At 50.5% G+C, this 286592-nt stretch overlaps 9 protein-coding genes across 16 annotated transcripts; 6 read left to right on the top strand and 3 right to left on the bottom strand.

Annotated features, from left to right (window-relative positions):
- The first annotated feature begins 5713 nt into the window (after nucleotides 1-5713).
- LOC122378900 (serine/arginine repetitive matrix protein 2-like) lies at nucleotides 5714-71919 on the top strand. Its single transcript, XM_043360579.1, has 13 exons — nucleotides 5714-5803; nucleotides 6014-6080; nucleotides 55889-58120; nucleotides 58390-58771; nucleotides 58991-59205; nucleotides 59530-59651; nucleotides 59991-60055; nucleotides 60289-60413; nucleotides 60947-60959; nucleotides 61346-61478; nucleotides 69938-70080; nucleotides 71424-71585; nucleotides 71776-71919. Exons 3-13 carry the CDS (start codon nucleotides 55905-55907, stop codon nucleotides 71917-71919), a joined length of 3720 nt encoding a protein of 1239 aa, XP_043216514.1. The 5' UTR covers nucleotides 5714-5803; nucleotides 6014-6080; nucleotides 55889-55904.
- On the bottom strand, nucleotides 40761-41612 carry LOC122378954. Its single transcript, XM_043360717.1, has one exon. It carries the CDS (start codon nucleotides 41610-41612, stop codon nucleotides 40761-40763), a length of 852 nt encoding a protein of 283 aa, XP_043216652.1.
- Nucleotides 71920-72307: 388 nt separating the features above from the next.
- LOC122388244 lies at nucleotides 72308-86423 on the top strand. 3 transcript variants are annotated; one of them, XM_043381152.1, is made up of 9 exons: nucleotides 72308-73130; nucleotides 76644-76798; nucleotides 77779-77887; nucleotides 82784-82969; nucleotides 83273-83493; nucleotides 84306-84482; nucleotides 85113-85411; nucleotides 85508-85813; nucleotides 85866-86423. In XM_043381152.1, the coding sequence occupies exons 1-7, from the start codon at nucleotides 72314-72316 to the stop codon at nucleotides 85323-85325; spliced, it is 1878 nt and encodes a 625-aa protein (XP_043237087.1). In that variant the 5' UTR covers nucleotides 72308-72313; the 3' UTR covers nucleotides 85326-85411; nucleotides 85508-85813; nucleotides 85866-86423. The 3 variants fall into 3 exon arrangements, with proteins under 3 accessions (XP_043237087.1, XP_043236274.1, XP_043235482.1); XM_043380339.1 differs by having other exon boundaries at nucleotides 85508-86423; XM_043379547.1 differs by having other exon boundaries at nucleotides 85113-85691.
- Nucleotides 86424-86877: 454 nt separating this feature from the next.
- Nucleotides 86878-94926, top strand: LOC122385721 (derlin-2-like). 4 transcript variants are annotated; one of them, XM_043375423.1, is made up of 6 exons: nucleotides 86878-87015; nucleotides 87350-87461; nucleotides 88710-88775; nucleotides 91084-91374; nucleotides 91938-92101; nucleotides 94466-94926. In XM_043375423.1, the coding sequence occupies exons 2-6, from the start codon at nucleotides 87369-87371 to the stop codon at nucleotides 94716-94718; spliced, it is 867 nt and encodes a 288-aa protein (XP_043231358.1). In that variant the 5' UTR covers nucleotides 86878-87015; nucleotides 87350-87368; the 3' UTR covers nucleotides 94719-94926. The 4 variants fall into 4 exon arrangements, with proteins under 4 accessions (XP_043231358.1, XP_043233023.1, XP_043232202.1 ...); XM_043376267.1 differs by lacking the exon at nucleotides 86878-87015 and adding an exon at nucleotides 87141-87232; XM_043374591.1 differs by lacking the exon at nucleotides 86878-87015 and adding an exon at nucleotides 87166-87185.
- Nucleotides 94850-102758, bottom strand: LOC122387577 (protein phosphatase PTC7 homolog). Its single transcript, XM_043378306.1, has 4 exons — nucleotides 102290-102758; nucleotides 100358-100722; nucleotides 99210-99480; nucleotides 94850-95436 (listed from the first exon to the last, which is right to left on the bottom strand). Exons 1-4 carry the CDS (start codon nucleotides 102609-102611, stop codon nucleotides 95387-95389), a joined length of 1008 nt encoding a protein of 335 aa, XP_043234241.1. The 5' UTR covers nucleotides 102612-102758; the 3' UTR covers nucleotides 94850-95386.
- A 644-nt stretch (nucleotides 102759-103402) lies between these two features.
- LOC122385038 (mitochondrial intermembrane space import and assembly protein 40-B-like) lies at nucleotides 103403-107991 on the top strand. The gene is made up of 4 exons (XM_043373395.1): nucleotides 103403-103670; nucleotides 104794-104877; nucleotides 107007-107118; nucleotides 107211-107991. Exons 1-4 carry the CDS (start codon nucleotides 103649-103651, stop codon nucleotides 107440-107442), a joined length of 450 nt encoding a protein of 149 aa, XP_043229330.1. The 5' UTR covers nucleotides 103403-103648; the 3' UTR covers nucleotides 107443-107991.
- Nucleotides 107992-122382: 14391 nt separating this feature from the next.
- On the top strand, nucleotides 122383-170047 carry LOC122383378 (major facilitator superfamily domain-containing protein 6-like). Of its 2 annotated transcripts, none has more exons than XM_043370133.1 (13): nucleotides 122383-122910; nucleotides 142684-142828; nucleotides 151010-151183; nucleotides 153525-153950; nucleotides 154766-154906; nucleotides 155380-155535; nucleotides 155996-156109; nucleotides 159643-159739; nucleotides 164061-164219; nucleotides 165179-165309; nucleotides 167266-167413; nucleotides 167680-167894; nucleotides 168457-170047. In XM_043370133.1, the coding sequence occupies exons 1-13, from the start codon at nucleotides 122516-122518 to the stop codon at nucleotides 168577-168579; spliced, it is 2424 nt and encodes an 807-aa protein (XP_043226068.1). In that variant the 5' UTR covers nucleotides 122383-122515; the 3' UTR covers nucleotides 168580-170047. The 2 variants fall into 2 exon arrangements, with proteins under 2 accessions (XP_043226068.1, XP_043226876.1); XM_043370941.1 differs by having other exon boundaries at nucleotides 122394-122910; nucleotides 168484-170047.
- Nucleotides 170048-172465: 2418 nt separating this feature from the next.
- Nucleotides 172466-230866, bottom strand: LOC122382368 (synaptic vesicle glycoprotein 2C-like). 2 transcript variants are annotated; one of them, XM_043368900.1, is made up of 13 exons: nucleotides 230735-230845; nucleotides 230346-230478; nucleotides 211295-211544; nucleotides 203299-203399; nucleotides 197590-197636; nucleotides 187278-187458; nucleotides 186677-186828; nucleotides 185756-185925; nucleotides 184944-185090; nucleotides 178445-178533; nucleotides 177567-178072; nucleotides 174060-174219; nucleotides 172466-173501 (listed from the first exon to the last, which is right to left on the bottom strand). In XM_043368900.1, exons 3-13 carry the CDS (start codon nucleotides 211451-211453, stop codon nucleotides 173321-173323), a joined length of 1893 nt encoding a protein of 630 aa, XP_043224835.1. In that variant the 5' UTR covers nucleotides 211454-211544; nucleotides 230346-230478; nucleotides 230735-230845; the 3' UTR covers nucleotides 172466-173320. The 2 variants fall into 2 exon arrangements, with proteins under 2 accessions (XP_043224835.1, XP_043223972.1); XM_043368037.1 differs by lacking the exon at nucleotides 230346-230478 and having other exon boundaries at nucleotides 230735-230866.
- Nucleotides 230867-270210: 39344 nt separating this feature from the next.
- Nucleotides 270211-283952, top strand: LOC122378849. The gene is made up of 7 exons (XM_043360458.1): nucleotides 270211-270752; nucleotides 273531-274396; nucleotides 275300-275450; nucleotides 275756-275854; nucleotides 276503-276662; nucleotides 278519-278776; nucleotides 283036-283952. The coding sequence occupies exons 1-7, from the start codon at nucleotides 270747-270749 to the stop codon at nucleotides 283329-283331; spliced, it is 1836 nt and encodes a 611-aa protein (XP_043216393.1). The 5' UTR covers nucleotides 270211-270746; the 3' UTR covers nucleotides 283332-283952.
- The last annotated feature ends 2640 nt before the right edge of the window (nucleotides 283953-286592 follow it).

Genomic DNA, 286592 nt, shown 5'->3' with positions numbered 1-286592 from the left:
CACGGCATCACGCAGGGGCACCTTGGGCCTGTCGGGGGCATCACGGGCCTGTTGGGGGCACTTTAGGCTTGTCAGGGGCACCACAGTCCTGTCAGGTCCCAGGGGCATCAGCAGCCTAGCAGGGGCACCCTAGGCCCGCCAGAGGTACAGCCCATCGCTAAAGTAATATAGGGTTTTACCAAACTCAACGGTTGGCTTTGACTGGCGATTGTTTAATGCGAAGTGATTGAAAAGAAGATGTCAATAGCTAAAGTTGCAGCTGCAAGGGTGACGATACATATAAGCTACATTCAAATTTTCATTGTAGTCTGGCTAATCGTTCCTAAGCTTCAGAAGCAGAACATACCCATGACTGAAACCCCACATTACTTCTGCTGTGGACTGTACCACAGGCCTGCCAGGGTCCAGGGGCACCACAGGCCTAGCAAGGGCACCACGGGCCTGTCAGGGGCACCTCAGGCTCCCGTGCCCCCCCCCCCCCCTCCCCGCCCCCCCCCCAGATCCGCCAGTGATGCCACACCACGCGAAACACCGCCAACTACCAGCTGCCGCGCCATAAACACGTGCCAACAACAGTCTTTTTTTAAGGTCGACTCCGCTCGCGCAACTTTTGACTGACCCTCACTGCTACTATATTGCTTCCATATTATGCTGTGGAAAGCTTTACTTCACCAAGTGGCTAAAAACCTCCATCAAGGTATATTTTCTTAGCAATTTTTCTGGCGTTTTGGGGGGGGGGGGCAAACAGGCCACTTTAGGCCTGGGGGGGGGGCATGGCCCCCGTGGCCCCCCCCCCCTGGATCCGCCAGTGACTCCCACCACGACCAACGGACTCCACTAAAATGGCGCAACACGTGGCCGGAAACAGCTGGCACGCGCATGCGCATATCGCTCTGCGCCGTCAAAACGTGCTAAAGGGCTGGTGATAAGACTCCCAGAGATTTGTAAAGCAGGGCTTAGCTACTTTCTTTGGCGCCAATTTCAAATTTGTTTCCTCTGTAAGCATGTCCGGTTCTATTGTGATACTAACGTAAGCACCATATTCAGCATTACCAACTTCTAAAACACTTAAAATGGTTCTAATTAGAAATCCAGCTTGAAAGAGCACTCACTGATGGACTGGGTACTAGCAGATTCAGAAGTAGACGTTAAGCTCAGTAGAAGAATAGGTGATCTAAACTTATAATATTTGATGGGAATGTTAGCTATCATTAGCATAGTATTAGCACCATGCTTCTTTGTAAATACGTCGTAGGGTTCTTTTGACGCTAAAAGGTGCTACGAATAGCAGCCGTTAGTACCCCAAATGCTAAACTTTTTTTTTACAGTGTGTGTTCTGGTAAAAAAAAATCCACCTCAGAATCTGACTCGTGGCGTCTCTGGACTCTGTCAGTCCTTCCTCAAGCTAAACTCAGTGTCAGAAACCCTGAGTTTCTGAGTTTCTGACCCGCTCCCTAATATGCAGCGCATATTAGAATTGACCTGGGGCGAAACAGCGGCTTTGTGAGCTCAATGGACAGAGCTTCTACCAGATACGGGTGCTGCCTGAGTGCGCCAACCTCGATTGTTTCATAACACCCTTCGGGGGCAACAAGCCCAAGGTGCTGCTCATTGGTCTAACCCTCGCCCGCACATGGGGGGGGGGGGGGGGGTGGTTGCCACCCCCCCAGGCAGTCTTTCTGCTCTGCACTCAACATTTTTAGAGCTAGAATGCTGATTTTTCGTATAGCTGCTCGTCCATCCTTTCTTGATGTCCACTGAAAATTTCAAGTTTCTGTGATTTTTGGTTTCGGAGATATGACCTTGTTTTTCAGGTCATGTCATGACCCAAATGGCCAATTCTCAACATCTTGCGTTTGCCATGGGCCTTGTGAGCTTTTGACACCCTGATTTCGGCCTTTTTTGCCAGTCTTACCTCCCACCTATCATGGAACATGTTGTTCGACGATGTACAGGGGTCAAGGTCAGGGTCAAGGTCAACCTAGGTCATCTAAGATAATTGCGTTTTAGGCAAGCTGAATTTACTTTTTGTGAAGTTTTTTGACTGCATTTTTGGTAAAAGCTTCTCAGATCATGATTTCATGTGATATGGACCCAAAAACAATCGGTGCACACAGCAGTATACACACAGACACACACAGACATACAAACACATATAATTGACCTTGACCTAACTTGACCTGAAATGACCTCAGCAGCAAAATTCTGGTCGGATAGTGTGACAAAGAGGTTCTAGCTGGCTTGGCACCAGAAAACAGCATCGTCATCGGTATTTGATAAGCAGCGCACTTGATATCCAACGGTGACCCAAAACAGCAACATTTTTTAGCTTGACCTGACCTGGAAGGTCAATGACTGACCTGAGAAGGTAAAACTGGGTATCATTGGATTCGTCTCTTCCCAAAGAATCTTTTTGGTCTTTACTGCTAAGCTCTATCTCCAACAGGAACGAAATGGCGCGGGGGGGGGGTGGCAACCCCCCCCCCCCCATGTGCGTTCTAGGATGGGAAAATGGCATGTGCGGGCGAGGGCTAAAGAATAGCAGAGCTAGTCTCCAGCGGCTAGTGGACGCCGTGTACGCGCCAGTGCTGGCCAAGGGAAAGGTCCACTTTGGGTCCACTGCTATCTTGATGAAGATCTGATCTGCTCAGCTCCACCACGGCCCGAACTGAGCACCTGGAGACGCTGCAGAGGACACGTTCCAGCTGGCTCAGAAGCACGGGGTGAAGAACAAACCGAGTAAGACCAGGCTTCTCTGTCGATCAGTGAAACTGCTGGGTCATGTCATTTCTCCCGAGGGCATTAGTGTCGATAACAGCAAAACACAGGCATTCGCCCAAATAGCAGAACCGGCCAATAAGACAGAGATAGGAGCTTTCGTAGGCTTGGCTAACTTCTAAATACAAGCGCTTCGTACGGGGTTTTGCGGCCCTGGCACGACCCTTACTGAACTTTACTGAAGAACGTGCCCTATGTATTCACCGAGGAGTGCAGGGAGTCTTTTGAGGCGCTGAAACGGTGTTTATGCGAGAGTCCGGTGCTCCGGTACCCCGACTTCTGGCGGGTTACCCATTTCACATCCACACCGACGCGAGCTCACGAGCACTGGGAGCGGCGCTGCATCAGGAGTTTGAGGATGGCTCTCGCCCTATAGCTTACGCTAGGCTAGCCGCCGGGTGTTGAGTTTGACGCCGTCCGAGCTGCCGCAGCCTATACCTACTGGTTAAAGAGAGCCTGGCGGTCGTCTTTGCCGTCTGTGAGAAGTTTGTTTTACTATCTCGACGGACGGTATTTCATACTAACCGCAGACAACAGCGCTCTCAGATATGTAGGGGAAGCGGGGGGAGCACCGCCACCTTAAGCATTTCTGCTCACCGAGCTGATATGCGTAGTAAAAACGAAGCTCTTTTGCATTCATGTGAAAGTAGGAATGTTTTCCTACATGTTGGCATAGTTTCCAGCGCTCCATTATAAAATTTCGCTACTTTACAGACATTGAAATTAAGTCCTGCATTTTCCGTCCTCCAAAAAATGTGCGGGTAGCACCGCCACTGATGGCGATGTTATCCACAGATCGGCCTTACGGTGACAGCCACCCTTGGAAGCGTTACTGCTGTCTGAAATAGTATCTCAAACTGATATAACCCTCGCCGGCCGAGGGGGGGGGGGGCGGGTGCCGCCCCCCCCCCCATAGGGTTTTTAGCTCCGAACAAGCTGGCGATAGAGAGCTGAAACTTGGCATACCTGACCTTTGATCCAAGCCGCATCTTTTGACACCAACTGCATTTTTGGGTCAGGTCAGGTCACTGACCTATGACGTCATAAGTGAACCTCTGCACGGTCTTCAGATGTCGCAACTTCGCAACGCCCTCACTGCTAGAGGAGATGTCACAGGGAAATGAAACTTGCAGGATCTAGTATCCATTATGAGTCCTACAACTTTTATATCTCGGATTTTTCCTAAAGGTCATATGAGGTCAGGTCATTTTCGTGACCTCACCATTACCTACAAGTCAATGGGGAAAAATGAAAACTGCTATTCTGGCGCCGGGAACGGCTCCGGCTCCAGCTCCGGCTCCGGCTCCGCACCCCTGCTTGGAGGGTGCAATGAAAGAAGGGCAAAGCCAAAAAGTGACCGCAGACATCGACCTCGACTCGCACACTCGGCCGGTTTGTACATACCGTCATTGAGATGGGAATCAAACCGCTGAGTGCCGAGGAGCTGCGAGCAGACCAGCTCAAGGATGAGCAGTTGGAGCCGATTATACGATACCTTAACCCGCGAGTTGCTGGGGGGGGGGGGACGTTAAACGCCCTCACTTCTTTCGCCGGGCCATAGCATAAAGACGGCGCGCCGCAGGCGCGCCAAATATTGGGTACCTGTAGGTAATCGATTGAAGGTTATTGTGACAAAGTTTAAAAAAAAAATCGGTTGAATTTTTTTTTAGATATCGAGGTTTTAGTGACGTCATGATTTCTGAGTTTTCGACCAAAAACGGCATATGTTCAAAAAATCATATAAAATCACCGAATAGACATACCTACAGTCATGCCGTAAACGCCATTAGACTGCCAATACAATGAACAATCAAATGGCTATCTTTGATTATTGATTATCGTTCCGCATTTTCCAAAATCTTGAACCGAATCTTGGCAATTTCTCGTGACTACTTCACGACCATGATACATGCATTTCTTAAATTGAACTTTTTGAGCCAAACACGGACACATATGATAAAATGAATGTCACCATCGTGTTCTACGCCCCAAATTACCCATAAATTATGTGTCACAGGCTGCGAATATCAGTTTTGATTTTCGGGGATATATCCCCGAAAATCAAAACTAAAAATAACATCACACAATATCAAAACCGAGTAGGCACGTATATGTGCCTACCCGGTTGACCTGACCTTGACCCTGGCCTATGCTTGACCCCTAGGCCTACATGGAGCTGACACTCTTGTAGGCCTTATATGATTGATTGTGCACCGTTTTGACAGAGTTTATGACGAGAGGCGCCCATTGCGAAGTCCTGAAGTCCATGCTACTGAAAGCCCGATTTCAGGTGTTTGACCTGACCTTGACCTGACCTGTGACCTCAAAATTTAATTTTAAAGTACTCATCTGGAGCGTCTCGTCGCGTTCTTTCGTTTGCCGCCTCGTGCGTTTCGCTGCGCCTATTGGTTCTCGAGTTATCGGCTGGGGGCGTTTAACGCCCCCCCCCCCCCAGCAAACGGTAGGTGGCGAAATACCCCAGCAACTGCCGGGTTAATGCATTCTGAAAGTACCAATGTGTCACATGCATATGGGGAAGGGCCTGGGCACGCGCATTTCATGGTCTGAAGACATGCCTACTCCCGCGTAACCTTTTTTTCTTCAAATAAATATTAAATTCTCTCTCCCTCGTTTTATTTAAAATAATGTGGCCGAAATCCACCGAGGAACGCAGATTTGGGGTTACCTAGGTGGATGTTGGCGACCGAAGTTCTGAAACCGTGGTGACGCCGCTGATCAACCCAAACCACATCCATGAAGTGGAGCATTTCCAAGAGTACCTATTTCTTTCCTGCCTTCTGAGCTAAAAACTTCACTTTTTGCCTACCAGATGATGAAGTAATCTTGCTACCAGATGCATGTTTGGAAGCACATTTGCCGCAGTTTGCGGCGCGCGCAACACACAAGTTGATCATATTGATGATCATAGTCAGTCATCATATTTTGATATAAATCATAATGTATGATTACCTACCTTCCCTGCACGGCATCGTGACTTCAAATACAAATTTACATTGAAATACAGGTGAGATAGGTCTGAGTAGGGTAGGTGTGTGTGAGAAGATTTTAACGTCAAACATTGATGGTATGTTGTTCTGGGCTATGGCGCGTAGCAGCTTGGCTCTTGCGTCCAACATTGATAAGGTAGTAAACACTGCTCTCACGGGTATTTTGATCTTGACATGCAGTTTCGCTTGGCCGCACATAGGTAATGTGGGTACCTTTTGCTTTGCAGACAATCATCCAAGAGCTTTGGCTGTCATCTCGCTTCGCTATCGATGCTCAGGTGACTGTCGACCCAGGTGAGTTGGGTGAACAATCAAATGGTAAAAAGGGCTTGATAAATTAGAGAGCTTTTTTATGACCCTGCTCCATGTTGAAGAGATATCCCTAAAAGTGTGATCTGTTATCGGCCCTTACGCAGCAAGGCCACACTTCCTGACCAGTGAATGGTACTTATCAACATAATAAGAACTCATCAAATATTTATATTATCGTACACTAGTAAAAATACAATCAAAATGTTTCTTTAGAGAAGGAATCAGTCCTAAACATAAGCTAAATATTGATCCTATTTTGCCACCAGTGTTAAAAATAGATCCCCCCAATCACCTGATAAGCCTAAAATAACGCTGATCCTGCTGCTCAGGCAGAAATATTTTTCTCACAATTGAATTGTGTAATTATCTTAAAACAAAAGGTTGTGTTTCAGAAAAATAGGCTGATTTTATATGGAGATAAATGTACAAAAATTATTCATCATGATAAGTTGTTGATTTACCTACATTGTTTTTACATTGTATTGTCTTGTTGATTTACCTACACATCCTCATAGTTAGGAGTCATATTTCAGTATGTTCTACAGAGTTGAGCATTATTTCAGGACCAGTCTTTTCCTTGTTCATTTGTCAATCAATCGTGACATTTTCAGGGTGGAACAATTAGTTTTCAGGCGGTCCAAGTGGTTTCGTGAGAAGGTTACCAAAAACGGTGTCATTTTTAGATCCTTTATACAGGGCCCTATGTGAGGCAGTGCTGTCACAGGATCATAAAATAGAGCGCTCCAATTTTAGCTTATTTCCGTGGTAAGTCACCAACTGACATTCACATAGATTTGGGTGAAAATAGCCACGAAAATAGCCATCTGCATGATGGGCTCAAAATTGAATAAAAAGCACACCATTGACCATATTGTCACAAATTTTTACCTATCGAGGTGAAAACTTGTTCATACAATCATTTACTCCTAAAAGAAACAAGTACACTTCAAGCAGCAATAGCAAAACTTTATCTAACCTACCCAACCTACCTTACCTTACCTTAGGCCTGTTTCACTACAAAAATATTATGAAGTACCTACCTGTTATCCATACTGCAAAGTATGGCTGGCAGGTCGACGAGGCATTCTGGCCCATGTTCAAAATCTGCACCAACACTTTAACCCGCGCCCCGTAGGGGGGGGGGGGGGAGGGGCGAAACGGCCCCCTGTCCTTTTCCGTCGATAGATCTCCTAAACGGCTGAAGATATCGCCACCAAACTTTGAGGACCCCTCTGGACATCAATTTTACGCATTGTGACCATTGACCAAATTTTTTTTTTTTCCAGAGGCTACGATAGGCTGGCCACAAAAGACATCAGAATGACGTCATGTTCTGCCATTTTCGACCAAAAAAAGACCTTCGCGAGAAGCGCTGTCAGGCCTACAGCTTTGAAGATACAGAAAAATGATCAGGACATAAAAGGTGTAGAATTGACAGGGCTACAAAACTGCTATCTCGGATTTTTGAAATTTTTGAGTTTTGACCCCTAAAAATCAAAAAAGCATTTTTTGGATATATTAGCAAAAAATCCAAAAAGTTTTTTGAGTTTCGAAAAATCAGAATATATGTGATAGTACCTACCGTCTTTTATCTACATACCAAATTTCAGATCGATAATCATTTTTTGGCGAAGTTATAGCGAAAAAAAAAACTTCAAAAATGATGACGTCAAATTTTCCAACTCAATTTTTGGCAATTCTAGACCACGTAGGGCAAAACAAAGACCACCATTAGACTCCCCGTGACGAGCTGCATCGAATATACCCATTTTATGCAAAATATCAACTTTGAACTTTGACCTAATTTGACCTAACCTTGACCTGACCTTTACCAAAACGTGACCAAAGCTGGCCCCAAAGGCTGCCTGACCCACATAATTGTCTATCAAATGGCTATCTCGGTTTTGTAAAAATCTGGGATTTTGGCAGATTTTTTTTTCTTCAAAAACTGACTTAAGGAAAATAATTATAAAATCCGAAGTTTTGAGTGTATCGAAAAAACCAAAATAAATGTCAGAGAAGTGGTCTATGTGCACCTACATATCAATTTTTAGAGAGTATCGGTTCAAAAATGTGGGAGCTATTTAATTTTTTATGACGTCACGACACACAAAATGTTTGAAAAATGATTTTTTTTCGAAGCTCTAGACCTCCTACGGAAACAAAAATGTCACCATTCGATTCGCCGTGAAAAACTGCATCAGATAGACACCTTTTTAGGTCTGAACCCGGCGGCCGCTGGGCCTCCGCGCCACCCGCCGGCCGCTCTCGGGGGGGGGGGGGGTGCATATAGCTGCCCCCTTTACTTCTGCGACGATATCGTCGCAACGCGAGGAGATAGAGAAGTGAACTTTGCACACATCTTCCCGAATACCTAACCGAGGTTGTGTCCAAATTTGGTGTCGATCCCACTTGAAATGACGTCACAGTGACGTCATAAGTCAAATTATAGATTTGCGACTCTCAGATTCCTCACGATACATCAGATACACGGAACCGAATATAAAAGGCCGATTATTGGTCAGGAACTAGATGGAAGCGTACTTAGATGTTTTAGGATGACAGCAGGTGCTGTCTAGTTATTTTACAGTTGAGTTTCATGCTCAGCGACATCAGAAACGGTCCATATTGGAAAACGACAAAACTTTATGACGTCACTGTGACGTCATCTAAGTGCTACAACCACCAAACTTTCCTCAAGCATAGCGTAGGTATTCATTTAAAGCTATGCCAAGTTTCACGTTCTTAGCTCATCAGGTTTCGGAGATATTCCACAAAACGTAAAGGGGGGGGGGCAACTTAATGCCCCCCCCCCAGCGGCTCGTGGGTTAACAACCAACTTCAAAATTTAACCTCACTTGACCTAACCCTGACCTGACCTCGGCATGAAATTCATCCAGATGTGGTCCATATCACTTATTGAGTGTGCCTGTTGAATTCTATGAATAAAATGACACGTAAAACATGTGTCGCACATGCCCTTTTCTATATTTCGTTTTTGGTGACCTGACCTGACCTTGACCTTGACCTTTGCATGATATTGTATGCAACGAATATTGTCTTGATAGCCTAAGAACACGTTTTGGGCAATCAGTCTCAGTCCATTCTTATTTCTTCGGCAACTACGGTGCAAGGCCGATACTGTAGAAACTTGCATTTTTTACCCTTGACCTGACCTTGATCTGATCTCTGACCTACTCAAGCAAAAAATTTGGCTCTTAAGATCCGCCTTGTTGGGAGCTTTCGATTGCCGTTTTCCCCGTCTTTCTACGACCATCGCACAGTGGTTTTTTTTTCCGATCTAGCACGTCTTTATTCGTAGAGGGCAAACCTTAGGTATATTTTTTTAAAGTTTGCCCCTAACTGTAGGGGAAAGTGGGTGTATTGCGCCCTCCTAACCAATTGCGCCCACCTACATTCCCACGGATTCAATGGCATGTTTAGAATTTTGTGTTCGAAAACATTATTTTTACCACTGGATTGTTCATTTTACGGCCCAAACACTCCGATGAAGCCAATCAGCAAGGCTCATTACGCCATCAAAGATGGTATGGCGTTTTTTAACTTTTTTGCAGTATTTTGAACCGTTGGCTATAAAAATTTACGATATTTGTGTGATTTTCAGAGTGATATTTAAAAAGAAAAACCCATTTTTCATTGTATATCACTGAAACCGTAAACTTCCTGCAACATCTTTATGATAACTTCTATGCTTTTATTAAAAAGTACCTCAATTTTAATTGCGCCCATGGCAATTGCACCAGGGGGGCGCAAATAGAATAATGGTGTAGTCATTGTATCACGACAGTATGAATGCATCATTAAAGGGCCTATCCCACCTTTAACATGGGGTTTGAGTTGAGATAGCCAAGTTTGCGGCGAGGTTCAGAAACTACTATCTATCATAGGTTGCACCCCCCCCCCCCGGCCTCTTGGTGTTGAAGAAATTCGTTCCCTTCATTTGAAAATGGGCCTTGTACAAGGCCCTATCTTCAACATGGAGCGACCGTTAGTGTGACGTCACCTCGTTTAGTCATTCTGATTTAACCCGCGCCCTGCTGGGGGGGGGGGGGGGTGTTTGAACACCCCCCCCCTTGTGGTTTTTCGCGAATATCTCAAAAACGGCGGCGCGGAGCGCCGCCGTTTTTGGTACACCTTATCATACATCAATTCTACACATGTTGTGAAAATTTCAGACCAAGGTCATTCAAGGTCAGGTCACCAGGTCACTTGAAGTGACCTCACCTCATAAAAAGTTTCAATGTCTGTCATAGCTACACCGAGTGACCGATCGCTTTGAAACTTTCAGCGATTGCTAAGAGCAATAGCATGTACAAAATGTATATCTCAGAATTTTGATATCGATGACCTAAGGTCAGGTCAATTTTGCGACCTCCCCATTATAAGTCAATGGGAGAAAATTGAAATGCGCCTGTTTTGGATGAAAGACATTATAAACACTCCCAAACACCGAATTACAAGTGGTTTAGACACACTGAACATGAAAATGGTGTCCGTGACCCTTGTTTATGCCCTGAGGTCATCTTAGGTCACGAATGGTATCTAACAGTTTTTCGCAAATAACTTTTGATAGAGGCATGCTAGAGCGATGAAAACGCCTTAGATGTGTTCAGCTCGACGATACGGATCGACTGATATGCAACATGACCCTTTCCGGTCAGGTCATGACCTTGACCTGAGGTCAAATTTTCAAGTTGACCTTTCAAGGTCAAGTTATAGTTCATTCGATGCGTCTTGACAAGAGGAACACGATGCCGGTGAAAGTAAGCTCGTACAAGGCTTGGGTCAAAAGTTATTGCAGAAAAACTGTTTCCGAAAAAATCGGCTATTTTTGCAGTTTTTGCCCCCTGCAGGCAAAACCGTTGACGTTAGGTCAAATCTGAGAGAATTACTCAGAAAGGGCGTTAATAGGGCTATCGAATGCGCTTTTCCGCGGCGCTGTAGCTCTATTGGTTCCCGAGTTATGCGTTGGCTTCTTGGAAATTTTCGACATACGACCTGAAAATCGGCGAAATTTTGCCTTCAATGACCTCTGGTGACCTGACCTTTGACCTGACCAAAAAATTGACCGAAATGATTTCGTCATTATTTTTAACGCTCTTTCGAACGCCGCCTTCCGCGTATCGCTACATGGCCCAGGAGCCGAGTTACAAGGGGGGGTGTTCATACACCCCCCCCCCCCCCAGCAGGGCGTGGAAATCCAGGACCCCCAGCCGGGCGCGGGTTAAATGGGGTTGTTCGTTGAAAAATCGCTTAAAACTTGGTCTGAACTTTGTTGTGGTGCCTACAGAGTAAAAAGAATCAGCTTTATGACAGTAATGTGGCCTGGGGAAGGAGGTAATTTTTGGCTGTGACGTCACATATTTGAAAGTTTGTGTTTGGAATATGGGAAGCCTAAAATGTTTAATGAAAAATAAATGCCAGAACCGTGTTCCTGGTCATCCAATCTATAAAGTCGGGCACAATTTAACTGGTTTTAACAACATTTTAGAAGGTGGGATAGTCCCTTTAACTGATTGCGATAAAGAAGGAATTTAATGTCAGGCAAGGGAGCAGCCCGCTGTCGTCAGTCCGCAAATTATCTCTATCGTCAAACTAATAATGCAGCTGCCATTTAGGCCACGACTTTTGGTGTAATTGACAAAATACGACATTTTCAACATGGACTCAGGCGTGAAAAGTGACAGCTATGATAAAAAGTAAAAACTGATGTCATTAAGTTGTCAAAACGATAAAATTATTAATTTTGAGAGAACCGATTGAAAATTTAACTGTATAGGCGCATACGTTCACATATATCTAGTCGGTTACAGTAAACGTTTTCGTTGCACTTTTACAAGCGTACGGACACATTTAAAGTTATCTACCTGGGCAAAAAACATCGCAATTTATATCTATATTTATTATTCATCCAGCCTGAATAACATTATAAATGTTTAAGCAAGCCGCACAGACATTAGACTGCCCGGGTGTATGCATCCCGTCTCATTCACTTAGCCATGTTAAAGTATAGGGCGCAATTGGGTTCTAATTGCGCCATCCCCCTGGCGCAATTTACAGCAGTTGTTGGCAAATGCGCCCTTTTGCATATTTCTGAAAAAGCAGCTGTCAGAAGCAAACGAAACATTCTTAATTGATCGGGAGGCTCTTAAATCGTAGCCAATGAGCTCCTCTTTGCAATGGTTACCAGTGCATGCTTATATCTCCAGCGGTTTTCTTGCAACTAGCGTTTTTCCTTAAGGAGGCGCAATTCACCCTCCTTCCCCTAAACGTCTCTTTGAACACAGCACGATAATTGCTAGCTGAATTACTGAGAAAACTGGTTAGCGCACATTGTATTCAAAATTGTGTTCAAATTGTGTTCAAAAAGACATTTACAGTGAGGGGCAAACTTATGCTTGAGCATAATCAACAAAGTATAGGGGGGCCAATTGGACCCCCGGCTCAGCCGTTTGGCCCCTGATCAAGCTAGAGCTTCGCGGAAAAATCAAGCGTGCTGTCTATGACGAGATGAGGCTGAATATATCCAATTTCAAAGTCCAAGGTCATTAGTTGACTTTCCAAGTCAGTGTAATGACTCAACTAAAGTTGGGAAATCGAGACCTCTTGAAACTTCGTTAAGTTAGGGTGGTACGGGGTATTTTGGGGTGCTGATCACGAATTTCATGATAGTTTTGATCACAGACGATGTCTTCATGCACTTAGGCCAGGTCGGGTCAGGTCAGGTCAGGTCAATCAGTAGGCGTCCTGCCGGCCATCCATAGTAGGTGTCACCTACTACTGACAGCTTCGTAACATGGTACGAAGGCACCAGAACTAGGGGAAAGTGGGCTAAGACGGGCACCTTAACTTTGGAGCCATTTTTCGGCCGGTTAGAAATGTCATAGAAACGTGAAACTGAGTGAAAACCTTTTTTAGACATTTTACTTCCATTTGCCAGAAGATGAGACTTAGACCTGATTCAACAAATAAACTGCAGCTATTTTTTTTTTGCAAAACCTTGCAAGAACCCGTCTTACCCCACCCCATGGGGTAAGACGGTCACATGGGTAGGGCAAGACGGCCAGCTTCTTTCACCGACCAGCACAGCTCGCAACAAATGCCCGAGATTAGCTGCATTGATACAGTCGCTCGTTGGTATCAACTGCTTCGGAAATGGCAGTATACGAGATTCGTGCGGAAGGCGTATGCTCGTATATAAGCCCTAGTTCAGAAGCCATGTAGAACCGTTTTTCACATTCATTATTCGAGAATAAACTGTGCCGAAGGAATATTGCTTCGGTCAGAAGTTCAGCACGATTTTTCTCTGCGGACAATTTGATGCATACAAAGCAAATCCGCGGTTTGAACACTGGTGGCATATGAGTGTACCACAAGTGATTGCGAGCTTTTAACTCTATAGTGCTGCACACAAAATCTTGCTCAATACATTATGGATATTTTCAATGAAATGAGTGTTTTACCCCGCGTTCGATGTCTCCCGGACGACGAAGATTCTATGCCGTCCGGGCCCAAAATGCCGTTCGATGTCGCACGGACGGCAAAGATTCTACGTGACGTCACGTAGAATCTTTGCCGTCCGCGCAGAATCTTTTGAGCGTACTACGGTGGGCAGAGAGGCGATGATGGCGCGTATTTCAAAAGCGGCGCAGCAGCTGTTTGCAGAAGTTGTTAACATTTGTGCGCGGTTTCTATGGAAACGTTGACTTGGGCCTTTTTCGAAACTGACGCACATTGTGTAAGTGGCGCACAAAATGGCCGGTCTCGTCGTCCGACTGTGTGGTTCATCGAACGCAAAATAGAATATTCTGCGTAGAATGTTCTTCGTCCGAGGAGACATCGAACGCGGCCTTAAAGAAATCAAAATAAAAGATTATCGACTGAACACAAATTCACCAGACTTCAATGGTGGTGTGTAGTGGGAAAGGCAACTCTGGTCCTAATTTTTCTCGCTCGTAGCGCTATTGGTTTGGTCTTCAGAAGGGGTGTCCGTCTTACCTACCCTGACCGTCTTACCCCACTTTCCCTTACTTCGTAAATATTCAAATGGTTGCTAAATTCGAAATCAGCACCACAAACTACTCTAGAAGCAAGTAAAACTCGAAAAAGTGAACCAAGGTCATCAAAAGTCAATGACCTTGACCTGACCTTCACGTGACCTTGACACCCACCATAATGCATGGCACCAACATCATTTCACATATTTGAACGTTTAAAACCACAAAAAAAAAAGACTGGAAACCGTGGATGATGTGAGCTGGCATACGCCGAATCGCGATTCCGGCCAAACATGGTCTCGAGAAATATGCCACAGGTCAAAGGTCAGTTGGGTCAGAGTCATGACATTTTTAGGTTATATGTAAAATTTATGATTTCGAGGGCAACGAAAGTTTCGTCGCGATCCGCTGCTTTTTGCGCGAGTGATTGGTTTTATCCGACCCCTCCTCCTCCCCACAAGAACGAGGGTTAATAAGGTTACGGTATGTAGAATTTACGCCTGTCATCCTATTCCTAATTAATGTGTCTCAGAAAATATGCATCATATAGATCACGAAGTAAAATTATTCGCCTATGTCTGGAACATACCTATATCGTGCTGTTTGCGCTAGCGCTCCTAGAGTGGGGTATTAAGATACTCTAATGCGAATATTCCGTGTTCAGACAAGTTTCGGCAGCCAAACTAGGCGTTGTCTTGTAAAGGAGAAAGTGGCGAATTCGATAGGATATGCTTCGGAGTGGAAAAGTGTGGAAAACATTGTTGATTTCCTACATTTATCTAGAATATCATTCCTTCAATATGGTGTCTGTAAGTTTTTTTTTTTGTAAATTGCATTTTTGTGACCTTAGTAAGGTTGTGGCATACTTTCTGTTTGCCATTCCATTCCTAATAAAGGTGCCTTTCAGAAGATATGCAACTTTAACCCTCGCCGAACCTATTGGTTTTCTACATACGCGCCGGCCGAGGGGGGGGGGGGGCGGGTACGACCCCCCCCCCCTCGCCGTTTCGCCCCTGGTGGAGCTAGCGCGTCGCGGACAAAACGAGCGTGTGCGCCGTTACGAGACGCAGAGATTGGTACCCGATTTTTAAGGTCCCAGGTCAACCGGTGACCTCTGAGGTCAGGTCAAGTGCCCCAAGGTACGGTTCAGTTTTTGGTGAATAACTTCGCAAAAAACGGCCGCAGAGCCACGATTTTGGCAGCATCGTGTTCGCCTCGCTCAGGCGCTTCGAATGATATACTTTTTGTTCGGGTCAGGTCAACTAGGGTGTTGACCTCAGGTCAAGGTCAGGTCAGCACCCCCAGCTCACGAAGCTGGTCGAAAGAGGTCATGTCGCATATCATTCGATTCGGCAGGTCTTCCTGAGTCCATTGGTGGCTTTCCCGACTCGCTAGCTCAATTTGATCGGGAGTTATTGACGAAAAACTAATATGACCTTGATGACGTCATAAATGACGTCACGCAAGGTCAACATTGCAAAAGTGACGCATCTAACCTTGCAAGGAGTGCATCAAATCACAATTCTGTGTGCTTGAGATAGTTGGAGATCGTTCCCGGCGCCAGAATAGCAGTTTTCATTTTTTCCCCATTGACTTATAATGGTGAGGTCACGAAAATGACCTGACCTTTAGGAAAAATCCGAGATATACAAGTTGTGAGACTCAAGATGGATACTAGATCCTGCAAGTTTCATTTCCCTGTGACATCTCCTCTGGCAGTGAGGGCGTTGCGAAGTTGCGACATCTGAAGACCGTGCAGAGGTTCACTTATGACGTCATAGGTCAGTGACCTGACCTGACCCAAAAATGCGGTTGGTGCCAAAAGATCCGGCTTGAATCAAAGGTCAGGTATGCCAAGTTTCAGCTCTCTATCGCCAGCGTGTTCGGAGCTATCGCGAAAAAAAACCTATGAGGGGCGGCACCCGCCCCCCCCCCTCGGCCGGCGATGGTTAAGACCTCGCAAGAATAAAACCAACAGGACAGGACAATGAAATTGAGCTACACTTTCGGGCCTTACTGAGCCTATTGAGGAATCACGCATGAGTATCAACTTTGGGCGCATTTTTCCTGGTCTTGCTGTGGACGTACAGATATTACAATGCCATATATGAAAAATTCAGACATTTTTTTAGCCCCACTGACACAAAAAAAAACAAAAACCAAAAAAAAAATTAGAATTAAGACGCGCTAGATCGGAAAAATCCCCACTGTGGCATCGGTTCAGAAGTTAGACAAGGGGGCAGAATCTGCCCCCCCCCCCCAGCAGGGCGCGTATGGCTGAATAAGTTAATAGCCCAGCGGGGCGCGGGTTAAAGGGACCCTCCCACCTTCAAAAAAGTTAATGAATTGATATGAAAGTGATGTCGCTCGGTTCAGAAAGAGCGAAAACGAATATCTACCAAATCTCATCGAAAAATATTCACCGGTTTTCAAGATAATAGACTTTTACTTTTGTTTACTTTTTGGAATCTCCGCTGTTCCTAGCCACTTTATTTGAAAGTGCGGCACTTGTTGCGCGCAAAGCAGCATATACCACCGCCTGCTACCAAACGTTTTAGTAAAAGATTTAAAAATCGTTAGATCTCCGCTGACGTCACAAATTCTAAGGGGGTATTCCAATGCATTAGCCCCTTAGAATCCGAAAACTGCAAGTTTAAAATTCCATATCTCCGAATTAAAGCATTTTTCGATGTTGTGACTTGTGAGTGCCCAAACCGGTATTTGCAGGCCATGGCCACCAATTTGGGTATCTCAACTCAAAACTAATGTTAAAACCCGCGCTCCGTAGGGGGGGGGGGGGGACCCGCGCCCCGTAGGGGGGGGGGGGGGGGGCGTTTCGGCCCTCCCTGTCCTTTTCCGTCGATATCTCCTGAACGGCTGGAGATATCGCCACCAAACTTTCATGACCCCTCCGGGCATCAATTTTACTTATTGTGACCAAAATTTTCTCCAGAGGCTATGATAGGTTGGCCACAAATGACGTCAGAGTGACGTCATGTTCTGCCATTTTCGACCGAAAAAAGACCTTCGCGAGAAGAGCTGTCAGGCCTACAGCTTTGAAGATACAGAAAAATGATCAAAAATCATAAAAGGTGTAGAATTGACAGGGCTACAAAACTGCTATATTGGATTTTTGAAATTTTTGAGTTTTGACCCCCAAAAATCAAATACAATTTTTTGGATATATTAGCCAAAAAATCCAAAAAGTTTTTTGAGTTTCGAAAAAAACCGGAATATATGTGATAGTACCTGACGTCTTCTATCTACATACCATATTTCAGATCGATATCTCGTTTTTTGGCCAAGTTATAGCGAAAAAAAAAACTGTTCAAAAATGATGACGTCAAATTTTCAAACTCGATTTTTGGCAATTGTAGACCACTTAGGGCAAAACAAAGACCACCATTGGACTCCCCGTGACGAGCTGCATCGAATCGATACCCATTTTATGCAAAAATATAAACTTTGAAATTTGACCTTATATGACCTGACCTTGACCTAACCTTCACCAAAACGTGACCTTAGCTGGCCCCAAAGGCTGCCTGACCCACATAATCGCATTTGTCATGTAAAATGGACCATAAAACATGTATCACACGACACTTTCATATTGTGACCCTCCAGTGACCTGACCTCTGTGACCTGACCTGGTATCAGTGACCTCAGATAGCGAAGTATGTTTTTGACCAGTGGTCGGCAGGTCCTCCGGGGTCGTGCCCCCTTTTTTGGCGCCAGGCAGGGCCATTACCCCCACCTAGTTACCAGACCCCATTGGTGATACAACCAAGGTTACTGAAATTCCATACTTTTCCGTGACTCTTCGGGTACCATATCTGCGAGAAACGCAGGCCCCCTCCCCTGCGGTTTCTCGCAAATATCTCAAAAATGTTGGCACGGAGCGCCACCATTTTGGAACATTTTATCATACATCGTTTCTGCACATGTTGTGAATATTTCAGACCAGAGTCACTCAAGGTCAGGTCACCAGATCACGTCAAGTGACCTCACCTCAGTAAAGACTGCAACGCCTGCTTTAGCTGCATTGAGTGACAGATCTCTTTCAAACTTTCAGGAATTGATAAAGGCAACAACATGTACAAAATTTGTATCTCGGAGATTTGATGTCGGTGACCCAAGTTCAGGTCAATTTCACGCCCTCTCCCCTTATCAATGGGAGAGGGCGCAAAGTCAATGGTAGAAAATTGAAAGGCGCCTCTTTTGGACCAGTGTCATTCCTAACACTGTGACACTCTTATTTACAAGTAAACATGACCGCTGAACCGGAAAATTGCACCCGTAACCCCACTGTATGTCCCTGAGGTCATTTCAGGTCATGAATGGTATCTAACAGCTATTCGCTAATAACTTTTGATAAAGGCATCTCAGAGCGATGAAAATGCCTTAGATGTGTTCAGCTCGACGATACGGATCGACTGATGTGCAACAAAACCTTCGATGCTTCTCGACGGGAGGATCACGATGCTGATAAAAGTAAGCTCTTGCAAGTTTTGAGTGAAAAGTTATTTAAGAAATACTATCAGCAAGCAACGTACATTTTGGCAGTTTTTGTCTCCTGCAGGCTAAACCATCTTCGGTTGAATCTGAGGGCAGGCATCAGAAAAAACGTTAAGAGACCTATCGAATGCGTTTTTCCGCAGCGCTGTAGCTCTATCCTTGCCTGAGCTAACTATAGGCCAGTTTGTCGAAAATTGTCAAAGGTTGACCTGGAAATTGGCGAAATTTTACGTTCGATGACCTCTGGTGACCTGACCTTTGATTTGACCTAAAAGGTGACCAGTTTTTTCTTCATCATTTCTTACGCTCTTTCGATCGCCGACTACGGCGTTTCGCTAGTGACCCAGGAGCCAAGTTAATAGGGGGTGTTCAGCCTCCATCTCCAGCAGGGCGTGGAAATCCAGGAGCCCCAGCGGGGCGCGGGTTAACCCCCATACGTATAGGGGTAGCGGGTATTTTTCGAGAATAGATCACGTTAAAAGGGTCGGATCACGAAAAAAAAAACTGTACCATCGAGCCGATCATTTTTATCTGTCCTGAAAATGGCATGACCTTAACCCGAATAACCGTTGATTTGTGAGATCTTTCTTGAGACCATGGCAGGCCACAAAATCTCACTTCAAGAAGTTACAGCAGGACCCGATTAACTCGGCAGTTGTTATTGACCTATGGAAGGTCACCCAATGACCAACGACCTTTAAATTGGGTAGCAGCGGCTGCTTATCTTCACGGGCAACACGCTCAATTTTTCTGCAAAGCTCCAGCTCAGAGACCGAGATGCTCAGGTCAGGGTGCAATGGACGACTCCTCTCCCTTGCGTTAGTGACTGTGAAAACGCCAATAGACGAGCGCCGGCTAGTACATGACAGTTACTTTCCACGACTGTACGGAATGGTGAGCAGCTACATCATACATGAAAATTGGCATGCGCCAGCTAATCAGTTCATGCTTTGTGAGTTTGACCTCGACTAATCTTTGAATCCTGGGGCACAACAGTTGCGATGTTTGTCCCATCAAGGGAGCCATTAATTCTAAAAAAGATGAGGCTTTCTCAGAGGCCCTCATTACCCCCCGCCGAAGGGCGCCATTACCCCCAAAGGGGGCATGCCCCACCATTTGCCGACCCCTGTTTTTGACGAACAATGTACCATCGATGGTTTTCAATAACTTACCAATTTACTCGATTTCACAACAAATTTCCTGAAATGCCTGTGAACGGTGAAAATCTGACCTTTGAGCTGACCTGTGACGTCATCGGTTTGACCTAGGTCAATGAAATTTGGTCACAGGGTAGTTCCCGGGTGGGGCTATCGGACGCCGTTCGAATTTTTAAAATCGGCCGGTAAATTTCCGAGATCTTAGGGGGGGGGGGGGCGAAACGCCCCCCCCCCCTACGGGTGGTAGGGTCCGCCGGTAGCCCTACGGGGCGCGGGTTAAGGTGGGATGGTCACTTTAAGGAACCAAGTCGGCATACGGGGTGACCACTGGGCTTCTGAGCTGCACAGCACCAACCCAAGGTCGTAGGGTAGGGTGGGGGTAATTTGAACATATTTTGAAGTCTTCCTCGTCGCACCAAATTCCAGCTCAACACTGGATAAAGAAAAACTGTTTCAGTAGCGCAAATATCACTTCCTTCCACCATGTAAGCCTCATTTTTTTGACGAGCCGAGTATAGTTTGAATAGCATAGCCTCACTTCTCCACCGAGTCACGGTGTGTTCAAATTGCCCCACCGTGGGGTAATTTGAACATACTGCCTTTACTTCCCATAAAAATGATAATCTCGCCAGCACCGATGTTGTTTGATCCATAAACAAATAGGCAGAACAATGCTAAACATACCTTTATTTGGAAAAAAAAAACACAACAGAAATAACCGTTGCAGTGCAGGGTATCAATATCTGCACGCTGCACACCGGTAAGTCGACAGAAGTCGCCTATCTTCAATTCACAGAACGTCTATCATTTCCGTTCGATAAAAGTAAAACTCTCCCAACCTTACTTCATCTGTTATAGTGGTGCCGATGGGAACCTGGACATTCACAGTTTCGATTTGTCCTATGTCCAATACGGAATTGGTTGGTCAAAGGTAGCAGACTGGACAACATTGTACGATGGCTTGCTACACTTAGCATTTTTAAAAAGTAATCTTGCATGGCGTTGATTGGCGAATGGAAAGCTTAGTGAAGCTCTCAACATAAAAAACACTTGTCGGCTGGTAAATTTAGATTATAAGCAATGTAAATGATGAATTTGAGTGTTGATTTCTGCATAACTTTCGGACATATTAGGACAAATTGCTGACTTGAACATTTTTTGGCGGAAGATCAACAAAAATGCCGGACATTGGACGGACATAAGGCATACATTTTATAAGACTGTCATCAATTATGTGCTTCTGCTTTGGATCGAAGACATTGGCAAAAACAAAAACAAGGAGCGTTGTTTTTTCGGAGCTATCCATGTCTTCATTAAAACTCTCACACTTTGTTCAAATTAGGTACCCCACACTATAATTTATTTTGTCAAATTTAAAAACAGATTTCAAAAGCAAATTTCTTGGATTGAAGGCACTTATTAGTTCATTGTACAACAATAGCCGTTGCGTATTAGGCACTATGTAGTTATATAAGACTTTGCACTGCAACGAAGTTGCAATGACGTGTTGTTAGGGGTTTTTACTTGCAAAATTGTTTTTTTTTTGCAGTGTGCGTCAACATCTTCTTTCCCTGAAACTTTAAACCCCGTTCATATGATACCCCTTTTAGTAACGATAATTTCCCTCATAGGTCTTATTGTCGCGCCACTTATGGTTTTCCGTAATTTTGTGTTATTCATACCATGTTCAAATTGCCCCACATGTTCAAATTACCCCACTTACTTAACCCGCGCAGGGCTGGGGTCTCCAGCCGAACGCGCGGGGCTGGGGGGGGGGGGTAAATTTTACCCCCCTTGTTATCTCCCGAACTAATGGTCCGATTTGGAAAATTCGAACGCCAATCGAAAGATCCCATCACGAACAACTATAAACATGTACTTAGTTTTAAGTTTGAGGTCAAGGTCAAGGTCAGGTCAAGGGTACAAATTGCAAGTTTCTACAGTATCGGCCTTGCACCGTAGTTGCCGAAGAATGGAGTCATGGACTGAGACTGATTGCCCAAAACGTGCTTTTAGGCTACCAAGACAATGTTCGTTGCATACAATATCATTCAGAGGTCGAGGTCAAGGTCAGGTCAGGTCAGGTCAGGTCAGGTCACCAAAAACAAAATATAGAAAAGGGCATGTGCGACACATGTTTTATGGGTCATTTTACTCATAGAATTCAATAGGCACACTGAATAAGTGATATGGACCACCTCTGGATGAATTTCAGGTCGAGGTCAGGTCAAGGTCAGGTCAAGTGAGGTCAAATTTTAAAGTTGGTTGTTAAGGCCTAAAAAGGTGTCTATCTGATGCAGCTTTTCACGGCGAATCGAATGGTGTTATTTTTGTTTCCGTACGAGGTCTAGAACTTCCAAAAAATTCATTTTTCAATTTTTTTTGTGTGTCGTGACGTCATAAAATTTTGAATAACTCCCACATTTTTGAACCGATTCTTCTAAAAATTGGTATATAGGTGCACATAGACCACTTCTCTGACATATATTCCGTTTTTTTCGATACACTCAAAATTTTGGATTTTATAACTATTTTCCCAAAAAAGTCAGTTTTTTGAAAAAATTGGGTCAAAATCCAAAATTTTCAAAAAACCGAGATAGCCATTTGATAGACAAAGTAGAAAGGCGTATAACCTTTTTTGTTACGTCTTGATTCCTTTAAAAATGAAGATGTTAGCGGCGTTTGAAATTTTGCCGTTTTTTAGGCGAAAATGGCGAACATGACGTCACTAAAACGTCAATTTCTCAAAAAGTTTCCGACGGATTTCGCTCAAATTTTCAGGGAACATGTCAAATTGATGTAAGAAAAGGTACTGAAAGTTTGGCGGCGCTGCGCGCCGCCGTTTTTGAGATATTGCCAAAATTCGCGAGGGGGGGGGGGTAAAATTTACCCCCCCCCCAGCCCCGCGCGGGTTAAGTGTCGTAGAGCCACGCTCATTTGGCAGGGCCCACTCGCCACTGCCGAAGAGGGTCTCATGCCAGCCAATGCTGGGCCTACGAGAGCTTCAAGAAAACCCACGCTGATATTCAATATGTCACGGTTCGTCAGAAAGTCATTTCATCCACAAAAGAAACGAAATATACCATTCGAAAGCTGACTGTGAGCTGATTCCAAAAAAATTATTTTTTTTTATTGAAATCGTTCGATGACCTTTTTCAAAAATTGCGTTTATATCAAATGGTAATAATTTTTAAGCAACGGCATTCTTGAAATCATAGGCATGATTTTTCATTTTCCAGTGAAAGCTGAATGCCAAAGGAGCAATATGCGGCAAAAAATATTCTCAAATATTAATATGCGCCTCTCACAGCCGGCAACAAGGCGCAATCACACAACTGAGCATCACGATGGATCAAGTTCAGCCACACAGAGGCGTGAAATGACCCTTATCTACTCGAAGACCCGGCACTATAGGCCAGTCTGACGGGCCACGGAAGAAACGTTCTAGTCTCGTCCTGCTAAACAAGTGTCATATTTGTTTGTTTAACTATCCATATCGCTATCAAAGTTATTCAGGATACCTGCGAAGAAAGTTCATCGTTCCACTAGATTTACAACATGCTTTAACTTACATTTCCTTATGCAGGTTTTACTCCGCCCCGTGCGCTCAATGCCCGCGCCAGGAAAGTTAGCGGGGTGGGCGCTATTCCCACTCCAGCCCAGCTGAGGCCGGTACAACCTCTGACAGCTCAGCGGGGCCAACTTTCCTAATGACTAGCTGAGTTGAGCAAAGTGGACATATGGACATATTAAACGAATGCAAATTCATACATGATGTGAAAATGACAGAGCAATGAATCTTCCTCTCAGGTATCCTGAATAACTTAAGTACCGACTTGAATCGTTAAATTAACAAATATGACGTCCGTTTAGAAGGGCGACAGCCGAACCTCCCTTCCGCGGCCCGTCAGACAGCCGAGAGCGCTGGTCTGCGCGTCGATAAGGGTCTTTCACGCTTTTATGTGGCTTATTTTGATCCATCGTTGCACTGAGTTGTGTGATTGCGCCTTGTTGCCGGCTGTGAGAGACACATATTAATAATTGAGAATATTTTCGCTACATATTCTTCTTTTGGCATTCAGCTTTCACTGGAAAAAACATGCCAATGATCTCAAGAATGTCCTGAACAGCTCGTACAATAAAAAATATTGCGTTTTTTTTTTTTACAAAAACGCAATTTTTGGAAAAGGCCATCGAACGGTTTCGATAAAAAAATACATTTTTGGAATCAGCTCACCGCCAGCTTTCGAATGGTATATTTCATTTCTTTTGTGGATGAAATGACTTTCCGACGAACCGCGAAGTTATAGTATACGTGTCACATCCGACCATACTCGTTAACCGTTGCCAGCGACGCTGACCGCCAAATTGACAGAATTCGAAACTGAGTCCACTCATGAGTGAATTTGACTTCCTTTGATGGCGAAGGAACTATGTAGACCTTTTAAAATGAGAAAAAGATTTGGTAAAACAACTGCATGTTTAGATCCGTTCAGGTCACCGACCTATGACGTCATAAGTGAACCCCTGCACGGTCCTAAAATCTTTAAGGATTTTAGGACTATTTTTTAACTAAAAAATAGTGCTTTGCAATGAGAGTGCATGAAATCAGTGCGCTTTCAAAGGGAATTAAGATTTGCATGACCTAGACCTAGACTTGTAGCCCCTAGAGATCTCACAGCTTTTAATCTCTGATTTTTCGTCAAGGTCACATAAGGTCAGGTCGGTCACGTGACCTCACCATTCTAAGTCAATGAGAAAATGCATAAACTGTTATTTTGGCGCCAAGAATGATCCTAAGCTAACTATCTCAAGCACACGGAATCGTATCGTGATTTCATGCACTCCTTGCAAGGCTCGATGCCTCACTTTTGCATTGTTGACCTTGCATGACGTCATTTATGACGTCACTAGGGTCATAAGAGTTTTTTTTTCGCCAAAAACTCCGATCAAATTGAGCTAGCGGGTCAGGAGAGCCACCAATGGACTCAAAAGGACCTCCCAAATCGAGTCGTATGCGACATGACCTCCTTTGACCAGCCTCGTGACCTGGGAAACGCTGACCTGACCTTGACCCGAGGCCAACATCTGAACTTGAGCTCACCCAAACAAAAAGTATACCATTCGACGCGCCTAAGCGAGGCAAACACGACGATGCCAAATTTGCGGCTCTGCCACCTTTTTTTTGCAAAGCTGTGTATGAAAAACTGAGCCCGTGCCTTGGGTCACTCGACCTGACCTCAGAGGTCAGCGGTTGACCTGATACCTTAAAATCGGATACCAGTCGCTGCGTCTTGTAACGGCGCACACGCTCGTTTTTTTCCGCGACGCTCTAGCTCTTTCAGGGGCAAAACTGCGATGGGGGGTCGTACCCCATCCCCCTCGGCCGGGGCGCATTTAGAAAACCAATAGGTCCGGCGAGGGTTAAAAATTGAATGCGATTTTCCGCGACGATGTAGCTCTATTGGTCCCCGAGGTAAGGGCCGATGTTTCGAGAAATGCTGAAATATGCAAAATTGTACCTTTCATGACCCCTGGTGACCTGACCTTTGACCTGACCTTAAAATGACCAATTACTTTATCCGGAATTTTGGACTCTCTTTCGAATGTCACTTACTGGGTGTCGCTATGTTGCCCAGGAGCCGAGTTAAAAGGGAATGTTCAAACACCTCCCGGCCCGGCGCGTTTGGCGCCAAGCACCGGTCCGCCGCGGGTTAATTTTTGGCTACTAACATCCAAAGTCGCAAAAAGTCGCAAGAAATGACTGTTGGATCTTGTAGTGCAATGATTCCTTCATCCTTGCTATCTAGAGAGATCGTCGAAGCGGAACTTTGGGGTACTTTTTTAAAAGTCTATTTGTGTTTGACATCAATTATGTGAAGTTATATTTTCGTCTTTAAATCTTTGCGGTGCAAATACATTATAACCAAGTGAGAGCTCGCCATTTTTGTGTGTTTAGATGTGTTCTTCAGTCTTCACGCTTGGAGCTACCGTTTGGTATCTACTATTATAAATCTTAAAAAGTCCGCCGCCCACGCCGCCGCCGTCGGGGTTACTCCCAAAAACGCTTATTGCGGCGCTTTCGATGGACGCAGGAGGGTGAAATTTTTGCCACTCGTGGGTCACGTAATAAAACAGGTCGTATTAAATCTTGGGCACGATGCGGCCGGAGGTGCGCCCGTGGCGCGTGCTCATGTGCGCCATAGGGTTAGCATTAGAATCGGCATAAACACTTATTAAACAGGCTATTGCTCGGAAACGGTGAGGGCTACGGGGATGAAATTTTCACGCCAAGTCGAGCGCGTGCACTCATTTGTCGTATTAAATTTTCGAGGGTGTGGGTTCAGCGGTGTGCACGTGATAGGGCCGCGACCGGCGCCGAGCAGAGGGCACGTGCTTTAGGCTCAGTTGTTCGCTTGGAAAACTGAGTGAAAAGCATCAGAGCCGGGCGGTCATTGACCTTTGACAACGAAGGCCGACACAAGGTACCCCTCGCCAAGGGGATTCGCCAGTAAATACGATAAATTTGTTTTTGCAATATCTCAGCCGTTTCTGGGCCGATTTAGCTGAAACTTGGACTGTCGGTGGTAGTGTAGTTTAGGGTAGAATAGGGTAGGGTAGGGAAGTGTAGGGGTAGGGGTAGGGGTAGGGGTAGGGTAGGGTAGGGTAGTGTAAGGGTAGGGTAAGGTAGGGTAGGGTAACTAGGGTAGGGTAGTGTAGGGTAGGGTAGGGTAGGGTAGGGTGGGGTAGGGTAGGGTAGGGTAGGGTGGGGTAGGGTAGGGTAGGGTAGGGTAGGGTATGGTAGGGTAGGGTAGTGTAGGGTAGGGTATGGTAGGGTAGGGTAGGTAGGGTAGGGTAGTGTAGGGGTAGGGGTAAGGTAGAGTAGGGTAGAGTAGGGTAGGGTAGGGGTAGGGTAGTGTAGTGTAGGGGTAGGGTAGGGTAGGGTAGAGTAGGGTAGGGTAGTAGGGTAGGGTAGGCTAGGCTAGGCTAGGGTAGGGTAGTAGGGTAGGGTAGGGTAGGGTAGGGTAGGGTATGGTATGGTAGGGTAGTAGGGTAGGGTAGGATAGGGTAGGGTAGGGTAGGGTAGGGTAGGGTAGGGTAGGGGGTAGGTTAGGATAGGGTAGGGGTAGGGTAGGGGTAGGGTAGGGTAGGGTAGTGTAAGGGTAGGGTATGTAGGGTATGGTACGCACCCTATTTGAGGAGGGTGCGTCTGTCCGTTACCGAGGTCCCGACTTGGTGCTGCTTTGCGTGGACTACAGGCCAGACCGTTGCACCTAAATAATCCGAAATAATCCGCCGCCGCCGCCGTGTGCGACGTAGTCACTTTGTAGCGCTTATTGCGGCGGCGTCTGTTGACCTACGGCCGTGAAATTTTACAGCAATGTGGGTATGGTAGGGGTAGGGTAGGGTAGGATAGGGGTAGGGTAGGGTAGGGTAGGGTAGTGTAGGGGTAGGGTAGGGTAGGGTAGGGTAGGGTAGGGTAGGGTAGGGTAGGGTAGGGTAGGGTAGGGTAGGGTAGGGTAGGGTTGGGTAGTGTAAGGGTAGGGTAGGGTAGGGTAGGGGTAGGGTAGGTTAGTGTAGGAGTAGGGTAGGGTAGGGTAGGGTAGGGTAGGGTAGTGTAGGAGTAGGGTAGGGTAGGGTAGGGTAGGGTAGGGTAGGGTAGGGTAGGGGTAGGGTAGGGTAGTGTAGGAGTAGGGTAGGGTAGGGTAGGGTATGGTAGAGTAGGATAGGGTAGTGTAGTGTAGGGGTAGGGTAGGGTAGGGTAGGGTAGGGTTGCATTGAGTAACATCCTAACTTACAAAGGGCTCGAACAACTCGCATGCATCACCATCATACTTAACAGTTCAATTAAAAGCAGTTACCCAGTTCTTCACAAATAATACCAATAAAAATGCAAGCTTCTACACCCAAACTAATGCACCCGTTAATCATACATATCAAAACATACAGTTATCGCGTAAACCTGTACCTCTAGTACCTATATAAATGTGGAATTCTTCCTAAAGTTGTGATTGTTTTCGTGGATCAAAGATACGCTGTCGAGGAGTGCGGGAGACGGGTCCGGTCGAAACGATTCCGAAGTTCGTGTTTGAGCTGAGTTTTCGCCATGAAATAGCAATTTTTATTTATTTATTTATTTATTTATTTATTTATTTATTTATTTATTTATTTATTGAACCACAGATAACAGTAGTACTGGATTGGAAACAGGATTCCGGTGGCTGCAGTAAGAGGCCGAAAACAGAACCGAAGTATTTCGTGCCCAGACTTCGATATCTTCTCTCACAGGCAACAACAAAAGATATTGGTTTATTTGAATGAAACTTATAAAGAAGCAATCTAGCCGTGCTTGTGTTTATTGTTGCATTTTTGCATAATGGCAACTTATTTTGCTAAACGTTGCTGGTTACACTTTCCTCACCGTGGTGAGGGAACGTATGCCACAGATTTGATTATAATGATTTCTCACTCTCATCCACAAAAAGTACTTGTACATGGGCGTTTGATCTCTTTATTTACATGTAAATCGACACCAGTCCTGTCACAACGAACCATCCAAACGTCACAATTCAAACCAACGTCACAAAACACCCCTTCAAGTGTCACTTCGCTTCGCCTGCCCTCCCAATTTCATCAGCGACCTTACTTCCCCGCCTTACATCTTCTTGACCCTGCTGAGCTTTGGCATCTTGTTGCTCCTCGATCGGGTTGCACCTGCGCAACCCGATTGCCGCTGGGGTGTCTGCTTCCTGACTTTCGATGGACAGCACTGTCTTGAGTGTCTGCCTCGCTTATCAGTTACCATGTTTCCACACTTTCCAGCAAATAGATTGAAAACCGTCGCATACATCTCTGGAAGGAGGCTCCTAAGCATAGGCGGCGGAACGGGGAGGGCACCGGGGCACCGTGCCCCCCTTTGATTTTGGCTTTTTAACATTAGCCCTATGGTCTTTGCATGGAAAGAATGGGACCTAAAGTTGGCGGTGCCCCCTCTTAATTGAAGGTATTCCGCCGCTACTGCTCCTAAGGACGTCGTGGCTATCATTGCAAACGACTTCCGGTCAGTTCGACATCCCGGTTTACGACTATCTTCGTCACTTCTGCGTCACTTCTTGGTTGATCGCAGACCAGCAGCTGGTTCTAGTTAGCTTCCGTCTTCGGCAAGTTGCCTCCAAATATGGCAGATCCTCACGGTGAGGTCAATGTCTTCCTCGTCTTTCTCCAGTCGTACCTCCAGCGGCGTAGCCCCATGATAGATCAGCAGGCTGGCGGAGGCACCGTACTTGTTACGCCTGGTGGCCGAGCGTGCCAAGGCGCCGGAGCTGTGTCTGGCGCTGTCATCCAGGCCCTCCATTTCAGTGGATTTCGCCACCGCGGCCACTAGCTCCTGGATGACAAGATCACCATCCTGCTGTCACTCCTGCTGTGATGGTGCCATTCGGGTGGAGGCGTCGGCGGGGCTGAAACGTGACAGTGACCACCATCTGAGGCCCTTAGTTCGACTTCGGAGTACCGCCTCATTCTCCAGGAACTGTCGAACACTCGACCAGTATGTAGTTGCCACCTGATAGCTGATGTCATTCGTGAAGAACGCATCGGTCTGGCCCTTCATAGCCTGCTTCTGGTGTGAGTGGCGTGCCGATGCCATGGCTAGTTTCGCTGGCCGCTCGTGCACAGGGGGCATCGCGTAATCCACGCTGGTCAATACTGACAGAACTGCGCCGCTCTTGAGCCGAAGGCGCTGTCTCTGCATGCCGGTGCGAAATGACCGATCATCCTCGAAATCTTCCTTTCTGAAATGCAGCTCACACACGGCGGAATAGTCCTGATCCCACTCAGCCCAGTCACGCTGACCCATGGCGCCAACCCACTGAGCCCGTAGAGATGTTTCGGTGAGAAAAGCGAATAGGTGGCATGTGAGACATCTCCTGTTTTAATCTTTTGTTCCTCTTGGTTCGTTGGGTTGTAGCCAGAACGGCAGTTTTTACCGCTCATTCCCCTCCTCCATTGTTGATTTACCTATAGGTACGTATGTAATGTAAGGCTTTGCACCACAATTTGTTTTCAAAAGAAAACACCTCGCATTGTGCCCTCTAAATGATCAAATTAAAAGTGAAATACTTTAATTTTTTAAGCAAATGAAAGTAACATTGGTAGCTTCGATTTTAAATGTAAACGACAAAACACAAAAATGACGATTTCTTGCAATACACAACACACAAATTATCCACCCAGCAGCACGCGAGAATCCCACTTTGGCGCCGTCGCATAAAAACATTCGGCCTCTTACTGCAACTGCCAATATTCTGTTTCCAATCCAGTACTACTGTTATCTGTGATTGAACATATCAAACATATCCTCTATAAAGAGGCTATTACATGTTTTCGTCATACAATTATAGAACACAGGAGACGACTAAATTGAGAATGCTGGCACGGTTGTCATACACACTTCACACACACAAATACACTTACACAACACCATCAGTGTAAAAATCGGACAGTCAGGTATTGAAGAGCATGTGGCGTTTGAGGGCAGCCCCAAACTGCTTTCTACTGCCGCGATAATCACAAACATGGGACGGAAGAGATTTTGTTCAGGCCCATCCATGTCACTCCACTTTTGATGACATCATAAGGGGACCTCAGGACAATAATGGCGCGGTGCGCCACAATCGCTTCAAAGCTACTTGCCAACAGTTGCCATTTTTGAAAATATTATTTTGAAATAAAGTTACAAGTAATAAAAATATTGTAATAAGGTTGTTGATTAAATCGATACCATATCTAAAAACTTAATAAAAAATGATTTATTCATAGTAAAAACATAAGCTCGATGCGTTTTTACGTTGCTTTCCTGCAACTGCAGAGGATTTTTAAATCGTCTATTATATCTTCAAAATCGGCCATTTCTTAGCATATTGCTGCTCTTTTTATCGCTAGAAAATTAGTTGCACTTTCCAATGACATCAACGGTTGAGCCATATGTGTAGAGTGTCACCAATAATCTTCAAATGAAGTTAGTCATTTTTACGTTGTAAAGGAATGGAGCACCCCTTGCGAGCATCAGGGGTGACGTCACTCAGGATCTGTCTCTGATTGGTCGGCGGGGGAGTGACTGTACCTTCTATAGATGGCCTTGATTTTGTTGGAAAACAAACACCACAGCAATGTAGTCTGATCATTTCTGAAAAAAAAGGTATAGGTTTCATTGCTCTTCCACAAAGTTCGATTTTTAACGGTTTTAAACGGATCCGCAAAGTTCAAACGGCGTTTGAAAGCCCTGTCGAATTTGTCGGAGGAAATCCAATTTCATTGACCTCGGGGTCACCGATGACGTCACAGGTCAGGTCAAAGATAAAATGTTTTGCCGTTCATGGGTCTTAGAAGACCCATGCACGTGAAATTTCTAGCTCTAGAAGGTTGAAATTTTAATACAAGGTGTCAAATTGATGCCGCTGAAGGTACCGCAAGTTTCGTGCTGATCCGTCATACGGTTTAGAAGATATTGCCGAAAAATTGTAGGAGAGTCCCCCCCCCCCCATCCCCTCCCCCAGTCATGCGCGGGTTAAGGTGGCCGTCCACTGGTTAGGAGGCGCGTATTCAGCGCGCAATCGCTCAACACCTAGAGCGCGCTGAAAGGTTAAACCTTCCAGGCGGTGGGGGGGCATTTTTGGCCCCCCATGTAGTTTTTTCGATATATCTCGATAACCGCTGCGCCGATCGTCACCAAACTTTCAGTACCCTCCCGGGAGTAGCTAGCGCACATGGTGACCATTTGTTTTTCCAAAGACTATGAGAGGTTGGCCGCTAATGACGTCAGAATGACGTCATTTCTGCCATTTTCGACCCAAAAAAAGGTTTCGCTGGAAGAGCTGTCAGGCCTACAGCTTTAGAGATACAGAAAAAATGTTTCAGACATAAAAGATGTGGAATCAAGAGGGCTACAAAACTGTTATTTCGGTTTTTCGATTTTTTTTGGATTTTGACCCCCAAAAATAAAAATAGATTTTTTGAGTATAATAGCCGAAAAATAAAAAAAAAATGAATTTCGAAAACCGGAATATATGTGATAGTCCCTACCGCCTTTTATCTACATACCAAATTTCAAATCGATACCTCTTTTTTGGCCAAGTTATAACTAGCGAAAAAACTGTTCAAAATTGATAACGTCAAATTTTCAAACTCAATTTTTAGCAATTCTAGACCTCGTAGCGCAAAACAAAGACCACCATTAGACTCCCCGTGACGAGCTGCATCGAATCAATACCCATTTTATGCAAAATATCAACTTTGAAATTTGACCTTTTTTGACCTGACCTTGACCTGACCTCCACCAGAAAGTGACCTAAACCGTACCTGATGGTCTTATAACCAACATTATTGAGTTGGAAATGAAAAACTGGCCATAAAACATGCATCGCACAACCTTAGTTAAGTTGGGTTCATGTGGTGACCCTTGGTGACCTTTGGTGACCTGACCTGTGACCTGACCTGGTATGACCAGTGACCTCTAATAGCAACATATGTACTACTATGGACGTCAAACCCCTTGAGACCCTACTTTTTTGCGATAATTTTTAAATGCGTCAACTCTTGTTGACAATATTCTGGCAATGTGTGTTTCAGAACCTGCCGAAACTTTTATTACTAAGATATTTTGACGCCAAACGATTATGAAAGGCACTTCTCATTCACTCGTAATGTTAAATTTCACGGAACGAATCTGCTGTTTGGGTAGAGGCTACGCGCTCGTGGGGCGGAGCCACGTAATGACGTCAGCGCTAAACTCCGCCCTACCCCTCCGGCGCTCCTAGCCCGGCGACCGGTCACTCGCGTCTCGCGCTCCATTCAGGCTTGATGGTGGGCGGTAGCTGGTAGTGGTAGCGGGCGCTGGTAGATGACATTAAGAGCAGATGGCGCTGGTGGCGGGGCTCGAGTGTGGCCGAGCGCAAGCCTCTGCCCGGGCCTGAATTGACCTTAGCATTACGAGTGAATGAGAAGTACCTTTCATAATCGTTTGGCGTCAAAATACCTTAGTAATAAAAGTTTCGGCAGGTTCTGAAACACACATTGCCAGAATATTGTCAACGAGAGTTGACGCATTTAAAAATTATCGCAAAAAAGTGGGGTCTCAAGGGGTTTGACGTCCATAGTAGACAACTGACGCCTTATCGCTGATTTTCGACAAAATGCGTTTTACTCGGTGTTATAGCGCTTTCCCTAGAAACGGTGAACGGTGAAACATTTTATCTTTGACCTGACCTGTGACGTCATCGGTGACCCCGAGGTCAATGAAATTTGGTTTCCTTCGACAAATTTGACAGGGCTATCGAACGCCGTTTGAATTTTCCTGATCCATCCAGTAGTTGCGGAGATACGGGGGGGGGGGGAAATGCCCCCCCCCCCACCGCGCGGAAGGTGGCCGGGAGGCCCACCGCCTGCCGGGTTAAGGTCGCCGTCCACTGGTTAGGCGTGCATATTTACGCGCTGAATTTAACATTGGAGCCTATGGGCTGTGCACCGACTGCGCTTCAGCGGCCTGCGCCGAACGCGCGATGAAGCGCAGTCGGCGCGCAGCTCATAGACTCCAATGTTAAATTCAGCGCGTAAAGATTCGCGCCTAACCAGTGGACGGCCGCCTTTACGCAGGAATTTAGTGCCTTACGAAAGAATGCCAAGAATGCAGCCACCTGTCACAGAGGCCAGCGTCAGCTTATCAGCATGCAGTTGGTTTTGAACTACGCAATATGATTGGTCAACGCGTACTACAAACGACCCCCCCTCGCCGTTTCGCCCCTGGTGGAGCTAGCGCGTCGCGGACAAAACGAGCGTGTGCGCCGTTACGAGACGCAGAGATTGGTACCCGATTTTTAAGGTCCCAGGTCAACCGGTGACCTCTGAGGTCAGGTCAAGTGCCCCAAGGTACGGTTCAGTTTTTGGTGAATAACTTCGCAAAAAACGGCCGCAGAGCCACGATTTTGGCAGCATCGTGTTCGCCTCGCTCAGGCGCTTCGAATGATATAGGTACTTTTTGTTCGGGTGAGGTCAACTAGGGTGTTGACCTCAGGTCAAGGTCAGGTCAGCACCCCCAGCTCACGAAGCTGGTCGAAAGAGGTCATGTCGCATATCATTCGATTCGGCAGGTCTTCCTGAGTCCATTGGTGGCTTTCCCGACTCGCTAGCTCAATTTGATCGGGAGTTATTGACGAAAAACTAATATGACCTTGATGACGTCATAAATGACGTCACGCAAGGTCAACATTGCAAAAGTGACGCATCTAACCTTGCAAGGAGTGCATCAAATCACAATTCTGTGTGCTTGAGATAGTTGGAGATCGTTCCCGGCGCCAGAATAGCAGTTTTCATTTTTTCCCCATTGACTTATAATGGTGAGGTCACGAAAATGACCTGACCTTTAGGAAAAATCCGAGATAAACAAGTTGTGAGACTCAAAATGGATACTAGATCCTGCAAGTTTCATTTCCCTGTGACATCTCCTCTGGCAGTGAGGGCGTTGCGAAGTTGCGACATCTGAAGACCGTGCAGAGGTTCACTTATGACGTCATAGGTCAGTGACCTGACCTGACCCAAAAATGCGGTTGGTGCCAAAAGATCCGGCTTGAATCAAAGGTCAGGTATGCCAAGTTTCAGCTCTCTATCGCCAGCGTGTTCGGAGCTATCGCGAAAAAAAAAACCTATGAGGGGCGGCACCCGCCCCCCCCCCCTCGGCCGGCGATGGTTAAGACCTCGCAAGAATAAAACCAACAGGACAGGACAATGAAATTGAGCTACACTTTCGGGCCTTACTGAGCCTATTGAGGAATCACGCATGAGTATCAACTTTGTGCGCATTTTTCCTGGTCTTGCTGTGGACGTACAGATATTACAATGCCATATATGAAAAATTCAGACATTTTTTTAGCCCCACTGACACAAAAAAAAACAAAAACCAAAAAAAAATTAGAATTAAGACGCGCTAGATCGGAAAAATCCCCACTGTGGCATCGGTTCAGAAGTTAGACAAGGTTGCAGAATCTGCCCCCCCCCCTCAGCAGGGCGCGTATGGCTGAATAAGTTAATAGCCCAGCGGGGCGCGGGTTAAAGGGACCCTCCCACCTTCAAAAAAGTTAATGAATTGATATGAAAGTGATGTCGCTCGGTTCAGAAAGAGCGAAAACGAATATCTACCAAATCTCATCGAAAAATATTCACCGGTTTTCAAGATAATAGACTTTTACTTTTGTTTACTTTTTGGAATCTCCGCTGTTCCTAGCCACTTTATTTGAAAGTGCGGCACTTGTTACGCTTAAAGCAGCATATACCACCGCCTGCTACCAAACGTTTTAGTAAAAGATTTAAAAATCGTTAGATCTCCGCTGACGTCACAAATTCTAAGGGGGTATTCGAATGCATTAGCCCCTTAGAATCCGAAAACTGCAAGTTTGAAATTCCATATCTCCGAATTAAAGCATTTTTCGATGTTGTGACTTGTGAGTGCCCAAACCGGTATTTGCAGGCCATGGCCACCAATTTGGGTATCTCAACTCAAAACTAATGTTAAAACCCGCGCCCCGTAGGGGGGGGGACCCGCGCCCCGTAGGGGGGGGGGGGGGGGCGTTTCGGCCCTCCCTGTCCTTTTCCGTCGATATCTCCTGAACGGCTGGAGATATCGCCACCAAACTTTCAGGACCCCTCCGGGCATCAATTTTACTTATTGTGACCAAAATTTTCTCCAGAGGCTATGATAGGTTGGCCACAAATGACGTCAGAGTGACGTCATGTTCTGCCATTTTCGACCGAAAAAAGACCTTCGCGAGAAGAGCTGTCAGGCCTACAGCTTTGAAGATACAGAAAAATGATCAAAAATCATAAAAGGTGTAGAATTGACAGGGCTACAAAACTGCTATCTTGGATTTTTGAAATTTTTGAGTTTTGACCCCCAAAAATCAAATACAATTTTTTGGATATACATATGTATTAGCCAAAAAATCCAAAAAGTTTTTTGAGTTTCGAAAAAACCGGAATATATGTGATAGTACCTACCGTCTTCTATCTACATACCATATTTCAGATCGATATCTCGTTTTTTGGCCAAGTTATAGCGAAAAAAAACTGTTCAAAAATGATGACGTCAAATTTTCAAACTCGATTTTTGGCAATTGTAGACCACTTAGGGCAAAACAAAGACCACCATTGGACTCCCCGTGACGAGCTGCATCGAATCGATACCCATTTTATGCAAAAATATAAACTTTGAAATTTGACCTTATATGACCTGACCTTGACCTAACCTTCACCAAAACGTGACCTTAGCTGGCCCCAAAGGCTGCCTGACCCACATAATCGCATTTGTCATGTAAAATGGACCATAAAACATGTATCACACGACACTTTCATATTGTGACCCTCCAGTGACCTGACCTCTGTGACCTGACCTGGTATTAGTGACCTCAGATAGCGAAGTATGTTTTTGACCAGTGGTCGGCAGGTCCTCCGGGGTCGTGCCCCCTTTTTTGGCGCCAGGCAGGGCCATTACCCCCACCTAGTTACCAGACCCCATTGGTGATACAACCAAGGTTACTGAAATTCCATACTTTTCCGTGACTCTTCGGGTACCATATCTGCGAGAAACGCAGGCCCCCTCCCCTGCGGTTTCTCGCAAATATCTCAAAAATGTTGGCACGGAGCGCCACCATTTTGGAACATTTTATCATACATCGTTTCTGCACATGTTGTGAATATTTCAGACCAGAGTCACTCAAGGTCAGGTCACCAGATCACGTCAAGTGACCTCACCTCAGTAAAGACTGCAACGCCTGCTTTAGCTGCATTGAGTGACAGATCTCTTTCAAACTTTCAGGAATTGATAAAGGCAACAACATGTACAAAATTTGTATCTCGGAGATTTGATGTCGGTGACCCAAGTTCAGGTCAATTTCACGCCCTCTCCCCTTATCAATGGGAGAGGGCGCAAAGTCAATGGTAGAAAATTGAAAGGCGCCTCTTTTGGACCAGTGTCATTCCTAACACTGTGACACTCTTATTTACAAGTAAACATGACCGCTGAACCGGAAAATTGCACCCGTAACCCCACTGTATGTCCCTGAGGTCATTTCAGGTCATGAATGGTATCTAACAGCTATTCGCTAATAACTTTTGATAAAGGCATCCCAGAGCGATGAAAATGCCTTAGATGTGTTCAGCTCGACGATACGGATCGACTGATGTGCAACAAAACCTTCGATGCTTCTCGACGGGAGGATCACGATGCTGATAAAAGTAAGCTCTTGCAAGTTTTGAGTGAAAAGTTATTTAAGAAATACTATCAGCAAGCAACGTACATTTTGGCAGTTTTTGTCTCCTGCAGGCTAAACCATCTTCGGTTGAATCTGAGGGCAGGCATCAGAAAAAACGTTAAGAGACCTATCGAATGCGTTTTTCCGCAGCGCTGTAGCTCTATCCTTTCCTGAGCTAACTATAGGCCAGTTTGTCGAAAATTGTCAAAGGTTGACCTGGAAATTGGCGAAATTTTACGTTCGATGACCTCTGGTGACCTGACCTTTGATTTGACCTAAAAGGTGACCAGTTTTTTCTTCATCATTTCTTACGCTCTTTCGATCGCCGACTACGGCGTTTCGCTAGTGACCCAGGAGCCAAGTTAATAGGGGGTGTTCAGCCTCCATCTCCAGCAGGGCGTGGAAATCCAGGAGCCCCAGCGGGGCGCGGGTTAACCCCCATACGTATAGGGGTAGCGGGTATTTTTCGAGAATAGATCACGTTAAAAGGGTCGGATCACGAAAAAAAAACTGTACCATCGAGCCGATCATTTTTATCTGTCCTGAAAATGGCATGACCTTAACCCGAATAACCGTTGATTTGTGAGATCTTTCTTGAGACCATGGCAGGCCACAAAATCTCACTTCAAGAAGTTACAGCAGGACCCGATTAACTCGGCAGTTTTATTGACCTATGGAAGGTCACCCAATGACCAACGACCTTTAAATTGGGTAGCAGCGGCTGCTTATCTTCACGGGCAACACGCTCAATTTTTCTGCAAAGCTCCAGCTCAGAGACCGAGATGCTCAGGTCAGGGTGCAATGGACGACTCCTCTCCCTTGCGTTAGTGACTGTGAAAACGCCAATAGACGAGCGCCGGCTAGTACATGACAGTTACTTTCCACGACTGTACGGAATGGTGAGCAGCTACATCATACATGAAAATTGGCATGCGCCAGCTAATCAGTTCATGCTTTGTGAGTTTGACCTCGACTAATCTTTGAATCCTGGGGCACAACAGTTGCGATGTTTGTCCCATCAAGGGAGCCATTAATTCTAAAAAAGATGAGGCTTTCTCAGAGGCCCTCATTACCCCCCGCCGAAGGGCGCCATTACCCCCAAAGGGGGCATGCCCCACCATTTGCCGACCCCTGTTTTTGACGAACAATGTACCATCGATGGTTTTCAATAACTTACCAATTTACTCGATTTCACAACAAATTTCTTGAAATGCCTGTGAACGGTGAAAATCTGACCTTTGAGCTGACCTGTGACGTCATCGGTTTGACCTAGGTCAATGAAATTTGGTCACAGGGTAGTTCCCGGGTGGGGCTATCGGACGCCGTTCGAATTTTTAAAATCGGCCGGTAAATTTCCGAGATCTTAGGGGGGGGGGCCGAAACGCCCCCCCCCCTACGGGTGGTAGGGTCCGCCGGTAGCCCTACGGGGCGCGGGTTAAGGTGGGATGGTCACTTTAAGGAACCATGTCGGCATACGGGGTGACCACTGGGCTTCTGAGCTGCACAGCACCAACCCAAGGTCGTAGGGTAGGGTGGGGGTAATTTGAACATATTTTGAAGTCTTCCTCGTCGCACCAAATTCCAGCTCAACACTGGATAAAGAAAAACTGTTTCAGTAGCGCAAATATCACTTCCTTCCACCATGTAAGCCTCATTTTTTTGACGAGCCGAGTATAGTTTGAATAGCATAGCCTCACTTCTCCACCGAGTCACGGTGTGTTCAAATTGCCCCACCGTGGGGTAATTTGAACATACTGCCTTTACTTGCCATAAAAATGATAATCTCGCCAGCACCGATGTTGTTTGATCCATAAACAAATAGGCAGAACAATGCTAAACATACCTTTTTTTGGAAAAAAACACAACAGAAATAACCGTTGCAGTGCAGGGTATCAATATCTGCACGCTGCACACCGGTAAGTCGACAGAAGTCGCCTATCTTCAATTCACAGAACGTCTATCATTTCCGTTCGATAAAAGTAAAACTCTCCCAACCTTACTTCATCTGTTATAGTGGTGCCGATGGGAACCTGGACATTCACAGTTTCGATTTGTCCTATGTCCAATACGGAATTGGTTGGTCAAAGGTAGCAGACTGGACAACATTGTACGATGGCTTGCTACACTTCAGCATTTTTAAAAAGTAATCTTGCATGGCGTTGATTGGCGAATGGAAAGCTTAGTGAAGCTCTCAACATAAAAAACACTTATCGGCTGGTAAATTTAGATTATAAGCAATGTAAATGATGAATTTGAGTGTTGATTTCTGCATAACTTTCGGACATATTAGGACAAATTGCTGACTTGAACATTTTTTGGCGGAAGATCAACAAAAATGCCGGACATTGGACGGACATAAGGCATACATTTTATAAGACTGTCATCAATTATGTGCTTCTGCTTTGGATCGAAGACATTGGCAAAAACAAAAACAAGGAGCGTTGTTTTTTCGGAGCTATCCATGTCTTCATTAAAACTCTCACACTTTGTTCAAATTAGGTACCCCACACTATAATTTATTTTGTCAAATTTAAAAACAGATTTCAAAAGCAAATTTCTTGGATTGAAGGCACTTATTAGTTCATTGTACAACAATAGCCGTTGCGTATTAGGCACTATGTAGTTATATAAGACTTTGCACTGCAACGAAGTTGCAATGACGTGTTGTTAGGGGTTTTTACTTGCAAAATTGTTTTTTTTTGCAGTGTGCGTCAACATCTTCTTTCCCTGAAACTTTAAACCCCGTTCATATGATACCCCTTTTAGTAACGATAATTTCCCTCATAGGTCTTATTGTCGCGCCACTTATGGTTTTCCGTAATTTTGTGTTATTCATACCATGTTCAAATTGCCCCACATGTTCAAATTACCCCACTTACTTAACCCGCGCAGGGCTGGGGTCTCCAGCCGAACGCGCGGGGCTGGGGGGGGGGTAAATTTTACCCCCCTTGTTATCTCCCGAACTAATGGTCCGATTTGGAAAATTCGAACGCCAATCGAAAGATCCCATCACGAACAACTATAAACATGTACTTAATTTTAAGTTTGAGGTCAAGGTCAAGGTCAGGTCAAGGGTACAAATTGCAAGTTTCTACAGTATCGGCCTTGCACCGTAGTTGCCGAAGAATGGAGTCATGGACTGAGACTGATTGCCCAAAACGTGCTTTTATTCTACCAAGACAATGTTCGTTGCATACAATATCATTCAGAGGTCGAGGTCAAGGTCAGGTCAGGTCAGGTCAGGTCAGGTCAGGTCAGGTCAGGTCACCAAAAACAAAATATAGAAAAGGGCATGTGCGACACATGTTTTATGGGTCATTTTACTCATAGAATTCAATAGGCATACTGAATAAGTGATATGGACCACCTCTGGATGAATTTCAGGTCGAGGTCAGGTCAAGGTCAGGTCAAGTGAGGTCAAATTTTAAAGTTGGTTGTTAAGGCCTAAAAAGGTGTCTATCTGATGCAGCTTTTCACGGCGAATCGAATGGTGTTATTTTTGTTTCCGTACGAGGTCTAGAACTTCCAAACAATTCATTTTTCAATTTTTTTTGTGTGTCGTGACCTTACCTTACCTTACCTTACCTTAGTTGGTCATCGGGTTATAAGGCCACTCGGCCTATGGGTCCCGCTCGTATCGAGTGAAAGGCATAATCGGAGAGGCTATGGTCCTTAGTACAGGGTAGGGATGTCGAACATCACGCTCGACCAGTGCCGGTCCAGCCGCGCCTTGAAAGACGACAGCGACTCAGCAGCGACGACGTCTGTTGGCAGGGCGTTCCAATCGTTGATGATTCTGACGCTGAACGCGTTCCTGCGAGAAAGATGTTTGGCGTTTGGTTTCCTCAGCTTCCACTGGTGGCCTCGCGTGTTTTGCGCTTCGTGTCTCGTCAGCAGTGACTCAAGCGGCACATCCAGAAGTCCGTGGAAGAGCTGGTACACGGTCACCATATCTCCACGGCGACGGCGGTAGTGCAGCGATGGGAGGCCGAGGCGGCGAAGCCTGTCAGGGTACGGCAGGTCTCTGAGGTCCGTGATCAGGCGGGTCGCGCGTCGCTGCACTCTCTCCAGTCTCTTCTGGTCTTCTTTGGAGAATGGACCCCAGATGGCGTTCCCAAACTCGAGGAAGGGTCGGACTAAGGCCTTGAAAAGAAGAGGCAAAGTGAACTCATCCAGGTTCGCAAACGACCGACGGATCACTGCGAGTATCTGTGAAGCCTTGGCGACGGCAGCGGCTGTCTGCTTGTGGAATCTTAGCTGCCTGTCGATGATAATACCTAGGTCTCGTTCCTCCTCGCAGGCGGCGACAGCAGTTCCATTCAAGTGGTACGTGCGGTCTGGGTTGTGGAAGCCTAGGTGCATGGTCTTGCACTTCGCACCATTGAAGGGGAGCAGCCATGTCTCCGACCAGCGGACCAGAGCGTCGATGTCGTCCTGCAGGCCATCGTGGTTGGCAGTCATCTTGCAGTACAGCTTGGTATCGTCTGCGAACATCTTCACTGTGTTGGTGACCTGTGCTGGCATGTCATTCACATACACTGTGAAAAGTGCAGGACCGAGAACGGTGCCTTGCGGAATGCCGCTTGTTACTGGAGCCCAGGCTGACTTGCATCCCCGAACAGCCACCCTTTGAAGGCGCTCAAACAGGAAGGATTGGATCCAGTTCAGGAGTCGACCCGACACACCATAAGACCTCAACTTGCCTAGGAGTCGCTTGTGTGGTACCGAATCGAATGCCTTGGCGAAGTCTAAGTACGCCACATCAACAGGTACTCCCTCTTCCATGGCAGCAGTCCAGTCCTCAATCACCCCCAGGAGCTGTGAGGTGCAAGACCTTTTGGGGAGCAACCCATGCTGAGCCTGATGTAGCTGGCCAGTTGAGGTTAGGTGTGCATTGTGCAAGTAGGCTGTCCCTTACCAGTGACTCAAGCACTTTGCACGGCACTGCAGTGAGACTCACGGGTCTGTAGCTTGATGGCTCCTGACGATCTCCTTTTTTGAAGATGGGCGTTATCTCCCCTGTCTTCCACTCTGCGGGTAGACATCCAGAGTCCAGAGATTTCCTGAAGAGGAGACTGAGGGGGTGAGATAAGACGCGCGCAGAGTTACGAAGTACACTGGGTCGGATACTGTCAGGCCCTGGGGAGCTTCGTGGGTTTAGTGCAGCCAGTTTTGCTTCAACCTTCTGGGGAGACACATCGACATCTTCCAGTGACGGACCGTTGAAGCTGCCGTCTAGAGTCGGTGTAGTGCCAGGTCCTTCAACCGTGAAGACACTGCCAAAGAAACTGTTCAAGATATTTGCAATCTTCTGGCTATCTGAGACAACAGAGCCGTCTTTGTCCTTCATGGTTGCAAGATAGCTTCTGGTCCGGAGTCTGGTGTTGGTGTACCTCCAGAATCCTTTTGGGTTGTGCTTTAGGTCTGCAGCAAGTTTCCTCTCATAATCCTTGCGAAGACTCCTGGTCAGCCTCCTCAGCTCATTGCTGCAGCGCTTAAAGCGGGCGTGGTCAAGCAGGCTCTGGGTACGACAGTAGGTGCTCCAAAGCAACTTCTTCTTTTTCCTCAGCTGGAAAGCCTGGCGATTCATGTAGAAGTTCACATTTGCATGTTTCTTCCTCTTGGATGAGCATGATTGGATGGCATTGACGTCATAAAATTTTGAATAACTCCCACATTTTTGAACCGATTCTTCTAAAAATTGGTATATAGGTGCACATAGACCACTTCTCTGACATATATTCCGTTTTTTTCGATACACTCAAAATTTTGGATTTTATAACTATTTTCCCAAAAAAGTCAGTTTTTTGAAAAAATTGGGTCAAAATCCAAAATTTTCAAAAAACCGAGATAGCCATTTGATAGACAAAGTAGAAAGGCGTATAACCTTTTTTGTTACGTCTTGATTCCTTTAAAAATGAAGATGTTAGCGGCGTTTGAAATTTTGCCGTTTTTTAGGCGAAAATGGCGAACATGACGTCACTAAAACGTCAATTTCTCAAAAAGTTTCCGACGGATTTCGCTCAAATTTTCAGGGAACGTGTCAAATTGATGTAAGAAAAGGTACTGAAAGTTTGGCGGCGCTGCGCGCCGCCGTTTTTGAGATATTGCCAAAATTCGCGAGGGGGGGGGGGGGTAAAATTTACCCCCCCCCAGCCCCGCGCGGGTTAAGTGTCGTAGAGCCACGCTCATTTGGCAGGGCCCACTCGCCACTGCCGAAGAGGGTCTCATGCCAGCCAATGCTGGGCCTACGAGAGCTTCAAGAAAACCCACGCTGATATTCAATATGTCACGGTTCGTCAGAAAGTCATTTCATCCACAAAAGAAACGAAATATACCATTCGAAAGCTGACTGTGAGCTGATTCCAAAAAAATTATTTTTTTTTATTGAAATCGTTCGATGACCTTTTTCAAAAATTGCGTTTATATCAAATGGTAATAATTTTTAAGCAACGGCATTCTTGAAATCATAGGCATGATTTTTCATTTTCCAGTGAAAGCTGAATGCCAAAGGAGCAATATGCGGCAAAAAATATTCTCAAATATTAATATGCGCCTCTCACAGCCGGCAACAAGGCGCAATCACACAACTGAGCATCACGATGGATCAAGTTCAGCCACACAGAGGCGTGAAATGACCCTTATCTACTCGAAGACCCGGCACTATAGGCCAGTCTGACGGGCCACGGAAGAAACGTTCTAGTCTCGTCCTGCTAAACAAGTGTCATATTTGTTTGTTTAACTATCCATATCGCTATCAAAGTTATTCAGGATACCTGCGACGAAAGTTCATCGTTCCACTAGATTTACAACATGCTTTAACTTACATTTCCTTATGCAGGTTTTACTCCGCCCCGTGCGCTCAATGCCCGCGCCAGGAAAGTTAGCGGGGTGGGCGCTATTCCCACTCCAGCCCAGCTGAGGCCGGTACAACCTCTGACAGCTCAGCGGGGCCAACTTTCCTAATGACTAGCTGAGTTGAGCAAAGTGGACATATGGACATATTAACCCGCGCACCGACGGGGGTCTGCGCCAACTTAGTACCGACGGGGGGGGGGGGGCGGATGACCGCCCCCCCCCCTGAGATCTCGAGAACGAAGCAAGATAGCGACAAGCGGTAAACGGCATCGGATACGCACGGTCAAGATCTACAATTTTTACTAAGGTCATTTTCAGGTCAGGTCAAAGATGACGTCACAGGGGTCGAAAAAGTCAAAATGGCGGCGCTGAATATGGAGAGAGTTTTTCTCTAATAACTTTCGAATTAGTCAAGATAGGAACAAACTAAGGGCATCATCGTGATCCTCTTGTCAATCCGCATCGAATGATATATATGTTGACCTCGAAAGGTCAAGGTCAAAGGTTGACCTCAGGTCACGTGACTTCGAGGTCATCATGTATATCATTCGATGCGTCTTGACGAGCTGAACACAATGAGACCATCCACGCGTCTGTATCTTGTTCCTGTACGGAGTTATTGGCCAAAAACCTTTGGTGACCTTTGATGACGTCACATGACCTCACAGCTGCCCAACAGCAAAACAGACCTCAAGGTAGTGAAGGTTGATCGTATATGAAGTCATGTATGGTATATGGGGCCATTCCGACCCGTTTTAGTGGTAAAAACAGGGAGTTGATTTTTCCCCCATTGACTTATAATGGGGAGGTCGCGAAATTGACCTGACCTTAGGTCACCGATATCAAAATTCCGAGATATACAAATTGTAGCTACTAATGACCTGATAACATCCTGCGACTTTCAAAGGCCTCCGACATCTACTGTAGCTCTGGCACGGTGACAAAGTTGCAAAAAAGTGACTTGAGGTTGGGTCATTCAAAGTGACCTGGTGACCTGACCTTGAAAGGTAGGAGGTTCAAACTTGCACACCATGTGTAAAATTGATAAGGGAATAGTCATACCAAATTTCGCGGCGCTACGCGCCGCGGTTTTCCCGCTATTCGCGAAAAACCTCAGGGGGGGGGCGGATATCCGCCCCCCCCGTCGGTGCGCGGGTTAAACGAATGCAAATTCATACATGATGTGAAAATGACAGAGCAATGAATCTTCCTCTCAGGTATCCTGAATAACTTAAGTACCGACTTGAATCGTTAAATTAACAAATATGACGTCCGTTTAGAAGGGCGACAGCCGAACCTCCCTTCCGCGGCCCGTCAGACAGCCGAGAGCGCTGGTCTGCGCGTCGATAAGGGTCTTTCACGCTTTTATGTGGCTTATTTTGATCCATCGTGGCACTGAGTTGTGTGATTGCGCCTTGTTGCCGGCTGTGAGAGACACATATTAATAATTGAGAATATTTTTCGCTACATATTCTTCTTTTGGCATTCAGCTTTCACTGGAAAAAACATGCCTATGATCTCAAGAATGTCCTGAACAGCTCGTACAATAAAAAATATTGCGTTTTTTTTTACAAAAACGCAATTTTTGGAAAAGGCCATCGAACGGTTTCGATAAAAAAATACATTTTTGGAATCAGCTCACCGCCAGCTTTCGAATGGTATATTTCATTTCTTTTGTGGATGAAATGACTTTCCGACGAACCGCGAAGTTATAGTATACGTGTCACATCCGACCATACTCGTTAACCGTTGCCAGCGACGCTGACCGCCAAATTGACAGAATTCGAAACTGAGTCCACTCATGAGTGAATTTGACTTCCTTTGATGGCGAAGGAACTATGTAGACCTTTTAAAATGAGAAAAAGATTTGGTAAAACCAACTGCATGTTTAGATCCGTTCAGGTCACCGACCTATGACGTCATAAGTGAACCCCTGCACGGTCCTAAAATCTTTAGGATTTTAGGACTATTTTTTAACTAAAAAATAGTGCTTTGCAATGAGAGTGCATGAAATCAGTGCGCTTTCAAAGGGAATTAAGATTTGCATGACCTAGACCTAGACTTGTAGCCCCTAGAGATCTCACAGCTTTTAATCTCTGATTTTTCGTCAAGGTCACATAAGGTCAGGTCGGTCACGTGACCTCACCATTCTAAGTCAATGAGAAAATGCATAAACTGTTATTTTGGCGCCAAGAATGATCCTAAGCTAACTATCTCAAGCACACGGAATCGTATCGTGATTTCATGCACTCCTTGCAAGGCTCGATGCCTCACTTTTGCATTGTTGACCTTGCATGACGTCATTTATGACGTCACTAGGGTCATAAGAGTTTTTTTTTTCGCCAAAAACTCCGATCAAATTGAGCTAGCGGGTCAGGAGAGCCACCAATGGACTCAAAAGGACCTCCCAAATCGAGTCGTATGCGACATGACCTCCTTTGACCAGCCTCGTGACCTGGGAAACGCTGACCTGACCTTGACCCGAGGCCAACATCTGAACTTGAGCTCACCCAAACAAAAAGTATACCATTCGACGCGCCTAAGCGAGGCAAACACGACGATGCCAAATTTGCGGCTCTGCCACCTTTTTTTTTGCAAAGCTGTGTATGAAAAACTGAGCCCGTGCCTTGGGTCACTCGACCTGACCTCAGAGGTCAGCGGTTGACCTGATACCTTAAAATCGGATACCAGTCGCTGCGTCTTGTAACGGCGCACACGCTCGTTTTTTTCCGCGACGCTCTAGCTCTTTCAGGGGCAAAACTGCGATGGGGGGTCGTACCCCATCCCCCTCGGCCGGGGCGCATTTAGAAAACCAATAGGTCCGGCGAGGGTTAAAAATTGAATGCGATTTTCCGCGACGATGTAGCTCTATTGGTCCCCGAGGTAAGGGCCGATGTTTCGAGAAATGCTGAAATATGCAAAATTGTACCTTTCATGACCCCTGGTGACCTGACCTTTGACCTGACCTTAAAATGACCAATTACTTTATCCGGAATTTTGGACTCTCTTTCGAATGTCACTTACTGGGTGTCGCTATGTTGCCCAGGAGCCGAGTTAAAAGGGAATGTTCAAACACCTCCCGGCCCGGCGCGTTTGGCGCCAAGCACCGGTCCGCCGCGGGTTAATTTTTGGCTACTAACATCCAAAGTCGCAAAAAGTCGCAAGAAATGACTGTTGGATCTTGTAGTGCAATGATTCCTTCATCCTTGCTATCTAGAGAGATCGTCGAAGCGGAACTTTGGGGTACTTTTTTAAAAGTCTATTTGTGTTTGACATCAATTATGTGAAGTTATATTTTCGTCTTTAAATCTTTGCGGTGCAAATACATTATAACCAAGTGAGAGCTCGCCATTTTTGTGTGTTTAGATGTGTTCTTCAGTCTTCACGCTTGGAGCTACCGTTTGGTATACCTATATAAATGTGGAATTCTTCCTAAAGTTGTGATTGTTTTCGTGGATCAAAGATACGCTGTCGAGGAGTGCGGGAGACGGGTCCGGTCGAAACGATTCCGAAGTTCGTGTTTGAGCTGAGTTTTCGCCATGAAATAGCAATTTTTATTTATTTATTTATTTATTTATTTATTTATTTATTTATTTATTGAACCACAGATAACAGTAGTACTGGATTGGAAACAGGATTCCGGTGGCTGCAGTAAGAGGCCGAAAACAGAACCGAAGTATTTCGTGCCCAGACTTCGATATCTTCTCTCACAGGCAACAACAAAAGATATTGGTTTATTTGAATGAAACTTATAAAGAAGCAATCTAGCCGTGCTTGTGTTTATTGTTGCATTTTTGCATAATGGCAACTTATTTTGCTAAACGTTGCTGGTTACACTTTCCTCACCGTGGTGAGGGAACGTATGCCACAGATTTGATTATAATGATTTCTCACTCTCATCCACAAAAAGTACTTGTACATGGGCGTTTGATCTCTTTATTTACATGTAAATCGACACCAGTCCTGTCACAACGAACCATCCAAACGTCACAATTCAAACCAACGTCACAAAACACCCCTTCAAGTGTCACTTCGCTTCGCCTGCCCTCCCAATTTCATCAGCGACCTTACTTCCCCGCCTTACATCTTCTTGACCCTGCTGAGCTTTGGCATCTTGTTGCTCCTCGATCGGGTTGCACCTGCGCAACCCGATTGCCGCTGGGGTGTCTGCTTCCTGACTTTCGATGGACAGCACTGTCTTGAGTGTCTGCCTCGCTTATCAGTTACCATGTTTCCACACTTTCCAGCAAATAGATTGAAAACCGTCGCATACATCTCTGGAAGGAGGCTCCTAAGCATAGGCGGCGGAACGGGGAGGGCACCGGGGCACCGTGCCCCCCTTTGATTTTGGCTTTTTAACATTAGCCCTATGGTCTTTGCATGGAAAGAATGGGACCTAAAGTTGGCGGTGCCCCCTCTTAATTGAAGGTATTCCGCCGCTACTGCTCCTAAGGACGTCGTGGCTATCATTGCAAACGACTTCCGGTCAGTTCGACATCCCGGTTTACGACTATCTTCGTCACTTCTGCGTCACTTCTTGGTTGATCGCAGACCAGCAGCTGGTTCTAGTTAGCTTCCGTCTTCGGCAAGTTGCCTCCAAATATGGCAGATCCTCACGGTGAGGTCAATGTCTTCCTCGTCTTTCTCCAGTCGTACCTCCAGCGGCGTAGCCCCATGATAGATCAGCAGGCTGGCGGAGGCACCGTACTTGTTACGCCTGGTGGCCGAGCGTGCCAAGGCGCCGGAGCTGTGTCTGGCGCTGTCATCCAGGCCCTCCATTTCAGTGGATTTCGCCACCGCGGCCACTAGCTCCTGGATGACAAGATCACCATCCTGCTGTCACTCCTGCTGTGATGGTGCCATTCGGGTGGAGGCGTCGGCGGGGCTGAAACGTGACAGTGACCACCATCTGAGGCCCTTAGTTCGACTTCGGAGTACCGCCTCATTCTCCAGGAACTGTCGAACACTCGACCAGTATGTAGTTGCCACCTGATAGCTGATGTCATTCGTGAAGAACGCATCGGTCTGGCCCTTCATAGCCTGCTTCTGGTGTGAGTGGCGTGCCGATGCCATGGCTAGTTTCGCTGGCCGCTCGTGCACAGGGGGCATCGCGTAATCCACGCTGGTCAATACTGACAGAACTGCGCCGCTCTTGAGCCGAAGGCGCTGTCTCTGCATGCCGGTGCGAAATGACCGATCATCCTCGAAATCTTCCTTTCTGAAATGCAGCTCACACACGGCGGAATAGTCCTGATCCCACTCAGCCCAGTCACGCTGACCCATGGCGCCAACCCACTGAGCCCGTAGAGATGTTTCGGTGAGAAAAGCGAATAGGTGGCATGTGAGACATCTCCTGTTTTAATCTTTTGTTCCTCTTGGTTCGTTGGGTTGTAGCCAGAACGGCAGTTTTTACCGCTCATTCCCCTCCTCCATTGTTGATTTACCTATAGGTACGTATGTAATGTAAGGCTTTGCACCACAATTTGTTTTCAAAAGAAAACACCTCGCATTGTGCCCTCTAAATGATCAAATTAAAAGTGAAATACTTTAATTTTTTAAGCAAATGAAAGTAACATTGGTAGCTTCGATTTTAAATGTAAACGACAAAACACAAAAATGACGATTTCTTGCAATACACAACACACAAATTATCCACCCAGCAGCACGCGAGAATCCCACTTTGGCGCCGTCGCATAAAAACATTCGGCCTCTTACTGCAACTGCCAATATTCTGTTTCCAATCCAGTACTACTGTTATCTGTGATTGAACATATCAAACATATCCTCTATAAAGAGGCTATTACATGTTTTCGTCATACAATTATAGAACACAGGAGACGACTAAATTGAGAATGCTGGCACGGTTGTCATACACACTTCACACACACAAATACACTTACACAACACCATCAGTGTAAAAATCGGACAGTCAGGTATTGAAGAGCATGTGGCGTTTGAGGGCAGCCCCAAACTGCTTTCTACTGCCGCGATAATCACAAACATGGGACGGAAGAGATTTTGTTCAGGCCCATCCATGTCACTCCACTTTTGATGACATCATAAGGGGACCTCAGGACAATAATGGCGCGGTGCGCCACAATCGCTTCAAAGCTACTTGCCAACAGTTGCCATTTTTGAAAATATTATTTTGAAATAAAGTTACAAGTAATAAAAATATTGTAATAAGGTTGTTGATTAAATCGATACCATATCTAAAAACTTAATAAAAAATGATTTATTCATAGTAAAAACATAAGCTCGATGCGTTTTTACGTTGCTTTCCTGCAACTGCAGAGGATTTTTAAATCGTCTATTATATCTTCAAAATCGGCCATTTCTTAGCATATTGCTGCTCTTTTTATCGCTAGAAAATTAGTTGCACTTTCCAATGACATCAACGGTTGAGCCATATGTGTAGAGTGTCACCAATAATCTTCAAATGAAGTTAGTCATTTTTACGTTGTAAAGGAATGGAGCACCCCTTGCGAGCATCAGGGGTGACGTCACTCAGGATCTGTCTCTGATTGGTCGGCGGGGGAGTGACTGTACCTTCTATAGATGGCCTTGATTTTGTTGGAAAACAAACACCACAGCAATGTAGTCTGATCATTTCTGAAAAAAAAGGTATAGGTTTCATTGCTCTTCCACAAAGTTCGATTTTTAACGGTTTTAAACGGATCCGCAAAGTTCAAACGGCGTTTGAAAGCCCTGTCGAATTTGTCGGAGGAAATCCAATTTCATTGACCTCGGGGTCACCGATGACGTCACAGGTCAGGTCAAAGATAAAATGTTTTGCCGTTCATGGGTCTTAGAAGACCCATGCACGTGAAATTTCTAGCTCTAGAAGGTTGAAATTTTAATACAAGGTGTCAAATTGATGCCGCTGAAGGTACCGCAAGTTTCGTGCTGATCCGTCATACGGTTTAGAAGATATTGCCGAAAAATTGTAGGAGAGCCCCCCCCCCATCCCCTCCCCCAGTCATGCGCGGGTTAAGGTGGCCGTCCACTGGTTAGGAGGCGCGTATTCAGCGCGCAATCGCTCAACACCTAGAGCGCGCTGAAAGGTTAAACCTTCCAGGCGGTGGGGGGGGGGCATTTTTGGCCCCCATGTAGTTTTTTCGATATATCTCGAGAACCGCTGCGCCGATCGTCACCAAACTTTCAGTACCCTCCCGGGAGTAGCTAGCGCACATGGTGACCATTTGTTTTTCCAAAGACTATGAGAGGTTGGCCGCTAATGACGTCAGAATGACGTCATTTCTGCCATTTTCGACCAAAAAAAAGGTTTCGCTGGAAGAGCTGTCAGGCCTACAGCTTTAGAGATACAGAAAAAATGTTTCAGACATAAAAGATGTGGAATCAAGAGGGCTACAAAACTGTTATTTCGGTTTTTCGATTTTTTTTGGATTTTGACCCCCAAAAATAAAAATAGATTTTTTGAGTATAATAGCCGAAAAATAAAAAAATGAATTTCGAAAACCGGAATATATGTGATAGTCCCTACCGCCTTTTATCTACATACCAAATTTCAAATCGATACCTCTTTTTTGGCCAAGTTAAAACTAGCGAAAAAACTGTTCAAAATTGATAACGTCAAATTTTCAAACTCAATTTTTAGCAATTCTAGACCTCGTAGCGCAAAACAAAGACCACCATTAGACTCCCCGTGACGAGCTGCATCGAATCAATACCCATTTTATGCAAAATATCAACTTTGAAATTTGACCTTTTTTGACCTGACCTTGACCTGACCTCCACCAGAAAGTGACCTAAACCGTACCTGATGGTCTTATAACCAACATTATTGAGTTGGAAATGAAAAACTGGCCATAAAACATGCATCGCACAACCTTAGTTAAGTTGGGTTCATGTGGTGACCCTTGGTGACCTTTGGTGACCTGACCTGTGACCTGACCTGGTATGACCAGTGACCTCTAATAGCAACATATGTACTACTATGGACGTCAAACCCCTTGAGACCCTACTTTTTTGCGATAATTTTTAAATGCGTCAACTCTTGTTGACAATATTCTGGCAATGTGTGTTTCAGAACCTGCCGAAACTTTTATTACTAAGATATTTTGACGCCAAACGATTATGAAAGGCACTTCTCATTCACTCGTAATGTTAAATTTCACGGAACGAATCTGCTGTTTGGGTAGAGGCTACGCGCTCGTGGGGCGGAGCCACGTAATGACGTCAGCGCTAAACTCCGCCCTACCCCTCCGGCGCTCCTAGCCCGGCGACCGGTCACTCGCGTCTCGCGCTCCATTCAGGCTTGATGGTGGGCGGTAGCTGGTAGTGGTAGCGGGCGCTGGTAGATGACATTAAGAGCAGATGGCGCTGGTGGCGGGGCTCGAGTGTGGCCGAGCGCAAGCCTCTGCCCGGGCCTGAATTGACCTTAGCATTACGAGTGAATGAGAAGTAGGGGAGAGTGGGGTAAGATGCCCAGGGTGGGAAAGACGCCCCACCCCCTCTAGCGGCGAAACAAAGAATCGGACCTGGAAATTAATGTTCTTAGCGTAAAGCGGAAGCCTGCCTTGTTAACTGCACAAAAAATCGCGAAGCTCAGTTGGGCAACGGCAGGCTGGTGATTGCATGTTTTTTATTTGCTGCTTTCAAAAAATATTTTGGTGTCAGAACATTGTAAATATCAAAGAAGGTAAATAATTTTTGCGTCCCTTGCTATAGTCGTGATACATTAGCATGCGTGTACTGTGTCCCAAACAGTTTGTTTCAGGGTGTAGTTTTATGGCTAACAAATTGTACTGATTTAATGTTACTTCGGTACCTTGGGGTAAGATGCCCCCTGTCCTGATGGGGAAAGACGCCCCCCTAAATCCGTAGGCTGGCCTTCAAGGAACCCGTCAAATAAGATATTACATACTTGTGATGAGAGCCAAAGCCGATCTGGGACTATTGAGAGTCCAGTACGGTCGGGTGCTCCCCATGCCGGTCTCTCGGCCCACATCGCGACTTTTTGGGCGGCATCTGACTCTGAGAGCCCTCACGACGGCCTCTGTGGGCCCCATTATTGGCTCCAGGGCCCCTCACGACATCCTTTGAGGGCTCCCACGCTGGCCCCACGGGCCGCGCTGGCATCGGAGGTCCCCACGATGGGCTCGAGGGCCCTCAAGCATCATGAAGACCTATAAGAGCCCCACAGTGGTCTCCGAACGCCACCACGGAGGCTTGTTTGGCCGCGCTGGACTATGATGGCCCTAACGATGACCTCTGAAGCCCCTTACGACTACTTTTGAGGGCCCTTATGATGACGTTTGGTGTCTACTGCAGGCTCGAAGGGACTACTGATTCGTTCAGGCGATTCACGTGCCCATTTATGTCACTTATAGTGCAGGGGGCATCTTTCCCAACGTCAGGGGGCGTCTTTCCCACCCTGTGGGGTAAGATGCCCCCTTTCACTTCTTCAGGAAAATGCTTAATTGCAAAAAAAGTTATAATATTTCAGGCACGAAAGTGTGATATTTTTGGAGAAAAATGATGTCAGCTTCCGTTGAAACTCCAAGTTTTTGCTTTCCCATCGTCATTTTCGAATAATATATGACATAGCAAAACCCTGGGCATCTTTCCCCACTCTCCCCTACCTTTCATAATCGTTTGGCGTCAAAATACCTTAGTAATAAAAGTTTCGGCAGGTTCTGAAACACACATTGCCAGAATATTGTCAACGAGAGTTGACGCATTTAAAAATTATCGCAAAAAAGTGGGGTCTCAAGGGGTTTGACGTCCATAGTAGACAACTGACGCCTTATCGCTGATTTTCGACAAAATGCGTTTTACTCGGTGTTATAGCGCTTTCCCTAGAAACGGTGAACGGTGAAACATTTTATCTTTGACCTGACCTGTGACGTCATCGGTGACCCCGAGGTCAATGAAATTTGGTTTCCTTCGACAAATTTGACAGGGCTATCGAACGCCGTTTGAATTTTCCTGATCCATCCAGTAGTTGCGGAGATACGGGGGGGGGGAAATGCCCCCCCCCCCCACCGCGCGGAAGGTGGCCGGGAGGCCCACCGCCTGCCGGGTTAAGGTCGCCGTCCACTGGTTAGGCGTGCATATTTACGCGCTGAATTTAACATTGGAGCCTATGGGCTGTGCACCGACTGCGCTTCAGCGGCCTGCGCCGAACGCGCGATGAAGCGCAGTCGGCGCGCAGCTCATAGACTCCAATGTTAAATTCAGCGCGTAAAGATTCGCGCCTAACCAGTGGACGGCCGCCTTTACGCAGGAATTTAGTGCCTTACGAAAGAATGCCAAGAATGCAGCCACCTGTCACAGAGGCCAGCGTCAGCTTATCAGCATGCAGTTGGTTTTGAACTACGCAATACCGGGTCATTCAGAATAAAGGCGCACATTTGTTTTCTTCATAGAAGTGCAACAGCAAAAATACTGCATGCGCACGTGCTTATTTTTTACTTATCAATAAATGCTATTTTGTTTTGACTGGTCAGTGAAAAGTGTTGAAGATGCTGCCATTCCTGCCATTCACACCAGACCAAAGAACACAACTCGTCAAATTCTACCTGGAAACAAAATCAGTCGTTCTCACCCAGCGCAAATGGAAGAAGTGTTTCCAGGCAAGAAAAGCACCCTCTCGGAAGGCCATCCTGAGCCTGACCGAGAAGTTCTTGGCAACTGGGAGCCTAGAAAACAACAAAAAGGGCAGATGCGGGGCTAAGCGCACCAAACGGACCCCAGCAACCGCCCAAAAGGCACGACAAATTTTGACATCAGCCCCCAAAACGTCCCTAAAGCAGCTCAGCCAACAGCTGCGTTGTAGCTACAGCACCGCACAACGAATTGCGCGCACTGACTTGAAGTTGCGTCCGTACAAGATAAGTATCCATCAGAAACTTCGTGACTGTGATGAAAAAAGTCGCAAACGGTACTGTGCTTGGTTTAGCAGGAAATGCCACACTTCAAGTCGGTTCATCGAGAACATCTGGTTTTCAGATGAAGCGCACTTCCATTTGGACGGGCGTGTTAACAGCCAAAATTACCGCTACTGGGGTACTGAAGCACCAAGTGAGGTAGCAGAGAGGCCGCTGCACAGTAAGAAATGCACGGCTTGGTGCGCGATCAGTGCACAGGGCATTTCCGGCCCCATTTGGGTGGAAGATAGCGATGGTAACGCCACAACAGTCAACGCGGCGAGGTACCGCAAGATCCTGCAAAGATTTTGGAATGGTCTGCGCACTCGCTATCGCCACGCACAGGACCGGCTGAATGTACAGTGGTTCCAGCAAGATGGTGCGCCACCACACCGTGCAGCAGAGACCAAGGCCTGGCTCCAGGACCATTTCCAGGACCGCCTGATTGCAAAGGGGGTCGGCATCGAGTGGCCCCCTCACTCTCCGGATTTAACGCCACCGGATTTTTTTCTTTGGGGTCATCTGAAGTCGGAAGTTTACAAAAATGGACCCAAGACCATCGTCGAACTCAAGAAAGCCGTGGAACAAGCGGTGAGACGAATCCCTGTCGCAACATGCCGCGCCGTAATGGAAAGCGCTCGTAAAAGAGCTGAGCTGTGCCTTCGCGAAAACGGTGGTCACCTGGAACAAGTACTATAGATGGTCAGCTGTAGTTCTCTGACGTCAGCCGCTGATATCCAGCAAAATAGCATCGGTTTGCGAATGTTTTGGTGCCTGTCTTACCAGTATGCGATAAAAAATACAGGCTTGAGACAAAAAACAAATGTGTTCCTTTATTCTGAATGACCCTGTATGATTGGTCAACGCGTACTACAAAACGTCAGCAGCAGGTGGTGGCGTTAACACAGGCATAACATGGCTGGAAAATAATGTCAGGTAAAGTGTACATACCTACATATATCAGGGCACTGAAATGTCCACTCCTTGGAACCCTGACTACTGGATTTGTGATGATTGATGAATATCGTTGGCGGTGTTTCTGCATTTCAGAGATCGTCCGTCTGCAATGTCTCTGTTTACGTACGGCGACTTTTGCTGCGAGGCGCCGCTGGCGGTCTCGTCTCCGCGCGGCTCCACGGAGGACCTGCGCTCGATGCGCTGGCTGCTGACGGCCTGGCCGCCGGAGGCAGCCGCCGCGCCGCCGGCCGCCTCCGAGCGGCACCGGCTCAACGACACCATCCTGTCGGCCAGCTCCGAGGACGGCGACACGGACGGACCAGAGCGCTGCCGACCGACGCCGCCCACAGCACCGCCCAGAGCTGCCTCACCGGCACAGCCTCCTCCGGCGCTGGCGGCCTTGTCGGCTCAGCTGCTATCGCGTCCATACTCAAAACTGGCGCCTGAGCCTCGCCCACAGCAGCCTCGCCCACAGCAGCCTCGCCCAGAGCAGCCTCGCCCAGAGCAGCTGGCGCCTGAGCCTGGCCCGCAGCAGCTGGCGCCTGAGCCTGGCCCGCAGCAGCTGGCGCCTGAGCCTGGCCCGCAGCAGCTGGCGCCTGAGCCTGGCCCGCAGCAGCTGGCGCCTGAGCCTCGCCCGCAGCAGCTGGCGTCTCAGCATCGCCCACTGCCACCTCGCCCGCAGCAGCTGGCGCCTGAGCCTCGCCCGCAGCCACCTCGCCCACAGCAGCTGCCACCTCAGCCTGGCCGTCCGGTGCCGCGGTCAGTGACAGGTGGACAGAGGCGGGCTCCGTCTCCGCTGCCGGCGCCGCCCCGGCCCGACTTCGTCAACAGCCTGATCACAGTGAGCGCCGAGACGCTGCGGCGCGTGTGCGGCGCCGGCGGCCGGCCGTGGCGCGCGCTGCCGCCCGTGGCCGTGCCGCTCACTGAGCAGCTGACGGCGTGTCGCGCCGTGGTGCCGCTGCGCCGGCTGGGCCCCGGCGAGCTGGGCCGCTGGCTGGCGCCCGGCCGCGCCGGCCGCCGGCCGACCCGCTCCGTCTCCGAGTCGCTGTCGACTCCGGCGCGCGCCCCGATTGTCCGCGCTCGCTCCTGGACCGAGGCCGAGCTGACGAGCGGCGCCGCTGCCTGCCAGTCTGTATGGCCGCCGGCCGCCGGTCGCGCGCTCGACTCTGCGCGCGGTGGCTGTGTCAGCGGGCCGCCGGCCGCCAGGAGCGGCACGGCCGAGCGGGCCGACAGCCGCCGTCTGTGGCCGGTGGTGGTGAGTCGCCGGGCGGCCGAGGAGGCGGCCAGGGCCGTCCTGGGACCGAGCAGGCGCCGCCGCCACCACAGCAGAGACAGGCAGTCGACCGGCCGGCACGGCCGCTGTGAGGCGCCGGCCGACGGCGGCGCTGGAGATCACCGGCTGTTACCGTCAGCGCCACAGAACAAAGCCGCGGCCGAGCGGGAGGCCACTAGTCCCTTGAAGAAGAGGCCCAGAAAGCATGACGGCTCTACGTGTCATCATGACTATAAGTTGGCCACCGTGCAGGTGTCGGCAGGACCAGCAGTGCAGCGTGAGGAGGCGAAGACCATGGAAAAGCCGGAGCCGTCGGATAGACGCCGGACTGAGGTGGCGAGGGACTCAGTTTCGGCGTCTGCCAAAGCAGCCAAGGAGCCGGACACAACGCGAACAAAGATCAGAGACATCAAAACGAAAAGTGCAGCAGCAACAAAAGACAAGGACGAGCATGCTAAAACGAAGAGATCCAAATCATTGGATTTGAAAGAGGAGGATGATAAAGCCAAAGGATTCGCTGCCATGGACAGACACCTCAAACACTCGGAAGGGAAAGGAGCGGCAGCAGCTGAGGATAAGCCGGCGGGAGCTGTGAAGGCGAAGGAAGCCAAACGGTGTACCAAGCCCAGGACCCCGATCTCCCTGTTTTACCCGCCTGACCAACTGATTCCCACACCAGCCAGGCTGTGCGCGGAGCCGGCAGCGTGCCAGCCTCTCTCCAGGTCGGTGTCGGCGCCCGGTACGGCAGGCCGGGCGCAGCTGCCGGCGGCGGCCGGCACCGGCCCCACCAGCTGCTCCGCCCGAGACGCGCAGCGCCGGCACAGCTCACCGGCGCGGCCGCAGCAGCGCGCCGGTCACGTGACCAGCCGGCCCGCGGAGCCGGACTCGACGCGCCAGGCAGGACCGACGGAGCGGGACCCGACGCGCGAGGCAGGACCGACGGAGCGGGACTCGACGCACCAGGCAGGACTGACGGAGCCGGACCCGACGCGCCAGGCCCGGCCGCTCACTCCGAATCGCAAGGAGACCGCCAATCAGGAGGCGACAAACAGGTAAGTGAATGAATGAGGCTTTTCAGCCTGTCCGATATTCCTGATGTCTTGTTCACGCGTCAAGGTGATGCTTGTTTGGTCATCTGCAGCTTAGTCGACATTTAAAACAGGACACACGGTAGCGGGTGCTCACTGCTCACATAGACACGGCACACTGCTGCCTCCTCAGGCTTACACTCTCTTATGGTATAATCTACTCTTGCGTTTTGTGACCGTTGACGCGATAGGCCTTTTTCTTATTTTTGACAACCTGCGGTTCATCCATACAGTTTTCTTCCGCAATGGACCGCCCGGGACGGTGCAGCCGACCCAGCAGTCAGCGAGCGGCGCCCGGCGCCCGTACTGCCAGCGGTGCGCTCCGGCGCCAGCCCGGCTCCGGCTGTGACCGGCGCCGGGGCCGCCGTGCCCACCTCGGCGGCGGCGGCGGCGGCGGCGGCGCACCCGGAGCGGCCGGCCGCCTCCTCCAGCGGCGGCCTTCCCCCCGGCACCTCTCCGGCCGCTCCTCCAGCTCACCCCCGGGACCCGGACCGTGCTCTGGCCCCTCTCCCGGCTCCAGCGTCCGCCCATGCTCCGAACATCGCGGCGGCGGCCGCGCCGCCCCCGTCGGCCGTCCTGGCGCCGCTCACCGGCGCTGCCGGGCCGCGGACGCCGGTATACGCCGGCCGCCGCGCCCGCCGCCGGCCGCCGGCACCGACAGCGCCGTCGGACGCCGAGCGGGCGGCGGCGGCACGACGCGCGGCGCGGCGGCCCATCACGGCGCCGGGCGCGCCGCCGCCGCCGCCGCCCGCGGCCGTCTTCCCCGGCCGGCCGCACGAGTCGAGCGACTCTGATGACTCACTGGACCTGAGCGCCGAGATCCGGGCGCTGCAGGACAAGTACCGCAGCTCCTCCGATGACGAGGCAGCCGACTCGGACGGCGCGCCGAGCCGTCGGCTGCGCGGCGGCGCGGCACCGGCCGCCGGCTCGTCGCGCCAGCTGCGCGCACCCGCCGGCACAGCCGACGACAGCGGCGACTCCTGGTCCACGCCGGCGCACAGCGGCGACGACGAGCTCTCCATCTTCGTGGCCGAGTCCGACATGGAATGGTGGGTGCCGACCAATGTCCGAGCGCCGACTCGGCTCCTAACAGACCTGTTTTTAGGCATGGTCATTAATTTGGAACAAATTAAATTTGCGAGATTAGAAAGTGTTTCGTACTTTCATAATTGGCTCGAGATATAAAGCGATTGCATTTTTTGTTTGGGGGAGGGGAGGGGGCGTTATGAATTAATGTAATCATTCAATTATATTTAAATACTCATGTGTCTTGTGAAGAAAATGGCCGTCGCAGCCAGTCGGTCACTGTCAGCTGGCTGCTGTCCCCGCTGACTGCTGGGACGTCTCTGACCGGGCCGGGCGCGCCGTCTCAGGGAGGACCCTGGGCCGTCAGCGTGTGCCCAGAGAACGCCGGGAACATCGTCTGGGCTGGCAGCGAACCGCTCGCCGTACACGGCGCCGCCCCGCTGGCCGCCCAGCCAGCCGGCTGCCCCGAGTGCCGCTCAGAGACTGGGCATCGCGCGCCTCGAGCGGCCGCCGCGCGCCGCGCAGCGCTGGCCGCCGGCCGCTCAGGCGGCAGGCTGGCCCGGGCCGCTGCAGACGCCCGGCCACGAGCCTGCGTCGGCACCGGCCCACCAGCGCTCCGAGCGGCGGCGGCCGCCGTGGGGTGAGCTGCCGGCGGCGCCGCGCCAGCACAGGGGCCCGCTGCTGCCGCGGCCGCCGCCGCCGGTCGCGCTGCGTGCTCGGCCCGGCGTCGGACGGGTGCCCATGGAGCTGCCGATGCCGCAGTTCGGGCCGAAGCCGCAGTCGCAGCCGGACCGTTTACCGCCAGCAGACGGCGATCCTGGTGACCAGGACACGGATCAGCCGCTGCCGCCGCCGGCCGCCGCCGCCGCACCGGTCAGTGCTGCACTCGGAACGGGGGGGGGGGGGGGGGAGAGGTGACTGGTGTGTAGCTCTTCTGTAACTGAACTTGTGCTTTTTATAAATCCAGTCAAACTTTAGTCTAGCATTCAATAATACAATTCCGAACGCATTTTCGCTTTCGGCGTATGTGAAGTTATTTTCCACGCTGCATTGGTTTGCATTGGCGGCTGTTGGTGGCGGTGCTGACTGCTGGGTGTGGCCCACAGTGCGGTGACTCGGTCCCGCCGCCGATGGCCAGCGCTGAGCTCGAGGAGGGCGAGATTCCGCCCGACTGCCAGTCACAGGACGACAGTCCGCCCGACGAGCACGCGCCGGCCGCCGAGTCGGGTAGGTACTAACTACTAACCGGCCAGCGGCGGCTCAGTCGGCATCAATACAGGCGACTGATGCCGCCGAATCGGGCTGAACCTGGACTTGGCCTTCTGAAATCCACAAATCTACTAAATTAAACATAAACTTCTTAGATGATGGCAATAACTATTAGCGAAATGAAAAGGGTAATTCCCTTTGGTTGTGCATTGTAATGTAGGTAAAACTGGATGTAAAAATAATGTTAACTAACGTTACATTGATACTTGGCACGCGGCGCGCCGACCCTGCGCAGTGGGCAGTCCAGTGTTCGGGCCCTGCCGAGTGACTACTCCCTCTGTCGCCGAGTGGCTCCCCTCCCCCGCCGAGTGACTCCTCTCCCCGCCGAGTGACTGCTCCCCCGCCGCCGTCAGCCGGCCTGCCGCCGCCGCTGCTGAAGGCTGAGCCGCCGTCGGCCGAGGTGGCCGAGCTGCTGGCCGGCTACCGCCACCTCGACTCGCCGGACTACTGCGCCGCCTTCCTGCGACTGAGACCGTGCCGCTGCCCGGCCGACAGCGGCACGCACCAGGTGACGCGCCGCCCCCCCCCTCCCGTGCCCCCGGGCTTGTGTGTGTGTGAGGGGAGGGGTGCACTGGGACTGGGCGTATGGGCGCTGAGCAGCCCGGCCCCAGCGGCGTCGGTTTGGCTCGCTTGGTGCTGGTGGGTGTGACTTTTGCCGATTGCTGAATGCCATTGCCTGACTTTTCCCGATGGGCTGTTCCATTTCCTGTAACTGTGCTCTGCTGCCGTTGCCTTGTTCAGGCCCTGGTGCGGCTCTGATCTCAGTGGTCTTTGTCACGCGCTCGGGGTGACCTTGCCTGCGCCTGCTCAGCCTGTGTCTGTTGGTTGCGGTCCGCCTGTGCACGTGTGTGTGTGTGTGTGCTGAGGCGCGGCGCTGACGGGCCGCTGCTGCAGCTGCCGGCTCCGGGCGTGCTGCGCACCCGACTGCGGCGGCTGGCGGCTGACGGCGAGCACCCAGCGGCGCTGCAGCTGGTCCGGGCCGCCTGCGAGCGGTCCATGCACGAGCCCGGGCCGCTGCTCAGCCCCGGTCAGTGAGACGGCGGCGCCGCCTGCCGGCACCGCGAGCTGCAGCACCGCTACACTGCACCGCAACACTGCGAGCTGCAACACCGCTACACCGCGAGCTGCAGCACCGCCCGGCACCACTGCACCGCGAGCTGCAGCACCGCTACACTGCACCACTGCACCGCGAGCTGCAACACCGCTACACTGCACCGCTACACCGCGAGCTGCAGCACCGCCCGGCACCGCTACACTGCGAGCTGCAACACCGCTACACTGCACCTCTACAACACCGCCCGGCACCGCTACACTGCAACACTGCTCCGTGTCACCGCTTCGTAATTTTACTCCGTAACACTGCTCCGTAACGCTGCTCCGTAACATTTTCCCGTAACACTGCCCCGTAACACTGCCTCGTAAGACCGCCCCGTAACACCTGCTCCGTAGCCTCGTAACACTATCCGGCATTACTGCACCGTAAGACTGCCCGGCAGCACTGCCTCGTAAGAGTGCCCCGTAACTCTGCCAGCTGTCACGTAACAGTGCTCCGTAACACTGTCAGTTGTCACGTACCACTGCCAGGTATTGATACACTGTAACACTGCCACGTAACGATGCCTCTCATCATTTCTGTCCTTGGTATCAGCAGTAAGTCAGCTCTGAAGTCGGTCACCATTTTTTATTTTGGATATTCCGATAGTTTGGTAATGCTTGGTAAAATAGTTCCTTTCACCTGCCTGCTTTGTCATTGTAAAAGCGTTGCCTGGCGGTGCTCTTTCCGGGTTGACGCTTAAACGGTTAATGAGAGCGTTGCATGGCGTTGAAGATTGTAAGTGTGTTGACGTTGCACTGAAATGTCCACGCTGTGGGATGATGCAGATTGTCACCGTTGACTGTCTGTCCTTCACAGACAGAGTGGCCTCGCCGTATGTACGGCGTGGTGGTGCAGCTGTCTGACCGTGTCCTGTATGTACACAGGGTGCCTGGCCTCGCTGTACGACGTGGTGGTGCAGCTGTCTGACCGTGTCCTGTATGTACACAGGGTGCCTGGCCTCGCTGTACGACGTGGTGGTGCAGCTGTCTGACCGTGTCCTGTATGTACACAGGGTGCCTGGCCTCGCTGTACGACGCGGTGGTGCAGCTGTCTGACCGTGTCCTGTATGTACACAGGGTGCCTGGCCTCGCTGTACGACGTGGTGGTGCAGCTGTCTGACCGTGTCCTGTATGTACACAGGGTGCCTGGCCTCGCTGTACGACGCGGTGGTGCAGCTGTCTGACCGTGTCCTGTATGTACACAGGGTGCCTGGCCTCGCCGTATGTACGGCGTGGTGGTGCAGCTGTCTGACCGTGTCCTGTATGTACACAGGGTGCCTGGCCTCGCTGTACGACGTGGTGGTGCAGCTGTCTGACCGTGTCCTGTATGTACACAGGGTGCCTGGCCTCGCTGTACGGTGCGGTGGTGCAGCTGTCTGACCGTGTCCTGTATGTACACAGGGTGCCTGGCCTCGCCGTATGTACGGCGCGGTGGTGCAGCTGTCTGACCGTGTCCTGTATGTACACAGGGTGCCTGGCCTCGCTGTACGACGCGGTGGTGCAGCTGTCTGACCGTGTCCTGTATGTACACAGGGTGCCTGGCCTCGCCGTATGTACGGTACGACATGGTGGTGCAGCTGTCTGACCGTGTCCTGTATGTACACAGGGTGCCTGGCCTCGCTGTACGACGTGGTGGTGCAGCTGTCTGACCGTGTCCTGTATGTACGCAGGGTGCCTGGCCTCGCTGTACGACGTGGTGGTGCAGCTGTCTGACCGTGTCCTGTATGTACACAGGGTGCCTGGCCTCGCTGTACGTTGCAGTGGTGCAGCTGTCTGACCGTGTCCTGTATGTACACAGGGTGCCTGGCCTCGCCATATGTACGACGTGGTGGTGCAGCTGTCTGACCGTGTCCTGTATGTACACAGGGTGCCTGGCCTCGCTGTACGACGCGGTGGTGCAGCTGTCTGACCGTGTCCTGTATGCACACAGGGTGCCTGGCCTCGCTGTACGACGTGGTGGTGCAGCTGTCTGACCGTGTCCTGTATGTACACAGGGTGCCTGGCCTCGCTGTACGACGTGGTGGTGCAGCTGTCTGACCGTGTCCTGTATGTACACAGGGTGCCTGGCCTCGCTGTACGACGTGGTGGTGCAGCTGTCTGACCGTGTCCTGTATGTACACAGGGTGCCTGGCCTCGCCATATGTACGACGTGGTGGTGCAGCTGTCTGACCGTGTCCTGTATGTACACAGGGTGCCTGGCCTCGCTGTACGACGTGGTGGTGCAGCTGTCTGACCGTGTCCTGTATGTACACAGGGTGCCTGGCCTCGCTGTACGGCGCGGCGGTGCAGCTGTCTGACCGTGTCCTGTATGCACACAGGGTGCCTGGCCTCGCTGTACGGTGCGGTGGTGCAGCTGTCTGACCGTGTCCTGTATGTGCACAGGGTGCCTGGCCTCGCTGTACGACGTGGTGGTGCAGCTGTCTGACCGTGTCCTGTATGTACACAGGGTGCCTGGCCTCGCTGTACGTTGCAGTGGTGCAGCTGTCTGACCGTGTCCTGTATGTACACAGGGTGCCTGGCCTCGCTGTACGACGTGGTGGTGCAGCTGTCTGACCGTGTCCTGTATGTACACAGGGTGCCTGGCCTCGCTGTACGGCGCGGTGGTGCAGCTGTCTGACCGTGTCCTGTATGCACACAGGGTGCCTGGCCTCGCTGTACGACGTGGTGGTGCAGCTGTCTGACCGTGTCCTGTATGTACACAGGGTGCCTGGCCTCGCTGTACGGCGCGGTGGTGCAGCTGTCTGACCGTGTCCTGTATGTACACAGGGTGCCTGGCCTCGCTGTACGGCGCGGTGGTGCAGCTGTCTGACCGTGTCCTGTATGCACACAGGGTGCCTGGCCTCGCCGTATGTACGGCGCGGCGGTGCAGCTGTCTGACCGTGTCCTGTATGTACACAGGGTGCCTGGCCTCGCTGTACGACGCGGTGGTGCAGCTGTCTGACCGTGTCCTGTATGTACACAGGGTGCCTGGCCTCGCTGTACGGCGCGGTGGTGCAGCTGTCTGACCGTGTCCTGTATGCACACAGGGTGCCTGGCCTCGCCGTATGTACGGCGCGGCGGTGCAGCTGTCTGACCGTGTCCTGTATGTACACAGGGTGCCTGGCCTCGCTGTACGACGCGGTGGTGCAGCTGTCTGACCGTGTCCTGTATGTACACAGGGTGCCTGGCCTCGCTGTACGGCGTGGTGGTGCAGCTGTCTGACCGTGTCCTGTATGTACACAGGGTGCCTGGCCTCGCTGTACGGCGCGGCGGTGCAGCTGTCTGACCGTGTCCTGTATGCACACAGGGTGCCTGGCCTCGCTGTACGACGTGGTGGTGCAGCTGTCTGACCGTGTCCTGTATGTACACAGGGTGCCTGGCCTCGCTGTACGACGCGGTGGTGCAGCTGTCTGACCGTGTCCTGTATGCACACAGGGTGCCTGGCCTCGCTGTACGACGTGGTGGTGCAGCTGTCTGACCGTGTCCTGTATGTACACAGGGTGCCTGGCCTCGCTGTACGACGTGGTGGTGCAGCTGTCTGACCGTGTCCTGTATGTACACAGGGTGCCTGGCCTCGCTGTACGACGTGGTGGTGCAGCTGTCTGACCGTGTCCTGTATGTACACAGGGTGCCTGGCCTCGCTGTACGACGTGGTGGTGCAGCTGTCTGACCGTGTCCTGTATGTACACAGGGTGCCTGGCCTCGCCGTATGTACGGCGCGGTGGTGCAGCTGTCTGACCGTGTCCTGTATGTACACAGGGTGCCTGGCCTCGCTGTACGACGTGGTGGTGCAGCTGTCTGACCGTGTCCTGTATGTACACAGGGTGCCTGGCCTCGCTGTACGACGCGGTGGTGCAGCTGTCTGACCGTGTCCTGTATGCACACAGGGTGCCTGGCCTCGCTGTACGACGTGGTGGTGCAGCTGTCTGACCGTGTCCTGTATGTACACAGGGTGCCTGGCCTCGCTGTACGACGTGGTGGTGCAGCTGTCTGACCGTGTCCTGTATGTACACAGGGTGCCTGGCCTCGCTGTACGACGTGGTGGTGCAGCTGTCTGACCGTGTCCTGTATGTACACAGGGTGCCTGGCCTCGCTGTACGGCGCGGTGGTGCAGCTGTCTGACCGTGTCCTGTATGTACACAGGGTGCCTGGCCTCGCTGTACGACGCGGTGGTGCAGCTGTCTGACCGTGTCCTGTATGTACACAGGGTGCCTGGCCTCGCTGTACGACGTAGTGGTGCAGCTGTCTGACCGTGTCCTGTATGTACACAGGGTGCCTGGCCTCGCTGTACGACGTGGTGGTGCAGCTGTCTGACCGTGTCCTGTATGTACACAGGGTGCCTGGCCTCGCTGTACGACGTGGTGGTGCAGCTGTCTGACCGTGTCCTGTATGTACACAGGGTGCCTGGCCTCGCTGTACGGTGCGGTGGTGCAGCTGTCTGACCGTGTCCTGTATGTACACAGGGTGCCTGGCCTCGCCATATGTACGACGCGGTGGTGCAGCTGTCTGACCGTGTCCTGTATGCACACAGGGTGCCTGGCCTCGCTGTACGACGTGGTGGTGCAGCTGTCTGACCGTGTCCTGTATGTACACAGGGTGCCTGGCCTCGCTGTACGACGCGGTGGTGCAGCTGTCTGACCGTGTCCTGTATGTACACAGGGTGCCTGGCCTCGCTGTATGACGCGGTGGTGCAGCTGTCTGACCGTTTCCTGTATGTACACAGGGTGCCTGGCCTCGCTGTACGGCGTGGTGGTGCAGCTGTCTGACCGTGTCCTGTATGTGCACAGGGTGCCTGGCCTCGCTGTACGGCGCGGTGGTGCAGCTGTCTGACCGTGTCCTGTATGCACACAGGGTGCCTGGCCTCGCTGTACGACGTGGTGGTGCAGCTGTCTGACCGTGTCCTGTATGTACACAGGGTGCCTGGCCTCGCTGTACGGTGCGGTGGTGCAGCTGTCTGACCGTGTCCTGTATGTACACAGGGTGCCTGGCCTCGCCATATGTACGACGTGGCGGTGCAGCTGTCTGACCGTGTCCTGTATGTACACAGGGTGCCTGGCCTCGCTGTACGGCGCGGCGGTGCAGCTGTCTGACCGTGTCCTGTATGTACACAGGGTGCCTGGCCTCGCTGTACGACGTGGTGGTGCAGCTGTCTGACCGTTTCCTGTATGTACACAGGGTGCCTGGCCTCGCTGTACGACGTGGTGGTGCAGCTGTCTGACCGTGTCCTGTATGTACACAGGGTGCCTGGCCTCGCTGTACGGCGTGGTGGTGCAGCTGTCTGACCGTGTCCTGTATGTACACAGGGTGCCTGGCCTCGCTGTACGACGTGGTGGTGCAGCTGTCTGACCGTGTCCTGTATGTACACAGGGTGCCTGGCCTCGCTGTACGACGTGGTGGTGCAGCTGTCTGACCGTGTCCTGTATGTACACAGGGTGCCTGGCCTCGCTGTACGGCGTGGTGGTGCAGCTGTCTGACCGTGTCCTGTATGTACACAGGGTGCCTGGCCTCGCTGTACGACGTGGTGGTGCAGCTGTCTGACCGTGTCCTGTATGTACACAGGGTGCCTGGCCTCGCCGTATGTACGGCGTGGTGGTGCAGCTGTCTGACCGTGTCCTGTATGTACACAGGGTGCCTGGCCTCGCTGTATGTACGGTGCGGTGGTGCAGCTGTCTGACCGTGTCCTGTATGTACACAGGGTGCCTGGCCTCGCCGTATGTACGGCGTGGTGGTGCAGCTGTCTGACCGTGTCCTGTATGTACACAGGGTGCCTGGCCTCGCTGTACGACGTGGTGGTGCAGCTGTCTGACCGTGTCCTGTATGTACACAGGGTGCCTGGCCTCGCTGTACGACGTGGTGGTGCAGCTGTCTGACCGTGTCCTGTATGTACACAGGGTGCCTGGCCTCGCTGTACGGCGCGGTGGTGCAGCTGTCTGACCGTGTCCTGTATGTACACAGGGTGCCTGGCCTCGCTGTACGGCGCGGTGGTGCAGCTGTCTGACCGTGTCCTGTATGTACACAGGGTGCCTGGCCTCGCTGTACGACGTGGTGGTGCAGCTGTCTGACCGTGTCCTGTATGCACACAGGGTGCCTGGCCTCGCTGTACGACGTGGTGGTGCAGCTGTCTGACCGTGTCGCTGTATGTACACAGGGTGCCTGGCCTCGCTGTACGACGTGGTGGTGCAGCTGTCTGACCGTGTCCTGTATGTACACAGGGTGCCTGGCCTCGCTGTACGACGTGGTGGTGCAGCTGTCTGACCGTGTCCTGTATGTACACAGGGTGCCTGGCCTCGCTGTACGACGTGGTGGTGCAGCTGTCTGACCGTGTCCTGTATGTGCACAGGGTGCCTGGCCTCGCTGTACGACGTGGTGGTGCAGCTGTCTGACCGTGTCCTGTATGTACACAGGGTGCCTGGCCTCGCTGTACGACGTGGTGGTGCAGCTGTCTGACCGTGTCCTGTATGTACACAGGGTGCCTGGCCTCGCTGTACGACGCGGTGGTGCAGCTGTCTGACCGTGTCCTGTATGTACACAGGGTGCCTGGCCTCGCTGTACGACGTGGTGGTGCAGCTGTCTGACCGTGTCCTGTATGTACACAGGGTGCCTGGCCTCGCTGTACGACGCGGTGGTGCAGCTGTCTGACCGTGTCCTGTATGTACACAGGGTGCCTGGCCTCGCTGTACGACATGGTGGTGCAGCTGTCTGACCGTGTCCTGTATGTACACAGGGTGCCTGGCCTCGCTGTACGACGTGGTGGTGCAGCTGTCTGACCGTGTCCTGTATGTACACAGGGTGCCTGGCCTCGCTGTACGACGCGGTGGTGCAGCTGTCTGACCGTGTCCTGTATGTACACAGGGTGCCTGGCCTCGCTGTACGACGTGGTGGTGCAGCTGTCTGACCGTGTCCTGTATGTACACAGGGTGCCTGGCCTCGCTGTACGACGTGGTGGTGCAGCTGTCTGACCGTGTCCTGTATGTACACAGGGTGCCTGGCCTCGCTGTACGGCGTGGTGGTGCAGCTGTCTGACCGTGTCCTGTATGTACACAGGGTGCCTGGCCTCGCTGTACGACGTGGTGGTGCAGCTGTCTGACCGTGTCCTGTATGTACACAGGGTGCCTGGCCTCGCTGTACGGCGCGGTGGTGCAGCTGTCTGACCGTGTCCTGTATGTACACAGGGTGCCTGGCCTCGCCGTATGTACGGCGTGGTGGTGCAGCTGTCTGACCGTGTCCTGTATGTACACAGGGTGCCTGGCCTCGCTGTACGACGTGGTGGTGCAGCTGTCTGACCGTGTCCTGTATGTACACAGGGTGCCTGGCCTCGCTGTACGACGTGGTGGTGCAGCTGTCTGACCGTGTCCTGTATGTACACAGGGTGCCTGGCCTCGCTGTACGGTGCGGTGGTGCAGCTGTCTGACCGTGTCCTGTATGTACACAGGGTGCCTGGCCTCGCCGTATGTACGGCGCGGTGGTGCAGCTGTCTGACCGTGTCCTGTATGTACACAGGGTGCCTGGCCTCGCTGTACGACGTGGTGGTGCAGCTGTCTGACCGTGTCCTGTATGTACACAGGGTGCCTGGCCTCGCTGTACGGCGCGGTGGTGCAGCTGTCTGACCGTGTCCTGTATGTACACAGGGTGCCTGGCCTCGCCGTATGTACGGCGTGGTGGTGCAGCTGTCTGACCGTGTCCTGTATGTACACAGGGTGCCTGGCCTCGCTGTACGACGCGGCGGTGCAGCTGTCTGACCGTGTCCTGTATGTACACAGGGTGCCTGGCCTCGCTGTACGACGTGGTGGTGCAGCTGTCTGACCGTGTCCTGTATGTACACAGGGTGCCTGGCCTCGCTGTACGGCGCGGCGGTGCAGCTGTCTGACCGTGTCCTGTATGTACACAGGGTGCCTGGCCTCGCTGTACGACGCGGTGGTGCAGCTGTCTGACCGTGTCCTGTATGTACACAGGGTGCCTGGCCTCGCTGTACGACGTGGTGGTGCAGCTGTCTGACCGTGTCCTGTATGTACACAGGGTGCCTGGCCTCGCTGTACGACGCGGTGGTGCAGCTGTCTGACCGTGTCCTGTATGTACACAGGGTGCCTGGCCTCGCTGTACGACGTGGTGGTGCAGCTGTCTGACCGTGTCCTGTATGTACACAGGGTGCTTGGCCTCGCTGTACGACGCGGTGGTGCAGCTGTCTGACCGTGTCCTGTATGTACACAGGGTGCCTGGCCTCGCCGTATGTACGGCGTGGTGGTGCAGCTGTCTGACCGTGTCCTGTATGTACACAGGGTGCCTGGCCTCGCCGTATGTACGACGTGGTGGTGCAGCTGTCTGACCGTGTCCTGTATGTACACAGGGTGCCTGGCCTCGCCGTATGTACGGCGTGGTGGTGCAGCTGTCTGACCGTGTCCTGTATGTACACAGGGTGCCTGGCCTCGCTGTACGACGTGGTGGTGCAGGCGTGTGTGCTGGCCGGCGAGCCGGCCGCTGCTCTGCAGATGATCGCCGACCTGCGCTCGGTCGGCATACGCAGTTCAGAGCTGTTCCACAACATCATCAAGGCTCAGGTGAGCAGCGGGTCGCCAACCGGGGGCGGTCGGCCACCCGCGGGGCGCTCAGCTCCGGCCCCCGCTCTCTGTGGGTAGCTCGCGTGTTAACATAGGTGGGCACCGCAGGCTTTGACATTGTCGATTTCATGCTCGTTCATCTGCTGTTTCAAAATAAGTGGTCAGTTACTTGTCGAAGGTAAAAAAGCTGGCCCCAAACCGATCGGCTCCGAGGTCCCATGGAGCGAAATCTTATGCGATACCAAATGTGCTGACTGAATTTGATTGATGGTGTCCTTCGCGTTGTGTGTTTATAACAACGTTACAATTTGTGTTCTTCTGGAAAAATAAATGATACGTTTATGCATGTGACTGTAAAATGCCTCACTGGCGATACTGCTTGTAATTAACGAATTTCTGAGATCGGCAGTTATGCACCCAACTAAGCCCGCCGAGTCTGCGCGCCGCTCACTGCACCATGTCTGGGTGGGAACTGTCCGTACGGCAGGTCTGTCGCTGTGACGGTGTCCGTACGGCGGGTCTGTCTGGCTGTGACGGTGTCCGTACGGCGGGTCTGTCGCTGTGACGGTGTCCGTGCGGCGGCTCTGTCGCTGTGACGGTGTCATTACGGCGGCTCTCGCTGTGACGGTGTCCGTACGGCGGGTCTGTCGCTGTGACGGTGTCCGTACGGCGGGTCTGTCTGGCTGTGACGGTGTCCGTACGGCGGGTCTGTCTGGCTGTGACGGTGTCCGTACGGCGGGTCTGTCACTGTGACGGTGTCCGTACGGCGGGTCTGTCGCTGTGACGGTGTCCGTACGGCGGCTCTGTCGCTGTGATGGTGTCCGTACGGCGGGTCTGTCCGTCTGTGACGGTGTCCGTACGGCGGGTCTGTCACTGTGACGGTGTCCGTACGGCGGCTCTGTCGCTGCGACGGTGTCCGTACGGCGGGTCTGTCGCTGTGACGGTGTCCGTACGGCGGGTCTGTCGCTGTGACGGTGTCCGTACGGTGGGTCTGTCGCTGTGACGGTGTCCGTACGGCGGGTCTGACTTTCTGTGACGGTGTCCGTACGGCGGGTCTGTCGCTGTGACGGTGTCCGTACGGCGGGTCTGTCGCTGTGACGGTGTCCGTACGGCGGGTCTGCCGCTGTGAAGGTGTCCGTACGGCGGGTCTGCCGCTGTGACTGTGTCCATACGGCGGCTCTGTCTGGCTGTGACGGTGTCCGTACGGCGGGTCTGTCGCTGTGACGGTGTCCGTACGGCGGCTCTGCCGCTGTGACGGTGTCCGTACGGCGGGTCTGTCGCTGTGACGGTGTTCGTACGGCGGGTCTGTCTGGCTGTGACGGTGTTGGGTCTGACTGCGCCAGGCGCCGGCGGCCTGGCTGTCGGCGCCGCTGTCGGACCTGCTGTCGGCTCTGGTGGCCGGCAGGGTGGAGCTGCCACCCGCCACCTGGCGCCAGCTGCTGCAGCTCTGCGTTCACTCGCACGCCGCCCACCCCACCTGGATGACTCTGGGAAGAATGATGGATGTGAGTACCTGCCCCAATAACACTTATTCAGCGCACGTGCCTATTTACGAGTATTTTGTTAATTAGCCATCTGTCTTTTGTTTTTCATGTTTTGTTATCCATCATTGCCTGTGTGGCTCATTTAGTGGCTGCGCTCGACCTGCGTGCAGCCTGTCGCCTGTAACACGCGCCTGCGGCCGGTTGCCGCCAGGTGGGAGTGATGCCGCCGCCGGCGCTGGTGGAGCGGGCGCTGCGGATCGCGCAGGCCGACTCCGACCACCTGCTCGGCAAGAGCGGCTGGCTGCTGGTGCGCCACGTGCGCCTGCTCACCGACGTCCGGCCAGTCGCCAGGTAATGGGGCCTCTCTGTGGCCGTCGCTGCGCCGCTCAACTGGACGGCGGGATGATGTGTGGCCTGTCACTGGGCGAGAGGAGAGATGGCTGTGTTGTTACGCGGCTACAGCAGAGCGTGCTCCTGTCGTGTCGTGCTGTTTGTTTGAATTCTGACGTTGATCCGTAATCTTCCGGTGCGTTCGCCGGGGAAGCTGTTACGTGCTGTGGCTGACGCCGACTCTGAACGCTGCCGTCCGTCCGTCCGTCAGGGCCAAGTACCTGTCGCGGCTGCGCTGGCGGGGCCTGGGTCGGCTGGCAGACGCCATCGCGGCGGCGCTGCGGGCGGTGCTGGACGCGCCGCCCGGGCCGGACCGGCGGCCGCCGCCGCCGCCGCTGCCGCTGCCGGCCGGCCGACCCATGCCTGAGGGCTCGATGGTGGCCATCCCGAGGCCGTCGCCGCTGGCGCTCGCCGCGCCGCCGTCGCCGCAGTTTTCGCCGGCCGAGTCGGAGGAGAAGGCGACGGCCACCGACTCTGAGCCGGCCCAGTCGCCGGCCGGCCGGCCGTCGGACACACCGCGCTCGCCGGAGCCGCGCTCGGCGCCGTCGCCCGGCCTCTCGCCGCTGCACATCAAGTCAGAGGTGTGCTCGGTCAAGGAGTCGCCGCAGGTGCCGGCAGAGAGCCTGGAGTGCGCCGAGGAGGCCGGCCGCTCGCCAGCGGGCGACTCCGACCGCCACGAGCGGGCCACGACGCGCTCGGAGCCGGCGCTGTCGCTGCTGCCGGAGGCGCCGGAGCCGCGTCGGCCAGACTCGGTGCCGCTGCAGCTGACGTTCGACTTTGAGCCGCCGCCGGGCGCCGTCGATGCGGCGCCGAGCGGGCCGCCGGTGGCGCCCGACCAGCTGCAGCTGCAGCGCGTCCGCCGCCGGCTGGAGCAGCTGGCCGGGGGCGCCGGGCCGCAGACCGACCCGGGGCCGGCCGACACGGCCACACCAGCTGCAGTGGACCGCCGCCCGCCGGCTGACGCTGCAGAGCAGTGGACGCAGCCGGCGGCAGCGGGGCCGCGGCGCGACCGCGCGGAGGCGGAGGCGGAGGCGGAGGTGGCGCCGCTGGTGGCCCGTCTGCGGAGAGCCGTCGCGGTCGGGCCGCCGGCTGCGCTGAAGGCGCTCAAGACTGAACTGGTGGACGGCCCTGGCCGGTCTGCCGAACTGTTCCAACGAGTCTGCTCGCAAATGCTGGGTGAGCGCCACCGTACAGACAGACTCCACTGGACAGCCGGGTGGACAGACACTCCACTGGACAGCCGGGTGGACAGACACTCCACTGGACAGCCGGGTGGACAGACACTCCACTGGACAGCCGGGTGGACAGACACTCCACTGGACAGCCGGGTGGACAGACACTCCACTGGACAGCCAGGTGACAGACACTCCACTGGACAGCCGGGTGGACAGACACTCCATGACTGGACAGCCGGGTGGACAGACACTCCACCGGGCACACGGGTGGACACGCCGTGGGACGGGGGGGGGGGGGGGGGTACACTGTCGGCTCTTGGCGCAGCAGTGGACACTGAACACACTGGTGGGTGGTCCTCAGATGCGGCAGCACTCTGCTTCAACCATAAACGGTTCGCCGAGGTATCATATGCTGCTGATTTGTGTCAAAGGGGATTTTTCTTGTTCAAATTTTACCCGTAATATTTCATCTTCACACACTGCCCAACCACGACTGTGCCCCCATCTCAGTAACAGGTGACAGTGAACAATAACAGGGACCGTAACAGGTGACAGCCATCATGATACTGATGGCTGTCACCTGGTACTGTCCTCGTGTGTCTGTGTGGCTGTCTCTGTGACTGTCTCTGTGACCGTCTCTGTTGTTCTGTGTCTGTGCGGCTGTCTCTGTGACTGTCTCTGTTGCTCTGTGTCTGTGTGGCTGTCTCTGTGACTGTCTCTGTTGCTCTGTGTCTCTGTGACTGTCTCTGTTGCTCTGCGTCTTTGTGGCCGTCTCTGTGACTGTCTCTGTTGCGCTGTGTCTGTGTGGCTGTCTCTGTGACTGTCCTGTCTCTGTTGCTCTGTGTTTGTGCGGCTGTCTCTGTGACTGTCTCTGTTGCTCTGTGTCTGTGTGACCGTCTCTGTGACTGTCTCTGTTGCGCTGTGTCTGTGTGACCGTCTCTGTGACTGTCTCTGTTGCTCTGTGTCTGTGTGACCGTCTCTATGACTGTCTCTGTAGCTCTGTGTCTGTGTGACCGTCTCTGTTGCTCTGTGTCTGTGTGACCGTCTATGTTGCTCTGTGTCTGTGTGACCGTCTCTGTTGCTCTGTGTCTGCGGATGTCTCTGTGACTGTCTCTGTTGCTCTGTGACTGTCTCTGTGACCGTCTCTGTTGCTCTGTGTCTGTGTGACCGTCTCTGTGACTGTCTCTGTTGCTCTGTGTCTGTGTGACCGTCTCTGTGACCGTCTCTGTCGCTCTGTGTCTGTGTGACCGTCTCTGTGACTGTCTCTGTTGCTCTGTGTCTGTGTGACCGTCTCTGTGACTGTCTCTGTTGCTCTGTGTCTGTGCGGCTGTCTCTGTGAGTCTGTGACTGTCTCTGTTGCGCTGTGTCTGTGTGACCGTCTCTGTGACTGTGTCTATTGCTTTGTGTCTGTGTGGCCGTCTTTGTGACCGTCTCTGTTGCTCTGTGTCTGCGGATGTCTCTGTGACTGTCTCTGTTGCTCTGTGACTGTCTCTGTGACCGTCTCTGTTGCTCTGTGTCTGTGTGATCGTGTGTGTCTCTGTTGCTCTGTGTCTGTGTGACCGTCTCTGTGACCGCCTCTGTTGCTCTGTGTCTGTGTGACCGTCTCTGTGACTGTCTCTGTTGCTCTGTGTCTGTGTGACCGTCTCTGTGACTGCCTCTGTTGCTCTGTGTCTGTGCGGCTGTCTCTGTGAGTCTATGACCGTCTCTGTTGCTCTGTGTCTGTGCGGCTGTCTCTGTGAGTCTATGACCGTCTCTGTTGCTCTGTGTCTGTGACTGTCTCTGTTGCTCTGTGTCTGTGTGACTGTCTCTGTTGCTCTGTGTCTGTGCGGCTGTCTCTGTGACTGTCTGTTGCTCTGTGTCTCTGTGACTGTCTCTGTTGCTCTGTGTCTGTGCGGCTGTCTCTGTTGCTCTGTGTCTGTGTGACCGTCTCTGTGACTGTCTCTGTTGCTCTGTCTGTGTGACCGTCTCTGTGACTGTCTCTGCTGCTCTGTGTCTGTGTGACCGTCTCTGTGTCCGTTTCTGTTGCTCTGTGTCTGTGCGGCTGTCTCTGTGACTGTCTCTGTTGCTCTGTGTCTGTGTGACCGTCTCTGTGACTGTCTCTGTTGCTCTGTGTCTGTGTGACTGTCTCTGTGACTGTCTCTGTTGCTCTGTGTCTCTGTGACCGTCTCTGTTGCTCTGTGTCTGTGTGACCGTCTCTGTGACTGTCTCTGTTGCTCTGTGTCTGTGTGACCGTCTCTGTGACTGTCTCTGTTGCTCTGTGTCTGTGTGACCGTCTCTGTGACTGTCTCTGTTGCTCTGTGTCTGTGTGACTGTCTCTGTGACTGTCTCTGTTGCTCTGTGTCTCTGTGGCCGTCTCTGTTGCTCTGTGTCTCTGTGACCGTCTCTGTGACTGTCTCTGTTGCTCTGTGTCTGTGTGACCGTCTCTGTGACTGTCTCTGTTGCTCTGTGTCTGTGTGACTGTCTCTGTGACTGTCTCTGTTGCTCTGTGTCTCTGTGACCGTCTCTGTTGCTCTGTGTCTGTGTGACCGTCTCTGTGACCGTCTCTCTTGCTCTGTGTCTGTGTGACCGTCTCTGTGACCGTCTCTCTTGCTCTGTGTCTGTGTGACCGTCTCTGTGACTGTCTCTGTTGCTCTGTGTCTGTGTGACCGTCTCTGTGACTGTCTCTGTTGCTCTGTGTCTGTGTGACTGTCTCTGTGACTGTCTCTGTTGCTCTGTGTCTCTGTGATCGTCTCTGTTGCTCTGTGTCTGTGTGACCGTCTCTGTGACTGTCTCTGTTGCTCTGTGTCTGTGTGACCGTCTCTGTGACTGTCTCTGTTGCTCTGTGTCTGTGTGACCGTCTCTGTGACTGTCTCTGTTGCTCTGTGTCTCTGTGACTGTCTCTGTTGCTCTGTGTCTGTGTGACCGTCTCTGTGTCTGTGTGACCGTCTCTGTGACTGTCTCTGTTGCTCTGTGTCTGTGTGACCGTCTCTCTTGCTCTGTGTCTGTGTGACCGTCTCTGTGACTGTCTCTGTTGCTCTGTGTCTGTGTGACCGTCTCTGTGACTGTCTCTGTTGCTCTGTGTCTGTGTGACCGTCTCTGTGACTGTCTCTGTTGCTCTGTGTCTATGTGACCGTCTCTGTGACTGTCTCTGTTGCTCTGTGTCTGTGTGACTGTCTCTGTGACTGTCTCTGTTGCTCTGTGTCTCTGTGACCGTCTCTGTTGCTCTGTGTCTGTGTGACCGTCTCTGTGACTGTCTCTGTTGCTCTGTGTCTGTGTGACCGTCTCTGTGACTGTCTCTGTTGCTCTGTGTCTGTGTGACTGTCTCTGTGACTGTCTCTGTTGCTCTGTGTCTGTGTGACCGTCTATGTGTCTGTGTGACCGTCTCTGTGACTGTCTCTGTTGCTCTGTGTCTGTGTGACCGTCTCTGTGACTGTCTCTGTTGCTCTGTGTCTCTGTGACCGTCTCTGTTGCTCTGTGTCTGTGTGACCGTCTCTGTGAGGGCCTCCCGCCATCTGACGGCCCGCTGCCCCGCCAGCCGGCGGCCGCCTCTCGCTGCCGGAGCGGCACGTGGTGCACAGTGTGGGCGCCACGCTGCTGGTGCGCGCGCGCGCCGCCGCCGCCTGGACAGACGCCCACCTGGCGGCCACCGCGCTGCTCTCCTGTCGCATCAACCTGCTGCAGGCGGTCGAGGTGAGCGCCGCCGCCGCGCGCCGGCCGACCCTGACCGGCAGCAGGGCCGCTGAGCCCCCTGGTTAGCAGACATTTTGTCATGTGATGCTGTCAAAGCGTACGAAGGCCTTCTATTGTCCGTGATCTGCCTACAGGGTGGAGAGTAATTGCGCGAACATGTATTTTCTTACAATTCGCCCGTCAGTGGAGAGTTTGTTTGAAGGAGGCCATTAGTTGCGTTTGTTGTCGCCTCATTACCAAAAGTGGCCTGACTTTAGACGATGACCTGAAAGGTCTGAACACTTCGAATGGGGGTAGGGGAGGGGGCTGGAGCGGCCGACCCTGTCCCACCTGACAGTGTCACACTGCAGTGTCCCACTGCTGTCCCACTGCTGACGGCGTGCCCGTGTGGTGTGTCCCACTGCTGTCCCACTGCCGTCCCACTGCTGTCCCACTGTCCCACGGCCGCGCCCCGTCCCACTGCTGACTGCGTGCCCGTGTGGTGTGTCCCACTGCTGTCCCACTGCTGTCCCACTGCTGTCGGCGTGCCCGTGTGGTGTGTCCCACTGCTGTCCCACTGTCCCACGGCCGCGCCCCGTCCCACTGCTTTCCCACTGCTGACGGCGTGCCCGTGTGGTGTGTCCCACTGCTGTCCCACTGCTGTCCCACTGTCCCACGGCCGCGCCCCGTCCCACTGCTGTCCCACTGCTGACGGCGTGCCCGTGTGGTGTGTGTACTGCGTGTCCCACTGCTGACAGCGTGCCCGTGTAGTGTGTCCCACTGCTGTCCCACTGCTGTCCCACTGCTGTCCCACTGTTGACGGCGTGCCCGTGTGGTGTGTCCCACTGCCGTCCCACTGCTGTTCCACTGCTGTCCCACTGCTGTCCCACTGCTGACGGCGTGCCCGTGTGGTGTGTCCCACTGCTGTCCCACTGCTGTCCCACTGCTGTCCCACTGTTGACGGCGTGCCCGTGTGGTGTGTCCCACTGCGTGTCCGCCAGCCGGCCGGGCCCGTGCCGCGACACTGCACGGCGTTCCGGGTGTGTCTCACTGTACTGGAGGCGCTGCTGCACTCGGGAAACGTCAGCGACGCATTCCACTTCGCCAAAGGTCAGCGGCAACGGAGGGTGGGAATCGGTGAGAGGGACATACGGTATGTGGGGGTCGGTGAGAGGGGTGGTATGTGGGGGTCGGTGAGAGGGGTGGTATGTGAGGGTCGGTGAGAGGGACATACGGTATGTGGGGGTCGGTGAGAAGGACATACGGTATGTGGGGGTCGGTGAGAGGGACGGTATGTGGGGGTCGGTGAGAGGGACATACGGTATGTGGGGGTCCGTGAGAGGGACATACGGTATGTGGGGGTCGGTGAGAGGGGCGGTATATTGTGGGGGTCGGTGAGAGGGACGGTATGTGGGGGTCGGTGAGAGGGACGGAATGTGGGGATCGGTGAGAGGGGCGGTATGTGGGGGTCGGTGAGAGGGACGGTATGTGGGGGTCGGTGAGAGGGACGGAATGTGGGGGTCGGTGAGAGGGACGGTATGTGGGGGTCGGTGAGAGGGGCGGTATGTGGGGGTCGGTGAGAGGGGCATACGGTATGTGGGGGTCGGTGAGAGGGACATACGATATGTGGGGTTCGGTGAGAGGTACATACGGTATGTGGGGGTCGGTGAGAGGGGCGGTATATTGTGGGGTTCGGTGAGAGGGACGGTATGTGGGGGTCGGTGAGAGGGACGGAATGTGGGGATCGGTGAGAGGGGCGGTATGTGGGGGTCGGTGAGAGGGACGGTATGTGGGGGTCGGTGAGAGGGGCGGTATATTGTGGGGGTCGGTGAGAGGGACGGTATGTGGGGGTCGGTGAGAGGGACGGAATGTGGGGATCGGTGAGAGGGGCGGTATGTGGGGGTCGGTGAGAGGGACGGTATGTGGGGGTCGGTGAGAGGGGCATACGGTACGTGGGGGTCGGTGAGAAGGACATATGGTATGTGGGGGTCGGTGAGAGGGACGGTATGTGGGGGTCGGTGAGAGGGACATACGGTATGTGGGGGTCGGTGAGAGGGACATACGGTATGTGGGGGTCGGTGAGAGGGGCGGAATATTGTGGGGGTCGGTGAGAGGGACGGTATGTGGGGGTCGGTGAGAGGGACGGAATGTGGGGATCGGTGAGAGGGGCGGTATGTGGGGGTCGGTGAGAGGGACGGTATGTGGGGGTCGGTGAGAGGGACGGAATGTGGGGGTCGGTGAGAGGGACGGTATGTGGGGTCGGTGAGAGGGGCGGTATGTGGGGGTCGGTGAGAGGGGCATACGGTATGTGGGGGTCGGTGAGAGGGACATACGATATGTGGGGTTCGGTGAGAGGGACATACGGTATGTGGGGGTCGGTGAGAGGGGCGGTATATTGTGGGGGGTCGGTGAGAGGGACGGTATGTGGGGGTCGGTGAGAGGGACGGAATGTGGGGATCGGTGAGAGGGGCGGTATGTGGGGGTCGGTGAGAGGGACGGTATGTGGGGGTCGGTGAGAGGGGCGGTATATTGTGGGGGTCGGTGAGAGGGACGATATGTGGGGGTCGGTGAGAGGGACGGAATGTGGGGATCGGTGAGAGGGGCGGTATGTGGGGGTCGGTGAGAGGGACGGTATGTGGGGGTCGGTGAGAGGGACGATAGGTGGGGGTCAGTGAGGGGGACGGTATGTGGGGGTCGGTGAGAGGGGCGGTATGTGGGGGTCGGTGAGAGGGACGGTATGTGGGGGTCGGTGAGAGGGACGGAATGTGGGGGTCGGTGAGAGGGGCGGTATGTGGGGGTCGGGGAGAGGGACGGTATGTGGGGGTCGGTGAGAGGGACGGTATGTGGGGGTCGGTGAGAGGGACGGTATGTGGGGGTCGGTAAGAGGGGCGGTATGTGGGGGTCGGTGAGAGGGGCGGTATGTGGGGATCGGTGAGAGGGACGGCATGTGGGGGTCGGTGAGAGGGGCGGTATATTGTGGGGGTCGGTGAGAGGTACGGTATGTGGGGGTCGGTGAGAGGGGCGGTATGTGGGGGTCGGTGAGAGGGGCGGTATGTGGGGGTCGGTGAGAGGGGCGGTATATTGTGGGGGTCGGTGAGAGGTACGGTATGTGGGGGTCGGTGAGAGGGACGGTATGTGGGGGTCGGTGAGAGGGACGGCATGTGGCGGTCGGTGAGAGGGGCGGTATATTGTGGGGGTCGGTGAGAGGTACGGTATGTGGGGGTCGGTGAGAGGGGCGGTATGTGGGGGTCGGTGAGAGGGGCGGTATATTGTGGGGGTCGGTGAGAGGTACGGTATGTGGGGGTCGGTGAGAGGGACGGTATGTGGGGGTCGGTGAGAGGGACGGAATGTGGGGGTCGGTGAGAGGGGCGGTATGTGGGGGTCGGGGAGAGGGACGGTATGTGGGGGTCGGTGAGAGGGACGGTAGGTGGGGGTCGGTGAGAGGGACGGTATGTGGGGGTCGGTGAGAGGGGCGGTATGTGGGGGTCGGTGAGAGGGGCGGTATGTGGGGATCGGTGAGAGGGACGGCATGTGGGGGTCGGTGAGAGGGGCGGTATATTGTGGGGGTCGGTGAGAGGGGCGGTATGTGGGGGTCGGTGAGAGGGGCGGTATATTGTGGGGGTCGGTGAGAGGTACGGTATGTGGGGGTCGGTGAGAGGGACGGTATGTGGGGGTCGGTGAGAGGGACGGTATGTGGGGGTCGGTGAGAGGGACGGTATGTGGGGGTCGGTGAAGAGGGGCGGTAGGTGGGGGTCGGTGAGAGGGGCGGTATGTGGGGTGGGTAAGAGGGGCGGTATGTGGGGGTCGGTGAGAGGGACGGTATGTGGGGAGCGGTGAGAGGGACGGTATGTGGGGGTCGGTGAGAGGTAGTATGCAGGACACCGTGCATGCCAGATTTGTGAGCCAGCGAACTAACAATGCATGCGCGCTGACAGGCTTTCGTACGATTACGATTTAATATTGCAACAAACATACTTGAGATGGGATAGCTCACTTGACACTTCTTTCCCGCTTACATCATTCCTTTCTTTTCATGTTGATGTTTTCTTTTCATGTTGAGCGCGCTTATTTACAGTTAAGTGTGTGTGTGTGGGGGGGGGGGGGGTAACCACATTAATCCTATCTGGCCTTTAACTTATATCTGTTGTTTTTGAAGGGACCACGTGTTAGAGATATCCACGTTTGATTTACTACGATCGTCTTGCTGCTATGTTGCGATCGTCTTGCTGCTATGTTGTCTGTCTTCTTTCCCCGTTGATTTCGATCCATTTGGTGCTGGTTAAAGGGACCCTCCCAACTCCAAAAAAGTCAATGAATTGGCATGAAAGTGATGTCGCTCGGTTCAGAAAGAGCGAAAACCAATATCTACCAAATTTCATCGAAAAATATTCACCGGTTTTTAAGATATTAGACTTTTACTTTTGTTTTTTTTTGGGGGGATCTCCGCTGTTCCTAGCGACTTTTTTTAAAAGTGCGGCATTTATTGCGCGCAAAGCAGCATGTACCACCGCGTGCTACAAAACGTTTTAGTCAAACATTTAAAAATCGTTAGATATCTGCGATGACGTCACACATTCAGAGGGGTATTCCTATGCATTAGCCCCTCTGAATCAAAATGCTGCAATTTTGAAATTCAATATTTCCGATTTAACCCTCGCCGGCCGAGGGGGGGGGGGCGGGTGCCGCCCCCCCATAGGGTTTTTTCGCGATAGCTCCAAACACGCTGGCGATAGAGAGCTGAAACTTGGCATACGTGACCTGTGATCCAAGCCGCATCTTTTGACACCAACCGCATTTTTGGGTCAGGTCAGGTCACTGACCTATGACGTCATAAGTGAACCTCTGCACGGTCTTCAGATGTCGCAACTTCGCAACGCCCTCACTGCCAGAGGAGATGTCACAGGGAAATGAAACTTGCAGGATCTAGTATCCATTATGAGTCTCACAACTTGTATATCTGGGATTTTTCCTAAAGGTCATATGAGGTCAGGTCATTTTCGTGACCTCACCATTATAAGTCAATGGGGAAAAATTCAAACTGCTATTCTGGCGCCGGGAACGATCTCCAACTATCTCAAGCACACAGAATCGTGATTTGATGCACTCCTTGCAAGGTTAGATGCGTCACTTTTGCAATGTTGACCTTCCGTGACGTCATTTATGACGTCATCAAGGTCATATTAGTTTTTCGTCAATAACTCCCGATCAAATTGAGCTAGCGAGTCGGGAAAGCCACCAATGGACTCAGGAAGACCTGCCGAATCGAATGATATGCGACATGACCTCTTTCGACCAACTTCGTGACCTGGGGGTGCTGACCTGACCTTGACCTGAGGTCAACACCCTAAGTTGACCTGACCCGAACAAAAAGTATATCATTCGACGCGCCTGAGCAAGGCGAACACGATGCTGCCCAAATCGCGGCTCTGCGGCCATTTTTTGCGAAGTTATTCACCAAAAACTGAACCGTACCCTGGGGCACTTGACCTGACCTCAGAGGTCACCGGTTGACCTTGGACCTTAAAATCGGGTACCAATCTCTGCGTCTCGTAACGGCGCACACGCTCGTTTTTTCCGCGACGCGCTAGCTCCACCAGGGGCGAAACGGCGAGGGGGGGGGGTCGTACCCGCCCCCCCCCCCCCCTCGGCCGGCGCGTATGTAGAAAACCAATAGGTCCGGCGAGGGTTAAGGCATTTCTCGATGTTGTGAGTGCCGAAACCGGTAATTGTGAGCCAGGGACCCCATTTTGGCTATCTCAACTCAAATCTAATGTTAAGGTGGGAGGGTCCCTTTAAATCTATGATCATTCTAGTTGCTGGCATTGGCCTTGACCTATTGAGTTGAGCCGCTTCCAGTGCACGGGTAACCGGAGACACAGGCTTAGCGACGGGCAGTTGTCAATGGTGTGAGGAGCTGGCCGGTCGCGGTCGACAGGCAGTCAGGCCGGGCGGCGGCGCCGGTCCGTCCCGGCCGCTGTGACGGTGCCGTCGGGACTCTGCCGGCAGGTTACGGGTTTTTCCCGACGACGCGCCGCTCGCAGCTGTCCACACTGCTGCCGGTGCTGAGCGAGCTGGTGCGCCGGCTGTCGGCCGCCGGCCTGGTGCCGGCCGCCGTCAGCCTACTCGACTGGCTGGCAGAGCGGTCTGAGCGCGACAGACAGCTCTTCGACGACGACTACCGGCTGCTCGTGGGTGAGCGCCGCGCCCTCCCAGACACACGGCATGCGGGCAGGCCGAGCACTCAACGGGTCCCCACTGCCCAATAGTACTGTAACGCCTGTAACAACTGGGGCCGCAGGGGACTCCAAGTCAGAAGTTGGGGCTGATGGCATAGTTTCAAAGGCTAACCGTTTTTTTTTAAGGACTAGAGAAACATTTGAACTATTTGCGGTCTGTTTATGGTTGCTCGTTTGTTAAGTCCCTCAGTTAGCTGCTTTTCGTGCGAGCGGCCGCGGCGGTCCGAGCGTGTGGTGACAGTGCGCTGCGCGGCGGCAGACTTTGAGCGTCTGGTGAACGTGGCGCTGCTGGCGGCGCTGCGGGCCGGCCGCCCGGAGGTGGCGCTGCGCCTGCACACACTGGCCGTGGACCAGGGCGTCTGTCTGTCCACCGAGAGCCTGCGCCAGACGCTGCACCTGCGCCTCGACCGGCGCCACTTCAGCCACGTGCGCGACCTCTACAACCTGGGTATCGCCATCGGCGTCTACCCGCACCAGAAGGTGGGTCGGCGCCGACTGGCCCAGCCGGCGTCGCGCAAACGGCTCTGTGCTCAATATGCGCACACTGCCAGCTGAATACGACTCTCGAGTCTCGACTCCGTGCTAACCTCAGAATAAGCCGTCATTTTGTTTTCAGCTCGTCTTTGCCGTTTCTGCGCTCAGCGCGGTCGGACTGGTGACCTTTAAAAAGGCCATCCCACCTTTACATTAGTTTTGTGTTGAGATAGCCAAATTGGGGTCCCTGGCCTGCACTTACCGGTTTGTACACTCACAACATGGAGAAAGGCTTTACTTAGGAGATAATTAATTTCAAACTTGCAGTTTTCGGATTCTAAGGGGCTAATGCATTGGAATGCCCCCTTTGAATTCGCGACGGCAGCGGAGATCTAACGATTTTTAAATGTTGTACTAAAACCATCGCCAAAACGTGTTGATATATAGTGCTTTGCGCGCAACATCTGCCGCATTTTTAGGATGCCAAATTATTGCTTCCAAATGACGTCGTAGGAACTGCGGGGGTCCCAAAAAGTAAAAAAAGTATAATATCTCGAAAAACAGTGAATATTTTTCGGCGAAATTTGGTAAATATTCATTTTTGATCTTTGTGAACCACGGGACATCGCTTTTATGTCATTTCATTTGCTCTTTTTTAAGGCGGGATGGTCCCTTTAACGAGGGCGTGTGACCAGGGCCGGGGGCCGGGGCAGTGCCGGCCGCACCGGGCACGTGGAGGCTGTACACGCCGTGACCCATGTGGCTGCCGAGTGCACGGCAGGCGGCCGGCTGACGCGCCGCCGCGCCGCTCGCTGCAGGTGTTCAGCCCGCTGCAGGTGCGTCTGCCGTGCTGGCTCTCGCAAGAGGAGATGGTCGTGGCACTCGAGGAGTACGTGCGCTCGGTGGTGGCCGACTTTGGCGGCGTGCCGCCCGTGCAGCCGCTCACGGTGCTGCTGTTGGCCGAGGGCGGGCCGCCGGCACCGCTCGGCAGACCGGTGAGCCACCGCTGGTCCGCTCCCCCCGCACTCACATCACCCAAACACCCTCCGCCGGCCGGTGTGCGACTAGCTGACGTCCTGCCGTGTTGTGCCGCCCACTGACGGTCGGCTGTGTTGTGCTGTGCCACCCATTGACGGTCCACTGTGTTGTGCCGTGTTGTGCCGCCCACTGACGGTCGGCTGTGTTGTGCCGCCCACTGACGGGGTCCACTGTGTACTGCCGCCCACTGACGGGGTCCACTGTGTAATGCCGCCCACTGACGGGGTCCACTGTGTAATGCCGCCCACTGACGGGGTCCACTGTTTTGTGCCGTCCACTGACGGTCGGCTGTGTTGTGCCGCCCACTGACGGTTCACTGTGTAATGCCGCCCACTGACGGTCCACTGTGTTGTACCGCCCACTGACGGTCCACTGTGTAATGCCGCCCACCGACGGTCGGCTGTGTTGTGCCGTGTTGTGCCGCCCACCGACGGTCGGCTGTGTTGTGCCGTGTTGTGCCGCCCACTGACGGTCGGCTGTGTTGTGCCGCCCACCGACGGTCGGCTGTGTTGTGCCGCCCACTGACTGTCGGCTGTATTGTGCCGTGTTGTGCCGCCCACCGACGGTCGGCTGTGTTATACCGCCAGCTGCTGCCGGAGGACGCCGGTGTGCGGCTGCAGCAGGCGTGCTCGCTGCTGGTGCCGCCGCTGCGGCTGCAGCCGGGCGGCGGGCCGCTGCAGTTCCTCGTCACGGCCGAGTCGCTGGTGGACAAACTGATGACGCAGGCGGCCAGCCAGCGGGGCCGCGTGGCGTCCGCGCCGGGCCTAGTGCGCGTCTGGGACGCGCCGCCGGGACGCTGAGTGCCGGCCGGGCGCGCCTCACGCCCGGCTGGCCAGCCGAGTTCGATACGGCGCTGTCCTCTGAGGGACGGACGGACCGCGGCGAGGCGGGGGCCGCTGAGTGCCCAGCGCGCCTCACGCCCGGCTCACCGGCCGAGAGTGGTACGCCGCTGTCCTCTGAGGGACGGACGGACCGCGGGGAGGCGGCGGCAGGGAGTGACAGTGCGAGGGAGTGGGTGTTTGAGTGGGTGTGGCAGTGACTTGGTGACGGCGTGAGTGTGAGTGATTCAGTAAGTGCGATGGAGATCGGGTAAATGAGTGAGTGAGTGGGTGACTTAGTGTGGGTGAGTGAGTGAGTGAGTGAGTGAGTGGACTGGGCGGGCTGTGGTCGGAGAGTGACTGGACTGGAAGTGCCCAGTGGGCGGGCTGTGGCCGGAGAGTGACTGGAAGTGCCCAGTGGGCGGGCTGTGATCGGAGGGTGACTGGAAGTGCCCAGTGGGCGGGCTGTGGTCGGAGGGTGACTGGAAGTGACCAGTGGACGTGCCCAGTGGACGGGCTGAGGTCGGAGGGTGACTGGAAGTGCCCAGTGGCCGGGCTGTGGTCGGAGGGTGACTGGAAGTGCCCAGTGGGCGGGCTGTGGTCGGAGGGTGACTGGAAGTGACCAGTGGACGTGCCCAGTGGGCGGGCTGTGGTCGGAGGGTGACTGGAATTGCCCAGTGGACGGTTACCGTTGCGGCAGTGAGGCAGGTCGGGGACGCCGGCCGTCCGGGCGAGCCCGCCCGCTGCGCTGCGGACCGGCAGCGGCCGGTGGGCTCTCAGGGAGTATACCGATTCTCAGGGCCACCTCCGCAGGCTGCCAGCTCTGAACCGGACCGAGTTACGGCCGCGGCTATCATACCGTGGGACACTTCCACTAGCTGCCTGCGGTATCTAGTCCAGCTCTGCAGTGTGTGACTGGTTTGTCAGTAACAATGGCCGTTGTTAATTCATTCAGATTTCTAATTAGACATAACAGCTGTGGTGAAATGCTTCTGATGATTGATCGTATCGTTATCGGAAAACATTTTACCGGAAAATGATTTCTTACGTTTGTACGAATAATAAACTACGTTTCGTTTCTTTATTGTTTGTTTTGTGGGATGTTAAATCCTTATGACATTTTTCCAAAACGTAATAGCTTGGAAATGAATAACCCGGCGCTAGTTCTTATTAAAATTCTGTCGCATCACTTCTTTGAGTCGATGCATCAAGCTGTAGCCCGAAGGTGTGCCTTGTTTAGTGTGCTATTGCTGGAAAAACGATAAAAACGGCTGGGAAAAGGCAGGCAATCACAGAATTGGTTACAGATAGCCTTATCCATCCATGGTCTGAGATTGGTGTGGGCCAAGAGGCAAGAATATGGTCGGGGTGGTGGGTGAAATATCGAAGGATCAACTTCAACGGTGGAGGTAATTGAGACGATGAAGTAAATATGGCATTCCTCAATGGAGGCGCTATTGGCGCAAGTCTGACGAAAGAGACGAAAAGATGCCGAAACAGAAAAGCTGTGGAGATATACTGCCTTGCTGTGGATTGTGGAACCGTGAACTCCTTAGAAGTTAGAACCAAGATTCCTATGTTAGAACCAGAGTTGAACCAGAGTATGTTAGAACTTGGTTAAAACCAAGTTAAAACCAAGGGTAGAACTCGGTGGAGCCGAAGCGGCATATAGGTAGGTATTGGTGGTATATTGAGTTCATTGAACTCTATAATGTTACATATATGATTGATAATGTTACTATAATGATTGAGTTACATATTGGCTATAGCCTTGCGTGGAGCATGGAAATACAGACGTAGAGGGCCCGGGTCTTACCCAAGATTCAAGATTTGTGTTTTCATGCAAGTTTGGTCATTTTTAAGTACCTATTAAAATTCAATGGCAAATTGTGAGTTCAGATCTTCAAACTCTCAGCTTCATTTGGTACCCATCTGCTTTTCAAGGCATGTGTCATTTGACATGCTTAGCTTGCATGTATATAACATCTGACATTGTATTTCTGCAGGATTTATTGCAGGAAAACCATGGCACATCAGGCTTTTCTTACCGAATATTTGGACATGCCGCCTGTGACCAGAGTTTACACCACGGCTTGCGTGCTCACAACGCTGGCTGTTGTAAGTTAATTTCTATTGGACTTTACTGTCTGAAATCATGCAACGTTTTTTGTTCATTGGCTTTATACAATTTATGGAATTGCTAAACACAACCAGCAAAGGCGTCGTTAAATCATATATCATTCATCCTGCCACTCTTTTTCTATAGTTGCTACTCTCATTTTATATTTACATGTAGGGGGGAGAAGTCATATTGGTCCACGGGGGCAGGTGAGGTGTCTAAGCTTTCTCGCAGACCATTTTTCTGATTTTCTCTATTTTCTTATGCAAAACAGTCTATTTCGACCTTTGCTAGTGTCATGGTTTATCTTAGAGATAGTGATTCAACTAATTAGCATTGTTAATTGTTCGTTTAATGGCAGTTTTTTAAGCTTATCACCACTGTGGCTTCGCTGTCACCGCCATTTTTCAAGCTCATGAAAAATGTGTTCCATTCGTAATTGCACCCACCCTATTTGTGCCCTATTCTTCAACCCAGATAAACAGCATCTGGTGGTTGGGAGACATTTCATTGAACACTTTGATCATTAGAGCTCTCACCTTACCATTACCTCAGCCTTCACAGCATAAATGGTTAATGGGCTGACACGTTCAAATAGGCTACTTAGTTAGGTGGCAAACTGTTGTTTTTAATAGGGCGTTTTTACATGAGAGGCATGGGCGCTTTTTGATGGGGGAGTCCGCAAATGGGCCCTTTGTGGGTGTGTCGGAAAGCTTTTCTCTAGTTAATTTTTTGGGTGTGATACAAATTGGGAGCTGTTATTTGATGCCAAAATAACTGAGGTACAATTTGAGATATCATCAAGCATGACAGCAGACAGCTGGTCAACTTTAGCCGCAATAGGCCGATATCCTTAAGGCGGCGCAATGTGACTTCTCTCCCCTACATGGGGTAGCAAGGTTCGAAACTTAACAGCGTGCCTATTTTGACAGATAGACTTTAGAAGGTAAACATTGTATCGATTTCAGGGGGTGCAACGTTACTGACGACTAGTTTAGGTAGGACATGACCCAGTGTGGGAACCCGCCATGCACTCATTTATTTTACGTAAGATATGTCTTCATGAATAGGTACCTACTTAATGGAAATAAATAACGTTGGAATTCATTTAAGACAATCAATATAATTTATCTAATTCAAATTCATGTTAGGCAGAGCAGAGGCCTTCAATAAGTTCCAGGACCAAAAGCCTCAATGGACCAGAGCGATTGGTGATGGTTCTTATCTGACATAATCTTTTTTTTCAGCAACTTGATTTGGTCTCTCCATTTCAACTGTACTTCAACCCTCGCCTTATTGTATCAAAATATCAGGTATGAAGGATGGCATAGCTGGCGTTCTGAACAGTAGGTACCAAATTTGTAACGCATAAACCGTGCCGGGCGGGTGCTCGGCGCCAACCGCGCCGAGCGGGGGTATTTGAACACCCCTACCCTTCTAACTCGGCCCCTGAGCCATGCAGTGACACGCGGTAAGCGGCATTTGATAGAGCGTAAAAATCATAACCAATGTACTTTGGTTATATTTTTTTAAATCAGGTCAAAGGTCAGGTCAGCATAGGTAATCAAGGTCAACTTTTGTCAATTTCAACATTTTTTTTACACGTCGCGCATAACTCGAAGCCAATAGAGCTATAGCGCCGCGGAGGAGCGCGCCGCATTCGATAGCTCGTTTAACCCGCGCCCTGCTGGGGGGGTGTTTGAACACCCCCCCCCCCTGTGGTTTTTCGCGAATATCTCAAAAACGGCGGCGCGGAGCGCCGCCGTTTTTGGTACACCTTATCATACATCAATTCTACACATGTTGTGAAAATTTCAGACCAAGGTCATTCAAGGTCAGGTCACCAGGTCACTCGAAGTGACCTCACCTCATAAAAAGTTTCAATGTCTGTCATAGCTGCACCGAGTGACCGATCGCTTTGAAACTTTCAGCGATTGCTAAGAGCATTAGCATGTACAAAATGTTTATCTCAGAATTTTGATATCGATGACCTAAGGTCAGGTCAATTTTGCGACCTCACCATTATAAGTCAATGGGAGAAAATTGAAATGCGCCTGTTTTGGACGAAAGACATTATAAACACTCCCAAACACTGAATTACAAGTGGTTTAGACACACTGAACATGAAAATGGTGTCTGTGACCCCTGTTTATGCCCTGAGGTCATCTTAGGTCACGAATGGTATCTAACAGTTTTTCGCAAATAACTTTTGATAGAGGCATGCTAGAGCGATGAAAACGCCTTAGATGTGTTCAGCTCGACGATACGGATCGACTGATATGCAACATGACCCTTTCCGGTCAGGTCATGACCTTGACCTGAGGTCAAATTTTCAAGTTGACCGTTCAAGGTCAAATTATAGTTCGTTCGATGCGTCTTGACGAGAGGAACACGATGCCGGTAAAAGTAAGCTCGTACAATGCTTGGGTCAAAAGTTATTGCAGAAAAACTGTTTCCGAAAAAATCGGCTATTTTTGCAGTTTTTGCCCCCTGCAGGCAAAACCGTTGACGTTAGGTCAAATCTGAGAAAATTACTCAGAAAGGGCGTTAATAGGGCTATCGAATGCGCTTTTCCGCGGCGCTGTAGCTCTATTGGTTCCCGAGTTATGCGTTGGCTTCTTGGAAATTTTCGACATTCGACCTGGAAATCGGCGAAAATTTGCCTTCAATGACCTCTGGTGACCTGACCTTTGACCTGACCAAAAAATTGACCGAAGTGATTTCCTCATTATTTTTGACGCTCTTTCGAACGCCGCCTTCCGCGTATCGCTACGTGGCCCAGGAGCCGAGTTAGAAGGGGAGGGGGGGGGTGTTCAAACACCCCCCCCCCCAGCAGGGCGTGGAAATCCAGGACCCCCAGCCGGGCGCGGGTTAACCTTCGCCCGTATGGGGGAGGGGTCGAACGGACCCCCTTGTTTTTTTCGCAAATAACTCGCGTATAAAGCGGCCGACCGCGACGAAGCTTTCAGTACCCTCGCGTTAATAAATTTTATACCAACCCTGAAAAGTAATGACGCTGAACAAAATGGCCTTTGCCCTTTGGCCTGTGGCCTGTTTCTCGAGACAATGTTTTGCCGGACTCGCGATTCGGGGTATATCAGCTCCACGAATCGGTACTAACTCTAACTCAGTGGAGTTAGTACCGATTCGGGGTACTAACTCCACTGAGGTAAGGTCACTTGACGTGACCAGACCTTGGGTGACCCGGTTTTGAAACTTTGGGAACATGTGCAGAAATGATCGACATCTTTTAACAGAAAGATGGAATGTTTGGACCGAAAGAAATCCAACCATTTTTGAAGTAGCTGCGAAAAACCGCAGGGGGTGTTGGATGATGCCACGCCCGGCCGGCCCGGTACGAGGTAATCATGTGCCATTAGGTAGCCATCATAGTTGTTCGTTTCCTCTGACACTAGGCTTACCGTATTCCATATTCCATGTAATTTATTCGTTTGCTTTGTTGCCTACGTTTGGTTGAGCTTAGATATCAATCATCATAATCATGACATGAAGCCAACTTTTGCTTACTGATATCAGTCTTATGCATACATATATCTAACCTACTGTAGCGCTCCCTGTTGGTCCGTTCTGACCTGTCACGCTCACCTCACTGTGGGTCAGTTCTGGCGACTCATCACGACGTTCCTTTTCTTCGGTCCGGTGGGCTTCACGTTCCTGTTCAACCTGATCTTCACGTACCGCTACTGCCGCGACCTGGAGGACGGCTCGTTCCGCGGCCGCACCGGCGACTTCGTCGTCATGTTCGTGTTCGGCGCCGGCTGCATGGTGCTGAGCGCGCTGGCCGTCAACCTGCTCTTCCTCGGACAGGCCTTCACCATCATGCTCGTCTACGTGTGGAGCAGGAGGAACCCCTTCGTCAGGATGAACTTCTTCGGGCTGATGAACTTCCAGGTGAGCCGGCCTCCGATGGGGGCGGGCCGACAGTGTCGCGGCGGGGGACGGCTGCCGACAGCTGACGGGTCAAACCCACCCCTGGGAGTGGATCAAGGTGCTGACCGACGACGCGGCGCTGCCCATCAACTCCCCAATGACCAGCGGCGCGGTTCATGCGCCCCTTCTTTTGATTTGTATGCTTTGTTTTCTCTGTGAGTTGTGACCTCTTTCCTTCCTCTATGCAGCTTTAATTGGAAGATATTTACATCTTAAGCGCTCATTATTTTACTGCACGTAGTGGTTGTAACGAGTAAGGCTTCTTTTGCGCAACGAACGGGAGCTCAATATTGGGCCCTTCACCTCCGCACGTGCAAGCAGGTACCCCAAATGACTTGTGCTGGCCAACCTGTAATCGGTCCCTCCCGGGACCGCTGACGTCCCTGACGCCGCGCCCCGGGGACCGCTGACGTCCGGACCGGGGACCGCTGACGTCACTCCCCGGGGACCGCTGACGTCATTCCCCGGGGACCGCTGACGCCGCGGCCCGGGGACCGCTGACGCCGCGCCCCGGCCGCCGGCAGGCGCCGTACCTGCCGTGGGTGCTGCTGGGCTTCTCGCTGCTGCTCGGCAACTCTGTGTCGGTCGATATGGTGGGCATCGCCGTCGGACACGGCTACTTCTTCCTGGAGGACGTGTTCCCCAACCAGCCGGGCGGCTTCCGCTCGCTACAGGCGCCCCGCTGGCTGTGAGTAGTGGGCCGGCGAGGGGCCGCTGGCTGTGAGCAGTGGGACGGTTTGGCTTGTGCGGTTTCTGATAAAATTGGTGTGCACAACGAACGCATGGCGGTACAAAGCCATGAAGCATGCTAGAAGAGCGTGCGTTTGGACGGGATGTTTTCCGCGTGGAATTTCCACCCCGAGGAAATCCTCAATTGGGCAATGCGAAAGGCGAGCAATCCCAAGGGATACCGCGAAACGCCGAGACATGCCGAGAGCGTGTCGCTCGTAGTTCAGGATAGGTGCTGCCATGGAAACGATGTACGGCTCTCCAGGTATTAAGTGGTTGGTTGCCAGCATCATAATAATCAATCTACATTGATAATACGTCTAATGGCTGTTGAAAACCACTGCCGAAATGTGTGCACGAACCCTCTTCTCATTTCTATTGAGACATTTTACAGGAGTGTCTGCCATTTAAAGTTATTACACCAAAAGCACATAGGCTAACCAACCACTCTTTTGCTGGAGGGCCGTATAGTCGGTCAAATATGTATCTTTCCCGGCCGCCAAGTGGCGCTACGGTCTGGATTCGATAGTTGGCTGAGCCCACACCCCAGCTGCCCTGGCGGCTCTGGCGGCCCTGTGACGTCACGCGCGGGGGGCGGAGCTACACAGCGGCCGGCTGGAGAGTGACCGCAGACCAGCACTGGACGGCCTCGCCGCCGGGTGCTCCGGCGGGTCTGGCCGGGAGAGGCGAGCAAGCGGATGCGTTAGGAATCTAACGAATGTGAGGGCAGCGCGATGGTCTAATGATGGCTGTGCTTTCATGCGCCGTGTAAATTGTAGACTGAGTGCTATGAGCTATCAAAGGATTATCTGGTGTTTCAACAGGGGTCGCTGACATAAAAATTAAGATGGTTGCTCTTGATACGATCGAATGCTTGGTGATATGATGATTAGCGCAAGAGAAATATTTAATCGAATTATGACCGGTTATTTTTTGATAAAGCAAAAACTTTCATTTTTTGGCATTAACGGGAAAGCGTTAAGCCATATCTACTGAAAATCTTAACCTGCGCCGGGCCGGGGGGGGGCGATTTGCGCCCCCCCCCCAGGTTTTTCGCAGATAGCCGAAAAACGGCGGCGTGCAGCGCCACCAAATTTTGCATACCTGTTTTTCCATCTATTGCGCATACTGTGTGCGAATTTTGACCTTATATGACTTAAGGTCAGGTCAACAGGTCGGTTTGAGTGACCTAACGTCACAAAAAGTTTGAACTTGCACCAAAGCTACAACTGTTGACCGATCGATATGAAACTTTCAGGAGTTAGTAAGGGTGACAATATCCACAAAATGTATGTCTCGGATTTTTTTATCTATGACCTGAGGTCAGGTCAATCTCACAACCTCCCCATTATAAGTCAATGGGATAAATTTCAACTTCATCTGAATGCCACCCGATCCACACAATATATTCAGGATCATGGTGTTGCAGGTCCCTGGTCCCGGCATCTCAAACCTAGAGCGACTACACTCAAGTTCAAGCTAACGGTCTCCACTCTCCAATTCAGATACCTATCGAAACCTTTCCGCGACCCGGTGCTGTGGCTCAATCAGTGGGCCAGCTGGCCGCAGACCATACCCGCAGGGCATGAACCTTTGACCATATTAGGTCAACACGCCGTGGCCCCAGCCCGCTCGCCAGGTCCGCGCTCATTGGCCGACGCGGCAACCGCACAACCTGTCCCCTCCCCTCCGTAGTACTCGCAGCGGCCGGCGGATTCAGCCAAGTTACCGACCTGCCCAGCGAGGGGAGGGCCGGCCGGGAAAGATACATATTTGACCGACTATACATCTATGATGATCTATGATGTTAATGATGAATTATATGAATCAATATCTTCTATTGGGATGTATATTATGCTGTTAAAACTGATGGAGTGGTTTTCATGATTGTTTCCGTTTTGCTGTGATTTTATGGAAGACGCAGAGTAAATAATTTGAGTTGGGAATTGGTATTTATGAATAAATTATTAAACAAAAAATAATGGTCAAGAGAAAAATACATATTTTTTCATCAATTTAAATGTAAACGCACAGCATGCTATGGCTGCACCAGTTTCCGCACGCTCCGCGAAAAGTCTGCCTGAACGGCCCGGTGAATATTTCCATATGAAGGAAAAGCGGCTGTCCGAACGCACGGACAAGTTTCAGTTTACATTCAGTCGGTCGCTAGCTCGAGCTCTCGTGAACTTAATAGTTACACATAATGTGTGGTTCGGTGCAGATAGTGGTAACGTAACGCTTTGCACTGCATTCAGCCCGCAGTCGGCAGCTGGCTGGGTCGTGTTGCCGAGTCGGGCGGTGACCTGCAGCCCCCTGTACCCAGGCGATTGCTGGTCGAGGCAGAGCCGGACGCGGCCGACTACGCGCCACCGCCGGAGGACCCGAGACCTGCGCCGGGCCCCGCGGGGCAGCAGCCGGACCCCTGCGCCGGGCCCCGCGGGGCAACAGCCGGACGCCGCGGGGCAGCAGCCGGGCCCCGCGGGGCAGCAGCCGGACGCCGCGGGGCAGCAGCCGGCACGGTGAGCGGCGGCGGCCGGGCTCGCGGGGGGCAGCCAGCCGCCCGCTGCTCGATCTAATCAGGGTAATATCGTTCACTGCTGGAACTGTGAGCCTCGCTGGGTGAGCGGTGAGTTTCGCCGAGCGCCCGGCGAGCTGGTGAGCTTAGCGCCGGCGAGTCGCACCAGCCGGGCGGCGCGACACACGGCGATGTGATTGGCGCTCAGTGCGCCGCCTGTTATTTATTGTCGAGCGGACTGCAGAATATACGAATGTGTACACGGTCGAGCCGCCGAGTGGTGGGCGCGCCCGTCCCCGGGCCGGCCCGACCGCGCCGCCTCTCTAATATCACTAGGGCGACTACGCGCGGCGCCGGCGGCCCAGACCGGTGCCGCCCGGCCGCCGGCGCCGACTGACCTGGCTGCCACACGGCGCCACCCACACACGCCTCAATACTGGAAAATCGCCTAGCAAACCGAGCACACGGACCACGCTGCCGCCGCACTCTCTCCACACTGCCATTCGGTCATCACGCACGCACACGTACAAAACGGCCCAACAAAAATAACGACCTAGGGAGCGTCGGAGGGGCGCCGCAGCCACCCGCTCGCGCCGCACGGGCCTCTCTAGACAGGCGCACTATGTACAGAGCGGCTGACGCACGCGGCGGCAGCGCCCATGCACGCCCTACCGGTAAGTAGCGAGATTGCACTGGAGCAAGGCACGGCCGCCGCCGCCGCCGCCGCCACTAGGATATCACCGTGGCCAGGATCACCGTGATGTCGTCCGGCTTCCCGCCTGGAACGGCAGAGTGTCGGGTCAGAGGGGGGCAGACCCGAGGGTGCCGGGCCACAGATACGGCAACAACACATCAACAATATGCATGCCTAATGACGTGCTACAAAATGTGGTATGTGTTGTGGCTTTTTCGGGTAACGCCGCCGTTTTCCGTAGTGTTGGTGATGACGTCATTGCTACGCTATTCGACAGACGACTTCAGGCATTATGAGTAAAGGCAAGTCCAGGGTGGTCTGAATCTGCAACAAATCCGAAACCCCAGCCCATCCGTCTGGAGCCCTGCACATTAGGGTTGTTAAAAAAAAACGAATTTTGGAAAAGTATATGGGCTCATGGCTCATGAGGTGCGGTATTCTTTTCTGAGTCCAATGATACCCTTTTTTCCGAAAAGTATTACTGCTAGGCGCTGCTCAAACGGCTTAAAGAGGACCATGTTACGCCCGCCGACCGGCCGGTGTCAATAAGGGCGAGAATTCGACGCCGCACGGCGGCGGCAGCGCCTTATCGGCACCGCGCGCCACGACATCTGCCGGGCGGCCGGCTGGGCGGTGGGAAGTTATAAGTGCGTGGTCTTATTGCACACGATCGGGGTGAGCTATCCCATGTTTTCGGGGCGGAAAGTTTCAGTGCAGCATCGGTGCGTCTGCCACGGTGGTCTGTGTCGATGGTATAGAAAATAACTCAAGCAGAGCTCAGAAAAGAATGAATGATTCCGGGTAGTTGCCTCGAAATAATACGTTTCAAGAATACAGCTGCCTTCTTAACGTACTGTATCACTTGTTAATTCTTCAAAAAGCAAGCTCTGAGCAATAACAGACTTCTTTGCATTGCTGTTGACAATTTAAGTTGCTTTTGGACGGTGGCTCGCAGCCCCAATATGCTGCCGCGTAACTCTATTCCAACGACGAAACGGCAACTTAGCGAGAATCGAAAATTTAACGAAGTAGGTACAACAGGAGCTGGCAAGGCTCCTGCATTGGTCTATCCGTCATGAGTGACAAACCGGGGTAATGTGTCACGTCAGGGCAGAGCTGTGTTCTATGCCGGGTCTGGATTCGGGTCTTGGTCGGCATCGGTGGGCACGGCCGCCCTGGCCGGACTGCCGGCGTCGCTTATGCTCGAAGGATTGGATAAACGGCGCTTGATTTATATGAGTAGGTACTCCGGCTAATGTCTCTACTCATGTCTCACTTCGTCACACTGTCAGGGTGGCCACTCTGTCATTCCCAGACATGTTATGCTTTCTTTCGACCCGCTAATCTAAGTTACACCTGGCGTCGATTCTGTTGCCCCAGCATCTGACATCAACGTATCTGAATAATGACATTGGTGACGCATATGCTCGTCAAAGCCACCCCCAAACTTGGGCCGATGACTGTCGGGTCTCCTCCATATTCTGTCCTTGTGCATACTGCATTGCCAGCCCCTGCTGTACGTATATCGTGAATTTTCGATTCTCGCGAAGTTGCCGTTTCGCCGTTGGAATAAAGTTGCGCGGCAGCATATTGGGGGTGCGAGCCACCGTCAAAAACTAACGTAAATTGTCAACAGCAACGCAAAGAGGTGTGTTATTGCTCAGAGTTTGCTTTTTGAAGAATTAACAAGTGATACAGTACGTAAAGAAGGCAGCTGTATTCTGGAAACGGATTGTTTCGAGGCAACTACCCGGAATCATTCATTCTTTTCTGAGCTCTGCTTGAGTTATTTTCTATGCCATCGACACAGACCACCGTGGCAGACGCACCGATGCTGCACTGAAACTTTCCGCCCCGAAAACATGGGATAGCTCACCCCGATCGTGTGCAATAAGACCACGCACTTATAACTTCCCACCGCCCAGCCGGCCGCCCGGCAGATGTCGTGGCGCGCGGTGCCGATAAGGCGCTGCCGCCGCCGTGCGGCGTCGAACTCTCGCCCTTATTGACACCGGTCGGTCGGCGGGCGTAACATGGTCCTCTTTAAGCCGTTTGAGGAGCCCCTAACAGTTAATACTTTTCAGTAAAAAGGGCATCATTGGTCTCAGAAAAGAATACCGCACCACATGAGCCATGAGCCCATATACTTTTCCAAAATTCGTTTTTTTTTTAACAACCCTACTGCACATTACCTGAAGCCACTGTTACAGGCTGAATGATACGGTATTAACGGTACATAAACAACAATCACGGAGACTGGGGGGGGGGGGGGGCGGAGAGCTGGCGGTCATAAGAGCAGAACGCGTCCACCGTGGGCAGCAGCTACCGAATACCAATTCAGAAGGACAGATCTGGAGATATAAGTGGAGACGGGGCGAGTCAAGGCAGAGCGGACGAATAACAGAAATGGCTGAAGGCGACAGCAGAGTGACGGTGACGATGGACGTGTCAAAGTGGTAACCAGACGTGCGCATGGATCCGGGATCTGATCCCACGGATCCTGATCTCGGATCAGACGGGACCACAGATCCAGCTTTCTAATTTAGCGAGAGATCCGTATAGATCACAGATCCGAGTCTCATTTTTGCTTGAGATTCAGTGAGATCATAGATCCTCACTTATTTTTTGCCAACACAAAAAAAACACTCGTTGCTAGTTGCAACTCACAATCGTTCTGTTATAGTGATTTTATGTGATTGCGCGTCATAATCCATAGTTTTGTGGCACTCGTAGGAGGCGGAACGGGGAGGGCACCGCACCGGGGCACCGTGCCCCCCTTTGATTTTGGCATTTCAACATTAGCCCTATGGGCGTTGCATGGAAAGAATGGGACCAAAAGTCGGCAGTGCCCCCTCCCCCCTTAATTGAAGGTGTTCCGCCGCTACTAGTGGCACTTATTCACATAGAAACCCTTTAAAACATGATTTCGAATGTTGTGCATGGTGGGATCCACTTAGACCATAGATCTATGTTCTTGGTTTATCGTCAGATCGTATTAGATCATATATTTAAGATAAGTTTGTCATGCCGAATCTGATGGGATCATATATCCTAGCCTGTCGTTTGCTTCGAGATTCTCTGGGACGGGAAAACGGGGACCGCTATGTTGGGCCGTTTTATTGTGAATAAAACAGCCGAGATCGAGACCCCGCAGCGGCGCACCAGCTGGCGGCCGTCTTGGACCCAGGTCTCCTCGTATATAGCGTGCATGGAAAACGACATTCGGGCATGACGGCTCCTCTTACAGCTTCCAAGGCTTCCGAGGCACTGCAAGGCGCATGCACGGGCCATCGGCACAGATGGTCACCAATTTGTAGAAAGTAGATCTAGCTTATCCTATCAGAACGCTAACTTCTACTATGCCAGAATATGTCAGCCATTTGTTTTGCTAGCTTCCCCACCCTCCTGTCCCACATTGTTTTATTATAGGCAGGACTTCGTCTTTAAATGGGGTGTCCCCGTCGACGATGACTTTAAACTAAACTAAGTTAAACGAGCATAAAATCTGTCAGCGCGGCGGCGAAGAGCCATTGCCCCAATATCGGGCGGCGGCGCGGTCGGGTGGGAGTGGAGTGGGATAGGCGCAGAGGGGGCGGTACAACGTGCGAGTTGCGATTTACGCGCGGGAGAGCTCCAGCACGACGTATACGCCAGGATCAAGGATCAACTTCGAGCAAACGAGTAGGTAATATCTGATCAATAACTATTAATAGTTACATGGAGATCCCTTCCTATCAGATACGGTCCAGGTGCCAATGTCTGCGGCGGGCTGGGGCCATACCATGGCGTCCACAGCGGAGCGTCTGCCCGGCCACGGCTCGGAGCGCTACCCGACGCCTCCGGCCGCTGCCCACTTACCGAGCGCGTCGATGCCGTGCGTGAGCGCGTTCTTGGCGAACGGTGACATATAGGAGCCGTCGAAGGCGAGCCGGCGCGCCATCAGAGCGATGGCGTTGGCGGCGGCGCGCAGCCGCTCGCGGTCGGCGCAGCCGTGCAGGCCGCTCAGCTCCCTGACCAGCACGGCGTCCGGCACGTTGTCGAACACGCCGTCCGTGCCCAGCATGATGACGTCGCCGTCCTGCACGGGCATCTCTGAGGTGCGCGCTGCCTCCGGCCGGTCGGACAGCACCTGGTGGAGCGGAGCGGCGGCGACGGCTCAGTCACTGCAGCCGACCCCGAGCCCGGCATTACGGCACAACACACGCAGCCCGGCAGTCCCAGCGGAACGCTCCACCCATAGCTACACGTAAAAGGCCATTCGCTGGAAACGGCAGACGTCTGACTGAGCGTCCGAGGGCGCTACAGTTACCCGCCCGAGTGTGGCTGTCACCCGACTTTACCTGCGGCTGCCGCGGACTGTCACCTGTCCGTCCTGTGACTTTACCTGCCGCGGACTGTCACCTGTCCGTCCTGTGACTTTACCTGCCGCGGACTGTCACCTGTCCGGCTGTGACTTTACCTGCCGACTGTCGCCTGTCCGTCCTGTCCAGCTGTGTGACTGTTACCTGTCCGCCCTGTCCGGCTGTGACTTTACCTGCCGACTGTCGCCTGTCCGTCCTGTCCAGCTGTGTGACTGTTACCTGTCCGGCTGTGTGACTGTTACCTGTCCGCCCTGTCCGGCTGTGACTTTACCTGCCGACTGTCGCCTGTCCGTCCTGTCCAGCTGTGTGACTGTTACCTGTCCGGCTGTGTGACTGTTACCTGTCCGGCTGTGTGACTGTTACCTGTCCGCCCTGTCCGGCTGTGACTTTACCTGCCGACTGTCGCCTGTCCGTCCTGTCCAGCTGTGTGACTGTTACCTGTCCGGCTGTGTGACTGTTACCTGTCCGGCTGTGTGACTGTTACCTGTCCGCCCTGTCCGGCTGTGACTTTACCTGCCGAATGTCGCCTGTCCGTCCTGTCCAGCTGTGTGACTGTTACCTGTCCGGCTGTGTGACTGTTACCTGTCCGCCCTGTCCGGCTGTGTAACTGTTACCTGTCCGGCTGTGTGACTATCGCACAGTTACCTGTCCGTCCTGTCCGGGCGGCGCGTTGGACAGCTGGTAGGGAGTGTTGAAGTAGTGCTGCTGCTCCTCGGAGCGCAGTAGCACGCGTCCGTCTCGCACCAGCAGAAAGCCCGAGTCGCCGATGTTGGCCGCGTGCAGGCAGCCCGTCTCTCGGCTCAGCACCACCAGACAGGCGGTGCTGCTGCCCACAATCGGCTCCTTGCTCTCCATCAGCTCACTGTAGGCGCGCGCCAGCAGCTGGGCCGGCAGGTGCGGCCGAAACGCGCCGGCCGTCACCACCCGCTCGCAGGCGCGCATCAGGGCGTCGCTGAACGTCCCCGGGTCGACGCCGTACTGGCGCCAGCCGCCCACGCCGTCCGCCACGCCTGCACCAGGAGGGCGGGGTCAGCGCGCGTGTGAGGGGCCCACACCGCGCGCACCACGACAGGGCCAGCGCGGTGGGGGGGGGGGGGACTTAACAGGGGACGTTACGATGGAGGTTCTATAGTCTGCTTATCTAACGCTAGCGGTCCGCTTTAACCCGCGCCGGGCCGGGGGGGGGGGGGTGTTCAGACCCCCCCCCCCCTTCTAACTCGGCTCCTGGACCACGTAACGACAAGCGGTAAGCGGCAATCGAAAGAACGTCCTTCGGATGCAGTGAATACCCTCACCCTCGCCACAGCTCGAGTTGGGGTGGGGCTGTGTGGGAGGAGGGGTGCACGGCATCAAAACTACAGGTCGCCTGGGCCCTTATCTTGAGACCAATAGTACAGCATTTCTGTCACCACCATTTTATTTTGCTCCAGTTCCACTAGACTTGTCCAATGAACCATAGTTACTAAACTCGAACATTTGACATCCAATCAAGGTCATGGCCTTTAGTGCCCTAGTCATGACCTAACTGGAAAAGACCATGCTGCTAATGAATCAATCTGTATAGCTGAGCTTGACACATTCAAGGTGTTAGCACTCTATCATATCTCCATTAAATTATTGTTTGGTATTTCAAAGCAGGAGCCATTCGTATAACTACTACCCCATTCCCCAATGCTTTAAGATGATGTCTAAGCTGACCTGTCTCAAAGTCACACATATAATATACCAAATCAGATAGGCATATAAATTGCAGGCAATGATATCCTCATGCAATACACAAAGGTACCTACTAATTTCTAGAAGATAAGCTTTAGTAGTGACAAGATTGTCACAAAATTAGGCATATGCTTATAAAATATGTATGTAAAAATTGTAAAAAGCAGCCACATGGTCACTAAGCTTGAGCTTGATCCACTGACTTGAACTTGGGTGGCCTGGTATCAAAATTTACCAAATAATGAAATGTTGATGCAGTGTGATAAATATACCAAGTTTCATTGCACTGTGCTGAAAGTGCCACAGTTTTCTTTACACATGTGAAATATAGTGTGACCAGACATTCCCAACAAAGACAGGGGTCAAGACTTTGGCCAGATTACAAAGTATGGCCATCTTGACAGGGCTGCATGTGTGCGGAATTGGGCAACTGACAAAGAGGAAACGGGCTGTCTGATGCCAATGCATTGTCACAGTCACACAGAACTGTCCAACTGGGGCAACATTGGCCAGGATTACAAGAGATCAGAAACATTGTTCAAACAGTCAAACAGTCAAAGTTCAGAGGGGTATTCCTATGCATTAGCCTCTCTGAATCAAAATGCTGCAATTTTGAAATTCAATATTTCCGATTTAAGGCATTTCTCGATGTTGTGAGTGCCGAAACCGGTAATTGTGAGCCAGGGACCCCATTTTGGCTATCTCAACTCAAATCTAATGTTAAGGTGGGAGGGTCCCTTTAATCTAACAACTGATGGCAAAACAAAATGAGGAATGTGAGTGCTCATAAATTGAAATGCTCTTACATGCTTTATCTTAATGCTAATCATTGAAATAAATGGGCAATCAAATGAACCTTACCAAGCACATCTGCACTGCTGTGGTATGACACAAAACATGAGTCATCTCCAAACTGAAATGGATTCAATCTTCGCATGCTTATGTTCTTGGGTATTCCTGAAATCGCCGACACAAATCTTGGTTTCTGAAATAAGCTCGTGTCTCTGGATTCACTTGAAGAACACTGCTCAGATGATTTTGAGTCACTATCTCCTGAATTACCACTCTGGCCACTGTCATTTCGTGAAGGCAAACCCGACGCTGTTTGAGATGCATTTCTATTGTAAAGTCCGTTGAGAAATGCCCTTGACAGTAGTCTGGTGCATGCTACAGCAGTTTGCATCTTCCGTAAGATAGATCAATTGAAAAGGGGTTTATCACATGGTAAGTGATTGGATCACAGCCTATCCAAGTATCAGCCCACACCACACGCAACACACCACAACACGGGGGTTGACACGGGGGTAGAGATTTGCGCAATTATTAGATCAAGGCTGCTGTTTAAAATGCTCCTAAATTTACTGCACCCATCTTAATTTGATGACATAATGATGCTCCATGTCTCAGGCGTCTCAGGCATTTCAGATCTCTTCAAACGTCATTTAGATAAAGATGACAGCATTTTTGATATAGGATGTACTTTCAAAAACACTTTGAAAATGCGAATCAAAGCTCCTGAGGCCCGGATCCAAAAGACTAAAGGGCCTATTTTGCAAGTTGCAGCGTAGGATTGAATCATCACTGATTTATGAGATCTCTTGTGCCATATGATTTTTTTTTCAATTTAAAGAGGTAGTGGCCAGTAGGGTAAGGTAGTTTTGTTGGGTGGGGTAGAAATGCATTTCAGTTCCAGTGAACATTGCAACTTCGCTTTTTTGCCTGCAAATTTGATGCATGAGCCAAATGTTAGATGCGGAGCTTTGTGTGTCCCATGTGTCATGACGTCTAAGCGACCGACAAATGCCTTTCAATAAGCATTTTCAATAAAAAAAATGTTCTGTGCGCAATGTAAAAACTCTACTATGTACTGTGTACTAAATTAATTTACCGCTATCTGTACACATATATTTTGGCTGTCAACAGTCTCAAGCCAAGCGTTGTAATCACGACGCGCTTGTTACCTTTCCAGCGCTTTTGCGACAGCATGAGTTAGATACACTGAACGATAATATTCTATTATACTGATACGCTCTCCAGTTCCTTGTTGCATATTTAGCAAAATATTTAGCTGTAAATTGTTATAGAAGAGATTGCTTAGCTATTTGTCGAGTTTTTGAAACGTTAGGTACCTACCTATACCTATAAGTAACGCCAAAGTCAACTTCAGCTTTGCTTTTAGCACTGCTTTATTGTTATAGGTCACTTGCAATTATCTAGAAAATGTCATACTGCCGTGAAGATGGTGAGTGCTATTGCTGGTTCCAGCTCCCGATAATTCTGCTCATCAATACTGTGCTGGTCTTGTAGTCCATTTAGTTATTATTTACTTTAGACCGGTTACTAGTTTACTTTGGTGCAATCCCTAAGTAAGAAGCTGAAGCAAATCATATGATATCTTCTGACCTGATAATATCTAATTATTATTCATGGCACAAACAAGTTAAAAAGCACCAATACAATATGGAAAGTAACATCAATTTGCTTGTGGCGAAACACTGCAGTGCAGAAGGCAATGCTTTAGGAGTGATTACAGGCAATGGCTGGTCAAATATTTTTTATAAACTTAGTCCCAACCTTTTGATTTGGAGGATTCTCAAGGACAGAGCCCCTGGCCCCTGCTAAGCGAAGCTCGTTGCGTTGACCCTGCCTTCTACCCTCCTATCGAGCAATTCTGGTTCTATGGCAGAATTTAGAGTATGCATTTTAACGCTTAACATGCGCGCACAGCAGCAGCAGCGCACGTCCGGTCCCCTCAGACTTCACCTGGCTACGGCCTGCCACCAACCGCAACCATACCTGTCAGGGGGCCCATAAACATCAAGGACCTGTCAGGCTTCAAACCCGGACTGTTGTAACTGGGAATGCATGCTCTTGCCACGTGGAGTCCAACACTCTACCGACTGAGCTACAGGACCGTCAAAGTGAAGGCCTGAAGCCTGATGCACAACCACTTAACCTGTAAATATTTGACTTACCATTGCTTGCAATCTATTATGTGAGTAATTTCTCCCTTATCCACAGGTAGGCAAAAATCAGTAGGTAGGTCAGGCTAGGTAAGGTTTGGTTAAGTTTCCTTTTTAACATTTTGGTGGCATGTAAGTATGATATCTGGATTAAGGATGTCAAAAAAGGGAAGAATGTGTAAAATTTACCTTTGAAAAGTGAATCTGTCCTAAAGTAAATAATAGCAATCCATTTTACAATTTGATAAAAGACTGTATGTTACAGCCACAACTGCTGCTTGCTGTAAATCATTTATGTATTCTCTATATTTGGGATGTGGTTGAAAAATGTTAATTGTTTACAGTGCTTTTATGACATTTTATGTCATTATTTAATTTTAGTTCCTAAATGTCCATTCACAGGAAAAGACAAAGTCATTTTTCTCACCAAAGAAGATTATGAGAAGCCAAGTACAATTGAACTGGAGGAGGAGGAGCAGCCAGCAGGTAGGGGTCAAAGCAGGGTTTGGACCAGTGAGTGTCTGTGCCAATAAACCTCTTTTGTTTTTGTGTAGATAAATAAGTTTATAAGAATATATTTCAAACAGGCTTTTTCAAACAAGTTTTAACCCATGCCTTGGTGGGGGCTATTTTTTACCCGCCCTCCAGACTTTTCGTTATATCTCTAGAGTCTCTACGCCGATCGTCACCAAACATTCAGTACCCTCCTGGGCATCAATTTTACACATTGTGACCATTTTTTTCCAAAATGCTATGATAGGTTGGCCGTAAATGACATCAGAGTGACGTCATATACTGCCGTTTTCGACAAAAAAAAAGTTTCTGTGACCTACCTGTAAAAAATACTTGTGACCGGCAAAACATTTTATTTTTGACCTGACCTGTGACGTCATCGGTGACCCTGAGTTCAATTAAATTGTACCTCTTTCGACAGATTTGACAGGGCTTTCGAACGCCGTTTGAATTTTGGGGATCCGTCCAGCAGTTTGGGAGATATGAGGGGGCAAAAATAGCCCCCCCCCCCCACCAGGTCGATATGAACAGACTCTACCAGGGCGCCGGTTAAGATGTTATTGCTAAGCAGTTGGTGGGTGGGCTCACGTAACTGATTATTTTTGTTTCTTTATCATAATACTGAGGTTTTATGCATCTACATAGTTTCAGAATGTTTTATTCATTTAGCTGTTTTTTTCAGATACTTTGCATATTGATTTGATCTTGCTTACTCACTTACAATTTACAAATAGTTCAGTTATTATCAAGGCGATTGTGTAATGTTCTCAATGTGGAAAATATGAAATACATTTTGTCCCAAAAGTCTTGGCAACACCCATTTCCTGACGATTCTAGAATAACGATTTAGGAAAGGTCTTTGCTGCCTTTATATTCTCAACCTGTCTACTTTCATCATTCATGCCAAGTTTGAGGGCGATCGACCCAGTGACTGCCGAGTTATTGTAACTATTGCAAATTTGACACCTCTTCGGTTTGCACGTGGCACGTGCAGTACTGGTCACCCATATGTGTCGGATGTAGCGGAGGTCTTGCTTTAAGGGATGTCGTACGCAGAAGATCACTTGTTGATCGGTCGAGTGGTTGCCGAGATATACCTAAGCCTCTCAAAAGCGTCACTGGGCCGGGTCGGGCCGCTCATACTGAGATCATTTTCCGTCATTGCCCCAAAATTTGTCAATTTGGGTGGGAAATGACATCGAAGTGAAAATCAATTTCCACTCTCATCTCCAATTTTCAAGACCAATTTTCCACTCCCAATGCAACCAAGGAAGAGCAGGTAGGTAGCGTGGATGCTTTTTTGCATCCTCTGTCTGCCACACTAGTAGATAAATTGATGTTTTTTCCTTTTCCATTGTTTTTGGGCGTTACCTGACCAACAGTTTTTCACTTTGATCCCCCTTTTGGTCAGCGATATCCTCTCAGACACCCAAGCAAAAATATAATTTTGGGACAACGGAAAATTTCCGTTCAACCACAGATCAACTGGCTCGCTCGCCTGCTGATGAGCGTTTTGCAAAAAGACAACAAACTGAGTTGTCGACGAGTTTCAGCATTTTGTCTTAGCCTATAAAGGCTCTTTGTAATAACGTCAAGCCAGACCGGATGAATAGTCGGTTTCGGGGGAAATTTGCACATTACGTGCCACGCATTGAAACCACCAAATTGCCTGTCAAGCTTATGGTATGGCGTGAAATGAACGCTTTGGGTGTTGTTGCTGGGCTCTACCCGGGGTTCTACGTTGCATCCCTAGCGCAGGTGAACCACTTCGGGTACTACGCGTCAGAAAACGTGTGAGGCTCCTTTATGGCAGCGGTCGAAGGCAGCGGACCAGTATTGCAACCTGGTTGCAAGCATATTGTTACGCACCGAGGAATGTGCCAGGCTACGCAGTGATTATATCGGCTGTTGATTAAAACAATTTCGACAAAAGAGTGTTAAAAACCAGGGGATTGTGATGTTACAAAACTTTTGGGACACCCTATAAGTAAATTGAATTTAAATAGTCAGATTCTTACAGTCTATTACCTTTGGTGGCATTGAATCATGCCTGCGCAGGCGTCTCTGCGCTGTGTACCACAGCTGATGGCTCTGTGTTGCAGGACTGATCGGGCCGGATGGGGAGATCAACTGGAACTGCCCCTGCCTGGGCGGAATGGCCACCGGACCGTGCGGAGTCGAGTTCAGAGAGGCCTTCTCCTGCTTTCACTATAGGTGGGCTTAGTATGTGTCAGCATTCATCTTCTTATTTTCAACATTGCTGTCCATTGGCATGCTATTATGGTGATGCGGCTCTATCTCCACAGCAAAGCGGAGCCACGGGGGAGCGATTGTTACGAGCCGTTTCAGAAGATGCACGAGTGCATGCAGAGCTACCCGCAGCTGTACGGCACATCTGAGGAGGACGACAAAGAGTTCCAGGAGAAGATGCAGAAGGCGGAGGCCGAGTCAGCGGCGGCGGCGGCCGAGTCGGCGGCGGTGGAGGCCGGCGCCGCTCAGGCAGAGACGCCGCCGTCCGGCGCGGCTGAAGCGTCCTAGCACCGGTGTGTGTGTGTGAGAGGGCGATGAGTGTGTGTGCGTGCCGAGCGGGACCGCCCAGTGAGCTGGCGCTGTGCCGAGCGGGACCGCCCAGTGAGCTGGCGCTGTGCCGAGCGGGACCGCCCAGTGAGCTGGCGCTGTGCCGAGCGGGACCGCCCAGTGAGCTGGCGCTGTAGTGGAATTGAGGGCCGCTCGCGTTGATCATGTGCAGAGGCGGCGCCTGGTCGGCTGGAAGTGCGACGGGTGGAACGGCTGGTAGCGGCGTGTGCGGCGGCCGGTGGCCGGCAGCCTCCCCGGACCACTGTCAGAACCACGGGCCGGTCGGGGAGCTGGCGGCGTTCAGTCGCCGGCCTGCTGTCCACGCTGGTGCCGCGGGCGCGCCGCTGCCAGAGCGGCTCAGAGCTCAGGTACCTTCATAACTGGCACCGTTCACTCGTGTTTTCTGTCTACCGAACTGCACGTAATGTGTTACCCAGTATTTGCGTCGGTTGCAATGTGCATTATGCGGTCTGCCAATGTCCGAACGTCGAATACAGCTGCACAATACAGTGTTATTTGCAGTGGCGTATCCAAGGGGGGACCCTGGGGGTCCTAGGATCCCCCCTGGAGCCTTGAAAAAAAAGTTTTTTTTATAACACGGAAAAAATTGAAATGACTTCAAGGGCCCTTTTGACCACTTCCCATTTTATTCGCTAAAAGAAAAAGTATTGTAGAACTCTTTTGAGGATTATTAGAGGACACATTTAGGCCAATGAGGGACCTTGTGAAGGACACAGAGGGCCCTCTCAGGCACACAGAGAGCCCTCTCGGGCACACAGAGGGCCCTCTCAGGTACACAGAGAGCCCTCTCGGGCACGCAGAGGGCCCTCTCAGGCTCACAGAGGGTCCTCTCAGGCACACAGAGGGCCCTCTCAGGCAAACAGAGGGCCCTCTCAGGTACATAGAGGTCCCTCTCAGGCACACAGAGGGCCCTCTCAGGCTCACAGAGGGCCCTCTCAGGCACACAGAGGGTCCTCTCAGGCACACAGAGGGCCCTCTAGGGCTCACAGAGGGCCCTCTCAGGCACACATAGGGCCTTCTCAGGCACACAGAGGGCCCTTTCAGGCAAACAGAGGGCCCTCTCAGGTACACAGAGGGCCCTTTCAGGCACATAGAGGGCGCTCTCAGGTACACAGAGGGTCCTCTTAGACACACAGAGGGCCCTCTCAGGCAAACAGAGGGCCCTCTCAGGTACACAGAGGGCCCTTTCAGGCACACAGAGGGCCCTCTCAGGCTCACAGAGGGCCCTCTCAGGCTCACAGAGGGCCCTCTCAGGCACACATAGGGCCCTCTCAGGCACACATAGGGCCCTTTCAGGTACACAGAGGGCCCTTTCAGGCACACAGAGGGCCCTCTCAGGCTCACAGAGGGCTCTCTCAGGCACACATAGGGCCTCTCAGGCACACATAGGGCCTCTCAGGCACACAGAGGGCCCTCTCAGGCTCACAGAGGGCCCTCTCAGGCACACATAGGGCTCTCTCAGGCACACAGAGGGTTCTCTGAGACACACAGAGGGTCCTTTCAGGCAAACAGAGGGCCGTCTCAGGTACACAGAGGGCCCTCTCAGGCACACATAGGGCCCTCTCAGGCACACAGAGGGCCCTCGCAGGCAAACAGAGGGCCCTCTCAGGTACACAGAGGGCCCTTTCAGGCACACAGAGGACCCTTTCAGGCGAACAGAGGGCCGTCTCAGGTACACAGAGGACCCTTTCAGGCACACAGAGGGCCCTCTCAAACACACAGAGGGCCCTCTCAGGTACTCAGGGGGGCCTCCCAAGCACACAAAGGGCCCTCTAAGACCAGCAGAGGGCCCCTTAAGACGAACAGAAGGTCCTCTGAGGTACGAGGGTCAATGTCAGGCCACAAGGTACCCTATGAGACCACCAGACGGCCCTCTTAGATCAAAGATGGTCCCTGGAGGTCACCAAAGGGCCCTCTGAGGTGAACAAAGGGCCCTCTGAGATCGAAGAGATCAAAGAGATCAAAGAGGGCCCTCTAAGGCGAATGGAGGGCCTTCAAAGGTCACAAAGTGCCCTCTGAGGCCACTGGAGGGCCTTCTGAGGTGATATGAGGCTATGTCAGACCACCATGAGCCCTATGAGGTTTAGGCCCTCTGAGATCAAAGAGGGTCCTTGGAAGTCATCGGAGTACCCCTTAAGGCTCATTGAGGCGATCAAAGGCCAGAGGGCCCCCTTAGACACCACAAAGAAGTAAAAAAGATCCCTCTGAGGTCAAAGACAGCTCTTTGAGATGTAATAGGGCCATTTGAGGCCTCCGAGGGCCCTCTGATGCCTCAGAGAGGCGCCCTCTGATGCCAAAATAGGGTCCTCTGAAGTCTAAATCCACCAGAGGGCCCTCTGAGGCGAACAGAGGGCCCTAACATCCACCTCAAAGAGGGCCCTCTGAAAATCAACTGGCCCTCGGAGTCAGTGTCCCAAAATCGTATTTTGGCTTGGGTGTCAGAGGGGGAAAAGGTCACCCAAAAGAGGGATAAGAGTGGACAATTGTCAGTCACAGGGCAGTCGGAGCCCTCTGAGAAGGCCACTTGAGCCTTACACCAGAGGGCCCTCTGAGGTGATATGAAGGCTATGTCAGGCCACTATGGGCTCTATGAGGTCATCAGGCACTCTGAGGAAAAAGCTCTGAGGCGAACAGAGGGCCCTTGGATAATCAGAGGACTTTTTAGGTCAACTAGGGGCCTTATGAGGCCAGCAAAGGACCCTTTGGGACACAAACAGGGCCTCTCAGGCACCCGGAGGGACCTCTTTTCTAAGGCAAACAGGGGGTCACCTTAGATGATATGAGGGCTATTTTAGGCCACTAGGGGCCTCATGTACCGGGCTTCTCACAAAAGTCGGACCAATTTCTTTTGCGGATAATGGACTGGAAACAATATTTAAACGAAACAAATGCACGTGAAAAGAAAGCAAATTTTTAGGAGATTTATATGATACCATATTCGTTGAGTTTAAAAAAATGAGACAGTGGTCTTAAGACGCCAAAGCAAACTCAAAGAAATTCTACTTTCAGAATAAGTCGGTCGTTTCAACACAACCGAACTTCCGCAATCCTTTTTTTGTGCAAAGTAAGCACCATCTTGAAATGCTATTTTCCACGTTGTTGAAAGTTTCTGGCTCGAGGAAATGTTAACTGCGGGTTCAAAGAACATAGCGGAGGCCGCAAACCTAATCAAAGAAGCCCGGCGAACGTCCCTCGTGTCAGAGATGCGCTATACCCAGGCTGTCAATGGTCAGCGATACCGGATGACCCTGACAAATTTTTGGAGTGTCCTGCAGACCACAATGGGCGGCGATCCTGAACCACTCAAATGCCAATAGTTCCAGCTAGACGTTTCCACGGCCAATACCGCTAAACCGGGAGTGGCTGCAGGAGCGCTCCGGGCAGCGTGTGATCTCGAGATTTGAGACACATCCGTGACCAGCGAGCTCCCCGGACTTGACCCCACCGGACTTTTTCCTGTAGGACCACCTCAAGTCCCAGGTGTACCGAAACCACCCAAGAAGTCCCAAAGACCTGAAGGGTGCAATGAGGTCGGCGGTGCGCAGCCTGCCACCTTTCGCGTGCCGTGCTGCAACAGAGGCCGCGCTGCGCGGGGCTTAACTGTGCGTCGAGCGAAACGGGGGTCATCTCGAACAGGTCCGGCAAGGCTCAGTAAGGCGATCGCCGACGGTCGAAATCCCCCGAAACAAAATATTTTTAACCAGGCTTTCAGATGATACCTGATTTATTTTTGTAACACTGACACACCCTAAAATATATTAATTTTAAATTCGTCCGACTTTTGTGAGAAGCCCGGTATTAGACCAACATACGGTCATTTGAAGTAAAAGAGAACCTTTTGAGGTAAAAAGGGCCCCTGGAGAGAAAATAGAGGGACCTTTCAGGTACCCAGAAGGTCCATGGAGGCCACTAGAGGACCCTTTGAGGCCAGTGATGGTCTTCAGAGGCCATCAGAGGGTCCCTCTGAGGGTAACAGAGGGTCCTTAAGACGACCAGAGGCCCTCCGTGAAAATGCGGGCGTCACAAGGCCCGGTTTGCATCAAAGGTCAGGGCTATGCCCAGTTTTGGCTCTCTGTTGCCTGCCGACGTGTTCCGAGCTGTCGCAAAAAAACGATGTGGTGGCACCCACGCCCCCCCCCCCCCGCCCGGCCAGGGTCCTTCTAACCAGGGATGCGGAGGCGTGGAAATTTCAGACGGCTCCGGCTCCGGCTCCGGAGAAAAAAATCGGCTTCGGCTCCGGCTCCGGCTCCGGCTTCGACTCCAGTACTCAGTTCATCCTTTATACAAATAAATACGGGTGGAAAAGAAAAGATGAAGGATTGGTTCACGTTGTTTCTGTATTTGCATAACAAGGCTATTTTGAATACCACATATTTTACTGCCTTGCAGGCACTGTGAAACCGAACTAGGTCAATAATGTTTTCCTCTTCAAAAAAAAAAAAAAAAAAACAGCCGGAGTCGCCGCCTTTTTTACCGCTCCGGCTCCGGGCTATATTGTTTCACGGCTCCGGCTCCGGCTCCGGCTCCAGGCAAAATATGCCGGCACCGGCGGCTCCTCCGGCTCCAGCTCCGGCTCCGCACCCCTGCATCTATAACTCGGCTTCTGAGCCACGTACCAACACGCCTAAGGCAGTGTTCGAAGGGACGCAAGCAAACAATAATGACGAAATTACGCCTGTCACTTTTTAGATCAGTTCAAAATTCAGTTCACATAGGTCATCCAAGGTTAAATTTCGCCAATTGTCAGGTCCAATTTCGACAATTTTCAACAAACCACCGCATGATTCGGAAATGAATAGAGCTACAGTACCGGGGAAAAGCGTAGTTAATAGCTCTTTTAACACCCCTTTCGCCGTTTCCATCCTCAGGACATTCAAATCCTTCTCCTCCATGCCGCAACCTCTGATCCGGGCTGGACCTGGACGGGCAACTTTATTCCATGCGGGCGGCTCCCATTGGAGCTCACTGCAGCTCCTAAGGAAGCACACTCATAACCGGGTGCAGTGAGCACTTGGGGGGCTGGTCGGCCTGTCCTGTTGGACAGGCTCAGCCCCAGTGAGTCACCAAGGTGCCCGCCCAGACCAATGTCTCCCTCAATTCCTATCATCCCTCCGGCCCTGAAATGGCCTGTCAGACCGAAAGCCGAAAGGGCCTGGGTCCAACCCAACAAAACAAACAAAGCTCTTTTAACGCACTTTCTGTAAACTGTGCTCAGATTTGACCTAAGCCTGTTAAAGGAAGACTGCCACCTTCAAAAAGTTTTCTCAGATCGGCCTATGATTTATTCCTTGGACAAAACAAAATTTTAGAATTCACCTGACAAAGTATCATCACGTGAATCGCGAAAAAAATTGTCGATTATCATACAATTATCAATCGGTTAATGTCTAGCGACAATGTTTACACATCACTAGACTTCAAGGTCATAAGATTATTACATTTTATTTGAAAAAGTAAGGTATTTTATGATTTACTAATATATGATTTCATAAGAAATTGGCCATGTTTAATTTATTTTGCATTTAAGTTCGTAAAACATTTAAAAATCATGGCTCATTTGGAATGGGTCTGGCCCATGTTAAACCCCATTTCCCACACTTTTTTGGAAAAAATGAACCACTGAATATATAAGTTTAACTTTTATTTTGACACTCCAAAATTCTTCTCTGATCTCGAAACAATCAAAGTTTTGACATATATTTACCAATAGATAAGAAAATTCATGTTTCAAAGTTATCGATAAACAGTAGAGATGTCGGTTTTCTTGGACTAAAAAAATGGCATCAAACTGAACTTTGGTCTCCGATTTCTCGCAAACGGGTTCGAATTTCGGAAAACCGACTTCAGTCTGGGACATAGGTGGCTCAGCTCTAGTGAAAACCGTTTTGTGGAAAAAAGGTGGCAGTCTACCTTTAATTGTACACTTTTTATATCGGAACATTTTCATGTTCTTACAGCTCTGTAGGCCTGATAGCTCTTCCTGCGAAACCTTTTTTGGGTCGAAAATGGCAGAACATGACGTCATTCTGACGTATTTGCGGCCAACCTATCATAGCCTCTGGAAAAAGGTCACAATGTGTAAAATGGATGCCCGGAGAGGTCCTGAAAGTTTGGTGGCGATATCTGCAGTCATTTAGGAGATAGCTACGGAAGAGGACAGGGGGCCGTTTCGCCCCCCCCCTTACGGGGCGCGGGCTAACGCCCTTTCAACTCAGGCTTCAAGGGCCCTTTTGCCACTTAAGGGCCCTTTCAACCCAGTCAGTCAAGGGCCCTTTTGACTGCGGATCCCCCCTGAGAGAAATCCTAGATACGCCACTGGTTATTTGTAACATAGTACCTAATCCTCGGCATGTGTCAGGTTCGGTTGTAGGGGAGAGTGGGGTAAGATGCCCAGGGTTTTACAAACTCATATATTATTCGAAAATGACTATCGGAAAGCAAAAACTTTTAGTTTCAACGGAAGCCGACATCATTTTTCTCCAAAAAATAACACACTTTCGTGCCTGAAATATGATAGCTTTTATGCTATTAAGCATTTTCCTGAAGAAGTTAAAGGGGGCATCTTACCCCACAGGGTGGGAAAGACGCCCCCTGGCGTTGGGGAAGATGCCCCCCTGCACTATAAGTGACATAAATGGGCACGTGAATCGCCTGAACGAATCAGTAGTCCCTTCGAGCCTGCAATAGACACTAAACGTCATCGTAAGGGCCCTCAAAAGTAGTCGTAAGGGGCTTCAGAGGACATCATCAGGACCATCATAGTTCAGCGCGGCCAAACAAGTCTCCGTGGTGGCGTTCGGAGACCGCTGTGGGGCCCTTACAGGTCTTCATGATGCTTGAGGGCCCTCGAGCCCATCGTGGGGACCTCAGATGCCAGCGCGGCCCGTGGAGCCAACGTGGGAACCCTCAAAGGATGTCGTGAGGGGCCTTGGAGCCAATAATGGGGCCCACAGAGGCCGTCGTGAGGGCTCTCAGAGTCAGATGCCGCCCAAAAAGTCGCTGTGTGGGCCGAGAGACCGGCATGGGAAGCACCCGACCGTACTGGACTCTCAATAGTCCCAGATCGGCTTTTGTCTCTCATCACAAGTATGTAATAAATGATTTGACGGGTTCCGTGAAGGCCAGCCTACGGATTTAGGGGGGCGTCTTTCCCCATCAGGGCAGGGGGCATCTTACCCCAAGGTACCGAATTAACATTAAATCATTACAATTAGTTAGCCATAAAACTATGCCCTGAAACAAACTGTTTGGGACACAGTACACGCATGTTAATGTATCACGACCATAGCAAGAGACATAAAAATTATTTACCTTCTTTGATATTTACAATGTTTTGACACCAAAATATTTTTCGAAAGAAGCAAATAAAAAACATGCAATCACCAGCCAGACGTTGCCCAACTGAGCTTCGCAAATTTTTGTGCAGTTAACAAGGCAGTCTTCCACTTCACGCTAAGAACATTAATTTCCAGGTTCGATTCTTTGTTTCGCCGCTAGAGGGGGTGGGGCGTCTTTCCCACCCTGGGCATCTTACCCCACTCTCCCCTACAGTTGACTACAGAACAATGTTTCACTCTTCACAGGCAATCAGTTGCCCATGGAATGGCAGGCTGTGCCGCATTACACAAGCTGAGTGACGAATATAATATTCTGACCCAACGCTCACTAGATACACGCTCAATTCCACGATAGCGACACGACCAAGCGTTCCAGCCAACTGATTGCTTCAAAGAAGTAGAACATTAGATAGGCATGCGCGCCATTTCGATATTCTGTATTCGGAATTCAGTGAATGTTGGACATATCTAGTCCTGCGGACGAGACAGAAACAATGTTACAGAGGGAAGGCACTGCATACATGTCTATCTCCCCCCAGTCTTTGCCGGCCGGGGACAAAGACTTACATAGATTGGCATAGATTGAAGGGTGCCGTAACGAAACGACGCCGAAAGGCCAAACGACGGGTCGCATTCACGGGAGCGCGAACAAACAAATAGCCCAGGGGGCAACAAAACACAGCTTCTAGGCAACCAGAACGAGTGGACCGGCTGGAAAATGAGCCGGGACAACGATCAAACACTAAACGCGGAACATATCCGAACATCGCAAACAACTGCCGAGTTTGACAATGATAGGGAGTCAGTGGCACAATCAGCGCGTGAAATTGGGGTCGCGATAGCGGATCGGCATTTGGCGCGGGCGATCACTGCGACGGGGACGGTCGGGTTCAGTATCTCTCAGCGGCTGCGAGCCTGGCGCGGCAGGGGGCGGCATGGCCGGCGGCGACGGCGTGGCATGACCGGGCGACAACGCATGCGGGGACACGCGATGTGGTGGTGAAGTCGACATGGACGGTGACGGCGTCACACACTGTGGGGATACAAGGGGCGGCGACGCATCTCGCTCGCGCGGGGATAACACCACAGGCGGCGATGGCGCGGGTGGACGCGGTGTCGGGGGCCTGGCACGGGGCGCCCGCGGCGGCGTCGCCGGCATCTGGCCGACCACTGGAGTCGGAGAGCCGGGGGGTTGCGCCGCAGGTGGAGAAGTGGGTGGCGTCAGTCCAGAGTTCGCGTGCGACTGTGACACGCGTGTTGGATGTCGGCGGAAGTCGTCGAGCAGTTCGTCCATTCGGGTGTGCTGACGACGAGCCGGAACAACCGGAGTGTATTTGCGCAGGAACTGCCTGTTGCGCAATGTCATTCGGCCGCTGCCGTCGACCCGGACCATGTACTGGTTATGTTGTCGCACCTCCACGACGCGGCCAGTTTTGTCCCACTTCCTGGGATATCGTCCGATTTGGTTTTGGAGGCGGACGGCATCACCGACGGTCAGTGGAGGCAGTCGCCTCGTATGTGCGGACCAGCGTTCGTGGTCCCGCATGTGGCGGTTCCGGAGTGCCTCCTCACGAGCACTCAGGGTTTCGCGCCACGTGGGATGAGGACGGTACTGACCGGGGGGTATCGGGATGAAGTCTCGCACCGGACGACCGAACACGCATTGGGCCGGCGACAGCCCTGTCGTGGGGTCGGGAGTGTTGCGGTAGTTCAGCATGGCGCGCTGGAAGCGTCGCACGTTCAGTTCCCCGTTGTCACCTGTGTTGCCTTCGATCATGCGTTTGACGGTTTTGACGCCAACCTCAGCGCGACAGTTCGCGTGTGGGAATGCCACAGAGGAGCGGCGGTGACGAACACCGTAGTCGGCCAGAAACGCCTGTGTCTCGTGGGCAGTGAACTCCGGCCCGCCATCGCTCGTCAGCTCCTCAGCGATGCCAAATGTGCTGAAGACGCGGTAGAGACAGTCTCGGAGGCCTGCGCTGCCATCTTGTGCTCTCTCAACGATTGGCCAGTTAGAATAACGATCAACGATGACGAGGTACGTACGGCCGCAGTGTGTAAAGTAGTCCGCGCATAGTTGCTGGAACGGGTACTCTGGGTAACTGATGTCCTCAGGTGGGGCCCATGGCTGCGATGGGGCGTTCCGGTTGCACGTGTGGCATCGTTCACGGGCGCGCCGAATAGCTGACGTGATGCCGGGCCAGTACACGCTTACGGCCGCGCGCGCGAGCATCATGCCGATCCCTTGGTGCGCACCGTGGAGACTCTGGAGCACCTCCTCGCGGAGGCTGGGTGGGATGACGATTCGCTGATCATACAGGATGATGCCGTCGCTGGTGTATAGGCCATCACGGAGCGAATGATACTCTCGGAGCTCCTCAGGCATCTCGTGGCGGTGGTCTGGTAGCCCTCCCTCGATCAGTTCGAGAAGTCGCATCATCGACGGATCGCCTGCCGTTGCGTCCCTCACGCGGTCCCAGGTGACAGACCGGATCGTGGTGATGGCGGCTGCCGCTACCTCGCCAGCATCGTCGACGGTGACGTCGTCGGAGAGGCTTATGCCGATGGGAGCGCCGGTTGGGTACCGGGACGCGATGTCGGGAACGCGGTTCTTGACTCCGGGGAGATAGCTGATGTCGAATCTGAACCGGAGGGTCTTTTCCTTGAGATTACGGAGACGGGCGTTGGGCAGGTCGACCAGTGATCGGTCCCCGAAAATCTTCACGAGGGGTTTGTGGTCAACAACGACCGTGAGGTCGCTGCAGCCGAGCACGAAGAAGCGCGTTTTCTCGAGGGCGTCGGCCACTGCCAGCGCCTCGCCCTCGACCGGGGCGTACCGAGATTCAGCGCCGGATGTAAAGCGGCTTCCCACCAGCGTGGTCTTCCAGCCCTCAGCGCAGCAGAGTGGTGACCGACCGGCGCATGTGCAGTATTTCTGGAGTAACCAGAAACCGATACCAGTACGGGACCAGTCGGTGGCCAGGACGGTTGGGCGATCTGTCTCGAAGATCTGGACACCCTTCGTGACCTCCTCGACGATGGTCCGTTTCGACATGTCGAACAGTGCCTGGAGTTCATCCGTCCACGTGAACTTGCCGGGCTTCAGGAGTTCCCGGAACGGCAGCATGGCATCCGCCATGGCGAATGCGTAGGCGACGTGATTGACGACCCCGAACCACGCGCGGACGTCTGTCAGGTTCCTGGGAGTGGGGAACTCGGTGATGCTCTGAAGGAAGGCATGAGACGGGCGGACTGTGTCAGGCGTGATTTCAAACCCAGCGAATTCCGCTGTCTTCTGGGCGAAGACAAACTTCTCGCTGTTCAGCGTGATGCCGGAACGGCCACACATGTCCAGCCATTCCACAGTGCGCCAGAACACCTCCTCGATGCTGTCTCCCCAGAGAAGGGTGTCGTCGATGCATTTCGTGTAGCAGTCGTGTGACAGATTTGCCGCCATCACGATCTCGTCATAGCGGCGCGTGTACCCGTCACCGCTGGAGATGTAGCCCTGGGGTGCCGCGCAGTAACGGTATCGGCCCCAGGGGGTCAGGAAAGTGGTGAGGTGTCGATCTTCCTCGTGTAGGGGCACCGAATGGTAGCCATTCCAGGCGTCCAGTATCGTCTTGTAGGTCGACCTCGGCACAGACCGGGCTTGGTGGAAGGGACTTGGGGTATGATGCGTCTCTCTTGCGGCGCAGCGGTTCAGGGGCTGAAGGTCGACGCAACGGCGAGGGCTTCCCGACTTCTTGGAGACGACGACCATCCGGTGGCACCAGGTCACCGGCTCACCAATCGGTACGGGCTCGATGACCCCCAGCTGCACGTCGCGATCCAGGGCGGCCTTGACCTCCGTCTGCCAGTGCAGTGGTACTGGGATAGCCTTGTGGTGGGCCACTGGCTCGGCGTCAGGTCTGAGCATGATGCGCAGGGGTGGACCGTCCATCGGCGTGAGTGGCTGATGTTCACAGGTGTTGAACGTGCTCGCAGAGTAATAGTCGGCCAGCCACTGACGCAGGGCGTCGACGTTGCTCTCCGTTGCCGGCATAGGTAGCTCTGTTGGCTTAGGCGGAGGCGTCTGACGGCGAGGACAGGAACATGCGTTGTACTCGTCGATGCCGATCCCATCCGCGGAGATAGACGCGAGCCCGACAGCGGGGAAAGCGGCGTCGATCATGCCGAGGTCACGACAGGCATCTCGACTGAGGTACATGGTGTCGCAGTTCGGCGTGATGTACACGAACTGTCGAGTCTCCCGCCGAATGCCGTCGCGGTGGCCGGATATACGTAGGATCAACGCTCCGCGGATGTCGATGGGATCGCCGTTTGCTGCGTGCATCCTCAGGGACGTCGGGACGAGGTCAGCCTCCGTGACGCCAAGGCGTCGCATGAGAGAGATGCCCGCCAGACAGCTCTGACAGCCTGTGTCGGCGATGACTTCCTGAGTGATGGTGGCCTGGCTGACCGTGCACTGGAGGCCCAGGGCGCCGTAATCGGCCGGTTGGAGCGAGAGGTCCAGTTTAATCGACGGCTGGGGCTGACTGGGTTGCTGACACCAGCTCTGGGTGATGTCGTCGTACATGTGGTGCCGCATGGCTGCGGCGGTGCATGAAGCTACCGTGTCGTGCGTTGAGTCTCTGAGGCTACAGAGAGCGTCACTGGGAGCGTCATCATCGCCCTCCGGATGTGTAGTCGCGATACCGGCTGCCTGTCGCTGCAGGCAGGCCTCGGTGAAGTGGCCCCGGCGTCTGCAATGACGGCACTGGCTGCGGTAGGCGGGACAGGATTTAGCGCGAACCGCGACAGAGGCTTTTACGCCATGACCTGTCCGACGACAATATTGGCAGACGTCGGCCGGTCCTGCGACTGAACTCTGTTGACGGCCAGCATCGCCAGCTGATACTCGCCGCTCCTGCTCGCCGATGCTCGCTTTCGCTCGCCGGTACTGGCTGCGGGCGGCGGCCACACCTTGAGACTGACCCAGCGTCTGAGCGGATCGCTTACCAGCCTCTTTTGCTTCGACGAAACGAATGGTCTCTTCCAGGGAGATCGGTGTCTGGCCTTGGGCGAGGAGGTCCAGTTGAATATCCCTGTCCGCTAGCCCCCTGGCGAGCGTATCGCGTGTGACTTCATCCTGGTAGCTGACGACCCGTCCGCATTCGCAGGTGACGTGAAACTTACAGACAGCCGCCTGCCCGCGAAGACGAGCGGCGAACGCCCTGACCGGCTCTTCGTGTTCCTGCGTCATGTTGTGGAGCTGGACGCGAGCCACTGCGAGGTTTTCCTCGCGAACGGCGAGACTTCGCATTGCGGCCAAGACAGTCTGTTCGTCCTTGGATGAGAGGGAGCCCCCCGAGAATCTGGTGAGGTCCCTGCGGAGGCCTTCGTCGCAGCATTCAAGCAGCTGGATGACGCAGTCTGTATCGGTGAGTCCGGTGGCTTTCTTGTACTCCGTCCATCGGCTGGTGAAATACTCCCAGTCCTCGCTGGATCCGGCAGCTGTCACGCGCGGTCTGGTGACCTTTTCGGCAGTAATGCTCACTGTAGGCCGGGTATGGGCCTCGGACTGGTGCATTTGAAGAAGTTGTACGACCACGACAGGTGCGGTATCTGCAGCGACGACGTATTCACAGCCGCTGAATGGGCAGGCTGTTGCCATGGTTCGAGGCTCGGGTTTCGACGTTATGCTTGATTGCAAATTAAGATATGTCCAACATAGATAGGCATGCGCGCCATTTCGATATTCTGTATTCGGAATTCAGTGAATGTTGGACATATCTAGTCCTGCGGACGAGACAGAAACAATGTTACAGAGGGAAGGCACTGCATACATGTCTAAACATCATTATGTAGTCAACTGTAGGACATGATACGAATTACGAACGGGTTATGGGGAGGCGGAGAACGTTCACACTTGCCAGGGGGATCCAGGGCGTCGCAAGTCCATCTACGACACGTCGCAAGTTACGACACATGTCCCGTCGCAAGTTATGTCGTAGCGAAAAAAGAGGGATGTTGATGAAAGAGGGGTTTGTCGGAGGATACGACAGAACGTAGCTACGAGTTACGACGAGGCTTACATACCCGCGTTACTCGAGAATTACACGCTACACGATCAGCTGATCACGTAGTTAACGTCAGTAAGGTCGAAAACTCTATTACGCATAAAGGAACACTCGCCTTTCTGGTTTGCGAGCTTATGAGACAGCCAGGTCAAGCATGTTCTCTGATTCTGAAGCTTTGTCTCAACTGGGTGACTTGTGGTTGCTAACGCTCACGTGAGTTGCCATGATTTTTGGGATCGATCACAAGGAATTCGTGGCTAAAGAGCATCTAGAAGCGATGTTTTAGAAGAAAGGAGTTCAGAGAGTTTTATGTCACAGAGATTTTCCATAACACGAGTGACTGAGGGGGGAGAGGCTCTCCAGAGCCCCCCCCTCCTATCTCCGAAACTACTGGGCCGATCGTCAAAATTCAAACGGCATCTGATAGCCCTGGACAAACTGTCGAGCTCGAGCGAACCCTATTTTCATTGCCCTGGAGGTCACTGATGACGTCACAGGTCAGGCCAGAGTAAAAATCATCAGCATTTCTGCTTGTTCACCAATTAGGCTCTGACCGCCGGCTGACAAGTCCAATAAGGCTCATTTTTTGTTTATGCACTCCTTGATATATGCCCTAGATACTGTGAAGGTATCGAACCTTTACTTCGAATTTTTTTTTTCAGGCCAAGACCAGGTCATCCCCATTCATATATGCCTTAGATACCCTGAAGGTACCGAACCTTTACTTCGAATTTTTCAGGTCAAGGCCAGGTCATCCCCATTCATGTGCGGACTAAAGACCTCGGTTTCATTTTTCTTTCCCAGAGCCGCTCAGTAATATGTAATATGTAGGTGTAGGTATTCTGAACCGCGGGACATCACTTTTATGCCAATTTATTAACTTTTTTGAAGCTGGGAGGGTCACTTTAACCAAACCAAGTCCCGAGCATTGAAGCTCTACTTCTATGTTGTGCTCGTAAGTAAAGGTGGGCGCTCTACCCAGCTGAAGCTGCCACACAGTCCGATGGTTGGCTATTCCCCCAGCGTAAGTACAATCCCCCAGGGCCCTTAGGTCGTGGGTCAGCGTGGGCTGAGCCCGACAGTATATAAGTCTATGTAGTTGGCCTGAAAAAAGACTGCGCCATCGCGTTTGCGGAATCGGAAGATGAGCGCACCGTCAGCCTTAAATTTAAAATCCGATTTGTGTTTAGTGTCTCCTGGTGTCTGAGTTGTGGTGGCGAGCTAGTCCAGGAGCTCATTGCCATTGAGGCGTTCGGAATTCTATCGGACTTCATTGCCTGCTTTTGATGTATGCTTATTGATTGGGTGCCAGTGTCAGTAGGCTGTCCGCTGGGGCCGCCATGAGCGCGCTGGCGGCGGGCCAGCACAGCCGAGTGGCCCGGCCCGCCGGCACCGCCTGTCGATGCCGCCCCGCTGGTCGATAGGAGGGCGCACGCGCCACCGCCGCCGGAGCACTCCTCATCGGCGGCGGCCAGCATCGATTTTGGTCGGGTCGGCCGGTGACGGGCGGCGGAGGGAGCGCCGGGACTGCGTGACGCCTGCCGCCGCTGACCGGGATGTGGCCGCGGTGACCGCACAGACAGCCGCTCTGCAGTGCACTCGGCAGCCGTCGCCATGCAGGACGCCCACTACGCGGCGTACGCGGAGCCGGCGGAGGAGCCGCCGCGCCAGCCGCTGCGCCCGGCGCCCGCCGGCGCCCGGCCGTTCGTCGATGTCGACGCCAGCGGCGCCGTGGACCCGAACGCCTACCCGGAGCCCAAGGAAAGCACCCACAAGGTGCGCGGCCGCTCGGACGTGCTTCACATGCTGTTTGACACGGCCAACCAGGACCTGGTCATCTCCAAGGCGTTCTACTTCTGCTTCTACAGCGCGTTCGGCTCGCTGTTTCCGCTGATGGCCGTCTACTTCAAGCAGATGGGTATGAACGCCGGCCAGTGCGGCATTCTGATCGGCGTGCGGCCCATCGTCGAGTTCCTCTCGACGCCCTTCTGGGCCGGTCTGGCCGAAAGGTGAGCGAGCGGCGACACTGGCTCCCACTGGCGGCTTCGGCCCCGGCTGACCGCACTGAGCTCAGCTGCCCCGGCCGAACACAACTGTCCCAACGCACTGAGCTCAGCTGCCCCGGCCGAACACAACTGTCCCAACTGTACCCGACTGACCGCACTGAGCTCAGCTGCCCCGGCCGAACACAACTGTCCCAACGCACTGAGCTCAGCTGCCCCGGCCGAACACAACTGTCCCAACTGTACCCGGGTGACCGCACTGAGCTCAGCTGCCCCGGCCGAACACAACTGTCCCAACGCACTGAGCTCAGCTGCCCCGGCCGAACACAACTGTCCCAACTGTACCCGACTGACCGCACTGAGCTCAGCTGCCCCGGCCGAACACAACTGTCCCAACGCACTGAGCTCAGCTGCCCCGGCCGAACACAACTGTCCCAACTGTACCCGACTGACCGCACTGAGCTCAGCTGCCCCGGCCGAACACAACTGTCCCAACGCACTGAGCTCAGCTGCCCCGGCCGAACACAACTGTCCCAACTGTACCCGGCTGACCGCACTGAGCTCAGCTGCCCCGGCCGAACACAACTGTCCCAACGCACTGAGCTCAGCTGCCCCGGCCGAACACAACTGTCCCAACTGTACCCGGCTGACCGCACTGAGCTCAGCTGCCCCGGCCGAACACAACTGTCCCAACTGTACCCGGCTGACCGCCAGTGGCGCGGGAACCGGGGGGGGGGGGGGGCTAGTGGGGGCTGAGCCCTTCCAGCTTTTCGGCTGGGGGGGGGGCTCGTAATGTATTTGAGCCCCCCCCCCCTCAGCTGGAGGAATCGAAATCGGAAATCTACCAACATAATTTCATAGATTCATACAAAGGCGCGGGAACCGGGGGAGGGGCAGTGGGGGGGGAAGCTTGCCCCACAACTCTGACAACTTTTCATGAGGTCAGGAACCGTTGGGCAGCTTGTCCTCCCCAAATTAGGGGTAATGGGTCCCAATATAACGGAAGAAAGCATGTAAGTAAAAATCCACCTCTTTCACTGTCTCGGTAACTAATTTGGCAGATAAAAACCTTTATTCCAGGTTGCCAAAACGGTAGTTTCTTCACTCAGCTGAGACGGAATACCTCACTTTTTTTGCAAATATTTTCGTTTTTTTTTTCGTTGAAAAGGCCAAGGTCTGAAAAATATGTGGCCTAAAACCGGTGAGAAAACTAGATTTGGGGGTACTTTAGGCTGATCTCTATTATGGTTCAGCCCCCCTCCCAGTCTGGAAGAAGTTCCCGCGCCACTGCTGACCGCACTGAGCTCAGCTGTCCCGGCCGAATCCAGCTATTCCTAATGGGCGCGGCTGGCCGCACTGGACAAGTCAACGAAGGCCTTTGTAATGGACCAAGCCATCTCCACTAGACGCTGATATTTCCACTATTCTGTTATCAGACCTAACTAACAAGACCGACGTCAGACGCACAATTTGGCCAGCTACCGGGGGCGCTGGGGTTGAATTTACTCAGCATTCACTGCTACCAAACCACCAAACCCACTGACCTAACCCATCATGATTGTCACCGAATCAGCTGTCACCATCACCAAACCCAGTCTGTCACGGAACCCACCTGCGTGCGGGCACGCACCGGGGCACCGTGCCCCCTTGATTCTTGAAATGGGGGCACCAATAGCAAAGTGCTTCACTTAAGTCTTGTACAATAACAGTCAGAGGTTTGCTCACGATGTACGAACAGGGGTCGGGGGGGGGGGGGTCTTGGAGAAGGGTCAATAGGTATCAGTGTCTCAACTTGAAGAAAGAGTGGGCACTTATTAGTGAGTGTCCCACCTCTTTTGAAGAACCCACTTGAAGAAAAGGGGGTCACTCATGGTGAGTGCCACCCCACTTTCCCATGATTTTGCAGCCTTTATAATCTTTTAGTTGAAACTGAGATAAAAGTAAGGATACTGAGATTGTGCAAATTCTAGCTTATGGATTCTTACGGGTCACACCAGCGTGGAATTTCTCCCGACATTCTAAGCCGCATATGGCGATAGCTCGTCCGACGTCCTTTGAAGCATAAGAAGGGGGGCGGGAGCACCTTACCAAACAAACAATACACAATTTGTTTACGATCACCAACCTTCAATAGGGCTAATTTACTATTTTGATATTCTTATGATCGTTATAACTTGGGTCCATTCGGTCTCCTGAGAGTTTTCAGATCCGCCAAAGAAAAGCGGATGGAGGCCAGACATTGGACATAATATCGAACACCGACTGACGTTTAAAAGGGACGAAGTCGATCCGTTTGAGAAAGAAGCGTCCCGGTGCAGGCCGGGCTCTCAATGAAAGCCTCGACACTGAGAAGCATATTTCTTCGTGCCGAGCGTTTAGATTATTCTTTCGGGTAGGCCTGTTCATTTTTTTAGAAGTTTTGTTTTCGGTCAAATAAGAATATCACGTTGTTTGTTGTTTCCATCGTTTGAGAGAATAGTCCTCGCTTTTATTGGAGGGTCGGATAGACCCACCCCTCGGTTTCTCGACAATAACTCGCGTAAGAAGTGGCCGATCGTGGCGAAACTTTTAGTATTCTCGAGGCAATCAACTTTACAAATCCATTAAAAATGGCGTGACCCTGACCTCCATGACGCTGGCCCCCATGACCCTGACCCCATGACCCTTGATTTGTGGCCTGTGTCGAGATCAAGTGAAGATTAGGTTAAGGTCATTGACCTAAGATGACCTTGATTCACTTTTCCGAGCCAATCATGTTACTAGGGTACTTTTTGGAGATAATGTCGAATTTGGCAACCATTTGAACATTTGTAGTTTTGGTGGTAGGTAATGAAGCTTGCTACGAAGCTGTCAATGGTGGTTGCCACCCACTTTGGCTAGCCGGCGGGACACCTACAGGTCAACCTGACCTGACCTGACTTAGGTACCCCAAATGCTTAACCCTCGCCCTGCTGGGGCGGGGGGGGGCAATTTGGCCCCCTTGTGGTTGTTCCTGAATAGCAAGAAAACGGCGGCGCGCAGCGCGCCAAATTTTCAGTACCTTCCCGGACATCAATTTGACACCTTCACACAAAATTTCAAGTCTTAGGTCACCTTAGGTCAGGAGTTATTGAGGTCAAACTGAGGTCATGTTCGAGCAAAAAGCAAAAACATGAAATCTTGAAACGGTCACAAAACTACAGTTACCAAGCAATTTCAAAGTTCTTTATATGGCCATGTAGACAAAAGACGGCGCTACAAAACTGCTATCTCGGATTTTCAAAATTTTGGGATTTTGACCCTCAAAAATAAAATAAATGATTTTTTTTAAACGCAAAAAATCCCAAAAGGTTTCCGAATTTCGAAAAAACGGAATATATGAGATACCTAGCCCCTGCGCTTTTCTAAATACATACCAAATTTTAGATCGATACCTTCTTTTTTTGGCCAAGTTATAGAGAAAAAAAACTGTTCAAAATCGATGACGTCAAATTTTTGAACTCAATTTCTAGCAATTCTAGACTACGTAGCGCAAAACAAACACCACCATTGAACTACCCGTGACGAGCTGCATCGAATCGATACCTATTTTATGCAAAAATATCAACTTTGAAATTTGACCTAATTTGACCAGACATTGAGCTGACCTTGACCTGACCTTCACCAGAACATAATGTAAATTGACCCCAAAGGCTATCTAACCCACATAATCGCATTCGGCATATAAAATGGACCATAAAACATGCATCACATGATATTTTCATATTGTGACCCTCAGTGACCTGACCTCTGTGACCTGACCTGGTAGCAGTGACCTCAAATAGCACAATATGTGTTTGACGAACATTTCCCCATCGATGATCTTCAATGAAATGCATTTTACTCGATTTTACAACGCATTTCTTGAAATTCCTGTAAACGGTGAAAATTCGACATTTGACCTGAGCTGTGACGTCATCGATTTGACCTAGGTCAATGAAATTGGGTCACAAGGTAGTTTCCTGTTAGGGCTATCCATCACCGTTTGCCGCTTGTCGCTATGTTGCGTGGTTCTCGAGATCTTAGGGGGGGGGGGGCAAATTGACCCCCAACAGTTGCTCGGCAGACCCCCAACGGGGCGCGGGTTAAAGGGAATTAAAATTCAGCGCAAAACTTTGAGCTGTTTAGCATTAAAATTGGGTGTTTCTTTTTCGAAAGTTTCTTTTTATATCTGGTGAGGCAAAGTGAGGGGATACAAGCTATTACAAAAGTATCGGTTGAGTGGGCTACCATTTCTCTTTGTTTATTCTTTTTCTTGTAAATAATATTCAGTGTGTCAGGACAGTGACGAAAAATAAGTGGCCTAGATCCGAGTAGAAAACAGGATTTGGGGGTACCCTAGGTTTGAACCCTCGAGCCGGTGACCCCCTTGTCTCAAATCGTTCCGCCGCCTATGCTGACTATCACGTGATCAACTGTGACTGTCACCTACTCCACTGTGGTTTTAATCCGCTGAGTGTCACTCAGTCCTATGTGACTGTCACGAACCAACTAACTGTCACCTAATCCACCGTCAGCTGTCACTCATTAGGTTCTACCGATTGGGTCGCCCAGCCCAATGGGGCTCCGGCTGTCACATTGCCGAGTGGGGGACTGTGCCACCGAACCGCGGGAACCTCGTAACCCACTGGTGACGGGGCACCACTCACCAAACTCACGTTTGGTGAGTGTCATCACTCTCCAAACTCACCGGGACCGTGGCACCTAGCCCACTGAGTGTGACCCCAGCACCTAATCCACTGAGTGTGACCCCAGCACCTAACCCACTGAGTATGACCCCAACGCCTAACCTACTGCGACCGTGACATCTAATCCGCTGGGAACTTGGCACCTTATCCAATGTGCCGTGCTCGTGCACCAAACTCACCTGACCTGGCCTCTGTCACCAAACTCACCAAGTTGGATTACCTACATAAAGCTAGCCTCTTGGCGATCGATTTGATAATGTGTCATACCATACACATTACCAGCATGCTTGCTTAGGTACTCAGCTGTTGCCTTTGTCGGCTACAATCCGATAAATGGTAGGTACCTACTGATTACAAGGGCGATGGATACGTCGTCTTCCGACGAGAGGACGACATATGTAGTTAGTATCCGTCTTCGCAACTAGTTATAATGCGTAACGAGACGACCTACAAAGGATGCAGCGGAATGAGACAATCAGTCTTACCCAACATGGACCCAGTCTCATCCAGTTTTAGTTTGTGGTACTCAGTGTTTGCCATGGACACTGGACAGCAGGATGGAGACTGTGGCTACTCAGCAGAGATTACAGCCCAGGAAACAGTGGGATGATTTCAGACGACGGACTGTCAGCTAGGTCAGCTAGCAAGGGGAAGAGGAAGACATAGGCGAGGAAAGACGAGCTCATTGCTTCAGTTTTGTAGTTGAAACCGTGAGCGCTCTCTCTGGTTCCAAGTGAAAGCTGGCTTTCGTTCCGATTTATGGCTGAGCTTACCACAGGCTCGGCGATCTCGTCCCTTGTCTACTGAGCAAACGTAGGCTATCAATATCGGCTGCCGGCAGCCAGCAAAGCCTGGAGCATTTGTTTCCCACCTTCGATGGTCTCAGCAGAGTGACCAGACAGCTGCTCATTTTCGGCCATAGACTCGGGGAAATCGATCCAGTACATCGAGTGACATGCATCCATCGACTTGCGCCCCTTAGGACCATTCACGGAACTTGCCCGATGTAGGAAGGATCAGGAAAGAGATGAATACATAAAGCATGTTCCAGTATGTACAGTCCTCATCTTATTGCGTGGTAGGTATTACTTTTCGACAAAACCGCGAATAACTTGAAGGCGCCGCGTTGGGCAATTCAGCCATACGTGCCCTGCTGAGGGGGGGGGGGGGGGCTATACAGGGTGTCCCGAAATTGATGCGTGGTTGGTGCCGCATGTTATGTTGTCCCTCCCGAGTGCTGAACAACTGCAATTTAACCGACTCTGGCACCACTGACATCTTGCTGGTCATACGATCACGTGAACCAAGCGGCTAACCCGACCACGGCCGATAGTGGGCGCGGGAGGCCACTCTTGTCCAGACAGGCAGCGTGGAGAAACTGCATATCACCAAAAGTGAAAAGGCACAAACTACCGATCCGCTACCGCGCGGTGGGGATGATCAAGGACGGTGTGACCCAGGTTCCGGATGCCAGAGAATTGGGCGTCAACTCTGCGACCCTTTGGATGGACCGCAAACGATCAGGAGGGACACTCAAGAACAGCACAGCTCGAGGGCGGAAGACTGCCTTGAGCCGAGTGGCGAAAATCGTGATTGCAAAGTCGACCTTTAAAAAGCACCACTCAACATCGCTGACAAGAAAACTGAATGAGATGCATGACCCAGCACCCAAATCGACCCTCTACCAGTATTTGAAGCTTATCTTGAAGCTGAAGCTGCTCAGCTGAGCTTCAGGATGCCGACCTGGCTTACCGTGGTCCAGAAGTGCAGGCAGCTGGATTTCGCCAAGACCCACAAAAACTGGACCATTCAGAACTGGAGATGCGTCCTTTTTAGTAACGAGGTGCCCTTTGTGGTCTCTAAGCCCCTAGCTGCCAGAACGATCGAAATGTAGGCAAACGGCAGCTCTAAGGAGTCCGCTGTCGAGACCGTGAAACATCTGCTGAAGAATCTCATATGGAGCATGATGAGCTACAGAGGCTCTCTGAGCTTCACGAGGTGCCTTGGGGACAGACCGTGACTGCTGATTACTATGTCAGCGAGGTGCTGAAGAAGACTGATTCCACAAAGATGCTGAGGGAAAAGGTAAATGGTTCAAAAAAACCAGAGTCAAACTTTTGTCGGACATGTCCATGGCCATTTTCCAGCAAGAAAGTGCTCGAGCTTATCACGCCAGGAAGACACAGGACTGGTGCCGAGCGAGGCTCCCAAGCCTCTGGGAGAAGGGGACATGGTCTGGCAACAGTCTGGACCTGTCCCCGATCCAAATTATCTGGACAATCGTCAGAAAAGAGCTCAGCAAGCTCCCACGGGCTAGCTCAGAGAAGAGGCTGTTTAACCCTCGCCCATGTAGGGGGGGGGGGGGTTGGTGCAACCCCCCCCCCCTGAGGCTTTTCGGAAATAGTGCAAAAACGGCGGCGCGCAGCGCCGCCAAATTTTGGGTACCTTATGGGGCAAACCTTGCGCATCTTTTGATAAAAAAAATTGACCGGGTCATGTCAGGTCACGGAGTTATGACGTCACAAAGGGAACAGCCTCCGGCCGGATTTTCACAAACTGAGTGCCAACGCCCGAGGTTTCCTGCCGGTGGTACGGACATCGGTTGATGGATCGTGATGAAACTTCCCATGCATGTTGGGGCAAGTATTGGCTATCATATGGTATAAGAAACTTGACCGGGTCAGATCAGGTCACGGAGCTATGACGTCACAAGTGGAACAGCGTCCGGTACTATTTTTGAAAAGCGCCCGAACCACTATTTTGCTAATTCTTGTCACCTCAATGGGAATATGCAGCAATATTAGCTTCTATAGGGAGCAAATGGACCTCCCAAATCCAAAAATACAATCAGATTTCAAAAATTTAAATTTTGATTTTTCGAATTTCTGCCGCCGACTGTGACCTTGCCGACTTCCGGCGCTCCCAACGCGCCATTTTTAGAGCTAGGGAAACGAAATACATACCAAACGATAGAGAATTGATCAAGGAACACGATAGTGAAGGTTTCAAGTCGATATCTCCCACCGTTTTGCCGCAATCGCCGCGGAAAGTTGAAAAAGTCTATTTTTTCCGAAAATTTGACCTTTGACCGGTCAAAAGTAGGTCAAATGTTGACCTAGGACCAAAAAATATACCACCAATCGCGAGATCTCGGCGAGAGCAATCCGTTGGTCTTTTCTGCTAAGCTCTACGACGCTCCGTTTTCAAACGCCAAGGGGGGGGGGTCGCACCCCCCCTGCATGGGCGAAGGTGGCAGATCGCCGTTTACGGGCGAGGGTTAAGAAGACATAAACGGCATGGCGTAGTTTCAAAGGAGACTTGACAACCTGAAACGTGACACGCTAGAGTGCAATAGACTGCGTATGCAACTGAATGGGGACTATGATAACATATAAGCCGTGAAATAAATTCAAGCACTTCATAAGTTAGGATAAAACAACCACGCATCAATTTCGGGACACCCTGTATTATGCCCCTCCATCTAACTTTCGAACCGATGGACGTAGAAAGACGGAGAAAGCGGCAATTGAAAGCTCTCAACAAGACGGGCCTTTGGAGCAAAAAATGCTTAAGCATGTCAGAGGTCAGGTCAAGGTCAGGTCAAGGCCACAAAATGCAAGTTTCAATATTATCGGCTTTGGAGCGCAGTTGGCGAAGAATGGACTGAGATTGATTATCAAAAACGTGTCCTAAGGCTACTAAGACAAAGTACGTTGCCTACAATCAGGGGCGGATCCAAGGGGGGGTCACATGGGTCATGGCCCCCCCCCCCTTGAGGCCCGGGGGCCCAAAGACCTGCCAGGGGCACCACCGGCCTATCAGGGGTATCACAGTCCTGACAGGGGCACCACAGGACCGCCAGGGGCACCACAGGCCTAGCAGGGACACCACGGGCCTGGTGCTCCTGGGCCCTGACAGGACTGTAACGCCCCTGACAAGCCTGAAGTGTCCCCGGCAGGCACGTGGTGCCCCTGACAGGCCTGAGGCGCCCCTGCAAGGCCGGTGGTGCCCCTGGCAGGCCTGTGGTGTCCATGGCAGGCCTGTGGTGCCCTTGCTAGGCCTCTAGTGCCCCTGACAGGCTTGTAATGCCCCTGGAAGGACTGTGGTGCCCCTGGGCCCTGACAAGCCTGAGGTGCCCCTGACAGGCCAGTGGTGCCCTTGCTAGGCCTGTGGTGCCCCTGGCAGGCCTCTGGTGCCCCTGACAGGCTTGCGGTGCCCTTGGAAGGACTGTGGTGTCCCTGGGCCCTGACAAGCCTGAGGTGCCCCTGACAGGCCCGTGGTGCCCTTGTTAGGCCTGTGGTGCCCCTGACAGGCCTCTGGTGCCCTTGCTAGGCCGCTGGTGCCCCTGGCAGGCCTCTGGTGCCCTTGCTAGGCCGCTGGTACCCCTGCGCCCGGAGAGGACTGGTGCCCCTGAAAAGTCTGAAGTGCCCCTCGGCAGGCCCGTGGTGCCCCTGACAGGCCCAAGGTGCCCCTGCGAGGCTGGTGGTGCCCCTGGCAGACCTCTGGTGCCCCTGGCAGGTCTGTGGTGCCCCTGGCAGGTCTGTGGCGCCCCTGGCAGACCTGTGTTGACTGGTGCCCCTGCTAGGTCGCTTGTGCTCCTCACAGACCTGTGGTGCCCCTGGGCCTTGACAAGCCTGAGATGCCTGGCTATGACAGGCTCGTGGTGCCCCTGATAGACCAGTGGTGCCCTTGCTAGGCCTGTAGTGCCCCTGGCAGGCCTCTGGTGCCCCTGCTACCCCTGCGTCCGGAGAGGACTATGGTGCCCCTGAAAAGCCTGAAGTGCCTCTCGACAGGCCCGTGGTGCCCCTGGGCCCTGACAGGCCCAAGTTACCCCTGCGAGGTCGGTGGTGCTCCTGGCAGGCCTCTGGTGCCCCTGGCAGGTCTGTGGTGCCCCTGGCAGGCCTGTGTTGACTGGTGCCCCTGCTAGGCCGCTGGTGCCCCTTACAGGCCTGCGGTGCCCCTGGAAGGACTGTGGTGCCCCTGCCCCTAGGGGTGCTCATGGGCCCAACAGGCCCGTTGTGCCCCTGACAGGCCTGTCGTGTACACTTGCTAGACCTGTGGTACCCCTGCTTCCTGGCAGGCCTGTGGTGCCCCTGGCGGGCCTGTGGCGCCCCTACAAGGCCGTAGGTGCCCCTGACAGGTTTGTGGTGTCGCTGGAAGGACTTTGGTGCCCCTGACAAGCCTGAAGTGTCGAGGACAGACGCTTTAGACGCCAGGGTCAAGTTCGTCGGACTGACAACGATTTGCTTACCTGATAACGTTCCTGGTAAGTACTCACTACTCAGCGTCCACAACATATATACACATAGCACATTCACATATACTTGCTTACAAATGGTAAATGTGGTTGTGGCTAAGAGTTAAGATACTGACTAAAAATAAAAAAGAAAAAAGAAAAAAAAACTGAAAATGGGGGCACCACCAAAATGAAGTGGACGAAATCCGTTGAGTTTTTAATTTTGGGTATAGGTAGGGGCACCACTTCGATTCATGACCCTCCCCTTGGAGTTTTCCTGGATCCGCCCCTGCCTACAATGCCATGCAAAGGTCAACATCAAGGTATGCGACACATATTTTATGGGTCATTTTATTCACAGAATTCAATGGGCACACTCAATGAGTAATATGGACCACACTTGGATGAATTTCAGGTTGAGGTTAGGTCAAGGTGAGGTGAAATTTTTAGGTGACTTTTAAGACCCAAAAAGGTGTCTTTCTGATACTGTTTTTCATGACGATTCGAATGGTGCTGTTTTTCCCCATACAAGGCCAATAAATTCCAAAAAAAATCAGTTCTGGAAAATGTGTGTGTCGTGACGTCATACAATTTTGAAAAACTCCTACAGTTTTGAGCCGATTCTTCTAAAAATTGGAAGGTTGGTGGACAAATACTTCTTCTCTAACAGATAATCCGGCTGCTTCGATAAACACGAAATTTCGGATTTTATGATAAATCATTTCATTGGAAAAGTTGGATAAAAAAAGGTATTTACAAAACAGAGAAGAATCACGTATATTGCTTTTTGTTACGTCCTAATTCCTTAAAAAGTGAGGATGTTGGAGGTGTTTGAAATTTTGCAGTTTTTTTAAGCGAAAATGGCATGACATGTCACTAAGACGTCATTTTCACAAACATTTTCCTACAGAGCTCGCTCAAAAATTTCAGGAAGCATATCACATTGATGTATGATAAGGTGCTGAAAGTTTGACGTCGCTGGTTTAACGCGTTTAGAAGTTATTGGCGAAAAACGGAGGGGGCAGATTCTGGCCTTTCCTCCGGCGGGGCGCGGGCTATGTTATCGGTCACTTGGGATTCGGGAATCGTAACACCAAGACGCGCGAGGCTCCACACGATAATGCTCATCGTGAGTATACATTCTCCACCAAGTTTGGCAGCAATACCTACACCGAGGTTTACACAGAGGTGAATAAAACTCAAAAGCTGTCACCTACGCGATGTCTAGCTGTCACGAATTTTTTACAAGTCATCTTGAAACAGTAGGTACCTTTTTTACGTTTTCTCATCACCTTTGAAGGCCAAATTTCGGCCTCTGGGCATTACAATACATCACCACATTCCAGTGACACAACAACAAAAAATCAATCACTTTCTTCCAACTTACCTAAAGGTCTGATCGACTTTCTAGCTCCTCCTGGTTCCTGGCTTCCAGATCCGGTTCAATCAGAACTCACGAAAGGATTGTCACTTGTCAGTTTTGTCACTGATTCACTTGCCTTTGCTTCAGTAGTCAGAACCAATTATCAACGCTCCTACAAAGTTTCTGGGACCGATGGTCATGGACCTCACCCCAGTTGTGGCCCAGATGTGACGTCCCCCGTCCCAGTCGTCCGGTCCTCCCCTACTCCAGCGGCGGTCAAGGCCGCGCCGGTCCCCGCCACCGCTCAACCGGCGACGAGCGGGGACGAGCTGTCGCGCTGTCGCCGTTTTTCCTGCGTTGTCTATGGCGATTCACAACGCACCGGCTGTCGCACCGGCGGGATTTTTCAGCCCCAGCTGTCTACAAAGAGATGACGCTGTTAAATTTTTGTGCCGTGGTCCATAGTGGCTCTCTATGGGAAGACAGCTCTGATTTTAGCGGAAACGGCCTAGTTATTAATTTTAGGTGCATTAACTAAGATGCTCGAATCTGTCTCCTTATTCCTATGGCTGTCACCTACGCACGCAGGCGAGTAGCCGGGTTTTTTCACCTCTGGGTTTACATTTGCCTCATCGCGCTATAGGTACATTTTCAACTTAGTTTGGGGACAATACACCGAAGTTTATATTTGCCCCCAAAACAAACTTGTCATTTCTTGCCACACTAGTCGTATAATTTACCTATTGATAGACAGAATCGAGGGGTTGTCCGATTGATCGATAGGTAACATAGCCTTCGAGTTATCGGTTTTGTCGAAAAAAGAATATCTACCACGCGCAGTGAGATTAGGGCTGTAGCTACGCACCTACCTATCGCAGAGTCGAAGCTTGCAAAAATCATTGCAACTAGGTGGTAGTGGCAGTTGGGGCCTGATTGTAGCCTGAGCCTATGTGCCGCAGTGCACAATACACATGGATGTCAGCATTGCCGCTAGATGGCACTGGCAGTTGTCGCCTGCAGGTAGCCTGTACCGCAAGGCACATTGTTACTGAAAATATTGCCACTAGATGTCATTGAAGATAGACGCCTGAAGGTAGCCTGTACCGCAGGGCACATTGATGCTTGAAACATTGCCGCTAGATGGCACTGGCAGTTGTCGCCTGCAGGTAGCCTGTACCGCAAGGCACATTGATACTGAAAATATTGCCGCTAGATGGCATTGAAGATAGACGCCTGAAGGTAGCCTGTACCGCAGGGCACATTGATGCTTGAAACATTGCCGCTAGATGGCATTGGCAGTAGGCGCCTGCAGGTAGCCTTTACCGCAAGGCACATTGATTCTGAAAACATTGCCGCTAGATGGCACTGAAGATAGACGCCTGAAGGTAGCCTGTACCGCAGGACACATTGATGCTTGAAACATTGCCGCTAGATGGCACTGGCAGTTGTCACCTGCAGGTAGCCTGTACCGCAAGGCACATTGAAACTGAAAATATTGCCGCTAGATGGCATTGAAGATAGACGCCTGAAGATAGCCTGCACCGCAGGGCACATTGATGCTTAACCCTCGCCGGCCGAGGGGGGGGGGCGGGCGGGTGCCGCCCCCCCATAGGGTTTTTCCGCAATAGCTCCGAACACGCTGGCGATAGAGAGCTGAAACTTGGCATACCTGACCTTTGATCCAAGCCGGATCTTTTGACACCAACCGCATTTTTGGGTCAGGTCAGGTCACTGACCTATGACGTCATAAGTGAACCTCTGCACGGTCTTCAGATGTCGCAACTTCGCAACGCCCTCACTGCCAGAGGAGATGTCACAGGGAGATGAAACTTGCAGGATCTAGTATCCATTATGAGTCCCACAACGTGTATATCTCGGATTTTTCCTAAAGGTCATATGAGGTCAGGTCATTTTCGTGACCTCACCATTATAGGTCAATGGGGAAAAATGAAAACTGCTATTCTGGCACCGGGAACGATCTCCAACTATCTCAAGCACACAGAATCGTGATTTGATGCACTCCTTGCAAGGTTAGATGCGTCACTTTTGCAATGTTGACCTTTCGTGACGTCATTATGACGTCATCAAGGTCATATTAGTTTTTCGTCAATAACTCTTGATCAAATTGAGCTAGCGAGTCGGGAAAGCCACCAATGGACTCAGAAAGGCCTGCCGAATCGAATGATATGCGACATGACCTCTTTCGACCAACTTCGTGACCTGGGGGTGCTGACCTGACCTTGACCTGAGGTCAACACCCCAAGTTGACCTGACCCGGACAAAAAGTATATCATTCGACGCGCCTGAGCGAGGCGAACACGATGCTGCCAAAATCGGCGCTCTGCGGCCGTTTTTTGCGAAGTTATTCACTAAAAACTGAACCGTACCTTGGGGCACTTGACCTGACCTCAGAGGTCGCCGGTTGACCTAGGACCTTAAAATCGGGTACCAATCTCTGCGTCTCGTAACGGCGCACACGCTCGTTTTTTCCGCGACGCGCTAGCTCCACCAGGGGCGAAACGGCGAGGGGGGGTCGTACCCGCCCCCCCTCGGCCGGCGCGTATGTAGAAAACCAATAAGTCCGGCGAGGGTTTTAAAACATTGCCGCTAGATGGCATTGGTAGTAGGCGCCTGCAGTTAGCCTGTACCGCAAGGCACATTGATACTGAAAATATTGCCGCTAGATGGCATTGAAGATAGACGCCTGAAGGTAGCCTGTACCGCAGGGCACATTGATGCTTGACATTGCCGCTAGATGGCATTAGCAGTAGGCGCCTGCAGGTAGCCTGTACCGCAAGGCACATTGATACTGAAAATATTGCCGCTAGATGACATTGAATATAGACGCCTGAAGGTAGCCTGTACCGCAGGGTACATTGATGCTTGAAACATTGCTGCTAGATGGCATTGGCAGTAGGCGCCTGCAGGTAGCCTGTACCGCAAGGCACATTGATACTGAAAATATTGCCGCTAGATGGCACTGAAGATAGACGCCTGAAGGTAGCCTGTACCGCAGGGCACATTGATGCTTGAAACATTGCCGCTAGATGGCACTGGCAGTTGTCGCCTGCAGGTAGCCTGTACCTACCGCAAGGCACATTGATACTGAAAATATTGCCGCTAGATGGCATTGAAGATAGACGCCTGAAGATAGCCTGTACCGCAGGGCACATTGATGCTTGAAACATTGCCGCTAGATGGCACTGGCAGTAGGCGCCTGCAGGTAGCCTGTACCGCAAGGCACATTGATACTGAAAATATTGCCGTTAGATGGCATTGAAGATAGACGCCTGAAGGTGGCCTGTACCGCAGGGCACATTGATGCTTGAAACATTGCCGCTAGATGGCACTGGCAGCTGTCGCCAGCAGGTAGCCCGTACCGCAAGGCACATTGATACTGAAAATATTGCCGCTAGATGGCATTGAAGATAGACGCCTGAAGATAGCCTGCACCACAGGGCACATTGATGCTTGAAATATTGCCGCTAGATGGCATTAGCAGTAGGCGCCTGCAGGTAGCCTGTACCGCAAGGCATATTGATACTGAAAATATTGCCGCTAGATGACATTGAATTTAGACGTCTGAAGGTAGCCTGTACCGCAGGGCACATTGATGCTTGAAACATTGCCGCTAGATGGCATTGGCAGTAGGCGCCTGCAGGTAGCCTTTACCGCAAGGCACATTGATTCTGAAAATATTGCCGCTAGATGGCACTGAAGATAGACGCCTGAAGGTAGCCTGTACCGCAGGGCGCATTGATGCTTGAAACATTGCCGCTAGATGGCACTGGCAGTTGTCGCCTGCAGGTAGCCTGTACCGCAAGGCACATTGAAACTGAAAATATTGCCGCTAGATGGCATTGAAGATAGACGCCTGAAGATAGCCTGCACCGCAGGGCACATTGATGCTTGAAACATTGCCGCTAGATGGCATTGGCAGTAGGCGCCTGAAGATAGCCTGTACCGCAGGGCATATGAGTCGGCGTCTGGTTCTCAGGAGCCTGCCTATGGTCCTCATGGGCTGACATCGGATCTTAACCCGCGCCCCGCTGGGCTATTCAGCCATACGCGCCCTGCTGGGGGGGCAGATTCTGCCCCCCCCTCCTGTCTAATTTCCGAACCGATGGTGGTAGAAAGACGGGGAAAACGGCAATCGAAAGCTCTCAACAAGGCGGATCTTAACCCTATTCCTGGCGGAGGGGGGGCCTCAGGAGCCCCCCCTGAGATTTTTTGGTTATTTCTCCCAAACGCGTTGAGCTAGGAACCTCAAATTTTCTGACTTTTCCTAAAAGGCTTCTACGCAACATGTCTAAAAATTTTGAGTTGATCTGACCTCAGGTCAGGTCACCAGAGGCGGTTTGGTGACCCTACCTCAGAAAAGTTTGCAATCACGCCAGAGCTAGAGTTTTTGACCGATCAATTTCTTCTCTTCAGGCTTTAGTTAGGGTACCAGTATGTGCAATTTGTATATCTCGGAATTTTGATATCGGTGACCTAAGGTCAGGTCAGTTTCGCGACCTCCCCATTATAAGTCAATGGGGGAAAATCAACTCCCTGTTTTTACCACTAAAACGGGTCGGAATGGCCCCATATACCATACATGACTTCATATACGATCAACCTTCACTACCTTGAGGTCTGTTTTGCTGTTGGGCAGCTGTGAGGTCATGTGACGTCATCAAAGGTCACCAAAGACGGCCAATAACTCCGTACAGGAACAAGATACAGACGCGTGGATGGTCTCATTGTGTTCAGCTCGTCAAGACGCATCGAATGATATACATGATGACCTCGAGGTCACGTGACCTGAGGTCAACCTTTGACCTTGACCTTGCGAGGTCAACATATAAATCATTCGATGCGGATTGACGAGAGGATCACGATGATGCCCTTAGTTTGTTCCTATCTTGACTAATTCGAAAGTTATTCGAGAAAAACTCTCTCCATATCTAGCGCCGCCATTTTGACTTTTTCGACCCCTGTGACGTCATCTTTGACCTGACCTGAAAATGACCTTTGTAAAAATTGTAGATCTTGACCGTGCGTATCCGATGCCGTTTACCGTTTGTCGCTATCTTGCTTCGTTCTCGAGATCTCAGGGGGGGGGGCCGAATCGGCCCCCCCGCCAGTTTCTTGTCCCGGCGGAGCCCGCCAGGAATAGGGTTAAGAGCCCAATTTTTTTTTGCTTAGGTAGGTCAGAGGTCAGGTCAAGGTCAGGTCAAGGGTACAAAATGCAAGTTTCTACAGTATCGGCCTTGCACCGTAGTTGCCGAAGAATGGACTGAGACTGATTGCCCAAAACGTGTTCTTAGACTACCAAGACAATATTCGTTGCATACAATGTCATTCAAAGGTCAAGGTCAAGGTCAGGTCAGGTCAGGTCAGGTCACCAAAAACAAAACATAGAAAAGGGCATGTGCGACACATGTTTTATGGGTCATTTTACTCATAGAATTCAATAGGCACACTCAATAAGTGATATGAACCACCTCTGGATGAATTTCAGGTCGAGGTCAGGTCAAGGTCAGGTCAAGTGAGGCCATATTTTGAAGTTGGTTGTTAAGGCCTAAAAAGGTGTTTATCTGATGCATTTTTTCACGGCAAATCGAATGGTGCTATTTTGGTTTCCGTACGAAGTCTAGAACATCCAAAAAAAATCATTTTTCATTTTTGTGTGTGTGTGTACGTGACGTCATAAAATTTTGAATAACTCCCACATTTTTGAACCGATTCTTCTAAAAATTGGTATGTAGGTGCACATAGACCACTCCTCTGACATACATTCCGTTTTTTTTTGATACACTCAAAATTTTGGATTTTATAATTATATTCCCAAAAAAGTCAGTGTCTTGAAAAAATTTGGGTCAAAATCCAAAATTTTCAAAAACAGAGATGGCCATTTGATAGACAAAAACCCCATGTTAAAGGTGGGATAGTCCCTTTAAAGAAGTCAATGGCGGCGTTAGAAATGAAGAGTTTTTCTCGAATAACTTTCGAAATAGCTCATCTAGAAACAAACTAATGGCACCATCGTGATCCTCTCGTCAATCCACATCGAATCGTATATGTGTTGACCTCAATAGGTCAAGGTCAAAGCTTGACATTAGGTCACGTGACCTCAAGGTCATCATGTATGTCAGTCGATGCGCCTTGACGAATTGAACATGGTGAGACCATCTGCGCGGCTGTATCTCGTTCCTGTAAGGAGTTATTAGCAAAAAACCTTCGGTGACCTTTGGAAGGAAGGAACCTTAGAAAGTAGTTAAAAGGATACTTAGCTGTGTTAGGCTAACAGCAGGTGCTGCTCAGCATTAGACAGCATACATTTAAGGCCGCCCCACACTGGACCTCGCATGCGGGCTGCGACTTTGCGGGTTCTGAGTTTGCGGGCATAATACTAATTCATAGAGTGATAAGACCGTTCCCTTATGGTAACTTCATGAATGCAGTGAAGCCGGTACACCTTCAGAAAATTACATATAGGGGTAGCGGGGGTAACACCGCCCCCTAAGCTTTTCGCCAAAATGAGAGAATATGTGTGAAGTCTCTTGGTAGTTATTGTCTTGGTTACAGTATTTAAACATTTTCTCATGTGTTTGAGGTATTTATTTTGCATGCTGCTAAAAGGTTTTCATGCATCACGACTTTTAAAAATACCTTGCATATTTGCCGCCTACAAAATGTGTGGGTAACCCCGCCACCGGTGTTGATGTTAACCCAACCCATCCCTACGAAAGATTTTTATTGCTCAGAGATCGCGTGCGATGAGTTTCCTGTCGGTAAGTGGTAGTTTTCGTAAACAATCGGTAATGGACACCTAAATAGGTATAGGTTCACCAGCTGTTTGCCAGTTTTATACAGGTGGGGCATTCCACGATAAATCGTACCAGGCCCGTCACCCTCATCCCTCAGGTTTGAATGAAAATTAGTACTAGGGGTAATCATAGGCTCCAAAAACACCTGCCAAAATATCACACTTCTCAGGTGAAAATTTTTTGAGCTACATTGCATAATATTTTCTAAACTTCAGATTGTAAGGGTGAGTTTGATGAGCTATACCTTGAAAACGAGCTAAGCAAGCAACAAACGGTAAACAGCTTTGAACTAACGATAAATCAAAGATTAATACAGCTTTTTTTGAAATAGAAAAGAAAAGCTTTACATATTGAAAAAGTCGTAATGTTTTTTTTAAATTGTCAATGACGGCCTTTGGGACCAAAATTTTTGCCATTTTTATTTCTTCAAAATAAATTTCAGGTCATTTAAAATCGACTTGCAAAAAATTAGAAAGGTGCTCTTTCTATAAGTTCCTCATTTTAATGCATACAAAATGGGTTTCCGGGGGGTCGGTACGACCCCAGCTCGCCGTCTCGCCTCTAATGGAGCTAGAACCTTGCGGAAAAAACGAGCATGTGCGCCGTTACAAGATGCATCGAATGATACCACATTTTAAGGTCTCGGGTTCATTGGTGACCCCTGAGGTCATTTACCAGCGCAACCAGCGCAACGAACCAAAATTCGACTCCAACGAAAAACTCGCAAGCTTCGCAGAACTCGCAGACCTCGCAGCGATGAAAATCGAAAGTTGACTCAAAATCAACTTTTGGAATGCGATGCAAGGTGGCTCGCAAGCTAAAATCATGTAGACTCGCTTGTTAGATGGTAGTGTGGGTCACTCAGCTTATAATAATATAATAATATAATAATGCCGTTTATTTCATGCCATCAGAGGCACATAACACGAATACAAACAGTCACCAACACAAATACATACCACAGAGAAACACTGAACATTCCAGCTCGTCCGTGTTCCTAGACTAACCATTTTCGACAATGCGTTTGAGCGCTGAACTAAAAACATTTGAGACTGTACAAATTATTACATAATAAAACATATTATTAGAGCTTATATTGTACATATTATTTTATTTGCAAGAGACCCGAAAACCCCAAAACTCGCAACCCGCATGCAAGGTCCAGTGTGGGGCGGCCTTTAAGCCTGAAACAGACTCTTTCCGCAGTCAGGAAATCGCATGCGAGAGCCTATTCAAATTCATGGAAGCACGCTCGCATCAATCGCACGCACCTCCCGGATGCGATTGATGCGAAAAGAATTATAATGTATTTGAATAGGCTCTCGCATGCGATTTCCTGAGCGCGGAAAGAGACTGTTTCAGCCTTTACCGTTGCGTTTCATGCTCAGTGGGCGCTCTAGTTATATCGGAAAACGAAAAAAAACTTTATGAGGTCACTATGAGGTCATCTTAGGTGCTGCAACCGTCAAGCGTTCTCAAATATTGCCTAGGTATTCATTTGAAGCTGTAAGAAGTTTCACGTTCATATCTTATCCGGTTTTGGGGATATCACATAAACCGTAAGGGAGGGCAACTTCATGCCCCCCCCCCCCAGCAGCTCATGGGTTAACGAAGGTAAACAATACCATGTCATATAGTGACAAATACTTTCCGTTCCAGGTACCGTAAGGGAAAGACGATGCTCATAGCAGCTCTGGGCTGTTGGATTTTCTTCACCATGATGCTGAGTTTCTGCCAGCCGAACGCAGCTGCCTGCGTCGTCTACAACCAGACGCACAACCACTACAGTCTGGAGGACAAACGAGTAAGCTGCCCTCTTCACACGTCCAAATACAGCCCGGCAAGCAAGCTATCAAATAGGTTAATAGGTTAATCAAATAGGTTAACCAGTATAACGCCTTTTGGGGCGACTAACGAAGCGAGCGAGAGGGTGGGCCTTGCACGTGCGAAATTTCGAGGGGGTAGTACCTCCAACTGACTTGTGCACGGCACCTTACTAACCGGTCTCTAGCGATGTGCCAAATTTGAGCACAATCGGCCCAGCCGTTCTCGAGATCTGGAAGCGGCACGCTGCACGTGCGCACGTGCAAAATGGGTCCCAACTGACTTGTGCACGGCACCCCACTAACTGGTCCCTAACCGTGTACCAAATTTGAGCACCATCGGTCCAGCCGTTCTCGAGATCTGGAAACGAACCCTGCACGTGCGCACGTGCAGCAGCACCCCAACTCTGGCACATGGATATGCAGATATGCAGTGCCTAGTGGGTGCCTACCTACATGCCAACTTTCAGCGCAATCGGCCAAGTAGTTACCGAGATATTGCAACAATTACAAAACTGACGCCTCTTCGTTTTGCACGTGGCACGTGCATAAGGGGTCACCCACATGCATCGAGAATAGTCCAATACTTGGTAGAAGGAATGAAGCTACCCTACAAAAATTACCGCGTGTAAATCGGTCAAGTGGTTGCTGAAATATATGTGTTACAGGGAGTATGCGATTTCAGTTAGTTTGCAACGACCCTAGGGTGGTTGTAACCTCCCTGAACGATCAGTTTGTTTGCAACGACCCTAGGGACGTTACAAAATAACTGCTCGTTCCGGGACGCTGTAACGAAAGTAGGGTCGTTGCAACCTCCCTAGTTAGTATGCAACGAACCTAGGGTTGTTACAAAATAACTAGGGAGTTTAAGAATTCATCGAGTCTCGTTTTCACAGTCAACAATCCTGCCCAATGAAAATCTTGTTCAATCTAGTTCAGTTTAAAAGAAAAGGAGAACAAAATTTGAACATTCAGCTCAGGAGTATATGTGGTGCCCGGGACAAAGCACGTAACTGTGATAATATAGGCTGCATTCACGGACGTATAAATAAACTGGACTGACGATCCCAATGGACCTCCTATGGAAGATAGTGAAGCCGACAAGGCGCCATTTTACGTTGCCAAAAACCCGTGCTCTAAAAGGCCATCGAACCATTACAATTGGAATTGCGTCTAAACGGATGATCGGATCGAGATGCTGGTGGTACCGTTCGATGGGTAATGCTTTGAGGCATGTGATGATGCATGACACAGGTCATTCAGTGTCACGTGGCGCGTGCCACGTGCCGACAAAGTCGGGAAGGGCAAAAACCTTAAAGCGACGCTCCAAATTAAACGGTGGACGGCACAGGTGCCAAATTCACAGGTCACATGTCCCGGTGTTTGACCATTACCATATGGTATGCTCGGCAGCAGGGGGTGCGGAATGCACGCGCCAGGGGCGAAAAACATGTTTTGAGGATGCATCCTCCGATTCCGGAAAACCTTGACCTAGGCACACCAAATTGGGCACACTGACACTACTGGACGAGCGCTTTAAGGCGCTGTGCAAATAGATGTGCTGGGGTACACGATGCACGTGCTGTGCACGTGCAAACCTTTTGATGTTGCACTCTGTGTCACAGATACGGGCAGAGCGGGTAGCGCGAGCAAGCTCAAAGTGCCAAATTTACACAGGCCACCCAGAATGCATTCCAGCATAGTTATTGAGCATATCTATCTCCTGGTGGACCCCAAAGGTGCGCTCTGCACGTGCAAAAAATTATCCGCGCCGGGCGGTGGGGATGCTTGGACACCCCATGTAGGTTTATGTAAATATCTCGAAAACGGCGTTGTGGAGCGCCACCGTTTTTAGCACACCCTTTCATGAATCTTTTTCACACATGCTGCATAACTTTCAGACCCAGGTCACTCAAGGTTAGGTCACCAGGTTACGTCCAAGTGGCCTTATCTTAGGAAAAGTTATAATGCCCGTCATAGCTACACAGACTGAACAATCGGTCTAAAACGTTGGCCTATTGTCGATGGTCGATAGTCGATGGTCGATGGCCACCTATGGTCGATGATGACAACAACAGCGTTCGTCGGTCCCCCTGGTCGGCTCACCATTTAGGTGCTGATCCATTTGAAAATGGGAGATGATATCACTTTTGCCTACTCCAGTAGGTTCCCATCATCCTCACGTGAGGCAAAGGACACAAAACATAGACGAGCGGTGTCGCCTGAAGTTCGTTATGTGCTGGTATTAGCCTGTAAGTACCACAGTTTGATAAACAAATCACCAGTTATCTCAAAGCAAGAATTGAGAGTAACCGCAGATTGTTTGATACGGTCTTTAAAACGGCGAACCATTTCTTTTGTCAAATTCGGGCTCCAAAACTTTTAGCTACCCAGCAACGCAAATTTACGCTACCATCGCCCGATAGCGCAGCATAGGCATCTTTGTTTCCACGTTGTTTGCGCCTGTAGTGATACTGTACCGCAATAACCATTATCTTCATCTTTCACCCATAGATGGCAGTAGCAGAGCGCCTGCATCTATGCTGTGCCGCAGTGCTTTTACAATACGAACTGAGCATTGAGCAAGCGCGGTGCAATACGATTATGTGGTTGCCTGGACCGGTGACCACGGCCAAGAAGAAATGGCTCTAACTTGACTGAGTAGCGGTAAATCAGCATCTGATATTAAGTTATTATTACGAGACCATGTTTGGCCGGAATCGTGATTCGGCGTACGTCGGCGCGCACTAGCAGCGCGTTTGCTGTCTTTTCGTGGTTTCAAGCGTTCAAACATGTGATATGATGTTGGTCACATGCAATATGGTGGGTGTCAAGGTCACGTGAAAATAAGGTCAAGGTCACTGACCTTTACTGACCTTTGTTCACCTTTTCGAGTTTTACACGTTTCTAGGACAGTTTTTGGAGCTGATTTCGAATTTAGCATTCAGTTTAACATTTAAGAAGTTATAGTTTTAGTGCCTTCGTAACATGTTACGACGCCATCATTGGTGGTTCACACCTACTATGGATAAGCTATTTTAATATGGATAATTGATACTTTACTATGGATAAGATACTTTACGCATACCTATATGGTGCTCTTAGTAATCGCCGCCAACGTTTTAGACCGATTGTTCAGTCTGTGGAGCTGTGACGGGCATTATAACTTTTCCTAAGGTAAGGCCACTTGGACGTAACCTGGTGAGTGGTGACCTAGCCTTGAGTGACCTGGGTCTGAAAGTTATGCAGCATGTGTGAAAAAGATTCATGAAAGGGTGTGCTAAAAACGGTGGCGCTCCACAACGCCGTTTTCGAGATATTTACATAAACCTACATGGGGTGTCCAAGCATCCCCACCGCCCGGCGCGGATAATTTTTTGCACGTGCAGAGCGCACCTTTGGGGTCCACCAGGAGATAGATATGCTCAATAACTATGCTGGAATGCATTCTAGGTGGCCTGTGTAAATTTGGCACTTTGAGCTTGCTCGCGCTACCCGCTCTGCCCGTATATGTGACACAGAGTGCAACATCAAAAGGTTTGCACGTGCACAGCACGTGCACCGTGTACCCCAGCACATCTATTTGCACAGCGCCTTAAAGCGCTCGTACAGTAGTGTCAGTGTGCCCAATTTGGTGTGCCTAGGTCAAGGTTTTCCGGAATCGGAGGATGCATCCTCAAAACATGTTTTTCGCCCCTGGCGCGTGCATTCCGCACCCCCTGCTGCCGAGCATACCATATGGTAATGGTCAAACACCGGGACATGTGACCTGTGAATTTGGCACCTGTGCCGTCCACCGTTTAATTTGGAGCGTCGCTTAAAGGTTTTTGCCCTTCCCGACTTTGTCGGCACGTGGCACGCGCCACGTGACACCGAATTACCTGTGACATGCATCATCACCTGCCTCAAAGCATTACCCATCGAACGGTACCACCAGCATCTCGATCCGATCATCCGTTTAGACGCAATTCCAATTGTAATGGTTCGATGACCTCTCAGAGCACGGTTTTTTGGCAACGTAAAATGGCGCCTTGTCGGCTTCACCTGAATGGAGGTGGTTGCGGGTCCAGTTTAATTATACGTCCGTGGCTGCATTATATCGCCAGCATATGCTTACATGATATAGTTACTGGGGTAAGTGTGATGGATATCCGTCGCTATCCGTGTGCGGGTTATCCCTCACACTTTTAGGGGTGCGGGTCGGATAAAACACCTCGTTTTTTCGCGATTATCTCGCGCTAAAAGCGGCCGATCGTGACGAAACTTTGAGTGTCCTCAAACTTATCTTCGTTACTGGTTACACATTCCCTATACAGTTCATGATCCTGAAACCAATGACCTTTGACATTTGATCTAATTTCTGAGACCATGGCAGACCGAAATGATTTGCCGTTAATGTTAGCGCAAATAAAATTGCGTTTACAGACTTCTATTGTGATTACATATAAACGTGCCAACATGTGAACTGATGGTTGTCCCATGCATCATGATGGGTTTCAAGTTGAAATGTCAGTTGTCGGCCAGGTCAAGGCCATTGACGTTTGGTGACTTCGGGTGACTTTCAAAATTTACGATTTTAAGGGAATTTTTTGCCTATTTCGAATCCAGCATTCGTTGAGAGTCGAAGTACGTATAGTTGTGGTGCCAATGCAACTTGCTACGAAGCTGTCGCTGGTGGTTTAGGTACACCTGCTATAAACAGGTGGTGCGGGTGGGACGCCTACTACTTGACCCAAACCTACCCAACCCAGCCTAGCTTCATCCTCGCTCTCCTCTAGTTTTTTTTTCGTGATAGCTCCGAACACGCCAGCAACAGAGAGCTGAAACTATGCATACCTGACCTTTGATTCAAGCCGAATCTTGTGACACCAACCAGATTTTCAGGTCAGGTTACTGACCTATGACGTCATAAGTGAGCGGTCCTCAGATGACGCAACTTCGCAACGCCCTCAGTCCCAGAGGAGCTTTTACAGGGGATGAAACTTACAGTACGGGCATCTTCTAGAAGTCTCACAACTTGTACCTCTAGGATTTTTCCTAAAGATCACTTGAGGTCAGGTCGGTCACGTGACCTCACCACTATAAAGTCAATTGAGAAAAATGAAAACTGCTATTCTGGCGCCGGGAACGATCTCAAACTATCTCAAGCACAAGCACACGGATCGTGATTTCATGCACTCCTTGCAAGCGCTTCAATTTTGCATTGTTGACGTTGCGTGACGTCATTTATGACGTCACTTGGGTCATACGAGCTTTTCGTCAATAAGTCCCGATCAAACTGAGCTAGCGAGTCGGTCAAGTCACCAATGGACTGAGGAAGACCTGCAGAATCGAATAATATGCAATATGACCTCCTTTGACCAAGTTCGCGACCTAGGGGTCTCTGACCTGACCTTGACCCGAGGTCAACACCTCAAGTTGACCTCACCCGAACAAAAAGTATATCATTCGACGCGCCTGAACAAGGCGAGCACGTTGATGCTAAAATCGCGCTCTGCGACTGTTTTTTAAAGAAGTTATTTATCAAAAACTGAACCCGTACCTTGGGCCACTTGACCTGACCTCAGAGGTCACCGGTTGATCTGAGACCTTAAAATCGGGTACTAGTTGCTGCGTCTCCTACCGTCACACACGCTCGTTTTTTCTGCGACGCTCTAACTCCATCAAGGGCGAAAAACGACGAGGGGGTCGTACCAACCCTCCCCCCAGCCGGCGCGTATGTAGAAAACCAACAGGTCCGGCGGGGTTAACTCTCGCCCTTATTTGTGTTTTGCTAGCCGCAAACGCACAGGGCGGGGCTAGGTTATTGGTTGATCTTCCAGGTCAGGTCAGTGACTCAAAAGTCGGGAAAATCGGGACCTGTTAAAACTTTGGAGAGTTAGGTTGTTGGCTGTTGCGAGGTTCTTCGAGGCGCTGATCACGAATTTCATGTTAGCTTTGATCATCGATGATGTCTTGATGTTTTTAGGCCAGGCCGGGTCAGGTCAGGTCAGGTCAACCAGTAGGCGTCTTGCTAGCTGTCCATAGTAGGTGTCAACCACCACTGACAGCTTCGTGACATGGTACGAAGGCGGCAAAATTACTTCGAAAATGTTCAAATGTGTGCTAAATTCGAAATCAGTTAAAAAAACTAGCCGAAAAATAAATGAATCCAGAAGAAGTGAACTAAGGTCATCAAAGGTCAATGACCTTGACGTGACCTTTACGTGACCTTGACACCCACCATAATGCATGGGACCACAATCATTCCACATGTTTGAACGTTTACAATCACAAAAAGACTGGAAACGAGAGGATAATAGCCGTTTTCACGACGGGCTATCCGGCGAATGCACCTGATTTGACCAAATCTGCACACAATTTCTTTTGCAGCAAATATCTTCATTTTATGTTTATTTCAGTGTTTTAATCGATGATGCTCTCTGATAATATGACAAAGGAGGCATATAAGCAATTAGTGCAACCCTAGCTGATAGCTGCTAAGAGACACAGTGAACCTGATTTGACCAAATCTGCACCTGATCTGTACCAGATGTGCACCAAATGTGTACCAGATGGCCGTCGTGAAAACGGCTAATAGCCGTTTTTACAAAGGGCTTCCTGGCGAATGCACATCTAATTTGAACAAATCTGCACTAAATGTGCACCTAATCTGTACAAAATGTGTACTTAGATGGCCGTCGTAAAAATACTCCTGAGCTGAATGTTCAATTTTTGTTTTTCTTTTCTTTTTAACTGAACTAGATTGAACAAGATTTTCATTGGACAAGATTGTTGACGGCCCTCCTGTGGAACAAGATTCGATGAATTCTTAAGCTCCCTAGTTATTTTGTAACAACCCTAGGTTCGTTGCATACTAACTAGGGAGGTTGCAACGACCCTAGTTTCGTTACAACGTCCCGGAACGAGCAGTTATTTTGTAACGTCCCTAGGGTCGTTGCAAACAAACTGATCGTTCAGGGAGGTTACAACCACCCTAGGGTCGTTGCAAACTAACTGAAATCGCATACTCCCTGTAACATATGTAAGCCTCGCAAAAGCGTCCGCACGGCCGGCCGCTCAGACTCAGAAATTTCCGTTAATCTAAGGAAAGACTCCGAAATAGGTTAAATAGGACTTGGAGATTCACTATGGAGGATATATATATATATATATATATATATATATATATATATATATATATATATATATATATATATATATAATTATGCATGGGTCTGCCGGGGGAATATGAAAAATTATCAGCACGAGTGGGGTGATATTTTCGTGAAAAGATGGCACAAGTGCTGATAATTTTTCTTCTTCCCGGCAGACCCATGCATGATTATATATTTCTTACACACTATTAGTTGCTATAAATTCTCTAATTCTTTAATTCTATAAACTCAGAAACAAGTGATCTTTTCCCGGGCGGGGAAAGATCAACTCTTCTTGCCACGAATGGTTCATTACGATTTATCCTCGTGTCTTTGACCAATGGATCTTTCGTTTCGGTGTGTAAGAAATGATTATTCTAGCCCAATCACGAATAATTCAACTTTTTTGCATTATTTTAAAATTTGGTTTATATGAATTATTAAAGGATCTTTTTATATGCAGAAATTCAAAACAACAAAAGCGCTACAAACGATAAGGTGATATTCGTCTACCCCGTACCTGAGTTGGTACATACCTGTATTTGGTTAAGGCAAGTGTCAACAAGCTCTGCTTAGGATGTGTTCCTGCTCTGTGAATCTGTCCATTCAAGCATTTGAGCAAGATTTATGAAATTACTTGTGGACCCACCACCCGTTCTTGCCTCTCTCCCGGTTCACCGGCGATAATATTAACCGAAAGTTTAACGTATCGCAGTAGATACCGGCACCGTCCTGCTGGTTCTAGCGTTTACCAGATGTGTCGCTATTCTCATATACTGTTCTATTACGCTCGAACAGATGATGGTCCAAACTTCGATCTTGTGAAAACAGTCATAAACTATACAGTCATCATTGCGAGAAAAATCAATTAATTTCACTTCCATTTACCGTTATTGGTTTGACATGTCGCTGTTCAATGTTGTTGCTGTTTTTGATGTTTTCAATCCACTCTGGTATTGGTATAGGTGCTCGATGCCCAACGATCATGCCATCCCATGTGAGTCTGTGTATGTGCTCTGGCCAAAGGTGTACAAGCGCAGCGTGGCCTCGGCGTGGGATGGCCCGGAGCCGGCGGGCTCCGACGAGGTGCCGTTCGCCCTGCATCTGGTGGACGACACGGGCGCCGCCGACCGGGACAGCCTCAGCCGCCGACGCCGCGAGATCACCGTGGACCACATCGCCGGACAGTCGCCCAGAGAGGTGAGTTATCGGACAGTCGCCCAGAGAGGTGAGTTATCGGACAGTCATCGGACAGTCGCCCAGAGAGGTGAGTCATCGGACAGTCGCCGAACAGTCGCCGGGAGAGGTGAGCCAACGGACAGTCGCCGGGAGAGGTGAGTCATGGGACAGTCATCGGACAGTCGCCGGACAGTCGCCCAGAGAGGTGAGTCACCGGACAGTCGCCCAGAGAGGTGAGTCAGCGGACAGTCGCCCAGAGAGGTGAGTCATGGGACAGTCGCCGGACAGTCGCCCAGAGAGGTGAGTCATGGGACAGTCTCCGGACAGTCGCCCAGAGAGGTGAGTCACCGGACAGTCGCCCAGAGAGGTGAGTCAGCGGACAGTCACCCAGAGTGGTGAGTCACGGGACAGTCGCGGGACAGTCGCCCAGAGAGGTCAGTCATCGGACAGTCGCCGAACAGTCGCCGGGAGAGGTCAGTCATCGGACAGTCGCCCAGAGAGGTGATCGGACAGTCGCCGGGAGAGGTGAGTCATGGGACAGTCGCCGGGAGAGGTGAGTCACCGGACAGTCGCCGGATGTTCAGCGGACGAGATTTATTATAAGTTTCGATAAATACTTATCACCATGCGAACCGCATATGCCGCGTCTAAATTTAGCACCAAGTGACAAAATCGATACGGATTCCGTTCTTTACTGCAGTTATTGACGACAGCAGCCACTGAGCTGGAGCGGAGTGCCACCGGTCGGCTTGGGACGCCGGTTGGCGCGGGCCGCGGTCCATGGTCCATGGCGGCTCTCGCTGTGCATGATCAGTGCTCCCAACACACACTGAGCGGAATGGCACATCTAGCACGACATGGGCAAAACAAAAAACAAGAATTTGTTGAAGTGTAATAAAACCTATACCATCATGTTTTAAAATAAATGATCCTTTTAACTACCCTACCTTGCTTTGGCTTTCATTTATCAACGCGGTTGGTATTTCATGGCGATGAAAACTCAGTTTAAACACGAACTTGTGAATCGTTTCAACCGGATCCGTCTTCCGCACTTCTCGGAAACGTATCTTTGCTCCACGAAAACAATCACACTGTAAGGAGGAATTGCACATTTATATATACCAAACGGTAGCTCCGTGCCTGAACAACATTTCCTAGCCGAAAATAATGGCGCAGTGTCACTTGGTTATGATGTATTTGTACCGCAAAGATGTAAAGACGAAAAGATAATTTCACGTATTTGAAGACAAACAAAAAAAGACTTTTAAAAAAGTACCCAAAAGTTCCGCTGCGGAACTCGCGCTACATGTCAAGGAAACATTGCAATACAAGATCCGTCAGTCCTTGTTTGCGACTTTTAGCGACTTCGGGCGTAGCAGGCAAAAATTAACCCACACCGGGCCGATGCTCGGCGCTAACCGCGCCGGGCCGAGGGTATCTCTTTTACCAGCGAGATTTTGTAGTGGTTGACCTAAGGAATGAATCCAAACATAATTTTGGTGACCTGAGGTCAGGTCAACGACTCCGAGCTGGAGTTTTGGCTTTTGCAAATAACTTCAGCAAAAATGGTAATAGACATATGACAGTGGAAGCAACGCATTTGTCTTGTGAGGCCGAGTCGAATGACACATATTTTGTTTGGAAGAGGTCAAGTTTCATGCTGAACTCATATGACCTCGAATGACCTTTGCTTGACCTTGACACATAACGTGGTTTATGATGTATTCGCAGCCGTTGATCACGAATCTGGCATCGGCTTTCTCGGGATTGCAAGATTGCTATTTTTTATTATGGCTGAATTGAACCAGTGAAATAGCCTCTGGCAAGGATTCTCTTCCGTGACTATGACCTTGGAGCAGCCTTATAGCTAAGATGAACCACAAAGAGAGGCATGGAAAGCTTCAAAACATTTCAAGACATATTAGAATTTAGTATGCAAGATATACGAACAAGTGTTAAGTTTGGGGACAATTTAGGCGTAACCCTGACTTTTAACACTGAGCACCTCATCGGAATCTTCATATTATCTTCTTTCGTTTCACACCCTTTTTAGCCGGTTTTATGCATCCTGCCTTCCTCTGCAACACTTACTTTGAGTTCACTACGCATGGGCCGGTTTTTGTCTATGACCTTGACCTCTGACCTTGAAAATCGACCTGAAGTCAAAATTTTTAGTTACTTTGGAATCGTCTGGTAAAGATCGTTCTTTTGGAACCACTTTTGATTCTGTAGCTCGTGCACTTATGCTAAATGGCCGGACGAAGGGGAGATATATGCGATATGCAACGTGCATTTATACGCTATAGTTGGCCATCAGTAGAGACTGAATTAAACCGCGCTTTGTGTTCTTACTTTATTTCAGATGACGTTCGTCGCCAACTACGACAAGAGCAAGCACGAGACGTTGCGCGCGCCGCCCTTCTCTAGCATCGCCTACAACGTCAAGGACATCCAGAAGGTGTTTTTTCTGACGTTCCTGCTGGTGACGCTGGGCGAGTTTTTCTCGGCGCCGGCCATCACCCTGGCCGACTCTGTGGTGCTCACCTACCTGGGCGACGACACGGACCACTACGGCAGGCAGCGCATGTTCGGCTCCATCGGCTGGGGACTGGCCATGTTCTTTGTGGGCATAGCGCTGGACCACAGCACCTCGTTCACCCGGCACCCGTGCACGCCGCACGCCGGCGAGCGCAACTACACCATCTGCTTCGCCACCTTCTCCGTGCTGATGGGCTGCGCGCTGATCATCGCCACCCAGTTCAAGTTCGACTACTCACAGGAGGAGCAGGTAAAGGCGGCCTGTAACACAGACGCGGCGCTTTTTAACGCATCGCAAAACTAATGCCATGATGCACTCCCCCACTTGGTTAATAAACGAAAACAAAGGTTAGGTATTCAATAGTTTTCGCATGAGACCAGTGCGCCCAGTGATGACAACAATTAGCCATTTGTAATATTTAGCGTACGGCAGCCGGCAATGTTGTGAGATGTTGAGCTGTCGGGTGTAGCCGACAGCCTAACCAATACGGAGCCGGGCAGTGGGGCATGGCTGATGCCGGCTGGCGTTGGAGTGGCTGCGTTGGTGTGTTGGGGTGGCTGTGTTGGTGTGGCTGTCGTTGGTGTCTTGAGGTGGTCGTCGTTGGTGTGCCTTTCGCTGGTGTAGTGGCTGTCGTTGAAGTGGCTGTCGTTGGTGTGTTGGTGTGGCTGCCTTGGTGTGGCTGCGTTGGTGTGTTGGTGTGTTGGTGTGGCTGTCGTAGGTGTGTTGGTGTGTTGGTGTGTTGGTGTGTTGGTGTGGCTGTCGTTGGGGTGGCTGACGTTCGTGTGGGTGCGTTGGTGTGTTGGGTTGGCTGCGTTGGTGTGTTGAGATAACTGTCGTTGGAGTGACTGCGTTGGTTGTCGGTTGGTTGTCGCTGGTGTGGCTGTCGTTGGTGTGTTGGAGTGGCTGCGTTTGTGTGTTGTTGTGGCTGTCGTTGGGGTGGCTGCGTTGGTGTGACTGACGCCGGCTGCCGTTGGTCGCTGCGTTGGTGTGACTGACGCCACGCCGGCTGCCGTTGGCCGCTGTGCTGGTGTGACTGACGCCGGCTGCCGTTGGTCGCTGCACAGCCGGAGAAGGAGCCCACGGCCGAGGAGAAGTACGAGGCCTCGCTGCCTCCCGTCAAGGACTGGCAGAAGCCGCAGCCGGAGCCGCAGCAGTCGCAGAGGGACGCCATCCGCGAGGCCATGAAGAGCCTGCCGCAGCTAAAGGTGCGCGGCACAGTCCGGGTGTCTGCCGGCTGTAATAAGCTGCCGGTTAAGACGACCACGACACACATACTGGCTGATGCACTAACTGACAAGTCGATTTGAATATGAAAATTGGCAGGATTACGCTACGCTAATTAATAGTGTTCAATACAAAACAACTGGCAATAAAAGAACTGTGTTATTATGGTTCTGCTATTAATGAATGCTGATGTTGCTGTGGCGCTGTTACTTCATTTTCTACTCGGGGTACCTTCATAACTAAGCTGGAAAATCGAAACAACATTTGGATTGAGGGAACTTTGGTGGTCGATTTTCTCGTTTCCAGTGCCGCTGGTAAGCTGTGCGGAGGGGTGTCCAGTGTCCATTGTACCTACCCTGGTCTCGTTCCATGCACACCTGCATTTGGCAGCTGGCCGATGACATAGATGTGAAACAGCCACTGCCACGTCTGCCCACTGCCGCTGTCCCTGCAGAGTCGGGTGTTCGCAAACACCATGATGAAGACTCCCGAGTGGACCATCGTCTTCAACAAGCTCAAGAACGTGCGCTGTATGGCCTTCCTCTTCATCTCCTGGTGGATGGGCATCGGCATGGGCCTGATCTTCGCCTTTTTGTTCTGGCACCTCCAGGTGGGAGCTCGACAATCATTGGAGTTGGCGTGCCAGCTTATTGAGACTGGGTGCCGAACACCCTTGAGTTGAGGCACTGCGACTTTTGAGCCTACGGAAAAAATCAAAAGAGAGGCTTGGTGTGTTTGATGTTTTGTCATACATAAATGAATGTTTAGGAAGCAAGCATAATTGGCAGCAGAAAGTAGCATGACTATCTTATGTTTTCACGGACAATAAGCGTAAAATAATCAGTAGTTGATCTAAGATGTCATAAATAGGCGAGGACATTCCGAAAAATAAGCAAGCCTCCTGCATTGATAAGCAAGGCTATCCCAAATAATATCCTAACTTGTAACTGCTATGTTAAATAGGTACCTACTCAATCTGAATATCTTTATTCTTTAATTTCACTTAAAAATATTTTTGAGTTAAGTGTGTGTCCACTGTCCCCCGCAAACGACATCTTAATGTGTTTCAGGACTTTGGTGGCACTCCCACCGTTTTTGGTATCGCCTCTATTATAAACCACATCTCTGAGATCTTCGCCTACTTTTTCTGCTTCCGTCTCATCAACCAATACGGTCACGTTAAGGTATGACATGCAAGCACATGAAAGAATGTAGTTATATAAAACCATTGTACGAGAATATAAATATAACTTTTAGTGCTGGAAGTCTGGGAGCATAAGTGGAAGAACCAATGAACCATGAGGATCGAAACTGTTCATGGATCTTTTCTGGCTTCATTCGAGCCCACTGTATCATAGATTAGATGTTCAGAAGCTTCAAAACATTTAATTGAAAATGATAATTTAAGTTTCGTTGCATTTAACGATGTGTAAAATGTTTGTCAATTAACTTGCTTTGCATCACTAGAGTATAGGGGAAGCGGGGGTAACACCGCCCCCCTAAGCTTTTCGCCAAAATGAGAGAATATGTGTGAAGTCTCTTGGTAGTTATTGTCTTGGTTACAATATTTAAACATTTTCTCACGTGTTTTAGGTACTTATTTTGCATGCTCCTAAAAGGTTTTCATGTATCACGACTTTTAAAAATACCTTGCATATTTGCCGCCTACAAATTGTGTGGGTAACCCCGCCACCGGTGTTGATGTTAACCCAACCCATTCCTACGAAAGCTTTTAATTGTTCAGAGATCGCGTGCGATGAGTTTCCTGTCGGTAAGTGGTAATTTTCGCAAATAATCGGTAATGGACACCTAAATAGGTATAGGTTCATCAGCTGTTTGCCAGTTTTATACAGCTGGCAAGTGCTTGGTCGGGATGCATGAAAAATATAAAGTAAAAAAATCAAATAAGCTGCTTATTCCCGACTTAGGAACATCTACGAACATAAATAAAGCGTGTCTTCGGAGTTTCATCACTTATCACGCTACGAACAGGAAACACCGCAACCTCAATTGGGGTAACACCGTCACGGGGTGGCGGTGTTCCCCAATAAGCGATCACAAGCAAAAATCGCTAGCGGCAAGAATGTACTACACGGTTCAAGCAAACCTATCTTACTGGACAAAGCCGATCAGTTATTTTTCGTTGTAATCAAGTAAATCAAAATGAGTCTCTACTTAAAGACATTCAAAAGTGCTCCCAACTCATCGAATTTTTATAAGAGAATGTGCATTTTTCTTTAAATGTCCACATTGAGCTTCGATTACACTGAAACACCGGAACACAAATCAGAAGACGCTTACCTTCGTGCGGTTAACCCATTAGTGCCCAATGTTCCCATTTGGGAACATCGACAATTTTGGCTCTAGGCTCTGATCCTGGGATTGCACAGCGATTATGAATATTGGTTCTGGCATCTGAAGCCCTGAACAAAATTTAGCAGCCTAAAAAACTTGAATTTCACCCTTATAAAGCACCTCTCTTGATTTTTGAAATAGCCCTTTTTTGCCACACTGTACCTTCATCAAGAAAATAATTTCCTTAAAATCGATTTCTTGATAGATTTCCTTATAATTTCCAGTAATGCTTCAACAATAAGTTCCAATTGTACGGGAGAAATATCAAAAGAAATGCTTCACCACAAAAGCGTCGGGGGCTTCCAAAATTTGGATGTTCCCAAATGGGAACATTGGGCACATCCACTGGTATGTCAGCTCATAATGGACTGACATTGGAAGGCAAAAGCGAAGCTCTTTTTCTCTCTCCTCGCGCTCTCTCATCTCTCTCTCTCTCTCTCTCTCTCTCTCTCTCTCTCTCTCTCTCTCTCTCTCTCTCTCTCTCTCTCCATTTCCCATTTCCTCCCTCCCTCTCTTTCTCTCACTCTCACTTGTTTTCAATTTCCACTGACTCAATTTGCACGTCCTCTCTGGCTGGTTCTGCTCTCACGCTAGGTCCTACACCCGGTGTGTCAAGTGACAGTATCGCTCACGTTACTGATGCTCGGATGATAGAGCGTCGTCTAGTCCAGTGTTATATCCGTCGGCGCCAATGTCAGCGAATGGAGTAGGGTCATTGGTATCGACGAGTCAAGAACGCTGGGCCAGGTGAGGGCAGAGCAGGGTGCGAGTCTCTTGGGCTGGGCGGAGATGTCGTTCTTCGGCTCCTGGAATGTCTTCAGACGCCTGCCTTGCATCATGTGTTCTTTGACAATTACTTCTCGTCGTATGCCTTGATGGTAGCTCTCCGTCAAAGAGGCATCCGAGCAACGGGCACTGTGCGCGACAACAGGCTGAAGAAGTGTCCCCTGCCTGACAACAAAACTGCTGAAAAGGCGCCCAGGGGACAGCATTGGTACCAATCCACTAACGGGGTGCTGGCCGTGAAGTGGAGAGACAACAGGGCAGTGACAGTGGTCACAAATCACTCGGGCATCAGCCCACTCAAAGACATGCAGCGCTGGTCGGGTGACGAAAAGAAAAAAGGTGACGGTCAAGCAGCCGAACCTCATACATATACGAATATAACCAGTACATGGGTGGCGTAGACCTAGTGGACGGAGCGGTGGCGGCTTACAGGCCTGTGATCCGGTGGAAGAAATGAAGAAATGGTACGGTACGCTCGTCACCAACGCATTCGGTCTACTGAGAGTAGCCAGCTGGCCCATGTACCGCAGCTGCACCGGGAGAAGTGTGGACCAGCTGGTGTTCACTCGCGAGGTCGCTTTGGAGCTCCTAAAATACCGAGGCAAGAGCCATGACCGCCAAACGTCACCGACAGCGGACCAGGACCCAGCAGCGGCCGGGTGACGGCGGTCTCCCGGACTGCACAAAACCACTTCATCGTCCCGGCTGCCACTCAAGGCCGCTGCAAGCTGTGTCAAAAAAATACGCGTACAATGTGTAGCATCTGCCAAGTACGACTGCATAACCACTGCAGCCAGAACTACCACACCTAGGCTGCCGCCACGGGGCTGGCACTGCAGACGCATATGTAGTATACACTGATGCTCTGACACTGCTGACTAATCCCGAGCAACGGGCGCGACACAGGCTTGAGATGATGTCTCGCTTCGACAGGTGAGACACTTTGGTGATGGATGGAAAACTGGTGTCGCTGGCTTCTGATTTATCGTTCTAAATGTCTCGCTCTACCGTAAGAGTAGAATAAAACGACTTTGGGTGTCAAAAATGTGTGTTGACAAGGGTCGATCAGTGAAGTGAGACCACGATCTCATTGTGGATAGTGACAAGGTCAAAAAGAAGAAAAAGCCCTTCTTTAAAACGTTGTATAATATGTGTTTCTACTGTTGCTTTCTTCGTTTCTATCCGCATACTGCATACGCCTCTTACCCCCCATTTGTGCCCAATGTTCCCAAATGGGAACATAATTTTTCACCAAGTTCGAAATTTTTTAGGGTAAAACCAATGCCACAGCTGGAATCAGTGACGTCGAAAACCATCGGAACACCATTCGAAATATCAAATATCGCCGTATTTATATGCTTGGTCATTAATGGGTTAATAGGAAATAACGGAATTTTACACTTCACATTTCATACTTTCCTATACCTATGATGAACCTATACCTAAGCACCGCCAGATGGGGTGGCGGTGCTTCCCACAGTGGCGGTGTTCCCCCCGCTTCCCCTAGTTAGGTAATAAGAGATAACAAATTATTCGCCATGACTGAAAGAAGTAACCAGCAAATAACACTCGACAGATTCTCTGTTTGGGATTGACGGCCAACGTTCTGCGATTTCTCTACATCTCCTGGCTGACGAACCCCTGGTGGGTGCTGCCATTTGAACTCATCCAAGGTAAGAAAGTGACAATCCCCAAATCAGTTTAACCCGCTCCCCACTGGGGTCTGTGTATAACGCGCCCTTCCAGGGGTTGGGGGCTATTCATAGCACCCCTTCCCCATCCTCCTAACTCCGAAACTACTGGGCCGGTTGTCAAAATTCAAACGGTGTCTGATACCCCCGGAAAAATTGTCGAAAGAAAACCTAATTTCATTGAGTTCGATGTCAACGTTGACGTCACAGGTCATGCCATAATAAAAAATATCCATGTTTGGCTTGTTCACAATTAGGGCTCTGCATCGGTCATGTGACACATGTTTTATGGTCTATTTAGGCGAGATATTTCAAAATCAGTGTTGTCTGTGTCATTCGAGGTCATTTTCAGCTGAATATAGCTGAGGTCAGGTCACTTTCAGGTGAAAAGGGTCAAATTTTTAAGTTGAAATTTTTCAACAAAGAAGGTATATCGGATGCAGCTTAAGCTCAGAAATATATTGACGTACGATGTAAAAAAACGTACTGAAAAAGTGATTTGACAAATTTATAATAGTGTACATAATTTTGACTACATATAATGCATATAACTTGGCTATTTTTGAAGATATCGGGCTCAAACTTTCTAGAGTAAATCACCGGTATTTGTTCTATCACATAAAGTTTTTTGAAAAGTAAAATCTTATAGAAGAAGACAAAGATGTCATTTGATTTTAAATATATTTAAATTATTTTCAAAATTTTTATAAATTTGAAAATACGAGATAACAGTTTGGTAGCCTCGTGGATTTTGAGTCCTCTCATGCAAATCAATTGGATAGCTTGAAAACTGACCTCTTGAGAGCCATTGCCGTAGCTCAATGTTTTGCATCGGAATCGGCCGAACATGACGTCACTTTGACGTCATTTCCGGCCGAACTATGGTAAGTACGAAGTTCTGGTTTTGACACAAGATGTCAAATTGATGCAACCAAAGGTACTGAAAGTTTTGCGTCGATACGCCAAGCAGGTTTTAAGTTATTGCAGAACAACGAGAAGGGAGCTATGAATAGCCCCCCTAGTTAGTGGGGAGCGGGTTGCATGTCAAAACCAAGGCCCAATCTTACCAGATGCCGTGAATACGCATTCACGGCATTTGGTACCATTCAGAACTATTCCACATTCACTCATTCATTCGTTCAGGCAACATTCATAATCACTCACACTGTCAAAATCATTGGAAGGAAAAGATTAGCTATGTAAATAAAAAGGATAAAGTTGATATCAGTGCAGCAAACTCCGGCCAGTGCTGCCAAATCCTATTTACGGCATTGGTAAGATCGGGCCAGATTCTTGTCAAAACTGGTCAAAACATCATGACTCTACCCCGCGCCCCGTTGCGGGGATGGGGCGAAAAAACGGACGACGGTGAAAACAGGGCGCCTGGGGCGATTTGATCAAGGTTCGTGAAATTCACACGTGACGTTTTGTATGTAGAAGGCCCACGTTAGGGGGAGAAGTTCCAAATGTCATGTGACTAATATGCCCTCCGGCGCCCTGTTTTCACCGGCGCGGCGTCCGAAAAAACGCCATTCCTCATACCTTCTAAACGAAGGCCAATTGGGCCACCAAAGTTTGCATACACTTTTCGGCAACAATTATGCACAGTGCACATCCTGAAAAAAATATTAAGACCTCAACAGAACGACCGGAAATGACTACAGAGTGACTTCATATTCGGTCATTTTTAATGCAAGACATGGCTCTACTTCAATCGCTCTCAAGAGACCAGTTTTCAAGCTAGCGCTCTTTTTGTTGCGTGAGGTGATTGTCTGATTGTAGATTCAAATGCAACCTATCAAGATACAGCCTCAGATTTTGGTATTTTGGAATTTAGGAAAATTATATATGCCATTTTTTGCAATTTCGACTTTAATATTGACCTATTGTTAAAAAACTTGGATATGTTAGATATATATGATAAAACACGTACAGATGAAGCATCCAAGAAAATCGAAGCCAAATAGCTTCAGAAACGGGAAAGTTATCCGTTTTTACATTTTACCGTAGTCTTTTTTCACCATTGTCAAAATGTTCAATGTACTTTTCAGTAACCACACAAAAACCAGCCCCCGTTCACGAGCTCCAGAATCCCTTTACCGTGACGTCACCACGGCGGTAGAATCTCCCTTCACCCATGGGCATGCATGCAAATTTCATCATCTTTCGAGCGAGCTGGAGAAAAAACAAGGATTATGTGTCATCAAAAGTTGTACCAACGTGACAATGAGTTCGCCTCATTACGATAAATGGAGCTGAAACTAAAAAATAGGACTATATCGAGCCAAAATCACCAATTCAAATGACCCCTTCATTTGAACGTGAAGGATTTCCTCTGGTGACGTCACCACGGCGCCTTTATTTCCCTAGTGAACCAACCTGAGTAGTAAAGGAATCTTGCACAAAAACAGCACCATCGTGCCTCTAAGCTCAAACTGGGTCCGATAGGAACTTTTTTTGGTACAGAAAATTCAGCTTGAAAAATGTGACTTTTTACGACATGACCGTGACTTGACCTTCACATTTACGGGCTTAAAATGACTTTGAACGGCATGGACGACATTGTCGCTGAAGTATATCGCCAAATTAAACCGTAAACATGTGTCGATGATATGCATACCTTAAAACTCCCATGGCCTTTTATAACCTAGCGTGACCTAGTTTTTAGCTGAAGCATGCCAAGTACGATTTCGAATCGGTACCCTGATTGTATCTTCAATTTGCATTTAGAAATGTCTAAACCAAAAGTGGACTCGTTGTCACTTGTCTAGCGGTGGTCAGAGCCCGAAGTGTGAACATGCTAACATGTCGATATTCTTACTTTGACCTGACCTGTGGCGTTATCGTCAGTGACCTAGAAGTGAAATTTCGCCTGCTTTTCTGGTAGTTCATGTGGTGCGAGTTCGAATGCGGTACGAATTTTGAAAATCGGTCGGTATAGCTTTCCGAGATCTTCCGAGCGGCGGGGCTAAATGCCCCCCCCCCCCACCACCACCACCATCACTGGTGCTCGGGTACGGAAATACTCCAACGGGGCGCGGGTTACGAAGTTCAATACAAATCTCGGTCCCGTTTCAGTTCAGTATCGGGTGGGGCTGGGCTAATTGCATCGCCTGGCCCCTGCACCGCCACTGCCCCTGCATGCCTTGGCTATTTAAATGCATTAGTTATGTAATTTGAAAGGTTAATTGAATAAAATAGTGTGATAAATAATGAACACCTGTTTCCGAAGTTGTTTGCCTTAGGCTTTCTTTCTCTGCTTTATGGTCTTTATGGTTTCACTTACCTATTTATCTCTGATCGGGAAACTTATGTATGCACGATATAAGTAGGTACCTATAACGATATTCTTTTATTGACTTTTTCTGCACCTTATCGGCTTGTGCCGTTTTGCTCATCGTGCTCTCAACTCCTTTGTATGCACAATTACATTTTCTTCTTTTTCGTCAACGGCTTTGACATTTTCTTCTCACCCTTTCTATCTGTTGAAGCAAGAAAACACTCAAAAGAGCTTGCATTGCAGCAGAGTTCCACCTGACTGGTGCAATGCGGTACAGTCTACTTGATACTGTTTTGTATCGAGAGTTCATGAATCTCCACGAATCAAACTATCAAAACATTTACGTCTATTGACTTCTTCAGCGCCGTTGTATCGAAATAAGGGGCTGATGTGGAAAGATGTGTTTCGATACAACGGCGCTGAAGAAGTCAATAGAAGAAACCGGTACGCCTGTTTTGTAGCGTTTTGTAATGTAAATGTTTTGATAGTTTGATTCGTGGAGGTTCATGAACTCACGATACAATACTAGTTCATATTTTGTAACTACAATTGATACTGGTTATTTGACTCTGGTGTAATGCGGTGCAGTCTACCCAGCTGAAACTGTTTAATTTGACTGTGGTGTAATGTGATGCGTTCTGCTCATTCGAAGCTGGAATGAGTCCGGACGTCGGACGGGAATTTTTGCAGTCAGTACCCTATTACGAATATATGCAGACAGAGGCGGATCCAGCTCAGAGTTGGGGGGGGGGGGGGGCAAACCATAACAATTTATCGATTCTTTGCATGCCTCGTCCCTAGGCATAATGTTAAAATTATGCCGTTTGGGGGGCAAATGCCCATTTTGCCCCCCTGGATCTGCCACTGTATGCAGATGATTAACGGATACGGCTTTCCACATATTGCATGACTTTGTCTCACAGGCAGCCTAGACGGTGCGGATTGATGTGTCAAGACATTTGGTTTAGCGTTGTCACGGTAGGGCACCGCTGCTCACGCTGGCAACGGCTGCTTGTTTGCCAGGAATCACGCACGCGTCCACGTGGGCGGCGTGCGTGTCGTACCTGAACCATGCCGTGCCAGAGAACCGACAGTCGGCGCAGGGCGTGCTGCAGGTGATCCAGCACGCGCTCGGAAAGGGCAGCGGCGCCATCTTCGGCGGCATCATGATCAACTACATAGGTGAGGCCACGGGACGGCGACTGCGCGGCCCCTGCCGTCTGTCAGGGTGACACGCACACCCGCAGGCACTGACCGAAACCCACAACATTGAGGTCAATATGCATGCCGCACCTGCTACAACACAGTTTGCACAAATGTGAGATGTGCATGGTACTGTGTACAACACACCCGTCTGTCAGGCAGGGCCCTGTCAGGGGCCGAAAGTGGTTAGAAGGCCCCTGCAGTCACCTACGAAACCCACAAATAGAAATTAGCCGTTTTCACGACAGTTATCTGGCACACAATTAATCGCAATTGATGCGATTTGGTCAAATAAGGCTCACATGTAGTTGGTTGTTAGTAGTGTTCAACTTACATTGCACTAGATGCTTAGGTATATATCTTATTTTTTAAGCCTCAAACATAACATTGTTTGAAATAAAACACTGAAAGATATTCATGATATGAAGATAAAAGAGATGTGGTTAGATTTTGTCAAGTTTGGTGCACTTGCTATACAACCCGTCGTGAAAATGCCTTTTGCCTTTACCATAGGTTTACCATAGGTTACCATTTAGGCTCCCATGTCGCTGTGGCGGTACCGCAGGGAGGTGTTGTTGGCCGGTCCCCCTGGTGCCTTTAGCAGGCTCTGAGACAGTGCCGCAGGGAGGTGTTGTTGGCCGGTCCCTCCCGGTGCCGTTAGCAGGTTCTGAGTCAGTGCCGCAGGGAGGTGTTGTTGGCCGGTCCCTCCCGGTGCCTTTAGCAGGCAGTGCTGCAGGGAGGTGTTGTTGGCCGGTCCCTCCCGGTGCCTTTAGCAGGCAGTGCCGCAGGGAGGTGTTGTTGGCCGGTCCCTCCCGGTGCCTTTATGCAGGCAGTGCCGCAGGGAGGTGTTGTTGGCCGGTCCCTCGCGGTGCCGTTAGCTGGCAGTGCTGCAGGCCGGTCCCGCTGACCGGCTCCTGCCACGTGCTGTCGCTCCACAGGCTCCCAGGTCACGTTCCGGATCTACGGCTTCCTGTCGCTGCTGGTGCTGGCACTGTTTGTGTTTATTAACTACTACAAGAAAGACACCGGCTTCCAAACCAATCTGGACCCAAGCGAGGACCCTCGTCAGGTAAGCTGTATGCAGTTAGCTACATGCATTTCAGACCCCATAATACCCTTTTTCGGTGATAATTTCTTCAGTTCTTGTCCAACCAGCTGGAAATTTTGAGAATAGACATTTCAGCGCAAGCGCCAATTTTTGTCAGAATGGTCTCTTAACCCTCGCATGTGTGCGGCGTTTGCCAGCTTCTAATGTGTCGGGGGGGGGGGGGGGTTAGACACCCCCCCCCCTTTGCCGTTTGGCCCCTGATTGAGCTAGAGCTTGCGGAAAAAAACGAGCGTGTTGCCGTGACGAGAGGAAGCCGATAATACCCAATTTTAAGGTCCTAGGTCATTGGTTGACCTTCCAAGCCAGGTCAATGACCCAAAGTCGGAAAAATCGGGACCTGTTAGAAAGTCGTAAAGTGTGGCTGCTAAGGGGTTTTTCGGGGTGCTGATCACGAATATCGTGTTAGTTTTGATCACAGATGATGTCTTTAAGCATTAAGACCAGGTCGGGTCAGGTCAGGTCAGGTCAACCAGTAGGCGTCGTGACGGGTATTCGTAGTACGTGTCAACCGCCTCTGACAGCTTCGTGACATGTTACGAAGTCACCAAAACTACTTCTTAAATGTTCAAATGGTTGCTAAATTCGAATTCAGCTCCAAAAACTAGCCTAGAAACATGTAAAACTCGAAAAAGTGAACCGAGGTCACCAAAGGTCAATGACCTGACCTGACCGTCAGGTGACCTTGAGGGGAGCAGCATCAAATGACATGTTGAACGTTTGAAACCACGAAAAGCTTGCAAACGCGCGGCTAATGCGAGCCGACAGTACGCGACATCGCGATTCCGGTCAAACATGGTATCGGAAAAGAGGTCACAGGTCAAAGGTTATTTGGGTCAGGGTCATGAAAATTTCAGGGTAGGTGTAAAATTGGTCAATACAAGGGTACTGAAAGTTTCGTCGCAATCGGCCGCTTTTTGCGCGAGTTATTCGCGAAAAACCATGGGGGTCCATCCGACCCCCCATGGGGTCCATCCGACCCCCCCCCCCCCCTCTACACATGCGAGGGTTAATTCAAAATATCAAAATTTAGAGGACTTGGAAGCAATTATTTGGTTTCTTAAAAGTGCGACAAATGTTGCGCGCAAAGTAGCACCATATACTAGCACGGCGACAATTGTCTTTTAATAAGGTCTTATTGTTGCTAATTTGGGCTTTAGGGTGCGCCTTTTACCAAAGTTTAGTATCTGATTTAAAAATCGCTAAGTCTGCACAGACGTCACAAAATCAGCGGGGGCATTCAAATGCATTAGCCCCTCTGAGTTAGAGCGCTTCAGACTTTGAAATTATCGATTTCCTTTTTAAGGCATTTCTCGATGTTGTGAGTACCCAAACCGGTAATTGCGAGCAAAGGACCCCAATTTGGCTATCTCAACTCAAAACTAATGTCAAGTTGGGATCGTCACTTAAATGAAAAGTACTATTTAGAAATTCTCAGGACTCCGGCCGTGCCGTGTTTTGTGTGTCCACTCTGCGCTGAGGACCGGGCCGTGTGTGTCCGCGCCGTATGTGTCCTGTGTCGGCTCCGTGTGTATAGTCGACAAGAGAATGATGTTCCACTTCTCACTGGCAATTATTTGCCTGGAGTGATAGGCTGTGCCGCATCACACGGGCTGAGTTCACAAATTATAGCTTTGTCCCAATGCTCACAATCGACACGCTTAATTGCGTGATAAACGGCACAACTTAGCGCTCCGGTCAACTGATAGCTTCTGAGGAGTGGAACATCATTCTGTAGTCGACTATACCTCTGTTTGTCCGTGTGTCCTCCTCAGGGCCGGGCTGTGTGTGCCCTGTGTCCGCCCCTGTGTGTGTCCCGTGTCCGTCCCCTGTGTGTGTCCTGTGCCCGCCCCTGTGTGTGTCCTGTGCCCGCCCCTGTGTGTGTCCGGTGTCCGCCTCAGGGCCGCGCCGTGCCGACAGATGGCCGACGAGGGCGGTGCGCTGGCGCCGCACGGAGTGCCGGCCAGCCCCATGCCGCGGGCGCTGTCCTCGTCCCGACTGCACGACCAGGAGCCCGGCTACGGCTCGACCAACTACCGCGCCCAGGACGGCACGCTGGCGCCGCCGGGTGAGTCGGCCCCGCAGTCCGCACCAGTCACCACAGAGCCACAGAGATGCACACCGCACCGCCCCAGGACATTATTGAAATGGCTTTAATATCAGCACTGCCCAGTGACCTGCAATATCTTGATGCTTGATACAGCAAATCATTTCGCTAGTGTCTTCGTTTTACTCGCTTATGTAGATGCATACACCATATGAAAACGACATTGTGTGGAATGTGGATACGATTCCCGAAGAAACATAACCAGCACGCTGTTTTCTTTTTTCTAGGTGGCACTAACCCATTCACTGCTGGAGACATGAGCGGGACAGGCGGCGGAGGCAACGGCGGCGGCTACAACTACGCCGCGCTGAAGACAACCAACCCGCACAACCCGTTCCTGCCGCTCAACAACAACGAGGAGAAGCTCCGTCTGGATGCCATCGCCACGGAAAAGTACGCCGACGAGCCGGCCGACTGCTCCTTCACGCGCCGAAACTTCAAGGTGAGCGCGCGGCCGGCAGCGCCGGGCTGTCCAATGTCCATACCTACAAACGGGATGGGAGCCGGGGCGCCGGTGTATGTGTGTGCGTGGGACGCGCGGTTCTAATGGAGCTTATAGTCTCATTTTTTCCAGTAGTGTGCCATTTCCGCATTATATGGGATCATGTGTTGATAATTGTGAAGAGTGGAGCAACAGCTGTCAGGTGACGGCTATGGACGAACTATGAACTAAAAATGAAAGAACGGTGCAGCTATCAATTGCTATATTGAAATAGACAGCTCTTCATTCTAGGACGAACATGGACTCAGCTGACCTTTGCCGTCAAAAACTCAACGACAGCGCAACGTTTCATCCGCTATATGGCAGAACTTCGGCCTAATAAACTCTAACCAGCCCCCATCTGGCTTACGCCTGTAAATCAGCAGCCTGCAGCGAAAATCTGTAGTTTTTAGGAAAAATTTACAACGCCTTTGTGTGGTATATTTGTGACTTGCGCACCAAATGGTGCCCATGCGGTGGCCAGCCGGCTCGATGACCGTGTGCCCGTCTGCTCTCCGGACAGGAGTTCACGGACACGTACAACCGGCAGCTGCGGGACGGCATGGTGGTGAAGGCGCCGCAGCCGCAGCTGATCTACCACGCGCCGCAGCCCGAGAGCGCCGCCGCCGCCGCCTACGCCTGGTAGAGCCGCCGCAGCCGTCGCCGCCGCGGCAGCGGCAGCGGAGTGAAACGCGCTGGTGCAACGCTCCACCACAGGCTGCCCGTGCACCCCGCGGCGATACAGCTGCCGCACCGGGCGACATGCGCTATAGATCTCACAGCGGTAGCTTTGGAAAACCACACCACACATTGATTAGTCTTCTCCGGTTGACAGCTCGAGTCATATGACTCCTTATACCGTGTCTACTGTATATTTGCTCATATGCAGAGGTACATAGACGTCTAGGAATGAGATGAAAGTACGAGAGGCACATGTCTGAACTCTGAACAGTAAACAATAAACATTCCCGAAGCCCGGTATGGGTCTGCCATGCCTGCTATACCACTCAGCGGTGAAAACAGCTACAAGCAGTTCTCAGCGGGCGCGCCGGAGGCCGGTAGCCCCGATCGACACCCTGCCCTGGAGGGCGCGGCCCAGTGCCCAGGGACGCTGGGCGGTGCGGCAGCGCGCCCAGACGGTCTGAGGCGCGCAGCTCTGCGCAGATCAATGTATTCGTCGTGTGGTGGTCCTTGCTTTTGTCAATATCATAACAAGTGTGATGTATTTATTACTCGAAGCGGTCGTGGTAGAGTAAATGTTGACGCAGGTCTGCAGCATCGCACGTAGACCCGCCCGGAGAGCTTGTATCCCTGTGTAAGTACGATGTGTACGGTAGGCTCGCATCCGTGTTTAATTTCCGAAGGCTTTGCAAGACATCGCCTTCTGAGCAGGCGGCTGTAGCCGTTCCAGGCGAGTAGCGCCCGAGCCACCCTGTCCCTGCCTTTGTACTCGTACGTTCTGTGGTCTGGTCAGAGGGGGGGGGGGTACACTGAGAATCTGCTGCCATGTTCGGAGCGGGCGGGAACATCTGTTGCGCGTCAGTGCATAGATATATGCTGGTACTTGCGTCTGAATGGATGAATGTTCTGTTATTGTGAAGCCCGTCGGCAAGTGTAGGTGGCTGCGAGGCGAAAGGTGAGGTGCCGCCCGCCGGCCCGTTTCGGTCCATTCCTGCAGCCGGCGAGGCCCCGGCCGTCCAGACTCTGCCGGTCTGACGAGGCGTCACGTGCAGCACGTACAGCAATAACGGCAGCTCATGGCGGAGCAGGGCCGGGGCCGCCACCCACCCACCCACCCCAGGCACCGGGCACCGGCTCAAACTCGGCTCAGAAACACAGCCGGAGCCAATACGTGCAGTCACGCTCAAAGAACCAAAGATATCTCGATTTCGGCACTGCGTGATGTCTAAGTTTATCCTAGTGTCAGCGCGGTGTCCCTGTTGATAAGTTATTGACATTAAAGGTTCAGATGTCAGCAGAACAAATTTTGACGTGATCAGAATATCAATAAACGTGAAATTAAATACGTTTGACCTTCACCGCTAGTTGAGGACTGTGTGCCATGGACTAGCTCCCGTGTTGGTTTGGACGAACAATACATTCTAGATGGAGCAGAGTCCGTGTTGCCAGCCGGGGAGCCAGCGATGGAGTACGGGGCCGCCGGGCACGCGGCTAGAGCGGCTCCGGACTGATAGCCAGATTGTGATCGGGCTCTTTTTAGATATCCGGGCTCTTTTTAGATCTTTGACCAAATCTGTGACGTCATCAGTTGACCTGGCTCAGCGAAATTTACTCACATGATAGATCCCCGGTGGGGCTAGCAAACACCGTTTGAGTTTTGAAAATCAGTAGGTAGCTTTCTGATATCTTGGGGATGGGAGGTCGACACCCCCTCCCCCTCCCACGGGTGGTAGGGTCTGGGAATTTCTCAAAGGAGTGCGGGTTAAAACGCCCCATACACATGCAGGTACTACCTACTTTTTCAATCCGAAGAAAGTTCCCAGATTTACTGACGATAATTTCGGAGCGAGCGAAGCGAGCGGAGTCTTAAAGCCTGGCTACACTATGCGTTTTCTGCGTGCGTTTTTTACGGGTTTGCGTGTTTTGCGTAATATCTTTATAGAAAAATAACTAACTATATTACGTTTTTGTGATGTTTATATCACATTTTAGGTGATATAAGTTTTATATTAATTTTTGTATATAACTAATGTAAAATTTATATTATCTATATTTTTTTCTTTAACGATAATACGCAAAAAACGCAAACCCGCAAAAAACGCACCCAGAAAACGCATAGTGTAGCCAGACCTTTACGTAGAATAACGGAAATTTCTGAATATGAGCGGCCGGCCGGCCGGCCGTGGTCACGCTTTTGCCACGCCTATATCTCAGCAACCACTTGACCGATTTACAAGCGGTAATTTTTATATGGTACCTGCATTCCTTCTACTAAGTATTGGACTATTCCCGATGCATGTGGGTGACCCCTTTTGCACGTGCCACGTGCAAAACGAAGAGATGTCAGTTTTGTAAAAGTTGCAATATCTCGGTAACTACTGGGCCGATTGCGCTGAAAGTTGGCATGTAGGTAGGCACCCACTAGGCAACGCATATCCATGTGCCACAATTGGGGTGCTGCTGCACGTGCACACGTACAGGAGTCGATTTTAGATCTCGAGAACGGCTGAACCGATTGCACTGAAATTTGGTATATGGTTAGGGACCGATTAGTAGGGTGCCGTGCAAAAGTCAGTTGCGACCCATTTGCACGTGCGCACGTGCAGGGTGCCGCTTCCAGATCTCGAGAACGGCTAGGCTGATTGCGCTCAAATTTGGCACATCGCTAGAGACCGGTTGGTAGGGTGCAGTCCATCAGTTAGTTGGAGGTACCCCCTCGCAATTTCGCACGTGCAAGGCCCATCCTCTCACTCGCTCCGTCGATCGCCCCAAAAGGCGTTTTACTGGTCTCATGTGTGCCAAGAATTGGCTGGGTTAGTGTCAGGCCCGTGTCGTCCCCTATCTCCGCGTGTGTCCACTAACACGAATGACGTCACGCATGTGGGCGGAGCAATGGGCGGAGCCTAAAGCACGCGGCAGTCCAAGCCGCCATATTTGAATTTATATTTCAATAGAATCTTGCCGATATTTTGGGTGAAGTCAATTTATATGGATAGCTTGGTGACAGTTTAGCTATACGAATAATAATTTATTATGGATGTGCGTATATTCAGCTTGGAATTGCAATTAAAGTTCCGCACCGCATAGATTCGAACTCGGGACCTTTGGAATACTGCGCGGGCACGCTAACCACTACACTACCGCGACCGCGCGGCGGCCGGCGGCAGGGAGGCTGCGGAGACATGGGGGGACATTTTACGCTTTTGTGAAAAAAGCAAAAGATTTAGCGAAAAACACGTAATAGATAACTTGCAGAAAATTGTCTGCTCTTTCAGATAACATACTAAGGTTTGATATATCTTGTGCAGACTTCATTCTACAGTGCTTCGAAAATCGCTCATTTACATGGGGATTGAACGGGGCTTCGAGACTTGACTCCAAATGACGTCACGAGCTGACGTCACGAAAAGGTAGAATCGCCGGACGACCCTACCTGGTATATAGGGCCTTGGTTAGTGTAAACTGTAGATCGTTCCCGGGTGGAGTGTGTTGGTGCGTGCAGTCGTAGCTGTTGACTAGCACGCCCGTGAAATCAATACTGTCGTACACCGGGCAGCGGACAGACCAGACCAGGCGGGCAGACCGGGGCCGGGGCGGGGGGGGGGGGGGAGGGCTGACTGGGGCCGGGGCGGGGGGGGAGGCGTGGGACAGTCAGGCCCAGAGTCCTAATAAATGACACTGCGGAGGGCCCACGCTCCCAGCGGGAACTGCCGTCGGTACAGGCGGAGAAGACGGTCGGCTCGACGGCTCTGGTCAGTGGTCAGCTATGGCGCTGCTCGTCAGCCTACATCCGCCAGTTGGCGAGCCGGCACTGCAGAGGAAGATGGCCGGAGATGGAGCAGACCACTGTGCACAGTCCAGCCGTACAGATATATTTCACGTTGCCACGACATCAAACAGCCCGTCGATAACAATCACCACCGACCATGCATAGCGGCTGCCGCACGCGGGGGCCGGCTGACGCCTGACCCGGCGGCCGGCCGCGCGCACACAGAGAGCTCACTGCAGGTGCACGGGACGCTCGCTGGTCCCAGGCAGCCGCGAGTGCCATGCACGCGCACTTCACGAACAACGCCCCGGACTGACTGCACAGGGGCCAGAGGTGGAATGATCGTCTTGTACATAGGACGCACCGAAAGCCAAAGATTGACATGAGTAGGAGAGCAGCAGAATAGTGAGTAGCACATCCGCGCCGTAGTAGGTAAGTACACGGAAAGGGCGGGCACGACACCATACAGATATAATGCATTATGCATTTGCAGTCGTGGGACAGGTCGACAATATGTGACTGCTGAAACGTGGAGACACTCGAGGGCAGACGCTACTGCATTGGCTCTCACCCCTCGTAAATACTCCTCGTTCTATACGGCAAGTCGTGCCGGCCCGGTGGTCGAACGGTAATCGAGGTCACGGCTCTTCAAGCTCATTTCATCTTAAACCAGCCGGCCGGATAGAGAATGGCATTGGCCGACCTGTCAACATGGATCTGCGTACCTGTCCGTCTGTCTGTCCGGCTCCATTGGACCCGGCTTGCCGCTCGAGGCTTGCTCACGCCGACATCAGAGCGAGGTACGCCAAACTCCGTCGGCTCCAGACGAGTGGCAGTCCGGTGTGGGTGAGCTCGCCGGCCACGTGCCGCTCCCGTACCGCTCAGATGAGGACGCCGCGCCGCTCAGATGAGGACGCCGCTCAGATGAGGACGCCGCTCAGATGAGCACGTCCTTGGTCTCGGGCAGTCGGAAGGCGGCCAGTCCGCCCAGCGCCAGCACCGCCACCGTTGTCAGCATCGGGATGGCCAGGTTGACGTCGATGAACTGGCCGAAGGTCAGCGTGCCCACGATGCCGGCCACGCGAGACACGGACGAGATGAAGCCGTAGCCGGTGGTGCTGCAGGGGCGACCGGGGGCGTCAGCACCACACGGACCGCGCGGCCAGGTCAGCAGGGGTCAGCGGGGCGTCAGCACCACACGGACCGCGCGGCCAGGTCAACGGGGGGTAGCGGGGCGACCGGGGGCGTCAGCACCACACAGACCGCGCGGCCAGCTCAGCGGGGAGGGGTCAGCGGGGAGCTCAGCGGGGAGGGAGGTGGTCCGAGCCGCAGCGGTCAACGTCAGTTTTATCAGCACCTACATAGACTTTTTACAGCGCCTCTAGTGAATAATAACAATAAGTAATAAATACTGATTAATGCATATTGCATATAGACTTCCAATAACAAAACTAATCAGCAGGCGTGCATAAATTAGCAAAAATACATTGAAGTACCCAACTGATCGGAGTAGTTCGATTGATAATTTGTGATAATTCAACTCCATTCAATTCGATTCAACTGAACAGTGTCGCTGATTGGATTATCCGCTGGATGCGCTGGTGCTCGTACCGCAGCTGGGTGGGGTACGCAAAGTGCCTGATTGGATTATCCGCTGGATGTGCTGGTGCTCGTACCGCAGCTGGGTGGGATATGCCTCGGTGGTGAGCACATCCAGTGCGTTCCAGCCGCTGATGAACACCATGTTGAAGGCGGCCTCGAACAGAATGACGCCGATCTTCGTCTGCAGGAACCACATGAAGAATCCCGCTCCGGAGGAGATCAGCAAGGAGCCCGCTGCGGAGGTCAGCCCGGGTCAGGTCATCGCGGCATCTCTGATCAGTGCTCGCACATAGAGCACAGACCGCTGTACTTACAGAGACGACCGGTTGGCGACAGGTTCAAATGTGTGGCCTCAAAGGTTTATGTTACTCAGCCTGCAAAAATACAATTCGTAAATCGCTCGTATTTTTGTATACAGGTGTATATTAAGCGTACGGACGTACCTACCTATATGCATTAGGTATACAGGTGTCAGGACAAATTTAATGACTAATAAAGAAGGCTATGCAAGTACTTCTTAAGTTCTTAACCCGGGCCGGGGGGGGGGGGTGTTTGAACAACCCCTTTTATATATATTCACGTCGACTTATGAAGTCGACGTGAATATAGGTAGCTCCTAGTTTTGTAAAGTTAATGCCTATATGCTTTCCGGTGCATTTACTAGGAAATTATCCGTTAGTTAATTTGGTGGATGCCGTGCATTATAGGTGCGAGCGTGCATTAATATCATTAACACACGCGTGCATTAATATTTCCTCAACGCATTCTAATCTAATGCATTGCTAGGCATTAGCTCGTGAAACAAGTTTGGTCTTAGACCTGTGTCGTTTGATCTTTCTGATTCGTTGTTTTGCTGTTTAGCAGATGAGTCGGGGTGCTTTAATTCAAAGCCTTCCTATTCATGAAACCATAAAAGCGCTTTCATACGCGAGTCACCCACTGTTTGATTTGCTCTAAGTGGGATATGCAGTCGTCTTAAAGTGACCCTCCCACCTTAACATTAGATTTGAGTTGAGATAGCCAAAATGGGGTCCCTGGCTCACAATTACTGGTTTCGGCACTCACAACATCGAGAAATGCCTTAAATCGGAAATATTGAATTTCAAAATTGCAGCATTTTGATTCAGAGGGGCTAATGCATAGGAATACCCCTCTGAATGTGTGACGTCAGCGCAGATATCTAACGATTTTTAAATGTTTGACTAAAACGTTTTGTAGCACGCGGTGGTATATGCTGCTTTGCGCGCAACAAGTGCCGAACTTTCAGCTGCCAAACTATTGCTTCCAAATAAAGTCGCTAGGAACAGCGGAGATCCCAAAAAGCAAACAAAAGTAAAAGTCTAATATCTTGAAAACCGGTGAATATTTTTCGGTAAAATTTGGTAGATATTCGTTTTCGCTCTTTCTGAACCGAGCGACATCACTTTCATGCCAATTCATAAACTTTTTTGAAGGTGGGAGGGTCCCTTTAACCATCACAAATGGATGATAAACATTTTGATGCAATACACGCCACAAATCAAGATCACGACAAATTAAATGAAAAAAAAAACACGCGTGCATATCTTCCGTGTACCCCAAACAAGCCATATCCCTTTTTCTTTTTCCATCCCCATTCCCCAAACAAGACCCTTTAGCTCTGCCGACGTGGGTGCTGCACCAGAAATCATGTATTAACACACGTAACGCATAGTTTTGGATGCATTAATGGCCTTAGTGCACTCGTGGGATGATTATTGCACACGTGTGTTCACTGTTCATGCACTCGTTTTGCTCGTGCACACTCGTGCAATAATCACCCCACTCGTGCACTAAACCCATTAATGCATCCAAAACCATGCGTTAAAGGGACTATCCCACCTTTAACATGGGGTTTGAGTTGAGATAGCCAAGTTTGCGGCGAGGTTCAGAAACCACTATCTATCGAGGTTGCAACCCCCGCGGCCTCTTGGTGTTGAAGAAATTCGTTCCCTTCATTTGAAAATGGGCCTTGCGCAAGGCCCTATCTTCAACATGGAGCGACCGTTAGTGTGACGTCACCTCGTTTAGTCATTCTGATTTAACCCGCGCCCTGCTGGGGGGGGGGGGTGTTTGAACACCCCCCTTTGTGGTTTTTCGCGAATATCTCAAAAACGGCGGCGCGGAGCGCCGCCGTTTTTGGTACACCTTATCATACATCAATTCTACACATGTTGTGAAAATTTCAGACCAAGGTCATTCAAGGTCAGGTCACCAGGTCACTTGAAGTGACCTCACCTCATAAAAACTTTCAATGTCTGTCATAGCTACACCGAGTGACCGATCGCTTTGAAACTTTCAGCGATTGCTAAGAGCAATAGCATGTACAAAATGTATATCTCAGAATTTTGATATTGATGACCTAAGGTCAGGTCAATTTTGCGACCTCCCCATTATAAGTCAATGGGAGAAAATTGAAATGCGCCTCTTTTGGATCAAAGACATTATACACACTCCCAAACACCGAATTACAAGTGGTTTAGACACACTGAACTTGAAAATGGTGTCCGTGACCCTTGTTTATGCCCTGAGGTCATCTTAGGTCACGAATGGTATCTAACAGTTTTTCGCAAATAACTTTTGATAGAGGCATGCTAGAGCGATGAAAACGCCTTAGATGTGTTCAGCTCGACGATACGGATCGACTGATATGCAATATGACCCTTTCCGGTCAGGTCATGACCTTGACCTGAGGTCAAATTTTCAAGTTGACCTTTCAAGGTCAAGTTATAGTTCATTCGATGCGTCTTGACGAGAGGAACACGATGATGGTAAAAGTAAGCTCGTACAAGGCTTGGGTCAAAAGTTATTGCAGAAAAACTGTTTTCGAAAATATCGGCTATTTTTGCAGTTTTTGCCCCCTGCAGGCAAAACCGTTGACCTTAGGTCAAATCTGAGAGGATTACTCAGAAAGGGCGTTAATAGGGCTATCGAATGCGCTTTTCCGCGGCGCTGTAGCTCTATTGGTTCCCGAGTTATGCGTTGGCTTCTTGGAAATTTTCGACATTCAACCTGGAAATCGGCGAAATTTTGCCTTCAATGACCTCTGGTGACCTGACCTTTGACCTGACCAAAAAATTGACCGAAGTGATTTCGTCATTATTTTTTACGCTCTTTCGAACGCCGCCTTCCGCGTATCGCTACGTGGCCCAGGAGCCGAGTTACAAGGGGGGGTGTTCAAACACCCCCCCCAGCAGGGCGTGGAAATCCAGGACCCCCAGCAGGGCGCGGGTTAAATGGGTTTGTTCGTTGAAAAATCGCTTAAATCTTGGTCTGAACTTTGTTGTGGTGCCTACAGAGTAAAAAGAATCAGCTTTATGACAGTAATGTGGCCTGGGGAAGAAGGTAATTTTGGGCTGTGACGTCACATATTTGAAAGTTTATGTTTGGAATTTGGGAAGCCTAAGATGTTTAATGAAAAATAAATGCCAGAACCGTGTTCCTGGTCATCCAATCTATAAAGTCGGGCACAATTTAACTGGTCTAAACAACATTTTAGAAGGTGGGATAGTCCCTTTAAGTACTGATAACATCTACACGACTCAGATTGTCGCCGAGCTCACCGATCATTTTGGCGCGCCCGACCCTGTCGAGCAGGTAGGAGGAGACGAAGCTGCCGGGTATCAGCGACAGCTGGCCGATCAGGTTCTCCTGGAACACGTCCACGTAGTGCAGGTTGTAGTCAAAGTCCAGCTGGCAGCCCGGCACCATGGCCTGGAAGCTGTTGTTGCGCAGCTCGCAGTTGCGGAAGCGCACGTTGGGGTAGATGTCTGTGTCGACGAATCGGTTCTCGACCAGTGTCGAGTTGAGGAACACGGTGCGCGATGACTTGATGTCGGTGAATACCGACCGGTAGATGTTGCAGTTGATGAAGTCGACGTGGTTGAGGGTGACGTCGGCCCACGTGCAGTTGACGAATGTGGAGTTGATGTACTTTCTGTTAGCGATGGTGCCGTTGAACAGTTTGTTGACGTAGCGCGCCTCGATTTCGTACGCCGCCTGGGTGACGTAGTCACGAGATTTGATCATCTTGATGAATTCGGGAAACCAGATGGAGAGTCCGTAATATCTGCGACACACCACACCATGATTAGCATCCTATCAGGATGCGGCATTATTATTTCAGCAGCAAACTATGTGAAATCAATCAAGTGATACATCGACTATGAGGGTCTGCTACCCTCTGTCATATTGAATTGCTATAAATCGAAAATAAGATATTTAAAAGATGTACTGTTTCCTCAAGCGGTGGACCTACGAGTATATAGGAACACGGCTGCGCAGGTACCCCGCCGAGGACCTATATAGAAACACGGATACCCCGTTACCCCTGCGGCGGACGTGCATAAAGTTGCATTATATTCACATTCAGACGCGGCGGTACCTACACACCACACAGGTACACGGCTGCCCCGCCCCGGTACCGGGCGGCAGCGCTCACCCGAAGGCGGCCATGAACCAGACGAACAGCAGGACGACGGTGGTGGAGCTGTGTGACGGCAGGAACAGCTGTGACACGCCGGCCCAGAACTGCCGGCATACGCGCGGCGCACTCAGCGCGGCCGCACACCGGCCCACCCCCACACGGCCGCACACCGGCGGCGATACACACATACAAACAAGATCGTGGCCGGCTCGGGTATTTATTGGGATCGGGGATTTAATATCGCATACACAGTCACCGACGACCAAAAGTTAAGATGGCTTCAAATTTCAATGTTTACATCGGTTTTTACCCACGAATAAACGTTTGTATATGTACGGTCTAATTGTGTCGAAGCTGTCCAATGCATCAGGAATCCATTGCACACTTATTTGGCAACTGTCATGATGTTAACGAACTTTTGGCGGCATGGGTTAATCAAAAATGTTAAAATTAAGGAAAGACTATCTGTTCAAACAAATCATATAGTTATGGTGTCCACGACAAGCCTCAGAGTAATGATCGGGAAAGCCTTCTAATTCTGATAGCCCAATAACACGTGCATGTCTACAGAGTTAGTGATTGCCGCACTTGAATAAATCATGTCTTCGTCTCAGATGTGCAATGTGTGGGCAGGGGCGTCGCCACGGATTTTGAGTGGGGGGGGGGGGGTCGGGTTCCTATGGGCCATCTCGGGCCATCTTCGTCTTGATGGGTAGGGGTGTTTACTGTTTTTAGCCACACTACCGGTTTTTTCGTGTGTTGAGAAAAACCTCGGCGCGCAGCGCCACGAAAACAGCGGTATATCTTATTGTATATCACTTTTGCATCGGGCATAAAAATCAAGCACAGGTCACCTGAAGTCAGGTCACAATGTCATGTCAAGTTCAGTTTTAATGCCTCTAAAAACTGCAATCTTGTCATTTCTATAGATTATCTCCTATAAGTCTGAATTTGGTGTAATGAATGGGATTATAAGTGCCAAGAGTTCATGACTGGGATTTCACATCTGAGAAGTAAAGTCAGGTCAAATATGTGACCTCACCAATCATCATGATGAGATTTGAGATGAAGCAGGAATGCCCACTGTTTTGAACGAATATGCTAAAAAAAGCTAGATACTTTTGTACTTTGTAGCCATGGCACCTCTGCTCATTTTAGGGACAAGGTGCAGCTAATGACCAGTGATGACTCGAATGGTCAGTCATTTGGTCAGCTAACACATTTTCGACGACAACCTTTGATGGAGACGCTGTAGAGCGATGACAGCATGCCTGGAGTGTGTTCAGCTCAGCAACACAGATCGATCCATATGCAGCAGGTTCTTTCCGGTCAGGTCGACATGACCTTTTCCTGATGTCAAATTTTTTAGTTAAGTCTTTAAGTTCAAATTTAAGCCATGCGACGCGTTTCGACGAAACAAATACGATGGTGAATGGTGATAACATGAATATCATACACATTCTTTGAACCATAGGTTGTCACAGAACAAATGTTTCGGCAAAATCCGTCCGCTTATCTGTTTGGCCTCTGTGACTACTGACTACACAAGCCATAGACCCGAAGTCAAATCTGAGGCGAAGTTGGCGGAAGAGCTTTAAAAAAGCTCTCGAATACGCTTTGTGTCGCTGTAGCTCTTATTCGTGTTTTACGGGTCGCCAAGGTAAAACGTTTACCAACGTAACGCTAAGGCATGCTTTCGGCCCCTGATCGAGGTAGACCTTCGCAGAAAAGCGAGAATTCTGCCCGTGATGAGAGAAAGCCAATGATGCCCAATTTCAAGGTCTTGGCCGGGTCATCTACTAGTACGTCAACGCCCAAAAGTAGGGAAAATCAGGACCTGTTGGAACTTTGTGACCCGTAGCTGATATCGGGGTCCCGAGTACGATTTCGATGTTAGCTTTGAACAAAGATGATGACTCCATGCATTTGGGGTAGATCGGGTCGGGTCAGGTCAGGTCGACCAACAGGCTTGCTGCCGGCCATCTAGAGTGGGTGACAACCACCACCGATAGCTTCGTAACATGTTACATAACCACCATTTATCAAAACTACTTCTTATGTTCAAACGGGCGCTAAACTCGAAATCAGCTCCAAAAACTACACTTGTAAGTGGAAGCAAATAAAACTCAAAAAAGTGAACCAAGGTTCTCTATATTCGAATCAGAGCCAATAAATTTTAGAGCAGGTGTAAAATTGATTAACTCGAGGTCAACTGAAAGTTTCGTTGCAATAGGCTCCTTTTGCGCGTCTTATTGGGAAAGCCCGAGAGGGGTCCACCATCTGACCCCATTCCCCCTATTGCAGGCAGTTTGGAGGGTAGCCAGGCCATCCGACGAATCGACTGCAACCATTATTTTGACAATCAGACGAACGCTTGAGTCAGTCTTGACGCGCTCGCTCATTTGATGGATAAAAAGGGACTAGAATCATATTGTCATGCTGATGTTCTAGCCCACACTTATTGACCGCAATAGGGACTAGGGAGCTCTTGAAGCGATTCTGAATCTGACGTTGTATTTGTTGATGTTGCTGGCGCCAACTTCTCTGACATGATAGCTAAAAAAAGCATACTCAGCATCGCCAAAAGTGTGGGAGGGGGGGGGGGTCGACCCCTCCGGTTCTGACGAGTGGGGGGTCGCGACCCCCCGACCCCCCCGTCGGCGACGCCCCTGTCAGTGTGGGTCTCCTGTATGGATATGTATGAAATGTGTCTGGTTTAGATTCAGAATAAAACTACACGCAAAAAAATTGTGGCCGGCTGATGAGCCACGAGCACAGGCAAAAGACACTTTCGCTTCTCATTTCAAGAGTGACAACTACATCTGAGAAGCAATGCTGATCACTATTGTATCAAATGATTCGGATAAGCTAAGCTCGCCAAATAAACGTCTTATTATTCTCAACGCGCCATAATGCTTGAGATTGTCATTGCGACAGTTTTATTTGCATAGCAATTAGGTATGCATCCTTTGGTTATCGGGAATGTTGCTGGGAACCCCAAAAATCTCCAAATAAGAGAAAACGGACCATAGTACCATTTAGCCTGTGTGTTCGGTTTGCCCGGAGGTTATCTATGCCCGGAGATTTGAGGAAAGTCTCCCAAAAAGTGGGCCCTGAAGCCGCCTCTGGTACAGTGATTAAACTTGAAATGGGGAAGGAAGTTACCCATTTTAGATGAAGGAAAAGCTAGAAAATTGCAGCATATTATCTCCTGCCGTTTCAGAGATATTCAAGAAAAACTGAGGAGTACATGATAAGTATAGCAGCACATCTGCCACTAACTAGGTATGTAATATTAACAGAGCGTCAAAGTAAAACTATGAATTCTGACGTGTATTCACTATGGCTCAATTGCAGGTCTGTTACTTTGCACATAATTGTGGATCGATGATGATCGATTGCACAAAGTCGGTCCCGACTTTGTGCGCAATCAGTCGTCGCGGCTATTATTGCGCCGTCAGCGACGGGCCATGGCGGCAGCACAATTGGGACCGGGAACGGCTTGCACAAGGCAACTTATAATGGAAACAGGGCTATTAGCCTGACAGTGAAACCAACCACATTTCAGCTGCAAGCCTTGCTGAAGGCCGAGGACACCTAACGCTGGTAAGGTTAAATAAGACGATCGTACTGTTGTTATGAACAAATGTAAACAAACGGTATTCACAATCAAATGACGAATGATATACAGTATCATTACATAGGGTGAAGTCGTATAAGAGTACGCACTTAGTGGATTTCTTGCTCTCATTTGTTTAATATTTGAAGGAAAGAAATCGCAAATAGGGAATATTAAAGATCATTGAATTAGCCATCAACCCATGGGGCAACGATCCTTCAGCGTAAATGGAAGTGGTCTAAAACTGACATTTTCTGAACCGTTGCACTTGCGTACTCTTACCATATGGGGTGTGTAAGAGTACGCACGCCAGGCGGGTGGAGTACGCAAGCATATGAACACACACCTATGCAGCTTGCACTGTCCAAATGCTTAACTTCAAACTCAGAAGGCATTTAAGTTAATTCTAGTATCCAAAAAGAAAAACATAAAATAAATCGTTCAAGTCTATAAATCAGGAAATAATCATGTCGTGTGTTTCTTTAAAAAATGCACAATCACAAAGGAGAATAACTCGTATTTGGAAGAATTTCGGGTACGCATCTGCATCACAGTGCTCCATTGATGATATACCTACAAAACAATCGTCATTGAGCGATAGATTAATAATTCTATATTTCTGTATATTCGATTTAATGTATAATTCTGCGTACTCTTGCCCTCCTGAACAGTGCGTCCTCTTACCGTACATGCAATTCGCGCACCAAACAACCCCAAAACGTTGTGCAAAACTTCGCAAACAGAATATTGCACTGTACAGTATTTCCCCAGATAACCTCACAAGTTTCCCACAACAATCACGGAAATGTACCTTATCTCAACTGCCAAGTATCAAAATTATTGTACCATATCATAATAATATCATAACGCTCGAAAATAATATTCATCGCCTTAAACTCAACAGCGTCGCCGCTCAACGCCCACGTTCCGTTGGTGACATGCACGCACTGGCGGCTTCATGTCACTTCATGAACTCGACAAACCCGCGTTGCTAAGCAACCGAAACAGCTGATGCGTACTCTTATCGCCCGCGTACTCTTACCCGCCCTTACCCTACATTATACGTGCGGTACATTATACTATACGGTACGGTATTTACCGTATAGTTATACCACGGAATATATAGTCTACGACATATCGTAGACATAGTCTACGACATATCGACATGTCGTAGACTATATATTCCGTGGTTATACTATACGGGATACTATACGGGAAAGGTCGGATACCTCGAGTATCCGACCTTTGGTAGAAGGGATGCAGCTACCCTACAAAAATTACCGTAAGACAATCGCCCAAGCGGCTGCTGAGATATGAGCCTATCAAAATCACTACTTTTGCAAAACAGCTTGAACACCCTTGACTTTTCACGTGGCACGTGCCACGACGGTCACTGAGATGTGTCAAAAGTAGTCAATTACGGGGTAGAAGGGATGGGGCTACCCAGCAAAAAAGACCGCAGGCCAATCGGTCCAGCGGTTGCTGAGATATAAGCCTCTCAAAAGCGTTACAGGCCGGGCCGGGCCGGGCCGGGCCGCTCATACTGAGATTTTATTTTCCCCTTGTATTGAAAAGACTTCGCTTCGCTCGCTGCGCTCGCTCGCAATTTATTGTCGGCAATTTATTTACCCGACAATAACTATACGGGTATTTACCGTACGGTATTTACCGAGCGAGCGAGCGCAGCGAGCGAAGCGAGTCTTTTCAATATAACGGAAAAATCTCAGTATGAGCGGCCCGGCCCGGCCTGTAACGCTTTTGAGAGGCTTATATCTCAGCAACCGCTGGACTGATTGGCCTGCGGTCTTTTTTGCTGGGTAGCCCCATCCCTTCTACCCCGTAATTGACTACTTTTGACACACCTCAGTGACCGCCGTGGCACGTGCCACGTGAAAAGTCAAGGGTGTTCAAGCTGTTTTGCAAAAGTGGTGATTTTGAGAGGCTCATATCTCAGCAGCCGCTTGTGCGATTGACTTGCGGTAATTTTTGTAGGGTAGCAGCATCCCTTCTACCTAAAAAAGGATACCCTCGATGCATACCGTACCGTACCGTACCGCCTAATATAACGGTATTTTTAACAAACGGTATTTATATTAAAGGGATTATCAGGGTTTGAACACTTGCTAGGGATCGACTTGTTTTTACTATTGCTGGATTCCTCAGGCTCGGCTGATTCTAATGATATGCATACCAACTCTATAAGTGCTTGGTTGTACACTCGGGGGCAGATTGATGTTCTACAACTCTTTATGCACCGGGTTCCCATGGCTCAACATTGGCAGCAGCCGCCTGGTACCGGTAGACTGTACCGCTTCACTTACTTGTCAAGCGGCACAGCCTACCCACCCGTATGACACCGGTCTGGGTCGGTGGCTGGAAGGTGATGTGGGCCGCCTGTGACGTCAGCGCAACGGTGAGGGCCGAGCCCGGAGGCATGGCTCGGGTCGGCGCGGCGCGGCAGCTGGCGAGTGGGCCCCCGTTACCCGGTCGGCCAGTGAGACCAGCCCCCACGTGCGCCGTGAGTGGGCCCCTTACCCGGTCGGCCAGCGAACCAGCCCCCACGTGCGCCGTGAGTGGGCCCCTTACCCGGTCGGCCAGTGAGACCAGCCCCCACGTGCGCCGTGAGTGGGCCCCTTACCCGGTCGGCCAGCGAACCAGCCCCCACGTGCGCCGTGAGTGGGCCCCTTACCCGGTCGGCCAGCGAACCAGCCCCCACGTGCGCCGTGAGTGGGCCCCTTACCCGGTCGGCCAGCGAACCAGCCCCCACGTGCGCCGTGAGTGGGCCCCGTTACCCGGTCGGCCAGCGAGACCAGCCCCCACGTGCGCCGTGAGCGGGCCCCTTACCCGGTCGGCCAGCGAACCAGCCCCCATGTGCGCCGTGAGTGGGCACCTTACCCGGTCGGCCAGCGAGAGCAAGCGGCTGAGGATGGCCGTGTTGGGCGGCGGCGCCGAGTCCCGGTACGCGGTCCGCTGCTTGGGCAGCTCCAGCTCCGTCAGCGAGTACTGCGCAGAGGGGTCCGAGTGGTTCCACTTGTAGATGCGCTGCGGGCGGACGGCAGAGCGGTCTGAGCGGGCGGCGGGCCTACCCACACACGGTGGCGGACGGCGGGCTCCCTGCCTACACACCACATACACACAGCGGGAGGCGGCGGGCTCCCCGCCCACACACCATACACACAGCGGGAGGCGGCGGACTGCAGCTCCCTGCCTACACACCGCATACACACAGCGGGAGGCGGCGGACTACTTGACTACACACCACATACACACAGCGGGAGGCGGCGGGCTGCAGCTCCCTGACTACACCCGGTAGCAGACGGCGTCGCTCCTCAGCCACTCAGTCCTTCATATCAGAATTACCTAAGCCCAACACATGTTTTATGCTTTTAAATTGCATTTGGATGATGAGACATCCGACATTTATATTTGTTAATATAACTACCTGCATTGCCTTACTTAACATTTAAAAAATTACGAGGATAGTCATCTGCACATCTGTCAAATACATGATCCTCGCAAACTTGCCGAAACTGGTCGAACAATGTCAATGACGAGACCGATCGTAGGTGTTGACTGTGAAGCATCACGCAGTATAATTTTCAAGTCACTGATGCCACAGCCTTCAAGCCACTCTGGGGTTTGTCGAGACCGACTTTGAATTCGAGCACCCCACAGTGAGATAGTGGCCCGTGTGCGGCTGCGCTTACCTGGTACACTCGCATTGCCTCGATCTCACGGCCGACCTCGAGTAAGAAGCGCGGCGACTCGGGCATGAAAGTGAGTCCCAGCAGGGCCAGGAGCGACGGCAGGTTGCACACCAGCAGGAACACGCGCCACGACGAGAAGTGGGCGCGCTCCTCGATCACCACCATTACACCTGGCCGCGGCGTCACAGCAGGTCACAGCAGATTACAGTGGGTCACAGTGGGTCTTAGTAGGTCGCAGTGGGTCACAGCAGGTCACAGTTTGTCTCAGAAGGTCACAGAAGGTCACAGAAGGTCACAGAAGGTCACAGCAGGTCACAGTGGGCCACAGCAGGTTACAGCAAGTCACAGTGGGTCACAACAGGTCGCAGCAGGTCACAGTGGGTCACAGCAGGTCGCAAAAGGTTAAAGAAGGCTACATAAAGTCACAGCGGGTCACAACAGGCCACAGTGGGTCTCAGCAGGTCACAGAAAATCACAGGTCACACCAGGTCACACCAGGTCACATCAGGTTACAGCAGGTCACAGTCACAGTGGGTCACAACATGTCACAGTTGGTCACAGCGGGTCACATCAGGTCACACCAAGCCACATCAGGTCACAGCCGGTCACCGCAGGTCACAGTAGGTCACAGCCGGTCACAGTAGGTCACATCTGGTGATGGTGATGGTGATGACACCCACACCTTCACCCACACCCACCCGCCCCCACACCCACATCTACCCCATCCCCGCACACAGACACACACACTCGCGCGCGCACGCACAGACTGGAGAGTGGCCATCCCCCTCCAACAAAGCGGAGGCTAAGGAAAAGTAGGACATTGAACAAGGGGTACCAAAGGTGAAGCACAAGAATAACAAATATGCAAGCGAAGCAAAACTGAGGCAGTGTGGACGGGCGATAGAGTGCGCACTCACTGACCAGTGCGTGGGATGATGAGCCAGGCGGCGAACGCGACGAACACGCCTCCGACGGACCAGAACACCAGCAGCCAGCTCAGGTACTGGCCGCGCCGCGCCTTGGTCAGGAACTCGCAAAAGTACGCGAACACGATCGGAATCGAGCCGCCGATCCTGCAACATGGAGCACATTCAGAAATGCGGAATGACACAGGTTGTCAATAGTAATACAGTGAGTTTCAGTTAAAGTCACCAAGTTTACACAGAAGCGAGATATCCTATGACCCGCTTACCCTGTACAGTGTACATTTAGTGTTTTTAAGTGCTATAAGACTGTGAATCGCCAGGGAATCGCACCCCCTACCGTCCGGGTTATGAAAAGGCCCCGACAGGGCGACCGAAGTCCATCATCGCCGACACTACACACTCCGGCTAAAATTTAACCATTAGGTAAATGCCTTATTAAAATTACGATGAAGCTACATCCAAAATTGAATATAGTTGCAACCGATACGCACTTCATGCTCTCAAATCATTAACAAGTGAAAAGACAAAATAAAGACAAAGATTGACAAAACTGCTTGGGCTATACCTATGTGCTGCCCACTGCTGCCCACACTGACCCGACGCCGCTGCACAGGCGCGACACCATGAAGGTGCCGTAGGTGGGCATGAACACGGTGACGATGCCGAAGATGACGTTGACGGTGAGCGCCGAGACCAGGGTGCGGCGGCGGCCCATCGAGTCCGACAGCACGCCCCACACCACGGCGCCCATCATCATACCCACGAACGTGATGGCACCTGACGGAGACAGCGGCGACATGGTTCCAGCAGGTGTACCTACAGTCCGTCCTAAAAGTACCGCGCAGCAGTGCGGGGGATCCATCGAGCCCGACCGTGGAAGGACTGCTAAATTTGAGCCACCGAAGCGATTAACATCCTCGTCCATTCCCCAGGTCATTTGGTTCGGTAACTTCCCTTCATCGGTCAGGCTTGACGGATGCACCGGTACTTTGCGCGGTACTTATAAGACTGACTGTACATACGTCAGCACCCGCTGAGTCAAGGGGAAGGGAGCAAGGCATGGCATAGCTTGGCCGCACAATGAACAAACACCAAACCTCATTTTAATATATGCACTATGCAGTTTCAGATAATAGGTACGCTCATGAGCTAATTCCTGGGCATTGTCGGCGGCATTCAGGCAGGCCGCTCGACTCAGCCAACTGTTTCCAGCTGACTCGGTCCGATGCTGGAATAAACGTGACGGCGCCGCATCTGTAATCTGTAATGGATCTGTGATATTGATGTCAATTACGGAAAATTGTGATGCCGGTAACAAACCAACTACCAATAATAACCATGGAAAAATACCAAAACCGAACGGACTTGGTCAAATCAGGGAAATAGCCGTTTTCACGACGGGCTATCCGGCGAATGCACCTGATTTGACCAAATCTGCACCTAATTTCTTTTATAGCAAATATCTTCATTTTATGATTTTTTTCAGTGTTTAAATCGATGAAGCTCTCTGATAATATGACAAAGCAGGCATATAAGCAATTAACCCTCGCCCGCACATGCCATTTTCCCATCCTAAAACGCACATGGGGGGGGAGGGTTGCCACCCCCCGCGCCATTTCGTTCCTGTTGGAGATAGAGCTTAGCGGTAAATACCAAAAAGATTCTTTGGGAAGAGACAAATCCAATGATACCCAGTTTTACCTTCTCAGGTCAGTCATTGACCTTCCAGGTCAGGTCAAACTAAAAAATGTTGCTGTTTTGGGTCACCGTTTGATATCAAGTGCGCTGCTTATCATATACCGATGACGATGCCGTTTTCTGGTGCCAAGCCAGCTAGAACCTCTTTCTCACACTACCCGACCAGGTTTTTGCTGCTGAGGTCATTTCAGGTCAAGTTTGTCAAGGTCAATTATATGTGTTTGTATGTCTGTGTGTGTCTGTGTGTAAACTGATGTGTGCACCGATTGTTTATGTGTCCATATTACATGAAATCATGATCTGAGAAGCTTTTACCAAAAATGCAGTCAAAAACTTCACAAAAAGTAAATTCCGCTTGCCTAAAACGTAATTATCTTAGATGACCTAGGTTGACCTTGACCTTGACCTTGACATCTGTACATCGTCGAACAACATGTTCCATGATAGGTGGGAGGTAAGACTGGTAAAAAAGGCCGAAATCAAGGTGTCAAAAGCTCACAAGGCCCATAGCCAACGCAAGATGTCGAGAATTGGCCATTTGGGTCATGACATGACCTGAAAAACAAGGTCATATCTCCGAAACCAAAAGTCACAGAAACCTAAAATTTTCAGTGGACATCAAGAAAGGATAGAGGAGCAGCTATACGAAATATCAGCCATCTAGCTCTAAAAATGTTGAGTGCAGAGCAGAAAGACTACCTGGGGTGGGGGGTGGCTACCACCCCCACCCCCCCCCCCCCATGTGCGGGCGAGGGTTAAGGCAACCCTAGCTGATAGCTGCTAAGAGACACACTGAACCTGATTTGACCAGATCTGCACCTAATCTGTACCAGATGTGCACCAAATGTGTACCAGATGGCCGTCGTGAAAACGGCTAATACCAACTTTTTTTTTACCAAATTCACAGCCTCTTTTACATGAAAGACGATTGAAAATACCGACAAAATAACAAACAACATTAGCCTTGAAATACCAAATACCAAATTGGTATCCGTTTGATGTCGGTGTACCAACAAGTTGGTATCCGATTGATATCTCTAATCGGTAGGTAATGGGTTTAAAACGTCACCACCGGTGGCCGCTGTGGTGGTGTGTCCGCGGTGGCCGCTGTGTCCACTCTCTGCACTGTGAGGCCGTGACTGGCCGCAGCTCTGACGGCGCCATCAGCTGCAGCCATCCTCCAGTCCTCCCAGCCCTCCCAGTCCCCCCCCCCCAACTATGATTAGCCAGCCCTCCCAACACTCCCAGCCCTCCCAGCTGCAGCCATCCCCAGTCCGCCCAGCCCTCCCAGTCCCACCCCCGCTGCTCTGACCAGCCGGCCCTCCCAGCCTCCCTACACTCCCAGCCCTCCCAGCACTCTCAGCCCTCAGCCAGTCCTCCCAGGCCTCAGCCAGTCCTTCCAGCTGCAGTCAGCCCTCCCAGCCCTCCCAGCTGCGCCTGCAGTCAGTCTTCCCAGCCCTCCCACCCTCCCAGCTCTGATCAGCCGGCCCTCCTACCCTCCCTACACTTCCAGCCAGGGGCGTCGTTTTGTATAGGCCTGGTAGGGCCCGAGCCCTACCAATGTTTATTTGGGCCCTACCAGTGTTCGCTGAGCTCTACCAATCTTTTGTCACTTGGTAAAAAAATCAAAATAAACAGATAAGCAAATAAGCATATATGTACATTCGTCACAGATGTGTGTGGCCTGTGGGCCGTAGGAGCTGCTGTCGCGAACCCTTCGCAAGCCGGCAGGGGATTCTTAGGGAACGGCAAGGTGTCCTCACTCCTCAGGCCGGCAAAGGGTCTTCAGAGGCCGGCAGCACCTTCAGAAGTTCAGTGGGGTCCTTAGAGAACGGCACGGTACTCTCAGACTCCGGTGGGATCCTCAGAATTGCCGGTGTGGGCCACGCAAAAGTCACTGGTGGGTGTCCGTCAGATGCATATGTGTGGGGCTTTCAGAGGCGCCGGAGTGGGACCTGCACAGTCGCCGGTGAGGGCCCTCTTAAGTCTTAAGCGCCGTTTCGGGGCCCTCAGATACACTGGTTTATGGCCATCACAGATATGTGTGGGACCCTTAGAGCTGCTGAGCTGAGTGCTGGTGCGGGCCCTTCATAGGACGACAAGGGGACCTCAGAGGTCGGTGGTGCCTTCAGGAGCGCCGAGGGGGTCCCTTTAGACCGGAATAGTATTCTCAGACGCCACTGGGACCCTCAGAGTCACCAGTGTGGACTCAGTGGAGCCGTCAGAGTCGCTGGTGTAGGGCCTTAGGAGCCTCTGATGAAGACCCTCAGAACTGGGGGAGAAGGGGCCTCAGAAACGCCGGCGTGGGCTCTCAGAAACGCCGGTGTGGGCTATCAGAGGCACTCCTCACGGTTATTGGGGCCCTAAGAGAATTGGTGTTGGACCATCACAGGCGGGCATGCAGCTCGTAGAGCCGGCTCCTAATAGGCCGGTAAGGGCCCTCAGAGGCCACCAATAGCTCTCAGAGCCGAGGCCACCAATGCGCCCTCAGAGCCAAGGCCACCAATGGGCCCTCAGAGGCCAGCAAGAGATTCTCAGAGACCGTGAGGGGCAGGCTGGTAAGGGGCCCTTGGCGGCCTCTTAGGGCCTTAACTGGTGACAAGGGCTCTAAGAAGCCGGCGTGGGGCACTTACGAAGATCTTAATACGCCACTTAGGGGCCCATGAGATGCTCTGACGAGCCCTGTGGGGTCCCTTTGAGACGAAATATGGCCAGCGTGGACCCTCAGCGGCCGATTGGCACCGCAGGGACCCGAAGGGCCCCCTGGACCCGATGGGAGGGGCACGCGCCCCCTGTGCCCCCCCCCCACACTTGGCTACGCCACTGGAATCTATCATGCTATGTTTAAGATCTCTGCAAGATGTATCCCCCGTTTGCTGACACTGCAGAGAAAAGGCAAGCTCGAAAGGAGGCTTAGCGGGGTGTTTGGCCCCTTATCGAATATCTAGAAGATATCATTGACTTGTCACCGTAAAGGAATTGTGGGCGTCACACGTTGACACTAAGGGACACCGTGCCGAGTTGCGCAAGTGGAAGCACAGTGCACACCGAGTAACGGCCACCAAATGAGTGGTACGAGTTGAAGTTAGTCGGCAAAGTGATAGTGGTTACATTTTGGTATGCCGACGGGGCTCTGCTTGTCAACTTTCTAAAACAGGGGCGCACAATTGATGATGTGCGTCCATTCGATAGACATCGAGGAGAGGCTATAGGGAAGCTGACATAAAGTGTGCAACTGATCCACGGCCACGCACCTGCGTACTTGCGCGGGGTGACGATAAGTTAAGTGATGAAATGTGGCTTCGAGTTGTTGTCGCATCCACTTTTTTTCCGAACCCTGCACCCTCTGGTTGCCACCTCTTCCCCAACATAAGGAAATTAGCAGTGGCAGGCGGCAGCTTCGCTGACTGCAGGGAGACTAAAGCAGCCGTCTTGGACGTGGGATGGGTCCAAAACCCAATTGATTATGGAGACTTTGAGGGCTCTCCCGAAGGCCGAAGCGCTGCGCGAAATGTGTTTGTCTTAGCGGTGGTTATTTGAATAAATGAACTTTTTTGTCTTATAAGTCGATGACGTATCTCTCTGCTTCTTCATGGTCGGGCATGTAACTTTCTGAATGCCGGCTTGTACCGTCATCCTTTTATTTTGGCAAGCAGGTCTTTCTAACTATCGTGGTGTTTCGAGACCTCGTTAGTTGTCGAACCCTGCGATTGGCGTGGGCCTTCAAAGCCGTTCCTGGCCCCGTAGCCGTCTTTTTCATTCGGCTTGGGCCATCAAAACCGTCCCTGACCCCTTTCAGCACAGCCGTGCTTTTAAGTCGGCGTGGGCCTCTTTCAGAATGGCGTGCATTCCTCCGACACTATTATAACTGCCTATTTAACTGCACGTTTTGTGCATGGAGCTCGTTGAGGACCTAGACTTCCAAAATGTTTTTTTTTTTAGATTTTGGTATGTCTTGTCAATGACCAGGGCGAAAAAATAAGTGGCCGAAATCCGATGAGAAAGGCAGATTTGGGGGTACCCTACCTTTTAAGCCCCGCCACATGTGGCCGGCTGCCGCCTTTGGGCCCTACCAATCATTTTCGGAAAACGACACCCCTGCTTCCAGCCCTCCCAGCGGCATCCAGCACTCCCAGCACTCCCAGCCCTCAGCCAGCCCTCCCAGCTGCAGCCAGTCCTTCCAGCTGCAGTCAGCCCTCCCAGCCCTCCCAGCTGCGCCTGCAGTCAGTCTTCCCAGCCCTCCGCCAGCCCTCCCAGCTCCGGTCTGCCGGACCTCCCAGACCCCCCCCCCCTCCCCCAGCTCTGATCAGCTGGCCAGTCGCGGCGCGCTGCCCAGCTGCTCCCGTTCAGTGGGTGGGACGAGGAGGGCAGGCACTGACGAAAGGCGCCGGCGGCACCCAGGAAATAGAATCCATCTGTCTCGAACGGCACTCCCTGCCAGACACGCATGCAAACGGCGCCCTCGGCAACTGGGGACTGCAAGTTCCATCAGCGTCCGGCCGGGCCGCCCGCCCGCCCGAGCCGGGCCGGGCCGAGCCGAATCGCTAGCACTCCGAATCCAACCACACGGCCGTTTGTACGCATCACATAACGTAGGAGCTAAGTACAGAAGGTGGGACAGTCTACAATGGTCCTTGTTAAATGTAGGTATTTTAATAATTGTAATAGATGTTGAGGCGTGCTACATTCTTGGTTATTGTAATGAAACTTCCTCAGTGATCGCTGACCCAGAGTCCTGCTGCTGTAGTCGTCAGTCGTCACCGCACAAAACATGGCCGTTCGAGACTGTTATTTCTTTCTTTGATTATACTTTATTTTATATCTATTTTTTGGTTATAATGAGGCTTTTGATTTCTTGAACAATAACTTAATAAAAATAATAAAAAAAGTTTTTAAGGTACAGGGTGTCCCGAAAAAAAGATTACTCAGAGTATCTGTAATAATATTTGCATTTTATGTTCAGTTCGTCATAATTTTATTCCGTGCTTTAATTAACAATACAATGACAAGCAATCGGGGAAAGTTTCATGCGAATCGGTTGTACTTAGCAGGAACGGTGATTGGTGGCAAAAAAAAAGAAGAAAAAGAATGATTTTAGCGCCGAGGTGTCCCGACAATAAGTTTCCACACGAAAATGTCAATGCAACTTGTATTTCAGAATTAATTCATTCATTTTCACACAGCGTTAACCCAAGACCACGAAAAGTTAATAAGGTAATTTGGAACGCATTTTGGTTCATTTTTTCATGTGAGGTGTTTTTTTTTTAATGACCAAAAACACTTATAACTGCAATGTCGCGCATGGAAGACGAATTCTTCGAACACAATCAACGGTTTTTCCGTAGATACCTAACCCTGTACCTTGTGCTTCAGTGCAACAGAAAAAAACGATGCATAGGTACTAGGTAGTAGGTACGGCAGTGATTTGCAGCAGTGCTTCACTGCTCTTCAGTTCCGGGGGTGCTTGAAATGCTGTCCACATCTGTTCATATACGTTCGTTGATGCATTATTGGTCCGTTTTAGCCATAGGTTTCTAAACAGTTTTCGTCCATTCGTACTCGGCATTGCTATTGACAAGTCTAACTGAGAATTCGATCTCGGATGAACATTGCAGTAATTGTGGACACACATTTTGCTTCCATATACTTTCAACGCAGCCTATGAGCTGAGCCAGCATACGGGTCAAATATCGGCGCTAATAGTCGCGGCGGTGCGGAAAATGACTTGGTTTGGCGCTAAAATCGTATGACTTTTTGACGTTCCAACACTCCTGCTAAACACACCCGATTCGCATGAAACTTTTCGTACACTTACTTCTCATTGCATTGGTAAAGTATGTTATAAATTTCAGACGAGTTGAATAAACATTGCAAATTGTATTAACCCGCGCCCCACTGGGGGAGATTCTTTTGGTAATCTTTTTTCGGGATACCGGAATAATACGGACCTGTACGGGTTACCTACATTCAGAAAAGTGCAAACTAGCGTGAAGATGTAGCGTAACAAAGATTTAGCTGCTTTAGAATTGCAAATGGAAAAGCGCTCAATGTCCGGCCGACCGATCGTGGCAGCTGCGTCGGTCACTTACTGGAGCTAGGTAAATGAGAGCTTCAGCTCCATGACTGAGAGGGGTCTCCCCCCCCCCCGAGCAGAGACTGTCCTCCCTGGCTGAAAGGAAATCTCCCTGGGGGATAAAGACTCGATGGAAGCAGCCTCTGTCCACGGCCGAGGCCGTAAAAAACACTGACAGTTTGTGTTTAGTGCCAAAGGTTGGTGGTTGAATTTGTGCAACATTATGGTGGTAACTATAGCGTCCCAAAAGTCAGAAGCAATACTGTCTAGGTAAATGAGCGACCGATAGCAATACGAGGACTAAGGAAACGTATGAGACTGGCATGTAATCCAGCTGAACTTCAAAGCGTTTGTCTGCCCAGACTACTGGACAGGGTTTGTCTGCCCTTCCAGCAGCTACTGTTCAAGGTTTGTCTGTCCTTCCAGCTACTGGACGGGGTTTGTCTGCCCCTCCAGCTGCCATATTCGGTAGGCAGGGATTGGCCACCCGAGTGGAGCCACTAAATGGACAGCGAAGAGCCCTCTGAGATCCCTCTGAGAGCCCTCTACCGGAGCGCCACGTGCCGGAACTCCGGCCAGGCGGCACGGAGAGAGACCAGCGACGTGACTGGGCGCGGGCCGGCCGGCTCCGCACACAACGGCACCAGCGCCGGCCTGCCGCGATGGGCTGGGCGCCATCGAGCTGTCCCCGAGAGGTCGAGGAGGGGGGGGGGGGGGGTCAGGAGTGGGCAAGGCCTGCCGAGGCGGCATCGCGCAGTGCCGCACCCCGCACCGGCATAGAGACCAGCATAGCTAGCGAGCCACCGGACCGGCATACATAGAGACCATCATAGCGAGCCACGGCCGCAGAGTCGCGGCTGAACGAGCCACGGCTGCACGAGTCGCGGCTACAGAGTCGCGGCTGCACGAGCCACGGCTGCACGAGTCGCGGCTGCACGAGTCGCGGCTACACGAGTCGCGGCTGCACGAGTCGCGGCTACACGTCCACCGGCCGTGGCAGAACGGCAACTAGCCAGCTCAGGCCAGATTAGTGCCAGTGAACAGCTGTTACCTTATACTGTTAGCGGGAAACATTCTGTCCGTCGGAGGAAACACAACGGACCGACAGCTCGAGGATTAGGATCACTGAGCTGGAACAAAATGCAAATGCCCTCTTTGAATATTTCCTGTATGGTGTCGAATCGACTTGAGGGGGCAGAAGGGTTAACTGTATCCTTTTTTGGGGGGGGGGGGGGGTAGGCCCTTTCGGTCCAGTAAGACCATTTCAGAGCCGGGAGGATGATAGGATATAGGGGGAGACATTGGTCTGGGCAGGCACCCTAGTGAGTCGCCGGGGCTGAGCCCGTCCGAAGACAGGCCACCCAGCCCCAAGGCACTCACTGCACCCGGCTACGGGGTGCGCTCCCTCGGGAGCAGCGGTGCCGCTCCAAGGGAGCAGCCCGCATGATATAAAGTTGCCTGTCCAGCCCGGAGGGGGTTGCGGTGTGGAGGAGAAGGATTTCAGTATCCTGAGGATAGAAGCATGGAACGGTGAACTGTATCCTACCGAGCTTCGGCTTTTAACCCACGCCGTGCTGGTGGTCGGAGTTTTCCGTGTCGTGCTGGGGGGGGGGGGGGGCTTTTACGCCTCCATCTAACTCGGCTCCTGGGCCACGTAGCGTCACTCGGTAAGCGGCATTCGAAAGAGCGTAAAAATAACGAAGAAAATACTTCAGGCATTTTCTAGGTCAGGTCAAAGGTCAAGTTACCAGAGGTGATCAAAGCTCAATTTTTCTCTAATTCGATTTTTTTACCAATCGGCGCATACCTCGGGAGCCAATAAAGCTATAGCGCCGCAGAAAAGCACATTCGATAGTTTTTTACCATGCTTTCTCGGTTACGTCCTCGGATCTCACCTAAGGTCATCGGTTTAGCCTCCAGAGGGCACAAACTCTAAAAATAGCTGTTTCTACGGAAAAAACCTTTTCTGCTATAACTCTCTTCTCAGGAAAGCCACTACATTACTTTTTCCCGCATCGTGTTCCTCTAGTCGAAACGCGTCGCATTAACTGTAAGTTGCCCTTGAAAGGTAATTTTGACAATTGATCCTAAGGTCAATGTCATGACCTGGCCGGAAATGGTCATGCTGCATATCAGTCGATCCATATCGTTGACCTGAACTCATCTGAGGCGTTTCCATCATTCCATCGTGTCTCTATCAAACGTTAGTGTAAAAAAAAAAAAACGCTTGGATCTTTCATGACCTGAGATGACCCCAGGGGCACAATGAGGGGTCACGGGTGCAAGTATCCGATTCCATGTGACATGTTGACCTGTGAACCGATGTTTGAGAGTATTTAAAACGACGCTCAATTTTCTTTTATTGACTTAGTACTTATGGAGAGGTCGTAAAATTGCCCTGACATATATCAACATATATCAAAATATATATATGTTTGATATATGTCACATATATCAAAATTCCGAGATTAAAATGCTATAAACACGATTACTTTTATCAATCGTCGAAAGTTTCAATGTGATTGTCCGGTCGGTATGCTATAACAAGCATTGAAACTTTTTCTGAGGTAAGGTTGTAGCGCATCTTATGTATAGTTTCATTTATATTTTACCTAAACATAATTATTGTATAAGTTTCGGTAAAATATAAATGAAAAGATACAGAATATGCGCCACAGCCTTACCTTACAGCCTAACTTATACAATAATTATGTTTCGGCAAAATATAAATGAAAATATACATAAAATGCGCCAATAAGCCACTTCAGGTGACCTGGCGACCTGACCTTGAACGACTAGAATCTTAATTTTTCACATGTGCAGAAAAGATGCGTGATAAGGTGTACCAAAAAACAGCCGCTTTTTAGATAATCGTGAAAACCTGAGGAGGGGTTAAAAACGCCCCCCCCCCCCTCCAGCACGGCGCGGGCTGAGTAGGTACGAACCTACCTGGTACATATATACAATGCACGCACATTAATAAACCTTTAATGCACCTATGCTCAAACAGTGTTAATATCTAATTACTTGTACCCACTACTGGCATTTCTTAAAACGTTAAGCTCTTTTCGATGACATTTTTAAGGATGTAATGATAGCAGTGCAAACGCTCTGCATATATGACGATTGCCTCTTACCTAGCCAGCCTTTTTGAACGCTCGTCATGCACAGCTCCACTTCAGCGCTGAAACGAGAAGGAAGGGAGAGAGAAAGAGAGAGAGAGAGAGAGAGAGAGAGAGAGAGAGAGAGAGAGAGAGAGAGAGAGAGAGAGAGAGAGAGAGAGAGAGAGAGAGAGAGAGAGAGAGAGAGAGAGAGAGAGAGAGAGAGAGAGAGAGAGAGAGAGAGAGAGAGAGAGAGAAAGAAAAGGAGATCGTCAAGGAAGCCAGAATTTACATATATGTAAATCAATTGTATCCAATACCTATCTATCAACATGCATTATGGGGGAGAAAGAACAAACGTAGAAAGAACAAAAATAAATCGTAAAAGTCGTCACTGGTTGACCTGAGACCTTAAAATCGGGCACCAGCTGCTGTGTCTCGTAAAAGGCGCAAGCGCCTTTTTCCACGAGTATCTAGCTTAAAGGTAGTGTGCCAGCTTTCCTGGACCGTATGGAGTTAATGGCCCAGATAAGGAGAACCGGATTTTTAGAACTTATCCATACCTTCAAAACTCATGGAAACGTCTTAAATTCTTCAAATTTTGAGTACCCCAGTGCGAAATTCGCCCCGACGGGTTGTCGGTCGTACCCCAACCACATTTCACACCACTATGAACAATAAATGCACACACTGAAATCGCTATTACCGATATGCTCATCCAATCAAGTTTCGATAAACCCGTTCATCATCATCTCCTGCGGTTTCGAACACGCCTGTAAGGTGGTGCGGTAGACCGCGCCCAATGCCAGGGCCCCGGTAACGTGAGGTAGCCGAATCGGGGCAGCGTGCGCTGACCCAAGCCGGGGCCGCGCGTCCTCCCGGTGTCATGTGATAGCCCGCGGCTGGCCGCGGGGATGCGGTAGACCGCGCCCAAAGCTGCGGCCTCGGCTTGGGTCAGCGCACGCTGCCCCGACTCGGCTACCTCACGTTACCGGGGCCCTGGCTTTGGGCGCGGCTTCTGCTCATACTTTGTGGTGCGGTGGTGGTGCGTCGGGCCGCGCGCTCTGACTTCGGCCAAGAAAAATGCGTCAGCTGATCATTGTCAGTTCTGCCACTTGCGTGTGGTGAAATGGGGTCATAACTTAAGAGACGGCTTTTTCATATCAATTATTTCACATAAAATCATATTTCAAACCATAAATAATGTTCGACAGCCAAATAAAAGAAACAATACCAATACAGGCTTACAGTTTAAAGGGACTATCCCACCTTCTAAAATGTTGTTAAAACCAGTTAAATTGAGCCCGACTTTATAGATTGGATGACCAGGAACACGGTTCTGGCATTTATTTTTCATTAAACATCTTAGGCTTCCCATATTCCAAACACAAACTTTCAAATATGTGACGTCACAGCCCAAAATTACCTCCTTCCCCAGGCCACATTACTGTCATAAAGCTGATTCTTTTTACTCTGTAGGCACCACAACAAAGTTCAGACCAAGTTTTAAGCGATTTTTCAACGAACAAACCCATTTAAATCAGAATGACTAAACGAGGTGACGTCACACTAACGGTCGCTCCATGTTGAAGATAGGGCCTTGTACAAGGCCCATTTTCAAATGAAGGGCACGAATTTCTTCAACACCAAGAGGCCGCGGGGGTTGCAACCTAGATAGATAGTGGTTTCTGAACCTCGCCGCAAACTTGGCTATCTCAACTCAAACCCCATGTTAAAGGTGGGATAGTCCCTTTAAGGCTCGACATTGTGTTGTCTACGATTAGACAGCTGATAACTCATTCCCGTACGTCGTAACTCTCTAATGACCTTTGCTCATTGTCACATGTGCGCCGCATTCGCGATTGTTGCCGACGCCTGTTTGCATGTCAGTCCACTACAGTTGTTATACATATCGAAAAACCGATAAACTTTTAGGCGAAAAAGGCACTATTCCAGGCCCATTTTTGATTTTTTTGCGATATTAGGTAAAAACAGAAGCTTCTTATCCTAGGAAAAATAAAATGGGAAATCTTTCAAAGGTGGCACACTACCTTTAATTGGGGTTGAAACGGTGAGGAGGGGGAGGGGGGTCTCGTACCCACCCCTGCCTCGGCGGGGACGTATGTACTAACCAGACATGTGCATGGATCCGAGATAATGGATCTGGGATATGATTCCACGGATCCTGATCTCGGATCCGACGGGATCATAGATCCAGCCCTCTAATTTAGCGAGAGATCCGTGGGGATCACATATCCTAGTTTCTTTTTTTTCGCATGAGATCCAGTGAGATCATTGATCCTCACTTGTTTTTGTCCACACAAAAATCCGAAAAAAAAACACTTGTTTGTTGCAACTCACAAACGTTCTGTTTTAGTAGTTTTATGTGATTGCACGTCATAATCCATTGTTTTGTGGCAGTTATTGACAAAGAAACCCTTAAAACACGGTTCCTAATGTTGTGCATGGGGGGGATCCACTCATATCATAGATCCATGTATGTACAGTCCACAGCAGAAGTAATGTGGGGTTTCAGTCATGGGTATGTTTTGCTTCTGAAGCTTAGGAACGATTAGCCAGACTACAATGAAACTTTGAATGTAGCTTATATGTATCGTCACCCTTGCAGCTGCAACTTTAGCTATTGACATCTTCTTTTCGATCACTCCGCATTAAACAATCGCCAGTCAAAGCCAACCGTTGAGATTGGTAAAACCGTACATTACTTTAGCTGTGGGCTGTACATTGTACTTAGTTATCATTAAATAGTATGAGCTCATAGATCCAAGATCAATTTTTCACGCCGGATCCGATGGGATCATAGATTATAGCCTTCAGTTTGCTTCGAGATCAACTGAGGCCCACTGAGATCATACATCCATCGTTCGGATACATGCACATGTCTGGTACTAACTGTAAAAACCAATAGGTCCGAGAAGGGTTACTGCATTTCCACCACGTAGCAAGTCATGACAGGTTATTACAGGCTGAAGTCATTTCATTTGCTTTTGTCATCTATCGCACAGGCTGGGCGACCAATGAGCCCTCCCGGTCACGCTACCCACCCCACTCTCGTTCCTACTAGATTTTAACCCATTTACGCCCTTCGTTGCGTTTTCGCAACGCAAGCAAGCGTCGACGTGATCGAAGCTTGAGAAGTGTGTAAAAGAGACTAACCGATGAGACAAGTTTCAGCGTGTGTAGCATGGTTGCGCGCATGATGCTACGCAGTTACAAGTCTGTGCGGCCGGTAAGTTACTGCCTAGAGCTCCCAGAGGGAAGTCGAAGGTTTTGTGAGTGATGACGTCACGAAAACCAAGATAAGTAGGCTAAGTGCTTAACAATATCGTAATGAAAATTGTGTAAACATATTCTGCAGAGTCCTTACAATAGCGTAGATATGCATTTTGTTAAGAAATAATGCTACAAAAAGGGTTTGTGACTATTTTCAAATATGACTACGGTCGCGTTGCGGGAACGCAACGAAGGGCACATCGGAAAGACAGCGGTGTTGCGAAAACGCAACGATGGGCACATTTGCAGGGTAGCGGAAGTATGAATATCAACAATAGACTTCACTCGTGATACGCTGTGGGTTCTCTCTTTCTCTCCCCCATCTTCCTCCCTCTCCTCCTCGTTCCCCAACTCTCTCCCTCTCTCTCTCTCTCTCTCTCTCTCTCTCTCTCTCTCTCTCTCTCTCTCTCTCTCTCTTTCTCTCTCTCATTTTGTAGCCATGAGGCTGTAGCGGCGGAACATCTTCAATTAAGGGCGGGGGGAAGGGCACTGCCGACTTTTGGTCCCATTCTTTCCATTTCCATTTCCATGCAACGCCTATAGGGATATTGTTAAAATGGCAAAATCAAGGGGGCACGGTGCCCCGGTGCCCCCTCCCCCCGCGCTTCGCCGCCTATGCCATGAGGGTCGAGGGACGTGTATAGGTATGTTTATTGCAAGGTGCGTTCGCACGTAAAATGTTGCGACACATTTCATATTTGCTGGCTCAAACAGCCACAAACACTCCTTTCTTATTCTCTCGCAGATTTCGGCCTCGGGCTGTTACTAAGCAATGTGTCCCCATGCATCTGAAAATCGCATGGTAGGAAAAGGACCCATGCATCAAACGGTCGGCGATGCTAACGGAGCTGAGAGATAATTAGGTCCTTTGGAAATTGGATCTACTGTGTACATTGTGCATATATAATGAATAAGGGGGATGTATTCTGGTATCAGGCGACCGATAGGCATCGCCATTCTCTGGATAGAATCTGCTGACTACCAACATTTACGTTAGAAAAGATAACTGAGGGTCGGCAAATAGTGGGATAGGCCCCCTCTGGGGGTAGCTGAACCCTTCGGCAGGGGTAATGAGGGCGGACCTGGGAAAATAATGATTTTTAGGATTCATAACTCGCATAGATTCATAAGCTGCTTAATGTAGAGTATATGCTTGTTTTCTTGCTTTGATAGGCTTTTTATCTAATCAGACCATTTTTAGAGCTAGCAGGATTATTGGAATTAGGGGAGATATTTGTCTGACCGGACACGGTTAATCGTAGACTGGAGACTGAGCCCAGCCAGTGGGCAGGCCACCCATGACCCACCCCCTTCCCCCCTCCCAAGCACTCACTGCACCCGGCTACAGGCGCGCTCCTATGTGAGCTGCCCGATTGCGATATACGTTGCCGGTCCAGCCCGGAACAGGGGGTTGAGGCGTGGAGGAGGATTCAACTATCCTAAAGATGGAAAGGACGGATTGACGTCGAATCACCATTCTGTCCTGGCATTGTCTCGAGAAAGAGGTTACACGTGAAGGTCGCTGAGAGTGGGGCCATGAAAATTTTGGATTAGGTGTAAACATGATAAACTGGGAGTCGATTTGTTGTGATGCGCTACGCCTTACGCGGGTTATTTGTTAGAGCCGGATCGGTCCTTTTTTTACTGAGAGTGGGTACGACTAACCTGCAATGGAAATTAACTTTACTCCTAGGAGGGTGGTTAACAATGATTGCGGATATACGCGCATACGTGAGGCACTGGTTTACTCCCAATCCTCCGTTTAATTGTATTAGTGTGGGGTTTGATAGGTGGGGGTAATGGCTCTGTCTAGTTTTCAAAAAGAAAACATCACCCTGGATACGTGTCGACCACAACTTTAAATGAACAGCAATGGACAACGTAAATGGTTGATAATGACCGTGTTGCCATCTCCCCGTTCGCGAATCATGAAGTTATGCTTCCTCACTGAGGCTCTTAGGCGGGTTATAGAGCATGACGGATGTGGGTTCCGCATTTTCAAGCAATAGTTGTCAACAGTTGATTGATGTTTTGTCAAAACAAATTAGCATATACGGCAGTTCAGTGTATACTTTATGTCCGTCTGGAGTGCCCGTCGTTGCGTTTTCGCAACGCTGATGGCGCCCGGTGTGCCCTTCGTTGCGATTTCGCAACGCATGTTTTTTACGTTTTTCTCGAAAAACTTTTGCTGCAGGCAAAAATTATTTTCGATTCCATGCAAGGCCCTTGTAGGAGCATAACATATTTTGATTTCGTCGATTTTCATGATGGTCAATATTCCTGGGCATAAATGGGTTAAAAGTCCCCCAATTTCGAGCTATTTGATCGTTCTGGTTTATTATATGAACCGATGTAATGTGCCAGATTATCCATACGGTACGTTAGGATTCTTCACTCAATTATAATTGTTTACACCTTATTGCGGCTGTTACCAAAGTGCAGTGGACCGACCTGGGGATGACGTAGGCGACCACAAACAGCTCAATGGTGTCGGCGGCCAGACTGAGTCCCAGCACCAGAAACAGCACCAGCTGAAACGAGCCGACCCCGGCCTGCGGCACACACAGACCAGGTCAGACAGGCACACACAGACCAGGTCAGACAGGCGGACAGAGAGCAGGTCAGACAGGCACACACAGACCAGGTCAGACAGGCACACACAGACCAGGTCAGACAGGCAGACAGAGACCAGGTCAGACAGGCACACAGAGACCAGGTCAGACAGGCGGACACAGACCAGGTCAGACAGGCACACACAGACCAGGTCAGACAGGCGGACAGAGACCAGGTCAGACAGGCGGACAGAGACCAGGTCAGACAGGCGGACAGAGACCAGGTCAGACAGGCGGACAGAGACCAGGTCAGACAGGCGGACAGAGACCAGGTCAGACAGGCGGACAGAGACCAGGTCAGACAGGCGGACACAGACCAGGTCAGACAGGCACACACAGACCAGGTCAGACAGGCGGACAGAGACTAGGTCAGACAGGCACACACAGGCCAGGTCAGACAGGCGGACAGAGACCAGGTCAGACAGGCGGACAGAGACCAGGTCAGACAGGCGGACACAGACCAGGTCAGACAGGCGGACAGAGACCAGGTCAGACAGGCGGACAGAGACCAGGTCAGACAGGCGGACACAGACCAGGTCAGACAGGCACACACAGACCAGGTCAGACAGGCACACACAGACCAGGTCAGACAGGCGGACAGAGACCAGGTCAGACAGGCGGACAGAGACCAGGTCAGACAGGCGGACAGAGACCAGGTCAGACAGGCACACACAGACCTGGTCAGACAGGCGGACAGAGACCAGGTCAGACAGGCACACACAGACCAGGTCAGACAGGCGGACAGAGACCAGGTCAGACAGGCGGACAGAGACCAGGTCAGACAGGCGGACAGAGACCAGGTCAGACAGGCGGACACAGACCAGGTCAGACAGGCGGACAGAGACCAGGTCAGACAGGCGGACAGAGACCAGGTCAGACAGGCGGACAGAGACTAGGGACAACTGACAGAGGGAGAGAGAGACAGAGACCGATTCAGATAGAGACCAGCATAGAAAGACAGAAACAGAGACAGACAGTGACAGGCAGAGACAAACAGAGACAGAGGTATAAATACCTTATTTTGATATGAGCGCACATTGGATATCAATGCATCTACATATAGCTGAGTAGTGATGATAGTGCAATGAGTGGCAACTGGCAACGGTAGTTCGTTTTTATGTCCGACCCTCGCTGTTAACATCTTCTTTAACACAGCACGAGAATTGCTAGCTGAATTACTGAGAAAACTGGTTAGTGCACACTGTGTTGGAATTATGAGTTACGTTTTAAAAATAAGTTTTGAACACCGATTATATACCGTCATGTTAAACGCCGTGCAATTTATTGATCACTTCAGTTATAATCCTGACAAGTCGTCTATCCCTGTGGGGTTGTAAAGATGGGCAAATACGAGCTGCGAGCCTTGGAATAAGTACATAGAAACAGTTTGATACAGTTATCGTCTGTGAAATCAATGTGCGCCACCAGTTTTCTCAGTAATTCAGCTACCACTTCTTGTGCTTTGTTCAAAGAGATGTTTACAGTGAGGGTCGAACTTAAAAAAAAAACTAACAAGGTATAGTACGCACACAATTCAGAAAAATAGCTGCCTGAAAATCACGGATGGGTGGGACTGGGGACATCCCAACACTATGAGGATGTATGTACGTACTGCGTATAGCATGCAGCTAAACCCATCTCTGTCAGTGGTGCTTTTAACCCGCGAGTTGTTGGGGGGGGGGCGTTAAACGCCCCCACTTTTTTCGCCAGGCCATAGCATAAAAACGGCGCGCCGCAGGCGCGCCAAATTTTAGGTACCTGTAGGGAATTGATTGAAGTTTATTGTGACAAAGTTTCAAAAAAAATCGGTCGGAAAATTTTTGAGATATCGAGGTTTGAGTGACGTCATGATTTCTGAGTTTTCGACCAAAAACGGCATATGTTCAAAAAATCATATAAAATCACAGAATAGACATATAGACATGCCGTAAACGCCATTAGACTGCCAATACCATGATCAATCAAATGGATATCTTCGATTATTAATTATCGTTCCGCATTTTCCATAATCTTGAACTGAATCTTGGCAATTTTTCGTGACTACTTTACGACCATGATACATGAATTTCTTAAATTGAACTTTTTTAGCCAAACACGTACACATATGATAAAATGAATGTCACCATCGTGTTCTACGCCCCAAATTACCTATTAAACATGTGTCACAGGCTGCGAATATCAGTTTTGATTTTCGGGGATATGTGCCTACCCGGTTGACCTGACCTTGACCCTGACCTATGCTTGACTGACCCCTACATGGAGCTGACACTCTTGTAGGCCTTATAAGATGGATTGTGCACCGTTTTGACAGAGTTTATGGCGAGAGGCGCCCATTGCGAAGTCCTGAAATCCATGCTACTGAAAGCCCGATTTCAGGTGTTTGACCTGACCTTGACCCGACCTGTGACCTCAAAGTTCAACTTTAAAGTACTCATCTGAAGCGTCTCGTCGCGCTCTTTCGTTTGCCGCCTCGTGCGTTTCGCTGCGCCTATTGGTTCTCGAGTTATCGGCTGGGGGCGTTTAACGCCCCCCCCCCCCAGCAAACGGTGGGTGGCGAAATACCCCAGCAACTGCCGGGTTAAGTGCTGACCGGTGCAGCGGTCCTAGCGCCCCAGTCCCTGACCCACAGACCATCGGCCCCAGAGTCCAGACCCTGACCCACAGACCAGCGGCCCCAGTCACTGACACACAGACCAGCGGACCCAGACCCTAGGACCCCACAGACCAGCGGCCCCAGTCCCTGACCCACAGACCAGCGGCCCCAGACCCTGACACACAGACCAGCGGACCCAGACCCTAGGACCCCACAGACCAGCTGACCCAGTCCCTGACCCCACAGACCAGCGGCCCAGTCCCTGACCCCATAGACCAGCGGACCCAGACCCTAGGACCCCACAGACCAGCGGCCCCAGAGTCCAGACCCTGACCCACAGACCAGCGGCCCCAGTCCCTGACCCACAGACCAGCGGCCCCAGAGTCCAGACCCTAGAACCCCACAGACCAGCGGCCCCAGTCCCTGACCCCGCAGTGACGCCCACAGACCAGCGGCCCCAGACTCTGACACACAGACCCAGCGGCTCCAATCGCTTACCCCGCAGTGACGCCCACAGACCAGCGGCCCACTGGATTCAAAGACCAGCGCGGCGGCCCAGTGGCTCCACAGACCAGCGGCCCACTGGATTCACAGACCCATGCAGCGGCCCAGTGGCTTCACAGACCAGCGACCCCAACACCACTGCAGGCGCTCTCGGGGGGGGGGGGGGCACTGCAGGCGTGTTTTCATGCGGAAGCCCGTCCAAGAATCGATCGGCGCTGGCGCCCCTACCCTACCCCCCCCCCCCCCGCCACTGGGAAAACACCGCGCTGCGGACAGTGCCTGGTGGAAGACGGGCAGCCGCCAGCACTGGGCAGCCGGGGATGGGACTAGTGGACTCGGTGCCGGAGTACCTAGTGCTTTTGCTTCCAGCCAACAATTAATACAACTTGGTAGTTTTTTACTCCCAATGTGTATTTTACGTCCTAAGAAACCACGCCCTCCAGAAATGGGTGGTTTTGTTGGGATCAGACGGCGTATTGTGCGCCATTTGTATATTTGCGTTTGTTTTGGACTATACTTTACAGCATCCACTGATTAACCCGCGCCCGGCTGGGGGTCCTGGATTTCCACGCCCTGCTCGGGGGGGGGGTGTTTGAACACCCCCCCCCTTCTAACTCGGCTCCTGGGCCATGTAGCGATACGCAGAAGGCGGCGTTCGAAAGAGCGCCAAAAATAATGACGAAATCACTTCGGTCACTTTTTTGGTCAGGTCAAAGGTCAGGTCACCAGAGGTCATTGAAGGCAAAATTTCGCCGATTTTCAGGTCGAATGTCGACAATTTCCAGGAAGCCAACGCATAACTCGGGAACCAATAGAGCTAAAGCGCCGCGGAAAAGCGCATTCGATAGCCCTATTAACGCCCTTTCTGACTAGTTCTCTCAGATTTGACCTAACGTCAACGGTTTTGCCTGCAGGGGGCAAAAACTGAAAAAATAGCCGATTTTTTCGGAAACAGTTTTTCTGCAATAATTTTTGACCCAAGCCTTGTGCGAGCTTACCTTTACCGGCATCGTGTTCCTCTCGTCAAGACGCATCGAATGAACTATAACTTGACCTTGAAAGGTCAACTTGAAAATTTGACCTCAGGTCAAGGTCATGACCTGACCGGAAAAGATCATGTTGCATATCAGTCGATCCGTATCGTCGAGCTGAACACATCTAAGGCGTTTTCACCGCTCTAGCATGCCTCTATCAAAAGTTATTTGCGAAAAACTGTTAGACACCATTCGTGACCTGAGATGACCTCAGGGGCATAAATAGGGGTCACGGACACCATTTTCATGTTCAGTGTGTTTAAACCACTTGTAATTCAGTGTTTGGGAGTGTTTATAATGTCTTTCGTCCAAAAGAGGCGCATTTCAATTTTCTCCCATTGACTTATAATGGGGAGGTCGCAAAATTGACCTGACCTTAGGTCACCGATATCAAAATTCTGAGATTAACATTTTATAGATACTGTTACCCTTATCAATCGCTGAAAGTTTCAGAGCGATCTGTCACTCGGTGTAGCAATGGCAGACATTGAAACTTTTTATGAAGTGAGGTCACTTCAAGTGACCTGGTGACCTGACCTTGAATGACCTTGGTCTGAAATTTTCACAACATGTGTAGAATTGATGTATGGTAACGTGTACCAAAAACGGCGGCGCGGAGCGCCGCCGTTTTTGAGATATTCGCGAAAAACCACAAGGGGGGTGTTCAAACACCCCCCAGCAGGGCGCGGGTTAAAGGGACCCTCCAACCCTAAAAAAATTAACTTGCATAGGCTCACTTATGAGCCTATGTGTCAAAAGATCAATCAAAGAAAAGTTGTAACAATTTTCGCCGCCGCCCTGTCACCAGTGCGCTAAGTGCGCTCCCAGCAGTTAGTATCTATGACCGTACAGCAGTGCAGCGGTGAGAAAAGCGCCAGAGGCGGATAACAATGCTCCTTCGGCCGCAGAGGGAAACCTCGCTCTCTGGAGAACCATGCGCCAGTATGGCCTATGACCTTGGCCATTATGGCTCTTTGGGTTTCAACTTGAATTTCGTATGCGTCTTAAAATATCTTTAGAAAACTTATTTGAGTTGCGATAAGATTTTGATCACATTTGACCAAAGTTGGTCCAGACCAGTTTTTTTTAAAATATTTTTGTTGCCCGACCCGGGCTTTTGTCGTTAGTAGCACACATTCATACTGGGTTAGTACACTATATACACGGCAGTGGTACGAAGCGTTTTCGGCACCCGCTACGCGGGACAGCCTTGACCGCACGCTTCCTGTCACGCACCCCAGGTGGCACCGCACTGGTGCGCACGCTGGGGCTATCCCGATTTCTCGGGCCCGGCAGGTCAGAGGGCTGCTCCGGGACATGAAGCGAGGCCGTGCCCTCGGGACATGTCACCGGACCGAAGGATCTGTTTAAAGGCGGATCAGGCCCGTGTACCTGCGGCCGGGGGCGCTGGCTGGCACAGCGGTAATCCCCACGACCGAGCGAATACTCCCCAGTTACTGCCATCTCCTGGGTAGGAGCCGGCCAAGGAAAACGCTGCCAGAGGTCAGCTTTGATCCAAGGACCTCCCACACCAAACGTGAACGCACTTGCCAACTGCGCCACAAGGGTGGTGGTCCAGACCAGTTGACAGTTATTGTTATTTTTGCCTCTGTACGATAAAATTCAATGCTGTATAGCGACCTTTTGGGGGAAAACATGTTTGTAATATTTTTATCATTGTCATAATCATTATCATGGTAAGATTGTAGAAGCAAAAATAAATTCCGAAAACGACGGCCAAATTGTTTTTTTTTATAAATCATTCCAAGTTGAAAAATTAAAATTTAAATTTTTTAAAACTAAATGGTATCACCAAAATCTTTGGTTAATGGGAATTGCGGGGATATATAGTGTAGTTTTATCCCTCGCCCGTATTGGTGTTTTTCCAGCCGCGAGCGTATAAGGGGGGGGGAGCGGGTCCGTTGGACCCCACCTTGCCGTTTCGCCCCCGATCGAGCTAGTGCTTCGCGGAAAAAAACGAGCGTGTTGCCCGTCACAAGACGAAGCCGATGATACCCAATTTTAAGGTCCTAGGTCATTGTTTGAACTTCCAGTTCAGGTCAATGACCCAAAAGTCGGGAAAATCCGGACCTGTTAGAACGTCGTAAAGTGTGGCTGCTATGGGGTTTTCGGGATGTAGATCACGAATATTATGCTAGTTTTGAGCACAGATGATGTCTTCATGCATTTAGGCCAAGTCGGGTCAGGTCAGGTCAGGTCAATCAGTAGGGGTCCTGCCGGGTATTCGTAGAAGGTGTCAACCGCCTTTGACAGCTTCGTAACATGTTCCGAAGGCACCAAAACTACTTCGTAAATGTTCATATGGTTGCTAAATTCGAGTTCAGCTCCAAAAACTGGCCTAGAAAAATGTAAAACTCGAAATAGTGAACCAAGGTCACCAAAGATCAATGACCTGATCTGACCTTCAGGTGACCTTGACACCCACCCTAATGTATGGAACCAACATCATTTCACATGTTTGAGCGCTTGAAACCACATAAAGACTGCAAACGCGCGGCTAATGCGAGCCGACATACGCCGAATCGCGATTCCGGCCAAACATGGCCTCGAAAAGTAGGTCACAACTCACAGTTCAAAGGTCATTTGGGTCAGGGTCATGAAATTTTCAGGGAATGAAAATGATTTTTGAGGACATCACATGAATAAAGAATAAAACCAGGCGGACTTCAATGGTTCTCGGATATCATGTCATGAACATCACGTAGTACTCGAGTTGGATCTTGTACTACACCAACCACATTTTCAGTTCAGATGTTACCTTTGCTAAGAGAAAATCGCCGGCTGCGGACGTTCTCTCCAAATCACCTTCGGTGTTCGTCTGTCACTCGAAAAAATAACTATAAACTGATATGAAAAGTAACATTAGGCAACCTATCTGCATTGTTTTCACATCAGTAGTTATTCCGTGCGTGACTTGTAAAACATTTGGGATACTTAAGGAAATAAAGCTACTGCCAGACAACGATTTTTATATCGGTAAAGCTGGCCTCAGGTCAGGTCAGGTCACTGGCATATGGTGTCTCATATGTTGACCTATGCGTCGTCTGAGCTCTCGCCAGGCCAGGGATGATGCCCCTCTATGATGATGCCGATGCATCTCAAGGCTTTTTTCGCAGTTAGCGTTGAAACGGTGGCACGGAGCTTATTTCGCACATTTTCTGAAAAAAAACATTTATTCCAAGTCGTTGAAGGTCGACTCGCCAGGTCATATAAGCCGGTGTGTAATCAGGGTGAAATTGGAATAATAGGTGTAGTGGCAACGGAGTAAGCAAGTATTTGCGCTCATAGCGTAAAAACGGTTGCACATAATGTTAACCAATTTAAGACACCTTTTGCGGCATCTAGGTATTTGACACAAAAATGGCATGATGTAATGGGAGTGTCCCAAAAGTGTAGGACTCCCTGGCCAGACACTGCAGTCCCTGACCAGACACTGCAGTCTCTGATCCGGCACTGCAGTCTCTGATCAGACACTGCGGTCTCTGATCCGGCACTGCAGTCTCTGATCGGGCATAGGAGTCTCTGATCGGCACAGGAGTCTCTGATCCGGCACAGGAGTCTCTGACCAGACACTGCAGTCTCTGATCGGCACAGGAGTCTCTGTTCCGGCACAGGAGTCTCTGGCCGGCCCAGGAGTCTCTGATCAGGCACAGGAGTCTGTGGCCGGCCCGGTGTGGCCTCACCTGTCGGATGGCGTCCTCGTGGAACTGGCTGAGCACGCTATCCTCGGTGTCGAGCTCGGCGGTGTCGGCGAGCGGCGCGACCGGCGGCGCGCTGGCCGGCGGCGCGGCGCCCTCGGCGTCCGGCGCCGGCGCCGGCGCGCCGCCCTCCGTGTAGCACATGAACGGGTTGGTGGCGTGACGCACCAGCGAGGCCGACTCGGAGCTGGCGGCGTCCGCGCCGCCCGGCCCGGCACCGGTCACATGGCGCGACCTGGCCGCCACAGGCTCCGTCAGAGGGCACCGTACCGGACAGGGTCTGTCAGAGGGTACCGTGCCGCCACAGGCTCCGTCAGAGGGCACCGTGCCGGACAGGGTCTGTCAGAGGGTACCGTGCCGCCACAGGCTCCGTCAGAGGGCACCGTGCCGGACAGGGTCTGTCAGAGGGCACCGTACCGGACAGGGTCTGTCAGAGGGTACCGGACAGGGTCTGTCAGAGGGTACCGGACAGGGTCTGTCAGAGGGTACCGTGCCGGACAGGGTCTGTCAGAGGGTACCGGACAGGGTCTGTCAGAGGGTACCGGACAGGGTCTGTCAGAGGGTACCGTGCCGGACAGGGTCTGTCAGAGGGTACCGTACCGGACAGGGTCTGTCAGAGGGTACCGTGCCGGACAGGGTCTGTCAGAGGGTACTGGACAGGGTGTGTCAGAGGGTACCGGACAGGGTCTGTCAGAGGGTACCGGACAGGGTCTGTCAGAGGGTACCGGACAGGGTCTGTCAGAGGGTACCGGACAGGGTCTTTCAGAGGGTACCGTGCCGGACAGGGTCTGTCAGAGGGTACCGTACCGGACAGGGTCTGTCAGAGGGTACCGGACAGGGTCTGTCAGAGGGTAGGTACCGGACAGGGTGTGTCAGAGGGTACCGTGCCGGACAGGGTCTGTCAGAGGGTACTGGACAGGGTGTGTCAGAGGGTACCGGACAGGGTCTGTCAGAGGGTACCGGACAGGGTCTGTCAGAGGGTACCGGACAGGGTCTGTCAGAGGGTACCGGACAGGGTCTTTCAGAGGGTACCGTGCCGGACAGGGTCTGTCAGAGGGTACCGTACCGGACAGGGTCTGTCAGAGGGTACCGGACAGGGTCTGTCAGAGGGTAGGTACCGGACAGGGTGTGTCAGAGGGTACCGGACAGGGTCTGTCAGAGGGTACCGTGCCGGACAGGGTCTGTCAGAGGGTACCGGACAGGGTCTGTCAGAGGGTACCGGACAGGCTCCGTCAGAGGGTACCGTGCCGGACAGGGTCTGTCAGAGGGTACCATACCGGACAGGGTCTGTCAGAGGGTACCATACCGGACAGGGTCTGTCAGAGGGTACCGTGCCGGACAGGGTCTGTCAGAGGGTACTGGACAGGGTCTGTCAGAGGGTACCGGACAGGGTTCTGTCAGAGGGTGCCTACCGGACAGGGTGTGTCAGAGGGTACCGGACAGGGTCTGTCAGAGGATACCGGACAGGGTGTGTCAGAGGGTACCGTGCCGGACAGGGTCTGTCAGAGTGTACCGGATAGGGTCTGTTCGGATCGTCTTCGGAGACAAGACCACTTAAAGATGTGCTAAAAAGATGCAAAGTAAATAGATGCGGAAAACATGGTGGAGCTCCACGCTGGTGGTTTTGTTACGAACGAGCGAGCGCAGCGAGCGAAGAGAAGTCTTTTCAATATAACGGAAAAATCTCAGTATGAGCGGCCCGGCCCGGCCTGTAACGCTTTTGAGAGGCCTATATCTCAGCAACCGCTGGACCGATTGGCCTGCGGTCTTTTTTGCTGGGTATCCCTTCTACCCCGTAATTGACTACTTTTGATACATCTCAGTGACCGGCGTGGCACGTGCCACGTGAAAAGTCAAGGGTGTTCAAGCTGTTTTGCAAAAGTAGTGATTTTGAGAGGCTCATATCTCAGCAGCCGCTTGGGCGATTGTCTTACGGTAATTTTTTAAGGGTAGCTGCATCCCTTCTACCAAAGGTCGGATACTCTTGATCTATGTGAGTGACCCCCACTGCACGTGCAAAATACAAAAAGAAGAGGTGCCAAATTGGTTCTCATTTCAATAACTCGGTAATTACTGGGGCGATTTCGCTGAAACTTGACATACAGGTAGGCACCCACCAGGCAATGCATTCCCATGTGTTGCGGTTAGGGTGCTACTGCACGTGCGCACGTGCAGGGGGCGCTTCCAGATCTCGAGAACGGCTGGGCCGATTGCGCTCAAATTTGGTACACGGTTGGGGAGCGGTTAGTAGGGTGCCGTGCAAAAGTCAGTTTGAACCCCGTTCGCACGTGCGCACGTGCAGAATGCCGCTTCCAGATCTCAGGAACGGCTGGGCCGATTGCGTTCAAATTTGGCACACCGCTAGCGACCGGTTAGAAGGGTGCTTTGCACAAGCCGGTTGGAAGTACAGCCCTCTGCTCACTGCGTGGTAGGTTATACTTGTTTCAGCGAAACCGGCCAATATCTCAAAGGCTCTGCTACCGAGCGCGCGGAAGTCCTAACGGAGGGACGCGCAATACCACACGACTTTGTTTGAACCCCTTGTTGGCTAGACCCACCTCTCCGTGTGGCTACAATAGACAAAATTCTGTATTTTCCGTCCTGAGACTAAGTTTTTTTGCCCCCCTCCTAGAATCGTCCCTACCATGCCTTCAATGAGCTCAGCTGTCAGCCGCTTACTACGGAATGGGAGTGCGAGTAGGGTGCGTAAACAGGCACGAATCGGTGACCAGCGCAGAGGCTAAACCGGTCGGCGGGTCAGTCGACCGGGTGCGGTGGGGCGGGGAGGTGGACGCGGGCCGGGGTCACTCGGGTCAATAGCCCGAAGCTATGTCTCGGCCAGAAGCCGACCCAGACAGTCTGGCCGGACCCGACCCGACAGGCCGTTCTGAAGCACAGGGAGGAATTAGCCATTTTCATGATTGTTACAGGAGCGTTTCGACTTCTTGCTATCTCAAAAACCATCAAGTCGATTTTCAAAATTCCAAAGAAGGCCATCGATAGCGGTTATAAATCTACCAAGTGACTCAGCTGCATTGACCTCGGTCCCAACGATGGAGTTACAGGTCATCGCAAAGTAATTGTTCAACACTTTCCAGGGCTACACTTAAATGGAATATGCCGGCGCAAAAACAAATTTATAATATTCTCTCTATAACGAATATTTGGCTTTAGCTATGCATGCATTGCTTTGTGAAGTCACTGTTAGTAGGTCAGGTTTGACACTAGGACAGGTCACAAAAGGTCACATTGAAACAAAACTCTGCTGCGATCGTGTATTTTTTGTTAATGTTGCGTTTGTTTGTTTGTTTAGGCATGCTTTTTTTTAAGCCATGTCCGAATATTAGGGACAATTTAGGCCATGTTCAAGTGAAGGTCAGGTCAAACAATGTCAAACAAACCCAAATTTGAGAGCATGTTATTTTGGTAGAATTATGCATCTATTCAATGCAAGATGAATCTACATCAAGATGAATGTATTTAACCCGCGCCGGGCCGGTGCTCGGCGCCAACCGCGCAGGACCGAGGGTGTTTTAACATCATCAACCCTCGCCCGTATAGGAGGGGAGAGGGGGTCGAATGTTTTTTTTTCCAAATGACTCGCATAAAAAGTAGCGGATCGCGACGAAACTGTCGGTACCCTCGAGTCTATCGATTTTACACCTACCCCGAAAATTTCATGACCCTGACCCCAAGGACCTTCGACCTGTGACCTATTTCTTGAGACCATGTTTGGCCGATCGGCTCACACTATCCGCACCTTTGCACTTCTTTTTGTGGTTTCAAGAGTTCAAACATGGGATATTATGTTGATCCCATGCATTATGGTTGGTGTCAAGGTAACGTGAAGCTCAGGTTAGGTCATTGACCTTTGGTGACGTTGATTCACTTTTCGAGTTTTACATGTGTCTATGACAGGTTTTGAAGCTCATTTAGAATTCAACATCCGTTTGAACATTTAAGAAGTAGTTTTGGTGCCTTTGTAACATGTTACGAAGCTATGAGTGGCGGTTGACACCTACTATATATTTACCGGCAGGAACCTACTGGTTGACTTGACCCGACCTGGCCTAAATGCATGAAGGTATCATGTTTGATCAAACCTAACATGATATTTGTGATCAGCACCCCGAAAAACCCTAGCAGCCACCAGTGGCGCGGGAACCGGGGGGGGGGGGGGGGCTAGCGGGGGCTGAGCCCCTCCAACTTTTCGGCTGGGGGGGCTCGTAATGTATTTGAGCCCCTCTAACTGGAGAAATCGAAATCGGAAATCTACCAACATTATTTCATAGATTCATACATAGGCGCGGGAACCGGGGGTGGGCATTGGGGGCAGCTTGCCCCCACAACTCTGGGGCCGTGGGGGTGTAGTTGCCGCTGTGCGGAGGCGCGTCCGGTGCACGGCGCGCGTGTGAGTTGTCGCGTGCGGCTGGGATTTGTTGTGGAAAATGGATCAGCGGCGAGTCGGTCGGCGAGAGGGAGCGCGGGAGGGAGCGGCGCGGGGCGGCCGCCGAGCGTTGTTTTTGCGAAGTCGGTTTTATTTCTGTGCGAGTTTAAATACAAGCTATTTCGGCATTATGACGACGAACGTGACAGTGTCATTGGACCAGGTTCCGGTGATGGCAAGTGCGGTGGCGCCGACAATCGTCCCGCGACCGGTGACAGCGCCGGTGCCGGTTGGTGATGGTGGTGTGACAGACTCGGCAACCGTCTCACAGCCTGTGGTCGCGGTACCGTCGGCACCCTTTGATGCGCGGCTGATACCGGAGTTTGACGGGACCGAAGATGTGGTCAGCTGGCTGGCGCGTGCTGAGATGCTGTGCCAGCTGAGGGGAGTGGCCGCCGAGACTGTGATTCCTCTGCGCCTCGCTGGCGGTGCTTTCCACGTATGGTCCCAGCTGCCGGCGGCCAGTCGCTGCTCGCTGACGGCCGTGAGAGACGCCCTCCAGGCGGCGTTTGCTCTCGATGAGTACGCCGCCTATGAAGCGTTCGCCGCTCGGCGACTGATGCCAGGAGAGTCGGCGGACGTATTCCTCGCTGACCTCCGCCGGCTGGCGGCGCTGTTCGGAGGAGTGCCGGAGCGAGCGCTGGCCTGCGCATTCGTGGCAGGCCTGCCGGACAGCGTCCGGCAGATGATCCGCGCTGGCTGCCGGGCAGATGGACTGGACCTGTCATCGGTGCTGGCGCGCGCTCGCGCTGTGCTGACCGACGAGCGGCTCTCCGCAGCAGCAGCAGCGGCGCGTCGGACTGTGCCGCCGCCGGCTAGCCACCCATCTGCGGCGCCTGGACCCGGCCAGCCGCCGGGGCCGACGCGTGGACGGCCTCCGCGCGGTCCGCGTCCGCTGAGATGCTGGACCTGTGGAGAGCCCGGCCATATTGCTGCGAGATGTCCGCGTCAGTCGGAAAACGGAGCCGGAGGGGACGGGTCAGCACCGCCGTTCTCTCCTGCGCGACAGTGAGCGGTGCGCTGCCGATTACACGCCTGCACGTGGACGGACGAGAGTGCTCGGTCCTCATCGACACCGGGAGCACCGACACCATCATCTACGCGCCATTCTGTGCGCAGTGGAGGCGACGGGTGGTGCGCGTCACCACGATCAGCGGCGACGACCTGAAATGCAGCGGCATTGGCAGTGTAACGGTCGAGGCGCCGACGGGCCATCGTGCCGCGCTTGAAACGCTGGTGGTGGAGGAGCGGCCGCTCGGCGTGGACATGGTGCTCGGGGTCAGCGGTATCTCGGCTCTCGGGGGCGTGACGGTGCTGTCCCCCTCTGTGGTGCGGTTCTGTGGAGCAGTGTGTCGTGCGCCGCCAGACATTGAGACGCCGGACTTCCGGGTGCAGTTCAACGCGGCTGCCCGGAAGTGGTCGGTTGCATGGAAATGGTCCGATGGGATCGGACCCCAGTGCCTCACGAACGCTGTGCCGCAGTATGCTGTGCCGCCCGCCGCTCGTCACGAGTTCGAGACAGAACTTGACGACTGGATAGAGCGGGAGTGGCTCGTGCCGTATGACGAGCGGCGGCAGGGGCCGCCGAAAGGGTTGGTGCCGCTAATGGCTGTGGAGCAGCGCAATCGGGGGAAAGTTCGACCGGTGTTGGACTACCGAGAACTGAATGACTTTGTGCAGGCTCACACAGCTGACAGCGACGTGTGCGCGGAACAGCTCCGCAAGTGGCGCCGGCACGGCGCAAATGTGGCGGTCGTGGACCTGAAGCGTGCCTACCTCCAGCTGCACCTGGAGGAGCGACTCTGGCCGTTTCAGACGGTGATGGTGCGGGGGCAGCGATTCTGTTTGACCCGCCTAGGTTTTGGTTTGAATATCGCGCCCCTCGTGATGAAGGCTGTCGTGCGTGCTGTGCTCGATCAGGACCCCGACATCGGGCGTGCCGTCCTCCCATATGTGGACGACCTCCTTGTAAATGAGGACATAGTCAGTGCCGAGCGCGTGGTGGCGCATTTCGCGCAGTTTGGACTGGACTGTAAGCCGCCGGAGCGGGCGGCCAGTGGAGCGCGGCTCCTGGGCCTGCGGGTGCACGAGGAGAACGGGCAGCTGCGGTGGAAGCGGGACAATGCCGTGAGCGCGCCGCCAGAACGTGTGACTCGCCGATCTGTGTTCGCGTGGTGCGGACAGCTAGTGGCCCACGTACCAGTGTGTGGGTGGCTTCGACCCGCGGTCGCATGGCTTAAGCGGCGTGTAAATGAGCTGACGCGCGGATGGGACGACATCACTGATGACGCCGCGCTGCGCGTGCAGATGGACTGTATCGCGAGTCGCCTCGCCAGTGACGACCCGGCCCGTGGCGTGTGGTGTGTCGACGGGGACGAGGTGGTCGCCTGGACAGACGCCAGCTCGCTGGCCACCGGAGTGGTCCTGGAAAACACAGACGGTGAGGTGATCGAGGACGCATGCTGGCTCAGGCGAGACGACGCTGTACACATAAATATGGCCGAACTCGATGCCGCTATTCGAGGCATTAACTTGGCAGTTGCGTGGGGCGCACGGAGAATCGATCTCCGAACCGACTCGGTGACGGTGAAGCGGTGGATCGACGACGCGATCAGTGGCCGCGCGCGCCTCCGTACTAAAGCCAGCGGCGAGCTGCTCATCCGACGGCGTGTGGCGATTATTCGTCAGCTGGTCATCGAGCTGGAGCTCCGTCTGACAGTGGCGCTCGTTCGATCGGCGGATAATCGCGCTGATGCACTGACTCGAGTGCCCAGGGAGTGGCTCCGAGACGATCTGACGTCGACAGTGAGCGCGGCCGCCGTGAGCGCGGCTGGCGAGCCGTCGGCAGTGAGCGCAGCCGCTGTGAGCGCGGCTGCAGCGGGCGAGCCGTCGGCAGTGAGCGCGGCCGCTGTGAGCGCGGCTGCAGCGGGCGAGCCGTCAGCAGTGAGCGCGGCCGCTGTGAGTGCGGCTGCAGCGGGCGAGCCGTCGGCAGTGAGTGCGGCCGCTGTGAGCGCGGCTGCATCGGACGAGCCGTCGGCAGTGAGCGCGGCGGCTGTGAGCGCGGCTGCATCGGGCGAGCCGTCGGCAGTGAGCGCGGCCGCAGCGGGCGGGCTGTCGGCAGTGGGAGTAGCTGCCGCGGACGAGCCGGCAGTGAGCGCAGCCGCGGTGGGTGAACCGTCGGCAGTAAGCGCGGCCACAGCGGACGAGCCGAACGCTGTAAACGCGAGCCTCGATGGTGCAGAGAGCGTGGCTGAAGTGCACGAGCGAGCTGGTCATCCGGGCGTCCGACGGACATTGTATTTTGCTCGCCGATGTATCGGCCGCGTCTCGAGAGACCAGGTACGCGCCGTGGTGACAAATTGTGATGTCTGTCGAGCGATCGACCCGGCTCCAGTAAAGTGGCGACACGGGTCGTTGGGTGTACCACAGACGTGGCACAGACTGGCCATTGATATAACTCATTATGGGGGCCATCCGTACCTCAGTGTAATCGACTGCGGGCCGTCGCGGTTCACTGTATGGCGGCCGCTGCGACGGCAGGACAGTGTGTGCGTTATTCAGCGGCTGGAGGAGATATTTTTTGATCGAGGAGCTCCGGCGGAGCTGTTGTGTGATAACGATCCTGTGTTCCGCGGCCGACCGTTTGCCGTGCTCGCCGCGCGCTGGGGAGTGGCTGTGAGGTTCCGGGCGGCCCATGCACCGAGCGGGAACGGTGTCATCGAGCGCTGCCACCGGACAGTGAAAGTGATCGCCGCCCGGAAACGGTGCGATATCGCCGAGGCGGTACACTTGTATAACGTGACGCCGCGTGACGGCGAGGCGGTGGCCAGCGCTCCGTTTTGTGGCGTGTACAGGTACGAGCCGAGTGACTGTGTGCGGTTGCCGGCTGCTCCGCCAGGGACGGCCGCGGACGGTGGGGCCGGGGCGCGGGAGCTCCCTGCGGTGGAGACGGGCCCATACACAGTCGGAGACGCGGTGTGGGTGCGCCGCCGTGGGACGCGCTGCACGGAGCCGTCCCGCCGGGGTACCGTCACGGCGGTGGTCTCTCCGCAGGTTGTCGATGTGGACGGTATGCCACGACACGTCAGGGATTTGCGGCGCAGAAATAGTGAGCCGCCCCCATGTGCTGAAATTGACGCGGACGACCCCATCTACGTGATGGATCCCCCGTCTCTCCCAGTCCTCCAGCCGGCTCCAGTTGAGCAGGGGCCGGAGTTATGCGACGCTCCAGCGCCGGAGCCTCCTGCCGTGGCTCCTCGGCGAAGTCAGCGCACCCGCCGTCCTCCGCAAGGATGTTTCTGTGAGGGATGTAAATGATCCTCAGGATCAGGGGGAGGTGTAGTTGCCGCTGTGCGGAGGCGCGTCCGGTGCACGGCGCGCGTGTGAGTTGTCGCGTGCGGCTGGGATTTGTTGTGGAAAATGGATCAGCGGCGAGTCGGTCGGCGAGAGGGAGCGCGGGAGGGAGCGGCGCGGGGCGGCCGCCGAGCGTTGTTTTTGCGAAGTCGGTTTTATTTCTGTGCGAGTTTAAATACAGGGGGTGGTGCCCCACAACTTTTCATGAGGCCAGGAACCGTTGGGGCAGCTTGTCCACCCCAAATTAGGGGTTGCGGGCCACAAAGGAAGAAAGCATGTAAATGAAAAATCCACCTCTTTCACAGACTCGGCAACTCATTTGGCAGATTAAAGCCTTTAGGTATTCCAGGTTGCCAAAACGGTAGTTTCTTCACTCAGCTGAGACTGAATACCTCACTTTTTTTGCACTTAGGTCAGCGATATCAAAATTTCGAAATAAACATTCTCAATGCACATCGCACTTATCAATCGCTCAAAGTTCCAAGGCGATCATTCAGTCAATATAGCTATAACGAGCATTTTATTTTTTTCTGAGGCGAGGTCATTTGACGTGACCTACCTAGTGACCTGACCTTGAGAGGCCTGGGCTTGAAATTTTCGCAGCATGTGCGGGAAACCTGCAACAAGAAGTGTGCCGAAAACGGTGTTGCTCTGCGCTGCCGTTTTTTATTAATATCTGCGAAAAACGCAAGAGATGTCCAAACACCCCTTTGCCCAGCGCTGGTAAGATATCTATATCCCTTTCAAAAGGACTATATTTCAGGAAAAAAAACTTAAACACCCTTAACTTTTCACGTGGCACGTGCCACGACAGACGCCTAGATTTATCAATACACACTACAGGGCTGCGGAGTCGGAGTGGGAGTCGAAGTCGAAGTCGGATAAGAATCGGTTGGAGTCGACAGCTGTGACTTGAGTCACAGTCGGAGTCGATTTTGGAAATCGAAACTGGAGTCTGAGTCACCGAAAATTTGTCGGCTCCTCAGCCCTGCCAGGTTTGCGGAGTCGGAATGGGAGTCAGAGTCCTGCAAAATTCATCGACTCTGCAGCCCTGTCAATTGAAGTTAATTACGGCGTAGAAACCAGAAAAAACGCAGGTCAATCGGTTAAGTGGTTCCTTTTCTATGAACCTCTCAAAATCGCTACATTGCAGGCCGGTCCGCTCATACTAAGATTTTTTTCTCCGTTAGTGAAAAGACTTTGTTTCGCCCGTTCGCTCATAATCAGCAGACACCACCCCAAAAACATTCACCGCCGCGCTGGCCGTGCCGCCGGCGCCCCGCACACCCTGCCGGCCCTGAGGGCACGCCGCGACCCATCTCGGGTCAACTGGGGTAGGGGATGGGGGAGGGCCCAAGTCCAGCTGTGGTCCACATCCCATCATTGTGCCCCGGCGGCCAGTTTCTGTGAACTTTGACCTACCGCTGGATACCCGAGGGCTCCCCTCCCCTGTTAGCCGCAGTGAATAGCCTCTACCCAGGTAGTGCGAGCTATCACAACAAACGTGCGTATCTGGGCAGCGTGCGTAAAACTCCGACCTCCCCTCGCCAGGCTCAATTTGGACTTTCCCATTGGAAGGGGCGCAGTCAGGCTCAATTTGATTCGGGGCAGAGCAAATAGCTGAAAATCAACATTTTCCCTGATATCTGGAAATATATGGAGCTTTCAAATGTGCCACTTTTAGGACGGGTGTGAAAAGTTGTTGTGGACATTTTGAGAGTACTATTATGCATCTCCGTCGCTTTAAAGGAAATAGTTCACTTTCACGAAATTATTTTTTTTTGCAACGATTTATTATTTTTTATGTTCAAAATAATCAGCAAAGAAAATAAAACCTTTTTATAACAAGATTTTTTTTCTATATTTTGATATAGGAAGAACTTTTCAGTTTCTGTAAGGCACACGCGATCCAGTATGAAAAGAGCATGGGTCCCGAAAATTCTTCAGAAACAGAGAAATTATCGCAGCCACCGGCATTTGGGCGATCTGCTCGATCTGATAATGTTCCCCTGAATGTCCTAATTGATCAGTACGAGAATTTCTCTAGAGTTCTCGTAGATAATTTCTCTAGTTTCTGAAGAATTTTCGGGACCCATGCTCTTTTCATACTGGATGGAAATATATGCAAGGCACACATCCTCAACGCAAGACACCTTTTTCGGGACGAGAAATAGAATATCTTTGCCTAGGGTGATCGTTGGGCTGTAAAAGCTCCTGATTTATGCTCGTCTCAGCCCAAGCTACGGAACTGCTATTCCAGTTCAAAACCCATGTTAAAAAGTGAACTATTTCCTTTAAGTAAGAACGTAGGTCGATATTGTTGTGTGTAACGTATACCTACCACGCAGTGAGCAGAGGGCTGTACCTTCTCGCCCTTCCGCACGTGCACGTCGTGCAGGGCTCACTATCTTTCTAATTGAGGTTTATTTGCCATTGGTTCTACACAAGATTACTACAACACCAGTATAACGCCTTTTGGGGCGACTAACGGAGCGAGCGAGAGGGTGGGCCTTGCACGTGCGAAATAGCGAGGGGGTACCTCCAACTGACTTGTGCACGGCACCCTACTAACTGGTCTCTAGCGATGTGCCAAATTTGGGCACAATCGGCCCAGCCGTTCTCGAGATCTGGAAGCGGCACCCTGCACGTGCGCACGTGCAAAATGGGTCCCAACTGACTTGCGCACGGCACCCTACTAACCGGTCCCTAACTGTGTACCAAATTTGAGCGCAATCGGTGGAGCCGTTCTCGAGATCTGGAAACGACCCCTGCACGTGCGCACGTGCAGCAGCGCCCCAACTCTGGCACATGGATATGCAGTGCCTAGTGGGTGCCTACCTACATGCCAACTTTCAGCGCAATCGGCCAAGTGGTTACCGAGATATTGCAACAATTACAAAACGGACACCTCTTCGTTTTGCACGTGGCACGTGCATAAGGGGTCACCCACATGCATCGGGAATAGTCCAATACTTGGTAGAAGGAATGAAGCTACCCTACAAAAATTGCCGCGTGTAAATCGGTCAAGTGGTTGCTGAGATATAAGCCTCGCAAAAGCGTGACCACGGCCGGCCGGCCGGCCGGCCGGCCGGCCGGCCGGCCGCTCATACTCAGAAATTTCCGTTAATCTAAGGAAAGACTACGCTCGCTTCGCTCGCTCCGTAATAAGGTTGGACAGATCGTGACGTCACGGGGGCTTGGTATATTTATTTAGTATTCAACTAGACAGCCCTAGTTAAAACTATATGGAAACGAAAGCTTTTTCGTCATGTTTCAAACATCTGATTTTATGAAAGTTGCAGCCGGAAATTCAAAATAGCATGTAATGCACCAGTTTTGATATTTGACGCAAACAGATCATGTAAATGAGAACAAAACAATTTAGGATAATACTAGCTCAGGAATTCTGGGATAAACTATAATTGCCAGATTTCCCCAAGTGGTGCAGCTGCGACATTCATATCCTGTAAAAATAAACAATGCTTCATTTTATGTGCTTTTATGTGTCTCTGTTGCAGAATTTATAAATTTGTTCACCAATATTATAGCAACATTCAGGATAAGTTCGAGGGGATCCGGAGTATTTACAAGCGCGAGCGTGCACTTAATTTTTATTGTTTACTAGAGGTACGCCTTGACACTTAGGCCTACTTTTCTCATATTATCTCGATTGCTCGAACAGTGCAAACAACAATAAAGGTATTGTGATTAATATGAAATAGCGGTAGAAGGTAACCATTTTATTTTGATAATACGCATTAAATCAAATACATGACACTTAAAAGTCTCGCACAAACGCAGGCAGCAAGGCAAGGAAGCAGTTTTCTTTTGTGAAGTGGAAAGAAAACAGAAGAAAAAAGAAGTCAGTCAATCCGGAAGTCGTTGAAGGTGACGCTCAAGATTATTGAAGATAGTGCCGCTAATCTTGCGAGTAATTCTAGTACCTACCACAGCGAGGTCCTCTTCGTTCTAGCTGCAATTTGCTACGCATCGGGGAGCCACCCACCGAGGTAGAAAAGGACACACCACGAGCGTTTCCAGGATTGACTGGAAGACTTACTGGAGCCGAATACATCATCTTTGCGCAAAACAAATACGAAATCCAAATGGCAACCCAGAAAACCCAAAAACCACCTCTTTAATCCGTGCCGTGCTAGTGGTCTGAATTTTCTCGTAAGTGCTGGGTGGGGTGGGCGTTTTCACGCCCATGTGTACGTGTAGGCTTCTAGGCCACGTAACGACACGTGGTGAGCGGCATTCGTCATAGCGTAAAAAAAATCATGAACAAAATGAATCTGTCTTTTTTGTTGGTCAAGTCAAGGGTCAGTTCACCAGAAATCGTCGAAGTTCGCCTATTTGAACAACTTCGACAAACTGGCGGCTGGCGCATGACTCGGGCATATTTAGATATATACAGCGACAGCGACGCAAAAAGGTGCATCCAATAGCTCCTTTAGCGCTCTTTTTGGAAAAGCTCTCTGATTTGACCTAAGCATTTACACTCAGGGCAAACATAAACCCGCGCCCGGGTGGGTCTCTCAGGCAACTTCTCCATGGTAGAGGGGGGGGGGGGGGAGCTTTTTTGGCCACACCAGGTTATCTCCAGAAGTAAGCAAGCTAGTAAGACGCGGTAAAAAGCAATAGAAGCTGGCTATAAAATCTTTCAAGAGTTGTTATGGTCATTTTTATCAGGTCATCGCTGAGGAACTGGAGGTCACGAAATGTAAAATGCCTACCTATTCATGCATTTTTGTTCCCGATTTTGACAATTTTTCACAAATCGGATAATGAAAGCTGACGCATATGCCGAAGCGCTATTTCGGCGAAACACGGTCTTGAGAAATAATACCTAATAGTTCACAGGACAAAGGTCATTTGACAATTTGATCTCGAAAGATCATTTTGGGAATTTGGCTTATGGTCAAGATGATGGCCTAACTAGAAAAGATAAGGTCATGCTGCATATCTGTCGGTCCGCGTGTTGTCGAGCTGAGTAAATCTAATGGGTTTTTCACTCTTCTCATAGCACTAGCATGTTTGCATGGGTCGCGGTTGCAATTTGCCGATTGAGTGTGTCATGTTATCTTTCATTCGATGTTTCATTCGGGTGTTTAGTTGACTTTGGTCCAAAGGAGTCTTTTTCTTAGACAAGGTCAATTGGCGTGACCGAGTGACCTGACCAAGCGACTCGGGTTATTATGATTGGCTTGATTTCATTGTGTTATTATTTGTCCAATTTAGCTTATCTAAACAAAAAAAAAAATCAAACAAAAAAATGCCAGAAACAAAAACCGATAAATCGAGCCCAAAAGCAAAAAGAGTCCGAAGAAAAAAAAGACTCAGAAGCCTCAGAAGTCTTCAATGGAGCCGGAAATTTTGAGATTGGTTGCTGACGGACTTGCTGACGAAACGTCGTCCGTCGATCGTTTGCGAGAGGTGTCCCCTCCACTTCCGGTTGCTAGGGACTCTTGGTTGCTATGGCTTACGTCACCAGGGCTTGAACTCCTTTGCCAGATAAGATTTGGTGGGGGCTGGTTCTACAGTGCAGGGATATTTCTAGCTTGCACTCCACTGAGATGCAAAGATAAGGTCTCGAGGGTTCATAGCTAAAAATCCAGAGTTCAAGTGATGATGGTTCAATAATCGAACCATTTTTAATGTCTGTTTGAGTATGAAACTTATGAAATACTAAAACAAAGTACTCTGAATTTATTTTTCCATAGATGAAAACATTTAAATATAATGTTTAATTAATAAGAATAAACCTCAACTATAGTCTGTTCCATATCAAGCTTGCAGTTGGAGTTTCTTCGGCAGATCGCTCCTCCTCTCAAGGATTTGCGCTTAAAATGTAAGAGCTGTATATACAGAAATCACGCACTGCTTTCAGCAGGGCACTTCGGCTGCAAACTTGAAACGGAACAGAGTATAGAAAGATGTAGGATTCCTCATGGCTCACTCGTGGAAGATCGGATATCTTTTCATCGCGTGTTCCAGAAAAACCGAGCGACGAAGGAGCGAGGTTTTTCAGTAACCCGCTTGGAAAAGATATCCTTATCTTCCACTGGGATCCATGAAGAATCCTCTATATCTCGCTCGCTCGTTCTTCGCCCAAAAGGCGTTTTACTGGTTATAAATATTCTTGCAAAACTGCAAGGGGAGCGCAAATACCATCGGCCCGGCGCAGTTTAAAAGAACAGTCGAAATTATGGTCAATAATTTCATTACAGCCATATTCATATGGCAGAACTACTTCTGTGTAGTCGGAGCGTTAGAATGTCACCATTGTATATACACAGGTACTGGCCGTGTGGCAGGCGGGCCAGCAGGGCCGAGCTGGCGGCTGCTGATAGCAGTTAGCACCGGCACTCTGATCCAGCCGGTCAGGTCAATACGCTATCAGAGTGGGACGCGGACACGACCCACTCTGACCAATGAGCAGACACTGGCCCTCGCTACGAGCCACATTAGAACGCAGCCGGCCCCGGCCCGGGACAGGCCCCGTGGGCCACTGCCGCACACTGGGCAAAGCGGCACTTCTAGCACGAAATGGGTAAGAAAACGAAGTTTTTTTTAAGTGAAATAAGACCTATAATTCTTTTTAAGAAACATATTGCATTGCTCTTGTGAGTCGGGGCAGGTTAATTTATGAATTCATGAAAAGGGTTGATGAGTGCAACAACAGTATGATGGTAGCTATAATTTTGAGAAGCTTGAACTCATTGTAGTATGTAGCAGCCAAGGATCAGGAACACATGGTTGGGAAGGCTGTACACACGCCATGGATGCCACCTGATTTGATGCATGCAGGCTCTACATAAACTGTTTTTTTTAGCATGGGTGTTCGTGTGAGTGTTTCTATGGCTTGAGGGCATTTTATGGACCAGTATGGTCCGGAATAAAGTTCTGTCTGTCTGTCTGTCTGTCTGTCTGTCCGTCTGTCTGTCTGTCTGTCTGTCTGTCTAGTCCCCTCCCCCCGGTCATGCACGGGTTAGATTAGATCGATTAAATAGATTAACCCTCGCCCGTAAACGGCGATCTGCCACCTTCGCCCATGCAGGGGGGGGGGGGGGGGTTGGTGCGACCCCCCCTTGGCGTTTGAAAACGGAGCGTCGTAGAGCTTAGCGGAAAAGACCAACGGATTGCTCTCGCCGAGATCTCGCGATTGGGGGTATATTTTTTGGTCCTAGGTCAACATTTGACCTACTTTTGACCGGTCAAAGGTCAAATTTTCGGAAAAATAGACTTTTTTAACTTTCCGCGGCGATTGCGGCAAAACGGTGGGAGATATCGACTTGAAACCTTCACTATCGTGTTCCTTGATCAATTCTCTATCGTTTGGTATGTATTTCGTTTCCCTAGCTCTAAAAATGGCGCGTTGGGAGCGCCGGAAGTCGGCAAGGTCACAGTCGGCGGCAGAAAATCGAAAAATCAAAATTTAAATTTTTGAAATCTGATTGTATTTTTGGATTTGGAAGATCCATTTGCTCCCTATAGAAGCTAATATTGCTGCATATTCCCATTGAGGTGACAAGAATTAGCAAAATAGTGGTTCGGGCGCTTTTCAAAAATAGTACCGGACGCTGTTCCTCTTGTGACGTCATAGCTCCGTGACCTGACCTGACCCGGTCAAGTTTCTTATACCATATGATAGCCAATACTTTCCCCAACATGCATGGGAAGTTTCATCACGATCCATCAACCGATGTCCGTACCACCGGCAGGAAACCTCGGGCGTTGGCACTCAGTTTGTGAAAATCCGGCCGGAGGCTGTTCCCTTTGTGACGTCATAACTCCGTGACCTGACATGACCCGGTCAAATTTTTTTTTATCAAAAGATGCGCAAGGTTTGCCCCATAAGGTACCCAAAATTTGGCGGCGCTGCGCGCCGCCGTTTTTGCACTATTTTCGAAAAACCTCAGGGGGGGTTGCACCAACCCCCCCCCCTACATGGGCGAGGGTTAAATCAAATAAACGACAACAGCAGAAGACATAAATTCAAAGTGGAACGACATTCACATTGACGTTTCTGAGAGCTGGGCCCCTTTAAGTGCTGTAAATAGGGTTTGACAGCACTGGTTTAGGTTAAAGTGACCATCCCACCTTAAAATTACTTTTGAAATGAGATAGCCAACTTGGGGCCCCTTGCTCGCACTTACCGGTTTGGGCACTCACAACATCGCGAAATGCTTTAATTCGGAGATATTTAAATTCAAAGTCTGCAGTTTTCGGATTTTAAGGGGCTAATGCATTTGAATGCCCCCTTAGCCTTTGTGACGTCAGCGCAGATCTAACGATTTTACCAGATTTTACCTAACATCCAAGTCATACAGATACCTAACGTTTTTACCTAGTCACACAGGTAAATCTTGCTACGGAGCGAGCGGAGAAAGCGAAGTAAAATAGCAGAATAGATTACGTAGAATAGCAGATTTTTTTTTTAAGTATGAGCGGCCGGCCGGCCGTGGTCACGGTTTTGTGGAGCTTATATCTCCGCAACCACTGGACCGATTTACTTGCAGTAATTTTTATAGGGTAGCTTCATTCCTTCTACTTTAAAGGGACACTCCCACCTTGGCGAGGGGGGGGGTCGTACCCGCCCCCCCCCCTCGGCCGGCGCGTATGTAGAAAACCAATAGGTCCGGCGAGGGTTAATTCGAAGATATGGAATTTCAAACTTGCAGTTTTCGGATTCTAAGGGGCTAATGCATTGGAATGCCCCCTTAGAATTTGTGACGTCAGCGGAGATCTAACGATTTTTAAATCTTAGACTAAAACCATCGTTAACACGTGGTGGTATACGCTGCTTTGCGCGCAACGTCTGCCGCACTTTAAGGCTGCCAAATTATTGCTTCCAAATAAAGTCGCTAGTAACAGGGGAGATCCCAAAAAGTAAACAAAAGTAAAAGCCTAATATCTTGAAAACCAGTGAATATTTTTCGGTGAAATTTGGTAGATATTCGTTTTCGCTCTTTCTGAACCAAGGGACATCACTTTCATGCCAATTCATTAACTTTTTTGAAGGTGGGAGGGTCCCTTTAAGCATTGAACTATTACCGATGCATGTGGTGACCCGATATGTTCGTGCCACATGCAAAATGAACAGGTGTCAGTTTTCCAACTATTGTAATATCTCGGTAATTACGGGGCCGATTGCGCTGAAACGTGGCGTGTATGAAGGCACCCACCAGACAATGCAGTTCATGTTTCACGGTTAGGGTACTGCTACACGTGCGCATGTGCAGGGGTGATTTCTAGATCTCAAGAATGGCTGATCCGATTGCGCTCAAATTCGGTACATGGTTAAGGACCGGTTAGTAGGGTGCCGTGCAAAATTCAGTTTGCACCTGCGCACGTGCAGGGTGCCGCTTCTAGATCTCGAGAACGGCTAGGACGATTGCGCTCAAATTTGACACACCGCTAGAGACCGGTTAGTAGGGTGCCGTGCATAAGTCATTTGGAAGTGCCCCCTCGCAAATCCGCACGTCCAAGGCTCGCCCTCTCGGTTGCTTGTTTGTCGCCCCCAAAAGACGTTTTACTGGTACTAAAACCTTGGTAAAGGTGTGGCGGTATATCCTAACTTGCACGCATCACCTGCCGCACTTTCAAAATACCAAATAATTGCTTCCAGCTTCCAAATGACGTCATAGAAACAGCAGTCCCCTAAAAATAAGCAAAAATAAAAGACTATTATCTCAAAAACGGGTTGATATTTTTGGGTGAAATTTGGTAGATATTCATTTTTGCTCTTTCTGAACCACGGTAGGTACATAACTCTTATGCCAATTCATTAATTGTATGGTGGGAGGGTCCCTTTAAGCTACATGGCACTGCTATTTGGCACCTAAATGCATTTTCCTACGCATTCTGGTCGATCGCATATTCACGTTCCCTGGAACAATTCGTTGACTCGGATACGCTCTTGCCAGCACCGGAATCATTGCAAAATGCATGTAAGTACCTACATCAAATGGCTCACCTCAATAGGAGAGTAGGTACGCAATGTATGCAGCATTGGGTAATAGTGCTGTGTGATCGTCTACAAGTGGTCCATGGGCGACTGCTGTGACGGAGTGGGCGCGGTTCGTCGGCTACTGGCGGTGTGTGTCTGGGACTGGGTAGGAGTTACCGCAGTGCTGCTGGCAGCGACAGCCACGTCAAATGTCCGGCTGTGGACAGACACTCGGAGCCGCCCCGCTCTACAGACGGGCAGCAGGCCGCCAGAGATGAGCTCACCTCAGTCACGCCAGCGCGCTCTGTCCCAGCCCCAAACCGGCAGTCCCTTGTGCAGAAATAGCCGAGACATCAGTGGCGACACTCACACAGCAGCGGGTGTACAACGGCCAGACACAGGGTGAGCAGCATGCAGCTGAAATAACAATAAAGAAGCAGTGTTATCTACGAGACTTAACACTTAGGCGGCATTCATGAAGCGACAAATATGTGTTAGAAATGCTTAACACTAGATGATGTTTGAGCAAGTTTGTGCAATAAATATAAGCAAGGGCCAAAACCAGGAGCAAAATAAAATTCACAAAAAAATCGCAAAATGAGGTAAGTGGGCGAAATGAGCCGAAACATATAGGGCTTCTATAGCTATCAGCATCGGCTGGCAGTCGGCTCACATGACCAGGAGGACGGCAACTCGGCTAAGTCAGTCGGCACCACCCAGTCACAGTGGCAGTCACAGTCACTGAGCGAGCCGGCGGCGTGCCACTGACATGACTGCCGCCCGCCTCGCTGGACTGCCGGCGCCGACCACCGACCGCACACGGAAAATCGATGAGCGGCCCGGCGCGCTAGTAGGCCGGCGCGTGGGCATGCGGGCCGCCACCCTGCTCTTTGTCAATCAGACCAGCCGACCAGCGTCACCGCCGCCGCTGCAGCGCAACTCAACACAGACGCAGTGCGGTGAAAGGCATGACATGACATGGCATGACATGACATGACATGACCTCGAAGAGACATGGCTCTTGGAGACATGACCTCGAAGCGCAAGTCAAGTCATGCCGCGTCTCCATGTCAGGCGCGGCACTCTGAGCTGATTTGGAAGCGGGGCTGCCCGAACAGGGTCGACTCGTTTCTGTTCCGTTTTCATCTTATTTAGTAAGGTAGTAAGGTTCTCCGTCTATGATTTATTAGAATTGGAGGAAAGCAAGATAAAAATGGACGCCACTTTATTGCGTTCTAGAAAAGCCATTCCTGGCATTAAATGGCTGTTTCAGCCTAAAATAGGTTGGTAACACCTATTTTGTGATGACCAGCACCTACGGCGAAAAAAATGACTCAATTTATTTGTTTCTGACACTAATTTTTCGCAGTGGTCTGCTCTAAATCTGGAGTCTGGAACTAAAATGCTGAGTGTAGCACCATTCTAGTAGGAAAGTAGATGGCAGCACTGTCGAGTTAAGCTTTTTAGTAAAATATTCCATGAGGTCTAGTGTCTGTAGTTGCCAGTGCAGTTGTATGGCAAGGCATGACTCAGACGGCAGGATAACTCGGTGGGCTTCAAGGCGCTAAAAGTGAGAAAAAAAGTGTTAGTACTGCACAACTTGTTGTCCACACGGCACACATATAAATAGTGACAATATATGCGACCAGTTATTATACATCTGCGTCACCTGTAGTTGTAACTAATAACTATGTTAGGTTCAAAACTCTCATTCCCTACGTGATGACAAAAATATGAGGTTTTCTTAGAAGCTCTCATCAGCACCCGCCGAGGGCACCATTACTCCCAAAAAGGGGCGTGCGCACCATTTGCCATTTGCACCCTGCACTAGGGTGACCCGCTTGCTCGGCAACGGGGGAAGGGATAGGCGAGCCAGTTTTCAATGGGTTTGCTGAAACGCTAGTACGAAGTAACTGGACGGGCAGGAGGCTCGCCCATGCCCGTCCAGTTACTTCGCACTAACGTTTCAGCGGGAAGGGATATTTTGAGCCCTGCCGCCCTTGGATGTTGGGTTGGTCCTGTGTCGATTGAGTTATGTAGGTATCCATTTCGTTCTATTACTTTTTGACGGTCAAACATTTTGTTGTCGAATTAGCATGCGTTCTTCTTCAGAAGGATTCGAAAACTGGCGGCAACGGGCAAGGTTATTGAAAGCCATCGATGAATATCGGTAAAAATGGCTATGTAGTGGTTTAGAATATCCACATTTTTAAGAACACTGTTGTTCATCATGCAAAAATGATTAGTGAATTTCGGACAGAATTGAATGCTCTTTCCAACGGTACCATTTCCAATGTATCTAGCAGAGAATTAGCAATGCTCGCAGCCTTCAGAGTCGGATGGGAGACGGCCGCCTCTGTATTCGCCGGCACCCCGTCCCCCTCCCCCTGTGACGTCGTCTTCCAGCCGGTGGGTGCGAGGCGCTCGGCTACTGGGCAGTGGTCAGGGCTACTGGACAGTGGACAGCCGCCGAGTCGTCGCACCGCAGTCCACAGTGCTGTCTGAGCTTGGCCAGAAGTTGTGCGGCACAGCATCATTCCAGGCGTCTACAACTGGCGCCATCTCGGGAGCGTCGGTGTTAAACCATCACCAAGAAATTAAAGTAATCGGCGTCATGTACATTTTTTATTCTCTTAGCACATTATCTCGCATAAAACACACATTTGAAAAATACATTCCTCGCGCCGAACTCGTGGAATTTTCTAACGATCCCTCAATTTCACGACATTACTCGTGTCGTGGAATTTCCCAACGATCTCTCAATTTCACGACATTACCCCCCCTCGAGTGTGCGGCGCGCAACACCTAGTTACAGGCCCCTATCTAACAGATCATAGGTAGACATGAATGCTCATTACACATGGATACACAATCTTGTTCGACATGGGCATACACAAGTTATATGACACGTTCACATCCTACAGCTTAAAATCGAACACTGGCTTTGTAAATTTTACGTGCGTACGGTGCAGCCTTCCAGTTGTTCCATCCATATATTCAACGTGACGACGTCCAACCATCCCCACTACAGTGTGTGTGCGCGACCACGGATGCTCCATCTTAAGAGCAACCCCAGCCTGGTGCTTGAAGTTACGCACACGTATGCGATCCCCGGCCTTATACAGCAAGTCTTTTGCTCGATTACGACGATCATATGCGGCTTTGTCAGCTGCGGCGGAAATACGCCGCTGCTCCTGAGCCTGCCGCAGATCTTGGGATAGCGTGCGCAGCTTTTGATGGACAAAGTTATCCGAATACATAGGGACGGATTCATCCACCAGCCGAGATAGCGGAGCGGTAGGATGGCGCCAAAAGTACAGAAAATATGGCGAGTACCCCGTTGTCCTACATACAATGCTCTTTCAGGGTGTTTCACTAAAAGTGTCAAAAAGTAAAAGGTCATAATGCACATAATAACAATGTTTTCTAAGGAAATTTGCATATCATTTCATCCGCAATTGTTGGACATTTGAATATATAAAAACGATATCACCGTCACTCAAACCTATTCCACACATCTGCCCCTTCTTTTGATGCACCGTTTCGGCACGTGTCCGGAGGTGCCTCACAGCCCGTTTTCATCTTCAGCGTCCAGACTGTCGGCAAAGCCTTGAATTGTGCTCTTCAGCTCCCGAAGTGATGCGACTTGAGTCTTCCTCAGCTCTGCGAGAGCTACTGAGTCACTGACCAAACCAGAGGCTTAGCGGTGACAGATCGGGGCTTCGCGCTGGCCAGGGGCGGGCGGCAAGGCAGCTGATTATTCGGCCCAGGAGCTTCTGGTCCAGTCAGTTCCTGGTGGCTACAGCCGTTACAGTGGTTGATTTTAATAACTTGTAAGGCCCTGGCTATTTCTGATGTTGGAATTAGCTTCTTGTTATCTTCAAAGGCCCTCAAAAAGACCCTGACCTTCTCAACGGTTTCCGCCGAGAGGTGGGGGCAACCCCGCCTTTTTTGGACTGGAACTGGCATCGAAGGAACCCTTTTAAACCTCTCAACAAGCCCTTTGAAACTTTTATAATCTGGAACGTAGCGAGGTGAGAGAGTAAAAAGTTTCCTGAAAAGTCGGCATACGGTTTCAATGTTTCTGATGGCACCAAATGTACATAAGTGTAATTCATCCCTCCTGTTGCGGTGTAAATAACCTGTTCTTGTTCTGCATAAGGAAAAAATGACTAGTAACTTTGGCCTACTGCCCTCGCTCCGTATGAGTGTAAAATATATCTTAAATGGATAAATAATAAATGTCCAAAAATTTGCAACAAAGCCACGTGCGCAGACACGTGATTTGCATATTCTATATATCTTTCATAGGCATTTACTTTTTGACACTTTTAGTGAAACACCCTGTAGACACTTCGTTGTTCAGAGAGAATACGATCCCCGGCAAATGCACTTCCCAGTCTACGCCATGACTGTCTGACAGAGCGCGTAGTCGCCGTTTCATATCGAGATGCTTCCTTTCAACCTTTCCAATCGCCTCATGGTGATATCCTACTCCTGATACGTGTTTCACACCAAAGTACCGACAGAGCTCAGATATTTTTGAGCTTTTAAGGTTTTTACCCGCGTCAGTTTCCAATCTCCCTGGAGGGCCAAACACAAGGAAATGACTTTGGAGAGCGTTTGCAATGTGATCGGCTGAGCCTGACTGAAGTGGATAAAACGATAAGTACCCGGTGAATTTATCAACGCAAGTGAGGACGAGAGAAACGCCTGTCGTCCTGCTTTTGGGCATGTGTACGATATCCACGACCATCGCTTCGTTGGGAAGATAAGCTTCCTGCGGTATCAACGGCGGTGGCTGCACACCCTTAGTGTCTTTGCGCTCGCTGCAGCGTTTGCAGCTCCTGACGTAAGCGCGACAATCGTCTTTTAATGCAGCGTACCAGGCATGTCGTGAAACTTTCTCAAACAGCTTGTCTACGCCGCAATGACCATGGTGCGATGGGTCGTGATTTTGGTACAGAAGCTCAAAACGCTTGGCAAATGGCCAGACAATCCGACCGGTTTCCGGTGTGCTGTCGTCGTACCGATACAAAATGCCATTCTTTAATCTGAATTTAGTTACATCATATCGCTTCAACGTTGGGCTGCAATGCCTTGGCCACTTTCCAAAGCGCAAATGATGGACAATGGCCCGACAGTCCCGATCGTGTTTTTGGTACCAAATCATTTCTTCGCGACTAAACGCTGGTTGAACGTGATCTGGCTCAATCAGACTGACGCGGAGCTGATCCTGAGTTCCTGAAAGCGAGGGAGTGGCATTTTCTGACCGTGTTTGTGGCGGAACGGGGACCGTTTTACCGTCTCCTTCGGTAGCCACTGCCGTGCCGCTCGGGGCCATTTGGCTGGTCATCGACTTGTCCTTACTTTTCTCGGTCGCGGTTGGGCTGGATCGCCCCTGTGGCATGTTCTTATCCGGACACTCTGTGTCTGGTGGCATACCTGGTGCGCGCGACAGCATGTCAACGTGCTCCATAAAGTTTGCACGGCGGTGTTCGGGGCTATAGTGAAACTGACTGACGAACGATCGCCAGCGCATCAGTCGGGGGTTGACGCTGTCTTGATTGTTCAAAATCTGCAGAGCGCTTTTGCAGTCACATACCCACGTAAATTCCTGACCAGCCAAATATTTGTAAAATTTATTTAGACCTTGAATAAAACTGTAAACTTCTAATTCATAGATAGTCCACTTACGCTGGTGTTTGTTATATTTGCTGCCACTGAAAGCAATCACTCTTTCCACTCCATTTTGGATCTGACACAAAATTTGGCCACTGCCGATCGTACTGCTATCAGTATACAGGATGAACCTGTCACTTACGTCTCTGCTAGGGTATGCTAGTACACGGTCAGAGAGCAGAGCCGCGCGTAAAGACTCAAATGAACGTGATAATTCTGGATTCCAATAAAATTTCTCAGAGTTCGCTAAGTTAACCAATGGAGCTGACAGATCAGCGAATCTTGGAATAAATTTCCGAAACCAAGAAAAAAATCCATATAATCTCTTGGCCTCTTTGACAGTGGATGGCGGTTGCATGGTCGAAATACATCTGAAACGATCAGGGTCTATTGAAATGCCCTCAGGAGTAACCAGGTGGCCCAGGTATGACAGCTTGTTCATCCCGATCTTACATTTTTCAGCCGAAAGCTTTAAACCTGCTTCGTTAAGTCTCTCGAATACTGTGTGCAGCAACCGATAATGTTCATCCATACTGGCGCTTGTTAAAAGCACGTCATCAGCGTAAATGAAAACTCCGGGTATGTCACCCAAAACGCGATGCATAACCCGATGCAAGAAAAAAGAAGACTGGGCACACCCCATTGGCATCCTCTGCGGGTAATATGTGTTGCCCATCGCGTAGAACGCACAGATCTGGCTGGAAGTTTCGGAGAGACGCAAATTCCAAAACGCGTGTCTAATATCCAGGGAGCTGGCCACTTTCCAACCTCCCAAACTATTGAGGAAATCATCAATACTCGGGAACACGAACTTTTTCGGGAGTAAGCATTTGTTTACCTGCCGCATGTCTTGGACTATGCGGTTTTCCCCATGTGACCCCGGTTTTGGGATCAAAACAACTGGGGAGTTCCAGTCAGCTGGCTCTCCTTCTGCTATTACACCGCACGCCTTTAGTTCATCAAGCTGCTCCTTTAGTTGTTGTTCTTTTGACCAAGGAATAGGATAAGGGCGCACAAATTGCGGTGACACCCCGGGTTTCAGCTCTAGGTCAATGGGGTCCCCCTTGTAGCACCCAATGTCAGAATATCCGTGGGAGAAAACACCGGGAAACGACTGGATCAAACCAGCTAACCTGTCCCGTTCTCGATCCGTAACCGCCTCACCCATCATAAACCTGGCTAGGATTTCGTCCGTCGTCTGACCAAAGAATTGACGATCCTCGCTCGTGATGGCATTCACCTCACTGGGACCTGAGTCTGAACACCCAGGCTCAGCCGATTCATGACATTCAATTCTCTCCAAAAAGCCAATGACAGTCTTCCTCGGGAGAGTGATATGACGATCTGAACTATTTCTGATATAAAGAGGGATTTCTTGTGAAGAGAAAGGGCGTACTAAAGAGTCAGTAATCTCTAAGCTTTCCGAGTTAAGGCCAACCATAAGGTAAGTACAGTCTGTTGATAGCTGACTGTCTACTTTGACGCTTAAGCATACCTACTGCGGATTTTGCGGGAACACTAACGGGTTTTGAAAGTCTGGTCTTAACCTGAAAGGAAGCATCTGCACAGTTCATGATAGCACCCTGACTACTAAGATAATCCCAGCCAATAATACATTCATGTGACAGGCCCTCTACCACCTGAAATTCGAATGCCGTTTCCTTAGTCTGGCCACTAGATGCCAGCATTTTTACGGGCAGGACACACTTTCCAAGCACATTCATATTATGCCCAGACGCTGATTTGAGATCGGCTGCACGTTTCAGTTCTGTTCGAGGGGCCAATGTTCTCAATACTTTAGAGTCTAACAAAGTCAGCTGACTTCCCGTATCCACTAAGCAGTCGTTTAGAATTGCCCCATTTATCATAACTTTCGTCACCGGCAGCGACATCAGGCCAGCGTTATGAGCCTGCCCGGCTATTCGTTTGGGCACTGAGACTTGCGGTGTCCCCAGCCCCTACAAGACCAACAGCGGATCATACCGTGAAAGCCGTCAGGTGGGTGTTCGTTGTTTGACCCTCCTCGGGGCGGTGTGCGCCTTCCCCAGGCGCCGGGAGGCCGCTGACCTCGCCAGCCACGGCCGCCCCGTCCAGGTGGCCATTGCTGCTGGTAGTAGTAACGGCCGCCCCGTCCGGGCTGCCATTGCTGCTGGTGATAGTCATCCCAGCCAGGCTGCCATTGCTGTCGGTGGAAGTCGTTCCGTTCTGGTTCAGATGGTGAAGGGCTGCGTCCGCGAGCTCTGTTTGGACTCCGACGGCTGCCCGGCCACCTATGTGAGTGATCACTCTCGTAAGGCGGCGAAGGACTACGTCTGTGCCGCCAGGGCGGGGAGGGCGAGCCACTTTGCCGGTGCCGCTCCTGCTGCTTCTGTAGGTGACTGTGTGGGCCAACCCCGTCCGGAGATTGGTGCCTGATCTTACTTTGGCTCTGGATCACGGGCTGGGTCTGGGCTGCATCGTCGCTGTACGGTGAAGAACTGCGACTGATCGGATTGGCCCATTGAACCGATCTTGGGGCTGTGCGCACTGAAGAAGATTCATGCGCTGTCTGCACAGACTCTTGTAGTGACTCCTCGCGCGATAACTCAGCTATTGCTTCCTCGAACGTAGTGACTTTAAGACGCGACAAGAGGGTGATGTCGTGTTGGTCTAGGCCGGCCACAAAATGCCGGTACAATGTGGCACTATAGGCCGGCTTGCATATGTTCTTGACCTGGCCGTTAGTGCAGAAAAAAATCGGGGCATGCCTGTCGCACCAAGCGCCGCACTGATATGCCATAGTCACGAGCGCGTTCTTGTGGTTGCTTCCGGAGCTGTGAGAGTTTCATAGCAGCTTGTGTTGTGGAAGTTTGGTCCGAAAAATGACTCATGAGTTCCGCACACAATGAAGTAAATGTTAGGCCACCGTTCAAACTTTCTGTCTCATTGACGACACGCAGAGCCTCACCGGAGCAGCGTGTAGCGACGATCATGCCCAACTTGTCTGAAGTGAACCCACCCAGGTCGCCGAGACGCTTGCATTGAGCGAGGAAGTCGTCTGGCCTTGAAAAGCCGTCATAAGTCGGAAAATCCGCCACTGAAACTTTTGGCGAAGGCGCCGAGACAGCTCCTTCTTCGTCCATGATTCGTAATTCTGGATATAAAACTAACTCCACACCGCTGCCACCATGTTAAACCATCACCAAGAAATTAAAGTAATCGGCGTCATGTACATTTTTTATTCTCTGAGCACATTATCTCGCATAAAACACACATTTGAAAAATACATTCCTCGCGCCGAACTCGTGGAATTTTCTAACGATCCCTCAATTTCACGACATTACTCGTGTCGTGGAATTTCCCAACGATCTCTCAATTTCACGACAGTCGGTGCAACTAAGGTGCTGCGACTCGGTATACCACCAGGGGCGTCACCGACGGGGGGGTCGACCCCCCCCCCCCCCCACTTTTGGCGATGCTGAGTATACTTTTTTGAGCTATCATGTCAGTGAAGTTGGCGTCAGCAATATCAACAAATGAAACGTCAGATTCAGAATCGCTTCAAGAGCTCCCTAGTCCGGAGTCCCTATTGCTCATGTGTCAATAAGCTGTTGGCGTGTAACATCAGCATGACAATATTTTAACCCGGCAGTTGCTGGGGTATTTCGCCACCCACCGAACGCCCCCAGCCGATAACTCGAGAACCAATAGGCGCAGCGAAACGCACGAGGCGGCAAACGAAAGAACGCGACGAGACGCTTCAGATGACTATTTAAAAGTTGAATTTTGAGGTCACAGGTCAGGTCAAGGTCAGGTCAAACACCTGAAATCGGGCTTTCAGTAGCATGGACTTCAGGACTTCGCAAAGGGCGCCTCTCGTCATAAACTCTGTCAAAACGGTGCACAATCCATCATATAAGGCCTACAAGAGTGTCAGCTCCATGTAGGGGTCAGTCAAGCATAGGTCAGGGTCAAGGTCAGGTCAACCGGGCAGGCACCTATACCCGAAAATCAAAACTGATATTCGCAGCCTGTGACACATGTTTTATGGGTAATTTGGGGCGTAGAACACGATGGTGACATTCATTTCACCATATGTGTACGCGTTTGGCTAAAAAAGTTCAATTTAAGAAATGCATGTATCATGGTCGTGAAGTAGTCACAAGAAATTGCCAAGATTCACTTCAAGATTTTGGAAAATGTGGAACGATAATCAACAATCGAAGATAGGCATTTGATTGTTCATGGTATTGGCAGTCTAATGGTGTTTACGGCATGTCTGTATGTCTATTCTGTGATTTTATATGATTTTTTGAACATATGCCGTTTTTGGTCGAAAACTCAGAAATCATGACGTCACTAAAACCTCGATATCTCAAAAATTTTCCTAAGGATTTTTTTGAAACTTTGTCACAATAAATTTCAATCAATTCCCTACAGGTAACCAAAATTTGGCGCGCCTGCGGCGCGCCGTTGTTATGCTATGGCCCGGCGAAAAAAGTGGGGGCGTTTAACGCCCCCCCCCCCCAGCAACTCCGTGGCGAGTATGAACGGTAGCACAGCGGGCGGTGACGACGGCCTGTGCATGCGTTTTGTGAAGTTGTGTTGGGACTCGCTGTGTCATGTCGTCACGCACATTGTTAACTCCAGTCTTGCCTCGCACACTGTACCAGCGGCGTGGAAAGTAACTTACGTTCATCCGATCCAGAAAAACTCTAAGTCAACTGAACCCTCTAACTACAGACCCATATCTATACTGCCGACTATCGCTAAGATCACGGAACGTGTAGTTTATGAACAGCTGTCTTCATACTTCACTTCACATGACCTGTTCTCTTCTCACCAGCACGGCTTTAGGGCACATCATTCAACCGAAACAGCACTAGTCACTATCTCTGATCGAATTTTAGAAGCCATAGATCGACGCGAAATCGGACTTCTCTGTTTGTTGGACATGTCAAAGTGTTTTGATGTAATTCCGCATGACCGCCTGCTCTGGAAACTACATCTGTATAACGTGGACACTCGATGGTTCAGCAGCTATCTATCAGACCACTACCAGCGAGTCCTGATTCAGACACCAGATGGCGAACGAGTCACATCACAGCCGCTACTGAACCCGATCGGAACCTACCAGGGATCGGCCCTGGGCCCACTCATGTTCTCCGTCTATGCGCTCGATCTGCCTCTGCACAGGCATGACTCGCTTCCACACAGTGACTGTCTTGTCCAGTACGCCGATGACTGTCAGGTGGCAGTGTTTGGACGACCCAGTGACAGTGCCGCCCTTGTCCGGTCGATGGAGCTCAACTTAGACTCGCTTTCGAAATGGTTCTGCAAAAATGGCATGAAAATTAACGCAGACAAAACTCAACTCATAGTATTTGGCTCACGACAAATTCTGAAACAACTACCCACCATCTCCGTTCATTTCATGGGATCTACCGTCACCGGCTGCCCCAGTTTGAAGAACCTGGGAGTGGTTTTCGACCAGCAAATGACGTTCGCTTCACATGTTGACGATGTCGTTCGGCGCTGTACCGGCATGCTCGTCGGATTGAGTCACTGTCGCCATAGCCTGCCGCGGCAGGCGCTTGTAACGATCGTGGAGGCGCTGGTTGTATCGGTGATCCGGTATTGTATTAGTGTCTATGGTTCCTGCGACCAGACACGGATGGCTCGCATCCAGAGGCTGATGAATTTTGGCGCGAGGGTTGTGTCGGGTCGAAGGAAGCATGAGCATATCAGTGACGTCATTAGGGACTTGGGGTGGTTGTCTGCGCACAACCTGTACCGGTATCACTCCCTTATGCTCCTGAAGCGGATCATGCTGACAGGCTATCCAGACACATTGTATGGGCTGACAGTGACGCGTGGTGAGCTGCACTCGCGGCAGACGAGGCAAGTACAGCAGCTTCACACCCCGGCCATTCGCACTGAGTCGGGACGGCGGCGTTTCATGTATTCTGTCGTGAAGGAATTCAATGAACTGCCCCATGATATACGTGAGCTAGGCCTGCCCCGCTTTAAGTCGGAGCTGCGCCGGTACCTGCTGAGCGCTCAGGTCACATAGTGCATCGTGTAGTGAACTGAGCATGGTTTGTCACCGAATGTGGTATGTGTGCTACTCCCTGTGTAACCTTGTGTACTGCTGACGTACTACCCAGAATAGCCACGGTGTCCGTGGAGGGGTAGCGAACTGTGAAATAAATAAAAACTCGCGGGTTAACCCGCGCCCTGCTGGGGGGGGGGGGGGTTTGAACACCCCTTTGTGGTTTTTCGCCGTTTTTGGTACACCTTATCATACATCAATTCTACACATGTTGTGAAAATTTCAGACCAAGGTCATTCAATGTCAGGTCACCAGGTCACTTGAAGTGACCTCATCTCATAAAAAGTTTCAATGTCTGTCATAGCTACACCGAGTGACCGATCGCTTTGAAACTTTTAGCGATTGTCAAGAGCAATAGCATGTACAAAATTTATATCTCAGAATTTTGATATCGATGACCTAAGGTCAGGTCAAGCGCTGTAGCTCTATTGGTTCCCGAGTTATGCGTTGGCTTCTTGGAAATTTTCGACATTCGACCTGGAAATCGGCGAAATTTTGCCTTCAATGACCTCTGGTGACCTGACCTTTGACCTGACCAAAAAATTGACCGAAGTGATTTCGTCATTATTTTTGACGCTCTTACGAACGCCGCCTTCCGCGTATCGCTACGTGGCCCAGGAGCCGAGTTACAAGGGGGGGGGGGGTGTTCAAACACCCCCCCCCCCCCCAGCAGGGCGTAGAAATCCAGGACCCCCAACCGGGCGCGGGTTAGTAGCCACTATTCTAGTTCCTTTTTATCTCTCAAATGAGCGAGCGCGCCAAAACTGACCCAAGTGTTCGTCTGATTGTCAAAATAATGGTTGCAGTCGATTCGTCGGATGACGTATCAGTAACTACGAGGTACCTAACTAGCCTCTGCCCTGACTACCCTCGGACCTGCCTGCATAGGGGGAATGGGGTCAGATGGTGGATCCCTCTCGGACTTTCCCAATAAGACGCGCAAAAAGAGCCTATTGCAACGGAACTTCCAGTGACCTCCAGTTAATGAATTTTACACCTAATCTAAAAATTTATTGGCCCTGATTCGAATATGGATGACCTTGGTTCACTTTTTGAGTTTTATTTGCTTCCACTTACAAGTGTAATTTTTGGAGCTGATTTCGAGTTTAGCGCCCGTTTGGACATAGGAAGTAGTTATGATTAATGTTGGTTATGTAACATGTTACGAAGCTATTTATTTATTTATTTATTTATTTATTTATTTCACGTCGTGAGGCATTCCATCATACAATGGCTATTCATAGCCTCGAGTCAAGAAGGTATACAGTCGGTGCAGGTGCAATAGGTGGGTACATAAAAACACACATGCATGCATACGAGTGAGTGAACGGCGTCAGATATAATATAAAATAACGTCAGCGAGTCTGATCAGCCGTCATTCTGACTCCTCAGAAGCCACTCACGCAGCTCTTTCTTAAAAAGAGAGTGCTGCATATCACGCATCGCTGGTGGGAGTCTATTGAACGCTGTCACGTGAGAGTAGGTATAAAAACCTCCGCCTCCCAGACTCTGATAAAATCTTGGGCGTCACGAGATGGTCTGACTGTCGCGTGGATCGGCGGGTGACATCCTGTCGAGTGATGAGACCACTCGAGAGTGCCTCTGGCTCGGATGTGCGCAGGATCTTGTTTAGCAGCGTCAAGCCATGGTACAGATACAAGTTATCAGCGGTAAACCATTCCAGCTGTCGCAAAACGTCGCTAATGTGGTCGAATTTCCTCCGGCCGGAGATAACACGCGCACAGAAGTTGAGGACTCGCTGAGGGCGGCCAAGCTGAGTCTTGTTCGCAGACCCATACACAGTAATACAGTAGCGTATCAGCGAGACAACGAGTCCCTCGACCAGTCGGACCATGCAGGACTGTGGCAGGCAGTGCCGGCTGTGAGCGAGGCCACACAGTGTGCCGGTGCAGCGGCGTACAACGTCATCAATGTGGGCCGAGAACGTCAGGCTCTGATCAAACACGACACCCAGGTTCCGCACAGTGGGGGAGCCGGCGACAGTGGCGCCCATGAAACTGATGTTGACAGGTGGAAGCCGCTTAATGTTTTGCCTGGATCCGGTTAAGATGAGCTGAGTTTTTTTCTGCGTTGACTTTCAAACCATTTTTGCTGAACCAATGACCTAGTTTAACAAGAACGTTCTCCATAGTGACTACTAAGGAGCCAATGTCGCCGGGCTCCCCAGTGACCAGAACCTAAGTGTCATCGGCGTATTGCACAATATCCACGTCGTTGTCACCGTAAAGAGGCAAGTCATTTGCATACACGGAGTACAACAGTGGCCCAAGCGCTGACCCCTGGTAGGTACCGATGGCATTGGGGAGCGGTCGAGAGGTGCACCGAGAGCCGACGGACATCTGCACACAGACCTGCTGGTAGTGGTCGCTTAAATAGCTCTCGAACCACCGTGTGTCAACGCCGTATAAACACAACTTGTTCAGCAGACGGTCATGCGGAATAACATCGAAACACTTTGACAGGTCGAGTAATGAGATAAGAACAACTTTGCCATGATCCATCGCAGTAAAAACTGAGTCGGTGACGGTAAGAAGCGCGGTATCTGTACTATGGTTAGGCCTAAAACCATGCTGACTAGAAGAAAACAGGTGATGTGATGAGAAGTAGTAAAAAAGCTGTTCGTACACAACACGTTCGGTGATCTTGGCGATAATAGTCGGTAAAATAGAAATCAGTCGGTAGTTTGAAATGTCGGTAGATTTAGTCGATTTCTGAATCGGATGTACGAGCGTCAGTTTCCAAGCGCGAGGAACATGATGTGACACGAGGCTCGAGTTGACAATGTGCGTTAAAATATGGCACAGCGACGGCAGACACTGTTTTATAAAATGCACGCAAAGTCCGTCAGCACCGCACACCTTACTGCTCCGCATTCTCCCCACCACTCGGCGCAGGTCGTCCGGGCATATCGGGGTGACCTGGAAAACCCCAGTGGAGACGCGCGGCAGGCAGGTCGGCAGCTCCGGGCCGGCCGCTGTCACCTGTCGAGCGGTCCTCGGGCCCACCTCCACAAAGAACCGGTTTAGTTCGTCGGCGTCGGCGGCGGGGGTGGATCTGTCGCTCCGCTTCGGAGCCACTATGGGCTGCACGCTGCGCCACAAACCGCTTGGCCCGGCCCGGTCCACGCGCCGCTCCAGCTCCTCGCGCGTGTCGCGCCGTATCGCCGACCGGACCTGGCGGTTCAGCTGCTTGTAGGTGTCGAGGTGACCGTCTCGGAGTCAGACTTGTAAACGATTCAAAAAAATTCAATCAATTCAATCACGACTCACTTGATGAAATGACCGATTCAATCATAACTCAATCAAACAGTCTGATTTTCCAAGCGATTCAATCACGACTCATGGACCTTGTGATTCAACTCAATCACGACTCATCCCATTATCAGTGATTCAGGGAATGACTCAACTCATGATTTAACTCAACGCGATTCAATCAAGATGTTATATAAAGTATATACATATGTGATATCAATTTAAGACATTTTTGGAAACTGATACCAACCAAATACACTAGGAAAATACCAAAAAACATAGAAAAGTACTAAATCTATGCTTGCTCACAAATGTCCTGATGAAACAGGGTATTGAAAATATAAAGATTAACATGGTATCTAAAACATGTGTGTTGAGCAATGTGCGCCTGCTTACTGCTACTGTTAACTTGATTACTATACTGATTTTAGGGCACTGGAAAGAAACTTTACATTCATTTTTTCATCTTCATGCATTGACATTTATGTATAATTTTGTGTTTACAGTTTGATTAAAAACTTAAAACAAAATTTTTATGTTTTTTTCAATACTGATAGCTGTGCGCATTTATAATACTGACAAAATACCTACAATTTTTACAGTGCATTGTGTGTGACTATGATGCAAATGCCACATATATTTCTACATAATATAGTACTAAATATGGTCATAACTTCAATTTCCAGCACATGTTGATTGAATCATTTTATTAATTCAATCAACTTGAATCGATGAGTTGCCGATTCAATCACTAGCAGTTGCCATGTGTGACCGATTCAATCATGATTCATATGGTGACAAGAGGTGATTCAACCGACTCAATCACAGTGAGTCGGCATTTTCAAGCGATTCATGAGAATCGATTCAATCAGAATTGAATCGCTTACAAGTCTGCTCGGAGTGCAGCCCGCCGCTGTGCCATGAGCTCCTTGGTGGCATCAGTGACTGGCGGGGCGACCGGGTTCCGCACCCTGACACGTCTCTCCGGGAGCAGTCTGTCCAGAATGGGTCGTGTCACGGCGAGCAGGTAGTCCCACTGCTCCTCCGGGCTGTCACTCGCATACACTGGAGTCCAGTCCACCTCCGTCAGCTGGCGATTGGCCTCGTCCGCGTCAAACCTGGACCAGCACCTGGTGGCAATGGTGCAGGGCTGTGGCCTCTGGTCCGACACGGACAGCAACACTCGCGACCAGTTATGGGGACTGTAATCACAGTGGACAACACCGGCCCGGTCGACGCTCTGGTTGGTGACTATGACGTCGATGATGGAGCCAGACGCGCGGAACGTCGGCTCGGTGGTGTGCTGCTGCAGGGAGTAGCCGCGCAGCAGCTGCCGGAACTGCTCCGCCGCCGCGCTGTCCGTCTTCATATTGATGTTTATGTCCCCGGCGATCACAATTGGACCACTGTGCCGAGTGAGAACGTACTGGAGCTGCTGCTCCAGCTCCGCCAGGTCGGCTGTCACTCTGGCCTGGGTCTGGATCGGTGGCCGGTATACCGCGCACACCATGACACGGGCCGGGCCGGCACGGACCTGGACCCAGAGGGTCTCCAGCCGTGTACCGGCAACAGGCGGGTCAGGTGTTTCCACGGTGGTTGCCTCCAGCAGAGACCTAATCGCCGTGGCAACTCCACCGTAGCCCTTGCCATCGGGACGGTCACGCCGGCACACTTGGTAGCCGGGGATCGGAATCAGCCTGTTGTGTGTCGCAGGCTTCATCCAAGTCTCATTCAGAATTACCAGGTCATATCCGTGCTCGGCAATGTCATGCCTCAGTGACAGGAGCTTCGGTTTCAGTGACTGTATGTTGAGCTGGCCGATGTATAGCTGGCCGGGTCGGGCGCGAGCTCTCCAGAGCCGCCCTCCCCGCGCCCCGCGCCTCCTGCTCCGCACCCCTCGCCGGGTGCGCCCGCGCGTGCCGCCGTCGGCCACAGTCGCCGCCGGGATGGGACAGTCCATACCCCGGGGGCATGTGACCTCGGCGCGGTCAGTGACACGGCGAAGAGGCCGGGCCGGTCGGGCTGCGGAGAGCTGTCCGCGCAGTCGGGCGTCGGCCGGCCGCGCCGAGCCGGCCGGGGCGGCACAGCGTCCAGCCCGGCTGTAGGGCGGCGCGGGGGCCGGGGCAGCAGCGAGCACCAGCAGTCGAACCGCAGCCAGCAGTGCCAAACAGCGAAGCAGCTCACAGTGCATAGTGATTGCAGTGCAATAGCGTCGCGACACGGCCGACGAGACCTCAGTGAAAGCGCACGTGAATCTCCGTCTCGTCACGCGCTCCTCATCACACGGTCGGCGTCGGCGTCACACGGCGCCGCACACAAGGCTCACAGGCCGTCCTCGGGTAGGTAATATCAGGTCACGTCCAGTATCGTTGGTGGTTGTCACCCACTCTAGATGGCCGGCAGGAAGCCTGCTGGTCGACCTGACCTGACCCGACCCGATCTACCCCAAATTCATGGAGCCATCATTTTTGTTCAAAACTAACATCGAACTCGTACTTGGGACCCCGATAACAGCTACGGCTCACGAAGTTCTAGCACCGTTCCATGCTTCTATCCTCAGGATACTGAAATCCTTCTCCTCCACGCCGCAACCCCCTCCGGGCTGGACAGGCAACTTTATCTCATGCGGGCTGCTCCCTTGGAGCGGCACCGCTGCTCCCGAGGGAGCGCACCCCGTAGCCGGGTGCAGTGAGTACCTTGGGGCTGGGTGGCCTGTCCTCTGGACGGGCTCAGCCCCGGTGACTCACTAGGGTGCCTGCCCAGACCAATGTCTCCCCCTATATCCTATCATCCTTCCGGCTCTGAAATGGTCTCAGTGGACCGAAAGGACCTAACCCAACAAAACAAACAAACAAAAGTTCTAGCAGGCCAGATTTTTTCTTCTTTTGGGCGTTGACCTAAGTTGACCCGGCCAAGACCTTGAAATTGGGCATCATCGGCTTTCTCTCTGCACGGGCAGCATCCTCCCTTTAGTTTTCCGCGAAGCTCTACCTCGATCATGGGGGCCGAAAACATACCTTAGTGTTACGTTGGTAATCGTTTTACCTTAGCGTCCCGTAAAACACGAATAAGAGCTACAGCGACACAGAAAGCGTATTCGATAGCTTTTTTGAAGCTCTTTCGCCAACTTCGCCTCAGATATGACTTCGGGTCTATGGCTTGTGTACCACAGAGGCGAAACAGCTAAACGGACGGATTTTGTCGAAACATTTGTTCTGTAAAAACCTATGATTCAGTGAATATGTATGATATTCATGTTATCACCGTCGTGTTTTTTTCGTCGAAACACGTCGCATGGCTTACAATTTGAACTTAAAAACTTAACTAGAAAACTTGACATCAGGTAAAGGTCATGTCCTGACCGGAAAAGAACCTGCTGCATATGGACCGATCTGTGTTGCTGAGCTGAACACACACCAGGTGCTGTCATCGCTCTACAGCGTCTCCATCAAAAGTTGTTGTCGAATGTGTGTTAGAGACCTTTGATGACCTAATGACTGACCATTCCAGTCACCACTGGTCATTAGCTGCACCTTGTCTCTAAAATGAGCAAGGTGCCATGGCTACAAAAGTATCTAGCGCTTTTAGCATATTCGTTCAAAGCAGAGGGCATTCGTGCTTTTTCCCATATCTTATCATGATTGGTGAGGTCACATACTTGACGTGACTTCACTTCTCAGATGTAAATTCCCACATTCATGAACTGTTGGCAGTTGGCACTTATATTCCCATTCATTACACCAAATTTCAGGCTTATAGGAGATAATCTATAGGAATGAAAAGATTGCAGTTTTTAGAGGCATTAAAACTGAACTTTACATGATATTGTGACCTGACCTCACGTGACCTGTGCTTGATTTTTATGCATGATGCAAAAGTGATGTACAATGAAATATACCTACCGCTGTTTTCGTGGCGCTGCGCGCCGAGGTTTTTCTCAACACACGAAAAAACCGGGAGTGTGGCTAAAAACACCCCTACCCATCAAGACGAAGACCGGAAACCCGACCCCCCCCCCCCCACTCAAAAATCCGTGGCGACGCCCCTGTATACCACGTTCATATCTCGAAATCCCTCTCAACCGGCGACCATGGGAATGATGACCCTGAATGCTCTTAGTGTCATCAGGTTCGGCTAGTGTCAGAGGACGCTGAATACACGCTACCGTCAGATATGTTTGACAGAGGGTTTGACATCCAAAGTAGCTTATTCCTTATCGAGACCAGTGTGAATTGGGTGTTCCACGTTTGTCGATTTAGCATAGGTGGGTTTCTCGCTGCATAAGGTTACTGTTAAATTTCCGTATCGGGACAGGACGGCTAAGACTACATACTTCTGCGCCTGCCATCTATCGGGCAGTGTTTGAAACTACAGCGGGCGCCGGCCGGCCGGGCCGCGCGGCGCCGTTATGGAGGCGAATGAAGTGGTGTAAAACCAGACGAATTTTACGCTTGTAAAGCAAAAAAAAAAAACCAAAAATGTACAACCACCAGTCACCACCGTGTGGAGGAAGGTACTGGGAACAATTTTATGGATATAATTTAAAGCTAGTACGATGCGAACTGTTGGTTCCCCAGACAAGGGCGTAACCACTATTAACCCGCGCGGGGCTGGGGGGGGGGGGTAAATTTTACCCCCCTCGCGAATTTTTGCGATATCTCAAAAACGGCGGCGCGCAGCGCCGCCAAACTTTCAGTACCTTTTCTTACATCAATTTGACACGTTCCCTGAAAATTTGAGCGAAATCCGTCGGAAATTTTTTGAGAAATTGACGTTTTAGTGACGTCATGTTCGCCATTTTCGCCTCAAAAACGGCAAAAGTTCAAACGCCGCTAACATCTTCATTTTTAAAGGAATCAAGACGTAACAAAAAAGGTTATACGTAATTTTACTTTGTCTATCAAATGGTTATCTCGGTTTTTTGAAAATTTTGGATTTTGGCCTAAATTTTTTCAAAAAACTGACTTTTTTAGGAAAATCATTATAAAATCCAAAATTTTGAGTCTATCGAAAAAACCGGAATATATGTCAGAGAAGTGGTCTATGTGCACCTACATACCAAATTTAAGAAGAATCGGTTCAAAAATGTGGGAGTTATTCAAAATTGTATGACGTCACGACACACAAATTTTTTGAAAAATGACTTTTTTGGAAGTTCTAGACCTCGTACGGAAACAAAAATAGCGCCATTCGATTCGCCGTGAAAAACTGCATCAGATAGACACCTTTTTAGGCCTTAACAAGCAACTTCAAAATTTGACCTCACTTGACCTGACCTTGACCTGACCTCGACCTGAAATTCATCCAGAGGTGGTCCATATCACTTATTGAGTGTGCCTATTGAATTCTATGAGTAAAATGACCCATAAAACATGTGTCGCACATGCCCTTTTCTATATTTTGTTTTTTGGTGACCTGACCTGACCTGACCTGACCTTGACCTCTGAATGATATTGTATGCAACGAATATTGTCTTGGTAGCCTAAGAACACGTTTTGGGCGATCAGTCTCAGTCCATGACTCCATTCTTCGGCAACTACGTTGCAAGGCCGATACTGTAGAAACTTGCAATTTGTACCCTTGACCTGACCTTGACCTTGACCTCAAACTTTAAATTAAGTACATGTTTCTAGTAGTTCGTGATAAGAGCTTTCGATTGGCGTTTGAATTTTCCAAATCGGACCATTAGTTCGGGAGATAACAGGGGGGGTAAAATTTACCCCCCCCCCCAGCCCCGCGCGTTCGGCTGGAGACCCCAGCCCCGCGCGGGTTAACCCGCGCGGGGCTGGGGGGGGGTAAATTTTACCCCCCCTCGCGAATTTTTGCGATATCTCAAAAACGGCGGCGCGCAGCGCCGCCAAACTTTCAGTACCTTTTCTTACATCAATTTGACACATTCCCTGAAAATTTGAGCGAAATCCGTCGGAAAATTTTTGAGAAATTGACGTTTTAGTGACGTCATGTTCGCCATTTTCGCCTCAAAAACGGCAAAAGTTCAAACACCGCTAACATCTTCATTTTTAAAGGAATCAAGACGTAACAAAAAAAGGTTATACGTAATTTTACTTTGTCTATCAAATGGCTATCTCGGTTTTTTGAAAATTTTGAATTTTGGCCTAATTTTTTTCAAAAAACTGACTTTTTTGGGAAAATCATTATAAAATCCAAAATTTTGAGTCTATCAAAAAAAACCGGAATATATGTCAGAGAAGTGGTCTATGTGCACCTACATACCAAATTTTAGAAGAATCGGTTAAAAAATGTGGGAGTTATTCAAAATTTTATGACGTCACGACACACAAAATTTTTGAAAAATGACTTTTTTGGTAGTTCTAGACCTCGTACGGAAACAAAAATAGCACCATTCGATTCGCCGTGAAAAAACTGCATCAGATAGACACCTTTTTAGGCCTTAACAACCAACTTCAAAATTTGACCTCACTTGACCTGACCTTGACCTGACCTCGACCTGAAATTCATCCAGAGGTGGTTCATATCACTTATTGAGTGTGCCTATTGAATTCTATGAGTAAAATGACCCATAAAACATGTGTCACACTTGCCCTTTTCTATATTTTGTTTTTTGGTGACCTGACCTGACCTGACCTGACCTTGACCTTGACCTCTGAATGATATTGTATGCAACGAATATTGTCTTGGTAGCCTAAGAACACGTTTTGAGCGATCAGTCTCAGTCCATGACTCCATTCTTCGGCAACTACGGTGCAAGGCCGATACTGTAGAAACTTGCAATTTGTACCCTTGACCTGACCTTGACCTTGACCTCAAACTTTAAATTAAGTACATGTTTTTAGTAGTTCGTGATGAGAGCTTTCGATTGGCGTTTGAATTTTCCAAATCGGACCATTAGTTCGGGAGATAACAGGGGGGGGGGTAAATTTACCCCCCCCCCCAGCCCCGCGCGTTCGGCTGGAGACCCCAGCCCCGCGCGGGTTAAAGGGACCCTCCCACCTTAACATTAGATTTGAGTTGAGATAGCCAAAATGGGGTCCCTGGCTCACAATTACCGGTTTCGGCACTCACAACATCGAGAAATGCCTTAAATCGGAAATATTGAATTTCAAAATTGCAGCATTTTGATTCAGAGGGGCTAATGCATAGGAATACCCCTCTGAATGTGTGACGTCAGCGCAAACATCTAACGATTTTTAAATGTTTGACTAAAACGTTTTGTAGCACGCGGTGGTATATGCTGCTTTGCGCGCAACAAATGCCGCACTTTCAAACAAAGTCGCTAGGAACAGCGGAGATCCCAAAAAGTAAACAAAAGTAAAAGTCTAATATCTTGAAAACCGGTGAATATTTTTCGATGAAATTTGGTAGATATTTGTTTTTGCTCTTTCTGAACAGAGCAACATCACTTTCATGCCAATTCCTTAACTTTTTTGAAGGTGGGAGGGTCCCTTTAACCACCTATAAGCGAACAGTGCGGAAAGTCCGCACCATTTTTTACTGGAGCCGAAGGCGCCCCCCTCTCTGTTGTCCCCCTCTCTGTTGTCCTCTTTTCAGTACCTTTATATTTGCCGCAGGCGGCGCACCACCCCTGAGATACGTTTCACAAACGACTCTCTCGCTGCTAACTGCCAAGGCGCCCCTTTTTCGCATTTAAGCGCCCCTATTGACTTCATAGGCGTCTCTCTTTCGCATATTGCAGGCGCTCCAATGGGCATCAGCGGCGCCACTACCGGTATCACAGGTGCCTCTTTCGAATGCAGTGCGCCCCTCTTACGTATGCAAGCATATATTTGTTTGCATAGAGACGCCCCTTTAGACATCAAAGGCGCCCCTCTTTCCAACTGAGGCGCCCTGGACTTGCAGGCGCTCCTCTTTCATGGGCCTTAGAGGCGCCCCTCTTTTGCATGTCGGCGCCTCTCTTTCGCATGGAGGCGCCACTGTAGTCTTCACTAGCGCCCCTCTTTTGTTTGTGGGTGCCCCTATGGTAGGTATACTATATGTCTCTTAGGCATGGGCGTCGCCACAGCCTGTGGCGGAGGGGATGGGGGGGGGGACGCCGTCCCCCCCCCCCCTGGAGTGAGGGTAGGGGGATTATCCCCTCCTCAAATTGAATGTCAATCGAAGTTGTCGAGCTGCTTTTTTCAGTTACCTGTCATTCTGCGGAAAAAAGAAGCAATCCTTTATCGAACAAGTTTTTCAGTTTTTTTTTCTTATCTTTGATTCACAGATATAAAGTTCAAATTATACGAATTGCTTGCACCGGTACCCTTACATTATTGCAGTGCTGCAGAGTCGCTTGATCGACTCAGACTCTATTTCCGACAATGGGTATGCCTCAGGGGCGTCGCCACGGGTCCCCAACTTGTACGGACACATTCTGTCAGCCGTAATGCTTGTCAGATGTGTTAACCCACGCGGACCCAGGGAGGGTGTTTTTCGTCCTCCCCTCCCCCTCCCCCACACACCTCGGACGAATAGTTACGATAGCCCCGAATGCCTAGTGGTTTCGGGAAAAATACAAACACATTTTTGATTCCAACCTACATTAGGTTAAAGGGTTAGCGACATTAGGTCAAAGGTTAGGTTAGCGACCCCGAGCTGCGGCTTTTTTGCAGATTTCTTCACCAAAAAAAGTCCTAGACCTAAAGCAGTGGTACCAACGCATTCGTCATGTCAAGACGCGTCGAATGACATATATGTAGGTTGTTTGAAAAGGTCAAGTTTTATGTTGACCTCATGTGACCTCGAATGGCCTTTGGTTGACGTTTACACATGATCAGTCTCATTTGCTGTATTTGAAGTCACTGGCCACGATTTTGTCATTCCTTTTGATCTAAGCATTCATTTAGAGCCTCAGGAATGAGGATGACAAAAGTGACATGATTAAATGTAATATGACTGACATCAGTAAAATAGCATTTAGAAGGATACAGGGTGTAACGAAATTATCCGGTAATCTTCTTCCCGCTGCGATTAAGAAACAGACAGCCTGAGGTTTTCCTTTTGATGAAGATATCGCCAGCTTTCATAAAATCATAATTAAAAATCCCTGGAACATTCCAGCTACTGGGTTTTCAAGCAGTAGGTTTGATGTGGACAGACGCCGTATTAGCATGTGCTCACATACAGTTGGGCGGTCCTGCAGTGCCGGGTGTCCCCTTATTCACCTCCCCCTGGACAAAAATCCTTAAGATCTCTATGAAATCAGGATGACAACTATTTCCAAGTCGTAGCCCGTTAGTTCAAAAGGATAAGAGCTTCTCTCGGCGTCACTTCTCATTCTCCTACGGACTTAATGTAGCGCTCCAGCCTGCACGAAGGCAGCGTGACTTGAATCAAACATCAGTGCGCTTTTAGAAATCGAGCCCTCCCGTGCCGTCCGGTTGAGCGGCTCCAATGTTTGCCAGGATGCTGCTTCGGTAATAATCGTCACTGAAGGTGGTCTTCTGGGACACAATGCACAGCTGGAACATCGCACATAAGCTGAACATGTTCCAGCCTGGAATCCGGCCAAGATCCAGGTCGGACCTGGATCTTGGCCGGCACGTTTGAGCTACTGGCAGCCAACACAAGGCCGCTTTGACGGCTCAAAGGACAATACAGCGCGAATAGCTGCCCACTCCACCAAACGCTCATGTCTTCCTTCGACCAGTGCAGTGGATGTGTCTTGGTGTGAGGCCAAAGGTGGTGCACTAGCTATTTTCCCGTCCATTGCGTTGTCTTTTTCAGTTTGATGGGCAGAAGAACCAAGTTAAGGGGTGGATAGTGGTGGGCCATGATGTGGGCCTTCTTATTATCTGCCTTGCCAAGAATACAAGTCAATCTGCAGATTGATTGTTGTCGTTTCCTTGTCGCTATCTTGACAACTCTCCTAACCACTTTAGCGTTCGCGGCCGGGCTGAGTTCTAATAAAAAAGATGTCCGAATAATTTCGTCACACCCTATACCTATACCTACTCTTGCGTGACATTGACTTTTGGGCGGCCTTGGATCGTAACTTTAACCACAAATAGGGGTCTGATAAGCTTTAACCTGCTTCAAACATGTGCGAAGACTGCATTTTTGCGGTCGACGAAACTTGTACGGACATTCCGTACAAGTTTCCGGGCCTTCCAAAACTTGTACGGACACTGTCCGTAGTGTCCGTAGTGGTGGCGACGCCCATGGTATGCCTCCTAAAACCCGCAGCAGGGCAAAATGACTCAACACGCGCAGGGGGGGGGGGGCGGATTTCGCCCACCCCTCCTGTTTTTCGCCAATAACTCACGCTGCAAACATAATATCAATGTGAAATTTTTGCTACCTGTCCAGAATTGAATTGCAGATCTTCTCGTGCAAGAAATAAGAAAATCGGTCCACAACTTTTCTAGTAATAGCGGTGTAAAGTCAAACATCCTGCCGCCGCGGCGGCGCGGCGGCCGGCGCTATAGCCGTTACGCGCCGCCTGAATTGTAGACTGTGCCGGGGCAGGACGTTTCCGTCTTTACATCGCGCTCCTTACCGCTGATTGTATTCGATTCGCGTCAAATTTTGCGAGAAGACTGAGAAATGTACAGGCAATCATATGGTTGAAGAATTTTGAAAATGTCGGTAAAAACTTGAGTTATGAGTGTGTAAACACAAAATTGTGATTGCCGCGTTTCCCGCGTCGGCCGATCCCGCTTCAGCCGGCGACATCTTGCTCTTAGCAGGCTTCTAACTGCCATATTTATTGTTGGATTAACTAGAAATTCATCATACATAGTCACGAATGTATGTTCTCTCGTATAGTGAAAGAAAAACGAAAATCGGCCGGTAGCTTTTTGAGTTATCGGCGTGTAAACGCAAAAAAGTCGCAAATATGGCAATGGCATATTTGACCACATTTGACCTCATTTGACCTTGAAGATATTGACCTAGCAGGCATCGGTAGGATTGTGATTGCAGGATTGCAAAATCCTGATTGCATTCCTTTTTGGTGGATTGCACCTGGATTTGAAATCCATTAAAAAAAACAGGATTTGATTGCGAATTGGATTGCAGCATACTTCCAATTTTTGCAATCCAATCCGGATTGCGTGTTTTGGTGTTAGATTAGTGCTTTGAAATGGTTTGTTGCGATTGAAAATCATGAGAACGGCTTCATCGGCTTAATGTACTTTGCTATCGGGTGTTAACCCGCGCCCCTTTTGCTATGAAACTTGAAATAATTTAAACGCTTTTAATTTAAACGCTCAAAATAATATACGCTGATGAACTATATAGGAAGGGCAAAATTAGGTATTTGAGGGCGAGTTTTAAAAATATAAAACACTAGTTGGGTAGAGGTTTAAATGTTGGGGTGTTTGAGGCATAAATATTTCCCATAAAGTACTTGTGCCTTAGATAGGAATTACTCGCAAGACTAGTTACTAGAAAATAAATGGGTGATTTGGGGATGGAGGCACGGCCCTATGCCCCCTCCCTCCCCCAGATCCACTATGTGCACATAATAATACAGCAGGATTGCAAAAAAGATTGCGGATTTGATCACAATCCAAGTGAAAAAAGGGGATTGCGGGTAGGAATGCAATCCACTTCGGCACTAGGAATGTGGATTGGGAATGCAATCCTTTCAAAAAGGATTTTACCGATGCCTGTGACCTAGGGTCATGAAATTCACACACAACAGAGTTCCCCAGGACCCCCACCTACCCTCCAAATTTCGTCTTGCTGGCTCCAGTGGGAGCTGAGATCTTGGGGGGGGGGCGGCATCCGCCCCCCCCCCTTCCACTGGGCGTAGTAGGTACTCGCAACCCTTCCACTGCGCGTGTTAACCCGCGCCCCACGGGGGGGGGGCTATTCATAGCCCCCTCCCGTTTTTTTCTGCAATAGCTTCCAAACCGCTTGACGTATTGACGCCAAACTTTCAGTACCTTCGGCTGCATCAATTTGACACCTTGTGTCAAAATATGAACTTCGCAGTTACCATAGGTCGGCCGGAAATGACGTCAGAGTGAGTCCCCGGCGTGGGATGTAGAGTGGTAGCGGGGCCCCATGGGCCCCTTAACCCGCGCCCTGCTGGGGGGGTGTGTGTGTTTGAACACCCCCCCCCCCACACTTTGTGGTTTTTCGCGAATATCTCAAAAACGGCGGCGCTCCGCGCCGCCGTTTTTGGTACACCTTATCATACATCAATTCTACACATGTTGTGAAAATTTCAGACCAAGGTCATTCAAGGTCAGGTCACCAGGCCACTTGAAGTGACCTCACCTCATAAAAAGTTTCAATGTCTGTCATAGCTACACCGAGTGACTGATCGCTTTGAAACTTTCAGCGATTGCTAAGAGCAATAGCATGTACAAAATGTTACCTCAGAATTTTGATAACGATGACCTAAAGTCAGGTCAATTTTGCGACCTCCCCATTATAAGTCAATGGGAGAAAATTGAAATGCGCCTCTTTTGGACGAAAGACATTATAAACACTCCCAAACACTGAATTACAAGTGGTTTAGACACACTGAACATGAAAATGGTGTCCGTGACCCCTGTTTATGCCCTGAGGTCATCTTAGGTCACGAATGGTATCTAACAGTTTTTCGCAAATAACTTTTGATAGAGGCATGCTAGAGCGATGAAAACGCCTTAGATGTGTTCAGCTCGACGAAACGGATCGACTGATATGCAACATGACCCTTTCCGGTCAGGTCATGACCTTGACCTGAGGTCAAATTTTCAAGTTGACCTTTCAAGGTCAAGCTATTGTTCATTCGATGCGTCTTGACGAGAGGAACACGATGCCGGGGAAAGTAAGTTCGTACAAGGATTGGGTTAAAAGTTATTGCAGAAAAACTGTTTCCGAAAAAATCGGCTATTTTGGCAGTTTTTGCCCCCTGCAGGCAAAACCGTTGCCGTTAGGTCAAATCTGAGAAAATTACTCAGAAAGGGCGTTAATAGGGCTATCGAATGCGCTTTTCCGCGGCGCTGTAGCTCTATTGGTTCCCGAGTTATGCGTTGGCTTCTTGGAAATTGTCGACATTCGACCTGGAAATCGGCGAAATTTTGCCTTCAATGACCTCTGGTGACCTGACCTTTGACCTGAACAAAAAATGACCGGAGTGATTAAATCATTATTTTTGACGCTCTTTCGAACACCGCCTTCCGCGTATCGCTACGTGGCCCAGGAGCCGAGTTAGAAGGGGGGGTGTTCAAACACCCCCCCCCCCCCAGCAGGGCGTGGAAATCCAGGACCCCCAGCCGGGCGCGGGTTAAGGTATAGGCAGGGCCCATTGAGCAGGCTTGGAATTGCCTCCCCTTTTTCAATATCTTGGATACGATCATACGCCACTGCCATAATAGGGCTACATTTCAGTTATTAGTAATCTTGCTTTTCAGTTACAAATTGATATAATGTATCGGATGTACGTACGGTTCTCCAGTAAAAGTCTTGTTGGTTTTGCTTTTTCGGACATATCTGGTCCTATATAATGTTCAAATGCAAAAGTATCAACCCGAATTATGTGTATGCACATTTACCACGATACTGTGAAATTGCATCCTTGTATGCCAAATACTTTCCGAGATATTCACCAAAAACCTCATTTGCTGCCGTTTGGGGTATTCTGGCCGCAATCTACCTGGGATCGCCTATGCCTATGAACATGCATTTTTTTCATAGCAAACAACATGCAGCATAATGCGCGGGATTATGCCAGAACTCATAACTACAAAAAGGAAATTATATTTCGGCCGAGGGAGTGGATGAGTGCCGTGACAAAGCATGACGATGCTGCCAAAATCGGGATGCTTTTTTGCCCCCAGTTTTTTTTTTACCCCTAACATGCAGCGCTTGATCCGAACTTAGAGGTCCCCGACTGACCTTAGACCTTAAAATCGCACCCGTCCGGCGCGCCACCTTTTCTTCAGGGGCGCTCTTCTTGGTTGTATCTGTTCTTACCAATAACTAAAGCAAATCGAATGTTAAATAAAAAAGGCATACCTCAAACACAGTTTTATTCACATCCGCTCGTGCGCATACTTGTTTTGACCTATACCTTCTCGCATCATAATATATCACTTCAGTGCTTAACCCTCAATGGAATTTTGGGTTTTCTGCATATACCTCGGCCGAGGGGAGGGGGGCGATTATGACCCCTCTCCGTCTTTTTGCCCCTAATTGAGCTAGCGCCTTGCGGATAAAACTGAGCGCGTGCGTCGTATGAGATGCAGCAACTGGTACCCGAGTTGAATGTCTCAGGTCAACCGGTAAACTCTGAGGTCAGTATAAGTGCTCCAAGTCGCGGGATCGGTTTTTGGTAAACAACTTCACCATAAGTGGTTACAGAGCCAAGATAATGGCACCATTGAGTTTTGCATGCTCAAGCGCGTCGAATAAAGTTTTGTTTTTGTTGAGGTCAATTTAAAGGGAGATAATGAGCTTTCTTTTTTCTTAAATAAAAATTACTCGACATCTTTACTATTTCTACTGTAGTTTCTATAAAATATGAAAATTTCCTAGCACATTTTCGTATGTGAAAAAGGTTTTTATTTTTGCAAAGAAGAAGCAGTACTTGCAGTACCTGTAACACCCACCGAAATGCGTTGTCCTTCTCTATAAAAAGTCGCAGTACCTATATGGCGCTTTTGTTTCAAACAGCGACGCTTGGGTTTTTGTTTATGTTATCGCCTTGTCGTTGCTTGGTTGTAAGGATTCTAATTTGAATTAGAGTTAATTCGGTTTAGAATTAATTAGATTCTAATTCGGGGGTACATAGTGCCTACTCTTCTTTGTTTCCAAGTATTATTTTGCGCCACAAATGAATGGCATGCGCCAGAAACGCAGCCAAATCTTGCGATTGCGACTACGAAATTCATTATTTTGGCCTCAGAGCCTGAAGCAAAAATACAAGCATATTTATTTCAAAAAGACTTCAGGTTTGTCGAACGATGTTATGAGAATTTTGATAACAGTACTGCATAAGTTTTTCAGTGATGCCGCAAAAGTGTTGTATCTATCTTCTTTTATTGTGCAGTCGGCGGGACCGATTCAAAATTGAGTCGTTGCTACTAAAATAGCAGCATATGGCGACAGATGATGAACAGGAAAAATAGTTGCGTAAATTTAGACATAAACCACCCCCAAACCATGAATATCTTTTGAAGGCACTATAGACGACCATTAACTAACTAGATGTGATGAAGATCAAATGTAAGGAATACGCTCATTTTACAAAATTACATGCAAGTACCAAAAAGTGATGTAAGTACTTATTCAACGGTCATTTTCAGCGCTCCCCGCTAACGTGACTTCAAGTTGAGATATTTGCGGCAAGGTACCGAATTGAGCAAAATGGTTTTAATTTACATTATAACTTGTTGTGTTTTGTCAGAAAATGGTCCTAACTCAGATTTTGTGGAAAAAGGTCATAATCTCCCTTTAAGGTGTTCACCTCAGGTCATGTCAGGGCAGAGCCACTCAGGCCACGAGGCTGGCTCAAGGAGGTCATATCGCTTCTTTGATTCGGTAGGTCCTCACAAGTCCACTGGTGGCTTCCCGACTCGCTAGCTCAATTTGATCGGGACTTTTTGGTGAAAACTCCTGTAACCTTACTGACGTCATAAATGAAGTCGCCTAACTTTAAGAATGGAAAAGTGAATGCTGGGGCTTCCAAAGATTGTATAAAATCGCGAATTAGTGCGCTTGAGACAGCTTTAGATGGCTCCCGGCGCCAAAATAACAGTTTTCATATTTCCCAATTGATTAGGATAATCGTGAGGTTGCGTGACCGACCTGACTTCAGGTGACTCTTAACCCGCGCCGGGCCGGTGCTCTGAGATTCCGCGCCGGGCCGGGGGGTGTCTGAACACCCCCCTTCTAACTCGGCTCCTGGGCCACGTAGCGACACGCGGTAAGCGGCAATCGAAAGAACGTCCAAAATAAGGACGAAAACACTTCGGTCATTTTTTGGGTCAGGTCAAAGGTCAGGTCACCAGAGGTCACCAAAGGTCAAATGTCCACTATTTCAACATTTTGGAAACTGCCAACGGCTATCTCGGGAACCGATAGAGCTACAGCGCCGCGGAAAAGCGCATTCGATAGCCCTTTTACAGACCTTTCTGAGTAATGTTCTCAGATTTGACCTCAGGTCAACGGTTTAGCCTCCAGGGGGCAAAAACTTCAAAAATAGCCGTTTTTACGAAAAACGTTTTTTCGGTAATAACTTTTGACTCAAAAGAGTCATGACATTACTTTTGCCACCATCGTGTTCCTCTCGTCGAGACGCGTCGAATGAACTATAATTTGACCTTGAAAGGTCAACTTGAAAATTTGACCTCAGGTCAAGGTCATGACCTGACCGGAAAAGGTCATGTTGCATATCAGTCGATCCGCAACGTCGAGCCGAACACATCTAAGGCGTTTTCAGCGCTCTAGCACGTCTCTATCAGAAGTTATTAGCGAAAAACTGTTAGATTCTGTTCGTGACCTGAGATGACCTCGGGGACATAACGAGGGGTCACAGTTGCCATTTTCCGGTTCAGTGTGTCCATTTTACCTACGTCTCGATGTTTGAGAGTGTCTAGAATAACGTTCGTGCAAAACAGACGCTTTTCAATTTTCTCCCATTGACTTATAATGGAGAGGTCGCAAAATTGACCTGACCTTAGGTCACCGATATCAAAATTCCGAGATATACATTTTATAGATATTGTTGCTCTAATCAATCGCTGAAAGTTTCAAGGCAATCAATCAATCGGTGTAGCTATGACGAGCATTCTTATTTTTTCTGAGGTGAGGTCACTTAGCGTGACCTGGTGACCTGACCTAAGGTGACCTGGGTCTGAAATTTTCACAACATGTGCGGAACAGATGCACAAACAGTTGTGCCAAAAACGGCGGCGCTCCGCGCCGCCGTTTTTGAGATATCTGCGAAAAACCGCAGGGGGGGGTGTTCAAACACCCCCCCCGGCCCGGCGCGGGTTAAGAAAAATACGAGATAGCTACATACAAGTTGTGAGGCCTCTGGCCTCTGGGAGATAGTACTAGTAACTAGATCATATAAGCTTCATTCCCCGTTGAAAAGTCCCCTGGCACGAAGGGTGCTGCGACGTCGCGACATTTTGGGACCTTACAGAGGTTCACTTTTGACGTCATTGGTCAACGGCCTGACCTTAACCTTCGCACTTGTAGGAGGGTGTCGAACAGACCTCCTACCCTCAGTTTTTCGCAAATAACTCGCGCAAAAAGCGGCTGATTGCGACGAAACTTTCAGTACCCTCGAGTTAATCAATATGACGCCTACCCTATAATTTGTATGACCCTGACTCAAAAGACCTTTGAATTGTGAACTGTTTTCCGAGACCATGTTTGGCCGGAATCGCGTTTTGGCGTATTTCGAGTAGAGCGCGTTTTACTGTCTTTTTAGCTTTAAGCGATCAAACATGTGAAAGGATGTTGATCCCATGGATTCTAGTGGGTGTCAAGGTCACGTGAAGATCAGTCAGGTCACTGACCTTTGATGACCTTTGTTCACTCTTTCGAGTTCTACAACATGTTTCTAGGGTAGATACTAGATTTTGGAGTTGATTTCGCATTTAAAAACCGTTTGAGCATTTAATAAGTAGGGGAAAGTGGGGTAAGACGGTCAGGGTAGGTAAGACGGGCACCCCTTCTGCAGACCAAACCAATAGCGCTACGAGCAAGAAAAGTTAGGACCAGAATTGCCTTTCCCACTACACACCACCATTCAAGTCTGGTGAATTTGTGTTCAGTCGATAATCTTTTATTTTGATTTCTTTAAAACACTCATTTCATTGAAAACATCCATAATGTATTGTGCAAGCTTTTGTGTACAGCACTATAGAGTTAAAAACTCGCAATCACTTGTGGTACACTCATATGCCAACAGTGTTCATTTACGGCGGATTTGCTTTGTCTGCATCAAATTGTCCACAGCGAAAAATCGTGCTGAACTTCTGACATTGAGTTTGGGGTAAGACGGGCAACTATGAACCCAATGGGTCTGTAATGGTGAAAATATTTTTGTTGCTGTAGGAAAAAAGAAGCATTTCTAATAAGAATATGTTCGATTCCGATACTCACAGACATGTTAGCAATATTCCTTCGGCACAGTTTATTCTCGAATAATGAATGTGAAAAACGGTTCTACATGGCTTCTGAACTAGGGCCTATATAGGAGCATACGCCTTCTGCACGAATCTCGTATACTGCCATTTCCGAAGCACTTGAGACCAACGAGCGACTGTATAAATGCGGCTAATCTCGGGCATTTGTTGCGAGCTGCGCTGATCGGTGAAAGAAGCTGGCCGTCTTGCCCTACCCATGTGACCGTCTTACCCCATGGGGTGGGGTAAGACGGGTTTTTGCAAGGTTTTGCAAAAATAGCTGCAGTTTATTTGTTGAATCAGGTCTAAGTCTCATCTTCTGGCAAATGAAAGTAAAATGTCTGAAAAAGGTTTTCACCCAGTTTCCCGTTTCTATGATGTTTCTAACCGGCCGAAAAATGGCTCCAAAGTTAAGGTGCCCGTCTTACCCCACTTTCCCCTAGTACCTAATTTGGTTCCCTCGTAACATGTGACCTGACCTGACCTGACCCGACCTGGCCTAAATGCACGAAAACATCATCTGTGATCAAAACTAACTTGAAATTCGTGGTCAGCACCCCGCAAAACCCTATAACAGCTTCACTTTACGAAGCTCTAACAGGTCCCGATTCCCCGACTTTTGAGTTATATTGACCTGTCAACCAATGACCTATGACCTTAAAATTGGGTATCATCGGCCTCCTCTCGTCACGGGAAACACGCTCTTTTTCCGCGAAGCTCTAGCTCGATCAGGGGCTGAACAGCAAAGGGGTCCAACGGACCCCCCTTTTACGATAGACGCTGGCAAAACACCAATATGGGCGAGGGTGAAAATACAGCTGCTGTCATAAAAATTCACCTTGAATCAAAGGTCGGGCTTGCCAAATTTCAGCTCTCGCAGCTATCAACAAAAATAAATATGTGGAGGCGGCATCCGCCTCCTCCCCCCTCTCCTCTCGGCCACTGCCAGCGAGGTTTTAGGCGTATCATACACGTTACAAAGCATCATATCAAGATAACACACCCCAGCAGCCATATGCACTGAACAAAAACTTATTACCCTCGCTAGTCTATCGGCACCATAGCACATGGTCGAGACTGTCGTCAGCCACGGACGCGCACTCGACCAACCCTCTGAGCCCGTTGACTGCGGGTGACCTTGACATGTCAAGCCTGATCGGCGGCCGGCCGCTGTCGTGCGGTCGTTACACGCGAGGGGAGGGAGACGCAAAGCTCTACGTTATAGCCGACCTCTGACCTTTCCCTGCGCGGGCTGCGCCCTGGTCACTGACCCCGCTCCATGTCGCTGAGCGGTGGCATGGCGGTGGAAACCGGTTCTAGCCTCTACACATGCCACCATTCTAACCCTCCCCTCCCCACGCTACTACGCGGCGTGGAGTACGCTCGTGCGTAACTGGGCGGAGCAAGGGGTCACGCGATACAGGGGCGGAACTGGTTGCCCTCCCGCTCGCCGAGCGACCAACGACTAATAACCTGGAGAACCGACCTACGCTATATAAAATGAAGAGTCAAAAACGGACAGCACCTATGCCTTGCTGTCGGCAAAGTACCTATCTTGAGGAAGAAATGAATAGGTACCTTTTCTTGGCAGCATGGATTAGGTACAGTCCACAGCAGAAGTAATGTGGGGTTTCAGTCATGGGTATGTTCTGCTTCTGAAGCTTAGGAACGATTAGCCAGACTACAATGAAACTTTGAATGTAGCTTATATGTATAGTCACCTTTGCAGCTGCAATTTTAGCTATTCACATCTTGTTTTCGATCACTCCGCATTAAACAATCGCCAGTCAAAGCCAATCGTTAAAGGTAGTGTGTCAGCTTTCCTGGACCGTATGGAGTTAATGGCCCAGATAAGGAGAACCGGATTTTTAGAACTTATCCATACCTTCAAAACTCATATGGAAACGTCTTAAATTCACTGAAAACACTTTGGAAGAACGTTAAGAACGTACAGGGGTATTTAGACCCCTGTGGGGTAAAATGTTATGCCACCGTTTTTCAGAACCTCCATGGTTCTTCACGTAGACGGCTTTGCATTCTCATCAAAAGAATCCACACGATTCTTCCAAAGACTCTTATGAGGTTTAGGGTTTATAATAAGAGCGTTCTTAGCACCTAGATGAGAACCCCAAAGGGTCTGTGAAGAAGTCCCTGAGGTTTATAGGGAAACCACCCTGTGTTCTGAATATCGGTTGTAGAACCCTTTCAGTTCTATTGCAATACCGCAAAATCCCCGTTCATTCGTCTATTGAACCTCCCATGCATGGCTATCGACCTGCGCCGTCACATCTGCTGCGCAAACACAGTACTTGATACACCTTAAAATGTATTACCTTCCTCTTTACTCTGAGCAATCAGCCTGCAAGTCTCCAGTCAGGAACAACCAGCCCGCAACCAGCCCATGCGATCAGCCCGCAACCAGCCCGCATTCAGTCTGCGATCAGCCCGCAATTAGCCTGCAGGAACGCTTTCCATTCGGCCGCGTCACTTGCCTTACACATCCAAGCCAAAGAACTCCAGGAGCCAAATATGAACACATTTTTAGCTTTAGCAAGTGGATGTTTTCACAAACACTGTATGTTTGCGCTATCGCCCATGTCAGCAGCCAGGTGGCGATATCGCATTCTCCCAAATCACATACAGTTTCTCCTTCCACCACCAGCCTCAAGCCAGCGTTTTCGACGATGTCGACGTCTCCGCGCGGCGCGCGCCAGGACGCTCTCCTCAGACTCCAGGGCCTCAATCAGAGCGGAGATGGCCTCGTCCCCTAGAATGAAGAGTCGGGCGGATGCGTTATTCAACAGGCAGGGAGTAAAGAAACTTAGATTGACTTCAGAGACCATGAGCCTACTCCAAAAATAAAATAATGCACTTGACATAAAGTGCAGTATAGATAAAATATTGCACTAATCAGCACGAACATATGTTTATTAAAATCAGCCAAATTTATACCTAAATCAATTGACCCCAAAATGGCAAGCTGATTCTATTCCTGGTTTATCTTCATTTGGAAGATTTGTCTAAATACCACATGCATAATTTAAGCTATGGGGCATTTATACAACATATAAATACTTACTGCATTGATTGGTCTTGCATATGAATTGTCTTCATCCAATGCATTCATCCATGCATTTGAAGAGCGTTGTGATATTGCTTATTATGGTCAATCACAAGTAATATGAATAATACACAACACTTGACTAGCAAAAAATTAACCTTATTTCAGTTCTTCAATATTTGATTACTTGCCATTCACCCAATCTTGCACCAGCCGCTCGTCACTGCACAAAGCGTGATCCAACGCGATCGAAAAATGGCGATCGCTTCCGGTGGACGCTAGAACGTGGTACCGCGGGCGTGGTCCTGATGAAAGCCATTACACTGATTAAACCACAACCCCTTCTTCTTAAACCCGATGCTAGTTCGTGCAAAACCTTCAAAGGGTTTATCTTTCGCGCGCTTGGTGTGACGTAATATCACGTGACTAGGGAGAACGAAGAAGAACCGGTGTTGGTCGAGTTGAAGCCCCCCTAGGGCCACTAAGATTGCACGCGAAGAAGCAGCACGTGTCTTCGGTCTATGTGAAACACTGTGTGTGTTCTTCATGAACCAGACGTTCTGTTTCGCCTCTAAGCCAGTTTACCCTAATACCCAAAAAACCTAAGTGTGGAATATTTTAAGATGCTTTTGCATAACGTTCTTTCAACTTGTTTTCAGTGTTCTTCAAATTTTGAGTACCCCAGTGCGAAATTCGCCCCGACGGGTTGTCGGTCGTACCCCAACCACATTTCACACCACTATGAACAATAAATGCACACACTGAAATCGCTATTACCGATATGCTCATCCAATCAAGTTTCGATAAACCCGTTCATCAGCATCTCCTGCGGTTTCGAACACGCCTGTTAGGTGGTGCGGTAGACCGCGCCCAAAGCCAGGGCCCCGGTAACGTGAGGTAGCCGAGTCGGGGCAGCGTGCGCTGACCCAAGCCGGGGCCGCGCGTCCTCCCGGTGTCATGTGATAGCCCGGGGCTGCCCGCGGGGATGCGGTAGACCGCGCCCAAAGCTGCGGCCCTGGCTTGGGTCAGCGCACGCTGCCCCGACTCGGCTACCTCACGTTACCGGGGCCCTGGCTTTGGGCGCGGCTTCTGCTCATACTTTGTGGTGCGGTGGTGGTGCGTCGGGCCGCGCGCTCTGACTTCGGCCAAGAAAAATGCGTCAGCTGATCATTGTCATTTCTGCCACTTGCGTGTGGTGAAATGGGGTCATAACTTAAGAGACGGCTTTTTCATATCAATTATTTTACATAAAATCACATTTCAAACCATAAATAATGTTCGACAGCCAAATAAAAGAAACAATACCAATACAGGCTTACAGTTTACGGCTCGACATTGTGTTGTCTACGATTAGACAGCTGATAACTCATTCCCGTACGTCGTAACTCTATAATGACCTTTGCTTATTGTCACATGTGCGCCGCATTCGCGATTGTTGCCGACGCCTGTTTGCAGGCCAGCCCACTACAGTTGTTATACATATCGAAAAACCGATAAACTTTTAGGCAAAAAAAGGCACTATTCCAGGCCCATTTTTGATTTTTTTTGCGATATTAGGTAAAAACAGAAGCTTCTTATCCTAGGAAAAATAAAATGGGAAATCTTTCAAAGGTGGCACACTACCTTTAAGATTAGTAAAACCCTACATTACTTTAGCGGTGGGCTGTACCTAGAGCAGTGGTCGGCAGGTCACTCGGGGTTGTACCCCCTTTTTAGGCGCCAGGCAGGGCCATTACCCCCACCTACCAGACCCCATTGCTGTCACAACCAAGTTTACTGAAATTCCATACCTTTCTGGAACTCTTTGGGTATTTCTGCATTTCCAATGCATCAAATTTAAAACATAACACTTCCTCCACAAAGCATTTAGTATATCCCATTTAACCCTCGTACATATAGGGGTGGCGGGTGGTTTTTCGTTAAAACTCACGTAAAAGCCGTTGGATCACGACCAAATTGTACCCTCGAGCCAAACATTTTTTTTTCTTAACCTGCCCGGGAATTCCTGAGGCCAGTTTCACCAACAGAAAAATTGCCGCCTGCCGGAGTTTTTGCCTAAAAACCGCTTCACATACGGAGCATAAGCGCGATGAGCATGTAAGTGGATAGGGTTTTACCGTTTACGTTTACGTTTACGTAATCATTGGCTTCACATACGGAGCGTAAGCGCGATGAGCATGTAAGTGGATAGGGCTTCAACGTTTACGCTCCGTATGTGAAGCGGTCTCAAGGCGAAAAATTCCGGCAGGCAGCTATTTTTCTGTCGGTAAAACTGGCCTCTGGACCCATTATGATCATTGGCTTATAAGCTTTTCTGGAGGTAATCTTGAGCCATAAAATCTCACTTCAAGAAGTTATAGCGGGTCCCGATTTTCTCGACACTTGTCTTTGACCTCCAGAATGAGACGAAATGACCAAGGACCTTAACCCTATTCCTGGCGGGCTCCGCCGGGACAAGAAACTGGCGGGGGGGGGGGCCGATTCGGCCCCCCTTCAGATCTCAAAAACTACACATCGCAGCGACAAACGGTAAACGGCATCGGATACGCACGGTCAAGATCTACAATTTTTACTAAGGTCATTTTCAGGTCAGGTCAAAGATGACGTCACAGGGGTCGAAAAAGTCAAAATTGCGGCGCTAGATATGGAGAGAGTTTTTCTCGAATAACTTTCGAATTAGTCAAGAAAGGAACAAACTAAGGGCATCATCGTGATCCTCTCGTCAATCCGCATCGAATGATATATATATGTTGACCTCGAAAGGTCAAGGTCAAAGGTTGACCTCAGGTCACGTGACCTCGAGGTCATCATGTACATCATTCGATGCGTCTTGACGAGCTGAACAATGAGACCATCCGCGCGGCTGTATCTTGTTCCTGAACGGAGTTATTGGCAAAAAACCGCTGGTGACCTTTGATGACGTCACATGACCTTACAGCTGCCCAACAGCAAAACAGACCTCAAGGTAGTGAAGGTTGATCGTATATGAAGTCATGTATGGTATATGGGGCCATTCCGACCCGTTTTAGTGGTAAAAACAGGGAGTTGATTTTTCCCCTATTGACTTATAATGGGGAGGTCGCGAAACTGACCTGACCTTAGGTCACCGATATCAAAATTCCGAGATATACAAATTACACATACTGCTACCCTAACTAAAGCCTGAAGAGAAGAAATTGATCGGTCAAAAACTCTAGCTCTGGCGTGATTGCAAACTTTTCTGAGGTAGGGTCACCAAACCGCCTCTGGTGACCTGACCTGAGGTCAGATCAACTCAAAATTTTCAGACATGTTGCGTAGAAGCCTTTTAGGAAAAGTCAGAAAATTTGAGCTTCCTAGCTCAACGCGTTTGGGAGAAATAACCAAAAAACCTCAGGGGGGGGGGGGGCTCCTGAGGCCCCCCGCCAGGAATAGGGTTAAAAATGGGCAGCAGCGGCTTCCTATAGTCACGGGTAATACGCTCGTTTTTTATGTACAACTCCATCTCAGAGTCGGAGAGGCCGCGGGGGTCCGATCGACTCCTCCCCCTTACGTTAGCGGCTGTGGAAACGCCAACAGACGGGCGACGGTTAAAAATTGCAGCTGCTTTTGTACGACTGTACGGAACCGCGGTGAGATGGTGAGGCTACGTGAAAATTGGTAAAAAATTGGTAAGCGAGCAGCTACGTGAAAATTGGTATCTTAACAATGTGTGCTGTGCCTTTGACCTAGGCTAATCTTTGAACCCTGGGATGCAACAGTCACGATGGTTCCATCAATGGAGCCCCTAACTCTAAAAAGATAGGTTTTCTCATAATCCCTCATTACCCCCACCGAAAGGGCTCCATTACCCCCAAAGGGGGCATGCCCCACCATTTGCCGACCCCTGACCTAGAGCAAGGATTAGAGGCAGCTTCATCATAATGGCAGTAAATTAGACCTGGTTTCACTTTAGCGTACTCGAATGAATATAGTGCAGTTTGCAAGTTTGTTTTTTAACATGGGAGCAGATTTTGACATTTCATTGCATTTCTATCGATGAATTTTCATTTTTGACCATCATGGAAACACCACTTGAATCATATTCGGCCCATAGGCGCGGGAATAAGAGCAGAGTGGAAGAGCAATGAGAGGACCTTCGGAGATTCGGAGATGCTGTGTGGACGAGGAAATGCAGTCAGCTGATGTTGGAATTCGCAATATTAATTAAATAAAAACTTCTTTATTCCTTTGGTCGCAAACAATTGAACCGACACATAACTAAATTTCCCGACAAAATGGTCGCCAAAGGAGCCAATGGGCATCAGGAGTCAACATGGCGTGCTATGACCTTGCGAAAATTATTCCGCGCCACGAAAAAACAACTTCGGGCGGGGACGCCATTTGCCGCGAAAGCGCTAGATATGTCACGGCATGTTGGGAGATACGCGAAATGGGAATTGGGACTTCGTTATTAGTGTTTGGAATAATTAACCAAGTACGAGTCATCCTCAAACATACTGATTATCAATGGTGCCCGTTTTTAACATATCAGGCTTTAAATGCTGGTAAGTTTTTAAAGGATCTGGTTGGTTGATTGTTATTGCACACCATTTTTAATGTGTATAAGAGTGCCTGTGGCTTTTTCAGCAATTTCCTTTTTTCCTGATTTGTTGGATGTGCTCCAAAATCATTAGTTAGCTTGGGTATGGTGGGGTAAAGTTGTTACAAAGGGCAATGAGGGTGGAAGTTGGTTGATGAGACCATGCCAGAAAATGTTAGCTATGCTTCAAGCCATGCATTTTGATTTACGCATGCTGATGGTCATCCTGCAACCGACCTCGTAAAAGGGTGTTAATTGAAATTGTGATTGATGCTGTTTTCCTCCCAATTGGCAATTGGTTGCATTTTATATCCAAATGGTTTGTTATTTACATTTTCATTAGTGCATATCTTTGTTTATTATGGAGAGAGCAAAGCGAGCAGTCATTCCTAGATTAACAAAATTTCTGAGCATGAGCGGCCGGCGGGCCGTGAGGACGCTATTGAGAGGCTTATATCTCAGCAACCACTTGACCGAGTTGCATGCAGTACCGTAAACCGGGGTGACTTTGTATCACTTTTGACCAGTTTGGTACAATATCTTGTATATCACTTGAGATTTCACTCTGGAAACTGTTTCATCATACCAATTGGACAATTCTCTATCTAACTGAGTACAATAAATGGCTTGAAATTTATCATAAATATTTTATTTTTTTACCAAAAAATTGATCATTCTCACCCAGACGTCGGGGTGACTATGATCACTATATTAAAATCACCTTATGTGTGCCATAGGAGCCCTCAGAAGGGGCTTGTGTGATAAAATTACATGTTTTGAATAAAATCAAAGGCTTTGCTTGACAAAAACTCACACATTTTACAGTAAAACTATGCATCATTGAGGTATTAAAATAAAGTTGCATGCTCTGGTTCTAAACTGACATTACAGAGCTATAAGCAGCAAAATTAGCTACTTTAACCTCTGACTTCAAGATTAAGTAACAGTCACAGATGTCCTAAGCCACAGGCTACCTGTTCTACATCACACTTTGTCTGCTGGTGGCTGTGGGACCACTTGCCACACTGTTCATGCCCCTCCCAGCTGATTGTCTTTTTCACTTCCCATTGACGCTCCAATTACCACTGAGATAGAGCAGCTCAATGCTCATCCTCCATTATCAGTATCTAAGCCTTTCCTTTCTCTTTCTTTATCTGGGTCTTTCTCATCTTTACCATTATTTTTGCTGGAGATGCTAGCGAATTTATACTTCATGCCAATGACAACAAAAAAACAAGCTGTGACATGAACATGATTATTCTAACTGGGACCCAAAGTGTCTGATATAATGCTTCATTGCTTAATTTAACTATTGGCATAGAAAATACAGTTCACAGCAGCTAATTGCTCATTTGAGGCCCAAAATTGGTCTATGATCAAAGTCACCCCGGGTATCATTGTCACCCCGGTTTACGGTAGTATTTTTAGGGTTGGTTCATTCCTTCTACCAAGTATTGGACTATTTGCGTCTTGCGATGCATGTGGGTGACCCTGGTCCTTATGCACGTTTATGCACGTGCCATGTGCAACTGTGTCCCAAAATTAGAATTTGCGTTTGGTGTCAGAGGGGAAAATTCCTCAACAAAAAAAGGATAAGAGTGGAAAATTAATGGCAAGGCCAAAAAGGAGCGGAAAGGGTTCAAAAGTATAAATTTCCGCACACATTTTGTAGGGTGCAGGATGCAGATCGACCATTTACGCAGTTGCTTTTTCCTTGGTAGAACTTGGAGTGGAAAATGGTCCAAAAAAGGTTGGAGGTGAGAGTTAAAAATGATTTTCATTTTGATGTTGTTTCCCACCCAAATCGACTAGTTTTGAGACACTGACGTGCAAAACGAAGAGGTGTCAGTTTTGTAACAATTACAATATCTCGGTCATTACTGGGCTGATTGCACTGAAAGTTGGCATGTAGGTAGGCACCCACTAGGCAATGCATATCCATGTGCCAGAGTTGGGGTGCTGCTGCACCATGCACGTGTGTGCGTTCAAGGGGCAATTCCAGATCTGGAGAATGGCTGGACCTATTGCGCTCTAATTTGGTACGCAGTTAGGGACCAAAGTTAGAAGGGTGCCATGCACAAGTCTGTTGGGACCTATTTTGCACATGCGCACGTGCAGGGTGCTGCTTCCAGATCTTGAGAACGGCTGGGCCGATTGTGCTCAAATTTGGCAAATCGCTAGAGACCGGTTAGTAGGGTGTCGTGCAGAAGTCAGTTGGAGGTACCGTACCCCCTCGGAATTTCGCACGCACGAGGCTCATACTCTCGCTCGCTCCGTTAGTCGCCCCAAAAGGGGTTTTACTGGTAGGTAGGGACCTACCTAGGTACTTAACCCATTTGCTTGAACTTCCTCATGTGGGAGAACTGAAGCTATGACTGTTATCTTTGACCATAGGTAGGTACTTTACTATTTAAATTGAGCATCTGCATCTGGGAGATCTGGGCCCTGTTTCACCAGTGATAGCAGCACGCTGCTATTACATGTGTCAATTTGGTTTCCATGGAAACATCAATGAACCATGACGTCAATCTGTGTGATGTCATCAAATAGTGCTGCTAACATCTTCATTCTTCACGGCCTTGCGATTAAACAAATGTGTCAAACACATTCAACGAGATTGCACCTCTGTTCCAAACGCAGCTATGGAAAAGCTCACGGATTATACGAAGCATCATTAGTGTGACGTCATCACATTACGTCATTACGTCATTACGTAGCACATATTAACATCATATTTTTATAGGTGATGCAAGCAAATGGCATGGTCAGCCACTCAACAGCCGGCAAAGCAGAGCCAGTGAGGCCAGCAGCCCCGCTATGTATCCCCGTGGTGGGCAAAGTGCAGCTGAGCTCGCGTCTGCAGCAGCTGCTGCAGCGGAGCAACGACTTGGACCGTCTGCAGGCGTCGCTGGCCGGCGGCGGCGGAGGCGGCGACTGTCCGCCGCTGGCTGCCGCCAACGGCCAGCGACGGCCGCTGCCGCCGGTGGCCGCCGCGCCGCCGCACCTGGTGAGCGCCATCGGTGACGGCCTGGTGTTGAAGACGGCCTCGCAGCACCCGGCCGGAGCCCGCTCGCCGGCCGTGACTGTCAGCGCGAGCAGCCACCAGAAGATCCTGCCAAAGCCGGTTCTGCAGTCAGCCGCGGCTGCCGATCCTCCCAACTATAAAGTGGAGAAGGTGAAAAACAGACACAAGGGCGCGAAGGCGGCGGGGGCGGCAAAGGCTCGGTCCGACTCTGCGCCGCCCAAGTTTAAGGTGCGTCCGTCGATCAGCGTCCCGGCGGAGGCGCGGCCAGATAACCGGCGCGGCGGCACCGGCGCTCCGGGTGCGCGGTCGCGGGCGAGGCCGTCCTCTCTGCCGACACCGGCGGCGGCCCGTCTGCCGAGGCTGCCGGCCGAGCTGCGGGCCTACCAGCTGCTCTCGGAGCAGGAGGAAGCGGCGCGGCGGCCGCTGCTGCCGGCGCCGGCCGCCGGCTCCGAGCCCGAGTCGAGCGACTGGGAGCCGGCGCCGGCGGCGGCGGAGCGGTACCGCGAGCGGCGTCGCTTCTCGCGCTGCCGCCGCCTGCTGGTGGAGCAGATGCGCAGCAGCGGCGGTGCGGCGGCGGCGCGCCTGTGCGGCCGCCTGCTCCGGCCGCCGCCGGGCGCCGCCGACACTGAGCGCGGCCGCCGCCTGCGCGCCCGCCAGCGGCTGGAGGCGCGCCGGCTGCTGGCCGCGCTGGACGAGGCGCGCCACCGGCGCCGCCAGCGGCACGAGCGGGCGCGGCTGACGTCGCTGCTGCTGGGCGCGGCGGCGGCCTACCCGAGCCGCACCGGCCAGCTGCTGCTCCAGCCGCAGCGGCCGGCCGACTCGCACACCAGGTGAGCGGGCGCACCGGCCGCCCCACAGCAGCCGCATCGCTCTTCATCTACATTATAATATAAATGCTTTAAAAGCAAACTATGTAGTCTCAATATTACTTATGTCTATATGTAAGATGTACATTTGGTTCGGCAACATTTGTTTATTCACAGCATCTAGTTTTAATGGGTTGAAACGTTTTTAAAGGATTTTTTTTCATGGTAATGAGTGCATCAAGTGTGATTGATAACTTGCTCGTATCTGAATTAAACTGAAAACAGTAATGCAAATTGATTTTTATTATTAGTTCCCTGCTGAATATGAGTAAAAGGTTGATAATCACCATATTGTTATTTTCACAACATAAATTTTTCAAAGGAACCATTCGATTCATGTTATTTGCGTGAAGGGTTTGCTACCTCCCGCTTTTGCCCTATTTTGGTTCACTTTATCGACTCGCTATTTTTTCACAGTTGCAACTTAGCAAATGTTCGATGCTGGACAATTGGACAGTCCCGACTCACGGTTGCCAGTATGGCTCCGTGTTAGTTTGGTAGCCCGGAATAAGTGTTAATGGCTCCGTGTTAGTTTGGTAGCCCGGGATAATTGCTAATGGCTCGGTGTTAGTTTGGTAGCCCGGAGCCGGTGTCTGAGGCCGTCTGCGGTTTGTGCCACAGACTGTGCGGCGGCGGTGGCCGGTCGGCGCAGCTGGCCCGGCGCCGCTGCTGCCACCGCGGCGCCGGCGGCGCCTGCGCGCGCACCGCGCTGCCCTGCACGCGACACTGCCGACAGCACGTCCTCTACAACGTCGACCAGCTGCTTTTTCAGGTGGGTGCCGACTGCCGACTGACGAGCGCCGGCTCACCGGCGGTCGCAGTGACTGCGCTCTGCACGCGGTATCGGCGGCGATCGCTACCGTGTCAGAGGGCCAGTAGGGGATAGACGTACCGCAGATAACACCAATCGAGACTCTGCGCGGTGCAGCCCGGACTTTGCGTACAACTGTGATTCTGGGACCTTCACTGACTTCAGTCCTGCTGGGGCTCACCCCCCCCCCCCCCCCACTACCACCACCACCACCGTCACTATGTGCAGTGGTAGCTTAGGTCCTCTTCTTCTTCTTTTTTTTTCAGCACTGTACGGCGAAGTTTTCAGACAACACGCAGTGTTGTGTACCTGTCTTTGACATCAAACATGAACTACCTCTCTGTGAAGAACATGCAAGGAAACGGGTAAGTTGTCCGTTATGCTTCACGTGACCCTGGAAATGCTACTAAGTTTGCTGGCTGTGTTGTTTCTACGATTGCCATGCAATTTCTAGGCTATGCATGCTGTACGAATTGACTACAAATAAATAGCCTACAATTGACAGGGACCTGCCTGATCTGATGAAACTAGGCTATGGCTAGAGGAAGGTACAAGATCACACAAATGTATCATCCCACAGATGACAGTTTTTAATGTGAAAAGTTTCTATTGCTTTTTTCCTAACGGTTGTGCGTGTCGTTTAGCATTGTTGCTATTGAGATAAACTAGATTAGGTACTGTTGACAATTTGACATCATGTTTGGTTTGCACTTATTCTTATATAGTTCGTTTTTTACGGTTTTGTGACCAACGTCTCTAAGCTCCGGAATAATGGGCGCAAAATGACCTTAGTAGTCGGCGCGCCCTAAAGCCCCAATTAACAAACAACGCTCCGAAATATTTAACTCCCCACGTCAACACTAATCGGACATGTCAGCTTCAGTTTGTGATCCAATTTTGTCCTGATTTTGCCCTTGGCTCGTATCTGTTTGAATGCTAAGAATACTTAAATTGCATGCAGCTCCGCGACTACCGTTTCTTAGTTTATCGTTACATGTGCGTTTTCTTTTCAGGATAACTATGAAAAAATGGCAGGGAAAACGAGAAGTGAGCCAAAAAAGAAATCCAGGTCCATAAAGCGCCCAAAGCGGCGGAAGAAGACGAAGAAAAGGTCGCCTCCGCGCCAATCCACTCCGACCGACGTGGCGCAGCAGGGTGGCTTCGAGGACGCCGGTGAGTGCGCCACGCACCTCTGCCTGGCCTGTGGCCCGGGGATCAGGGCCAACTGTCCGTCAGTGGAGCTGTCTCGTGCAGTGAACCTGCATGTCATGGCCTAACGGTAACGAAAACTACATCCGGAGCTGGAGTAGGGGACGCAGAGTGCACACCTTCATAGGCATCAGCGTATGACAATTGACCACCATTATTCGGCTAAGGCTATGAAAAGTGCTGTAATGCACATGTAGATACTATAGTTACTGTATATAATGCTTGATGCAGAGCTAATGACTCATCAGCTGTTGGACCATGGCAGACAGGAACATTGCCATGGGCGTTCCGTTCCCGGAATGATGGTATGGAGGGCCGCGTCCACCCTGCTGTCAGTGTGGTGGTCCGCGTCCATTGTCCACCCTGCTGTCAGTGTGGAGGGCCGTGACCACCCTGCTGTCAGTGTGGAGGGCCGCGTCCGCCCCTCTCCCTGCTGTCAGTGTGGAGGGCCGCGTCCACCCTGCTGTCAGTGTGGTGGTCCGCGTCCATTGTCCACCCTGCTGTCAGTGTGGAGGGCCGCGTCCATTGTCCACCCTGCTGTCAGTGTGGAGGGCCGCGCCCACCCTGCTGTCAGTATTGAGGACTGCGTCCACCCTGCTGTCAGTATTGAGGGCCGCGTCCATCCTGCTGTCAGTGTGGAGGGCTGCGTCCACCCCCCTCCCTGCTGTCAGTGTGGAGGGCCGTGTCCGCCCTGCTGTCAGTGTGGAGGGCCGTGTCCACCCTGCTGTGAGTGTGGAGGGCTGCGTCCGCCCATATCCCTGCTGTCAGTATTGAGGGCCGCGTCCACCCTGCTGTCAGTGTGGAGGGCCGCGTCCACCCTGCTGTCAGTGTGGAGGGACGCGTCCACCCTGCTGTCAGTGTGGAGGGCTGCGTCCGCCCCTATCCCTGCTGTCAGTATTGAGGGCCGTGTCCTCCATGCTGTCAGTGTGGAGGGCCGTGTCCACCCTGCTCTCAGTGTGGAGGGCCGCGTCTACCCTGCTGTCAGTGTGGAGGCCCTCCACTGGAGGGCCGTGTCCGCCCCCTCCCTGCTGTCAGTGTGGAGGGCCGCGTCCACCCTGCTGTCAGTGTGGAGGGCCGTGTCCGCCCCTTTCCCTCTGCCCGGCGCCTTCTGACCGGCCGCGCGGTGCGGACGCGCACGCATGGGTGAAGAACCTGTCCCGGCCACCCCGGCCGTGGCTGGGGTAACTTTCAGCTTACCCCAGTGCGCCCGGGGTAACTTTCTCCCACTCTTGTTTATCCTAAAAGCTGGGGTATTTTACGATATCTCGGACCAGGACCCTCACCCTCAACTCTCAGATTTGAGTGAAAATCGGTCCTAGGGGTAATCATAGGCCCCAAAGACGTCTGGCAAAATATCAGACGCCTTAGATAAAACTTTTTGAGATATGTATTGCATAACATTTTTTTTCAAACTTCCGATTGTAAGGGTGAGTTTGATTTGCTAAGTATAACTTAACCCACGACCCCAGCTCGCCGTTTCGCCTCTAATGGAGCCAGAGCCTCGCAGAACAACGAGCTTGTGGGCCGTTAGGATGGGTACATAGCGATTGGTACCCGATTTTAAGGTCCTAGGTCAACCGGTGACCTCTGAGGTCAGGTGAAATGTTCTATGTCACGGGCTCGGTTTTAGGTGAATAACTTCGCAAAAAAATGGCCGCAGAAATGCTATTTTGGCAACATTGTGTTCGGCTAGCTCAGGCGCGTCTGATGGTATACCCTTTGTTCGGGCGAGGTCAACTTAAGTAGTTGACCTCGGATCAAGGTCAGGTCAGCTCCCCTTGGGTCACTATTTTTCAAACATTCTCCACCGATTCGCACAGGTTTCGGCGACATGGAGTCGGAGCTGATGGAGGATGAGGAGGACGAGGACGAGGAGGACGAAGACGAGGATGAGGAGGAGGAGGACGATGACCTGGATGATGAGGGGGAGGAGCGCGGCGCAGCGGCGGCCGGCGGCGGCGGCCAGCCGGGCGAGCTGGACCGCAGTCTGGAGCTCCACCTGGGCACTGTGCTGGAGAACGAGTTCTCAGAGGTGCTCAGCAAGCTGCCCGACGAGGCGTTCACCGAGCTGTTTGCCGGTGAGTGAGGGGGGGGGGGGAGAGGCGGCCGGGCGACTCGGCCGGACCCGCGCACTCCAATCGAACCAATCGTGTACGGGACCGATAAGGCGTTTCCGCCCGCGTGCGGCGTCGAATTTCTGCCCTTATTGGCACCGGCCGGTTGCCGAGCGTAACATGGTCCTCTTTAAGCCGTTTGGGGAGCCACTAGCACTTAATTTGGTGAAAAGGGCATCGTTGGACGCAGAAATAAATACCTCGCCACACGAGTCATGAGCCCGTATAACAACCCTAGCGCTCAGTGAGTCCAGTGAGTGTGAGCTCGCTCACCGTGTCTCGTTGATATGTAGACTAGCCCGCGGGGGTATGGACACACTAGCCAACTGCTCCAGCGGTCACCCGGAAAGACATGCTCAGTGCCCAATGCCTGTCAGCTGCCCTCCGGGGCGCTCCAAAATGGCAGAACAAACATTTTTAGGAAAACGCGTAATAACTGGTTTGTTGTGACGTGTGTTCGATCTGCGCTGACCGGTATACTGTGGTCTGACCGGTGTACTGTGCTGTGGCCACTGCTGTGCTCTAACCGGTGTACATGCTGTGCTCTGACCCCCTACTGTGCTCTGACTGGTGTACTGTCCTCTGACCGCTGCTGTGCTCTGACGGTGTACTGTCCTCCAGTCAATGTGCTGTGCTCTGACTGGTGTACTGTCCTCCAGTCAATGTGCTGTGCTCTGACGGTGTACTGTCCTCCAGTCAATGTGCTGTGCTGTGCTCTGACTGGTGTACTGTCCTCCAGTCAGTGTGCAGTGTTCTGACATGTGTACTGTCCTCTGACCGCTGCTGTGCTCTGACTGGTGTACTGTCCTCTAGTCAGTGTGCTGTGCTCTGACTGGTGTACTGTCCTCTAGTCAGTGTGCTGTTCTCTGACTATTGTACTGTCCTCTAGCCAGTGTGCTGTGCTCTGACTGGTGTACTGTCCTCTAGTCAGTGTGCTGTGCTCTGACTGGTGTACTGTCCTCTAGTCAGTGTGCTGTTCTCTGACTATTGTACTGTCCTCTGACCGCTGCTGTGCTCTGACGGTGTACTGTCCTCCAGTCAATGTGCTGTGTTCTGACTGGTGAACTGTCCTCCAGTCAGTTTGCTGTGCTCTGACTGGTGTACTGTCGTCAGTGTGCTGTGCTCTGACTGGTGTACTGTCCTCTAGTCAGTGTGCTGTGCCCTGACTGGTGTACTGTCCTCTAGTCAGTGTGCTGTGCTCTGACTGGTGTACTGTCCTCTAGTCAGTGTGCAGTGCTCTGACTGTTGTACTGTCCTCTGACCGCTGCTGTGCTCTGACTGGTGTACTGTCCTCCAGTCAGTGTGCTGTGCTCTGACTAGTGAACTGTCCTCCAGTCAGTTTGCTGTGCTCTGACTGGTGTACTGTCCTCTGACCGCTGCTGTGCTCTGACGGTGTACTGTCCTCTAGTCAGTGTGCTGTGCTCTGACTGGTGTACTGTCCTCTGACCGCTGCTGTGCTCTGACGGTGTACTGTCCTCCAGTCAGTGTGCTGTGCTCTGACTAGTGAACTGTCCTCCAGTCAGTTTGCTGTGCTCTGACTGGTGTACTGTCCTCTAGTCAGTGTGCTGTGCTCTGACTGGTGTACTGTCCTCTGACCGCTGCTGTGCTCTGACTGGTGTACTGTCCTCTAGTCAGTGTGCTGTGCTCTGACTGGTGTACTGTCCTCTGACCGCTGCTGTGTTCTGACAGTGTACTGTCCTCCAGTCAATGTGCTGTGCTCTGACTAGTGAACTGTCCTCCAGTCAGTTTGCTGTGCTCTGACTGGTGTAATGTCCTCTAGTCAGTGTGCTGTGCTCTGACTGGTGTACTGTCCTCTGACCGTTGCTGTGCTCTGACGGTGTACTGTCCTCCAGTCAATGTGCTGTGCTCTGACTGGTGTACTGTCCTCCAGTAATTGTGCTGTGCTCTGACTAGTGTACTGTCCTCTGACCGCTGCTGTGCTCTGACTGTTGTACTGTCCTCTAGTCAGTGTGCTGTGCTCTGACGGTGTACTGTCCTCTAGTCAGTGTGCTGTGCTCTGACTGGTGTACTGTCCTCTAGTCAGTGTGATGTGCTTTGACTGGTGTACTGTCCTCTGACCGTTGCTGTGCTCTGACGGTGTACTGTCCTCCAGTCAATGTGCTGTGCTCTGACTGGTGTACTGTCCTCCAGTAATTGTGCTGTGCTCTGACTAGTGTACTGTCCTCTGACCGCTGCTGTGCTCTGACTGTTGTACTGTCCTCTAGTCAGTGTGCTGTGCTCTGACGGTGTACTGTCCTCTAGTCAGTGTGCTGTGCTCTGACTGGTGTACTGTCCTCTAGTCAGTGTGATGTGCTTTGACTGGTGTACTGTCCTCTGACTGCCGCTGTGCTCTGACTGGTGTACGGTCCTCTAGTCAGTGTGCTGTGCTCTGACTAGTGTACTGTCCTCTAGTCAGTGTGCTGTGCTCTGACGGTGTACTGTCCTCTAGTCACTAGTCAGTGTGCTGTGCTCTGACTGGTGTACTGTCCTCTAGTCAGTGTGATGTGCTCTGACTGGTGTACTGTCCTCTGACCGCTGCTGTGCTCTGACTGGTGTACTGTTCTCTGACCGCTGCTGTGCACTGACTGGTGTACTGTCCTCTAGTCAGTGTGCTGTGCTCTGACCGCTGCTGTGCTCTGACGGTGTACTGCGCTCTGACCGCTGCTGTGCTCTGACTGGTGTACTGTCCTCTGACCGCTGCTGTGCTCTGACTGGTGTACTGTCCTCTAGTCAGTGTGCTGTGCTCTGACGGTGTACTGTCCTCTAGTCAGTGTGCTGTGCTCTGACTGTTGTACTGTCCTCTAGTCAGTGTGCTGTGCTCTGACTGGTGTACTGTCCTCTAGTCAGTGTGCTGTGCTCTGACTGTTGTACTATCCTCTAGTCAGTGTGCTGTGCTCTGACTGGTGTACTGTCCTCTAGTCAGTGTGATGTGCTCTGACTGGTGTACTGTCCTCTGACCGCTGCTGTGCTCTGACTGGTGTACTGTTCTCTGACCGCTGCTGTGCACTGACTGGTGTACTGTCCTCTAGTCAGTGTGCTGTGCTCTGACCGCTGCTGTGCTCTGACTGGTGTACTGTCCTCTGACCGCTGCTGTGCTCTGACTGGTGTACTGTCCTCTAGTCAGTGTGCTGTGCTCTGACGGTGTACTGTCCTCTAGTCAGTGTGCTGTGCTCTGACTGTTGTACTGTCCTCTAGTCAGTGTGCTGTGCTCTGACTGGTGTACTGTCCTCTAGTCAGTGTGCTGTGCTCTGACTGTTGTACTATCCTCTAGTCAGTGTGCTGTGCTCTGACTGGTGTACTGTCCTCTAGTCAGTGTGCTGTGCTCTGACTGGTGTACTGTCCTCTAGTCAGTGTGCTGTGCTCTGACTGGTGTAATGTCCTCTAGTCAGTGTGCTGTGCTCTGACTGTTGTACTGTCCTCTGACTGCCGCTGTGCTCTGACTGGTGTACTGTCCTCTAGTCAGTGTGCTGTGCTCTGACTAGTGTACTGTCCTCTAGTCAGTGTGCTGTGCTCTGACGGTGTACTGTCCTCTAGTCAGTGTGCTGTGCTCTGACTGGTGTACTGTCCTCTAGTCAGTGTGATGTGCTCTGACTGGTGTACTGTCCTCTGACTGCTGCTGTGCTCTGGCTGGTGTACTGTCCTCTATCCAGTGTGCTGTGCTCTGACTGGTGTACTGTCCTCTAGTCAGTGTGCTGTGCTCTGACTGTTGTACTGTCCTCTAGTCAGTGTGCTGTGCTCTGACGGTGTACTGCGCTCTGACTGCTGCTGTGCTCTGACGGTGTACTGTCCTCTAGTCAGCGTGCTGTGCTCTGACGGTGTACTGTCCTCTAGTCAGTGTGTTGTGCTCTGACTGGTGTACTGTCCTCTGACCGCTGGTTGTGCTCTGACTGGTATACTGTCCTCTAGTCAGTGTGCTGTGCTCTGACTGGTGTACTGTCATCTAGTCAGTGTGCTGTGCTCTGACTGGTGTACTGTCCTCTATCCAGTGTGCTGTGCTCTGACGGTGTACTGTCCTCTAGTCAGTGTGCTGTGCTCTGACTGTTGTACTGTCCTCTAGTCAGTGTGCTGTGCTCTGACTGGTGTAATGTCCTCTAGTCAGTGTGCTGTGCTCTGACTGCTGCCGTGCTGTGACCGCTGCTGTGCTCTGACGGTGTAGGTACTGTACTGTGACCGGTGTACTCTGCCGTGCTGTGACCGCTGAGCTGTGCCCGGCTGCGTTGCAGACCCGCACGCCGGCGACCTGGTGCACAAGGAGACTGAGGAGCTGGAGCGCGCGCTGGAGGCCGTGGAGCGCGAGTCGGACGCCGTGCCCGCGGCGCGGCACCACCTGCTCAACGGCAACCCCAGCCTGGGCGCGCCCGGCTCGGCCGAGATGGAGGAGAGCGTCTACACCCAGCTGGCGCAGGGCGTCAGCCTCGAGAACGCCATCAGCAACGTGCTCAACGGCCAGGAGATGAACACGCTGAACCAGCTGCTGACGCACCTGGGTGACGCGGTCAGCCAGGACTCGGCCAGCTAGGGGCGCGCCCCGCCGCCCCATCGCTCCATAGTGGCCGGCGCGGCAGCCTCAGTCGGCGCTGGTCGCCAGGGCGGTCTCAGTGGACAATGCACCCGACTGGCAGTCCTGAAGTTGAGCTCGGCGCTGGCTGGAAACAGTCCTGGGGACGAACTGGACCCAACCAGCGCAGCTGGTAGTTAGGCAATGCTGCATTGGCGGACGGTCCGCGCTGGTCTCTGGCGTCAGCCGGCGGGCGGATAGTTTCTTTCTTTCTACACCATTGATTTTATAATCGACCTGACCGGTTCGATTACGTACGTAACTTTGTGGCTGTGGTTTGGTTTTGCAGGTATTTCTTACTGTTGGTCATAGCTGTTTTGCTCGTCGACCTGCCTTTCCTCCGTTTAGTGATTGTTCTCCGCCAATCAAAACAGCGCGTGGATGGGCATTTACTTGGCTACGTTCCTGGGCTCTGTGCGTGCGCCGTGCGTGTGACTGGTGGACTGCTGTGCTAGCGGGCCGGACGCAGCGCCCTTCATCGCCCGCCGCCGCCGGACGGCAGGCTACATGTATTTATGGTCGTACGGTGTTGACATGTGCGGTTGCTCCAGTGTCATTATTGAATGTATCACCTTTTGCATGTGTCTGTTTGTGGGTTTGGTGTGGCGGGACCGGCTCGGCGAGCGGTGGAAGGCGCACCTGGTCTTCCATAGAGTAGGTGGCAGCACCTGCCCTCAGACCACAGCCGGTCACTGGCTACGGGCCGCAGCGTGGGAGCTGTACGATGATTACACGTGTTTTCTCAATGCTATGACGAAAAATGTTCTGCCTTTATTTACATATTGATGATTTACTCCTAGCATTGCCCTAATGGTATTCGTAGCTGTTAAAGCCTAAAGGGACTAAGGAAGCCGTGCTGTTCTTTGGTATCACGGTATCTGAGTATCGGACGGATCTTTTTTTTTGGGGGGGGGGGAAGGCCCTTTCGGTCCAATTAGACCATTTCAGAGCCGGAAAGATGATAGGAATTAGGGGGAGACATTGGTCTGGGCCGACACCCTAGAGAGTCGCCGGGGCTGAGCCCGTCCGAATGGACAGACCGACCAGCCCCCCAAGCACTCTGCACCCGGCTACGGGGTGCGCTCCATCGGGAGCAGCGGTGCCGCTCCAAGGGAGCAGCCCGCATGATATAAATTTGCCTGTCCAGCCCGGAGGGGGTTGCGGCGTGGAGGAAAAGGATTTCAGTATCCTGAGGATAGAAGCACGGAACGGTGACTGGATGGGGTCGGTCAATTTTGTTTTTTTGTTTTGTTGGGTTAGGCCCTTTCGGTGCAATGGGACCATTTCAGAGCCGGGAGGATGATATGATTTAGGGGGAGACATTGGTCTGGGCAGGCACCCTAGTCAGTCACCGGGGCTGAGCCCGTCCAGAGGACAGGCCACCCAGCCCCAAAGTACTCGCTGCACCCGGCTACGGGGTGCGCTCCCTCGGGAGCAGCGGTGCCGCTCCAAGGGAGCAGCCCGCATGATATAAATTTGCCTGTCCAGTCCGGAGGGGGTTGCGGCGTGGAGGAGAAGGATTTCAGTATCCTGAGGATATCATGGATATCATGAGGATGATATAAGCACGGAACGGTGATTTGAACGGAGGGGGTCGGTCAAGGCCCTAAGTACCATAGAAATACAGTGAGGCACAGTGAGGTTTTATTTAAAGGGACCCTCCCACCTTAACATTAGTTTTGAGTTGAGATAGCCAAGTTTGCGGCCAGGCTCAGAAACCACCATTTATCTTGGTCGCAACCCCCGCAGCTTTATGGTGTTCAAGAAATTTCTTCTCTTTACTTGCAGGGTGGGACCAGCGTGGTCCCTATCTCTTAACCCGCGCCCTGCTGGGGGGGGGGTGTTTGAACACCCCCCCTGTGGTTTTTCGCGAATATCTCAAAAACGGCGGCGCGGAGCGCCGCCGTTTTTGGTACACCTTATCATACATCAATTCTACACATGTTGTGAAAATTTCAGACCAAGGTCATTCAAGGTCAGGTCACCAGGTCACTCGAAGTGACCTCACCTCATAAAAAGTTTCAATGTCTGTCATAGCTACACCGAGTGACCGATCGCTTTGAAACTTTCAGCGATTGCTAAGAGCATTAGAATGTACAAAATGTATATCTCAGAATTTTGATATCGATGACCTAAGGTCAGGTCAATTTTGCGACCTCACCATTATAAGTCAATGGGAGAAAATTGAAATGCGCCTGTTTTGGACGAAAGACATTATAAACACTCCCAAACACTGAATTACAAGTGGTTTAGACACACTGAACATGAAAATGGTGTCTGTGACCCCTGTTTATGCCCTGAGGTCATCTTAGGTCACGAATGGTATCTAACAGTTTTTCGCAAATAACTTTTGATAGAGGCATGCTAGAGCGATGAAAACGCCTTAGATGTGTTCAGCTCGACGATACGGATCGACTGATATGCAACATGACCCTTTCCGGTCAGGTCATGACCTTGACCTGAGGTCAAATTTTCAAGTTGACCTTTCAAGGTCAAATTATAGTTCGTTCGATGCGTCTTGACGAGAGGAACACGATGCCGGTAAAAGTAAGCTCGTACAATGCTTGGGTCAAAAGTTATTGCAGAAAAACTGTTTCCGAAAAAAATCGGCTATTTTTGCAGTTTTTGCCCCCTGCAGGCAAAACCGTTGACGTTAGGTCAAATCTGAGAGAATTACTCAGAAAGGGCGTTAATAGGGCTATCGAATGCGCTTTTCCGCGGCGCTGTAGCTCTATTGGTTCCCGAGTTATGCGTTGGCTTCTTGGAAATTTTCGACATTCGACCTGGAAATCGGCGAAAATTTGCCTTCAATGACCTCTGGTGACCTGACCTTTGACCTGACCAAAAAATTGACCGAAGTGATTTCCTCATTATTTTTGACGCTCTTTCGAACGCCGCCTTCCGCGTATCGCTACGTGGCCCAGGAGCCGAGTTAGAAGGGGGGGTGTTCAAACACCCCCCCCCCCCCCCCAGCAGGGCGTGGAAATCCAGTACCCCCAGCCGGGCGCGGGTTAACCATTACGGGGATCTGATGACGTCATCAGGCTTTCGAACGTCCGTTAAATGTTTGATTAAAACGTTTTGTAGCACGCGGTGGTATATGCTGCTTTGCGCGCAGCAAATGCCGCACTTTCAAATAAAGTCGCTAGGAACAGCGGAGATCCCAAAAAGTAAACAAAAGTAAAAGTCTAATATCTTGAAAACCGGTGAATATTTTTCGAT

The sequence above is a fragment of the Amphibalanus amphitrite genome, unplaced genomic scaffold (assembly GCF_019059575.1).
Source record: "Amphibalanus amphitrite isolate SeventyFive unplaced genomic scaffold, NRLGWU_Aamphi_draft 000000F_arrow, whole genome shotgun sequence".
Taxonomy (NCBI): Eukaryota; Metazoa; Arthropoda; class Thecostraca; order Balanomorpha; family Balanidae; genus Amphibalanus; species Amphibalanus amphitrite.
The sequence above is the reverse complement of the archived record's forward strand: the minus strand, read 5'-3'. Positions and strand labels throughout refer to the sequence as shown.

Coding starts and splice junctions, on each gene's coding strand:
- LOC122385721 (XM_043374591.1), top strand. Junction 88,776..91,083: donor TTATTGTATCAAAATATCAG/GTATGAAGGATG, acceptor ACTGTGGGTCAG/TTCTGGCGACTCATCACGAC. Junction 91,375..91,937: donor TCGGGCTGATGAACTTCCAG/GTGAGCCGGCCT, acceptor GGCCGCCGGCAG/GCGCCGTACCTGCCGTGGGT.
- LOC122385038 (XM_043373395.1), top strand. CDS start 103,649: ATGTCATACTGCCGTGAAGATG. Junction 103,671..104,793: donor GTCATACTGCCGTGAAGATG/GTGAGTGCTATT, acceptor GTCCATTCACAG/GAAAAGACAAAGTCATTTTT. Junction 107,119..107,210: donor TTCTCCTGCTTTCACTATAG/GTGGGCTTAGTA, acceptor CTATCTCCACAG/CAAAGCGGAGCCACGGGGGA.
- LOC122383378 (XM_043370133.1), top strand. CDS start 122,516: ATGCAGGACGCCCACTACGCGGCGTACGCGGAGCCGGCGGAGGAGCCG. Junction 142,829..151,009: donor ACAGTCTGGAGGACAAACGA/GTAAGCTGCCCT, acceptor CTCTGGCCAAAG/GTGTACAAGCGCAGCGTGGC. Junction 167,895..168,456: donor TCACGCGCCGAAACTTCAAG/GTGAGCGCGCGG, acceptor CTCTCCGGACAG/GAGTTCACGGACACGTACAA.
- LOC122382368 (XM_043368037.1), bottom strand. Junction 187,459..197,589: donor CGTTCAAAAAGGCTGGCTAG/GTAAGAGGCAAT, acceptor TGTCTCCGTCAG/GTGCCATCACGTTCGTGGGT. Junction 178,534..184,943: donor TGCTCTCGCTGGCCGACCGG/GTAAGGTGCCCA, acceptor GTATGCCGGCAG/TTCTGGGCCGGCGTGTCACA.
- LOC122378954 (XM_043360717.1), bottom strand. CDS start 41,612: ATGCCAGCACAGGTCACCAACACAGTGAAGATGTTCGCAGACGATACC.
- LOC122388244 (XM_043381152.1), top strand. CDS start 72,314: ATGCCTGAGGGCTCGATGGTGGCCATCCCGAGGCCGTCGCCGCTGGCG. Junction 76,799..77,778: donor ACCTGCTGCAGGCGGTCGAG/GTGAGCGCCGCC, acceptor CGTGTCCGCCAG/CCGGCCGGGCCCGTGCCGCG. Junction 84,483..85,112: donor CGGCACCGCTCGGCAGACCG/GTGAGCCACCGC, acceptor TTATACCGCCAG/CTGCTGCCGGAGGACGCCGG.
- LOC122378900 (XM_043360579.1), top strand. CDS start 55,905: ATGTCTCTGTTTACGTACGGCGACTTTTGCTGCGAGGCGCCGCTGGCG. Junction 58,121..58,389: donor AATCAGGAGGCGACAAACAG/GTAAGTGAATGA, acceptor TCATCCATACAG/TTTTCTTCCGCAATGGACCG. Junction 60,056..60,288: donor CGGCCGCCGCCGCCGCACCG/GTCAGTGCTGCA, acceptor TGTGGCCCACAG/TGCGGTGACTCGGTCCCGCC.
- LOC122378849 (XM_043360458.1), top strand. Junction 275,451..275,755: donor TCGACCAGCTGCTTTTTCAG/GTGGGTGCCGAC, acceptor TTTTTTTTTCAG/CACTGTACGGCGAAGTTTTC. Junction 276,663..278,518: donor GGGTGGCTTCGAGGACGCCG/GTGAGTGCGCCA, acceptor CGATTCGCACAG/GTTTCGGCGACATGGAGTCG.
- LOC122387577 (XM_043378306.1), bottom strand. CDS start 102,611: ATGCAAACTGCTGTAGCATGCACCAGACTACTGTCAAGGGCATTTCTC. Junction 99,481..100,357: donor CGCCCGGACAGGACGGACAG/GTAACTGTGCGA, acceptor CCGCTCCACCAG/GTGCTGTCCGACCGGCCGGA. Junction 95,437..99,209: donor GCACGGCATCGACGCGCTCG/GTAAGTGGGCAG, acceptor CTGCCGTTCCAG/GCGGGAAGCCGGACGACATC.